Here is a 288,358-nt window from a genome sequence, read left to right as displayed (position 1 = left end):
GGTCCAGAGTTTGTTCTGATCCAGTTGACCTATCAGGAAAACCTTACAGACGATAACTAGGGTGCAGAGTTTGTCCTGATCCAGTTGACCTACCAGGAAAACCTTACAGACGATAACTAGGGTGCAGAGTTTGTCCTGATCCAGTTGACCTACCAGGAAAACCTTACAGACGATAACTAGGGTCCAGAGCTTGTTCTGATCCAGTTGACCTACCAGGAAAACCTTACAGACGATAACTAGGGTCCAGAGCTTGTCCTGATCCAGTTGACTTATCAGGAAAACCTTACTACCGATAACTAGGGTGCAGAGTTTGTCCTGATCCAGTTGACTTATCAGGAAAACCTTACAGACAATAACTAGGGTCCAGTTTTCCTGGACACGTTATATAATCAGGTGGGTGTTAGATACCGATACAAAACACTAATAAACACAAGAGAGATAACAGTTGGCTAGATGTTCAGTTGAGTCCATAAGGACCACCTGTAGCTGTTGGCTGGAGTCTGGGCCCTCTGGCTTCTTTGGTGATCAGGTGTTGTGGCCTGGTGTAGTACTGAGCTGCTGATGGAGGCAGGAGAATGTAACCTTGACTGTTATCATGTTCCCTTATCACCAACCATAAATATTTCATAACTCCCAGCTCCACAGCCCTGACCCTTACACAGGAGGCTGATATCCCTTCAGAGACAGCCCTGACCCCTACACAGAAGGCTGATATCCCTTCAGAGAGAGCCCTGGCCCCTACACAGAAGGCTGATATCCCTTCAGAGACAGTCCTGACCCTTACACAGGAGGATGATATCCCTTCAGAGACAGCCCTGACCCTTACACAGGAGGCTGATATCCCTTCAGAGACAGCCCTGACCCCTACACAGAAGGCTGATATCCCTTCAGAAAGAGCCCTGGCCCCTACACAGAAGGCTGATATCCCTTCAGAGACAGTCCTGACCCTTACACAGGAGGCTGATATCCCTTCAGAGACAGCCCTGACCCCTACACAGAAGGCTGATATCCATTCAGAGACAGCCCTGACTCCTACACAGAAGGCTGATATCCCTTCAGAGACAGCCCTGACCCCTACACAGGAGGCTGATATCCCTTCAGAGACAGCCCTGACCCCTACACAGGAGGCTGATATCCCTTCAGAGACAGCCCTGACCCCTACACAGGAGGCTGATATCCCTTCAGAGACAGCCCTGACCCCTACACAGAAGGCTGATATCCATTCAGAGACAGCCCTGACCCCTACACAGAAGGCTGATATCCCTTCAGAGACAGCCCTGACCCCTACACAGGAGGCTGATATCCCTTCAGAGACAGCCCTGACCCCTACACAGAAGGCTGATATCCCTTCAGAGACAGCCCTGACCCCTACACAGGAGGCTGATATCCCTTCAGAGACAGCCCTGACCCCTACACAGAAGGCTGATATCCCTTCAGAGACAGCCCTGACCCCTACACAGAAGGCTGATATCCCTTCAGAGACAGCCCTGACCCCTACACAGGAGGCTGATATCCCTTCAGAGACAGCCTTGACCCCTACACAGAAGGCTGATATCCCTTCAGAGACAGCCCTGACCCCTACACAGAAGGCTGATATCCCTTCAGAGACAGCCCTGACCCCTACACAGAAGGCTGATATCTCTACAGAGACAGCCCTGACCCCTACACAGAAGGCTAATATCCCTGCAGAGACAGCCCTGACCCCTACACAGAAGGCTGATATCCCTTCAGAGACAGCCCTGACCCCTACACAGGAGGCTGATATCCCTTCAGAGACAGCCCTGACCCCTACACAGAAGGCTGATATCCCTTCAGAGACAGCCCTGAACCCTACACAGGAGGCTGATATCCCTTCAGAGAGAGCCCTGACCCCTACACAGAAGGCTGATATCCCTTCAGAGACAGCCCTGACCCCTACACAGAAGGCTGATATCCCTTCAGAGACAGCCCTGACCCCTACACAGAAGGCTGATATCCCTTCAGAGAGAGAGATTAAAAGCAACCATGTGTTTGACAGAGAACAACATAGAAAGCGCTTCCAGCAGCAGCAAAACTGATAAATTACTTGCTATGAGCATAATAACTGTAAATTTTCTAATTTCAATGCTGTATAATGTGATATCTGACACAAAAACACAGCCACATTGCTATATCACACATTAAATATACAGTAAGTATTCAAACCAAGGGTGATTATTTTGATAGTGGACAAGGTTTGATGGAAAACTTTCCCCTGACCCTCTCCCTCCCTCCTTCCTTTCTGACTTCCTCCTCTCCCACCCTCCTTCTTTCCTCACCTCTCACTCTTCCTCACCTCTCACTCTTCCTCCTTCCCTCCCTCATTCCCTCCTAGGTAAATCCGTTGGCATCGTCACAACAACGCGGGTCCAGCATGCAACTCCTGCCACAACATATGCCCACAGTGCCAGCAGGAAGTGGTACAGCGATGCAGACATGCCCGCCTCTGCTAAGAAAGAAGGATGCACAGACATTGCCTCTCAGCTCCTAAACAACACTGACATTGATGTGAGCAGCCAAAACCCCTCTGTTGACCCAGAGAGTTATTGTTATTCATGACCTCTCAACTCCTCTATTGACCCAGAGAGTTATTGTTATGCATGACCTCTCAGCTCCTGACCCAGAGAGTTATTGTTATTCATGACCTCTCAGCTCCTCTATTGACCCAGAGAGTTATTGTTATTCATGACCTCTCAGCTCCTCTATTGACCCAGAGAGTTATTGTTATTCATGACCTCTCAGCTCCTCTATTGACCCAGAGAGGTAATGTTATTCATGACCTCTCAACTCCTCTATTGACCCAGAGAGTTATTGTTATTAATGACCTCTCAGCTCCTCTATTGACCCAGAGAGTTATTGTTATTCATGACCTCTCAACTCCTCTATTGACCCAGAGAGTTAGTGTTATTCATGACCTCTCAGCTCCTCTATTGACCCAGAGAGTTAGTGTTATTCATGACCTCTCAGCTCCTCTATTGACCCAGAGAGTTATTGTTATTCATGACCTCTCAGCTCCTCTATTTACCCAGAGAGTTATTGTTATTCATGACCTCTCAGCTCCTCTATTGACCCAGAGATGTATTGTTATTCAGTAGTCATTGATGAAGGTGAGCTTGAGACTATGACTAAAGATAATGTCATTAGGTCTGAAATCTGAAGGTCAAGTCTGAAGGTCAAATCTGTGGTGAATCTGGTTGTGGGCAAGCTGATTGCCTCAGTTGTTATTGTTATTCAATACCAACCATGAACATGAATGATGTGTCCGTCTCCAGGTGATCATCGGCGGGGGGAGGAAGTACATGACCCCTAAGGGCACCTGGGACCCAGAGTACCCTCGAGACCTGGCCTCCAGTGGCAAGAGACAGGACGGACGCCACCTCATCTCTGACTGGCAGAAGATGAAAGTCGGAAAGGTAGAGAGAGAAAAAAAACTATGGAACAACAAATTGACACACAACATTGGTTGCATTCAGCCACAAAATTGCCCAAAGATGTGTATTCAGACTGCCCCTCTCTCTCTCTCTCTCTCTCTCTCTCTCTCTCTCTCTGTCTGTCTGTCTGTCTGTCTGTCTGTCTGTCTGGTCTGGTCTGGTCTGGTCTGGTCTGGTCTGTCTGGTCTGTCTGTCTGTCTGTCTGTCTGTCTGTCTGTCTGTCTGTCTGTCTCTGTCTGTCTGTCTGTCTGTCTGTCTGTCTGTCTGTCTGTCTGTCTGTCTGTCTGTCTGTCTGTCTGTCTGTCTGTCTGTCTGTCTGTCTGTCTGTCTGTCTGTCTGTCTGTCTGTCTGTCTGTCTGTCTGTCTGTCTGTCTGATTGATAGGTGGCTCGTTATGTGTGGAACAGGACTGACTTTGACGCTGTGGACCCTGACACCACTGACTACCTTATGGGTAAAGGATTGTAGTATTCTGTCAATTCTTCTGTGTATTCTGGAAAGCTGAGTATTTGAAGGTCACAGCAAACATTACTGCTGATTCTTACTGTATATCAATAGACACTGGGGTGTCCTTGGTTTTTTCACTTTCTTACACTTTGGAATAGAGTTCCTCATCCTGCCTTCACTTAGCCTACATACAGTATATGTATTGTGAATATTGACTAAGCTGATACTGACTCATTTTATCACACATTTACACGGGCTGAAGCGCATTGCGTACACTCTACCTGTTCTACAACGGTCTTTTCTTACCTGATCAACCCTGTTCCCTGCAGCCCTGTTTGAGCCTGGAGACCTGCGCTTCGACGTGGAGAGAGACCCCACCATGGACCCTTCCATCGCTGAGACCACAGAAAAGGCCATCCGCATCCTCAGCAAAAACCCCAAGGGATTCTTCCTCCTGGTAGAAGGTGAGCAAAGGGTTAACCAAGCTGTCAGTCAATGAATCCATCCATCAACCCAATCCCAACAAGTTCCTCCTTAACATAGGTGCACGGTTGTTTGTTAAAATACAATCAATCTATTGATTGAATAATCACACCACTTGTTTATATAACTCAACACCAACATGCATTGGTTTCAAAGTGTGTGTGCCCGTATTTCTGGATCTTGAGTCAATACAGAGGTTAGTTAGTTGCTGTTCTGATGCTGTGTGCCTCTCAGCAAGACAGTTAGGGACTGCAGTGCACTACATGTATCTGCAGACTGTAGTAGGATCTGCATGTAGTACCTGCATGTGTTTGCCGCAGTGTGAGGGGGAACATTATGTTGGAAAGGGGGATACCTAGTCAGTTGTACAAGTGAATGCCTTCAACTGAAATGTGTCTTTCACATTTAACCCAACCCCTCAGAGAGGTGCGGGGCCTAATACAACACATTACTGTTCCACAGTGGTGGCTCTTGGGTACAGGCCCTCATCCATCCTACCTTCAATCTGAGGCACCACCCTGGGACCTGATTGTGCTGTTGAGCGTCTTGCATCTTCAACAATGGGTTTTAAATAACACATCGCAGCAGGCTTTAAATAGAGCTGGGCATATGGTGCGCCGTACCCTCTCCTCCTGCTCCCTGGGGACCCAACATATTAGCCCAACTCCTCTCCACTTCCTGACTGCACTGATAAGAGAACAGCAGCTAGGTTCGTTTTACTTGGCTAAGTAACACTTGTAGTAGTGTCATTTCAACTTTATTTCAACATTACTCCAATGTTATTAGTGTTCTTTTTATTTGAATACCAGGAGCCAGTGGTTCCTTGTCCCTTACACACAGACCTAGGGTCAGCTTACCTTCCCCCAATCTTAACCTTCAATCTTAGAGATGACACCAACATACTGAGCTTAGATCAGTGTTTATGGGTAACTTCATCCTTCTCTTTCTCTCTGTGTGTGTCAGGTGGACGTATCGACCAGGGCCACCATGCCAGCAGAGCCTCCATGGCGTTGCACGAGACGGTTGCCTTTGACAATGCTGTCGCCAAGGGCCTGGAGCTGACCAATGAGGAGGAGACTCTCACCCTGGTGACAGCTGACCACTCCCACGCCTTCACCTTCAATGGATACCCCTTTAGAGGGCAAAGCATTCTGGGTAAGCAACGACCTCACAGAAACAACTTTCTACATGGATTATGGTTTATGTTTTCCCCATACAGTTAGAGTTGGTTATTTTAGTCATCATTCTGATTATAGGGCTTTTTCGCTACAGTGTTTTTATAGTTAAAGGAATGTTTGGTCAACTTTTTTTGGTGGTTCCATGATTAGAAGTTTGGGTCAGGTCATGCTAAATTGATGAAACTACCAATAGTCATGTTGCATTGGTTTAGTAATGTTATTATGTAGTGAAGCAGTAAGAATCTCTCCCCCCTTTACACACACACCCCTCCTCTGTGGACAGGACGTCCTCATTCTGACCCCCCCCCCCCCCCCCCCCACCTTCCTGCTCTGCACCCCCCTTCCCCAAGGTGTCACTCCTCACAGCTGTGATGACATCAGAGGTGGTGGTGTGCTCCACTAGACGGCTTCAGCCTCCATCTGGGAGACGCCACTGGCACTTTGACATTTTCTCTCCCCTGCAATTACAGAGGAAAACAAACAGCTTAGATCACTCCCTAACCTCCCCTCTCTGCCTCTCCCTCCCTCCCCTCTCTGCCTCTCTCTCCCTCCCCTCTCTGCCTCTCTCTCCCTCCCCTCTCTGCCTCTCTCTCCCCCCCTCTCTGCCTCTCTTTCCCTCCCCTCTCTGCCTCTCTTTCCCTCCCCTCTCTGCCTCTCTCTGCCTCTCTCTCCCTCCCCTCTCTGCCCCTCTCTCCCTCCCCTCTCTGCCTCTCTCTCCCTCCCCTCTCTCCCCCCCTCTGCCTCTCTTTCCCTCCCCTCTCTGCCTCTCTCTGCCTCTCTCTACCTCCCCTCTCTGCCTCTCTCTCCCTCCCCCCCCCCCCCCTCTGCCTCTCTTTCCCTCCCCTCTCTGCCTCTCTCTCCCTCCCCTCGCTGCCTCTCTCTCCCTCCCCTCTCTGCCTCTCTCTCCCTCCCCTCTCTCCCCCCCTCTGCCTCTCTTTCCCTCCCCTCTCTGCCTCTCTCTGCCTCTCTCTACCTCCCCTCTCTGCCTCTCTCTCCCTCCCCTCTCCCCCCCCCTCTGCCTCTCTTTCCCTCCCCTCTCTGCCTCTCTCTGCCTCTCTCTCCCTCCCCTCTCTGCCTCTCTTCCCCTCCCCTCTCTGCCTCTCTCTCCCTCCCCTCTCTACCTCCCCTCTCTGCCTCTCTCTCCCTCCCGTCTCTGCCTCCCACCCCTTTCTGCCTCTCTCTCCCTCTATCGCTCCTTCTATGAGGCTCTCCAGCGTTCAGGCCTCCCTCCCTCTCCACTCCTCTCCTCCCTCCCTCTGCCTCTCCCTCTCTCTCTGTGGCTCCCCATTGTTCAGCCCTCTCTCCCTCCCTCCATCCGTCCATCTCTCTCTCCCTATCTCTCTCTCTCTGTGGCCCCCCACTGGTCCAGCCTCCCAGGTCTTGGTGATTAATGCAGTAGTGAAACACTGAGCAGTTCATCAGTAGGGTCTGGAAAGTCTAATATCTCATCTGTCTGGAGACAACCTGCTCGACCCCTAGCTCCCTTGGGACACACTCCTCCTCTCTTACTGTGTGTGTGTGTGTGTGTGTGTGTGTGTGTGTGTAAGACCTTTACATTGTGATTCATCCCACTGTGTGTCTCTCTCACAGGGAAATCTCCTCTGTATGGGAAGGATATGCTACCTTACACAACCCTGATGTACGGAAACGGCCCTGGATACAAAGTCGTAGACAACAAGCGCCCTGACATCGGTAAAGTGGATACACGTAAGAAACCAAAACTATGTTCTGTTCTTGTATAGCTTTCCTCTCTGTACTCTCCTCCCTTCACCTGTAGCTTTCCTCTCTGTACTCTCCTCCCTTCACCTGTAGCTTTCCTCTCTGTACTCTCCTCCCTTCACCTGTAGCTTTCCTCTCTGTACTCTCCTCCCTTCACCTGTAGCCTTCCTCTCTGTACTCTCCTCCCTTCACCTGTAGCTTTCCTCTCTGTACTCTCCTCCCTTCACCTGTAGCTTTCCTCTCTATACTCTCCTCCCTTCACCTGTAGCTTTCCTCTCTGTACTCCCCTCCCTTCACCTGTAGCTTTCCTCTCTGTACTCTCCTCCCTTCACCTGTAGCTTTCCTCTCTGTACTCTCCTCCCTTCACCTGTAGCTTTCCTCTCTGTACTCTCCTCCCTTCACCTGTAGCTTTCCTCTCTATACTCTCCTCCCTTCACCTTTAGCTTTCCTCTCTGTACTCCTCTCCCTTCACCTGTAGCTTTCCTCTCTGTACTCCCCTCCCTTCACCTGTAGCTTTCCTCTCTGTACTCTCCTCCCTTCACCTGTAGCTTTCCTCTCTATACTCTCCTCCCTTCACCTGTAGCTTTCCTCTCTGTACTCCTCTCCCTTCTCCTGTAGCTTTCCTCTCTGTACTCCTCTCCCTTCACCTGTAGCTTTCCTCTCTGTACTCCCCTCCCTTCACCTGTAGCTTTCCTCTCTGTACTCCTCTCCCTTCACCTGTAGCTTTCCTCTCTGTACTCCCCTCCCTTCTCCTGTAGCTTTCCTCTCTGTACTCTCCTCCCTTCACCTGTAGCTTTCCTCTCTGTACTCTCCTCCCTTCACCTGTAGCTTTCCTCTCTGTACTCCTCTCCCTTCACCTGTAGCTTTCCTCTCTGTACTCCCCTCCCTTCTCCTGTAGCTTTCCTCTCTGTACTCTCCTCCCTTCACCTGTAGCTTTCCTCTCTGTACTCTCCTCCCTTCACCTGTAGCTTTCCTCTCTGTACTCCTCTCCCTTCACCTGTAGCTTTCCTCTCTGTACTCTCCTCCCTTCACCTGTAGCTTTCCTCTCTGTACTCTCCTCCCTTCACCTGTAGCTTTCCTCTCTGTACTCCTCTCCCTTCACCTGTAGCTTTCCTCTCTGTACTCTCCTCCCTTCACCTGTAGCTTTCCTCTCTGTACTTCCCCTCCCTTCACCTGTAGCTTTCCTCTCTGTACTCCTCTCCCTTCACCTGTAGCTTTCCTCTCTGTACTGCTCTCCCTTCACCTGTAGTTTTCCTCTCTGTACTCTCCTCCCTTCACCTGTAGCTTTCCTCTCTATACTCTCCTCCCTTCACCTGTAGCTTTCCTCTCTGTACTCCCCTCCCTTCACCTTTAGCTTTCCTCTCTGCACTCCCCTCCCTTCTCCTGTAGCTTTCCTCTCTGTACTCTCCTCCCTTCACCTGTAGCTTTCCTCTCTGTACTCCCCTCCCTTCACCTGTAGCTTTCCTCTCTGTACTCCCCTCCCTTCTCCTGTAGCTTTCCTCTCTGTACTCCTCTCCCTTCACCTGTAGCTTTCCTCTCTGTACTCCTCTCCCTTCACCTGTAGCTTTCCTCTCTGTACTCCTCTCCCTTCACCTGTAGCTTTCCTCTCTGTACTCTCCTCCCTTCACCTGTAGCTTTCCTCTCTGTACTCTCCTCCCTTCATCTGTAGCTTTCCTCTCTGTACTCTCCTCCCTTCACCTGTAGCTTTCCTCTCTGTACTCTCCTCCCTTCACCTGTGGCTTTCCTCTCTGTACTCTCCTCCCTTCACCTGTAGCTTTCCTCTCTATACTCTCCTCCCTTCACCTGTAGCTTTCCTCTCTGTACTCTCCTCCCTTCACCTGTAGCTTTCCTCTCTGTACTCTCCTCCCTTCACCTGTAGCTTTCCTCTCTGTACTCTCCTCCCTTCACCTGTAGCTTTCCTCTCTGTACTCTCCTCCCTTCACCTGTGGCTTTCCTCTCTGTACTCTCCTCCCTTCACCTGTGGCATTCTTGATAAATATCACTCCTGCAGAATGTCTATCTCTCCAGTCCATATTCACATATTTATTCACCTTGGTCAGAGTCGAAGGACTACGTGCAGCTGTCTGCGGTGCCCCTGGACACTGAGACCCATGGTGGGGAAGATGTGGCAGTGCTAGCCCGCGGCCCCATGGCACACCTCTTCCACGGGGTCCAGGAGCAGAGTTACCTGGCCCACGCCATGGCCTACGCTGGCTGTGTGGGACGGGACCTCAGGCACTGTGAAAGTAGACCTCAACACACCAATACCAAGAGGATCCTCGTCACTACTACTGATGATGATAGGAACAGTGCACCATCCCAGGTATCCTCCATCTTTCTGGTTACTGCCCTACTGGCTGCAGTGCTGCACTGAGAGACTGGTGGAGGTGGAGAAGAGGGAGGGACAGAAAGAGAGAATGAAAGAGGTCCATTTGTTTTGCTACTCCTCTTCAACAAAAAAGTGCTCTGTACCAAAATGATTTTGTCAAATTATGTAAATTATGACAATACTCCTAATTTGTATATGTTTATATTTAAATAAATAATATATTTGTTGCTAATAAAAAGTATATGGACTAGAAGATGTTGCCTTCATTTTAGCTCTGAGTCAATAATAACACATTGGTTAGTCAGAGAAAAATGCTATAGGCCTACTAAGTTGTTTGAGGAAACCATAGAAGGATTAGGATTGGGGAATGACTAGTTCCCTCCTGGCGACCAAAGCCGTTTGATCTCCTATTCTAATATCTGCGTCGCTAATTGAGGATCGAGGCCTGCAAGTGTTTGATGACATTACTACAGCAGCCCATTAATAATGCACAATATTTAAAGATCACATATTTCCGTCCCATAATGACAGATTATTGTAATTATTGTGTACAGCTGTTGCAGAGTTTGGCTATTACGAGTGACCGGACCCTCCTTGCACCCAATTGTTTCTTTTTTTAAAGTATCAGGTCATTTCCTTGTAGTTGTAGACACCCTTCAAACTATTGCCATTGTATTTATGTGTAATTGTTTAATCCACCATTCGCGTAGGCTACTTGTGGAGCAAATAAGAGGACCACAATGGAAATAATCTGTAGACTACTTGTGTGTTTTGTGAAGTCTATACGCCATCCTTCCCTATTGTAATGATCCAACTGCTATCTCAGCCAAGCCTTGCCAATTCGTTGAGCTTATTACATTAGTCAATTGGATCCTTGAGCTATTAATTGATTTGCAATATAGCCTAAGCAAATATATATTGTGCGTCTGGCTTCAAGCCGCATCATTCCGCTGCACCGCGCAACATGCCTTCTCTCGACTCGGGTGTTGTTACACAATACCGCCTTTTGGTGCCGCTAGAACACAAAGAAAACAGCTCTGCGGCATGTTGTGTGTTATATTCAAGTTGCTGCAAATTTGAAATGTTGCGAAATCGAGACAGATTGCGCAACAGTGGGTGTATGGTATTGGACAGGTAGGACAATAGGTATCAAAGGACGGTGAAAGGGGTAAAGAGGAAAAAAACACAATGAGTTTCTACATTCCAAAAATTAGGGGTTCAACAAGGGTCCTTCTAACGTCCTCAAAGTTCCCTGAAGAACCTCAGGGTTCTTGGCACTGAAATATTGCCACAAAAGGTTATTCCAAGAACCCCATAGGAGGTGTGGTTAGTCGAGGAGCCTCTTTAGTTATTCGGGGTTCTTGCAGGAACCTTACTGACCAGCTTAAACAGTTTGATTTAAATTTGATAAGACAGCAGGTTTCTTCTTTTATGATGATACCATCGATCTTTTCATATTTATGCAAATGGATGTGTTATTTCACACTTTCTCCCTTTTTAGAAATTCTGAAAATGGCCAATTCAATTGATAGGAATCAACAAAGAGGTAAGAATATGTAAAAGCTGCGTTGGGTGCAGATTACTGAATGGCTGGCTCACTTACTTGCATGTGTCTGCAGGTATACTGACCAGGAGGCACACAAAGGTATATATCATTGGTATTGGTTTGTCTCATAATGTTATGCAGATCACATGTACAGTGGGGCAAAAAAGTATTTAGTCAGCCACCAATTGTGCAAGTTCTCCCACTTAAAAAGATGAGAGAGGCCTGTAATTTTCATCATAGGTACACTTCAACTATGACAGACAAAATGTGAAAAGAAAATCCAGAAAATCACATTGTAGGATTTTTTATGAATTTATTTGCAAATTATGGTGGAAAATAAGTATTTCTTATTCCACAAATGTTCTTTGTGGAACCATTAATGGGGGTTTTAAAGGGTTCTTGAAGAACTTATAGGGGTTCCCACAGTTTCAAAAACTCCTAAAGGCTCCTCCAGCAACCTTTTCTTTTTAGTGTGTGTCTGTCTATCGTGCTGCGTAGGTCTGAACAGCCGTGATCTCATCATATGAATAGGCCTACTTTGGCATATTTTATTACATTAAAGCCTTATTCTAAAATTGATCAATCTACACACAATACTCCATAATGACAAGGCAAAAAAAGGTTTTTAGAAATGTTTGCAAACTGAAATATCACATTTACATAAGTATTCAGACCCTTTACTAAGTACTTTGTTGAAGCACCTTTGGCAGCAATTAATGCCTCAAGTCTTCTTGGGTATGACGCTACAAGCCTGGCACACCTGTATTTGGGGAGTTCTGTAATGCTTGTCGTCTGTAGGAGAAGAAGAGGACCAAGGTGCAGCGTGGTAAGTGTTCATATCATTTAATAAAATATACAACACTAAACAAAACAACAAACACGACAAACGGACAGTCCTGAAAGGTGACACAAACACTAAACCGGAAACAACCACCCACAAACACAGGTGGGAACAGGCTACCTAAATATGATTCTCAATCAGAAACAATGATAGTCAGCTGCCTCTGATTGAGAACCATATCAGGCCAAACACACAGAAATACAACACAAGGACAACATAGAACACCAGACATAGAATGCCCACCCAAACTCACGCCCTGACCAACCAAAACAGAGACATAAAAAGGATCTCTAAGGTCAGGACGTGACAAGTTCCTCGCATTCTTCTATGCAGATCCTCTCAAGTTCTGTCAGGTTGGATGGGGTGCGTCACTGCACAGCTATTTTCAGGTCTCTCCAGAGATGTTCGATTGGCACAAGTCCAGGCTCTGGCTGGGCCACTCAAGGACATTCAGAGACTTGTCCCGAAGCCACTCCTGCATTGTCTTGGCTGTGTGCTTAGGGTCGTTGTCCTGTTGGAAGGTGAACCTTAGTCCCAGTCTGAGGTCCTGAGCGCTCTGGAGCAGGTTATCATCAAGGATCTCTCTGTACTTTGCTCCGTTCCATCTTTGCCTCAATCCTGACTAGTCTCCCAGTGCCTGCCGCTGAAAAACATCCCCACAGCATGACGCTGCCACCACCATGCTTCACCGTAGGGATAGTGCCAGGTTTCCTCCAGACGTGACACCTGGCATTCAGGCCAAAGAGTTCAATCCTGGTTTCACCAGACCAGATAGTTTTGTTTCTCATGGTCTGAGAGTCTTTAGGTGCCTTTTGGCAAACTCCAAGCAGGCTGTCATGTGCCTTTTACTGAGGAGTGGCTTCCATCTGGCCACTACCATAAAGGTCTGATTGGTGGAGTGCTGAAGAGATGGTTGTCTTTCTGGAAGGTTCTCCCCTCTCAACAGAGGAACTCTGGAGTTCTGTCAGAGTGACCATCGGGTTCTTGGTCACCTCCCTGACCAAGGCCCTTCTCCCCTGATTGCTCACTTTGGCCGGGCGGCCAGCTCTAGGAAGAGTCTTGGTGGTTCCAAATTTCTTCCATTTAAGAATGATGGAGGCTACTGTGTTCTTGGGGACCTTCAATGCTGCAGAAATGTTTTGGTACCCTTCCTCAGATCTGTGCCTCAACACAATCCTGTCTCGGTGCTCTACGGACAATTCCTTTGACCTCATGGTTTGAATTAACCACAGGTGGACTCCAATCAAGTTGTAGAAACATCTCAAGGATGGTCAATGGAAACAGGATGCACCTGAGCTCAATTTCAAGTCTCAGAGCAAAAGGTCTGAATACTTATGTAAATAAGGTATTTCTGTTTTTTAATTTTTAATAGATTTGCAAACATTTCCAATAACCTGTTTTCGCTTTGTCATAATGGGGTGTTTTGTGTAGATTGATGAGGATTTTTCAATTTTCAGAATAATGCTATCACGTAACAAAATGTGGAAAAAGTCAAGGGGTCTGAATACTTCCCGAATGCACTTTAGCTAGCCACAGATGGAATCTGAGTATGTAGACCTATTTTGGCGGCTCTTAGCTCAATCCCACCGGTCCACATTTGAACTACAGCAGCATCGCATTGGCCGCCCATAGTGACTCTGAGACACGTTTCCCTTGGCTAGAGTTAGTGATTTTTATAAATGACCCCAAATGTTTCCTCGCTCGCAGGGCGAGAAAGGCAGAGGTACACCACCACAGCGTAATGCCTAATTAGGCCAGCCATGCACCTGCTGCTGTTATTTTAGCCATCCTGATTCGTCTATTAGACCCCCTCCAGCAAAGCTTTCCAAATGCCCCTGCAAATGGTGTGTGTGTGTGTGTGTGTGTGTGCGTGAGAGAGGAAGAAGATAAAATGAGTAGGCCCTGTATTAGAGAGACAGAGCGAAAGACCATTACTGTGTCCTCCCTTCCTGCCATGCATGACGGCTCACATCAATACTTCTGTCCAATAGAATATAGTACCACATATGGAGTTTCCTCATTACTCAGGCCAGGCCTGATTAAATCACCAGCCTTACAAATGGCGTGGGCCTGTTACTTCACACTAACCGCTGTCCATGGTCCTGAAATAGTCCCGATTCGAAGGTTATGGAGCCTCACTGCGTTATTTTCTCATTTCCATTGAAACTCCACGCATTTAGGTTACTTTTACTTGGTATTTTCCACCCCATTAGATCCCTGGTAGGAGCTGCACGTTACAGCCGTATTCTAGTATGTATTAAATAATTTGTCCCTCTCATCAATATACACACAGTACTCCATAATGACAAAGCAAAAACTGTTTTTTGAAATGGTTGCAAATGTATATATATATATATATATATATATATATAAAAACTGACCCTTCAGACCCTTTACTAAGTACTTTGTTGAAGCACCTTTGGCAGCGATTAGAGCCTTTAGTCTTCTTGTGTATGACGCTACAAGCTTCTTTGACCAAGGCCCTTCTCCCCTGATTGCTCAGTTTGGCCGGGCGGCCCAGCTCTAGGAAGAGTCTTGGTTTTAAAAATGATGGAGGCCACTGTGTTCTTGGGGGGCCTTTAATACTGCAGAAATGTTTTGGTACCCTTCCCCAGATCTGTGCCTCGACACAATCCTGTCTCGGTGCTCTACGGACAATTCCTTTGACCTCATGGCTTAGTTTTTGCTTTGACAGGCACTGTCAACTGTGGGACCTTATATAGACAGGTGTGTGCCTTTCCAAATAATGTCCAATCAATTGAATTTACCACAGGTGGACTCCAATCAAGTTGTAGAAACATCTTAAGGATCAATGGAAACAGGATGCACCTGAGCTCAATTTCAAGTCTCATAGCAAAAGGTCTGAATACAAACAGTACCAGTCAAAAGTTTAGACACACCTACTCATTCAAGGGTTTTCTTTATTTTTACTATTTTCTACATTGTAGAATAATAGTGAAGACATAAAAAGTATGAAATAACACATATGGAATTATGTAGTAACCAAAAAAGTGTCCAGATTTTAGATTCTTCAAAGTAGCCACCCTTTGCCTTGATGACAACTTTGCACACTCCGAACCTTTGACTGATACTGTATATAAATAAGGTATTTATGTTTTTTAATTTTTTTAATACATTTGCAACAAAAACCCTTTGCTTTGTCATTATGGCGTTTTGTGTGTAGATTGACCACATGCCGGCTGGCCGTAGACCTAGGTCTTTTCACACATTGAATAACGCAGGAAGGGGTAGAGGGGTTCTTGTCCGTAAAATGTCGGCACAAATAGGATAATCACCTAAATGTACTCCTGATTCCGGATTCTTTCATGAAAAGACTGCGTTTTGGGGAAAATGCCTAAGTGTTGCATTTTGAAGGAAGGCAATTTTAAGCTTTCATCTTTAAAAGCTATGCTTGTAACATTTTAATCACGCCTTGCATCTTTAACTAGACCCTACCCACGGGAGTTGAGTTAGATCAATGCGTTCAGTTAAATAAGTTGCAATAAGTTATCTTAGTGGGCTATCAGAGGCCCTCACTGAAATCGCATCTGCTGAGAAATGCAATTTTTAATTGAGAACATCAATCCCGAGGTAATTCTCTCTCCACTTCTAGCCCCTCACCCTTTATGAAATAGGCTGGTCCTTACACCGTGACATCCTCCAATCAGATCTCTTTCCACTTTAAGTAGAGCGAAAAGGGAGGTGGAAGCTCTGCCTGGTGTATAAAACAGTTTTCGCGTGGGATTTTTGTACCAATCCAACCTGCAACTTCTCTGCTAGCCAAGGCCGAATGACGCTACTAGGCTAGAGCTACACGAAGAACGCGGGACGACCCCGTGCTGGTGTGTGGATTTCACTAGAGTGTGACAACGAGGGGGAACCCCCAGCAGCGGAGCGTGAAGCCAATGCTGCTGCCGCGGCCTCAGAGCCCAAGTAGACGTGCGCTGTCCAGCCGCGGTGTTGCTGAAACGCCAGCATCGATCCTTCCCTCAGTGACGTAGGGAGAGAGGGGCACGGTTTGGCTACAGGCAGATAGAATACACTGGATATGAATATTGTAATGATAAAACCGCGCAAAGACTACACAGAAGCCATATAGAAAATACAGAACTCACAAGCAACCAAGCATTAACAAAAAGCAAGTGAAAACTTGGAAGAACGGGTTGGACTTTCCCCCGCCCTCGGTGTCACTCGAGGGTTGTGAGCAGCACGTCGTATCCTTGCGGAACCCAGAGAAGACTTCGGGGAGAGACAGGAGAGACTTCAGATCTATAAGGTACACTCGGGTCTTTTGTTGCAGAATGAAAACAGGTGTAGGTTAGGCTACTCGTGTGAGAAGCGAAAATCGGCCCTATTGGTTCCAAAACGTCAGTTGGTACGAGTTCTTTAATTTTGTTTTGATCATAAAAGCACGTCCCAGACCGCCTGATTTTTGCATACAACGAATGGTGTGAGTTGTGTGCACGGGACATTTAAGCGGTGCAATAGGTCGTTTGTTTATTGAACTGGACTGTAAACTTTGTTTTCATCTTTGAGTTTAGATATTTCTAGATAGACCATAAATCTGTTTATAATAGTCAATCAGTTGAGAATAGGGAAGCACTGGGGCTTTCTTCTGGAGGAGCTGCAGGAGATGAGGAGGGAGTGAGTGTTGGCATCGAGATGCCGCGAGAGCTGATCTCGTATAGCCTTTTGGTGAGCGCGCTAGGCAGGAGAGTGAAGTGATTTTTCTGCTGTTGAAGGATGCGGGGCTAAAGGTTTTATGTTTGAATGACCAGACTCTCCCGGTCGGCACAATGGTTTTGACTGCATTGACCCAGTTTAGCTGCAAGGTAAGACAGCATATTGATTTTATCTACGTGTTCTGTCTTCATGTTATCCGGGCGATTCGAAGAGCTATTCCCACAGACATGGCTTTATAGCCGTCATACATCATAAGATCGTTGAATTGACTAAGCTGTAATTAGTCCTTTTTAACAAATAGGGGGCTACCCTCGTCCGGAAATGCATAATTGAAATATATCACTGTGTTGGGGCATGAGCTACATAGCCCACAGACTGATTTGCTGTTCCCGAGAGACAAGATAGAAAAAGAAAAGGAGAGTCGCACACTCTAGGAGCTCAGATGCAATAATTGAATAACCTAATAATCAACGTTTCGACAGACAAGCTGTCTTCATCAGGGTATAATGAGAGACAAGCTTCCTTGGTTGACACCGCAGTTGTCTTGTTCTCCCGCTGGTTGTTTACAAGATCCCCCTGTCTTGTCTCAGTGTCTGTCCGCCTAGTTCTTTCCCATCTCCTCTTCATTGGTGTTTCCCACCGATATCTCCCTCGCTCGGTCCTGGAAACGTGATTCATTTGATGGGGCCTTGCACTAGCGATAAATCACACGCACCCCACATCCATCCATCAGTGCAAGCATCTATGTAATGCGCGCGCGCGCGTGCACACACACACACACACACACACACACACACACACAGTCGCTTATCACCCACAGCAAGCGAAATACAATATTGTTAGCAATATAAACAAGCCAGGGATGATTTATTTGATATGCCTATAAATCTGGAAGCCAGGCCCTCTAATTGCCTATCAAGTCATCGCCCCTTCAGACACTTGATGATGCTTTTGGCTTGTAGGGTACTGTGCTATCATCGTCAGACCGGCTATCAGCACTTGTCAGGACTGTAACATGTCAATGTAATCATATTGTAATCATATTGCTGTCCATAATACTGAATTAGATGGGCTGCTTCAAACTTTCTGTCTTTGTTCTGTGACGTGTTCTGTGTTCTGTGTTCTGTGACGTGCATGCTATCAGTGTCACCCCATTAATAGTCTACACAGACCTGTCGTTGCTGTAGGCTACACGACAAGACCCACCTGTTTGCCCATTATAACTATATCACAATGCAGCTAGCCTTGACATAATTATGTTGATTTCCTCTTAAGTCTTTCAGTGAGCATGGAAGACAGGAGTCGCACCGCCATGGTCTAGCTCTTGTTTCCACGACAACGACAGAGAGCGAGGCACCTTGGTGCCCAGCGAGAATACACTGATATCTACGCCTAGATGGCGAAAAAAAGCATACATTAAATATAAAAGATATAGCCTAGAGCAAATCAAAAATGTATGCACAGATAACGGATGTCAGCGAGCCTTTAATTTCCTGGTGATCCGCTCGCTCTCGATACGCGTGGCCGCAGAGAAACTGTTGCACAATCTGACATCATAAACCATTCAATTTGCCGAAGACAATCGACAAAAATCCTAGGCTAGGTCTATAAGATTGCAACGCTCCAAATCATACCCCCCCCCCCCCATTCGTAATTTGTTTTCTCTAGGCTGAATAGGCTTTTGAATCTGTTTGTATTTTATTTTGTCCTAGCTATATATATATATATATATATATATATATATATATATATATATTTTTTTTTTACAGATTGGTCTTCATTGCACTGCTCTGTGGACCAGGGATTTAAGCCTTTATAGAATCCTCGAGATTGCTATGAGACATGATCGCATAGGGATGCGGTTTTGCCTTTGACTGATTGATTCATCTGTTGTTTTATGTCTTATATAATCAGGCTACATTAGAGCCTACATGTTGTTTGTGTTGTGGGGAGACTACTGTGATTTTTTTTTAAAAGGTCATAACCTGATCCATTTGTCAATCCAAAGGCAAGTGAAAATCCTTGTTTACTTGGCAGGTATTAGACATGTAAATATTGGCATTTAGATCGACAGTGGTGCCGGTCGGTAGGTTATTTGTGTTTATTGGTTTGCTAATTCTCACCAACACGACCTCAGCATCAAGTCATTCCGTCGTCATAGAAACAGGAAGTGAGGTGTGTGGGTCTCTCTGTGTGATCCAAGGGGGTAACAGAGGGCGCAGTGCATGGCTCGTCTACCCCACAGCAATCTGTGTGTGTGAGGGTAGGAAATCAACACACATCAAAAGGGAGCCAGCGGCCACCGGCTCAAATGACAAACCAACGCCTTCCAAGCCCCTTCCATGAATCTAATTTACAAAACAGCGCGTGCATCCATAACCCCCTCTGAACAATACATTAATTAGCGAGCGAGCCATGGATTCCAAGATACAAAACACCCCGAGGCATTTGATCTCAATACATCCAATTAAATGGCAGATATTGAATCCTACTGGCGCGAGCAACTTGAGCTCGTGAGTGATGAGGTCAGTTATACTGGCCTCAATAGCACAGATGGGTGCCGGCGACTAATCGAGCAGAGTTGTTATTTTCACATGCTGTAACTAGACACGGTTTTCTTGAGAGGAGAGCAAAATAGAACTTATGTTTTGACAATATAGACCCACTCTGATTACTGAAAGGACACATCCAGCAGAGACAGGTTTTTGTAATATACTACTAAATGGCACTTGCATAGTTGATTATCTAGTCATGTTGCACTCAGCTTCACAAGCTATCAATTGAAAACAGCGATCACACAGTGCACTGTAGAGTAGAAGCTGTCCAAGTGCTGAAACACCTGTAGGGCATTTCCGTGCTTCTGCTTTGCAACCTTGGTCCCTCCTTCAGAGATAAGTTTGACAAATAGAATGAACTACAATATTTATCGTTTTTGTATTGGAACAACTGATGGAAACTATTACCTAAGAGGGACCACCACTGTGCCAAATAATGACGCAAGCGTTTATGAACAACACAATCTCACACTCAATTCGTGCAAATATGTACAAAAAGTATTTAATCAGATTTCGTGAATTTTTGCGGTTTTTGTGTGGCTTAATTTGTGTGAATAGACACATTTTTGTGCGACTTCATTCATAGGAAAATACATTTTTTAGTGGAGCCTACATTACACATTTTCTTTCATAATGCATTGTATACAAGGCTATGTCAAATTTGTTGAGGGTTGCCAAATTGGAGAACATTTTTTATTTCTTAAATTTTTTTTGTGTGGTATCGATTAAGTTATTTGATTGGGGAATGGGGATACATTTTTACGATGGGAAATTATAATACACACACACACAAACACTTACAGACATATACACACACTCACTTTGTTTGTACTCATGTTATAGCCAACTTTTGTATGAATTACTTTTAATAAAACATTTGTTTCTAGTTGTCATGAATTTATTATCTTTTACTGGTTAAATGTTTGTAGTTTGCATGTTTCAGTAATGATTAACATGGTTAAATAGTTGTAAATCTCTGCTTGATTTAGCTTTTGGTATATTTGGTATTTTTATACATATTCTGTATTTCCACTGAAAAAAGCAATAATTAATCAACACACTACTGTAAATAAATGGACACTACCTGTTATAAAAATTGTAAATTGCTATCCGTAAATGAATGGTGAGAAATGCTCGGTCTAAAGCCATTAGACTATGGGTTTCACAGCCCTATAGTAATGATGCAAGTTATATCACTTTAATAGCGTTTACTTACAACCTATGGGGTATAACATGTTGGGCAACGTGGTATAGGAGAGTCTGACATATAACCCCTAACTTGAGTTCAGTCTTCGCCAATGAGAATCAAGAGGGTCCTAGCTTCGTCCTTCATGACTGGGAAAGGCCTGTATTCTAGGCCGTAGTAAATCCCACATCCATCTCATTAGATCAGAACAGGATGGATCAACAGTGATTCATATAACTGGTTTGCATCCTAAAAAAGGATAGTTGTGTTTGCTGCATAACACACTTACATTATTTGTCTACCCATATGATGTGGATCATTGTCAGGTTATTTGACATATAAGCTTCAGTAACAAAAGAACACTATGGTTGTAATAAGACTTTAAACAGGTAGTTTGTAAATGTGTAGAATGTGTTTGTTTTGTGTCCACACTGGTAAGTTAACTTATGTAAAGTAGACAGTCACAGAGGATGTTCTTCTGAATAACTGATCAGGGCATAACACTTTCCATTCAGCTTCAGGCAACTTTAATGTAAGGCTTGATCACACCTGTAGTGACTACTTCTATCTGTCATGCCCATTGTTGCTTATCCATTGTTCACTAGATATATCAATGTAATTACACCCAACACAATGTTGAAAAACCGAATGCTTCCCACCATTAGATCACATAACTAGACGTGAGCTGGACGTGATCCCAACGCTGCCACCAATGTGGCGTAAGAAAGTGAAAGCTGCAACAGGGACTCTAACCAGGGCTCATATGTGGCAAAGTGAGCTCTAACGGCTGTTGACATGAAAGCCTAGTAGGCCTCTGGGCAGAGGCAGTAGTCCTACAATGCTGGCATATGCTTTGTTTCAATTGCCTCAGTATATAACATGATTGACACAACCGTAATAATCATCATGAAATGGCCTTGGAAGTGCAATAAGTGTAAGCCAACATAAGTCATTATTTTACATGAACCTGTTTAACTGCATTGATATGGATTAATTGATCATAGTCCAGGCTTGTTGTAGGTGCAAATACCATGCAGCTTTAAACCAAACAGATTTTTTTTGCAGGTCTTCTGTTTCCCCATATTTATTATTAATACATTTTCCATAATGAAAATGTATCACTATTCCCAAATCAAATACCTTCATCGATACCACAAAAAAATAAATACTGATTTTTTTGGTCCAATCTGGTAACCCTCATAAAATCCGACATAGCATCAGTAACCCAAAGTATTAAGCGGAAACAGGCAAAGAAAACAAAAATGGTGGCATAAATAAAAATAAGTATTTTGGTGTATTTTGACAACCTGGGTTGATTAACAATATTGGGCAGTTAACACGTTAGTTTTTTATATAAATAAATGTGGGACACAAAAAAGGGAGTGTAGAACACCATTGCCCAAAATGCATTGCTCCAATAACTTTAAAAAGATTGTTCCCAAGGTTTGCCCTCCCACAAATGTTTTTTTCCTATGAATGAAATCGCACAAAAAATGTGTCTTATCCTACGAATTATGTCGCCCAAAAATGTGTGTATTTTCACACGAATTAAGCCACACAAAAACGCACGAAATCTGCTGAAATACTTTTTGTACATATTTGCATGAATTGAGTGTGAGATTGTGTACTAAACAACAAGGCCAATTCGGTCTATTTCTCTGGAGTGTTGTTCAATTAGGTTTTGTTCAGTGCCAATTCCAGTCTGAGGAAGATGGCTGAAGTGATGGTGCCATATGAGCTCGCTCGAGCACGACGTGCCCATAGTCTTTTTCCATTTGTGCCTGTTGGTTAGTGCCTTGGCACTCATAATGGAGGGCGGTTGAAGTGCATGCAGCCAGGTGGAGGGGTGTTTGGGTGGAAAATAAAATGTGTATTTTCATAAAGAGATGGCATATTATATTCTCTGCTTTATTTGATTAGCAGGGAAGATAACTGGCCCCCTCTACTCTGACCTCCTTATAGCTTAGTCTGTGTTGAAAAAAATACAAACGACATAAGAGCCTTGCCTGCATGACGTAGGATGACTGCAAAGTTGATGTGCACGAGCACAGCCCTCCTCGGATAGCCCCCCGTGGTATCTCAATTCAAGTGCACCCTGTTTGCGTTGCTATTCTAAATAGGTATTAACTGGGGTTAATAGTCGGCCTTATCTAAGGGACACTACATTGAAATACCACGTATGGCCCGCTTAGCATTCTAAACGCTCCCTCTGGGTTAGCCCCTGCAGTGGCTCCTGGGTCCCTCTCGTGGCATGCTTGGCATGTTGATTTGCAGTTCACCTATAAGTTCTCTCCCTTTGACAGTGGCAGTCGACGGTCCTACTTTGCGCGTGGACTGGAGCGAAGCAAACTCAGTGACTGCCGCTCTTCGGAAACACCCGGATCTGCTTGGCTCACAGACTCATTCGCCACGCGCCTCTAGGGACACTGGACCACTGGCAGGTGCTGATTGTCACAGTTTGACACTTTTTTTGGCTCGGTCCACACATAGTGACGTGACACCTCCGAGTCCCCTGGACCTGCCGCCCAGCTACAGCTATCATACACTGTGCATTCAAGCGCGACCCTCTGTCACAGGAGATGTTTTCACTGGATGAATGCTTATTGATTAGGCCTATACTTTTTACTCAATAATGCGCTACATGAGGTGGAACATCATTGTTCATCGCTATTATACCGGGTTCGTTTACATCAGGGGCGCAACTTTCACTCGAGATGGGGACATGTCCCCCACATTCTGAAATTGCATTTCTGTCCACCCCAGTTTTATCATTGGAATGTGATACAAAATGAGACGACGGTGTGCTTTAGGACCACGTGGACGCCTCCGAGCGGTCTGGTAGGCTGGTTGGAGTGTTTATCTGACTGGATAATAAAATAAAATACAAATAAATAAATGAGGTCCCCCCCCCACTTCTAAAACCAAAGTTGCGACCCTGGTTTACATCATATTCCATCAGCCTAAAGCAGCAGTTCTGCACTGAGCATTTGTATCACCAACATGTTTATATGTTTTAACAGCAGTAGCCTATCTGTAATAGGTCTATTACATAAACCCCCGTGTTACTCGTTTATGTGTAGCTTATATTTTGTCTAATGCAATGGGATCGCCCATAATAGACCGCAGGGGCACCCAGATAATCACAACGGACAGTAGCCTAGCTCTGAATTGAGTTCTCTTCGAAGTCAATAGAAATTCGCGATGTGAAGCAGAACATTATTTTCTCAACCTTTTCTGGTTTAATAATTACCTAATTAACTAAGCCGTTCAAGTCGTTAACGAGTGATTCCGCTTTGGGTTCCTCCATTTTGGTTTTCAGTAAATGTTCACCAGTTAGTTTTCTAATTATTATATGAAGTCATTCAAAGTAATTAGCAATTCATTTCTAATGCAGCTTTCAAATGAGAATCTCAATGGCACTGAGTGTAATGCCTTTTTGCCTTGGCCTAAATGCAATTAAACAGATCTACTAAGGAGAGTTGGACGGTAGGGTCGGCAGCGGCTCGGCCGCCAATGCTGCAGTCTCAATTACTGTGTAGGCTTCAGCACTTCTGACTGACTGGCTTTGTACCCGGTGGTTGGCCACGTTGACATTGGGTTGGTTTGATTCAGCCTGAGCAGGTGCTGCCCTCCATCCATTTGGTCTTTTCGGAGTAGCTCTCTGTAACGATTTATTTGTATTTGTATTTATTAAGGATCCCCATTAGCAGCTACTGTTCCTGGGGTCCAGCAACATTAAGGCAAGTATATACAATTTAAAATATTATCACAATACTTTTAACAGCACATTACGTGTGTTCCCTCAGGCCACTACTCTACTATCACATATCTACAATATAAAATCCATTTATTAATATTATATTATTTACTGACCGCCACAATTGATTAGGCAATACCTAAACAATTTCAGGTATAGGCCTATCTAGAGGTGGAAACAATTATGCAATGAACCTGCTCACAGATCCTATATGCCTATCTCATTTAGTCCATGCTATCTCTCTCTACTGACAGTCTTATGCAGGCTATAGAGAAGTAAATAGAAGTTAGCATGTTGCTGGAATAATTCAGTCAAAGCTAATGATGAATCCGTCTCATCTCATTGTATCGATCAGCGCGCACCATCTGGATTTTGCAATGAGCCAGCCCGTGGCTGCAGTGACGAGGAGATTATTAGCACCGCCAAAATATTCCTCTCTCTTCTCTCTTTTCTCTTCTCTCTCCTCTCGTCTCTCTCCTCTCGTCTCTCTCTCCTCTCGTCTCTCTCTCTTCTCTTCTCTCTCCTCTCGTCTCTCTCCTCTCTTCTCTCTCCTCTCGTCTCTCTCCTCTCGTCTCTCTCCTCTCTCCTCTCGTCTCTCTCCTCTCTTCTCTCTCCTCTCGTCTCTCTCCTCTCTTCTCTCTCCTCTTGTCTTTCTCTCCTCTCTTCTCTCTCCTCTCGTCTCTCTCCTCTCTTCTCTCTCCTTTCTTCTCTCTCCTCTCGTCTCTCTCATCTCGTCTCTCTCCTCTGTCCTCTCTCCTCTCTCTTCTCTCCTCTCTCCTCTCTTCTCTCTTCTCTCTCCTCTCGCCTCTCTCCTCTCTTCTCTCTACACGGCTCTATTGAATATCTCGGCGCTGGAATAGAACGGTCAGGGCCATTATGATTGTTTGCCGCTTGGTGACCCTTCAGGCACTGTCGCAGAGCCGTGCCAGCGTGCCCATTGCCATACAGAAGCTCCGCTGGTGCACGCGTGTCGGCTCGTCCTCTCTCCACGTCCATCAAGCAATATAGATGTCGAATCTGTTTGTAGAAGGTGTCGCCTCTGAAACCTATAGAACGCATTTGAGGCATTAGTCTTCCAGAGGAACATATGAATGTATAGCTAAATTGAGACTAGGAGTAAAAACCATCTGTGGCCATCCGTGTGCATGTGACGTCATCTACGAATCACAGATCCACGTGTCCTGAGAGAAATTGCTCCTTGGTGATCGGTTGCTATAGCAATGCTCCTTTAGTGGAAAGTTCAGCAACCGTTTTCGAAGCACAGGCACAGGCATAGGGTCGCGAGGAGGCGAGCTCAGCACATACACGCAGCACACACACGCAGCGTAGTATGTTAGAGAAGAGGGACTTGATTTGCATCCTATTTTCTATGGAAAAGCTGCTCATCTGCGAGAAAACAAGGGGCGTTGTCACAGATGAAGGAACACTGGTATTATTAGACTACATGTCACTGATGCCAATAGCTTTGTAGCTATGGAAGCCTATTCTTGCGTGTATGTGTGCGTGTAGCCAGTGTGCGCGCGTACGTTTGTTTTTGTGATATCAGCGTATTCAGTTCAAAGAAACTGGAATAGAGCTGTCCAGTGTTAAAGCCTGTAGTAGGGAATTGCTGTGTCTCCCTGTCGCTATATGCACGTCATTCTGGCACCTGTTTGGCAACCCATTGGGCCATCCTAGTTTATTTGGGCAGATTGAACTTGAATATAATATTTTCTCTATTTAATTATTCGTAAAATAAGGGCAGTAGTTGTAAATAAACTCCAGTTCGACAGCGACATCTCGTATGAAACACTTGGCATTGCGTCTGCAGTTTTGGAGAAGATCGGGAGTTCAATACACCGAGCAGATACGCGGAATGCCAATTACTCAATTAATAAATAGCCTACTGCCGGTGCTGCTGATGTTTTCGTTTCATTTTCTGAGTTGAGAATGCTTCATAGGCCTGTCGTCACTATAGAGAGTTTATGGTAAAGGAATGGTTGAACAGAAACGACAGGCGAGTCTCGGATTTTAAACGGGGTAATGGCAACCTCGGCACCTTGCTTTCTGTTCACTAGACTGTGCCAGATTAGCCCATGGCTTGTCAGTAAAACGCCGGGCATGTCCTCGTTATTGAAGCACAAGAGTACCATCATCTTCACCCGTCTGTGTGGGGATGAATGCGGCCGATGCCTTCGCCATTCCGAGCTCTTAGCTCGCGTTCAGTAGGGGAGAGTGGGTGAAGAGGTAGAAGGGGTGACGGTGGTGTAAAGTGCAGTGGCGCCTGGGGTCATGTGAAACTCGAAGGCATGACATATCTCCCAGATTTTCTTCAGTGATGTGGGAGCTCGAGTCTCTCTGCGGCGCTAGAGGATTATCACGCGTCTAGTGCCGTAGTGGTTGACATAATCGCCAGCGCGGGAACATCTGAGCTCGCAGAGCCCCTGTCTCAGGGCTGTTTGAAAACGTTTCAGTATTTAGAGCGCCCGAAAAAATGTCATTACGTTCTGCTTCTGCTGCTAATGATTCTACCTTCATGAATTAACTATGCGCAAACGTAGATTGACGTGGGATCAGCTAACTGTCTACATTATAGACACGTGGACCAAACTAGGCTATAAAAAGCAACGGTGAACAAAAGCGCGTGTCAACACCAGATACAATGTTTGCGGTGTGACTTTACAGGATAGGCAGACCATACTAAGGGAGTAGAGTGGAGAGGATGGACATACCAGACCAATGGAGGAGAGTAGAGAGGATTAAGAGACCAGACCAATGGAGGAAAGTAGAGGATGGATAGACCAGACCAAGGGAGGAGAGTAGAGAGGATTAACAGACCAGATCAATGGAGGAGAGTAGAGAGGATTAACAGACCATATCAATGGAGGAGAGTAGAGGATGGATAGACCAGACCAATGGAGGAGAGTAGAGGATGGATAGACCAGACCAAGGGAGGAGAGTAGAGAGGATTAACAGACCAGACCAATGGAGGAGAGTAGATGATGGATAGACCAGACCAATGGAGGAGAGTAGATGATGGACATAACAGACCAAGGGAGGAGAGTAGAGAGGATTAACAGACCAGACCAATGGAGGAGAGTAGATGATGGATAGACCAGACCAATGGAGGAGAGTAGATGATGGACATAACAGACCAAGGGAGGAGAGTAGAGAGGATTAACAGACCAGACCAATGGAGGAGAGTAGAGGATGGACATAACAGACCAATGGAGGAGAGTAGAGAGGATTAACAGACCAGACCAATGGAGGAGAGTAGATGATGGATAGACCAGACCAATGGAGGAGAGTAGATGATGGATAGACCAGACCAAGGGAGGAGAGTAGAGAGGATTAACAGACCAGACCTATGGAGTAGAGTAGAGAGGATGGACATACTAGACCAATGGAGAAGAGTAGAGAGGATTAACAGACCAGACCAATGGAGGAGAGTAGAGAGGATTAACAGACCAGACCAATGGAGGAGAGTAGAGGATGGATAGACCAGACCAAGGGAGGAGGGTAGAGAGGATTAACAGACCAGACCAAGGGAGGAGAGTAGAGGATGGATAGACCAGACCAATGGAGGAGAGTAGAGAGGATTAACAGACTAGGCCAATGGAGGAGAGTAGATGATGGATAGACCAGACCAAGGGAGGAGAGTAGAGAGGATTAACAGACCAGACCAATGGAGGAGAGTAGAGGATGGATAGACCAGACCAATGGAGGAGAGTAGAGAGGATTAACAGACCAGACCAATGGAGGAGAGTAGAGGATGGATAGACCAGACCAAGGGAGGAGGGTAGAGAGGATTAACAGACCAGACCAAGGGAGGAGAGTAGAGGATGGATAGACCAGACCAATGGAGGAGAGTAGAGAGGATTAACAGACTAGGCCAATGGAGGAGAGTAGATGATGGATAGACCAGACCAAGGGAGGAGAGTAGAGAGGATTAACAGACCAGACCAATGGAGGAGAGTAGAGGATGGATAGACCAGACCAATGGAGGAGAGTAGAGAGGATTAACAGACCAGACCAATGGAGGAGAGTAGAGAGGATTAACAGACCAGACCAATGGAGGAGAGTAGAGGATGGATAGACCAGACCAAGGGAGGAGAGTAGAGAGGATTAACAGACCAGACCAATGGAGGAGAGTAGAGAGGATTAACAGACCAGACCAATGGAGGAGAGTAGAGAGGATTAACAGACCAGACCAATGGAGGAGAGTGGAGGATGGACATACCAGACCAAGGGAGGAGAGTAGAGAGGATTAACAGACCAGACCAATGGAGGAGAGTGGAGGATGGATAGACCAGACCAAGGGAAGAGAGTAGAGGATGTCTATTGATATACAGTAAGAATCAGCAGTAATGTTTGCTGTGACTTTGAAATACTCAGCTTTCCAGAATACACAGAAGAATTGACAGAATACTACAATCCTTTACCCATAAGGTAGCCAGACCAAGGGAGGAGAGTAGAGGATGGACATAACAGACCAATGGAGGAGAGTAGAGGATGGATAGACCAGACCAATGGAGGAGAGTAGAGGATGGACATAACAGACCAATGGAGGAGAGTAGAGGTTGGACATACCAGACCAAGGGAGGAGAGTAGAGGATGGATAGACCAGACCAAGGGAGGAGAGTAGAGGATGGATAGACCAGACCAATGGAGGAGAGTAGAGGATGGACATAACAGACCAATGGAGGAGAGTAGAGGTTGGACATACCAGACCAAGGGAGGAGAGTAGAGGATGGATAGACCAGACCAATGGAGGAGAGTAGAGGATGGACATACCAGACCAAGGGAGGAGGGTGGAGGATGGACATACCAGACCAATGGAGGAGAGTAGAGGATGGACATACCAGACCAATGGAGGAGAGTAGAGGATGGACATACCAGACCAATGGAGGAGAGTAGAGGATGGACATACCAGACCAAGGGAGGAGGGTGGAGAGGAGGGGGGTTGTTCTGTAGTTTCATCATAATAATCTTGCAATGGCCCTTCATATCATTAATGCAGTGTGTGTCTGTGTGTGTGTGTGTGTGTGTGTGTGTGTGTGTGTGTGTGTGTGTGTGTGTGTGTGTGTGTGTGTGTGTGTGTGTGTGTGTGTGTGTAAAAACAATGAAAACAGGTATTTTCTCTACCTTGAAAACATGAGTGTTCTTTTAGATCAGTTTGAAAGGATTTCTTGGTAGTCATAGCATGTACAGTACATCTGTATAATGGCCTCCACTGCTTGTCATCATTAATGTAGTGTATGAGTCATCCTTTAATAATGGTTGTTTTTTCCTTCACAGGTAAATGTTGAAGACACCGTTGAAATGTTACCAAAATCGAAAAGAGCACTTACCATTCAAGAGATTGCGGCGTTAGCCAGATCTTCATTACATGGTAAATACAAGCATTGCGCACAAACACAGTGTCTATTGTCTATTGATATACAGTAAGAATCAGCAGTAATGTTTGCTGTGACTTTGAAATACTCAGCTTTCCAGAATACACAGAAGAATTGACAGAATACTACAATCCTTTACCCATAAGGTAGTCAGTGGTGTCAGGGTCCACAGCGTCAAAGTCAGTCCTGTTCCACACGTAACGAGCAACCTGTCAAACACACACACACACACACACACACACACACACACACACACACACACACACACACACACACACACACACACACACACACACACACACACACACACACACACACACACACACACACACACACACACACACACACACACACACAACAAAGCCTGCCTGCTATACTCTTTGCATTTTACATGTATGTGACACTTACCCTCTAATCTTTGACCTCTAGGCATCTCCCAGGCGATGAAGGACCATGTGACGAGGCCCACAGGCATGGCCCAGGGCAGGGTGGCCCACCTGATAGAGTGGAAGGGCTGGTGTAAGCCCACTGACACCCCAACAGCTCTGGAGTCTGACTTCAACAACTACTCTGACCTCACTGAGGGAGAACAGGAGGCCCGCTTCGCTGCAGGTCAGTAGCCCTACCCAGTTTATAATTACGATCATTTAGTTTTACTTTAACAGGTAAGTTGACTGAGAATGTTTTTTGCAGCAATGACTTGAGGTATTAAAATGTTGTGCAATGTTCCTCTTTCTCTCAGTTTTTTTTGTCCCCTTCTTTCTATGCCACTATTTTTTCCCCTGTTCCTGTCTGCCTCCCTCCCTGCAGTGCAGCCTCTCAAGGTTAATTTGCACAGTAAGGTTCTGCTCCTGGCTAGTGCCGGCGTGACTGAGCACTTTTCTCTGTGCCCCTCGTCTCCTCACATTTTTTTTTCCTCTCCTCTCCTCTCCTCTCCTCTCCTCTCCTCTCCTCTCCTCTCCTCTCCTCTCCTCTCCTCTCCTCTCCTCTCCTCTCCTCTCCTCATGTCTCGTCTCCTCTTGTCTCCTCTCCTCTCCTCTCGTCTCGTCTCGTCTCCTCTCCTCTCCTCATGTCTCGTCTCCTCTTGTCTCCTCTTGTCTCCTCTCCTCTCCTCTCCTCTCCTCTCCTCTCCTCTCCTCTCCTCTCGTCTCGTCTCGTCTCGTCTCCTCTCCTCTCCTCTCCTCTCGTCTCGTCTCCTCTCCTCATGTCTCGTCTCCTCTTGTCTCCTCTCCTATCCTCTCCTCTCCTCACCTAATATGCCCCTTTACACACATACAGGCATGCAAACACTTCTACCCCCTTCTGATTCCACCATCACGTCCAGCTGACCCCAGGGTTATTTCACTTGTCCTTCACTTCCTCTTACATCATCTTCATGTGCCTGTCCACTCTGTCAGAACCCTGGTCAAAGTGCTGACATCTCTGGCTCCTTTTGAACTTTAGCTGGGCTTGGGTGACTTTACAGTGAATGTAATGTCCTGTATATGGGAGAGTGTAAATGTGTGACTGTTTGGTAGAAGTGATTTGTTTTCAATTATGGGAGAGAGCACAAGGGTAAATGTGTCGGAAGGTTTTTGACTATGTATGCACTGTATATGGTATGTATTTGTGTGTGTGTGTGTTTGCTGGCTCTCATGATAGATTAAGCCAGCTGAATGGGAGTTACAGTGGTGGTCCTGTCCATGTGGGGTTGTCCTATTGATGGACCAGCACGTGCCAACACACACACATCTCTGTCTCGGCCTCTCTCTAACACACACACACACACACACACACACACACACACACACACACACACACACACACACACACACACACACACACACACACACACACACACACACACACACACACACACACACACACACACACACTCTTGGATATTGGTTCTCCCCCTGCAGGAGTCTGGCTGTCTGCCCTGACCGACAGGAGCTTATTTCACCCTTTTGACTGTTTGTGAGTGTGAGAGGGAAAATAGAAGAGTGTACTTTTCAGTGTGTGTTTGTATCTGTGTGAGCGTGTCAAATGTTACTGTGTGTATGCAGCATGGGTGTAAACCTTGTGTGTATAAGATGGAGAAAGACAATGAGAAACGGAAAGAGACTAGCGGTATATGTTGGAGGATGGGCCTCCCTGTGTGTGAAGGCTGAGTTTAGGGCTGAGCCACTGTAGAATATGAATGGGAGAATCGATCTCTGTGTGAACCAACACATGAATACAGAACACATGACAGCAGAGCACAGCGGAGAGGGAAATAGAGAGAATTTAAATTGAAATGAGATGAGAGGGATGGGGAAAGAAAGAGAGAGCGAAAGAGAGAGAGAGAGATGAAATCGAAATGAGGTGAAAAAGAGGGAGATTGAAATGCAAAGGAAAATGAGATGAATGAGGAAAGGAGAGGAACACGTGTGGCTGAGGGAGAGAGAGGAGAAATAAATGAGAAGAGAGGAATGAGAAAAGAGAGGGATTGGATGGAATACAAAAGAGTGGAGAGGAATGAGGAAAGGAAGGCCATTGGAGCAGCGGAGAGAAAGAGGTAATTTGTGATTGGCTAGCTCGTGACAGTGATTGGAGGTGATTGGTCAGTTTGTCTCTCCGGAACACTGGCTCTGTCACATGCCGAGTCACCTCAGCCATAGAGAAACCCACGATCACCGTGTCCCCTGTGTGTGTTTTTATTTGTGCTATTTCATGTACATGTGTGTATTAATACACGTGTGAGTTGGAAATATTTTTGCATATCCCACCTCTCCCTGAGACACCCTCAGAGAGTGGTCATTATTGACAATTAGAGTTAAGTGCCTTGCTCAAGGAAACATCAGCAGATTTTTCACCTTGTCGGCGCGAAGATTCAAACTAGCGACCGTTCAGTTACTGGCCCAATGCTCTAACCACTAGGCTCCCTGCCACCCCTCGCTGGGCTACCTGTCACCCCCCGCTGGGCTACCTGCCACCCCCCGCTGGGCTACCTGCCACCCCCCGCTGGGCTACCTGCCACCCAGCTGGGCTACCTGCCACCCCCCGCTGGGCTACCTGCCACCCAGCTGGGCTACCTGCCACTCTGTTGGGCTACCTGCCACCCCGCTGGGCTACCTGCCACACCCCGCTGGGCTACCTGCCACACCCCGCTGGGCTACCTGTCACCCCCCGCTGGGCTACCTGCCACCCAGCTGGGCTACCTGCCACCCAGCTGGGCTACCTGCCACCCCCCGCTGGGCTACCTGCCACCCCGCTGGGCTACCTGCCACCCCCCGCTGGGCTACCTGATACCCTTTTCTCCCCAATTTTGTGGTATCCAATTGGTATTTACAGTCTTGTCTCATCGCTGCAACTCCCGTACGGAAGCGAAGGTCGAGAGCCATGCGTCCTCCGAAACACAACCCAACCAAGCCACACTGCTTCTTGACACACCAAGCCACTCCAATGTGTCGGAGGAAACACTGTACACCTGGCGATTGTGTCAGCGTGCACTGCGCCCGGCCCACCACAGAAGTCGCTAGTGCGCGATTGGACAAGGACATCCCTGCTGGCCAAACCCACCCAAACCTGGACGACGCTGGGCCAATTGTACGCCGCCCCATGGGTCTCCTGGTTGCGGCCGGCTGCGACAGAGTCTGGACTCGAACCCAGAATCTCTAGTGGCACAGCTAGCACTGTGATGCAGTGCCTTAGACTACTGCACTACTCGGGAGGCCAATCTCACATTTCTGATTGTGTTACAGTGCATTCGGAAAGTATTCAAACCCCTTGACTTTTTCTACATTTTGTTACATTACAGCCTTATTCTAAAATGGATTTAAACAATTTTCACTCATCCATCTACACACAATACCCCATAATGACATAGTTAAAAGAGGTTTTAATTTTTTAGTGCAAATTTATTTAAAATACAAAACTCATATCACATTTACATAACTATTCAGACCCTTTACTCAGTACTTTGTTGAAGCACCTTTGGCAGTAAATACAGCAACAGTCTGTTTAACTATGACACTACAAGCTTGGCACACCTGTATTTGAGGAGTTTCTCACATTCTTCTCTGCAGATCCTCTCAATTTTTGTCAGGTTGGATGGGTAGCATTGCTGCACAGCTATCTTCAGGTCTCTCCAGAGATGTTCGATCGGGTTCAAGTCCGGGCTCTGGCTGGGCCACTCAAGGACAACCAAGGACTTGTCCTGAAGCCACTCCTGCGTTGTTTTGTCTGAGTGCTTAGGGTCGTTGTTCTGTTGGAAGGTGAACCTTCGCTCCAGTCTGAGGTCCTGAGCGCTCTGGAGCAGGTTTTCATCATGATCTCTCTATACTTTGCTCCGTTCATCTTTCCCTCGATCTTGACTTGTCTTCCAGTCCCTGCCACTGAAAAACATCCCCACAGCATGACGCTGCCACCACCATGCTTCACCATAGGGATGGTGCCAGGTTTCCTCCAGATGTGACACTTGGCATTCAGGCCAAAGAGTTCAATCATTGGTTTCATCAGACCAGAGAATCTTGTTTCTCATGGCCAGAGTCCTTTAGGTGCCTTTTGGCAAACTCCAAGTGGGCTGTCATGTGCCTTTTACTGAGGAGTGGCTTCCGTCTGGCCACTCTACCATAAAGGCCTGATTGGTGGAGTGCTGCAGAGGCGGTTGTCTTTCTGGAAGGTTCTCCCATATCCATAGAGGGACTCTGGAGTTCTGTCAGAGTGACCATTGGTTTCTTGGTCACTTCCCTGACCAAGACCTTTCTCCCCCGATTGCTCAGTTCGGCCGGGCGGCCAGCTCTAGGAAGAGTCTTGGTGGTTCCAAACTTCTTCCATTTAAGGATGATGGAGGCCATTGTATTATTGGGGACCTTCAATGCAGAATTGTTTTGGTACCCTTCCCCAGATCTATGCCTCGACACAATCCTGTCTCGGTGCTCTACGGACAATTCCTTTGACCTCATGGCTTAGTTTTTGCTCTGACATACACTGTCAACTGTGGGACCTTATATAGACAGGTGTGTGCCTTTCTAAATAATGTCCAATCAATTGAATTTACCACAGGTGGACTCCAATCAAGTTGTAGAAACATCTCAAGGATGATCAATGGAAACAGGATGCACCTGAGCTCAATTTCGAGGCTCATAGCATAGGGTCTGAATAAGGTATCTGTTTTTATTTTTAATAAATTTGCAAAAATGTCTAAAAGTATTGTGTGTAGATTAATGAGGAAAAAATGTGTTCAAATAAATTTTAGAATAAGGTTGTAACGTAACAAAATGTGGAAAAAGTCAAAGGATCTGAATACTTTCCGAATGCACTGTACCTGTGATTTGTGTGTGTGAATTATTTGCAGTGTTTGCATATATACCCAGGTGACATGTTTATATGTTTGTATGATCTACGACCACTCCGGTTTAGAACCTTGCTGTGATGTCAGTCTATCCCTGTACTCTGTCTTCCACAGAAAAGACCTGTCAATCACAAAGCATATGCCTGCATCATCATGGGCACTCAGTGACAGGGCTCGATGTCTGACCTGTGTGTGAATGTGTGTGTTTGTGTGTGTGTGTGTGTGTATTGAATTTTTGTTAAAATGATGTCTAACCTGTATGTGAGTGTATGTGTGTGTGTATTAAATGTTGTTGAACATGATGTCTAACAAATGTGTGTTTCAGGTGTGGCGGAGCAGTTTGCCATAGCGGAGGCAAAGCTGAGAGCCTGGTCGTCTGTGGATGGAGATGACTCTAATGACGACTCATATGATGAGGACTTCATTCCCGCCAACGAGCCCACAACACAAAGCACGGGTACTGTACACACACACACACACACACACACACACACACACACACACACACACACACACACACACACACACACACACACACACACACACACACACACACACACACACACACACACACACACACACACACACACACACACACACATATTAACTAACTATCATAATCAGACCACCTCCAAAACGATACCAACTTTTTCAACTTCCAAATTTGAGCCAATACTACCCTATTACAACTGGAGTATCACTGAAGAATGCATGGTCCTCCTTTCTCATACCTTCATTTATTCCTACCCCCTACTCCAGGTCTTGCACATCCTTTCTCCCCATCCCCCCACCTCCCTGTCTCCTCTAACTGTGTGGTGATGAAGCTGTCTGAAACTCTGATTGTCCCAGTGCCCTACTTTCATCCTCTCACAAAAAATGTTGTTCCCCGGCGCAATTTGATATCCCACATGCAAGTTTAATTTGATTCCTTTGCTGCAGACAGGGGGGTGGGGGGGTTGCTATATGAGTTTGTTGGTTGTGTGAGTGGACTATACATTTAGTGCGTGTGTGTTTGTGAATGTTTGTGTGTACTATTGTGGGGATGCCAATGCTTTTATGCTGATTGCTTACTCCACTGCACCAAATATGACTGCTTTGTTTTGCTTGATAATGTCATTTATTTTCATTTAGTATGACATATTTTATTCCGTAACACTATATGGGTGAGAAGTTGCCCCAAAGGCAAAGATCTAGGATCAGCTTGCATCCTATAACCTCCACCCTTTCCAGATTTAGCCTGATAAGTCAGTTTGACTATTTAACGTGTCTCCTGTCATTCCCGAACAATACATTGCTCTCTCATCAGTAGGGCTCCTAGTTTTTCCTGACCACGTGACCTGACCTCATCAGGCATGGTAAGACAATAGGCAGGGTCATTCAGTACACTCACTGTCTCTCTTCTCCCCCCTCTCTGGCTCCAGAGGTGCCCCCCTACCTGAGGGACCTTCTTCACAGTCAGGTGTGTCAGCACCTGGGTCTGCGGGGGCCATGCTGCGAGGGAGCAGGTAGAGGAGACAGGCCCTCGCCCACTTCCACAGACACCATCTGCTCCAGCCTCTGCAGCCTGGACGAGCAACACCCCTTACTGCGAGATCTCACCCATCACTGCGGCATCAACTACGGTAACGCCGCCGAGCTGGCTGCCAAGATCCTCTCGGCCCTGCAAGGGGGAGAGGAGCTGCTGTTGGCCCGCCTCCAGAGGGTGGGGCAGGGGGTTAGAGGGGGAGGGGACTTCAACAGCCTGGGGGGTGGGAGGGGCCGGCCGGGGGGGGAGGAGTCGCCCTGCTACTCTGTGACCTACTCCGAGACCTACCTGTCACCCGGGGAGGACGACGATACGCCCTGCAAAGACTACGAGGGCACCGTGTGCCAGGGAGAAGGAGATGGTGAGGTGTACCCACCTGACTATGCCACCCACAGGAAGGTCTCAGACGTAGCCTCCTCTGGGGTGGTGTCTCTGGACGAGGATGAAGAGGAGGAAGAGGAGGAAAAGGAGGAGGAGGAGAGGGAGAGAGAGCAAGGAAACCAATGTCATTGATTTTTGTTTAATCCATTGTTTCTCTGTCCATCTCTTCGTCCCTCCCTTGGCCTCTGATATGTTAAGCCTGTCCATCTCTCCGTCCCTCACATGGCCTCTGACATGTTTAAACCTGTCTGCATGTTTTATTTCATGACTTGAACTCTTACTGCTGTGTAACCCCTTTGTCTTGGCCTTATGGCATCATTTCGATCCCCTACCTGCCTGCCCCCTGACGATTTGATATGTATCAATATATTTTTGTCTTGAGGCGTCCAAACAATCTTTTCTATCAATGTGAAGCAGGAAAGCTGGACTGGCTGTCACAGCCTTCAATAAGAAGCCCAACAATTGGTCTGTGGTTTCAGTAAGAAGCCCATGGATTGGCCAGTGGGGTTCAGTGCTCCACCTACACACAACAAGAAAGCGAGAGACTGCTAAAAACTAAAAAAGACAGAAAAAGACTGAATCTTAAAACTATGAAATATCTTTGCATGTGTTTGCAAGTGCTGAACTGAACTTGTGTGCTGACCTGGTCTTGAGCACGTCGGTTTGCAGTTTGGGCTGTTCTGTATAACCCCACCCTTCCCCCGCCCCCACCCAGATACAATGTATCCCATTGGTGGACAGGTTCCACTGCATCCTGAAACCTGAAACCCCTCCTCTCTTTTGCAAGAGATGTAAGCCGTGTTCCTCTGCCCAGGCGTTGCTGACGCGTGCCAGATCATCCTAAATCTGGATAGTTATTTAAATCTGGTGTCTGACGGCACAGTCGATGATGTGGCACACAACAATTGGATGATGCATGCAACGTCTGAACAGGGGAGCACGACCCCTAGCATCCTTCTGGGCATGGCTTGCTGAGTATGCCAAACTACCAACGTCTGAACAGGGGAGCACGACCCCTAGCATCCTTCTGGGCATGGCTTGCTGAGTATGCCAAACTACCGTATGTAACCTGTCACCAACAGTTATGAGCAAATGCTGGAATGTCTTAAAAGTGACAGGAAATATGTATTTGATATGCTTTTATTGTACTAGTTTTCTATCATTCAACATGTTGTTGTTATTATAAATATTCTGAATATCATGATGACTAACCGTCATAATGACATACTATAGCTACCGGATTTTATTTTTGGTTCTATGGTTTCCTATATCGAAGGCCAATGGTCTTAAAAAACAACGAAGACAAAAACACAAATAGAATGTTCCAGAAGTGACCATTTGGTGAAAGATATGGTGTTTGGTGGATAAATTGTTGTACAAAGACAGAAAGCTAGTTTTCAGTGAGGTGTTGAGTTGCATTGGAGATTTTCTATATTTTTGTATGCATTGTTTTGCTTTAATCTTTGCCTATGCGGCGTGCCAGTGTATGTGTTTTTTGCACGAAGCTAACGTGGCTGTAGATTTCTCCTTTCTTTGTTATCACTGTGTGATATAGTATACCGGGAAAAAAATACAAATGTGAACAAAAAAATGTTTTATTTTATTTGGAATGGGGATACTGTGATACGGTTTGTTATTGACATGATCCTCAATGGAAATATTTTCTTGTCTTTGTAATTATATCGGACTTCTTTCTTTCCTGTCATAGCTGCTCCTAAAGCAAAATTCCACGTTTATTTCCATTCTTTTTCAAACAATGTCAGGAAAAGGGCATTTTTTGTAAATAAATCTAAATCATTCCATTGCCATGGTGATCTGAGGAACCTTAAATTGGTCACTCATACAACTCAGGAAGTCCCATTGGTTCAGAGTGTCAGTATATCCCAGCCCTACACAACAAGCCACTGCTCACTCATCCTCTATCTCAGCGAACTACTGTGTGTGTGTGTGTGTGTGTGTGTGTGTGTGTGTGTGTGTGTGTGTGTGTGTGTGTGTGTGTGTGCGCACGTGTGTAAGGAAATGTATTCCCGATTAAAGCACAGAATTAGTGCTCAGCTCACCTCTTCAGCTCTTCACTGATTGTTCAGGAAAGCCTCTGTGTGTATGTGTGTGTGTGGTAAAATAATACACGGTCATCAAGCTTTCATTTGTGTGTCCGCTCCAAAAACCCCTAATGCAGCGATTCCCTTTAAATGGTGTTTTAGTATAGCAATGTTCTGACTGAAGGTAAAAGGCTTGGCCTACATGGTGCTTTTGGAAAGGACATCAGACCAATTACCGAGCTCGCTTTTTGGAAACAAAAATGTTTTTTGTTGTTGACATTCTGCCATTAGGACAGAGAGATGTTTAAAAGTAGAGGTGGCGTCATACATTTTAGCACCATGATTTGAAACAAAACAACTGAATTATTTGATGATGACACCTCTAACAACTAGTGGACTGAATGAGTCTGAGACACAAATTAAACTCAGGGGGAACCATTACGCCTATGCATTCATTTATAACCTTTGACCTCCTGTGTTCTGATTGGCAATACGGTCAGGTCAGTTCCATTCATTCTGTCCAATGACAAACGTTAACCCACCACTGAGCCAGAGCTATAGATCCACTTGACATCCACAACATGCTGACATTTACATTATGGTTCTACACAGAACAATTCACAGTATGTAGAAAGACACTACAACAGCTAGGTGGTTTTTCTAGAATGCGTCTGGTAATGCTGTCTATTCTAATGCAGTGTTCTGTGCATCCATTTATCATGGTTGACAAGACTGTTTGGGGTACGAGTTTCTCACTTATCAGCAACTCAATTAACTTAATGGAACAGTGAGCAGAGCACTGTTTGTCTACCTGCCTCAATTACAGCTGTACAAAGATGCTCGTATGGTAGTGGACCTCCTCTTTGACAAGGTCAAGGGTTAAAAGTGAAACTAGACTTGTGGAAGGTTAGATCCTGGTGTTTAGAGGATTGGAGGGTTTGAGTATTATTTAGTTGAAGGGACACTGCGTCACTGTCCTTTTACTGACATTACAGAGAGGGGATGTTTGCGGCCCGACAAGGTTGTGATTTTGTCCTGATGCAGTGACGTGTGTTGCATTGTTTTCTGTCCCCCAAGTCTGGCTGCATGGCGCACTCACTGAAAGTGCCTCCCTGGTGGTGTGTGACGGGCACCTTGGTTCCGGGCATCTCGTTTACACACAGCTGTTACACACACTCTCCCTCTCTGTCTCCGTCTGTCTCATTTTCTCTACCCTTTCTCGTCCCATGCTCCTCTCTGTTTCTGTCCCTTTTTCTCCTGCATCTCCTGTCTCCCACTTTCACCCTTTCAGTCTGTTTCCCTCTCCTTCTATCTCTCCTTCCCTTCCTTCATTCCTTCCTTCCTTCCTCCCCTGTCCTTATCCACAGGAGCCCTTTCTTATAGAACTGGGGGACAGCAGAGCTGAATGCTACCTTTGTCGACAGGCAATTAGCCAGCGATGATGAAAAACAACTGATGGACACGTAGAGCAATGGGAGATGTCTCCTTCTTTCTTTTTTCCTCTCCTGCCGTGTGTCTATCTTTCCTGTCTCTCCTTCCCCCTCTGACCTAATATGAGTATTTTGAGGTAAATTGCCCCAAAAAGCTGCTAGTGGTTGCTATAAGAGGAGGGTGATGTAACGGGGTGGCGCCACTGTCCTGTGATTGGATCAATGTTCTATGATTTATACTGCGCCAACCAATGGGAATGAGTGTCTCTATCCTAGTGCGGCACAGATGGATTTGAAATCGAGGCATGTCCTATGTGTGTTTGTAGAGAGAGAGAGAGGCCACATGTTCTGTGTGTGGCCTGTTGCTCCAGGCCAGCACTGACATTGGGCACTTATCACAGCGAGAGGCTCTCACTACTGCTCCAGATTCTCTGTGTGTGGTTGTGTGTGTGTGTGACGTTCTGTGTGTGTGTGTAATAGAAACAGCCGGGAGAGCAGCGTTAGAAAAAAAACACATCAAAACCTCTGACAGACGGTGGCAGTGGAGAGTGGGAGGAGTGGATATGCACTGTAGAATATGGATATTCAACCTGCAGTGGTCCCATCGCCCTAGCCTAGCTTCCTCTTGGACTGAGCTTGGGAGAGTCACTGCCTCAGCACCCCACAACCATAAGGTGAACATCTAGACACTACAGGCTTTCTGTTGAACATCTAGACACTACAGGCTTTCTGTTGAACATCTAGACACTACAGGCTTTCTGTTGAACATCTAGATACTACAGGCTTTCTGTTGAACATCTAGATACTACTGGCTTTCTGTTGAACATCTAGACACTACAGGCTTTCTGTTGAACATCTAGACACTACAGGCTTTCTGTTGAACATCTAGATACTACAGGCTTTCTGTTGAACATCTAGATACTACTGGCTTTCTGTTGAACATCTAGACACTACAGGCCTTCTGTTGAACATCTAGATACTACTGGCTTTCTGTTGAACATCTAGATACTACAGGCTTTCTGTTGAACATCTAGACACTACAGGCCTTCTGTTGAACATCTAGATACTACTGGCTTTCTGTTGAACATCTAGATACTACAGGCTTTCTGTTGAACATCTAGACACTACAGGCTTTCTGTTGAACATCTAGACACTACAGGCTTTCTGTTGAACATCTAGACACTACAGGCTTTCTGTTGAACATCTAGATACTACAGGCTTTCTGTTGAACATCTAGACACTACAGGCTTTCTGTTGAACATCTAGACACTACAGGCTTTCTGTTGAACATCTAGACACTACAGGCTTTCTGTTGAACATCTAGATACTACAGGCTTTCTGTTGAACATCTAGACACTACAGGCTTTCTGTTGAACATCTAGTCACTACAGGCTTTCTGTTGAACATCTAGATACTACAGGCTTTCTGTTGAACATCTAGTCACTACAGGCTTTCTGTTGAACATCTAGATACTACAGGCTTTCTGTTGAACATCTAGATACTACAGGCTTTCTGTTGAACATCTAGACACTACAGGCTTTCTGTTGAACATCTAGATACTACAGGCTTTCTGTTGAACATCTAGACACTACAGGCTTTCTGTTGAACATCTAGACACTACAGGCTTTCTGTTGAACATCTAGATACTACAGGCTTTCTGTTGAACATCTAGATACTACAGGCTTTCTGTTGAACATCTAGTCACTACAGGCTTTCTGTTGAACATCTAGATACTACAGGCTTTCTGTTGAACATCTAGATACTACAGGCTTTCTGTTGAACATCTAGACACTACAGGCTTTCTGTTGAACATCTAGATACTACAGGCTTTCTGTTGAACATCTAGATACTACAGGCTTTCTGTTGAACATCTAGACACTACAGGCTTTCTGTTGAACATCTAGACACTACAGGCTTTCTGTTGAACATCTAGACACTACAGGCTTTCTGTTGAACATCTAGACACTACAGGCTTTCTGTTGAACATCTAGACACTACAGGCTTTCTGTTGAACATCTAGACACTACAGGCTTTCTGTTGAACATCTAGATACTACAGGCTTTCTGTTGAACATCTAGACACTACAGGCTTTCTGTTGAACATCTAGATACTACAGGCTTTCTGTTGAACATCTAGACACTACAGGCTTTCTGTTGAACATCTAGTCACTACAGGCTTTCTGTTGAACATCTAGATACTACAGGCTTTCTGTTGAACATCTAGACACTACAGGCTTTCTGTTGAACATCTAGACACTACAGGCTTTCTGTTGAACATCTAGTCACTACAGGCTTTCTGTTGAACATCTAGATACTACAGGCTTTCTGTTGAACATCTAGATACTACAGGCTTTCTGTTGAACATCTAGACACTACAGGCTTTCTGTTGAACATCTAGACACTACAGGCTTTCTGTTGAACATCTAGTCACTACAGGCTTTCTGTTGAACATCTAGATACTACAGGCTTTCTGTTGAACATCTAGACACTACAGGCTTTCTGTTGAACATCTAGATACTACAGGCTTTCTGTTGAACATCTAGATACTACAGGCTTTCTGTTGAACATCTAGACACTACAGGCTTTCTGTTGAACATCTAGTCACTACAGGCTTTCTGTTGAACATCTAGTCACTACAGGCTTTCTGTTGAACATCTAGTCACTACAGGCTTTCTGTTGAACATCTAGACACTACAGGCTTTCTGTTGAACATCTAGTCACTACAGGCTTTCTGTTGAACATCTAGACACTACAGGCTTTCTGTTGAACATCTAGTCACTACAGGCTTTCTGTTGAACATCTAGACACTACAGGCTTTCTGTTGAACATCTAGACACTACAGGCTTTCTGTTGAACATCTAGACACTACAGGCTTTCTGTTGAACATCTAGACACTACAGGCCCTGCATACAGAACTAGGAGGCAACAGCAGTCTGCTGTAAACGTCTCATTGGAGAGCTATAGTGTAATCTTCACAGATTAGAGAGTAAAGCTGGGAGAGGAGAATTGGGCTGTGTTTAACCCACATTAGCCTCTACCGCCACAGCAGTGCTTAATTAAAACTACCCACAATTCCCTATGTGCTGGGCGGTGAGGTGACACCAAGGTAATGTCGTGGCTCTGGTGCACACACAAACGCACATCTAAACACATACACATGCATCTAAAAACACACACATACACAGACGCACATTAAAACACACTTGTATACACACAGACTCTGCTGTAATTCCCTTGTCTGAATGCAACTGAAATACAGAGCCCATGAAGGAAATGCAACAACTATATATGTGAAAGGATGCAATATACCAAGAGCACTCAGTCTCCTACTATTCGCCAGAAGCAAGATAACCACGAAACAAAACCTACAACTATAAGAACCAGAGTACCATGTCACTTCTTCCTGTTGCCCCTCTTACTGGTAACTGTGAATCTTCATCTCTACCATTACTCTCTCTCTCTCACACACACACACACACACGCACACACACACACACACACACCTCTAATCCCTCAGAGATCTTTTATCACCATTCTCTCATTTCTTTTCCTCTCATTTATTTATTTTCTCTCGTTCTTTTGTCTGAATGTACTACTTTGAATATTGCCACTTGATTTAAAAAATGGACTGGACTGGCTTTTGTTTGCTGCACCTGGCATAATTTGAAGTTCTTAATAAATTATCCTTAATGTTCTTTGCAAAAAAAATGAAATTCTTACTTGGTATAATTGTGTGATTTCCTGACTCGAAGGAGGGAATTATGGGTAAAAAAAGAAGATGAATTATGTCGTAGAGTTTGTGGAAAGGACTTAGCAATCACATAGGATTCCAAGAAGCTGCTGAATGTATCTGGGGTTCCCAGGTGGCGCAGCGGTCTAAGCCACTGCATCTCAATGCTAGAGGTGTCACTACAGACCCTGATTTGATCCCGGGCTGTATCACAACCAGCCATGATCTGGAGTTCCATTTGGCCCAGTGTCATCAAATCAAATTTTATTGGTCACATACACATGGTTAGCAGATGTTAATGCGAGTGTAGCAACTAGTTCCGACAGTGCAGTAATATCTAACAAGTAATCTAACAAATTCACAAACACTACCTTATACACACAAATGTAAAGGGATGAATAAGAATATGTACATATAAATATATGGATGAGTGATGGCCGTGCGGCATAGGCAAGATGCAGTAGATGGTATAGAATACAGTATATACATATGAGATGGGTAATGTAGGATTTGTAGACATTATTAAAGTGCCGTTATTTAAAGTGACTAGCGATACCTTTATTAAATCCATTTATTAAATTTAGTGGCCACAGATTTGAGTCTGTATGTTGGCAGCAGCCTCTCTATGTTAGAGAGAAGCTGTTTTTCAGTCTCTCGGTCCCGGCTTTGATGCACCTGTACTGACCTCGCCTTCTGGATGATAGCGGTGTGAACAGGCAGTGGCTCGGGTGGTTGTTGTCCTTGATGATCTTTTTGGCCTTCCTGTGACATCGGGTGCTGTAGGTGTCCTGGAGGGCACGTAGTTTGATGCGTTGTGCAGACCTCACTACCCTCTGAAGAGCCTTACGGTTGTGGGTGGAGCAGTTGCCGTACCAGGCAATGATACAGCCCGACAGGATGCTCTTGATTGTGCATCTATAAAAGTTTGTGAGGGTTTTAGGTGACAAGCCAAATTTATTCTGCCTCCTGAGGTTGACGAGGCGCTGCTGCGCCTTCTTCACCACGCTGTCTATGTGGGTGGACCATTTCAGTTTGTCCGTGTACGCCGAGGAGCTTAAAACTTTCCACCTTCTCCACTGCTGTCCCGTCTCCCTCTGCTATTTCCTGAAGTCCACGATCATCTCCTTTGTTTTGTTGACGTTGAGTGAGAGGTTATTTTCCTGCCACCACATTTTGAGTGCCCTCACCTCCTCCCTGTAGGCCGTCTCGTCGTTGTTGGTAATCAAGCCTACCACTGTGGTGTCGTCTGCAAACTTAACGATTGAATTGGAGGCGTGCATGGCCATGCAGTCATGGGTAAACAGGGAGTACAGGAGAGGGCTGAGAACGCACCCTTGTGGGGCCCCAGTGTTGAGGATCAGCGGGGTGGAGATATTGTTTCTTACCCTCACTACCTGAGGGCGGCCCGTCAGGAAGTCCAGGACCTAATTGCACAGGGCGGGGTCGAGACCCAGGGTCACAAGCTTATTAATGACAAGTTTGGAGGGTACTGTGGTGTTAAATGCTGAGCTGTAGTCAATGAACAGCATTCTTACATAGGTACTCCTCTTGTCCAGATGGGATAGGGCAGTGTGCAGTGTGATGGTGATTGCATCGTCTGTGGACCTATTGGGGAGGCATGCAAATTGGGTCTAGGGTGACAAGTATGGTGGAGGTGATATGATGCTTGACTAGTCTCTCAAAGCACTTCATGATGACAGAAGTGAGTGCTACGAGGCAATAGTAATTTAGTTCAGTTACCTTAGCTTTCTTGGGAACACGAACAATGGTGGCCATCTTGAAGCATGTGGACACAGCAGACTGGGATAGGGATTGATTAAATATGTCAATAAACACACCAGCCAGGACGCGGCTAGGGATGCCATCTGGGCCGGCAGCCTTGCGAGGGTTAACACGTTTAAATGTTTTACTCACATTGGCCACGGTGAAGGAGAGCCGACAGGCTTTGGTAGCATGCCGTGTCAGTGGCACTGTATTGTCCTCAAAGCGAGCAAAGAAGTTGTTTAATTTGTCTGGGAGCAAGACGTCGATGTCCGGTTTTCTTTTTGTAATCCGTGATTGACTGTAGACCCTGCCACATTTTTCTTGTGTTTGAGCTGTTGAATTGCGACTCTACTTTGTCTCTATACTGACACTTTGCTTGTTTGATTGCCTTGCGGAGGGAATAGCTACACTGTTTGTATTCGGTCATGATTTCAGTTGCCATGATTAAAAGCGGTGGTTCGCGCATTCAGTTTTGCGCGAATGCTGCCATCAATCCATGGTTTCTGTTTAGGGAAGGTTTTAATAGTCACAGTGGGTACAACATCACATCGTGCTTCTACACCTGCATTGCTTGCTGTTTGGGGTTTTAGGCTGGGTTTCTGTACAGCACTTTGAGATATCAGCTAATGTAAGAAGGGCTATATAAATACATTTGATTTGATCACCGATGCACTTGCTAACAAACTTGCTCACCGAGTCAGAGTATACGTCAATGTTGTTGTCTGAGGCTATACGGAACATATCCCAGTCCACGTGATCGAAGCAATCTTGAAGCATGGAATCCGATTGGTCAGACCAGGCTTGGATAGATCTGAGCACAGGCGTTTCCTGTTTTAGTTTCTGTCTATAGGCTGGGAATAACAAAATGGAGTCATGGTCAGATTTGCCGAAGGGAGGGCGGGGAAGGGCTTTGTATGCATCGCGGAAGTTAGAGTAGCAATGGTCCAGAAAGCTACCGGCTCGTGCCGCGCATTCGATATGCTGATAGAATTTAGGAAGCATTGTTCTCAGATTAGCTTTGTTAAAATCCCCAGCTACAATAAATGCAGCCTCAGGATGTATGGTTTCCAGTTTACATAGAGTCCAGTGAAGTTCTTTCAGGGCCGTCGAGGTATCTGCTTGGGGGGATATACACGGCTGTGACTATAATCAAAGATAATTCTCTTGGTAGATAATGCGGTCTGCATTTGATTGTAATGAATTTTAGGTCAGGTGAACAAAATAACTTGAGTTCCTGAATGTTGAGTCGTTAATCATAAGGTCCACCACCTCGCCCTTCTTCTTACCAGAGAGATGTTTGTTTCTGTCGGCGCGATGCGTGAAGGAACCAGGTGGCTGTACCGACTCTGACAACATATCCCAAGTGAGCCATGTTTCCGTGAAACAGAGAATGTTACAATCTCTGATGTCTCTCTGGAAGCCCTAATTTCGTCCACCTTGTTCTCTAGTGATTGGACATTGGCAAGTAATATGCTCGGAAGCGGTGGATGGTGTGCTCGCCTTCTTAGTCTGACCAGTAGGCCGCTCCGTCTGCCTCTCCTGCGGCGACCGCGTTGTTTTGGGTTTGCCTCTGGGATAAGATCCCATGTCCAGGGTGGAGGTTCGAACAAAGGATCTTCTTCGGGAAAGTTGTATTCCTGGTCATAATGTTGGTAAGTTGACATCGCTTTTATATCCAGTAGTTCTTCCCGGCTGTATGTAGTAACACTTGAGATTTTCCTGGCTAACAATGTAAGAAATAATATATAAAAAACTAATTACTGCATAGTTTCCTAAGGACCTGAAGCGTGGTGACCATCTCTGTCGACGGGTTTGGCCGGGGTAGGCCGTCATTGTAAATGTGTTCTTAACTGACTTGCCGAGTTAAATAAAGGTTAAATAATATAAATAAAATGACTACCTCTGAAAAGGACAGAACTCACTTACCTAACCCCTGTAACACACACACACACACACACACACACACACACACACACACACACACACACACACACACACACACACACACACACACACACACACACACACACACACACACACACACACACACACACACACACACACACACACACACACACACACACACACACACACAATGCTATTTTTTATCATAAAGTAACACTGACTGCCATTTTCTTGTGGGGAATGGTGTTAGGAAAGGGTCAGTTCCTATAGGGGGAAAACTGTTTTCATCTGTCAATCAATACAACATACCATATGTGCTAAAGTTTGATACTAACTTGTTTTCATGGACATTTTATAGAATGATTTCAATGACTAATGCATATGATTCACATGAAAACATTTCCCCAAATGTAATCCAAGATGCTAATGTAACAGTTAATAGAGATACATAAACAAGTCAACAGCTTTGTACTGGCATAAAGTACTGGCATAAAGGACTGGCATAAAGTATTGGCATAAAGTGCGTAGAAGCATTTCATACATTAATCTTTCAGCAGGATAGAAGACAGTTACAAAGCAACGTTCGCACAACGTTCCCACAACCTTTTCAAACTGTTGTTCCCATTCTGTTATCTCTGACCGCATACCTAAAACATCTCTGAGTGCACCCCTTGGCTGACTAATCTCTATGTCACTTAGGGTTGTGTGTGAGTTTGGAGGGATTCACTTCTTATTTCTTTTACACTTATTCCTGGCACCATTGCTGGACACTCCACCTTGTAAGGAGAAAAGACGGCTACACGTTGGGGCCACAGCACGCCTCTTTACCAGAATGCTTTGGGCCTTCGTTAAATTACACCCAGATAGACAGCAGAGAGCTCAATGTCAGTGTGTGTGTGCAGTGGGAAAAATAAATGACTGACTTCTGAAGTGTGTCTGGGCTGATTCTAAATGACAACAGTGCCACCAGCTTTGTCAAGAACTTAATAGTAAAAGAACCTCACTAAGTGAGTTGTAGTTTCAGAGTGTGTGTGTGTGTTTTAGACACCACTTCTCACCATGGCTCTGACCACCTTTTCATCCAGCTGTTCCTCCTCTTCCTCGTACCGCTCATCAGCCCGCTACAGCAGTTCCAGCACGTGCTGGTCAGAGGGGTCTGGTGGTGGGGTGGCGGACCCCCTGTTTGAGCCCTTCCTGGAGGCAGCAGTGGTGGGACCCTCAAAGCCTGTTTGGAGAGGAGAGTGATGTATCCCCCCTGTCTGGCACCCTTTCAGCGGACACCACAAGGGTACGGGTACCCAGGTGATTGGGGGGTTTGGGTAGAGTAACAACGGTAAGCGGTGGTTAAATTGAGCGGGAGGTACCCAGGGCCAGGCTCCTACACCTTGGGTGAAAGGTAGTGACAGGTAGCCTAGTGGTTATGAGCGATTAAGAGCACTGGGACAGAAAACGAAAGGTCACTGGTTCGAATCCCGAGCTGACTAGGTAAAAATTGAGTTGCAAGCTTAACCTAAAAAATGTTACTTGTTAAAAAATGTCTAGCCCATCTATCAATGGGTAACTGGTTTGACTAGTTATGTTCAACACGTTCAGTTTTCTACCACAAAAAGAGTAGAACCATCGCTTTTACACTATGATTTGTTTTACCATATTAAAACAAGAGTTGTTGAAGTAGTAGGCTTGACATTTAAAGGTCAAGATCACTTTTTTTAACCAAATCTACATTTTTGAATTAAATGGCATTTTATAGAAGTGTACAGACACTTGTTTTGCAATTTCACTTGGTTTTGAGAAACTTACCCCACCAGCGATACACTTCCCCAGGCTCGTTCTGCAGCATGGGAGCACGGACGAAACAGAAACAAAGACTCCAAAAACACACAGAGCGTATGCTCACACACTGAAATGACATGGGCATGCTCACACTCATCTTACCTCATACTGCAGTCGGAGGAAGTCTATTGCTGGTGGGTTAAGTTTCTCAAACCAAGTGAAATCACAAAAAAACGTGTCTGAAAACAATTATAACATGCCATTACTTAAAAAAAGTGAACTTGTCCTTTAAATGAAGGACAAATGTAAATTAATCACTAATTACACAAAATAAAATAATCATCTTAAGAAATTACTTTGTCAAAGCAACAGAACAACAAGGGCTTTACAAAGATGGGGAAGTGGGTTAAAATCTTCCTAGAAGTCAGAAAAACATGAAGTGGGACATGTCAAAATGCAGATTTTTGGCACTTTAGCAAATCTTTATTTACATAAAATATGTCATTTATTACATTTTCCATGTGATCTATATTATAGGGCACTGATAACAGGCTTTTAAAATTCAATATTGGTGCAAAATTTCTATTTAAAATATCGATAAGTATTTGTGAGACGACTCAGAAGGTGCTAGAGGTGGTGGCAGTTACATGTATGCTGGTACAAAAAGCAATATCTCAAACAAGATAATGAACCATAACAGTGGGAGATGTCTACTGTAAAGTCTCACGGTCAGAGTGTATGAACTGCCATTGTGGCTCCAGCCCATCCCCAGTGTCTTTGCTAAAGTGCTCTAAAAGGCAATAAGAGGGGCCTGTGTGTTGGACAGTGTCGAGACAGTGAAACTCTCATAGGTGCTAAAATGCCAAAGAGGGAATATAAAACTAAAGGAGCTCCCTCAGAGCCATAAACATACAATATGGAGTGTCTATGAGACTCTGTGATTCTCACCACTTCATAAAATTATAACGATCGCTTTAAAGACTGTGTTTATGGACTGTGTGACGCTACTGGATGTCGAATCACCCAAATCAAAATGAATATTAAACAATATTGTGAAATATATCAAGAAATATGAATGTGCTTACTTTCACATTGTTCTCTGTCTTACATAGAAAATACATACAAGTTTTTAAAGAAAAAGTTTCAAGAACAAAAATACTTAACATTTATGAGTAAGTCTTTGGTATCAACATTTATATGACAGGGAGGCTTGGTCCAATCTCTACTGACAAATTCTTCGTAATATTAATCATCTGTAACCATAAGTGAACTGACATTTTAGCCTTGTTTATACCTGGCGCTAAAATGGTTCCTGTCTCCTAATCTGGTCCACATTCTAATTGTGCCCACATTTTTAGATATGCATCTACACATGGTATTCAAATGTGTCTCTTATTCGTCCACTGTGTCCGCATTGTGACCAGATTTCCTGGTCCCTCCCTGTACGAAAATTATTTGACAGATATTCTTTAAAAAAAATATCGATTGATTTATTTTAATACGTGTTGATGTCATAGATCAGTGATTTTAGTGGAATAAGGATGATTTAAACAGTTTCACTGTCCAGATCCATTTACACGTGTGAGGTATCCAGACACAATGTGTGCCTGACTACCTCCTTCAGGTGGGCAGGAAGATCTGATCACAATCAGATCATAATGTGTATTTTGATCATCTACACCTGTCTGCAAATGTGGGCACAATCAGCATGTGGACACAATCGGGACAAAGGTTAGCACCGGCTATAAAAGGGTCTCGAGTTTGTGCTGAGCCGTATACTACGTAGCAGGTTTGAGGAGTTAGCGAGGTTACTTTTGTCAACTCGAGATAACCAGTCATAACAAAAGTGGCTCACCTTTTGGCCTTTTGGCCAAGGGCAAATAAAGTCTGACATTTTTAAGTGGAAATTACAAACTTTAGAAGCCTTTTAAACCTTGAATACACTACAATTTGCATTTCCTGCTACTGTGTGACAACAGAGTGATGGAAGATAGCAGATCTGTATGTACGGACCTCTCTCTACTTCAGTTTCTCACCCTTCTTTCAGCATCCCCTTCATTATATTCCCTCTCCATCTCTCCTTTACTCTTTCTCTGCTTGCTCTCTCCGTCATCTCCATCTTCTATTTCTCCTTCCCTCAACCTGGCCTCCCTCCATCCATCCTTTTTCCTCCCTCATTCCACTCTCTCGCTCTCATCATACTCTCTCTGCCTCAGGTGTTGGAGAATGGGAGTGTCAGTGATACGTTTATACTCACAAGACAATGCTCTTGGAGGACATGGACCCCTGTCGGTCAGTGGCACGCTGACCCCTGAGGGCATGCTGGTGGCCAGAGTCAGGAGGACCTCCACTATGGAGGTGCTGAAGCTCCCAAATGGGATGATTTGATTTCAGTATATGTTTTATTTGTTTGTTTAGGTGTTGATGTTGATTGTTGTTGAATGAATAAATGTATGATCTTTATAAAGATGATAAAAATGTATCATTAACATTGCACCGTATTAAAGTAAGTAACATGGGGTTTGGTTTATTACATACACACACAGTGCACCCTGGTCAAAGGGCACACACGTACATGCACACAGAGTATCAGACCGGTCTGAGTAAGTCAGACTGAGTTTAGTTTGCTCAGGGAAACCTTCTTCATAGAGCCGTCTGCACTTTTTTAGCAGCAATTTCATCTATCTGCCTGTCTGAATATGAGTCACAGTTAAAATATCCCCCCCTTGTTTCCTCCTCACTCTCTGTCGAGCTGGGGAGGAGGACTTTTACTGTGACACCTTAGTGTATTATTAATCAATATGAAGTCCACATTGCCTGGGACAGGAGACGAAACTCAAAGTGATTGTGTTGAGAACGTGTACAGCAGTTCCAGCAAGGAACGGCACCGGCACCACCAACTGCATCAAGGACTAGCACCACCACCTCCATCAAGGACTAGCACCACCACCTCCATCAAGGAGTAGCACCGGCACCTCCATCAAGGAGTAGCACCACCACCTCCATCAAGGACTAGCACCGGCACCACCACCTCCATCAAGGACTACCACCTCCATCGAGGACTAGCACCACCACCTCCATCAAGGAGTAGCACCGGCACCACCACCTCCATCAAGGACTACCACCTCCATCAAGGACTAGCACCGGCACCACCACCTCCATCAAGGACTACCACCTCCATCAAGGACTAGCACCACCACCTCCATCAAGGAGTGGCACCGGCACCACCACCTCCATCAAGGACTAGCACCGGCACCACCACCTCCATCAAGGACTAGCACCACCACCTCCATCAAGGACTAGCACCGGCACCACCACCTCCATCAAGGACTAGCACCACCACCTCCTTCAAGGACTAGCACCACCACCTCCTTCAAGGACTAGCACCACCACCTCCTTCAAGGACTAGCACCACCACCTCCTTCAAGGACTAGCATCGGCACCTCCAAGGACTAGCATCTCCGGCACCACCACCTCCATCAAGGACTAGCACCACCACCTCCATCAAGGACTAACACCACCACCTCCATCAAGGACTAGCACCACCACCTCCATCAAGGACTAACACCACCACCTCCAGCAAGGACTAACACCACCACCTCCAGCAAGGACTAGTAACGGCACCACCACCTCCAGCAAGGACTAGCACCACCACCTCCAGCAAGGACTAGCACCACCACCTCCATCAAGGACTAGCACCACCACCTCCATCAAGGACTAGCACCACCACCTCCTTCAAGGACTAGCACCACCACCTCCATCAAGGACTAGCACCACCACCTCCATCAAGGACTAGCACCACCACCTCCATCAAGGACTAGCATCGGCACCACCACCTCCATCAAGGACCAGTGGTGTAAAGTACTCAAGTAAAAATACTTTAAAGTACTACTTAAGTAGTTTTTGGGGGTATCTGTACTTTACTTTATATATTTTTTTAAACTTTTACTTTACTACATTCCTAAAGAAAATATCGTACTTCTTACTCCATACATTTTCCCTGACAACCAAAAGTTTCAGGACAGGGCAATGATCAAATTCAAGTACTTATCAAGAGAACACGTGGTCATCCCTACTGCCTCTGGCCTGGCGGACTCACTAAACACAAATGCATCTTTTGTAAATAATGTCTGAGTGTGGGAGTGTGCCCCTGGCTGTCCATACATTTTCAAAACAAGAAAATGGTGCCATCTGCTTTGCTTAATATAAGGAATTTCAAATGATTGATACTTTTGATACTTAAATATATTTTAGCATTTACATTTACTTTTGATACTTAAGTATATTTAAAACCAAATACTTTGGGACTTTTACTCAAGTAGTATTTTACTGGCTGATTTATTTACTGGAGTAACTTTCTATTAAGGTATCTATACTTTTACTCAAGTATGAAAATTGAGTACTTTTTCCACCCCTGTCAAGGACTAGCACCAGCTAGCACCGGCACCACCACCTCCATCAAGGACTAGCACCGGCACCTCCATCAAGGACTAGCACCACCACCTCCATCAAGGACTAGCACCGGCACCTCCATCAAGGACTAGCACCGGCACCTCCATCAAGGACTAGCACCGGCACCACCACCTCCATCAAGGAATACAAACTCGTACTCGTATGGCATTAAATTACAGAAAATTGGTAAAAAATACAGATTGGACCATTTTCTCTCCAACATACACTTACTCTCGGTTTCTCTCACACACATACAGACAGACATGAATAATCCAAATCTCTAACAGGATTGGGCAGTGTTGGGTCTCATCTCAGATTGCAGTGTTGACTGTTGGTCAGATTACAGGGATTATAGATTACACTGGGACAAAATCCAGAACAAAGGCGTCAGAGACAGGACTGTAATCTCATCTGGAACAGCAGAGACAGGGCAGTTTAAAACACATCCTACTCTACTGCACAGCTGTCTGGAACACAGACACAGAGGATAGACTCTACAGGGAGAGAGGTATACTTTTCACACCTGAAATCCGCCAAGGGATAGAGAAGCCCACCTAATGAATGAACACATTTAGCTATAATTAAGCATTTATCTGCCCAATTCAGTACAGATGGTATTTCACTCCGAAAAACAGATTTGTTTTTAACAACAAACACACCCGAGGGAAAGAACGAGAGAGCGATAGAAAAAAAAAAACAGTTGCTGTTCTACAGCTTCTTGGGAGGAGAGGAGGATGAGAGAAAAAGAGGGACGAGGGAAAGGAAGATTTTAGGATAATCAAGACTCCAGACTGCCATTTGTTAAAATCTCTTTATTCATCCCTGATATACAAAACATTGTTTTATTTGTTCTTGTGAAAAATAGCACTGGACTTGTTAAGCTCTGTCTGGTTTGACCCCAATGGGTTTCCGTAATGGGCCTATAACACATCATACAGTCCAGAGTCAGACAGCTACAGTACAAGCAGCAGAATCCAGAAATGGCCTGGGACCAAACAGACAGTGTGTGTGTCATCCCACACACACACACACCATCCTTCTTTCCTTAGGTCTACACACGCACACCTGTGCGTTCATTAGTTTCCCTCTTATACATACATAATGTTTTACATTTTTCATTTTCTTTACAAAAATAAGGTTCTCGCATTCATGTCAAGTCATAGATTAAAATCTGGTTAGAAAGTGAGATGAACAATCGTTATTGCACAAGTTGATTACCTAATAATTCAAATAGAAATAATAAAAAACAAATCACAGGTTCTTCTTCTATTTTGATTAAAACCTATTAATAAATATGTACCTGCCCTACTATATCTATCTGGTAGCAAATGAGATGTCATAAAGAAAGGACAGGGAAAATAAGGAGAGTGACTTCAGAGAAACACAAAATAATGAAAACTAAAGCAAATCAAACGTGTGTATTTTCACTGGTCCCTTCAACTAGCTTGGGGAATGACAACGGCGAGTTGCCGTGGTGATTAGGGATAATTGCACACTGCACTGACACATTATCCTCCTTTCTGTGTGTGTGTGTGTGTGTGTGTGTGTGTGTGTGTGTGTGTGTGTGTGTGTGTGTGTGTGTGTGTGTGTGTGTGTGTGTGTGTGTGTGTGTGTGTGTGTGTGTGTGTGTGTGTGTGTGTGTGTGTGAGTGTGTGTGTGTGTGTGTGTGTGTGTGTGTGTGTGTGTGTGTGTGTGTGTGTGTGTGTGTGTGTGTGTGTGTGTGTGTGTGTGTGTGTGAATGACTACTATCAAATGCAGAGACATGGGTAGACATTACTATCCCTTAAACGTATCACATTAATTTACAGAGAGAACCTATCCTACCCCTGTTACCATGCAGAGGCCTGAGATGATGTAGGCACTTGTGAAATGATAATGTCATACGGACCACAGGGCATTAGAACACCCATGGGTCCTTTAAACATTCCTTAAATGTTCCTGCTACTTCAGGGAGTGGGTCTCATTCTGCTAGCGTTATAGTGTTACTTGCATTATACAAATTACATATATAAACAATGTAGAAATGTTGGGGACATGCTGCAACGCTGGAAAAACATTGAGCATTGGACCTTTTTATAACAATCAGACATGGAAGAGCAATATGCAACAAAAACTAAAAGGAGTTGCAGGAAGAGCAACTTGATAGATAGCAATGATCATATATTACAGCCATGATATGTTAAATATATTAAATCTGTAAACCTATAGCAAAGTTTTAAATTCACGCATCCCCAAAAAGCCCTGTCCCCTTTCCCAAAATAAGTCATGAATAACGCTCATTGTATGAATGCATGATACCAATCAAACCTAGATCAAAATTAATTCAATGAGAAAGACTAAATAAAGTAGGATAAAAACAACATATTTAACAAATAGCCATCATCATCATCATGACATTGTCCATTAAAATGATATACACAAGAGCATATTTCTCATCATATTTTCAATCTTTTTCTGGTCATAATTCTAACAATATAAAAACACAGCCTTCAAAGTCACATGCACTCCTTCATGCAAAGCCATGCTGTCACTCAAGGTGTGTGAGTGCCTATCTCTGCATGTGAGGATGGGCATGTCAGTCTGAAGAGGTTAGTGTGTGTCTTTTCTTTTCAGTGGCAGTGAACAAGGCAATAACTCACCACTGAAAATAAAACCTTTTCATGCAATAACACATCCAGGTGGTTGAAATGTCAGTGTGTGTGTGTGTGTGTGTGTGTGTGTGTGTGTGTGTGTGTGTGTGTGTGTGTGTGTGTGTGTGTGTGTGTGTGTGTGTGTGTGTGTGTGTGTGTGTGTGTGTGTGTGTGTGTGTGTGTGTGTGTGTGTGTGTGTGTGTGTGTGTGTGTACTTTGTTCAATGTGGCACTGAATAAGGCACCTGAATGTGTATAACCAGTCAGATGCACTCAGCTTGCATATGTGAGCAGAAATCTTGACGTCGCTGGCAGAAAACAGCAGTAAAATCAAAATAACAACAACTGCAGGTGGAAGAAGTGTTTGACACAGGAAGTGACTCTGCTCAGTCCTTTTCAGAGGCATCGGGCCTTTCAGTGCAAACATTACAAAGTAGAGAGGAAGAAAGACGACACAAAATGAACCCTGCCTGATAATCAATCATAGAGAGAGAGAGAGAAAGAGCGAGAGAGCAAGAAAGACGGAAAGAAAACGACTAGTTGCCAAACTAACAAAATATATATGTATACTGTATATATATATTTTGACCCACAATTCATTGAGGGAGTGTGTGAGATCTGATTGGAAGCTCCACACTGGGCTTGTGCAGTATGGAGCGTCTATCACCAAGCGAAACAGAATTAAAAGTTAAATACATTCAAATGACTAAGGAAACCATGCAGCACATTAAGCCAGAGACTGTCGTGAGGAAAATACATGAATAAGTAAAAAGCACAGAGGTCAGACCTAACCCTCTAACAGACCTAACCCTCTAACTAGACCTAACCCTCTAACTAGACCTAACCCTCTAACTAGACCTAACCCTCTAACAGACCTAACCCTCTAACTAGACCTAACCCTCTAACTAGACCTAACCCTCTAACTAGACCTAACCCTCTAACAGACCTAACCCTCTAACAGACCTAACCCTCTAACTAGACCTAACCCTCTAACAGACCTAACCCTCTAACTAGACCTAACCCTCTAACTAGACCTAACCCTCTAACTAGACCTAACCCTCTAACTAGACCTAACCCTCTAACTAGACCTAACCCTCTAACTAGACCTAACCCTCTAACAGACCTAACCCTCTAACAGACCTAACCCTCTAACTAGACCTAACCCTCTAACAGACCTAACCCTCTAACTAGACCTAACCCTCTAACTAGACCTAACCCTCTAACTAGACCTAACCCTCTAACTAGACCTAACCCTCTAACTAGACCTAACCCTCTAACTAGACCTAACCCTCTAACAGACCTAACCCTCTAACAGACCTAACCCTCTAACTAGACCTAACCCTCTAACAGACCTAACCCTCTAACTAGACCTAACCCTCTAACTAGACCTAACCCTCTAACTAGACCTAACCCTCTAACTAGACCTAACCCTCTAACTAGACCTAACCCTCTAACTAGACCTAACCCTCTAACAGACCTAACCCTCTAACTAGACCTAACCCTCTAACTAGACCTAACCCTCTAACTAGACCTAACCCTCTAACTAGACCTAACCCTCTAACTAGACCTAACCCTCTAACAGACCTAACCCTCTAACAGACCTAACCCTCTAACTAGACCTAACCCTCTAACAGACCTAACCCTCTAACTAGACCTAACCCTCTAACTAGACCTAACCCTCTAACTAGACCTAACCCTCTAACTAGACCTAACCCTCTAACTAGACCTAACCCTCTAACTAGACCTAACCCTCTAACAGACCTAACCCTCTAACAGACCTAACCCTCTAACTAGACCTAACCCTCTAACAGACCTAACCCTCTAACTAGACCTAACCCTCTAACTAGACCTAACCCTCTAACTAGACCTAACCCTCTAACTAGACCTAACCCTCTAACTAGACCTAACCCTCTAACTAGACCTAACCCTCTAACAGACCTAACCCTCTAACAGACCTAACCCTCTAACTAGACCTAACCCTCTAACAGACCTAACCCTCTAACTAGACCTAACCCTCTAACAGACCTAACCCTCTAACAGACCTAACCCTCTAACTAGACCTAACCCTCTAACAGACCTAACCCTCTAACAGACCTAACCCTCTAACTAGACCTAACCCTCTAACTAGACCTAACCCTCTAACAGACCTAACCCTCTAACTAGACCTAACCCTCTAACTAGACCTAACCCTCTAACTAGACCTAACCCTCTAACAGACCTAACCCTCTAACAGACCTAACCCTCTAACTAGACCTAACCCTCTAACAGACCTAACCCTCTAACTAGACCTAACCCTCTAACAGACCTAACCCTCTAACAGACCTAACCCTCTAACTAGACCTAACCCTCTAACTAGACCTAACCCTCTAACAGACCTAACCCTCTAACAGACCTAACCCTCTAACAGACCTAACCCTCTAACAGACCTAACCCTCTAACAGACCTAACCCTCTAACAGACCTAACCCTCTAACAGACCTAACCCTCTAACAGACCTAACCCTCTAACAGACCTAACCCTCTAACAGACCTAACCCTCTAACAGACCTAACCCTCTAACAGACCTAACCCTCTAACTAGACCTAACCCTCTAACAGACCTAACCCTCTAACAGACCTAACCCTCTAACAGACCTAACCCTCTAACAGACCTAACCCTCTAACAGACCTAACCCTCTAACAGACCTAACCCTCTAACAGACCTAACCCTCTAACAGACCTAACCCTCTAACAGACCTAACCCTCTAACAGACCTAACCCTCTAACAGACCTAACCCTCTAACAGACCTAACCCTCTAACAGACCTAACCCTCTAACAGACCTAACCCTCTAACTAGACCTAACCCTCTAACAGACCTAACCCTCTAACAGACCTAACCCTCTAACTAGACCTAACCCTCTAACAGACCTAACCCTCTAACTAGACCTAACCCTCTAACAGACCTAACCCTCTAACTAGACCTAACCCTCTAACAGACCTAACCCTCTAACAGACCTAACCCTCTAACTAGACCTAACCCTCTAACAGACCTAACCCTCTAACAGACCTAACCCTCTAACAGACCTAACCCTCTAACTAGACCTAACCCTCTAACAGACCTAACCCTCTAACTAGACCTAACCCTCTAACTAGACCTAACCCTCTAACTAGACCTAACCCTCTAACTAGACCTAACCCTCTAACTAGACCTAACCCTCTAACTAGACCTAACCCTCTAACTAGACCTAACCCTCTAACTAGACCTAACCCTCTAACAGACCTAACCCTCTAACTAGACCTAACCCTCTAACAGACCTAACCCTCTAACAGACCTAACCCTCTAACAGACCTAACCCTCTAACAGACCTAACCCTCTAACAGACCTAACCCTCTAACAGACCTAACCCTCTAACTAGACCTAACCCTCTAACTAGACCTAACCCTCTAACTAGACCTAACCCTCTAACAGACCTAACCCTCTAACTAGACCTAACCCTCTAACAGACCTAACCCTCTAACTAGACCTAACCCTCTAACTAGACCTAACCCTCTAACTAGACCTAACCCTCTAACAGACCTAACCCTCTAACTAGACCTAACCCTCTAACTAGACCTAACCCTCTAACAGACCTAACCCTCTAACTAGACCTAACCCTCTAACTAGACCTAACCCTCTAACAGACCTAACCCTCTAACTAGACCTAACCCTCTAACTAGACCTAACCCTCTAACTAGACCTAACCCTCTAACTAGACCTAACCCTCTAACTAAACCTAACCCTCTAACAGACCTAACCCTCTAACTAGACCTAACCCTCTAACAGACCTAACCCTCTAACTAGACCTAACCCTCTAACTAGACCTAACCCTCTAACTAGACCTAACCCTCTAACAGACCTAACCCTCTAACTAGACCTAACCCTCTAACTAGACCTAACCCTCTAACTAGACCTAACCCTCTAACTAGACCTAACCCTCTAACTAGACCTAACCCTCTAACAGACCTAACCCTCTAACTAGACCTAACCCTCTAACTAGACCTAACCCTCTAACAGACCTAACCCTCTAACAGACCTAACCCTCTAACTAGACCTAACCCTCTAACTAGACCTAACCCTCTAACTAGACCTAACCCTCTAACTAGACCTAACCCTCTAACAGACCTAACCCTCTAACTAGACCTAACCCTCTAACAGACCTAACCCTCTAACTAGACCTAACCCTCTAACTAGACCTAACCCTCTAACTAGACCTAACCCTCTAACAGACCTAACCCTCTAACTAGACCTAACCCTCTAACTAGACCTAACCCTCTAACAGACCTAACCCTCTAACTAGACCTAACCCTCTAACTAGACCTAACCCTCTAACAGACCTAACCCTCTAACTAGACCTAACCCTCTAACTAGACCTAACCCTCTAACTAGACCTAACCCTCTAACTAGACCTAACCCTCTAACTAGACCTAACCCTCTAACAGACCTAACCCTCTAACTAGACCTAACCCTCTAACAGACCTAACCCTCTAACTAGACCTAACCCTCTAACTAGACCTAACCCTCTAACTAGACCTAACCCTCTAACAGACCTAACCCTCTAACTAGACCTAACCCTCTAACTAGACCTAACCCTCTAACAGACCTAACCCTCTAACTAGACCTAACCCTCTAACTAGACCTAACCCTCTAACAGACCTAACCCTCTAACTAGACCTAACCCTCTAACTAGACCTAACCCTCTAACAGACCTAACCCTCTAACTAGACCTAACCCTCTAACTAGACCTAACCCTCTAACTAGACCTAACCCTCTAACAGACCTAACCCTCTAACTAGACCTAACCCTCTAACAGACCTAACCCTCTAACTAGACCTAACCCTCTAACTAGACCTAACCCTCTAACTAGACCTAACCCTCTAACAGACCTAACCCTCTAACTAGACCTAACCCTCTAACTAGACCTAACCCTCTAACAGACCTAACCCTCTAACTAGACCTAACCCTCTAACTAGACCTAACCCTCTAACAGACCTAACCCTCTAACTAGACCTAACCCTCTAACTAGACCTAACCCTCTAACAGACCTAACCCTCTAACAGACCTAACCCTCTAACAGACCTAACCCTCTAACAGACCTAACCATCTAACAGACCTAACCCTCTAACAGACCTAACCCTCTAACAGACCTAACCCTCTAACAGACCTAACCCTCTAACTAGACCTTCTCTAGGCTGCTCTATACATCAGTAGGCCTATTGATAAGTCATACTGTAGCAGGAATGGAGTGCTTTATCATTGGTTATGTATAGAACACTGATCGGTAATGCTGATGGTTTCTTATTGGTCAGTATGGATGGGCTATAGTGTTTGTCATTGGACAGTTTGTTCAGATATCTAGTTTCAGTCAGTTGGCTACCTTACAGCATTAATCAAACTGGCTATATGTGGTATGGGTCTGACCCTACTCTGATCACCACTGGACAATGGACATATACAGCGGGGATGTGAAGTTGGCCAACCAGAAAGCTACCCTGGGTTTGATTGAAGAAAAACACCCTAATGCAGGAGATTAGATAACTGAAAAGCTTTCATCCTGTCATCTTTCAGCCGTCCATTCACTCTCTCTTCCCCTGTTCCTTTTTCCTCTCTTCCTCTCTTCCTCCCTCCCTCCCTAGCCCAACACACTCAGTCAGGGTTATTAAGAGCTATATTTAGAGAAAACCCTCTTCTCTTGGAGTGTGCAGACTGGCTCTTATTAAAACCTGTGTGTGTGTATGTGTGTGTGCGTGTGTTTGAAGCCGTGTTTTCTTAAAGGAGTTAACAGCACGTATGTTAAAGCATGCTGAAAGGTAATGTGTTTACACATGCTTTCACCATTCTACAGAATTCCTACATACATACTGTACATCTGTTTGCATAGAGTAGACTATTCTCTCACCCAGACTCACTCACAAATGCAACACAGAAAAAAGTAGAGGGATAGAGAGAGAGAGAGACCGAGAGAGAGAGAGAGCGAGAGAGAGAGTGGTGAATATGTCTCCCAATGACCAGAACAGTATGTGGTTCTTTCTATAGAGGCAAGGACAAAAAATAAAACAAAAATAAAGCTGTTGCATCGTCCCATACACTGGATAGGTACAGTGAAATGTGTTGTTTTACTGGGTCAGCCATAGTAGTACAGTACCCCTGGAGAAAAGTAGGGTTAAGTGTCTTGCTCAAGGGCACAGACAGATGTTTCCCCCTGTCGGCTCGGGTATTTGAACCAGCGACGTTTCGGTCACTAGCACAACGCTCTAACCACTAGGCTACCTCCATACTTATTTCCAGTTCCAGGTCACTCAACCAGATGGGAACAAAGTAGAACAGAGCTGGAATGATAAGACTGAAATGTGTCTGATAAGAAGATTCAAATCACAAAGTAATTAAAGCAGGTGGTTGGTTTCGCTACCTTCTTCGTGTAAATACATACAAACCAATACGTCCATGCACTCAATACACACACTCACATCCTTACCGGTACACAAGCCTATCTTCTTATCACCGTAGAACCGTCTGTATGGGGAAGACTGGTCAGAAATAAATGTTTACAGGTCCACAAAATGAAAACAAACTTTGAACATTTCCTCACCAATACCCAAGTCGCTATAAAAAATAATAAAAATGCAATCCCTTTTATAGTCAAACCACATTCTATACATTTTGTTCTGACCACCTTTGTTAAGCAGTGACACTCCTCTCCCCTCCCTAACACCCAGATCTCTTCTGTTCTGGTTGGGGCGGGAGCAGAGTCCATCCCTCAGCATCAAGAGTTGAGTAAGTGCAGGGCCCAAAAGCCCACTGGGAGGAGGGGTAAAGGAGAGAGAGGAAGAGGAAGAGAGGAATGGAGAGGAAGGTTAGGAGAGGAGGAGGAGAGATTTTCCAGAATTTAGTATTGATCCAAGCCCTGAGGTTGCAGCATCGGTTGTGGTTTTGAGGCGGGGCGGGGGATCTACGCTCCTCATACTCCTCTATCCTCCAACACACCCGTCACCATCCCATCCACCTGTCCCCACCCCCCTGTCACCATCCTCATCCCCCTGTCAACATCCCCCTGTCCCCATCCCCCTCACTGGGACTTCTCATCAGAGTCGGAGGCCAGGTGCTCCCGGGGGAGGGACATGGACTTGTGGCGGTCCCACAGCTTGTGGAGCTCTGTGGCTTCGTTCTCACTATTGCTGCTGCTGGTGCCGCTGGTGCCGCTGTCCCGGAAACTGGACAGAGGGGGGCGCACCTTCACCCCCTTCACCGCCACAGAACCCTCGATGGCCTTCCGCAGCTACAGAGATAATATAGGAAGAATCAGTCAACAAAGGCCAAGAGACTTGCCCAATCAGACCCCTTGCCTGTACACTGACACTTAGGGACTAAGGGTCACAGTTATGGAGTACCAGTCAATTTGGGATTGAAAATAAGTAAGGCTTAGTACCAGAGAGTACAGTTCAATCTGTACTCCGACAGTGTTAGGGAAGTGTAGACCAAAGCAGAATGGTGACGTTTAACCATGGCGATATTACAGGGTGGTTGCTATGGTGTTTCTAGGTGATACTATAAGGAGTGTGGCTATGCTACTGTACCATGGTAATAAAGTAGGCTTGGGCCATATACCATATACCATATACCATATACCATATTCCATATTCCATATACCATATTCCATATTCCATATACCATATTCCATATTCCATATACCATATACCATATTCCATATACCATATTCCATATTCCATATACCATATACCGGGGTATTTGGAAATGGCCACGGGATGGTTATTCAATACCGTCAATATCGTTTAAACTATTTCTTTAAATAAATGTGAATATTTGTAGCTACTTTAAGTAAATACCTGCAGTCAACTTGTGCAATCCATTAAGAGATAAAGAAGATTGAGTTCTTCATTTTACCTGTCACATTATTATGAAGCTTACAGTAGTCTCCAGTCACATGTCACGTGGTGTTTGTTTACAAGCACACAGCGACAAGAGACCGGAGCCTTGTGAGTCACTCACTTTTGTGCAGCACGTGCCAGGTAATCAAATCAAATACATTTTTATTTGTCACATGCGCCGAATACAACAGGTGTAGACCTGACAGTGAAATGCTTACAAGCCCTTAAGCAACAATGCAGTTTTAAGAAAAATACCTAAAACAGTAAAGAGCAGCAGTAAAATAACAACAGCGAGGCTATATACAGGGGGTACTGGTACAGAGTCAATGTGCGGGGGCACCGGTTAGTCGAGGTAATTGAGGTAATATGTACATGTAGGTAGAGTTATTAAAGTGACTATGCATAGATAAAAACAGAAAGTAGCAGCAGTGTAAAAGGGGGCAATGCAAATAGTCTGGGTAGCCATTTGATTAGATGTTAAGGAGTCTTATGGCTTGGGGGTAGAAGCTGTTTAGAAGCCTTTGGGACCTAGACTTGGCGCTCCGGTACCACTTGCCGTGTGGTAGCAGAGAGAACAGTCTATGACTAGCGTGGCTGGAGTCTTTGAACATTTTTAGGGCCTTCCTTTGACACCACCTGGTATAGCGGTCCTGGATGGCAGGAAGCTTGGCCCCAGTGATGTATTGGGCCTTACACACTACCCTCTGTAGTGCCTTGCGGTCATACCAGCCAGTGATGCAACCAGTCAGGATGCTCTCGATGGTGCAGCTGTAGGAGCAGGTTGAGGATCATGGTTGAGGACTCATGCCAAATATTTTCAGTCTCCTGAGGGGGAATAGGTTTTGTCATGCCCGCTTCACGACTGTCTTGGTATGCTTGTACCATGTTAGTTTGTTGGTGATGTGGACACCAAGGAACTTGAAGCTCTCAACCTGCTCCACTACAACCTTGTACAGCGACAGTGTTAGGGAAGTGTAGTCCACAATCATCTCCTTTGTCTTGTACAAAGGAGATGTACTGTACAATCTAGTACAGTATGGAATTCACAACTAAATGTTGCCAGCTAGATATCTTAGAACTATTAAGTTAACTGTCTAAAATGTGTTAAATGCTCTGCTTGTGTGCATTTGGTTTGCAAACTAAGTAGCTAGTTAGCTATCTAGCTACGTAGTGAGCTTTTTCCAAAATCAAGCTTCTCTTGGTAACAGCAGAGAATTCCCTCCTGGATCAAGAGCCTTGCTGTTTAATATAGGTTTTGTGCAGCAAAATGTGAATAGCATTGTTTTGTTACTTGTATAACTTTATGAGCTAGGTGGTCTGTCCTGCAAATACTTTAGTTCAGAGACTATAAAATGTTCGCAATGCGCTCATTAGCATTCTCTATTGGATTTGACATGTACTTGTTAGCATTGCTAACCCATCGGATTACAAAGGCTCAGTGGGGTATTACCGAATATCCCGGTATGGCACAAGGTTGGTATGACAATCAGGTTACTGCCCAAGTAAAGGCAGACACATTTTATGGTTCTGAAACTCAACATTTATTTGACTAAACAATAGCCCTGATCAGACATCATGTCATTCACTCCATCCCTCTCCTTCCCCAACAATGACAGATGTCTTGGAAACAGCTGTTTCTAAGCAGAGACACAGGTTGCACACACACCCTCCCTGTGGATCCAGTTATTAGGAGGCACAAGGAGAGCTGAATGCAGTAGTACTGTGTGACAGAGACAAGAGGCGAGGAGAGGAGACGAGGGGAGGAGACGAGGGGAGGCGAGGCTCATCTCACTGCTGTTTTTGTCTGCTTGTCTAATACCAAATAAAAGGCCTAAATGTCAGCCAGTGAACAACACTGTGCTTAGCACCAATCTCCCATTTTACAGCCAATTCACAAAGACAGAGTGCTTCTTTCTGTTTTGTTTGTGAAGAGAGCGAGAGAGTGAGAGAGAGAAAGAACAAGAAGAGAGACTGTAAGGAACATTAACCAGTCATTTGTCTTGCTGTCTGTCACCAATTGAAGGGCCGGAAAGAGCCGAGCTCATTAATGCGGACTGTGTGTGTGATGGTGGTGACAGTTCCCTTTCAGTCAGTCAACTTCGGTACAACATACACTACATGGCCAAAAGTATGTGGACATCCCTTCAAATTAGTGGATTCGCCTATTTCAGCGACATCCGTTGCTGACAGGTATATAAAACCCAGCACACAGCCATGCAATCTCCATTGACTTTCAACGTGGCACCGTCATAGTATGCCACCTTTCAGTTCGTCAAATGTCTGCCCTGCTAGAGCTGCCGCGGTCAACTGTAAGCGCTGTTATTGTGAAGTGGAAACGTCTAGGAGCAACAATGGCTCAGCAGCAAAGTGGTAGGACACACTAACTCACAGAACGTGACCGTTGAAGCGCGTAAAAATCATCTGTCCTCAGTTGCAACACTCACTACTGAGTTCCAAACTTCATCTGGAAGCAATGTCAGCACAAGAACCGTTCGTCAGGGAATTCATGAAATGGGTTTCCATGGCCGAACAGCCGCACACAAGCCTAAGATCACCATGTGCAATGCCAAGCGTCGGCTTGAGTGGTGTAAAGCTTGCCGCCATTGGACTCTGGAGCAGTGGAAACACATTCTCTGGAGTGATAAATCATGCTTCACCACTTGGCAGTCCTGACGGACGAATCTGGGTTTGGCGGATGCCAGTAGAATGCTACCTGCCCAGATGCATAGTGCCTTTCTGTAAAGTTTGGTGGAGGAGGAGTAATGGTCTGGGGCTGTTTTTCATGGTTTGGGCTAGGCCCCTTAGTTCCAGTGAAGGGAAATCTTAACGCTACAGTATACAATGACATTCAAGACAATTCTGTGCTTCCAACTTTGTGGCAACAGTTTGGGGAAGGTCCTTTCCTGTTTCAGCATGACAATGCCCCCCTTGCACAAGGCGAGATCCATACAGAATCGCCCAATATCAGTGCCCAACCTCACTAATGCTCTTGTGGCTGAATGGAAGAAAGTTCCCGCAGCAATGTTCCAACATCTAGTGGAAAGCCTTCCCAGAAGACTGGGGCGGCAGGTAGCCTAGTGGTTAGAGCGTTGGACTGAAAGCATATGTAACTTATGACCAAGGTTCCCTCTAAACTGCGGGCGTGAGCGGCTGCGCACTTCCTCCAAGGGCTGCTGCGTGGCCTAAATCCCATGTCGCGCAGAGACTCAAGAGATTGAACTTCACTGAGTTTGTACTATATAGATCTTTTTTTCTGTGATCAAATCAACATTATATCAGACCCTTTTCAACGCAACAAACCAAAACAAATCTAACTCTGCAAGATTGAGTCTGTGATTTGGTTGTAGGCAGAGACAGACCGCAACGGAGTAGAATTATTTTGGCAGCGGTAGCCCACTAGCAGACTTTCAATACCCCGCGAGTGAATGCGTTTTTCTGTTCATATGAGAGCCGCGCGTGTGCGCATTTGTTGACATTCTTTGCTAGTTAGCGAGTTATTAGACGAGTTTTATAGGTCAGCAATGGGGAATTACTGCATCCCACAAGAGCACATTTCAAGCTGTCTTTAAAAAAACAGTCAGGTAAAAAGCTTACGTCTTAATTAAAGGGGCAGTGTTATATTTAGAGACAGGCTTGAATATGCAAATAAGCCAATAGGCAGAGGGGTTAAAGTAAGGTAATAATAATTATCTGTATGGTAATAATAATTCATTGTTTTTTGTAAAGTGTTTTTTTGCATCATACAACACAATACAATGAAATTTACAGTCACCTATTTGGCCCATGGTGTTACAGGCCAAGTAAAAAATAATGAATTAATGTCAAGCCCTTCATAATGTAAAAACGTTTTTAGAAGTCTCATGCAATGTAGGTCTGCATTGAACACCACATACAGGCTACTGTAGGCTATATCATAGAAAAAAAAGCTATTTCCATGTGATAATGCTATGTGATTTGCTCCATTGGTTTTGTTGGTAGGCCTACACTATGCTCAAATAGCTACAATATCTTATTGGCTACTGTCTAAAACTGTAAGGGTACAGCCTTAGTGTTCACTGTAAATGTGCGCCGGAAGATGCACAAAATTCTCACAATGTTCAAGTTTCCGTTCACAAGACCTAACATTTTCTCAGTGACCCCAAAAATTTGAGGGAACATTGGTTATCACTATAACTACTGTTCCCTGAAGAAGGGAAACAAGGTACAACACCTGTCTGGCCCCACACCACACGTTCCTGGGCTCGGTGAAGAGCGGTATTAAATTGAAGGAATGAATCCGAGCCTCACACTTATCACCAGCGAGGCGCGGATTTCATTGGCCTTGTCAGGCCTGGTTTTAGTTCCTTCAACCGAAGTCTTCAGGGAACAGTAGTTATAGTCATAATGTTACGTTATGCAGATGATTGTGACAGTGAGGAAGATGATGATGATGATGGACATTGTTATGATGATGGTGGCTGTCATGATGCTGTAAGTGATGATGATGATGGGACAGTGTCATGTTGATGTGGTCAACTCCAGGTGATCCGTGTCACTCACCTCTTTGAGGGACACCACTCCAATGAGTCGTCCGATGCTGGTGACATAGGCATGGTCCAACCCAAGCAGAGAGAAGATGGTGTGGGTCTGGGGACAAGAGAACAACACACTTAAAACCAACTGCTAGAACACTTAGAACCAATATTTAGAACACTCAGAACCAACAGCTAAAACTGTTAGAATCAACACTTAGAACCAACATCTAGAACACTTGGAACAAACACCTTAAACTGCTAGAACACAACCAACTATAGATTTCCTTTTGACATTCCTTTAGAGACATAGCCTCCTGTGAAAATCTTTGAGCAGCTATTAAACTACAGCAGTTAGTGCATTAGAACAGTCAGCTCAGTGGTCATTGGAGAGCTGCATGGTGTGCAGATTCCTTCCTCATTCAACTAATGAAGTAATCAGCAAGTCATCAAAAGGAATCACCTTGATTAGTGTAATCAGGTGTTTGAGCACCACTGAGCTAGATTGTTGTGAAAGGTACAACATCCCTACTGATACTATAAACTGCTAGAACGTCAAGTGAACCACACAGACAGCAACTTGAGCCTAAACCCAAATCACAGGGAATAGAACTACCTTATTGTCATTTAAATATTTAATGCAATGGGAGTTTTCCATTACAATGTACCAGGAAACAAACAACACAAACATACAGTAGCATGGAATAAACATCACCCAGACTGACAGACACAAGGGAACAAACACAAGTTTCCATAAGAAACACACACAAACACACACACACACAGGACAAAATCTGAATTGATGCAATAAGCTAAATAGAAAGAAGGGTTAATAAGAACGTGCACCACAGTTGAATGTAGTGGAGTAAAAGTTGTCAAAAATATAAATTAGTCAAGTACAGATACCTCAAAAAACAACTTAAGTACTTTATACCACTGACTAGTTTGATGGTTGTACTACCATTAATTATCCCATTGACAATCACCCATATTAGCAAACTTATTTCATTTCAAACTTCACATTTGTCTAGTATAGGCTACTTATCGTAATGAACGACATCAGTAAAAGGCCTGCGATAAGTGATCGAGATGGTTGGTTTCGGTTTATCGTCCCAGCTCTAGAGCATGCGCACATGCACACACTAATATGTGGAGGGAGACTGTATGTGGTATTGGGTGTTGGCAGTGTGCGGTGAGGAAGGTTGAGAGAGGGGAGAGCTTGATGGATTGGTACAGAATCCCACTCTTCAATGTTTAAACAGCAGGCACACAGAGCAGGGAGGTGAGGATGGGAGAAGAGAGGAAAAGAGGGGGTGGGGCATTATGAATGGAGGACATTATGGAGGACACAGTCAAAAGGGGGTTGTACTGAGCAGCATAATTAACAGACAGACAGACCTTATGTAGTGAGGTGCGCTCCACCAGTTGGAAGGGGGCAGGGTCGATCTTGCAGTTGTCAAAGTTCACCTGCTCGTCAAGCTGGTTCTCCTCCCACTCTGCAATCTGCAAACCCAATGAAGAGGAGAGTGGAGAGAAACATTATGGAAGTACTCAAACCCTCTTAGACACATAGAATACATAAATGGTCTTTACATCCATGGTGATAAAAGAACGGATATGGCTTTTATCTTTAATTCAGTAAGACATTCATTCATATTTCAAAAGATAAAAACATTAATTTTTAATGCCTTAAACTCCAGTGATTGTTAACAATATGGGCTACATCAAATGTAAATGCTAATAGCTTAGCAAATATGAGAGTGATATGCATAATAAGCATGGTATCCGTTGAAAGGGAAGCACGTGAGATTAATACGATTATAGATTATGGAATAATGTTCAGAACAAAGGTGAGTATAAAACTGTTAAAGCGCTTATCAGTGGAAACATTGCAGACTATTTAAATTGACGTACCACCAAGCATTTTAGCTTTAATCTAAAATCCAATTGATCCTAATAGCAACCAAATCACTTTACAAACCCCAACACTAATCTCAATCCCTATCCTACCCCATTCATTAGACGATATATATACAGTATTTAGAGCTTTTATATATATAAATGTTTTTTTTTTTCTTTTGAAATATGAATGAATGTCTTACTGAATTAAAGACAGTGGTGGGCCGTCAGGGCCAGCAAGGCCTTCTCTGCTGGCCTAAACATCATCAGAATATAATTTTGTATTAAATTATTCCCCAGAGTAAGAGTTATACTCTTAATTTCATAGCTTTCCTCTTGGTTGCACTGCTTCCAGCCCCAGGTTGAGATTTGGAGGGCTGGTCTTTATGTTAGATCTTTTATCCAATCATATTCAGCCATCATGTGTTGCCAGGGGTCTAAAATCTGCCCTCAGGCCTTCAGAATCAACAGTGCGGGCGCTTGTAGTTTATAGTGAATGGAAATGAAAATTTAGTGTCAACCAATCAGCTTTAGAGTTGGCTATTGTACGCCTGCTGGCTGGCTCCAGTGTTACACAGGAGCCAGCTAGCAGGCGTAGTGCGTGCACGTCTTTTGATTGGATTACCAATATTGAGAGGCAGGTCCTATGGGCAGGTCTATGCAGATCTAGGAAACTGAATTTGATAAACGAATTAATTTGCGTACTACTAAGCTGTTTTTTCAACCCACAATGGCGGAAGGAGGAGAAGATATCGATTTGGTCGAGGATATAATTATAACGCCATTCTCAAGACGAACTTTTCAAGAAAAGTTAGACATTGTAAGGAGAGGTCGCCCGACGCCGACGCTACAAAGCCTGTCACAGGCGGGAAAGGGGTTCCAACTAAAAAAATAAAAAATGTCCTTGTTTTTGAAAGAAAAGCACATTTTTGTCCATTAAAATAACATCAAATTGATCAGAAATACAGTGTAGACATTGTTAATGTTGTAAATGACTATTGTAGCTGGAAACGGCAATTTTTTTTATGGAATATCTTCTAAATGCCACCCTTTTCCTTGATGACATCTTTGCACACTCTTGGCATTCTCTCAACCAGCTTCATGCGGAATACTTTTCCAACAGTCTTGAAGGAGTTCCCACATATGCTGAGCACTTGTTGGCTGCTTTTCCTTCACTCTGTGGTCTGACTCATCCCAAACCATCTCAATTTGGTTGAGGTCGGGGAATTGTGGAGGCCAGGTCATCTGATGCAGCACTCCATCACTCTTCTTCTTGGTAAAATAGCCCTTACACAGGCTGGAGGTGTGTTGGGTCACTGTCCTGTTAAAAAATAAATGATAGTCCCACTAAGCCCAAACCAGATGGGATGGTGTATCGCTGCAGAATGCTGTGGTAGCCATTCTGGTTAATTGTTCTTTTAATTCTAAACAAATCACAGACAGTGTAACCAGAAAATAACCCCCACACCATAACATCTCCTCCTCCATGGTTTATGGTGGGAAATACACATTTGGAGATCATCCGTTCACCCACACCGCGTCTCACAAAGACACAGCGATTGGAACCAAAAATCTCCAATTTGGACTCTAGACCAAAGGACAAATTTCCACCGGTCTAATGTCCATTGCTCGTATTTCTTGGCCCAAGCAAGTCTCTTCTTCTAATTGGTGTCCTTTAGTAGTGGTTTCTTTGCAGATATTCGACCATGAAGGCCTGATACACACAGTCTCTTGTGAACAGTTGATGTTGAGATGTGTCTGTTACTTGAACTCTGTGAAGCATTTATTTGGGCTGCAATTTCTGAGTCTGGTAACTCTAGGGTTAGGGTATCCTCTGCAGCAGAGGTAACTCTGGATCTTCCATTCCTGTCGCGGTCCTCATGAGAGCCAGTTTCATCATAGCGCTTGATGGTTTTTGCGACTGCACTTGAAGAAACTTTCAAAGTTCTTGAAATTTTCCGTATTGACTGATCTTCATGTCGTAAAGTAATGATGGACTGTCGTTTCTCTTTGCTTATTTAAGCTGTTCTTTCTATAATATGGACTTGGTCTTTACCAAATAGGGCTATCTTCTGTATACCCCCTTACCTTGTCACAACACAACTGATTGGCTGAAATGCATTAAGATGGAAAGAAATTCCACAAATGAATTTAAATGCATTCCATGTGACTACCTCATGAAGCTGGTTGAGAGAATGCCAAGAGTGTGCAAAGCTGTCATCAAGGCAAAGGGTGGCTACTTTGAAGAATCTCAAATATAAAATATATTTTGATTTGTTTAACACTTTTTGGTATATATATATATATATACATATATATATATATGTATATATATACCAAAAAGTGTATATATATATATATATATATATATATATATATATATATATATATATATATATATATATATATATATAGACATATTTGTGTTTTAGACAGAGCTTCGGGGCACCATTTATATTCGCCGTATACACACACAGAGTCCCTCCCCAATACATTGTTCTGAAGTGTACGTCCTATATCTATAGATATAAGAAAGATCAGGAAACAATTTATTATTAATATGTATTTAACCCCTTATTTTTGGCACTAAAGAGTCTCATACAGTGGGGAGAACAAGTATTTGATACACTGACGATTTTGCAGGTTTTCCTACTTACAAAGCATGTAGAGGTCTGTAATTTGTATCATAGGTACACTTCAACTGTGAGAGAAGGAATCTAAAACAAAAATCCAGAAAATCACATTGTATGATTTTTAAGTAATTAATTGGCATTTTATTGCATGACATAAGTATTTGATACATCAGAAAAGCAGAACGTAATATTTGGTACAGAAACCTTAGTTTGCAATTACAGAGATCATACGTTTCCTGTAGTTCTTGACCAGGTTTGCACACACTGCAGCAGGGATTTTGGCCCACTCCTCCATACAGACCTTCTCCAGATCCTTCAGGTTTCGGGGCTGTCGCTGGGCAATACGGACTTTCGGCTCCCTCCAAAGATTTTCTATTGGGTTCAGGTCTGGAGACTGGCTAGGCCACTCCAGGACCTTGAGATGCTTCTTACGGAGCCACTCCTTAGTTGCCCTGGCTGTGTGTTTCGGGTCGTTGTCATGCTGGAAGACCCAGCCACGACCCATCTTCAATGCTCTTACTGAGGGAAGGAGGTTGTTGGTCAAGATCTCGCGATACATGGCCCCATCCATCCTCTCCTCAATACGGTGCAGTCGTCCTGTCCCCTTTGCAGAAAAGCATCCCCAAAGAATGATGTTTCCACCTCCATGCTTCACGGTTGGGATGGTGTTCTTGGGGTTGTACTCATCCTTCTTCTTCCTCCAAACACGGCGAGTGGAGTTTAGACCAAAAAGCTCTATTTTTGTCTCATCAGACCACATGACCTTCTCCCATTCCTCCTCTGGATCATCCAGATGGTCATTGGCAAACTTCAGACGGGCCTGGACATGCGCTGGCTTGAGCAGGGGGACCTTGCGTGCGCTGCAGGATTTTAATCCATGACGGCGTAGTGTGTTACTAATGGTTTTCTTTGAGACTGTGGTCCCAACTCTCTTCAGGTCATTGACCAGGTCCTGCCGTGTAGTTCTGGGCTGATCCCTCACATTCCTCATGATCATTGATGCCCCACGAGGTGAGATCTTGCATGGAGCCCCAGACCGAGGGTGATTGACCGTCATCTTGAACTTCTTCCATTTTCTAATAATTGTGCCAACAGTTGTTGCCTTCTCACCAAGCTGCTTGCCTATTGTCCTGTAGCCCACCCCAGCCTTGTACAGGTCTACAATTTATCCCTGATGTCCTTACACAGCTCTCTGGTCTTGGCCATTGTGGAGAGGTTGGAGTCTGTTTGATTGAGTGTGTGGACAGGTGTCTTTTATACAGGTAACGAGTTCAAACAGGTGCAGTTAATACAGGTAATGAGTGGAGAACAGGAGGGCTTCTTAAAGAAAAACTAACAGGTCTGTGAGAGCCGGAATTCTTACTGGTTGGTAGGTGATCAAATACTTATGTCATGCAATAAAATGCAAATTAATTACTTAAAAATCATACAATGTGATTTTCTGGATTTTTGTTTTAGATTCCGTCTCTCACAGTTGAAGTGTACCTATGATAAAAATGACAGACCTCTACATGCTTTGTAAGTAGGAAAACCTGAAAATCGGCAGTGTATCAAATACTTGTTCTCCCCACTGTATATACTTCCATAAGGTTTTTCAACTGGTACTGGGGACCTTCAGACGAGTCGTGTGAGCCCTGTGGGCGTCCAAGAGCAAAACAACATGTTCATGTTCGTGAAAGTCTCACCTTTCCACAGAGGGGTATTAGAGTGTAGCCCAAACTGTTCGGACACTACAGACAGAAGTTGGCATATCGGCTGTACCGACTTCCGACGAGTCCCAAGACGCTTGTGGGGCTCGTAGAGTCTCCTCTTTCCATAGAGGGGTCATACCGTTCGGACGCTACAGACAATTATGTAAGAAGACCAATTTTCGGGATGTCTCATGGTCTGACAAACACCGCTCTAGCTCTGTCACCTTTCACTGCTGATGCGGAAGTGCGACATAGGCGAATGCAGTGGATTGAGACACATCCAATGCAAAAAAAACGGATCTCTCTAGCTTAAACTGACACTTTTTTAATGGGGATTTTTGTATTATGCTAATTAGATGTCCACTGGGGCGCGGACATTGACCTTAGAGGGTTAAGGCTAGGTTGTTGCCTGTTTTATTTGGCTACACAGTGCCTGGCTGTGGTCTCTGGTGCAGAGATAATAGATGCCCATAGAGTTTCCAGCTTTGATAAAGCTCTTCATACACAGTGACTTATTATTCCCCTGATAACCAATCAATACACCGTAGCATAGACATAGACAGCACTGAAACATCCTGAGAGAAAAGGGAGAAAGAGGGAGAGAAAGTGTTGTAGGGTCTCACCTCTCTGATGGTCATGTCATCATCCACATCGAAGTCATCCTGAGAGGAGAGGGACAGGAAACAGATCAACACACTTACACTGCAAACACACACCAAAAAGACTTGTACGCACGGCTGCACACAAAAACTACAGACAAGTACAACGTCTAAATGACAGTAAATAACTTAAAATACAAACCCAATGACACACAGTACACTCATACCACAAAGAAAACACTTGTCCATGTTGTGGCCACATAGCGGTCAAACTGAACACAGTTACAAAATGAAAAGGTGGATGGAGAGATGTGACAAGGGAGACTAAATGAATAACTACACAGATGACCATGGTGGGGGTTGAAAACGTACTTGAAACAGATGAGGATAATAATGGGTTCCATTCATAAACAGTGCTTTTCACAAGGTCTCAAAGTATAGATCGGATGATTGGCACTACAGGATTTGACCATGGAGTGATGATGGCCACAGTTTGGATATGTGACGGGCGGGCCTGAAAACCTGAGAGAGTTCTACAGTGCTGAGTGGTACTTTAGTGTGTGTGTGTGTGTGTGTGTGTGGGTCAATATCAAACAGTGTGTGTATAGCCCAAATCGGACAGGATACGTTTTCTGGGGGAGCTCAGGTTATATAATTAAGTGCACAAGCACAAATCACCACATCCATAATTTTCGTCCCGTCCGAATCTGCCACGTCAGTAATTTTTGTTTGGCAGGAAGATTATTGGGCTCCCGAGTGGCGCAGTGGTCTAAGCCACTGCATCACCATGCAAGAGGCATCACTGCAATACCTGGTTCAAATCCAGGCTGCATCACATCTAGCTGTGATTGGGAGTCCCATAGGGAGATGTACAATTGGCCCAGTGTCACTGGGGTAGGCTGTCATTGTAAATAAGGATTTGTTCTTAACTGACTTGCCTAGTTAAATAAATAAAAAATATTATCCCAGCCCCAAAAACCTACTGTTTTTTGGGAAACTCCCAGGTCCGGTCCCGTGCGAATCGTCATCCCTGTGTTTTGAGGGATATTACAGCGTTTAACAGGTGCTGCACCCAGTTTGGGTTAGAACATGGGAACAAATTGATCCTTAAAACAAAGTGCTATGCACGTAGTATACAGATGAATGATCCGTTTTGTCACATATCAACTTTCCTAGAGCCATACTTCTCTTTTAAAAGATGGCGTGGACAATAGTGCCGATGAATTGCCAAATATGCCAGTTAATTAAATGTCTGCATAGGTTACGGTTCATGGTTCTTATTGATATGCATTATTATTTTGACTTTCTCCGAACTGAAGGCCATTCGGCCAATATTAGGCTATCCCTGGACATCATAACTGAAGGCCATCAGGCCAATATTAGGCTATCCCTGGACATCATAACTGAAGGCCATCAGGCTAATATTAGGCTATCCCTGGACATCATAACTGAAGGCCACCAGGCCAATATTAGGCTATCCCTGGACATCATAACTGAAGGCCACCAGGCCAATATTAGGCTATCCCTGGACATCATAACTGAAGGCCATCAGGCCAATATTAGGCTATCCCTGGACATCATAACTGAAGGCCATCAGGCCAATATTAGGCTATCCCTGGACATCATAACTGAAGGCCATCAGGCCAATATTAGGCTATCCCTGGACATCATAACTGAAGGCCACCAGGCCAATATTAGGCTATCCCTGGACATCATAACTGAAGGCCATCAGGCCAATATTAGGCTATCCCTGGACATCATAACTGAAGGCCATCAGGCCAATATTAGGCTATCCCTGGACATCATAACTGAAGGCCATCAGGCCAATATTAGGCTATCCCTGGACATTGGAAATATCTTCATGCCTAGAAGAGCCTTCAGGCTACCGTCAAAACGATCAATTTTGAATGAGGAAAAAAATTATTACAGGGGCAGTTTTGCCAAACTTATCCCGTCTGAAAATTTCTAGTGGAAAAATGGACATGCTGGGGTAGTAATTACATAACCGATGTTCTATAGCACGTGTTTCAAACTCATTCCATGGGGGGGCGAGTGTTTGCGGGTTTTTGCTCCACCCTTGTACTTGATTGATGAATTAATCGAAAGGAAAAAACAAAAACCAACAGACACTCTGCCCTCCGTGGAATGAGTTTGACACCCCTGTTCTATAGTAATACTAGTCCCGTGCGAATAGTGCTTATGTGTGACTTTAGTGTAAAAGTGTGTGTGTGTGTTTATTAATTTCTCTCCGTCTACCTCAACACCTGACCCCTCTCCCAGCCTCAGGCCCTAGGGGGTGATGGGAGCCCTGAGCTCATTTATCCACCCGCCTGCAGTGGCTGACCTACCTGTAACCCTGGCAACAGTTGCTGTGGGGCCCGGCTGGTCAAGGTGACCTCCCTACTGTAGAATTATGCAACCAGAAGCTGACAACACCATCACCACTGACACCAACATGGACTGACAGTCCGCTAGCACTGCATTTTACAGTCCTGTTTCCACCAGTTTTTACCTGCTACTTACTCTCATGAGGTCAATGGGTACTTTTCTGGTACACATTTAGCAGAATTCAACACATTGGTTACTACCATTACTTCTAAGTAGATACATATGGTACATTCAAATAAAAGTGCTACTGTCAAACCTGTACACCTCTCCAAAACTAGGACACTGCACAGATGAAAGAGGTGTGTGTATGTGTGTGTGTGTGTGTGTGTGTGTGTGTGTGTGTGTGTGTGTGTGTGTGTGTGTGTGTGTGTGTGTGTGTGTGTGTGTGTGTGTGTGTGTGTGTGTGTGTGTGTGTGTGTGTGTGTGTGTGTGTGTGTGTGTGTGTGTGTGTGTGTGTGTGTGTGTGTGGAAGAATCAGTATAATACAGAGATGTAGTTGTTTGATATAGAACAGCTACCACCTGCATGTGTTGGAAGTGAGTGTTTTTGGGAGAGAGACAGAGCAGGTGATGCTGGCCCATGTTGCTGGTCCATGTGAACTCCAATGCTTCCCACAGTTGTGTCAAGTTCACTGGATGTCCTTTGGATGGTGGACCATTCTTGATACTTGATGCGTGAAAAACCCAGCAGCGTTGCAGTTCTTGACACATTCAAACCGGTGCCTCTGGCACCTACTATCATACCCCGTTCAAAGGCACTTAAATCTTTTGACTTCACTATCTGAATAGCACACATACACAATCTATGTCTCAATTGTCTCAAGACTTAAAAATCTCAATTGTCTCTTCATCTACACTGATTGAAGTGGATTTAACAGGTGACATCTGTCTTCCTTCATCTTGATCTATCTATTGATTTATATTTCTGCATCAGTGTGTGTCTGTCTCTTAATCTAATCGAAGTCCTCTGCTCCTTCTCTTAGTGTCTTGACCCCAGTGTTGGTCCACTGCAATCCACACATCAAACTACTCAACAGGCTTCAATTCAGGGCCAGCCCAGAATATAACAAACACACACACACACTCGCTGACAATGCCATTCCCAGTGTGATTCTAAAGGCAGAGAATAAATCTGGACAAAAAAACGTCCATTAATAAGGCATGAAACCGCTCAGTGACGTGTTGTCTGGTCTACTCCCGTCAAGAGGAAAGAGAGAAAGAATGAGAAAACACTGAGCTCTGAAAGGCCAGGATCATTTCTCTGGGATGGAATACTCAAGTAATTTACCCTGCATCAATATTTCACTGGATACAGAGAGGGAAGGCAGGAAAGAAGGTAGACCGGAGGGGGAAGGAGGAGATGGGAAAAAAGGAGGATCAGGTAGGGAAGGGATGAAAAGGGGAGGATAAGAAAGAGAGAAATAGTGACGCAGAGGGGTAGATAAAAAGAGGGGAAATTAGAGTAATTTGGAGAGAGAAGGGGGCTGTGAACTACAGCTCAGGGGGAGAAAGAGAAGTAATATCTTAATTTCTTTAAGATGCGGGGGTGTACGGTAGTGTAGTCGGAAGTCTTGGGTAAATATTTTAATACATTTGTTTGTTCATATTTATGTTTAGGGCCTCTGTGGCCAAATGGATTCTGAGTAACCACACACTTCCTCTGAATACTAATAACTACAATCAACACTAACAAACACCCTAGCATAAACACACACATAGGCACAACTACCTAGAGGGTAGTTGTGTCTAATTAGCTCATCAAAGCTTTATAATTGCTAATGTCTCTACATCACCAAAATATTCAGGGCATCAATATTGTACCATTAGGTTTAGGCTATCAATGTTTAATGACATTAAAACCTTTCACTATTTCATTTCCAGATTGCTATTCTCTTGACTATTTATGAATAAAACAATAATTAGCATTTTATATTTTGTCAGAGGGGTACATGCAACATTTTATCATGTTTTAAATGTTGCAATCATCATTCTTAATTCAGAATTGGGCAGTTGTTTCATTGATGGACATGCATCACTGTTAAAGCGTAGCAGCGTTGGTAATTGGACAGTGTATTTTGGTTTATGGTTTCCTTGGTGGTTGTTTGTAATTTGTAATTGCTTGGTCATTGAACAGGAGGACTAGAACTGCTCGTGTTACCAACAGGATACATCTCTGATTTCTGTTAATAATATATGTCATTTAGCAGACGCTTTTATCCAAATCGACTTAGTCATGCGTGCATACATTTTACGTATGGGTGTCCCCAGGAATCAAACCCTCAACCCTGGCGGTGGAAGCACCATGTTCTACCAACTAAGCAACACAGGACCACACGCATGTCATGAAATACCACCCCCCCCCACCCCACCCCACCCCGCTCCCATCCCAATCCAAACCTCTCCCCCCTCCCTCTATCCCTAGTATAACTTGTGTCCTCATGACAAATGGTATGAACAACTACAGCAGATGAACAAGTGGGAGGGGTTTGGTTCTGTGGAGGGGTGGACTGTAGCGCTACAGGCCCCACCCACAAACCAGTAGAAGGTCACTGATTGGACGCCTCTAATGACATGGCTGATGATGGACAGCGTAGCAGCATGCTTTGGTTGAACCGCCACATCCCTTAAGTTAACCACAACTTAACCACACCACCCTTACTGAGGAAAGACCACGTTTGGACCACAAACACGGTTTGTAGTCTTTTTGGGTTTAGGGTGTCATAGCTATAGGAGCGGTAAAGTTCATGACCCCTACTGACCTCTTGACCAATCAGTTTGCATTCTGACAATGTTTGCATTCAGTTTGCATTCTAACAGCCAATCAGAAGAAGAGGACTAGGGGTCAGAGGTCAGTAATGGTTCACAGACAGGGAGGAGGACGTTCAACACATTTGGCTCGATGGCACAGATCACAGTCCATCGGCATGGATTAGCCCTGCAGTAGATGGCGATTGGTTGATTGGATGGCTGTCCAGTTGCTGGGCAGTTTCCGCAGGCATTCCCGGCGTTCTTACCACGACGGATATCCTGACACGTTTGGGTGGCCTCCTAAACTCAGGAGTCGCAGTGCCCTCTATGTTGATGTTGACATTCTTGTTCTTCGAGCGGCCAAAGACAAGAACAACATTAACACAACGCCTCCGCAACGCTGGGCAAACGCTCACCCCACCACTCTCAGAAACAGACACTTGAGTCTCCCAACCCAAGTGGCGGTGTGGAGGTGTTACTCAGAGAGAGTGGAGAGTAGGACAGGGCAGGAATGGGTTATGTGTAGGAGAGAGTTGGGAGATTCTGATCTTGGAGGAGAGAATAGGAAGAGTTTGTAGGAGGAGGTAACGGGAGTGTGTGTGTGTGAGTGTTTTAAAACAGGTGTCTCACCTCCAGGCCTTCTGTCTCAGGGTTGACACAGAAGAGATTCTTTAAGGTGCTGCTAGAGTGGTCCTGTGGACCTGAGAGAGAGAGAGAGAGAGAGAGAGAGAGAGAGAGAGAGAGAGAGAGAGAGAGAGAGAGAGAGAGAGAGAGAGAAGAGAGAGACCATTTGAAGCAGCTCAAAGTAAATCAAAAAGTACTTAGTTGTTTAATAATTTTAAAAAATCATTTGGGGGTACGGGGGGACGGAGGGGGTGGGGGTGGTCATACAATGGATCATTCAGCTAGCAATTTGATTTTGAATTTTAGGACCACTTTAGGTATAAAATTTGGCCTTTACTACTATAGCTCAGAGAAACACACAAATGGCTTGCAAAGCTGTCATCCGGGCAAAGGGTGGCAACTTTGAAAAATCTCAACAAGAAAATATATTTTGATTGGTTTAACACTTTTTTGGTCACTACATGATTCCATATGTGTTATTTCATAGTTTTGATGTCTTCACCATTATTCTACAATGTAGAAAATATTCAAAATAAAGAAAAACCCTTGAACGAGTAGGTGTGTCTAAACTTTTGACTGGTACTATATCTTTCCAGAATTTTTTTACAACCGGTTTCGGTTACCTTCAGACGAGTCCCGTGACACTTGTAGGGGTCGTAGAGCTAAACGGAGAACATCATCATGTTCGTGAGAATCTCCCCTCTCCACATTTGTTTGTAGGCCAAACGGTTCGGATGCTACAAACAGAGGCTGGCACATCGACTGTAACGAATTCAGACGAGTCCCCTGACACTTGTGGGGGTCGTAGAGCGGATACCACCCTCGTGTTCGTGAGAGTCTCCCCTTTCCATAGAGTGGTCATAATAGTTTTGTAGGTCAAACAGTTCGGACGCTACAGATGTTTTCATGAGAAGACCGAATTTCACTGCTCTAGCTCTGCCACCTTTCACCGTAGATGCGGAAGTGCGATGTCGGCAGACGAGGTGGATTGAGACTCATCCAATGCAAAAAGATATCTCTAGCTTAAACTGACACATTTTGATGTTACTATGTTACTATGTTACTATGTTCCTATGTTACTTAGATTGACGCACCGATGCATCAATCAACTCTAGGGGGTTAAGGGTTTGTGTGTGTGTGTGTGTGTGTGTGTGTGTGTGTGTGTGTGTGTGTGTGTGTGTGTGTGTGTGTGTGTGTGTGTGTGTGTGTGTGTGTGTGTGTGTGTGTGTGTGTGTGTGTGCTTACTTGTGGGTATGGGTATCCCAGTGGGGCGGTCCACCACAGAGGGTCTCTTCAGGGCCGGCTTCAGTGGCTTCATAGAGGGTGTAGGGGTGGGACTGAAGGTAGACTCCTCTGTCGAGATCTACACACACACACACACACACACACACACACACACACACACACACACACACACACACACACACACACACACACACACACACACACACACACACACACACACACACACACACGTTACTATACACTCTGAATACATTTATTCAATAGTACAGTACATGTTGTACCTACTGTACATCCCCTCTACACATTCCACACACATCACTGTAGTTTAGTTTGGGGGAAATGGTCCCACAGTGCGAGTTTCTTTTCACTCTGTTCTAAGTAAGAATGATCCAATAACAAGGTATACTTATAGGCAAACTCCCTAGCCAACCCTCTCACATGCAGTTCTGGACATCAACACGTGCTTCACCCCCCCCCACCCCCTCTCTTCCTCCTCCTCATCTCTCCACCTATGCCTTTCCCCACCCCTCTTTATATCTAATTTTGTATTTGATTGTCTTTCACTCTCCTCCTGACTCATCAATCCAATGGGTTGCTCTCTATCTTGTCTTACCACCTCTATTACAACCCCCCACACACACAGCCTGATGGAGGGAGGAATAGAAAAAGCAAGAGAGGGAGAGAATGAGATGAGATTGTGAGAATATGGAGAGAGCTAAAGAAGGAGACAGAATGAAAATGTGAGAAGAAAAGTCAATAGACCGGAGGAAACACCAGAGCTGAAAAGATGTAGGAGAAAGTGGAGATGAGGATAGAGATTTATTAGATTATTTTTTATTTTATTACGACCCCCATTAGCCGGCGCCAAAAGCGACAGCTAGTCTTACTGGGGTCTGACACATAACGAAAAATACATTACAGACAAAAGACTTTACAATTGACATACATTTAAAAACATTAACATGTAGTCCAGTACATACACACAACAAGTAGGTCACGTGGGGGAGAGACGTTGTGCCATGAGGTGTGTTGCTTTATTCGTTTTTTGAAACCATGTTTGCTGTTCACTTGCGCTATATGAGATGGAAGAGAGTTCCATGCAATCATGGCTCTGTATAATACTGTACGTTTCCTTGAATTTGTTCTGGACCTGGGGACTGTGAAAAGACCCCTGGTGGCATGCCTGCTGTTGTAAATGTGTATGACAGTTGACTATGCAAACAATTTGGAATTTCCAACACCTTCATCTTTTTCATAAAAATAAGAAGTGATACAGTCAGTCTTTCCTAAACTCTTAGCCAGGAGAGACTGGCATGCATAGTATTAATATTAGCGCTTTGATTACAATAAAGAGCACAACATGCTGCTCTGTTCTGGGCCAGCTGCAGCTTTACTAAGTATTTCTTAGCAGCACTTGACCATGTGATTGGACAATAATCAAGATAAGATCAAACTAGAGCCTGTAGGACTTGCTTTGTGGAGTGTCGTGTCAAAAATGCAGAGCATCTCGTTATCACGGACAGACCTCTCCCCATCTTTACAACCATTGAATCAATGTTTTGACCATGACAGTTTACAATCTAAGGTAACACCAAGTAATTTAGTCTCCTCAACTTGCTCAACAGCCGCACAATTCATTACCAGATTCAGCTAGAACTTAGGAAATGATTTGTACCAAATACATTGCTCTTAATTTTAGAGATGTTCAGGACCAGTTTATTACTGGCCACCCATTCCAAAACTGACTGCAACTCTTTGTGAAGGGTTTCAGTGACTTCATTAGCTGCGGTTGCTGACGCATACAGGGTTGAATCATCAGCATACATGGACACACATGCTTTGTTTAATGCCAGTGGCAGGTTATTGGTAAAATAGAAAAGAGTAGAGGGTCTTGAGCTGCCCTGCGCTACAACACACTTTACATGTTTGACGTTAGAGAAGCTTCCATTAAAGAAAACCCTTTGAGTTCTATTAGATAGATAGCTCTGAATCCACGATATGACAGAGGTTGAAAAGTCATAACACATATGTTTTCTCAACAACAGGTTATGGTCAATAATATCAAAGGCTGCACTGAAATCTAACAGTACAGCTCCCACAATCTTCTTATCACTTTCTTTCAACCAATCATCTGTCATTTGTGTCAGTGCAGTACATGTTGAGTGCCCTTCTCTATAAGCATGCTGAAAGTCTAATGTTAATTTGTTTACAGAAAAATAGCATTGTATTTGGTCAAAAGAAAAATCCAACAGTTTGCCAAGAGCTGGCAGCAAGCTGATAGGTCTACTGTTAGAACCAGCAAAGGCCACTTTACCACTCTTGGGTAGTGGAATGATTTTGGCTTCCCTCCAGGCCTGAGGACAAAGACTTTCCTCTAGGCTCAGATATGACAGATAGGAGTGGCTATAGAGTCAGCTACCATCCTCAGTACCATCCTCAGTAGCTTTCCATCTAAGTTATCATTTGTCACTATTGATCGATAACACCTCCACCTCTCTCACACCAACCTTGGAAAAATAAAACTTACAATGCTTTTATAATTTTCTTTTTGTTTTTAGACAGAGAGAGAGAAACAGAGAGAGAAACAGAGAGAAGCAGAGAGAGAAACAGAGAGAGAAACAGAGAGAGAAACAGAGAGAGAAACAGAGAGAAACAGAGAGAGAAACACAGAGAGAAACAGAGAGAGAAACACAGAGAGAAACAGAGAGAGAAACAGAGAGAAACAGAGAGAGAAACAGAGAGAAACAGAGAGAGAAACAGAGAGAGAAACAGAGAGAAACAGAGAGAGAAACAGAGAGAGAAACAGAGAGAGTGAGAGCTCTGAGAGAGAAACAGAGAGAGAAACAGAGAGAGAAACAGAGAGAGAAACAGAGAGAGAGCGCTGAGAGAGCTAAATGAGTGTGATGAATATCCAAACCCTGGCTGGCTGGAGGGAAGTCCTGGGGGGAAAAGCTGAAATAAACGCTTGTTTCCCCCCCACCCCCTCCCTTCCTCTCCTCCTCTTCCCCCCACCCCCTCCCTTCCTCTCCTCCTCTTCCCCATCCCTCCCTCCCTTCCTCTCCTCCTCTTCCCCCCCACCCCCTCCCTTCCTCTCCTCCTCTTCCCCCCCACCCCCTCCCTTCCTCTCCTCCTCTTCCCCGCCCTTCCTCTCCTCCTCTTCCCCCCCACCGGGCCTGCTGTGAATGGCTGAGTATCACTCCACTAGCCTGGGGCGGGGTTCAGTAGTGGCGCAGGGAGGAGGAACCAGATCAGTATTCTGAATACAGCAGTGCTAGCCCTCAAAATAAAGCTAGACATTGGCAGCCACAAAACCCCAATTTCAGCTGTGTGTGCCAGTGCTCATACACACACACACACACACACACACACACACACACACACACACACACACGCACGCACGCACGCACACACACACACACACAAGCACAACCCCATGCACGCACACACACAAGCACAACTGCACCTCCTAAGACACATCTCCCTCTCTCGCTCTCCTTCTCGGTCTCTCTTTCCGTCGGTCCCTCTCACTCTCCTTTGTCACTGTCTCTCTCTCCGTCGGGCCCTCTCGCTCTGTTCAATTCAATTGAAGGGCTTTATTGGCATGGGAAACATATTTTAACATTGCCAAAGCAAGTTAAGTAGATAATGAATAAAAGTGAAATAAACAATAAAAATGAACAGTAAACATTACACTCACAGAAGTTCCAAAAGAATAAAGACATTTCAAATGTCATAATGTCTACATACAGTCTTGTGGCAATAGGTCACAAATCTTGCTGCTGTGATGGCACACCGTGGTATTTCACCCAGTAAACATGGGAGTTTATCAAAATTGGGTTTGTTCTCAAATTCTTTGTGGATCTGTGTAACCTGAGGGAAATATGGGTCTCTAATATGGTTATACATTTGGCAGGAGGTGCAGCTCAGTTTCCACCTCATTTTGTGGGCAGTGTGCACATAGCCTGTCTTCTCTTGAGAGCCAGGTCTGCCTACGGCTGCCTTTCTCAATAGCAAGGCTATGCTCACTGAGTCTGTACATAGTCAAAGCTTTCCTTACGTTTGTGTCACAGCGGTCAGGTGTTCTGCTACTGGGTACTCTCTATTTAGGGCCAAATAGCATTTGTTTCTCTCTAACTCTCCTTCTCTGTCAGTCCCTCTGTCTGTTTTTCAGTCATTTAAGAACAAATTCTTATTGACAATGACAGCCTACCCCAGCCAAACCTGGATGATGCTGTGCCAATTGTGCACCGCCCTATGAGACTCCCAATCATTGCAGGATGTGATAGAGCCTAGATTCGAACCAGGGACTCTTGCACTAACATGCAGTGCCTTAGACCCCTGAGACACTCGGGAGCCCACTCTTTCTCCTTCTGTTTCTCTCTCTGTCAGTCTCTCTCTCCTTCTTTCACTCCCTCTCGCTCACTCTGTCTATTATTGATGGGACAATAAAGGCTTGTTAAACCTTTTTTCTCACATATCAACCATGGGACTAGAACGATTTTATATCATTTTATTTTTTCTCTCATATTGGTTGTCAAATGGAGCCAGTGAAGCAGATGGAGCCAGCTACCACTGTATTTGCTATAGTTCTGGTTCTCCTGTGTCTCTAAGCTGACCTGGTATCCTGTCCTCCTCCACTGATCCAGTCTTCAAGACGTTTTGGGTAAAAATCCAAACTTATACAGCGTTATGTGTACTGTTAGCTTGGTGTGGTACTGGGGACTCCAGACATGACTGACCTCAAAGAGTGTACTGTTAGCTTGGTGTGGTACTGGGGACTCCAGACATGACTGACCTCATAGTGTGTACTGTTAACTTGGTGTGGTACTGAGGACTCCAGACATGACTGACCTCAAAGAGTGTAACGTTTAGCTCGGTGTGGGTTGTCAAGACTGTACTTACCTGGAACCGGACCTCCTGGTTAACCCTCTGGGAGCCGTCCTCGCTGCCCGGATGGGAGACCATCGACAGGCGCTTCTTCTCAGCAGTAGCTCGGTCTCTCAGGTACTCCAGCCTCCGTGGCCGGCCCAGCTGTAGGGACAGGAGGGCCTGGAGCTGGGCACGCTCAATAGAACCCAGCAGGATCATCGACTCTGAGGGGTGGGGGAGAGAGAGAGAGAGCATGGAAAGCAAGGGAGAGATGGATGGAGAGAAATATGAGATGAGAGTGCCATAAAGAAGGGAATGGGGTGATGAAGAGAGGACAGATATGATGGGATGAAAGGCAGAGGAGAGACAGATGAGGATAAAAAGAAGGGGGATGATGGAAAAGAAGAGAAATGGAGAGAGAGGGGCCAGGAGATTAGAATGAGAGAGGAGGGGGAGGACAAAGTGGGAAGATGTGATGGAGGAGAGGAGAAAGAGAGCTCTTCTAGAACAGTAGTTAATGTGCAGACTGCAGGGGACTCCTAACACATGTTTCTGCATGGTAAGTTATGTAACTAACAACAGCCAGGCGTCTGAGTTTGAGTGTATGTGTGTGTGTGTGTGTGTACACGACGGGGTGTGTATGCGGGGGTGTGTTTGTTTGTTTAAAATAATTGCCCCAGCTAATTTCTTTGGCATCGCTACACAATTACAACAGACTTGGCATACTGTATAAGAATATATAACTTGAAAAGTATGAGTATGTGTCTGCGCCTGTAAAGTATGAGTATGTGTCTGCGCCTGTAAAGTATGAGTATGTGTCTGTGTCTGTAAAGTATGAGTGTGTGTCTGCGTCTGTAAAGTATGAGTATGTGTCTGCGTCTGTAAAGTATCAGTATGTGTTTGTCTCACCACTGGACTCGAGCAGGGCCAGGGTCTTTAGGTGTCCAGCCAGCAGTACATCATGCAGGTCTCTGTAGCAGCAGTTGAGGGTGATGTAGGTCACATCCCTGATCATGATGTCTTCCACACGTATATTATACTTCCTGAAGGACGATAGGAGAGAGGGATGACGAGGGGAGGAGTGGAAGAGAGGGAGTGGTTATTAGCACCACCTATACAGTCAGTGAGTGATAACTATTAGAAAATAGGAGTGAAAAGTTAAGCCCCCAAAAAATGTAATCTGTCAATTCCTCTGTCCTTTCAGAGGTGACTTTGGAACTACATCCTAGTCAGTCCTGAACTTATTGCTACAGAGGTGAGGTTGCATCCGGACGTAATAGTTGTACTGTATAGGAGGTGACTGTGTGAGAGAGCAGGTTCTGCCTCAGAATATTTGTGGTTCTACCCCTCTACCCTGGCCACACAGTACACTAGACAGGTTTCCTTCCTGCCAGACAGGCTGAGGGTGCCAACCTCCGACAGCAACACTAGGTTCCGCTGCCAAGTTCTGTCCGTGCCAACCCCGACGCAGGCCTTCCCTCTGTCCCACTACAAGATCTAAAACCCATATACCTGTACTGCCCGGTTTCTGTACACCAATACAATAACCCCCTCTGTAGCTCTAAACCAGGGAATCATGTGATCGTGTCTCAATGTAAATAAGGTATGAAATTATTGTTATTTTCAAATACAATCCCTTTTTAGACTTAGTTGTGGTCAATTTGCAGTGCACAAATTATTATAATTACGTTCCGGCCCCCCAACCAGCCGCTCCGACAAAAATCGGCCGACGTTTGAATCTAGTTGCCTACCCCTGCTTTAAACCAATACAATAATCCCCTATACAGCAGACCTAATATAATGAGCACTTCAATGGTTCTGAAACCAACAAACAGAAACCTGTCTCTTATTGTATCTGTCTCATAACTTCAGAGTACAGTGGACTGTAGGCACATTGCCACACACACACACACACACACACACACACACACACACACACACACACACACACACACACACACACACACACACACACACACACACACACACACACACACACACACACACACACACACACACTGAGAGAAAAAGTGATGTGCATGTAATTGTTGCCTCACCTCTCTCTCCAATCAGCTAGATGGCGCCGACAGACATGGCAGCTCTAATTCTAGCAACGTTTCAGTATTTAGTTTTTTTGTGTTTTATTTCTCACATTAAAGCCCAGAAAGTTTGTGTTATTACATACAGCCAGAAAAAACTTTTGGATATCAGAGCGTCGGTAACTCACAAGCATTATGACCAGGATTACGACTTTCCCGAATTGGATCCTTTGTTTGTACCACTCAGGGCAATTTAACTTATCCCAGAGGCTGCTCCAAGACGCCTGCCGGCGGAGAAGAGGTATTCGGAGTGGACTTCTAGTCCGACTCAGGAGGCGTATATTACCCGCTAATGTTCAGTCTTTGGACAATAAAGTAAATAAATAAAGTAGACGAGCTCAGGGCGAGGATCTCCTTCCAGAGAGACATCAGAGACTGTAACATACTCCGCATCATGGAATCATGGCTCTCTCCGGATATACTGTCCCCGTCCATACAGCCAGCTGGGTTCTCAGAACATTGCGCAGACAGGAATAAAGAATTCTCAGAGAAGAAGAAAGGCGGTATGTTTCATGATTAACTACTCATGGTGTGATTGTGATAATGTACAGAAACTCAAGTCCTTTGTTCACCCGACCTAGAATACCTCACAATCAAATGCCGACCGTATTACCTCCCAAGAGAATTCTCTTTGGTTACAGTCACAGCCATGTATATTCCCCATCAAGCCAATACCACGATGGCCCACTGGACTTGGTGCAAACTGGAAACCACATATCCTGATGCCGCATATATTGTAGCTGGGGATTTTAACAAAGCAAAGTTGAGGAAAACGCTACCGAAGTTCTATCAACACATTGACTGTACTGTAGTTCTCGCGCTGCTAAAACACTCAGCCACTGCTACTCCAACTTCAGGGATACCTACAAGGAAATTATTGTCCTCTCTTCGGCAAATCAGATCATCACTTTATTTTGCTCATCCCTTCCTATAGGCAGAAATTCAAAAAGGAAGTACCTGGCCTGAGGTCTATTCAACGCTGGTCTGACCAATCAGAATCCATGCTTCAAGATTGTTTTGATCACCCGGACTGGGATATGTTCAGGGTAGCCTCTGAGAATAATATTGACGTATACATTGACATGGTGACTGAGTTCATAAGGAAGTGTAGAGTGGATGTTGTTCCTACTGTGACTATTAAAACCTACTCAAAACAGAAACCGTGGATAGACGGCAGCATTTGCGCAAAACTGAAAGCACGAACCATCGCATTAAACCATGGCAAGGTGACTGGGAATATGGTTGAATTCAAACAGTGTAGTTATTCAGTAAGGCATTCAGTAAGGCAATCAAACAGGAAAAACGTCAGTACAGAGACAAAGTGGAGTCGCAATTCAACGGCTCAGATACGAGACGTATGTGACAGGATCTACAGACAACCACAGATTACAAAGGGAAGACCAGCCACGTCGCTGACAACGATGTCTTGCTTCCAGACAAGCTTAACACATTCTTCGCCCGCTCTCAAGGACTGTGGGCTCTCGTTCTCTGTGGCCGACGTGAGTAAGACATTTAAATGCATTAACCCTCGCAGGGCTGCATCCCTAGTCGCGTCCTCAGAGCATGTGCAGTCCAGCTGGCTGAAGTGTTTACGGACATATTCAATGTCTCCCTAGCCCAGTCTGCTGTCCCCACTTGCTTCAAGGTGTCAACCATTGTTCCTGTACACAAGAAAGCAAAGGTAACTGAACTAAATGACTATCGCCCCATAGCACTCCCTTCTGTCATCATGAAGTGCTTTGAGAGGCTAGTTAACTTCTCTGGGATAGGTGGGACGGTAGCGTCCAAATTCGCCAAATTCAAATATATTACTATAAAAATCAATCTTTCATGAAATCACACATGAAAGACACCAAATTAAAGCTACACATGTTGTGAATCCAGCCAACATGTCTGATTTCAAAAAGGATTTACGGGGAAAGCACACCAAACAATTATGTTAGCTCAGTACATAGCCACAGAAAAACACAGCCATTTTCCCAGCAAAAGATAGTAGTCACAAAAAGCAGAAATAGAGATAAAATTAATCACTAACCTTTGATGATCTTCATCAGATGACGCTCATAGGACATCATGTTACACAATACATTTATGTTTTGTTCGATAATGTGTATATTTATATCCACAAATCTCGGTTTACATTGGCGCCATGTTCAGAAATGCCTCCAAAATATCCAGAGTAATTGCAGAGAGCCACGTCAAATAACAGAAATACTCATCATAAACTTTGATGAAAGATACATGTTTTACACAGAATTAAAGATACACTTGTTCTTAATGCAACCGCTGTGTCAGATTTAAAAAAAACTTTACGTATAAAGCACACCATGCAATAATCTGAGACAGCGCTCAGATTTAACAACATTTCTCCGCCATGTTGCAATCAACAGAAATACGAAATTACATCATAAATATTCCCTTACCTTTGATTATGTTCATCAGAATGCACTGCCAGGAATCCTAGTTCCACAATAAATCGTTGTTTTGTTCGATAATGTCCATTACTTATGTCCAATCAGCTACTTTTGCTAGCATGTGTAGTACACGTGTCCAAACGCTCGCGCAGATGCAGGCAAAAGTCGGACGAAATCTTCAAAACGTTATATTACAAGTCGAATAAACTGGTCAAACTTAGTAGAGAATCAATCTTCAGGATGTTGTTATCATTTATATCCAATAAGGTTCCAACCGGAGAATTCTTTTCAGTCTCTATAAGTAATGGAACGCATGGCGATATCATGAGGAATGCGCATGACCAAGAACTGGCAATCTGCCAGACTACTGACTCAAACACCTCCCATCCGGTCCCACATCACAGTATAGGCTTCATTCAGCGTTCTACAGACTGTTGACATCCAGTGGAAGGCGTAGGAAGTGCAAACAGATCCATATATTACAGGGAATTGAATAGGCGATGAGTTTAACAATGACCAGTCTCAGAATTCTCACTTCCTGTTTGGATTTTTTCTCAGGTTTATGCCTGCCATATGAGTTCTGTTATACTCACAGACATCATTCAAACAGTTTTCGAAACTTCAGAGTGTTTTATATCCAATAGTAATAATAATATGCATATATTAGTATCTGGGAGAGAGTAGGAGGCAGTTCACTATGGGCACGCAATTCATCCAAAAGTGAAAATGCTGCCCCCTATATCAAAGAAGTTAAGGATCATATCACCTCTACCTTACCTGACACCCTAGTCCCACTTCAATTTGCATACCGCCCCAATAGATCCACAGTCGATGCAATTGTCATCGCACTACACACTGCCCTATCCCATCTGGACAAGAGGAATACCTATGTAAGAATGCTGTTTATTGACTATAGCTCAGCCTTCCACACCATAATACCCTCCAAGCTCATCATTGAGCTCGGGGCCCTGGGTCTGAACCCCGCCCCGTGCAACTGGGTCCTGTACTTCCTGACGGGCCGCCCCCAGGTGGTGAAGGTAGGAAACAACACCACTTTGCTGATCCTCAACACAGGGGCCTCATAAGGGTGTGTGCTCAGCCCCCTCCTGTACTCCCTGTTCACCCATGACTGCGTGGCCACTCATGCCTCCAACTCAATCATCAAGTTTGCAGACGACACAACAGTTGTAGGCCTGATTACCAACAATGATGAGACGGCCTACAGGGAGGAGGTGAGGGCCCTGGCGGAGTGGTGCCTCGGGAAAATAACCTCTCCCTCAACGTCAACAAAATTAAGTAGCTGATCGTGGACTTCAGGAAACAGCAGAGAGAGCACACTCCTATCCACATCGACGGGACCGCAGGTGAAAAGCTTCAAGTTCCTCAGCGTACACATCACTGACGATCTGAAATTGTCCACCCACACAGACAGTGTGGAGAAGAAGGCGCAACAGCGTCTTTTCCACCTCAGGAGGCTGAAGAAATTTGGGATGGCCCCTAAAACCCTCAGATTTTTACAGATGCACAGTTGAGAGAATCATGTCGGGCTGTATCACCACCTGATACAGCAACTGCATTGCCCGCAACCGCAGAGGGTGGTGCGGTCTGCCCAACGCATCACCGGGGGCACACTGCCTGCCCTCAAGGACACCTACAGCACCCAATGTCACAGGAAGGCCAAAAATATCATCAAGGACATCAACCACCCGAGCCACAGCCTGTTCACCCCGCTACCATCCAGAAGGCAAGGTCAGTACAGGTGCATCAACGTTGGGACCGAGAGACTGAAAAACAGCTTCCATCTCAAGGCCATCAGACTGTTAAATAGCCATCACTAGCCGGCTACCACACAGTTACGCAACCCTGCTCCTTAGAAGCTGCTTCCCTATATACATAGACATGGAATCACTGGTCACTTTAATAATGGAACACCAGTCACTTTAGTGGTAAGATGACGCGGATGCTACGCTACAGGACTGTTTTGCAATGAATAGACTGGAATAAGTTCCGGGATTCATCCAATGGCATTGAGGTGTTTACCACCTCAGTCATCGGCTTCATCAATAAGTGTATCGACGACGTTGTCCCTACAGTGACCGTACATACTAGAGGTCGACCGATTAATCGGAATGGCCGATTAATCAGGGCCGATTTCAAGTTTTCATAACAATCAGAAATCTGTATTTTTTGACACCTTTATTTATTTAGGCAAGTCAGTTAAGAACACATTCTTATTTTCAATGACGGCCTAGGAATGGTGGGTTAACTGCCTTGTTCAGGGGCAGAACAACAGATTTTTACCTTGTCAGCTCCGCGATTCAATCTTGCAACCTTACAGTTAACTAGTCCAACGCTCTAACCACCTGCCTCTCATTGCACTCCACGAGGAGCCTGCCTGTTACGCGAATGCAGTAAGTAGCCATGGTAAGTTGCTAGCTAGCATTAAACTTATCTTATAAAAAACAATCAATCAATCATAATCACTAGTTAACTACACATGGTTGATTATATTACTAATTTATCTAGCGTGTCCTGCGTTGCATATAATCGATGAAACACAGGGGGATGATTTAACAAAAGCGCATTTGCGAAAAAAGCACAATCGTTGCACGACTGTACCTAACCATAAACAATCATGCCTTTCTTAAAATCAATACACAGAAGTATATATTTTTAAACCTGCATATTTAGCTAAAAGAAATCCAGGTTAGCAGGCAATATTAACCAGATGAAATTGTGTCACTTCTCTTGCGTTCATTCCACGCAGAGTCAGGGTATATATGCAACAGTTTGGGCCGCCTGGCTCATTGCGAACTAATTTGCCCGAATTTTACGTAATTATGACATAACATTGAAGGTTGTACAATGTAACAGGAATATTTAGACTTAGGGATGCCACCGATTAGATAAAATACCGAACGGTTCCGTATTTCACTGAAAGAATAAACGTTTTGTTTTCGAAATTACAGTTTCCAGATTCGACCATATTAATGACCAAAGGCTCGTATTTCTGTGTGTTATAATTAAGTCTATGATTTGATATTTGATAGAGCAGTCTGACTGAGCGATGGTAGGCAGCAGCAGGCTCGTAAGCATTCATTCAAACAGCACTTTCGTGCGTTTTGCCAGCAGCTCTTCCCTGTGCTTCAAGCATTGCACTGTTTATGACTTCAAGCCTATAAACTCCCGAGATTAGGCTGGTGTAACCGATGTGAAATGGCTAGCTAGTTAGCGGGGTGCGCACTAATAGCGTTTCAATCGGTGACGTCACTCGCTCTGAGACTTGGAGTAGTTGTTCCCCTTGCTCTGCAAGGGCCGCGGCTTTTGTGGAGCGATGGGTAACTATGCTTCGAGGGTGGCTGTTGTCGATGTGTTCCTGGTTCGAGCCCAGGTAGGGGCGAGGAGAGGGACGGAAGCTATAGTGTTACACTGGCAATACTAAAGTGCCTATAAGAACATCCAATAGTCAAAGGTATATGAAATACAAATGGTATAGAGAGAAATAGTCCTATAAAAACTATATTAACTACAACCTAAAACCTCTTACCTTGGAATATTGAAGTCTCATGTTAAAAGGAACCACCAACTTTCATATGTTCTCATGTTCTGAGCAAGGAACTTAAACGTTAGCTTTTTTACATGGCACATATTGCACTTTTACTTTCTTCTCCAACACTTTGTTTTTGCATTATTTAAACCAAATGTTTCATTATTTATTTGAGGCTAAATAGATTTTTATTGATGTATTATATTAAGTTAAAATAAGTGTTCATTCAGTATTGTTGTAATTGTCATTATTACAAATACATTTTTTTTTAAATCGGCCGATTAATCAGTATCGTTTTTTTTGGTCCTCCAATAATCGGTATCGGCGTTGAAAAATCATAATCGGTCGACCTCTAGTACATACATATCCCAACCAGAAACCATGGATTACAGGCAACATCTGCGTCGAGCTAAAGGCTAGAGCTGCCGCTTCAAGGAGCGGGACACTAATCCGGATGCTTATAAGAAATCCCGCTATGCCCTCAGACCAACCATCAAACAAGCAAAACGTCAATACAGGATTAAGATTGACTCCTACTACACCGGCTCTGATGCTCATCGGATGTGGCAGGGCTTGAAAACTATTACGGACTACAAAGGGAAACCCAGACGCGAGCTGCCCAGTGGCAAGTGTCTTCACTGACATTTTCAACCTCTCCCTGACCAAGTCTGTAATACCTACATGTTTCAAGCAGACCCCCATAGTCCCTGTGCCCAAGGAAGCGAAGGTAACCTGCCTAAACAATTACCGCCCGGTAGCACTCACGTCGGTAGCCATGAAGTGCTTTGAAAGGCAGGTCATGGCTCACATCAACAGCATCCTCCCGGATACCCTAGACCCACTCCAATTCGCATACCGCCCCAACAGATCCACAGATGACGCAATCTCACTCCACACTGCCCTTTCCCACCTGGACAAAAGCAACACCTATGTGAGAAAGCTGTTCATTGACTACAGCTCAGCATTCAACACCAAAGTACCCACGAAGCTCATCTCTAAGCTAAGGACCCTGGGACTAAACACCTCCCTCTGCAACTAGATCCTGGAATTCCTGACGGGCTGACCCCAGGTGGTAAGGGTAGGCAGCAACACGTCTACCGCGCTGATCCTCAACACTGGGGCCCCTCAGGGGTGAGTACTTAGTCCCCTCCTGTACTCCAAACACAACTCTAACACCATCATTAAGTTTGCTGACGACACAACAGTGGTAGGCCTGATCACCAACAACGATGAGACAGCCTATAGGGAGGAGGTCACAGAACTGGCAGTGTGGTTCCCTGGACAACAACCTCTCCCTCAATGTGAGCAAGACAAAGGAGCTGATCGTGGACTAAAGGAAAAGGCGGGCCGAACAGGCCCCCATTAACATCGACGGGGCTGTAGTGGAGCGGGTCGAGAGTTTCACGTTCCTTGGAGTCCACATCACCAACAAACTATCATGGTCCAAACACACCAAGCCAGTCGTGAAGAGGGCACAACAAAACCTTTTCCCCCTCAAAAGACTGAAAAGACTTGGCATGGGTCCCCAGATACTTCTACAGCTGCACCATCGAGAGCATCCTGACCGGTTGCATCACCGTCTGGTATGGCAACTGCACGGCATCTGACCGTAAGGCACTACAGAGGGTAGTGCATACGGCCCAGTACATCACTGGGGCCAAGCTTCCTGCCATCCAGGACCTATATAATAAGCCCATAAAATTGTCAGAGACTCCAGTCACCCAAGTCATAGACTGTTTTCTCTGCTACCGCACGGCAAGCGTTACCGGAGCGCCAAGTCCAAAAGGCTCCATAACAGCTTCTACCCCCAAGCCAAGACTGCCGAACAATTAATCAAATGGCCACCGGACTATTTACATTGACCCCCCCCCATTTGTTTTGTACACTATTGCTATTCGCTATTTATTATCTATGCATAGTCACTTCACCCCTACCTACATGTACAAATTACCTCAACTAACCTGTACCCCCGCACACTGACTTGGTACAGGTACCCCTGTATATCGCCTTGCTATTGCTATTTTATTGTGTTACTTTTTTTCTTTTTTTTTAACTTTAGTTTATTTGGTAAATATAACTCTTCTTGAACTGCACTGTTGGTTAAGAGCTTGTAAGTAAGCATTTCACAGTAAGGTCTACACTTGTTATATTAGGCGCATGTGACAAATAAAGTTTGATTTGATTTGATAATGTTTACATACTGCCTTACTCATTTCATATGTATATACTGTATTCTATTCTACTACTGTATTGTAATCAATACCACTCTGACATTGCTCGTCCTAATATTTATATATTTCTTAACTCCATTACTTTACTTTAGATTTGTGTGTATTGTTGTGCATTGTTAGATATTACTGCATTGTTGGAGCTAGGAACACAAGCATTTTGCTACGACCGCAATAACATCTGCTAAATATGTGTATGTGTCACGAATACCACCGAAGGTGGCTCCCCTTCCTGTTCGGGTGGCGCTCGGCGGTCGTCATCGCCGGTCTACTAGCTGCCACCGATCCCTTTTTCCTTTTCGTTTGTTTTTGTCTAATTGTTTTCACCTGTTCCTTGTTGGGGTTTTGGGATGGGTGTTATTTAAGTTAGTTTAGCCCGCTGGTGTTTGTGCGGGCTTGTTGTTATTTTGACGTATGTGGTGTTTGTGTTCTTTTGGGTTTTCGCTGTCCGGTATTTTTGTAACTATGGTTTTGGGTTTGTTGCACTTGTGTTTTGGGCTTCACCCATGTTTGTGACTAGTTACTTTACGAAAGGACATTAAAGCGTTTTTCCCGTTCTACCTTCTGCTCTCTGCGTCTGAATCCACACCCATCACTCTCCAGACGTTACAGTATGTGAGACATACAATTTGATTTCATTTGATTTGAAATGAAATACCACTCAAAAGCTGGAGATGGATTTGTCAAAAGGGCAGAGAGAAGAGAGGGAGTGCAAGACTGAGTGAGAGAAGGAGATTCATGCCCCAACATGACACTGCTTTTCTCATAGTGTGTGTTAGTGAATGTGTGTTTCCCAAGTGTTACACAAGCATTCCTATGGTTGAATGTGTGTTTGTGTGGGAAGTGGGATGGGTACCAGAATGAATAGGAACACAAACAGCTTGGGGGCCACACTTCATGCACTCTTTCATTTAATTTCCCCTCTTCATCTTACTCAACTCCCTGCCTCAAATGTAGTTAGTGCTCACACACACACCTGATCCGCAGTGGTGAAATCGAAGCATAGTGGATGATGTGAAGGAGAGAGAGAGCGTGAGAGGAGTAGAGAGAGAGCGGGTCAGAGAGAGCAAGAGGGGTAGAGAGGAAGAGAGAGAGAGAGGTAGAGAGAGGGGTACAGAGAGAGAGAGAGAGAGAGGTAGAGAGAGGGGTAGAGAGAGAGAGAGAGAGGTAGAGAGAGGGGTAGAGAGAGAGAGAGAGAGAGAGGTAGAGAGAGGGGTAGAGAAAAAGAGAAAAAGCAAGACCGAAATTGAAAGAGAGAAAGAGAAAAAGAAAGAGCGAGAGAGAGAGCGAGAGAGCAAGAAAGAGAGAGAGAGAGCGAGATAGAGGGGGAGTGCTCTTCAGCCCTCCACCAGCAACAGGAACAACACAACCACACACATATTTACCATGCTATTATAAAATCCTAGAATGGTTTTATGTTTTGTAAAAAATGACAAGTAACACCTCTCTCTCAGGTAGATGCTTCCAGTGTTCAGACTAAAGCCCCGTTTCCACTGGCACTTAAAATTAGGGCCAAATTAGAGTTGACTCAAATACGAACTAGGTCGGGGGAAACCCGGGCCAGCGCAGCCCATTTTCACAACTGGTACCAGCTCGATTAGAATCCGGGCTGGTGACGCAGTTACTGTGCAACTGCCAGCTAGCTCATCTGGGCTTGTTGCTGTTAGCTAGCATGTCTGACTACTGCAGTAGTCAGACATGACACGAATTACCAACATAGCTGGATCCATAATTCATTAATGCACTACACAAACTTTTATGAGAACAGTCAGCCATCGAATGCTTGCTACCTAACATTAGCTACCAATTCAATCAATCAAATGCATTTATAAAGCTCTTTTTACATCAGATGTCACAAAGTGCTTATACAGAAACCCACGCTAAAACCCTAGAGTTGAAACAAGCTGGCTAGCTAACATTAGCTAGCAGGAATTTTAGCTGGCCAGGTTGTATTGAAGGCTAGCTAGCTAGCTAGCAACATCCTATCAAACCTGTCATCTGTTCGCTTGGTTAGCTAGCTTTTATTTTATTTAACCTTTATTTAACTAGGCAAGTCAATTAAGAACAAATTCTTATTTACAATGATGGCCTACCAAAAGGCAAAAGGCCTCCTGCGGGAACGGGGGTCTTGGATTAAAAATAAAAAAATAAATACAATATAAATATAGGACAAAACACACATCATGTCACGCCCTGGCCTTAGTATTCTTTGTTTTCTTAATTATTTTGGTTAGGTCAGGGTGTGACATGGGGAATGTATGTGGTTTTTGTAGTGTCTAGGGTAGTTGTAAGGTTTAGGGGGTTTATTAGAGTAGTTGGGTTTATGTTTAGTAAAGTAGTCTAGCTGTGTCTATGGTTGAGTGTAGGTATCTAGGAAAGTCTATGGTTGCCTGAATTGGGTCTCAATTAGAGACAGCTGGTTATTGTTGTCTCTGATTGGGAGCCATATTTAAGGCAACCATAGGCTTTAGCTGGTTGTGGGGAATTGTCTATGTTGAACGTTTGTAGCCTGTGTGTGTGTGTGTGTGTGTGTGTGTGTGTGTGTGTGTGTGTGTGTGTGTGTGTGTGTGTGTGTGTGTGTGTGTGTGTGTGTGTGTGTGTGTGTGTGTGTGTGTGTGTGTGTGGGTGTGTGTGTGTGTGTGTGTGTGTGTGTGTGTGTGTGTGTGTGTGTGTGTGTGTGTGTGTGTGTGTGTGTGTGTGTGTGTGTGTGTGTGTGTGTGCGTGCGTGCGTGCGTGCGTGCGTGCACTACGTTTATAGCTTCACGGTCGTTTGTTGTTTTTGTATAGTTTGTAATAGTGTTTCGTTTCATGTTCATCTTCGTAGTAAAAATAAAAGAAGATGGCTTATTTTCCACATGCTGCGTTTTGGTCCGTCTCTCCTCCACACGATCGTGACAGAATTCCCCACCCCCATCGGATCAAGCAGCGTGTGCAACAACAACAGGACCCACCTACACAGGACTATTGGAATTGGGAGGAAATTCTGGACCGCGAAGTACCAGGAGAATATAACCGCCCCAAAGCTGAGCTGGAGGCAGCGAAAGCAGAGAGGCGGAGATATGAGGAGGCAGCAAGGAAACAAGGCTGGAAGCCCGTAAGTCAAACCCAAAAATTTCTTGGGGGGGAGGCTCTCGGGTAGTTTAGTTGGGTCAGTCGGGAGACGTGAGCCAACTCCTCCTGCTTACCGTAAGGAGCCGGTGAGGGCGGATTTGGAGGTGAGTGACGCAGAGACAGTAAAGGAGTTAATGGAGAAATTGGAGGGGAGAGTTATGAGGGATGTACTGGTTTGGTGCATGAGGCACGGCATTCGTCCGAATGAACGTGTTGGTGAGTTAATGTCACCGGGAACAGCTCTCCATACTCGTCCTGAGGAGCGTGCTAGCCGTCTGGTTAAGACAGTGCCTACAGCACGCACAAAGCCTCCTGTGCGTCTCCAGAGTCCTGTGCGTCCTGTTACTGCTCCTCGCACTAGCCCTGTGGTGCGTGTCTCCAGTCCGGTACCACCAGTTCCGGTACCACGCACCAGGCTTCCAGTGCGTCTCCAGAGCCCTGTTCCTCCTCCACGCACTCTCCCTGTGGTGCGTGTCTCCAGCCCAGTGCCTCCAGTCTCGGCACCACGCACCAAGCCTCCTGTGCGTCTCCAGAGCCCTGTACGCACTGATCCTTCTCCCCGCACTCGTCCTGAGGTGCGTGCCCTCAGCCCGGTACCACCAGTTCCGGTACCACGCACCAGTCCTATAGTGCGCCTTGAGAACTCAGTGTGCCCTGTCCCTGCTCCCCGCACTAGCCCTGTGGTGTGTATTCCCAGCCCAGTACCACCAGTGCTGACACCACGCACCAGGCTTCCAGTGCGTCTCCAGAGCCCTGTTCCTCCTCCACGCACTCTCCCTGTGGTGCGTGTCTCCAGTCCGGTACCACCAGTTCCGGTACCACGCACCAAGCCTCCTGTGCGTCTCCAGAGCCCTGTACGCACTGTTCCTTCTCCCCGTACTCGCCCTGTTGTGCGTGCCCTCAGCCCGGTACCACCAGTGCCGGTACCACACATCAGGCCTATAGTACGCCTTGAGAGTCCAGTGTGCCCTGTTGTTGTTCCCCGCACTAGCCTGAAGGTGCGTGTCCCTAGCCCGGTACCTCCAGTTCCGGCACCACGCACCAGGCCTACAGTGCGTCTCAGCCGGCCAGAGTCTGCCGTCTGCCCAACGGCGCCTGAACTGCCCGTCTGCCAAGCGGCGCCTGAACTGCCCGTCTGCCAAGCGGCGCCTGAACTGCCCGTCTGCCAAGCGGCGCCTGAACTGCCCGCCTGCCAAGCGGCGCCTGAACTGCCCGTCTGCCAAGCGGCGCCTGAACTGCCCGTCTGCCAAGCGGCGCCTGAACTGCCCGTCTGCCCAACGGCGCCTGAACTGCCCGTCTGCCCAACGCCGTCTGAACTGTCCGTCTGCCAAGCGCCGCATGAACTGCCCGTCTGTATTGAGCCTGCAAAGCCGCCCGTCTGCCATGAGCCGCTAGAGCCGTCCGCCAGACAGGAGCAGCCAGAGCCGTCCGCCAGACAGGAGCAGCCAGAGCCTTCCGCCAGACCGGATCAGCCAGAGCCTTCCGCCAGACCGGATCAGCCAGAGCCTTCCGCCAGACCGGATCAGCCAGAGCCTTCCGCCAGACCGGATCAGCCAGAGCCTTCCGCCAGACCGGATCAGCCAGAGCCTTCCGCCAGAACGGATCAGCCAGAGCCGTCAGCGAGCCATGAGCAGCCAGAGCCGTCAGCGAGCCATGAGCAGCCAGCTCCGTCAGCCAGCCATGAGCAGCCAGCTCCGTCAGCCAGCCATGAGCAGCCAGATCCGTCAGCCAGCTATGAGCAGCCAGATCCGTCAGCCAGCCATGAGCAGCCAGATCCGTCAGCCAGCCATGAGCAGCCAGATCCGTCAGCCAGCCATGAGCAGCCAGATCCGTCAGCCAGCCATGAGCAGCCAGATCCGTCAGCCAGCCATGAGCCGTCCAGCCAGGATCCGCCAGAGCCGTCCAGCCAGGATCCGCCAGAGCCGTCCAGCCAGGATCCGCCAGAGCCGTCATCCAGCCAGGATCCGTCCCTCAGTCCGGAGCTGCCGTCCCTCAGTCCGGAGCTGCCCCTTATCCTGGTGCTGCCCCTTATCCTGGTGCTGCCCCTTATCCTGGTGCTGCCCCTTATCCTGGTGCTGCCCCTTATCCTGGTGCTGCCCCTTATCCTGGTGCTGCCCCTTAGTCCGGTGCTGCCCCTTAGTCCGGTGCTGCCCCTTAGTCCGGTGCTGCCCCTTAATCCAGTGGGGTTAATGTGGAGGGTGGCCATTTGGAGGAGGCTACGAAAGCGGGTAGTGACTATGGTGGGGTGGGGACCACGACCAGTGCCGGAGCCGCCGCCGTGGACGGACGCCCACCCAGACCCTCCCCTAGACTTTGTGCTGGTGCGCCCGGAGTTCGCACCTTAAGGGGGGGGTTATGTCACGCCCTGGCCTTAGTATTCTTTGTTTTCTTAATTATTTTGGTTAGGTCAGGGTGTGACATGGGGAATGTATGTGGTTTTTGTAGTGTCTAGGGTGGTTGTAAGGTTTAGGGGGTTTATTAGAGTAGTTGGGTTTATGTTTAGTAAAGTAGTCTAGCTGTGTCTATGGTTGAGTGTAGGTATCTAGGAAAGTCTATGGTTGCCTGAATTGGGTCTCAATTAGAGACAGCTGGTTATTGTTGTCTCTGATTGGGAGCCATATTTAAGGCAACCATAGGCTTTAGCTGGTTGTGGGGAATTGTCTATGTTGAACGTTTGTAGCCTGTGTGTGTGCACTACGTTTATAGCTTCACGGTCGTTTGTTGTTTTTGTATAGTTTGTAATAGTGTTTCGTTTCATGTTCATCTTCGTAGTAAAAATAAAAGAAGATGGCTTATTTTCCACATGCTGCGTTTTGGTCCGTCTCTCCTCCACACGATCGTGACACATCACAACAAGAGAGACAACACAACACTACATAAAGAGAGACCTAAAACAACAACATAGCAAGGCAGCAACACACAACAACACAGCATGGTAGCAACACAACATAACAACAACATGGTAGCAACACAACATAGTAGCAGCACAACATGGTACAAACATTATTGGGCACAGACAACAGCACAAAGGGCAAGAAGGTAGAGACAACAATACATCACACAAAGCAGCCACAACTGACAGTTAATAACATATGCCATGACAATCTAGGTAAGAATTAGCTAGCTAGCCTGTTATGCTAGTGATGACGCTAACTGTTTAGCAAGCTAATGTTAGCAAGCTAAAATTATTTGCTAAATACATGGCTCTGGGTCTGGCTGGCAGTGGCAGGAGTATCGAGTAACGTTAGTTAGTTAACATCTTGCTAGCTAGCTAGCAACATTAGCGAAGCCAGCTGCACAGTCACAGCTACCTAGCAACATTACATAATTTCTAATTTCTGGAAGCAGTGGAAACCCAATTCGAGCTAGCCAACCAAGGCCAGCCCATCCTGGGTTGACTTCAGTACAAATGGAAACCGGTCTTAAGAGGTGTGATCATTAGAGTGTGGGTGGTTGATCATTAGAGTGTGGGTGGTTGATCATTAGAGTGTGGGTGGTTGATCATTAGTTAACAGAAACAGAACATATACAATGCTTCAGGTTATATTGAATGTAAGCCATACTCTAACAGGCCTTTAATGATAGATGAACAGGAGAGGTGACAGAGCATCCTGCATAGAAACCTGGTCTACGTTGTCATTTTTGTGCCAACTGCTGTCAGTGTGTTTGTGTGTACACACCTGCACATTGTGTAACTACATGTTGTAACTTTGTATAATCTACATGTAAATGAGAAATTATGTAACAGCACAATGAAAAACAACACGACCTACACTTAGCTCACATAACAATGTCTAATGACGCACAGGCACACACACACACACACACACACACACACACACACACACACACACACACACACACACACACACACACACACACACACACACACACACACACACACACACACACACACACACTCCTGGTCCGCTCTGTCCCCTGTGGTGAAATCAAAGCATAGTGGGTGGTGTGAAGGAGAGCGAGAGAGAAAGAGAGGGAGAGCGAGAGAGAGAGAGAGAGAGAGAGAGAGAGAGAGAGAGAGAGAGAACAACCAACCCAGCAAGAGAAACCACAAGTCCCCTCACTAGTCCCCAACCCAGCAAGATAAACCACTAGTCCCCTCACGAGTCCCTAACATAGCAAGAGGAACCACTAGTCCCCTCACTAGTCCCCAACCTAGCAAGAGGAACCACTAGTCCCCTCACTAGTCCCCAACCCAGCAAGAGGAACCACTAGTCCCCTCACTAGTCCCCAACCCAGCAAGAGGAACCACTAGTCCCCTCACTAGTCCCTAACCTAGCAAGAGGAACCACTAGTCCCCTCACTAGTCCCCAACCTAGCAAGAGGAACCACTAAACCCCTCACTAGCCCCCAACCTAGCAAGAGAAACCACTAGTCCCCTCACTAGTCGCCAACCTAGCAAGAGAAACCACCAGTCCCCTCACTAGTTCCCAACCGAGCAAGAGGAACCACTAGTCCCCTCACTAGTCCCTAACCTAGCAAGAGGTACCACTAGTCCCCTCACTAGTCCCCAACCCAGAAACAGCAACCACTAGTCCCTTCAATCGTCTCCTCACAAGTCCCCAACCCAGCAAGAGGACCCACTAGTCCCCTCACTAGTCCCCAACCCAGCGAGAGGACCCACTAGTCCCCTCACTAGTCCCCAACCTAGCAAGAGTTACCACTAGTCCCCTCACTAGTCCCCAACCCAGCAAGAGGAACCACTTGTCCCCTCAATCGTCTCCTCACAAGTCCCCAACCTAGCAAGAGGCTGCGGCAGGGGGTGGCAGCATAGCCTAGTGGTTAGAGCGTTGGACTAGTTACCGAAAGGTTGCAAGTTCGAATCCCCGAGCTGACAAGGTACAAATATGTCGTTCTGCCCCTGAACAAGGCAGTTAACCCACTGTTCCTAGACCGTCATTGAAAATAAGAATTTGTTCTTAACTGACTTGCCTAGTTAAATAAAGGGAAAGAAAGAGGAACCACTAGTCCCCTCAATAGTCCCCAACCTAGCAAGAGGAACCTCTAGTCCCCTCACTAGTTCCCAAATCAGCAAGAGAAACCAAACCACTAGTCCCCTCACTAGTCCCCAACCCCCAACCTAGCAAGAGGAAACACTAGTCCCCTCACTAGTTCCCAACCTAGCAAGAGGAACCACTAGTCCCCTCTATTATCTCCTCACAAGTCCCCAACCCAGCAAGAGGAACCACTAGTCCCCAACCCAGCAACAGGAACCACTAGTCCCCTCAGTCGTCTCCTCACAAGTCCCCAACCCAGCAAGAGGAACCACTAGTCCCAACCTAGCAAGAGGAACCACTAGTCCCCGCACTAGTCCCCAACCTAGCAAGAGGCACCACTAGTCCCCAACCTAGCAAGAGAAACCACTAGTCCCCTCACTCGTCCCCAACCCAGCAAGAGGCACCAAGAGATTTAAAGAGAATGAGAAAAGGACAGAAGGAAACAAAGGGGATAAATAGAAGTAAAAATAAAGTGGGGAGAAAGAGGGGGATAGATAGATAGTTAACGTAGATAGATAGATAGTTAACGTAGATAGATAGATAGTGGGCTAGGGGGCGGTCTTTGGGCAAGGGGTCTTTGGGCTAGGGGTCTTTGGGCTAGGGGGCGGTAATTTCACGTTCGGATAAAAAGCGTGCCCAAAGTAAACTGCCTGTTTCTCAGGCCCAGAAGCTAGGATATGCATATAATTGGTAGATTCAGATAGAAAACACTCTAAAGTTTCTAAAACTGTTAAAATCATATCTGTGAGTATAACATAACTTATTTGGCAGGCGAAACCCCGAGGACAAACCATCCAGGAATATTTTTTTTTGAGATGACTATGTTTTCAATTGGCTTTCTATGGGATACTAGATTCATGAGGCATCTCGTTGCAGTTCCTATGGCTTCCACTAGATGTCAACAGTCTTTAGAAATTGGTTGATGATTTTCCTTTGAGAAATGAAGAAGTAGCCCTTTCCTTTCTGGGAGTCGAGCCAAGTGGACTGTTTTGTTTGGGGCGCACGACCTGAAGCTCGCTCCACTTTGATTTTATCTGCTATTGAACACAGTTTATCCCGTCTTAAATTGTATTGATTATTTACGTTTTAAATTACCTAAAGTTGGATTAGGAAAGTTGTTTGAAATGTTTGGACCAAGTTTACAGGTAACGTATTAGATAATTTGTAGTCATGTTGGGCAAGTTGGAACCGGTGTTTTTCTGAATCAAACGCGCCAAATAAATGGACATTTTGGGGATATAACGATGGAATTAATTGAACAAAAGGACCATTTGTGATGTTTCTGGGACATATTGGAGTGCCAACAGAAGAAGATCTTCAAAGGTAAGGCATTAATTATTTTGTGTTTTGTGTCACGCCTGGCGGGTTGAAATATGATTGTCATGTGTTTGTATGATGGGGTGCTGTCCTCAGATAATAGCATGGTTTGCTTTCACCGTAAAGCCTTTTTGAAATCTGACATGGTGGCTGGATTAACAAGAAGTTAAACTTAATTTTGGTGTATTGCACTTATGATTTTATGAAAGTTAAATATTTCTAATAATTTAATTTGAATTTGGAGCTCTGCCATTTCACCGGATGTTGTCAAATCGATCGCGCTAACGGGATTTGATCCATAAGAAGTTATTAACGTAGATAGATAGTTAACGTAGATAGTTAACGTAGATAGATTGATAGTTAACAAAAATAGATAGTTAACGTAGATAGATTGATATATAGAAGTGTAGTCCTACGTACTCGTGGTGTCCCCAGCCCAGCTCAGGGAGGTAGGGTAGTTTCTTGATCCTGATGATGGAGTCATATAGCGAGGGCTGGAGGGACTGGGCCACGGCGTTGGCCAGTATTACCGCTATCATCACCGGCAGGATGTGGCTGATCTGACCCGTCAGCTCAAACACAATGACCGCTGTCGACACCGTGTGGGTCACCGCTCCAGACAGGGCTGCCGCACCTGGGAGACGAGGGGAGATGAGTAGAGGAAGGGAGGGGAGAGGAGAGAAGAGAGGGGAGAGGATGAGAGGAAGAGAGTCGGAGAGGAAGGAATGGGTACAGATAAAGGTTACTGTCCATTGACATTAGTAAAGTAATATCAGTGCAATAATACATCTCATGCCCTCAACTCTATACTGAGCCTTCATCAATAATACTGGAACAACAAAGTGAGGAGGGGCGATGGGGGAGGTAGGATGAGAAGGGAGGGAAGGAGGGAGGGAGAAGAGGGGAGGGAGGGAGGAGAGGGGAGCGAAGGAGAGGGGAAGGGAGGGATGGATGGATGGGGGATGGGCGAGATGACTGTACCTCACAAGGTCAAAGATTAAAAAGTTTAAAAAGTACTTAAAAAAAAAAAACATCTTCAATATTTTGTAACCGTTATTGAACAAAGAAAAAGAGGTGAGTGGATATAATGAGAGGAAGAAGGAGGAGTGGAGAGAGTGGGCAGCAGTGATAGAGGAGGGAGAGAAGGTTGATTATTCCTAACTTTATAAGGATGGAGGGAGGAAAGAGAGCGCAATTTCAGTTGATTTGAGAGAGAAAGACAATGAGAGGGTAAATGTAGCCATGCTGAGATTAAAGAGAGGGAACATCAGAGAGACAGAACGCTGAGTTAGAGGTGAGTCAACAACATCAGCACCCATTAGACACAAACACAGTTGACATCAACCCCTACACTGAACAACAGCATAATCAGCACAACCGTCAACAACAACGCTAACAGCAATATCACTCATAGCAACAACATTAAAGGACATCTTGCCAAAGGGGACTTCTAAAGCGCATCATTTAGTTTTTATCTTTGACATAAATGTCTTTATATTACTACTGGGTCTAGCAGTGTCTTATTGGATCTGGCTTTCTACTTCCTAATTGTTACAATAATGGTGTCTAGATGTGTCTAGTCTTGAATAGGTATTGTTAATCTTGTCTAGCTATACCAAACTTTGTCTTTGTGTGCGTGTGCGTGTGTGTGTGTCTACAGTAACTCACCCACAACGGCGTACCCTCCTGGCACTATGGGGTAGATGGTGCCATCAGAGTGGATGCCATCAGGAAACCAGGCGGCCATGCTCTCCCCGACCAGACGGCCAAACGCTGCCCCTAGAACACACACACACACACACACACACACACACACACACACACACACACACACACACACACACACACACACACACACACACACACACACACACACACACACACACACACACACACACACACACACACAAACATTTAATGAGAGCGTAACATACTGGTACACAGACACTCACAAGACTGCATAGCATAGCATGTTCCCAGGGTTAACATTATTGCTGAAACACACACACTTCTCTTACCAATGACGAAGACGGGCATGAAGGCTCCACATGGCACAGGAATGGTGGTGGCCAGAGCAGACATCCAGAACTGAGACAGACACACAGATACAAAGTCACAGAGGGAACAGTGTGGCATTTCAGTCAGCCAACAGGACAATCCTCCATTTAACTCAGCTGCTCTGACTTCTGATCAGTACTGTCTTTTATTCTGCACTATAAAAGAAAATACTCCATTGTGATAGACTCATCTCTTCTCAGGCGCGAACTAGCTAACGTCGGTCTCCATCTGGGTGAGATTGAACTGTCACACACCGCCTTCATTTGATGAAAACCCTGAAATGAACTGAACTCTGGATTATTAGCGAGCTGATTGGAAGATGCGGTCGCCACCGACGGGAGAGGCGGCTAATTAGAGACAAACAAAAGGAAATGTCAGTAGTGATAGGCTTGGGCCATCTTCTTGAACTGCACTGTTGGTTAAGGGCTTGTAAGTAAGCATTTCACAGTATGCTCTACACTTGTTGTATTCGGCACATGTGGCAAATAAAGTTTTATTTTATTTACTGTATACTGGGATATTTGGAAAAATCCACAGGATGCTATTTGAATACTGTCAAAACTATTTATTTGAAGTTTGTTGTGGAAATTCACCACGAAGGACTCAGACTCAATATAATATTTTCCCTCAAGTTTTTAAATAAATGTTTATATTTGTAGCTACTTGTGCAATACGTTAGGAGATAACGCAAATTGCATTCTTCATTTCACCTGTCACATTATTTTACATTATGAAGCTTACCATAGTTCCCTAGAACAGTTGCGCCAGTCACGTTTGTTTGTAAAGAGCGCAACCGGAGAAAGCAGTAGTGTTCAGTGGAGGCTGCTGAGGGGAGGACGGCTCATAATAATGACCGGAACAGAATGAATGCGTTTGATGTATTTGATACCATTCCACTGATTCCGCTTCAGCCATTACAACAAGCCCGTCCTCCCCAATACAGGTGCCACCAACCCTCTGTGGTGTGTTTTATATCTGTCAGCGAGTCTTCGTTGTGCAGCGCACATGAGGTGATGAAGTTACACTTGTATGCAGTTCACTAAATGTTTGCCATCAGAAATCTTACAATGATTTTCTGCCAGAAGTCAAAGAGCTCTGGATGAGTTCTGTACAGCTGGCATTTTTCCCCCGTAATTCCTGCTAGCGTTTGTTATCTTCTCCCCTCTGCTCCATGCACACATGCTGCTCTTCCTTCAGAAAAGCATGCATCACAACTTTGTTCATTCGCACAATTTGTCTAGTTCACTTTCGCTTGTAAATGTCCCCACTCACCGAAAATGACATTTGGTAGCTACTAGCTATGCTTGTATAACTTTATGAGCTGGATTTGTCTGGATTTGCAATTAGTTTGTTGATTTTCGCTCATTAGCCTTTAGCTAACAGTGTCGATGTGATTTTAATATTACTTGTGCTCATTTTGTTAGAATTGAAATGAATGAATAGAATGAAATTCTGGAAACTGACCAAGCCTAGTCACCGGTGACACACACACACACACACACACACACACACACACACACACACACACACACACACACACACACACACACACACACACACACACACACACACACACACACACACACACACACACACACACACACACCTTTCCAATATAGCCACAACCCCACACATACAAACACCCCTACACAACTTTCACACAGGCCAAAGAAAGAGAGCTTCCTCTCCGGAAGCCACAGCTCCCTAGGGATTCAGTTTTTGCAAGGAGAGGATGGAAGTGTGACGTGGCCATTACATAAACCTCTCAACAACTATCTGCCTGGTTTAGAGGTTTAAATAGACCTCTTAATTACACTCATCTCTCTCTCCTTTCCATTTCCCCCATTCACATCTCTTTCTTTCCTAGCTTTCTCCCTCCCTCTCTCTAGTTAGCAGTAATTAAGCCCAGCTGCCAGTGTGATCTAATGGATCTCTGCCAGTAACTCTACACCCTACGCTGCTTTCACACCTATCCAAACACACACACACACTCACAAACACACACACACACAAACACAGAGGATTACTTAAACACAGAGGATTACATACACATATGTGAATGTCATTGGGGATTATTGCGTCATACACACACCTCATACACACACAGCAGGCGTCATTGATGGAAAATGGAGCATGGCAGAGAAGAATGTGTGGCGGGATGCCACTTGACACAACACGTATAACACACACAAGTAATAGTCTAACCTAATAGCTGTTATGCTGTCAATTACCATGCACCATGATGGAAATGGTCAGAAATTTGGCAAAAACAACAATCTAACTTCTCAAAAAGGTAAACACAGTCTGGCCAGGCAAACTTCAATAAGGGAGAGAGGTTTAATGGATCTGGAAACTCATAACATGGGCTTAAGGTTATTACAGAGGTATGAACTAAGATGGGACCTGGAGGAGTGTGAGTGTAGAGAAAAGTAGAGCGAAATAAATAAGTATTTGTCTGTGAGTGTGTATTTGTGTGTAGTGCCTTTCTGTACTTCTTTAAGACACACACAGCATTGCAGAGTGGACACTGCTGTAAGTCAATCCACATATTCAGTTTAACGTTACACGGTTCCCTAGAACTGAATAGTCTTACCAAACAGTAACACAGCTCTCTCTTCCAACACTCTCCTTTTTCATCTGCCTCCACACCACCACTTTCTTTCTTTCTATCCCTCTCTCTCTGGTCTCTAATGAGAAGAGAGGAGACCAGGCTTGGTTTCTGTTGACTGCCTTGTTTGATATAAAATCATTATTACTGCTCTAGTAATTAGTCCCCTCTGTCTTGCACCCACACACACGCACACGCACACACACAGGTGAGAGGCAAATAATTTAGGCAGGGTGCGATGACGTCACTTCCCCTTCATTGGCAGTCGCTAGGACAGCAGGCAGGGCAGCTATTCCCATGGTGACTGGCGGTGGTGACGTTGGCCTCCCTGCCCAGTGACAGTCACCCTGGGTTCTTACCTGCCTGCCACAGGGTTGCCTAGGCGATGCTCTTGCTGACTCACGCAGGTATGAGCAGACAGATATGGCTTCATTATTACTGTATCATCATGGAATATCACCTACAGTACTGTACCTCAGATATGACTTTCAGACCTTGGGATGCTGCAAGAGGGGACTTCAACTACTAAACACATGCACACACACAACGTAATCCCAAATCACAGAATCCCTGATTATTGACCTTCTGTGCCAGAACCAACAACTTTTACAGAATAACAGCGGAAGGTGGTCATAAAATAGCTGATGCAATCACTGAAAAACAACGGGAACATCCACCCCATCAACATCCTACTGTAACATTCTCCTGTAACATCCTACTGTAACTGTACTGTAACAGTCTAATGCATAGCAGCTATAGTCCTATCCTATTTCTCCTTCATACTCATCTTTATAATTCCTTTAAAACTCCCGCCGTTGAATTGCGACTACTTTGTCTCTATACTGACGTTTTGCCTGTTTGATTACCTTATGGAGGGAATAACTAGACTGTTTATATTCGGCCATATTCCCAGTCACCTTACAGTCATTAAATGCTATGGTTCGCACTTTCAGTTTTGCGCGAATGCTGCCATCTAGCCACAGTTTTTGGTTAGGGTAGGTTTTAATAGTCACAGTGTGTACAACATCTCCTATACACTTCCTGATAAACTCAGTCACCATATCAGTGTATTTGTCTATGTTGTTCTCGGAGGCTACCCGGAACATATCTCAGTCCGCGTGATCAAAACAATCGGTTAGACCACCGTTGAATAGTCCTTAGCACGCGTACTTCCTGTTTGAGTTTCTGCCTATAGGAAGGGAGGAGCAAAATGGAGTCGTGATCAGATTTCCCGAAGGGAGTGCGGGGGAGGGCCTTGTAGGCATTCCAGAAGTTGGAGTAGCAGTGGTCGATTGTTTTAGCAGTGCGAGTGCTACAGTCAATGTGTTGATAGAACTTTGGTAAAAAACAATCTAATTTGCTTTATTAAAATCCACAGCTACAATGAATGCGGCCTCAGGATATGTGGTTTCCAGTTTGAATAAAGTCGGGGGAGGTTCTTTGAGGGCCATTGTGGTATCGGCTTGAGGGGGCATATACACGGCTGTGACTATAACCTGAAGAGAACTCTCTTGGGAGGTAATACGGTCAGCATTTTAATTTAGAGGTATTCTAGGTCGGGTGAACAAAAGGACTTGAGTTCCTGTATGTTATAACAATCACACCATGAGCAGTTAATCATGAAACATCTCGGGGAGAGATATTTATTCCTGTCTGCGTGATGAACTGAGAACCCAACTGGCTGTACGGACTCAGACAGTAAATCCCGAGAGAGCCATGCCGTTCCGGAAGGAAATCCTCGCCCTGAGCTCGTCAACTTTATTATCCAGACTGAACATTAGCAAGTAATATACTGGGAAGCGGAGGGTGGTGTGCGCGTCTCCTGAGTCGGACTAAAAGTCCACTCCGAGTACCCCTTTTCCGCCGGCGGTGTCCTGGAACAGCCTCGGAAATGAGTTAAATTGCCCTGGGGGTACGAACAAAGGATCTGATTCGGGAAAGTCGTATTCCTAGTCGCAATGCTGGTGAGTTACCGCCACTCTGATATCCAAAAGTTCTTCCTGGCTGTATGTAATAACACAAAACATTTCCTGGGCTAATAATGTAAGATATAACACATATAACACAAAGCCAATAACACAAAGCCAAAACCCCCTAAAGGTTGAGCATACTACACAAGGAAATTCTCAAAGCTGCTAATGAGAACCTTGACGACCTTGTACCTAGCCGGTGGGGATTCTGGTAGGGTGCCCCCACCCAGGCAGTGGCAGTGCGGGCAACACAAGCTGCAGTAACCCATGGGGAGGGAGTCACACTCAGACATTCAGAGAGGGCGCATATTATTGTGACCCTGGTGGCACAAAATCAAAGTCTGACTGCATGGAGAGGCTTGGGAATATGGTCAATACGGGTGACCGTATTGTGGGTGTTTCAGGAAAAAGGTGTACATTTGACCTCCATCATCTAGGATGTGACAATGGTTAATAAAATCTCTCAATTTCTGCCCATTTTTTGCACGGTCTTGCAAGCCTTCTCATGCAGCTGCAACTGTAAGTGCATTTGTAAATCAAGACCTATCTTGAGTTGGGCTCTGGGATGGTGCAATTGTTGAGCATGTGAGCTTATGGTTACTTTTTAATGGTACGTTTACAAACATATATTTTGATAAAAATAATTGAAAGTTGTGTCTCATTATGGTAAGTGGTGAAATAAGTATAGCCAGTTACAATTGTAATGGCTTAGCAGATAATAAGAAAAGACGATCAGTATTTACCTGGCTAAAAGAGAAGGAATATAATATCTATTGTTTACAGGAAACCCATTCAACAGTTTTAGATGAAGTTTTGTGGGAAAAAACCTGGGGGGGGCGAAATATATTTCTCCAATGGAAAAAGAAATTCAAAAGGGGTGATGGTTTTAATTAACAATAATTTTGATCCAAATGGGCAAATTGTCCAAACAGATCCTCAAGGTAGATGGATTATTTTAAATATGTTATTGGACAATAAACAGATATGGCTTATTAACCTATATGGTCTGAATAATGATGATCCAAGCTTCTTTGAAAAAATATATAAGAATTGATCAACTCTACAAGCAACACTAGACTCTATAATTATGGTGGGAGATTTTAATACGGTCTTAAATACCTCTATGGACCGGAAAGGAAATCACACTACAAACTATCACCCTCAGGAACTTAAGGATGTCACGTTCTGACCTTTATTTCCTTTGTTTTGTCTTTATTTAGTATGGTCATGGCGTGAGTTGGGGTGGGCAGTCTATGTGTGTTTTTCTATGTTGGGGTTTTGAGTTCGGCCTGGTATGGTTCTCAATCAGAGGCAGCTGTCAATCGTTGTCCCTGATTGAGAATCATTCTTAGGTAGCCTGGGTTTCACTTTTGGTTTGTGGGTGTTTGTTTCCGTGTTAGTGTTTGTCGCCACACGGTACTGTTTCGGTTTCGTTCGTTTCACGTTTATTGTTTTGTATTTTGTAGTGTTCAGTTTATGTCTGAAAATAAACATTATGGACACTTACCACGCTGCGCATTGGTCCTCCGATCCTTCTCGTTTCTCCTCATCAGAAGAGGAGGACGACAGCCGTTACAGAAACACCCACCAAAACCGGACCAAGCAGCGTGGTAAAGGACAGCAGCAGCAGAGGCTGAAATCTCAGGACTCCTGGACATGGGAGGAGATTTTAAACGGAGAAGGACCCTGGGCACAGGCTGGGGAATATCGCCGCCCCAAAGCAGAGCTGGAGGCAGCGAAAGCTGAGCGGCGGCGATATGGGGAGGCAGCACGGCAGAGCAACAGATACGAGAGGCAGCCCCCAAATTCTTTGGGGGGGGGGGGTACACGGGGAGTGTGGCTAAGCCAGGTAGCAGACCTGAGCTCACACCTCGTGCTTATTATAAGCAGCGGTTACTGGTCAGGCACCATGTTATGCGGTTAAGCGCAAGGTGTCGCCAGTACGTGCCCATAGCCCGGTGCGCTATAGGGCAGCCCCCCGAAAGTGTCATATGAGTGTGGGCATGCAGCCAGGGCGTATGGTGCCTGCTCAGCGTGTCTGGTCTCCGGTACGCCGTTTCGGTCCAGGGTATCCTGCGCTGGCTCTGCGTGCTGTGTCTCCGGGGCGCTGGGGGGGGGGTGTAGTGTGTCCTATGCCTGCGCTCCGCTCGTACCGGGCAAATGTGGGAGTGGAGCCTAAGGGAGAGGTGCGCATAGTAGGCACTAGATCTCCAGTGCTTACCCACAGCCCGGTTCAACCTGTGCCTGCACTCTGGAGGGTCCGGGCTAGAGTGGTGCCAAGGCTGTGCACCAGAGCTCCAGTGCTCCCCCACAGCCCGGTCCTTCAGGTACCTCCTGCTAACACCAAGCCTCCTGTAGGTCTCCCCAGCCTGGTGGGTCCTGTGGCAGCCCCACGCACCAGGCTGTCTCTCCGTCTCCTCCCTACAGGTGCGCCCGTCTGTCCAGCGCCGCCTGAGCTGCCTGTCTGTCCAGCGCCGCCTGAGCTGCCCGTCTGTCCAGCGCCGCCTGAGCAGCCCGCCTGTCCTGAGCCGCTAGAGCCGTCCATCAGTCAGGAGCCGCTAGAGCCGCCCGCCAGTCAGGAGCCGCCAGAGCCGCCCGCCAGTCAGGAGCTGCCAGAGCCGCCCGCCAGTCAGGAGCTGCCAGAGCCGCCCGCCAGTCAGGAGCTGCCAGAGCCGCCCGTCAGTCAGGAGCTGTCAGAGCCGTCCGCCAGTCAGGAGCTGCCAGAGCCGTCCGCCAGTCAGGAGCTGCCAGAGCCATCCGCCAGTCAGGAGCTGTCAGAGCCGTCCTCAGTCCGGAGCTGCCCCTCAGTCCTGAGCTACCCCTCAGTCCTGAGCTATCCCTCAGTCCTGAGCTATCCCTCAGTCCGGAGCTGCCCTTCAGTCCGGAGCTGCCCTTCAGTCCGGAGCTGCCCTTCAGTCCGGAGCTGCCCTTCAGTCCTGAGCTACCCCTCAGTCCTGAGCTGCCCCTCAGTCCGGAGCTGCCCCTCAGTCCGGAGCTGCCCCTCAGTCCAGAGGCCCCCCTCAGTCCAGTGGGGCCATTTAGTAGGGTTGCCAATCCTAGGTCGGCGGCGAGGGTCGCCGTTCCTAGGAGGCCACGGAAGCGGGTAATGACAATGGTGGAGTGGGGTCCACGTCCAGCACCAGAGCCTCCACCGCGGACAGATGCCCACCCAGACCCTCCCCTATAGGTTCAGGTTTTGCCGCCGGAGTCCGCACCTTGGGGGTGGGGGGGTGGGGGTGGGGGGGGGGGGGTACTGTCACGTTCTGACCATAGTTCTTTTGTATTTTCTTTATTTTAGTGTGGTCAGGGCGTGAGTTGGGTGGGTAATCTATGTTTTCTAATTCTGTGTTGGTTTTCTGTGTTTGGCCTGATATGGTTCTCAATCAGAGGCAGCTGTCAATCGTTGTCCCTGATTGGGAACCATATTTAGGTAGCCTGTTTTCTGTTGGGTTTTGTGGGTGGTTGTTTTCAGTCTTTGTGTGTCTGCACCAGATAGAACTGTTTTGGTTTTCACTTTGTTGTTTTTGTATTTTGAGTTGTTCACTTCTATTAAATAAGATGAACAATTACCACGCTGCGCATTGGTCCTCTGATCCTTCAAACTTCTCCTCCTCAGACGAGGAGGAAGACGACAGCCTTTACAAAGGAAATCATGAATGTCATGGATATATTGGAATTAGTGGATATATGGAGACTTAAATACCCTGACCTAGTGAGATATACATGGCAGAGGCTTAATCAAGCTAGTCGTCTTGACTACTTTCTTATGCCATTCTCTCTGGCACCAAAGTTTAAAAAGTGTTGATAGGGGACAGAATGCGGTCGTATCATCACATAATTGGCATATATATTACTCTTACAGAATTTCCACGTGAACGAGGATATTGGAAATTTAATCAAAGCCTACTAGATGATAAATTGTTTAGAACTAGGACAGAAGAATTTATAACTGACTTTTTCAGACATAACATAGGTACAGCAGATCCCCGTATTGTATGGGACACTTTTAAGTGTGCCTTTAGAGGCCATGCAATTCAGTACTCATCTATAAAACAAAAGCAATTTAGATCAAAAGAGTCCATATTAACAAAGGAAATTGAAGGACTAACAGTACAGTTAGATAGCAATAAAAACGGTACCATAGAGGCACAGAATAAGTTAGAGGAAAAACAAAAAGAAATGGAGGAACATATTCAAGAAAGATCCAGTGTAATATATTATAAAAATAAAGCGAACCTGATAGAATGTGGGGAAAAATGCACCAAATTCTTTTTCAATCTTCAATATAGAAATGCTACCAAAACAAATGTATTAAAACTTGTTACAAATGATGGAGTCACGCATGATTCACCAAATTATATTTTGAAAGAGGAAGTAAAGTACTTTAAGAATATGTTTTCGTTTCAGGCTCCTCCATCTCCACTAACTGAAACTAATTGTATGAATCTTTTCCCTAATAATAATGTAAAATTAACATCTGTACAGAACGACTCATGTGAAGGCCAAATTACAGAGGAGGAACTGCTTGATGCAATTGAGGCCTTTAAGGATGGGAAAACTCCAGGGCTGGATGGCATACCAGTGGAGTATACAAAACTTTTTTTGATATACTCAAAGGACCATTATTAGCATGTTTTAACCACTCCTATATAAATGGTAGATTATCAGACACGCAACAAGAAGGTCTGATATCATTATGGAAACCTCTTACACTTCAGTGTTGTGATGCAAAAATCCTAGCAAAATGCTTGGCGCATAAAATTTAAAAAGTATTGTCAGATATTATTCATCCTAATCAGACAGGTTTTTTACATGGACGATACATTGGAGATAATATAAGACAAGTACTGGAAACAATAGAATACTATGAAATATCGGGGACACCAGGCCTGGTTTTCATAGCTGATATTGAAAAGGCTTTTGATAAAACACGACTGGAGTTTATATATAAATGCCTGGAACATTTCAATTTTGGGGAATCTCTTATAAAATGGACTAAAGTTATGTATAGTAACCCTAGGTGTAAAATAGTAAATAATGGCTACATCTCAGAAAGTTTTAAACTATCTAGAGGAGTAAAACAAGGTTGTCCACTATCGGCATATCTATTTATTATTGCCATCAAAATGTTAGCTGTTAAGATTAGATCAAACAATAATTATTAAGGAATTAGAAATCCGTGGCTTAAAAAACGAAGGTGTCATTGTACACTGATGATTCATGTTTTCTTTTAAAACCACAATTAGAGTCTCTCCACGGCCTCATAGAGGATCTAGATACTTTTGCTATCCTCTCTGGATTAAAACCAAATTATGATAAGTGTAAGTCTATATAATGTATTGGATCACAAAAAAATGCAAATGTTACATTACCATGTAGTTTACTAATTAAATGGTATGACGGAGATGTGGACATACTCGGTATACAAATCCCAAAAGAAAGAAATGATCTCACTCCAATAAATTTTTATAGAAAGTTAGCAAAAATAGATAAGATCTTTCTACCATGGAAAGGAAAATACCTGTCTATTTGTGGAAAAATCACCCTGATTAACTCTTTAGTCATATCACAGTTTACCTATTTGCTTATGGTTTTGCCTACACCTAGTGACCTGCTTTTTAAATGATATGAACAAAAAATATTCAATTTTATTTGGAATGGCAAGCCAGATAAAATTAAAAGGGCCTATTTATATAACGAATATGAATTTGGAGGGCAGAAATGATTAAATATTAAAGCATTAGACCTCTCACTAAAGGCATCAGTCATACAAAAGTTGTACTTAAATCCAAACTAGTTCTCTAGTAAATTGGTACGAATGTCTCATCCTATGTTCAAGAAGGGCCTTTTTCCCTTTATTCAGATTACACCTGCTCACTTTCGGTTGTTTGAAAAAGAAATAATCTCCAAAATATCTTTATTTTTTAAACAAGCCTTAGAAAGTTGGTTGCAATTTCAGTTTAATCCACCTGAAAAGACAGAACAAATAATACAACAAATATTGTGGTTAAATTCAAATATACTAATTGATAAAAAAAACTGTATTTTTCGAAGAAATGTTTAAAAAAGGTATAATTTTAGTGAATGATATCATAAATAGGACTGGTGGAGTTATGTCACACATGCAGCTAACACAGACATATGTAAATGTCTGCTCTACCCAAAATTACAACCAATTAATTGCAGCATTACCACAAAAATGGAAGAGGCAAGTAGAAGGGGAAAAAAGTAAGGAACTTGTATGTTGGCCCTGTATTAAAGAACATAAATGGTTAAAGAAAAGTGTGATAAATAAAAACATATACTAATTTAATTTAAGGACCAAAAAACTGACAGATGTGCCATATAAATTGCAAAATAGTTGGGAAGAGATTTTCGACGTACCCATTCCATGGCACACGGTTTATGAATTGATACGCAAAACAATGCCGGATTCAAAACTTCAAATTTTTCTATTTAAATTACTATACAAAATTCTTGCAACGAATAGAATGTTATATATATGGGGGATACAATCTTCCCAGCTCTGCAGATTCTGCTGTGAGGAGGCAGAGTCATTAGATCATTTATTTTGGTATTGTCCATATGTAGCTCGTTTTTGGTCACAGGTCCAGAAATGGCTGAAGAATTGCAACATTTGCCTAGAACTAATGCTACAGATAGCAATACTGGGTGATTTGAAAAGCCATAGTCAATCAATCAATAATATAATAATTATTTTTGCAAAAAAAATTATTTTTAATTTACAATCTGTAGAAGCTATGAGAATAGAAAGGTTCAATTATTTTGTGAAGCATCACAGCACAGTTGAAAAATATATGGCAAATAGAAATCAGAAATGGATGATGTTGAGAGATAGATGGGAAGGGTTGAATGGAGCTGAAGGGTGGGACAAATAACAAGACAAACAATGTAAAACATACGGGATCTGTAAAATGTATATAGGTTCGGAACTTTTGTGAAATAGCACAGTTACAAATAGAAATCAAACTAGATGGACATCAGAAATAGAGGAAGGACTAAGAACAAACAAGAGAGAACTATTGTAAAGTAGACCGTGTCTGTAAAATGTGTATAAGATGTATAAATTGAAGGTAAAAGCCGAAGTGTTTATTAGTTTACTCCAATTCGGGGATCGGTGGTAGGGTTTGCGGGGAATAATAATAAAGGTATATTCTTTAAAAAAGTATGTATGTCTATATAGGTATGTGTATGTATATATGTGTATATGTATGCATGTGTGTATGGATATATATATTTGCCCCAAAAATATATGGGGGATTGGAAATGATGCAGACAATTACATTGATGGAAGCAACATTCTTTCCGCAATACTAAGCTGATCCACCCCTTAAGAAAAAAATGAAAAAATGAAAAAAAGAAAAGAAATAACACATAAAAAAAACATAATACTGCAAAGTTTCCTAAGAGCTAGAAACACGGCAGCCCTATCCGTTGGCGCCATTTTCTACCATTTGTGTGTGACAGAACCAGAGGACAGTCTATCGCCCGTGCCCCTAGGGGCCTCCAAGGGCCCTACTCTTATTCCCACTCCAATTACTGGGCTGCCACCACCCTCCAACAGAGGACTGGGAAACGACTGCAAAAAAACCTATTGGGGTCAAAAAGTTGTCTCAATGCAGTGTGATAGCTAAAAACGGTCAGTCTGTGATAGAGAAGACAGCCTATGAGTAATATCATAGAGAGAATCAATCCGTAGAAAGTTTGTTCTGTCTGTGTCTGTCTAATAAAAGCTTGGTCCATTTGCATAGTGTGGGAGAAACAAACTACGACTCTGGGCGCTTTCAACTACACCATGTAATTAGACATCATCCCAGAAGACACGCTTTGTGTGCGACTGAGTTAGTGTGTGTGTGTGCGCGTGTGTATGTGAGTGAAGTTGACTACGTATGCATGTACGTGTGTGTGTGTAACTACGTCACAGCAAAGGCCAAAAATACAACCTCAACAGTGGACACACACACAAAGTTAATGACAACGTCCATTACTGCTTCAGAAATACTGCTCCATATATAGTAGCAGGATGGACCCCCCCCCCCCCCAACTTGGTCTGGCCAAGTTGGGAGTGACGTTGGAGGAACAAGGGGGGATGGGATGAAACAGTACCATCAGAGGGGTAATTTAGAGTAGAGTAGATTGGTCTCACTGTGTTCCAAAAAGTATAATATCATTTTCTTTTCAGATTATTTGAGATAAAGTACAGAAGGCAAAAAAAGAAAGTGAGCTAGGATGAGCGAGAGAGCGAAGGAGAGAAAGAGAAAGTGTATAGAGTATTTATCTTCCATTACAGCAGGATCATCACACTCAATATCTAAGGCTTATATAACTTTTATCCACCCACTTTTGTCTCTCTATCCCTCTGTGGTTCCTTGTTTCTCTCTCTATCCAGGGACTTTAACTGCATTACACAGCCTATTGTCTCTTTCACACACACACGACACAGCGAGCGAACAAGATTTACAACAGCAGTTCTGCGGTTCTCTTTTAAAAGGGGACATTTCATTTGAGTTGCTAGAACCTAAACAAAGGTTACATAAAAACCTAATCAAATCCCAACAAGGTAATAACCTGATGCTTCACCTGCCCTCATTTAACACTGGGCTGGGTCTCAATACACCACAAGCCTAACCCTCATATAACACTGGGATGGGTCTCAATACGCCACAAGCCGTACCCTCATATAACACTGAGCTGGGTCTCAATTCTCCACAACGGCCTCCTCTCCTTTCATTTAAATGAATGGACAGGATCCTGCCATATTACCTTCACCTGTCATGTCAATGGGAAGAACGTTACTTCAGACTATTGAGACACGCCACATGTAGTGGGAAGGGAGTAAAGTAACAGGGAATTAAAAAAGAATAGGTGATTATAAAGAAGAGGAGAGATGAGAACAAAGTGGATGATGATGATGATGATGGTGTGCCTACCTTCATTACGATGAAGAGGACGAGGGTGACAAAGACATTGACCTGGGGGTGATTCCAGGCCTGGGAGTTGCCGATGTAGTCAAACCCCTCGGCTATGCCCTGCTTGGCCCATGTCCGGTTGTCTAGCAACGTCACCAGGGACTCCTTCTGGGTCAGCTGCATGGGGGAAACAGGAAGTGACAACATAACAGACAGACAGAGGGCTAAAGTCAACAGGCATTTTATATTTTTATATATCCCATATTATCTTATTATATCCCATATATCCCTAGCTCCTAACCCGAAGCATTTAAGTAGATCTGAAAGGATTGGATAGGTATAAGCAACACATCAAGAATTCATCCTAGCCATTCAGAGGGAAAGGAGAAGCGATGACATTAGTGCTATCCCAATCTACATGAAGTGCCATGGGGTAGGTGCTAGGAGGTGATTTGAAATTGGGTACAACACATCCATTTTATTAGGAAGACCATTATGGAAAGCAGTTTCACTTTAGGCAATGGATGTGATGATTTAATTTGAACTGGTTTGGCTTAAGGCTTGTGAAGCTGAGTGGGGGTCTGGAAGACGGTGTGTAGTTGTGTGTGATGCTGTAGCTAGACTTTAGGGAGCAACAGAATCAACAGCTTATTGTAGCAGAAATACACCAAGAGTCTGACACCCTCTCATTACAGAGACAGAAAGAGGAGAGGGTGGGAGGTAGACTCTGCCTCTATGTAAAGAAATAAAAAACTGAGTGGAACTAACCTTGCCTGCCATGAACTGTCCGAAGCCGGGGGGAAAGGTTAGTGTAGACACCAGCAGAGTGACCAGGGCTGGGTACAGCAGACGCCTGAGAGAAGAGGGGGAGAGGAGGAGAAAGCAAAAGGGTGTTTAGTCATTACTGTTAACTCGTCAAAACCAAACTGTCCTCAAACCCTTTCCACGGCTGCGTGATGTACAGAACATTACATTAATTTAGAAATCTGAGGATAGTTAATTAATCAGTCTGGTAGGGAGATGAGTAAACACCATTCATTAATAAACACTTGTCAAGATGAATGTCTTCATTTTTCTCTGCTGTGGAGAGATCTGCATCAATAGAGCTGATTTCACAGAGTAATCTATCTATGTGTGCGCTAGTGTGTGCGTGCGTGTGTGCGCTAGTGTGTTTGTGGGACACTAGGATACAGGGACTATCTGGGACCCAGTAGGGGCTTATGTCTGACATTGATGACATCATGACTTACTTCTTCATGAGGAACTTGTTGATGGTCTTCTGTTTCCTGATGAACTGGACTATCAGTCTGTTCAGGTAGACAAACAACGCCCCGCCAAAACCACTGGCAATACTGTGGAGAGGAGGAGGGGAGAGGAGGGAGGGTTGAGAGAGGAGAGGGGGGGGGGAAGGGGGGGCAATGGAGAGAAGAGGGACAGGGAGATTAAATTAAGAAAATGTAAAGGTGGAGAAAGAGAGAGGGACAGGTTTACATGTATATATGTTTGTGTTTTAAGAAAGTACCCAGTATGTGTCCACTTTGTGTAACTGTCAGTAGGAGAGAGAGACAGTTTCTCCAGCCACCAGAATCAAGCAAAGCCCTTTGAAAAGTACTTTCCAAAGTTCCCCCTCATCTACAGCCAAGTATATGAATGCTCATAAATTCATGTTCCTGCATAATGAATTCTGTCAAATACTACTGAATAAATGATGAATAGATGAGGGAGAATCATTTCTACATGTTTTAAAGCTATTCTCTGAAATGTGTGTGTGTGTGTGTGTGTGCGTGTGTGTGTGTGTGTATGTATAAGTGTGTGTGTGTGTGTTTGTGTCGCAGGAGCTTGGTGGCACGTTAATTGGGGAGGACGGGCTCGTGGTAAAGGCTGGAGCGGAATCAGTGGAATGGTATCAAATACATCAAACACATGGTTTGATGCCATTCCATTTTATTCTCCGTTCCAGCCTCAGCCATGCTGAGGGGAGCCGTCCTCCCCTCAGCAGCCTCCACTGGTTTGTGTGTATGTGTGTGTGTGCACGTGTGGACGTATGTATATCTCAGAACACCACATCTGAGTACCAGTGAAAGTTTGAAACATAAATCCAGAGGCTAGAAGAAGTTTACTACACAAAGGTTTTCCCCAGCTAGCATGTAGCAAAGACGACAAATTCCCCCCTCTCTCTCTCTCCCTGTCCGAGTTAACTGAAACACTGACCGACTTTCGCCATAAGACATCAAGGCATTGGCGAGGGAGAGGATACTGAAATACACACATAAAGGGTTGTGCGTACAGACACACACACAAACTCTTTCTCTCTCTAAATGTGAAATAAGACGGCTGTTCTCCGGAGGCAGAGTTTTGTTAGATTATGAGTCAAAGCTTCACTGCTCAGATCACGAGAGGGAGGACATCCACCAGACAAAAAGGAGAAAAGAGACGAAAGAAATAGGGATTTTCTTCTCTTTGGGAGCCCACGCAGAGTTAAGTAGTAGATGGCTGTTCTTTCTTCTGAGATGGAGAAAGAGAGAGAGAGACGAGAGAGAGAGAGCCTCTGGTCTAATTCAGTTATGTGGTAAGCCCGGAGGCTACGCTACTACGGTAACAGCAAGCTAAAATAAGATGTCCTAAATGCACCACCTCGCTGGCTGAATAATCAATGTTAGGTGACTAACGTCAGGAGGCTATCCTCCTGAACACTCACACCAGCTTTCACCTGCTAACAGAGGCAACGTAGGGCTCACTGGCTAACAGAGGCAACGTAGGGCTCACTGGCTAACAGAGGCAACATAGGGCTCACTGGCTAACAGAGGCAACATAGGGCTCACTGGCTAACAGAGGCAACGTAGGGCTCACTGGCTAACAGAGGCAACGTAGTGCTCACTGGCTAACAGAGGTAACGTAGGGCTCACTGGCTAACAGAGGCAACGTAGGGCTCACTGGCTAACAGAGGCAACGTAGGGCTCACTGGCTAACAGAGGCAACATAGGGCTCACTGGCTAACAGAGGCAACGTAGGGCTCACTGGCTAACAGAGGCAACGTAAGGGCTCACTGGCAAACAGAGGCAACATAGGGCTCACTGGCTAACAGAGGCAACGTAGGGCTCACTGGCTAACAGAGGCAACGTAGGGCTCACTGGCTAACAGAGGCAACATAGGGCTCACTGGTTAACAGAGGCAACGTAGGGCTCACTGGCTAACAGAGACAACGTAGGGCTCACTGGATAACAGAGGCAACGTAGCGCTCACTGGCTAACAGAGGAACGTAGGGCTCACTGGCTAACAGAGGCAACGTAGGGCTCACTGGCTAACAGAGGCAACGTAGGGCTCACTGGCTAACAGAGGCAACATAGGGCTCACTGGCTAACAGAGGCAACGTAGGGCTCACTGGCTAACAGAGGCAACATAGGGCTCACTGGATAACAGAGGCAACGTAGCGCTCACTGGCTAACAGAGGCAACGTAGGGCTCACTGGATAACAGAGGCAACGTAGCGCTCACTGGCTAACAGAGGCAACAAAAAGCTCACTGGCTAACAGAGGCAACGAAGACCTTACTAGCTAATTGAAGACAACTTAGACTCACCCAATGACAGCGAAGGCTGGGAGCTCCTGGAGGTCAAATGGGAAGTCCAGACGAAAACGGGTTTTAAACAGAGCTGTGATGGTCTCTGTGTAGGACGGAGGGAGGGAGGGAGGGATGGAGAGAGAGTGATTCATCATTATCAAAATGCTTTTAAGGGGCTATATACAGTACAGACCTTACATCAATGATTGCTTGTGCCAATATACAGTATACTGTATGGGTTGTTCCACGAAATGAGTGCCTATTGCATCACTTAGATATATGAAGTAGAAATTGTGCACCAATATTGAATTTATTTATTATTATAATATTTCATGAGGAGCCGTTTAAGTTAGACCACATGGATAGTGGCGCAGTGGTCTAAGACACTACATCTCAGTGCAAGAGGCGTCACTGCAGTACCTGGTTCAAATCCAGGCTGCGTCACATCCGGCTGTGATTGGGAGTTCCATAGGGCGGCACACAATTGGCCCAGCGTTGTCTGGGGTAGGCAGTCATTGTAAATAAGAATTTGTTTTTAACTGACCTGCTTAGTTAAATAAATCAGATTTTTTTATATGAATAAAACTTGCTAAAGTGCTAAAATTCGGCATTTTGACATGTTCCTCCGTGCACCCTCTGACTTCTAGGAAGATTTTAACCCACTTAACCCCTACGTTTTCCCCATTATTGTAAAGCCTTAGTTATGATGTTGCTTTGACAAAGTCATTTCTGAAAGATTATTATTTATTTATTGTGATTAGTGAATCATTTACATCTGTCCCTCATTTTAATGTCAACCCTATTACGTGAACTGAAAAATTCAACATCTAATGATGGTGTAAAATCAGGAGAGCTGGCTGAACTATTTTGTATCATTTTCTGGTGTTTTGGGGTGGAAAACTGAGCGGGTCGAGCATAACACGTCAACCTGTTACCCATTGATAGACAGGGTAGAAATCTTAACAAAACAAATTGTGAAGCTTGCACTCAAGTGCCTCTTGCTGTTACACACAAGTTTCCATTCCCCATTTCACAAGGGAATTTATGGCCAATGTAACATCCCTGTTACTTTATTTGACCCTTGATAGTCATTTTTTTATTTTTTTTATTTAAAATTCTGTGAATTCAAAAGTTATTTTCACACATCTCAAAAGGCACCGAATTGGTGGAATGACCCATATACACTTACCAAAAATAAAACCCAACATGCAACGATTTCAGAGATTTTACTGAGTTACAGTTCATATAAGGAAATCGGTCAATTGAAATGAATTCATTAGGCCCTAATCTATGGATTTCACATGACTGGGAATACAGATATGCATCTGTTGGTCACAGATACCTTAAAAAAAGGTAGGGGCGTGGATCAGAAAATCAGTCAGTATCTGGTGTGACCACCATTCGCCTCATGCTACGCGACACATCTCCTATGCATAGAGTTGATCAGGCTGTTGATTGTTTCCTGTTCTACTCCTCTTCAATGGCTGTGTGAAGTTGCTGGATATTGGTGGGAACTGGAACACGCTGTCGTACACGTCGATCCAGAGTATCCCAAACATACTCTATGGGTGACATGTCTGGTGAGTATGCAGGCTGTGCATTATCATGCTGAAACTTTAGGTGATTGCGGCGGATGAATGGCACGACAATGGGCCTCAGGATCTCGTCACGGTATCGGTGTGCATTCAAATTGCCATCATTTAAATGCAATTGTGTCCGTTGTCAATAGCTTATGCCTGCCCATACCATAACCCCACCTCCAGCATGGGGCACTCTGTTCACAACGTTGACATCAGCAAACCGCTCGCCCACACAACGCCATACACGCTTTCTGCCATCTGCCCAGTACAGTTGAAACCGGGATTCATCAATAAAGAGCACACTTCTGTGAGAGAGAAATTAACATGTTTACCTGTTTTGTTTAATATTAACAATTATACTTAACAAATAGTAAAGGGATGGTTTCCACTCCAGCTCCCTGCAGCTAGTCTGGGTATGGTCAAGGACATGGTGTTTACTCAAGATAGAGATAGTTTGAGCTGACAATTGATTTATGCCATAGAATGAGTTGGTGTTTCTGTACTGTGAGGTACGAGTTAAGAGCCCTCGTCTTAAGGGGCAAACTCTGGTTTCCATACAATGAGAACAGTCTTTACCGCAGATACTGTCTGCTGTGAATTATTCATTTCTTTCATACAAAGTCTAATCTTTTGACCCATTCCACACATCTGTTGTTTGTCATGAACATTCAGGAGGATTTACTTTGCTATAAAATGCTGTGGTTCAAATCTGTTTGTTGGGCTCTCAATGAATCATCTAAGGGTGGTTCGTCGACCAGCTTCATTATTGCAATAATTAATCAATGTTATTAATACATTTTGAATAAAGTAATATCCTGATTGGTGATTGACCTTGTCTCTAATCATTATTAATTTGAATTTTCATGACACTTCTCTAGCGTGCCAATGGCCATCGAAGGTGAGCAGTTTCTACAGTTTGTGAAGAAATTCTTCAGTTGTGCAAACCCAGTTTCATCAGATGTCCGGGTGACTGGTCTTAGACTATGTGGAGGTCCTGGGCTGGCGTAGTTACACGTGGTTTGGAGTTGTGAGGCCGGTTGGCAGTACTACCAAATTCTCTAAAACGACATTGGAGGAGGCTAATGGTAGAGAAATTAACATTCAATTCTCTGGCAACAGCTCTGGTGGACATTCCTGCAGTCAGCACTCCAATTGCACGCTCCCGGAAAAAACTTGAGGCATCTGTGGCAAAACTGTGTTGTGTGACAAAACTGCACATTTTAGAGTGGCCTTTTATTGTCCTCAGCACAAGGTGCACCTGTGTAATAATCATGCTATTTAATCAGCTTCTTGATATGCCACACCTGTCAAGTGGATGGATTATCTTGGCAAAGGAGAAATGCTCACTAACAGGGATGTAAACAAATTTGTGCACGAAATTTGAGAGAAATAAGCTATTTGTGCATATGGAAAATTTCTGGGATATTTTATTTCAGCTCATGAAACAAACACTTTACATGTTGCGTTTATATTTTCATTCAGTATACATGTAGACCGGTCTTACCCTCGTCTTTATTCCACACAGCCAGGACTCTGAAGATGAAGGCACTGAAGGTAGCAGCGAAGAACCCTCTCCAGTAATTCCTCACCGCAAAGAACGTAGATGTTACCTCAATACTGAACAGCACACCTACAAAACACACACATTAATCAATTTCTCAGGAACACACAGGAACATGATCAAAGTAACTATGTGAAGGGGGAAGAGCAAACCTTGCAATCTCTGACCCAGCCAGTGTATCTGTCAGTGAGTGTTATCCCACTGGGCACACCACGTAATTTCAAGGTGAATAATTGCGTAATATTTGGTTGAGACGTTGATCAATGAGATCACAACCTATATATTTACCCACTCAAAAAGACTGCCAAAAGTTGAAATTAAATTGTGTTATCACTAAATCAAATCAAACCAAAATGTAAATGCACTTTAAATTCATGTTTGATTTAGTCCTATTCTTTAACATAGATTTTTGGTTGAGATGGACATATCAATTGTTAATTTGTAGACAAACTGGAATTAAAGCCAGACTAAGTCAATGGCACAGATGGAACTCTCCTTCAACATTTTTATATTTGGGCCTCCCGAGTGGCACAGCGGTCTAAGGCACTGCATCGTAGTGCTAGAGGCGTCACTGCAGACCCGGGTTCGATCCGAGGCTGTGTCGCAGCCGGCCGCGACTGGGAGACCAATGAGGCGGCGCACAATTGGCCCAGCGTCGTCCGGGTTAGGGGAGGGTTTTGCCGGCCGGGATGTCGATGTCCTTGTCCCCCACTCTAGCAACTCCTTGTGATGGGACGGGCGCATGCATGCTGACACGGTCGCCAGTTGAACGGTGTTTCCTCCGACACATTGGTGCGGCTGGCTTCCCGGGTTATGCGAGCAGTGAGTTAAGAAGCAGTGCGGCTCGGCAGGGGCATGTTTTGAAGGACGCATGGCTCTCGACTTTCACCTCTCCCGAGTCGGTACAGGAGTTGCAGCGATGGATATCCCGAAAAAAGGGTAAAAAGTACAATACAAATATAATAATAAAACATTTTTATATTTGGTTGAGTTGACAACCTAACAATTCAATATCACTACATTTCATTACATTTGAAATCAACCAGAGATTGAAATCATAGGCCTATGTAGTCTATTTGTTGTTGAATCCTGGGTTGAATTGAGACAATAGCTGTTGATGACTTTGCAAAATGCTATACGTATATATAGGCCTAAATAGCATCATTGATGATATAAGAGTGATATAGCATGGTCACATTTCATTTGCCCTGTTAAACCCATCCTTTGGAATGACTTCGATAGCAACAGTGAATCTATTTTGTTTTTAAGTGGAGATCTCTCAACACTCATTCTCAGGATAGCACATTGGTAATAGTTTGTGTGTCACGTTCCTGACCTATTTCTGTTAGTTTGTTGTATGTGTTAGTTGGTCAGGACGTGAGTTTGGGTGGGCATTCTATGTTGTCTGTTTCTATGTTGGTTTAAGGGTTGCCTGGTATGGCTCTCAATTAGAGGCAGGTGTTTGGCGTTCCTCTAATTGAGAGTCATATTTAGGTAGGTTGTTTCACAGTGTTCGTTGTGGGTGGTTGTCTCCTGTGTCAGTGTCTGTATGTTACGCCACACGGGACTGTTCCGGTTTTTGTTAGTTCGTTCGTTTTATGTAGTCTGTTTTCCTGGTTCATGCGTTCTTCACGTTGTATGTAAGTTCGTGTCCAGGTCTGTCTACATTCGTTTATTTGTTTTGTAATTATTCAAGTGTTTGTCGTGTTTTTCCGTTTTGTCTATTAAATCAATATGTATTCACAACCCGCTGCACCTTGGTTCAATCCCTGCTCCTCCTCTTCGGATGAAGAGGAGGAGAAGAGCCGTTACAGAACCACCCACCAAATTACCAGAACCAAGCAGCGGGGAAAAGGGAGAGCTCAACAGAGCAACCAGGACTTGTGGACTTGGGAGGACGAGTTGAACGGAGAAGGACCCTGGGCACAGGCTGGGGAGTATCGCCGCCCTAAAGCTGAGCGGCGGCGATATGAGGAGGCAGCACGGCAGCGGGACAGGTACGAGAGGCAACCCCAGAATTTTTTTTGGGGGGGGCTAGAGAGGAGTGTGGCTAAGCCAGGTAGCAGACCTGAGCGCACTCCTCGTGCTTATTATAAGCAACGCGTCACTGGTCAGGCACCGTGTTATGCGGTTAAGCGCACGGTGTCGCCAGTGCGTGCCCATAGCCCGGTGCGCTACAGAGCAGCCCCCCGAAAGTGTCATGTGAGTGTGGGCATCCAGCCGGGGCGTATTGTGCCTGCTCAGCGCGTCTGGTCTCCGGTACGCAGTTTCGGTCCAGGGTATCCTGCGCCGGCTCTGCGTGCTGTGTCTCCTGGGCGCTGGGAGGGTGCAGTGCTTCCTATGCCTACACTCCGCTCGTACCGGGCAAATGTGGGAGTGGAGCCTAAGAGAGAAGTGCGCGTAGTAGGCACTAGATCTCCAGTGCTCATCCACAGCCCGGTTCAACCTGTGCCTGCACTCTGGAGGGTACGGGCTGGTGTAGTATTCCAGCCTGGGGGAGTGGTGCCAAGGCTGCGCACCAGAGCTCCAGTACTCCCCCACAGCCCGGTCCTTCAGGTGCCTCTTAACATCAAGCCTCCTGTAGGTCTCTCCAGCCTGGTGGGTCCTGTGGCAGCCCCACGCACCAGGCTGTCTCTCCGTCTCCTCCCTACAGGTGTGCCCATCTGCCCAGCGGCGCCTGAACTGCCCGTCTGCCCAGCGGCGCCTGAACTGCCCGTCTGCCCAGCGGCGCCTGAACTGCCCGTCTGCCCAGCGGCGCCTGAACTGCCCGTCTGCCCAGCGGCGCCTGAACTGCCCGTCTGCCCAGCGGCGCCTGAACTGCCCGTCTGCCCAGCGGCGCCTGAACTGCCCGTCTGCCCAGCGGCGCCTGAACTGGCCGTCTGCCCAGCGGCGCCTGAACTGGCCGTCTGCCCAGCGGCGCCTGAACTGGCCGTCTGCCCAGCGGCGCCTGAACTGCCCGTCTGCCCAGCGGCGCCTGAACTGCCCGTCTGCCCAGCGGCGCCTGAACTGCCAGTCTGCCCAGCGGCACCTGAACTGCCAGTCTGCCCAATGGCGCCTGAACTGTCCGTCTGCCCAATGGCGCCTGAACTGTCCGTCTGCCCAACGGCGCCTGAACTGCCCGTCTGTCATGAGCCTGCAAAGCTGCCCGTCTGCCATGAGCCTGCAAAGCCGCCCGTCTGCCAAGAGCCTACAGAGCCGTCCGCCAGACAGGAGCCGCTAGAGCCGTCCGCCAGACAGGAGCCGCTAGAGCCTTCCGCCAGACCGGATCAGCCAGAGCCTTCCGCCAGACCGGATCAGCCAGAGCCTTCCGCCAGACCGGATCAGCCAGAGCCTTTCGCCAGACCGGATCAGCCAGAGCCTTCCGCCAGACCGGATCAGCCAGAGCCTTCCGCCAGATCGGATCAGCCAGAGCCTTCCGCCAGACCGGATCAGCCAGAGCCTTCCGCCAGATCGGATCAGCCAGAGCCTTCCGCCAGATCGGATCAGCCAGAGCCTTCCGCCAGATCGGATCAGCCAGAGCCTTCCGCCAGACCGGACCAGCCTTCAGAGCCGTCCAGCCAGGACCAGCCTTCAGAGCCGTCCAGCCAGGACCAGCCTTCAGAGCCGTCCAGCCAGGACCAGCCTTCAGAGCCGTCCAGCCAGGACCAGCCAGAGCCGTCCAGCCAGGACCTGCCAGAGCCGTCCAGCCAGGACCTGCCAGAGTCCCTCAGCCAGGACCTGCCAGAGTCCCTCAGCCAGGACCTGCCAGAGTCCCTCAGCCCGGAGCTGCTGCCCCTTATCCCGGTGCTGCCCCTTATCCCGATGCTGCCCCTTCATTTAGGTGGGTTTAGTTGGAGGGTGGTCATTGGGAGGGGGACACAGAAGCGGGGAGTGACTATGGTGGTGTGGGGACAGCGTCCGGAGCCTGAGCCACCACCGTGGTCAGATGCCCACCCAGACCCTCCCCTAGACTTTGTGCTGGTGCGCCCGGAGTTCGCACCTTAAGGGGGGGGTTATGTCACGTTCCTGACCTATTTCTGTTAGTTTGTTGTATGTGTTAGTTGGTCAGGACGTGAGTTTGGGTGGGCATTCTATGTTGTCTGTTTCTATGTTGGTTTAAGGGTTGCCTGGTATGGCTCTCAATTAGAGGCAGGTGTTTGGCGTTCCTCTAATTGAGAGTCATATTTAGGTAGGTTGTTTCACAGTGTTCGTTGTGGGTGGTTGTCTCCTGTGTCAGTGTCTGTATGTTACGCCACACGGGACTGTTCCGGTTTTTGTTAGTTCGTTCGTTTTATGTAGTCTGTTTTCCTGGTTCATGCGTTCTTCACGTTGTATGTAAGTTCGTGTCCAGGTCTGTCTACATTCGTTTATTTGTTTTGTAATTATTCAAGTGTTTGTCGTGTTTTTCCGTTTTGTCTATTAAATCAATATGTATTCACAACCCGCTGCACCTTGGTTCAATCCCTGCTCCTCCTCTTCGGATGAAGAGGAGGAGAAGAGCCGTTACATTGTGACAATCATCATAGCTAAGGGCTAGGCTACGTTAAAACCCTGGACGGGAGACCAAGGGTAGCTGTAAATAGATCAATTCTACAGTAGGTGCTGCCCAGCCTATTGTTTTTTTCCCTGATAGTGGATATAACGTCGAAGATCTGACATTGTTTTAAAAGGTTTGTCTATGTTGAAATTTGGTTACCATGATGACAATCATGTTGAAATTCCACCCTCAAAACAGTTTATATTGATGACTTTTTTCAAATCCAACATAGATTCCACGTCAGAATACGTTGACAAATTACACTGAAACAACATTGATTCAACGAGATTGTGTCTAGTGGGATGTTGGTGTCACTCACCTCCAATAGGGGCAGCGAAACAGCAGCCGACCCCCACAGCACAAGCAGCTGCCAACATCTCAATGTTCCTCGACTCATTCTGTAAACACATACGGAGAGGCGTATTTACATTTACAGACACACACACCCTATGAGGTAGGCCGTTGTCGGGTGGATGTAGACCTAGCAGTGTGGAAGGAGGCATACAAGGATGTTACGCTTTTCTGTCCAAGGGGAGGTCTTTTATGTGCAAAAATGGTGAATAAATAAGTGCCAAAAGTAAGCTACTACATTATTTACAAAATAATAAACAGGACGAAGAGCAATATAAACTAGATTTAAATCAATAAGTCAGCCCACTGACTTCCCCCAGGGCAGGTCTCACTAATGCCTGTTAGCAATTAGCATGCACAGCAGCAAGTATAGCCCAACCTTCCCTTGTCAGAGCTGTTGTGGATGAAATGCAGAGTTAAAATAATTTTTACCCATAACGCATTTCACCATGAAACAATAACAAAGCCTCCTCCCACCCGTTTCAGTAAAAAGCTGAGGGATAGGGCTGAAGAAATGTATCCACTCTCAAATTCATGGACAGAGCTATGGATACAAGGACTGAACTAAGCTCATGAGGCACTAATAAGTACAATTCTTGAAGATTCAAATGGGCACATTTCATTAATTCAGCGTTTCCCCAAACTCAGTCCTGGGGACCCCAAGGGGTGCATGTTTTGGTTCAGCTGCGTAGTGTTTTGGTTCAGCTGCATAGTGTTTTGGTTCAGCTGCGTAGTGTTTTGGTTCAGCTGCGTAGCGTTTTGGTTCAGCTGCGTAGGGTTTTGGTTCAGCTGCGTAGCGTTTTGGTTCAGCTGCGTAGCGTTTTGGTTCAGCTGCGTAGCGTTTTGGTTCAGCTGCGTAGCGTTTTGGTTCATTTGCGTAGCGTTTTGGTTCAGCTGCGTAGCGTTTTGTTTCAGCTGCGTAGCGTTTTGGTTCAGCTGCGTAGCATTTTGGTTCAGCTGCGTAGCGTTCTGGTTCAGCTGCGTAGTGTTTTGGTTCAGCTGCGTAGTGTTTTGGTTCAGCTACGTAGTGTTTTGGTTCAGCTGCGTAGTGTTTTGGTTCAGCTGCGTAGCGTTTTGGTTCAGCTGCGTAGCGTTCTGGTTCAGCTGCGTAGTGTTTTGGTTCAGCTGCGTAGTGTTTTGGTTCAGCTGCGTAGTGTTTTGGTTCAGCTGCGTAGCGTTTTGGTTCAGCTGCGTAGCGTTCTGGTTCAGCTGCGTAGTGTTTTGGTTCAGCTGCGTAGTGTTTTGGTTCAGCTGCGTAGTGTTTTGGTTCAGCTGCGTAGTGCTAGGGCAAACACCAAAACATGCATCCCTTGGGGTTCCCAGGACCGAGTTTGGGAAATGCTGAGTTAAAACGCTTGCCTCCGTTTGCCTGTCACACTTACTCCGACCAGGAAATATGAAGAACCCTTCTCCACTTTAGCTTGAGTGCTAAAGTGTTTATTCCTAAACATGATCACTTTGTAGATAATATTTTTATGAACAAATGCATGGATGGAAGAGTAATTTGTGTGGAATCACAAAAAAACTAAAGCTTTGGTGCCAAAACCAAGCAGCATGCTCTCATAGTTTCTCAACTCTCATAGTTTCTGTTTCTCAACACTCAAAATAGCGAAGAGCATTCCTGCAAATATAAAACGTCTTTCATAAAACAGTTTTCAAAATATTGAATTGCTTTACTTTGGTAAATGGCACAGAGAGATTGGATCTGTGCCACTGCCCAAACAACCACATGGTACGGTCGAATGTAATAAAACTTCTGCAAACACAGTATGGCATGGGATTATAGATGGATTACAGATATGTAATTTAAATAGGTGGTAGAGAGATGGGATATGGAGTTCTGGAGAGGAGGAAGTTATGGTGGATGTTCTGCCCTTCATCTCCAGCCATGCTTTACCTTGTTTCCTATGAGGCTTGGCTCCTTTAAGCAGCATGTTATAGTGAAACAGAGAGGTGAGTGTGAATGTGTACTAAACACCACCACACACACACACTTGTCATTAGTATGCCATAAAATGCACCATATTCGTATACAGTACAGATACAACACAGAGAGGAGGGAGAAAGAGAGAGAGGATGAGGGAAGGAGAAAGAGGCTAGAGGGAGCCGAGGGAGAGAAGGAGAAGAAGATTAAGGGGAGACAGACAGACAGACACGGGTATGTAGCAAAGGAGTTCTCCATACTTGAGGGGACTTGGGGGTTTGCTTCAAAGATTCTTCATTGCCCCTGCCCCCCCAGCCCCCGTCCCTTCACACACACACACACACACTGACAGAGGGAACAGGGGACTCTCATCTTCAGAGTACAGAGAGATGAATCAAAGATTCCCTCTCTCTCATTCCCTCTGTCCCCTAAGGCCCAAGCGGAACAAACATAGTCTTTCAACTTTCAATCTCTCTACTCCTTTTTGCCTGGTTGTCCGTCTTTACCTCCATCACTCTCTCCCTTGCTTTCAAAACTTTTCTTAATTTATGTATCGCTACATTTATTTATCGCTCCCTGTAGTATAGCTAGGGAGATTACACATGAGATGTATTTAATTATTTAGCAAATAAAATGCTAGTTGAAATATTTATTATGTGTATGTTACTTTTGTAAATATACGTACTGTGTGTGTGTAAGCAAAGAAATACCTACGCATTCTGGACATGTGCTCCTTCGGAACAGTCAAGACAGAAAACATTCTCTAAACTGGCCATGTGTGACATGTTTTTCTCTTCTTTGCCAAGTCAAGTCTTTCCTCTGAGCTAGCCCACTAACATGCCTGGTTTTAAGCCGACGCAGACAGGAGCAATCGATTAGGAAGAGGAACAAACAGATTGGAGAATCAGAAGTGTGTGTTTCTCTCAGCTCCACCTAAGCACTGATAGAGCTATCACAGCTTATTTTACCCCCATCAGAGAGAGTAGAGGGAGAGGGAGGGAAAGATGTCGATCGGACTGATTTAGGAGTTCAGAGAAACAAGGAAACTTTTCAATACATAGCTAAACTACAGTACAGTTCTGTCTAAAGGGAGAGATGAGCCTGTTCAGTGAATTACTATGGCATCTCAACCATAGTGGAGTTGGTTTGTCTGCATGATCAGTGGCTACAGTAGATGATAGATATATTGATAAGATGTACTGTGGTGGTACTATGGTTTAAATGTGATGTGCATAAGGGAGAGTACTGTGAAAAAGTTAGGCTATGGAAGTGAAATATCAGAGGCAAGTATAGTGTTGAAAGAAGAAAGCAAAGGATTAATAAAGTGAAGCCAGTTCAGAAAGGGAACCCAAGTGCCCGCCTCAGTTGACGCAACAGCTGAGATTGCACCAATTAGATGCTAGTAACAATCACGCCTGCCTTATTTGGAGGTCTATTTAGCTGACCGGTTCTGCTCATATATCTTGCTGCTGCTTGCTGCTACTGCTAGTATGCATTTGCTTACAGTGATAAGATGTACTGTGGTGGTACTGTGGTTTAAATGTGATGATAAATATAGCAGATTCGTCTCGTGACTACTATATACTTTGTTTGTTCCTATGCTAGCTTCAGGCAGAGCCCGTGCTCTCGGTTAACACACCCCATCACCACCTTTTATTGTCCCCAGCACAAGGTCCACCTGTGTAATGATTATGGTGTTTAATTAGCATCTGTCAGGTGGATTGATTATCTTGGCAAAGGAGAAATGCTCACTAACACATTTACATTTGAGTCATTTAGCAGAACTCTTATCCAGAGCTGCATACAGTAAGTAGTGAGTGCATACATTTATATTCTTTCTCAATTTTAGACATTTAGCAGAACTCTTTCCTAGAGCAACCTACAGTAGTAAGTGCATATATTTTCATTTATTCGTACTAATAGTGATGCAAACAAATTTGTGCACAAAATTTGACAGAAATACGCTTTTTGTGCGTATGGAACATTTCTGGGATATTTTATTTCAGCTCTTGAAACATGGGACCAACGCTTTACATGTTGCGTTTCTATATTTTTTCAGTGTATATTGACGCTTTGCTTGGGCATTGAGCTACCCTGAAGGAGCAGATTCTACATCGACAAGACTTGCATTATTCATTTCATAATAAATGGTTCAACATATTTCTGCGTGGTGTTTCCTTCTGAAAGATCATATTGATAACAATGTGGTAACTTGTGTGTGTGTGTACTTGTCCAGGTGTGGTTTACCTCGTAGATTCCACCAAACAGAGACATGAACTTGCTGAGGAGTGCAGCACACAGACTGGCAATGTGAACAAACGGACCCTAGAGAGGGAGAGAGAATGTCTTGTGAATGATTTCCTAAAATACTTGGTCCACGTGTAACCACAACCCCACGTCAGCGCCAGTCTCTGTGTTTCACTGTGACAACCCCTTGTCCTATGAATCACAGATATATTGATTGATTTTAGGAGCATTCAAGCCAGATTGCATCTGCTGGATGTCAAATGGAGTGTGTGTCTGCATAGCTAGTGGAACAGACTGTACTGTACTGGCAGCAACATGTGACACACTCATACAAGCCTGACTGTGAGAAAAGCGTATGTGTGTGTACGCGTCAGAGGTGTGTGTGTGGTGAGAATAATTTGTACTGAGTGTGTCTGTTACCTCCTTTCCCAGAGGCATGCCACTGCCCAGGGCACAGGTGAGGCCGATCACTTTGGCCACAAAGGTTTTAAAGGTGAGGTATTCTTTCAGCACTACACCCCTCAGAATGGTCTTCATCTCTGGGATACCTGAACCTAGAGGGGGAGAGGGGGTTATGGTGCTATGGTGCAGTCAGTTTGTGTGTGTGTGTGTGTGTGTGTGTGTCTTACCTACGGCCTGTGGGGCCAGTATCTGTGTGAAGCCAGCTGAGAAGGTGATGAGCACCACAGGGTAGGTGACCCAGGCCAGGTATTGGAGAAACACATTACTCTCCAAGCCTCCGTACATCCACTTCTGTGCTGTGGACACACACACACACACACACACACACACACACACACACACACACACACACACACACACACACACACACACACACACACACACACACACACACACACACACACACACACACACAGACCAATATCAACTTGGTGTCAATCATAAAGTAAAAGTACATCCAATATATAAATCGTGAAAACATATATACATCATGAAAACATATATAAATCATGAGAATCGCAATACCTATCGGCACCTAAGTATCGTGATAATATTGTATCGTGAGGTTCCTGGCAATTCCCATCCCTACTCATGAGTACAGCGACAAAATATCTGACAACAGTAGAACCCGCAGGACTCCTCTCCTAAAAATGACTTCATTACAGGGAGAGATCAAAATGTGTATGTGCCTGTGTGGAGAAAGAGGGGATGAGCTGCTTGCTTCTAGATGACTCACTCTTCTCCCCTCTCTACTTTCTCCACATGCAGTCTACCATCTGACACACACACACACACACACACACACACACACACACACACACACACACACACACACACACACACACACACACACACACACACACACACACACACACACACACACACACACACACACACACACACACACACCACAGCAATGTGTGTAAATGTGTGTTTGACTGAAGATAAAGCACATTGACACCCACACACCTTCTGAACACACAGCATACATGCTACCAGCACACAAACACAGTTTCACGCGGCAAAAATGTAACTAAACCACATTTAAGCTAATCGTACACACACATGCGCACACACAGTTTCATGCCGCAAAGATGACTTTAAACCAGATTTAAGCTAATCATACACACAAACACACACCTGCATGCAACTCAGGGAGACAGTAATCTGCACTGCAGCTCACCATGAACACACCCACCCTGGTTGGAGGGATGTACGTGAGTAAACCACAGTGTCTGAGATTATCTGGTGTGTGGCATAATGTCTTATTTAGCTGCATGCAGGAGAGATGTCAGATGAAAGGATTCAGCCAAAGGAACGGAGTGTACAGCTGACCAGAGTCGTCATTAGACCAAGTTTACCTCACCAACTCCCTCCTCCTTACCTTGTAGACAGATGGCGATTGCGAAGTCGACTACCCAGCTGACCAGAGCCATGAGTAGACCGAGGAGGATGAGGAAGATCCAGTCTTCACCAACACGAGAGATGAGGAACTTCTGACAGCGCAACGTACAGACTGGAGGGAAGAGAGATACAGGTGCACACTGTTAGACAACAACAACACTGTTACTACTAAAGTACTAGTCAGTCAAGTCAGTCAGAACTACAAAACAAACAAACCAACACATCTTACAGACTGAGGAGAGAAGTTTAGCATTGTTAAAACTACATTACCCACCTTGGAGTCAGGACTACACATACAATGTAAACCCCTGCACCCACAACTGCCCATTTGTTGATGTCAACTTTTGCACAGACACCTCTAGTATAATTTAAATGGAGCTGTTTTTTATTCACACAGCTTACTCCAATCCTCTCCTCTTTCTACCCCCCCCCCCCCCACACATACTGTACTGCCTCCTCTACCAGTTCCTTCCCTATTTTCCTCAACTCTCTCCCTCTCTCTTGCCCTCATTTCTTCTCTCAGAGTGAAGAGGTCTAGCAGCAGGGGCACCTCTAGTCCTCAGCTTTAATGACTGTGTCACATCCGACACTCCACACTGTCCTAACACTAGTACAGCTCTGATCCCCTCTCATCTAATTCTGTCTCCTCTCATCTCACCAATGTACTAAACCACACTAATGCTACTTTACCACACTACAAGATTATGTCAGAGGAAAGGGAGAATAAAAAAAGGGTATAACATAAAATCTTCTTTTAGTATCCCCCTCTTCCTCTCTCTTCCTGCCTTTCTTTTCCTTCTCATCTAAAGTATTATTGCTCTCCCCATCTCTGTCTCGCCACTCTCCTCCATTATGTATAGTACAGCCTGTGTGTACTATCATATAGGGGAATAGATTGTCCTGAGGCAGGAATGGCGACAGAGCATTAGTACAGCCTGTGTGTACTATCATATAGGGGAATAGATTGTCCTGAGGCAGGAATGGCGACAGAGCATTAGTACAGCCTGTGTGTACTATCATATAGGGGAATAGATTGTCCTGAGGCAGGAATGGCAACAGAGCATTAGTACAGCCTGTGTGTACTATCATATAGGGGAATAGTTTGTCCTGAGGCAGGAATGGCAACAGAGCATTAGTACAGCCTGTGTGTACTATCATATAGGGGAATAGATTATCCTGAGGCAGGAATGGCGACAGAGCATTAGTACAGCCTGTGTGTACTATCATATAGGGGAATAGTTTGTCCTGAGGCAGGAATGGCAACAGAGCAACATGCATGTTTTTAGTACGCTAGGCTACACACACACTCTCCAATCAACACCTTCACTGTCTGTCTAACACACACACACACACTGCTTATATAAGCAGTGAAAAACACTGTGTGTGTGTGTTGCATCATCTCGCCCACAGCCCAGCTGTGTTCTAAGAGCCCCTTCTGTTCTCTAGTCAGCATCCAGAGCAATTTACAGAAGCAATTAGGGTTAAGTGCCTTGCTCAAGGGAACATCGGCATATGTTTCCTCTAGTCGGCTCGGGATTCGAACCAGCGACCTTTCGGGTTACTGTCCCAACGCTCTTAACCGCTAGGCTACCTGCCTCTGTCTGTGTGTGTGTGTGAGAGCATGTACATGCAAACATATACATGTACATATAAAAGTGTGTGTGTTTCAACCAGCACCAGGTGTAATCTTGTCTGGTTTCTGAGCAGTAATGTGGTTAGCTCCGTCTGTGCTGCTATGGCTCACTGGTTTTCCTTGGGTACACAGTACACACATTAAAAAGTTTACCAGCGTCATTCTTTACGGCAGGCAATAACCTGCATGCCATTCCACTCCATCCCTATCCTCTCTTCTCTTCAATTTTTCATTCACCCCGTCCTGTCTTCCACCCTTCCTTCCTTACCATCTCTCTTTCTCATCACTCTTCAACCCACGGCTTTAACTTCTTTCATTACTCTTATCCTTCTTTTTCCTTTTCTACCTTCTATCTCTTCTCTTTGTATTTGTCTTCCTCTCCTTACTGGAACCTTCTTTGCTTTCTCTCTCTTTCCACTTTTATTTTCCTTTTCTTCCTCTAGTTTCTTTGCTCCTCCATCTCCTTCTCCTCTACTGTCTCTCTTGGACTATCCTTTAGCCTTCTTTTTTTACGCTTTCTCTCTCCCTCTCTCTGCCTCTAGCAATAATACCCACATACCTGCTGAGACTAATTTAGGTTGCCTTGGATACAGAATGCGTCCGCTTCCAGTGCCAAGCTCTAAATGGCTGAGAGAATGAATGAGTGAAGATGAACAAGTGAGAGAAAGGAAATAGTGAACACAGTGAGTAAATGAGTAAGGGCATAAAGGAAAATAAGACACCAATTGTGAATACACCATACCGACAGAATACAGAACATCTTACGTGAAACGTAATTATTCAAATTACCCACCCCATTTGTTATGCAAGGTGACAGTTTACTAAAGCAAAAATAACCTACATCATAAATGTTCCATTCTGCACACTCATGCCAATAAGGCGTATCAGAGGGAGGGTGCATACATTAGATGCTCATACATAAGAAAGAGAGACAATTAGCTAGGCCTGCTTGGCTGTGTGTACGAACACGAGCAAATGGCATTAGGATAGAACGGGACAGGAAACCACACCACTCAGCTCTTTAACTTTTACATATCAACTAGGAGAGAGAGGAAGAGAGGGAGGGAGAAGGAGACAAAAAAAAGTGCATGAGGGAGATGGCGAAGGGGACAGGAGAAGGAAGAAAAAGGGAGAGATTCAGCAGATACGACCCAGCCATGTCCATACTCCTAAACACTGACTCTAGTCTAACCTCTATAAAACACAACCCTTCCCTCCTCGACTCTAGTCTAACCCCTATAAAACACAACCCTTCCCTCCTTGACTGTAGTCTAACCCCTATAAAACACAACCCTTCCCTCCGTGACTGTAGTCTAACCCCTATAAAACACAACCCTTCTCTCCTTGACTGTAGTCTAACCCCTATAAAACACAACCCTTCCCTCCGTGACTGTAGTCTAACCCCTATAAAACACAACCCTTCCCTCCTTGACTGTAGTCTAACCCCTATAAAACACAACCCTTCCCTCCTTGACTGTAGTCTAACCCATATAAAACACAAACCTTCCCTGCTTGACTGTAGTCTAACCCCTATAAAACACAACCCTTCCCTCCTCGACTGTAGTCTAACCCCTATAAAACACAACCCTTCCCTCCTTGACTGTAGTCTAACCCCTATAAAACACAACCCTTCCCTCCTCGACTGTAGTCTAACCCCTATAAAACACAACCCTTCCCTCCTTGACTGTAGTCTAACCCCTATAAAACACAACCCTTCCCTCCTCAACTGTAGTCTAACCCCTATAAAACACAACCCTTCCCTCCTTGACTGTAGTCTAACCCCTATAAAACACAACCCTTCTCTCCTTGACTGTAGTCTAACCCCTATAAAACACAACCCTTCTCTCCTTGACTGTAGTCTAACCCCTATAAAACACAACCCTTCCCTCCTTGACTGTAGTTTAACCCCTATAAAACACAACCCTTCTCTCCTTGACTGTAGTCTAACCCCTATAAAACACAACCCTTCCCTCCTTGACTGTAGTCTAACCCCTATAAAACACAACCCTTCCCTCCTCGACTGTAGTCTAACCCCTATAAAACACAACCCTTCTCTCCTCGACTGTAGTCTAACCCCTATAAAACACAACCCTTCTCTCCTTGACTGTAGTCTAACCCCTATAAAACACAACCCTTCCCTCCTTGACTGTAGTCTAACCCCTATAAAACACAACCCTTCCCTCCTTGACTGTAGTCTAACCCCTATAAAACACAACCCTTCCCTCCTTGACTGTAGTCTAACCCCTATAAAACACAACCCTTCTCTCCTCGACTGTAGTCTAACCCCTATAAAACACAACCCTTCCCTCCTCGACTGTAGTCTAACCCCTATAAAACACGACCCTTCCCTCCTCGACTGTAGTCTAACCCCTATAAAACACAACCCTTCCCTCCTTGACTGTAGTCTAACCCCTATAAAACACAACCCTTCCCTCCTTGACTGTAGTCTAACCCCTATAAAACACAACCCTTCTCTCCTCGACTGTAGTCTAACCCCTATAAAACACAACCCTTCCCTCCTTGACTGTAGTCTAACCCCTATAAAACACAACCCTTCTCTCCTTGACTGTAGTCTAACCCCTATAAAACACAACCCTTCCCTCCTTGACTGTAGTCTAACCCCTATAAAACACAACCCTTCCCTCCTTGACTGTAGTCTAACCCCTATAAAACACAACCCTTCCCTCCTTGACTGTAGTCTAACCCATATAAAACACAAACCTTCCCTCCTTGACTGTAGTCTAACCCCTATAAAACTCAACCCTTCCCTCCTTGACTGTAGTCTAACCCCTATAAAACACAACCCTTCCCTCCTCGACTGTAGTCTAACCCCTATAAAACACAACCCTTCCCTCCTCAACTGTAGTCTAACCCCTATAAAACACAACCCTTCCGTCCTTGACTGTAGTGTAACCCATATAAAACACAACCCTTCCCTCCTTGACTGTAGTCTAACCCCTATAAAACACAACCCTTCCCTCCTCGACTGTAGTCTAACCCATATAAAACACAACCCTTCTCTCCTCGACTGTAGTCTAACCCCTATAAAACACAACCCTTCCCTCCTCGACTGTAGTCTAACCCCTATAAAACACAACCCTTCCCTCCTCGACTGTAGTCTAACCCCTATAAAACACAACCCTTCCCTCCTCGACTGTAGTCTAACTCCTATAAAACACAACCCTTTCCTCCTTGACTGTAGTCTAGCCCCTATAAAACACAACCCTTCCCTCCTTGACTGTAGTCTAACTCCTATAAAACACAACCCTTTCCTCCGTGACTGTAGTCTAACCCCTATAAAACACAACCCTTCCCTCCTCGACTGTAGTCTAACCCCTATAAAACACAACCCTTCCCTCCTCGACTGTAGTCTAACCCCTATAAAACACAACCCTTCCCTCCTCGACTGTAGTCTAACCCCTATAAAACACAACCCGTCCCTCCGTGACTGTAGTCTAACCCCTATAAAACACAACCCTTCTCTCCTCGACTGTAGTCTAACCCCTATAAAACACAACCCTTCTCTCCTCGACTGTAGTCTAACCCCTATAAAACACAACCCTTTTCTCCTCGACTGTAGTCTAACCCCTATAAAACACAACCCTTCTCTCCTCGACTGTAGTCTAACCCCTATAAAACACAACCCTTCCCTCCTTGACTGTAGTCTAACCCCTATAAAACACAACCCTTCTCTCCTCGACTGTAGTCTAACCCCTATAAAACACAACCCTTCCCTCCTCGACTGTAGTCTAACCCCTATAAAACACGACCCTTCCCTCCTCGACTGTAGTCTAACCCCTATAAAACACAACCCTTCCCTCCTTGACTGTAGTCTAACCCCTATAAAACACAACCCTTCCCTCCTTGACTGTAGTCTAACCCATATAAAACACAAACCTTCCCTCCTTGACTGTAGTCTAACCCCTATAAAACTCAACCCTTCCCTCCTTGACTGTAGTCTAACCCCTATAAAACACAACCCTTCCCTCCTCGACTGTAGTCTAACCCCTATAAAACACAAACCTTCTCTCCTCGACTGTAGTCTAACCCCTATAAAACACAACCCTTCCCTCCTTGACTGTAGTCTAACCCCTATAAAACACAACCCTTCCCTCCTTGACTGTAGTCTAACCCCTATAAAACACAACCCTTCCCTCCTTGACTGTAGTCTAACCCCTATAAAACACAACCCTTCCCTCCTCGACTGTAGTCTAACCCCTATAAAACACAACCCTTCCCTCCTCAACTGTAGTCTAACCCCTATAAAACACAAGCCTTCCGTCCTTGACTGTAGTGTAACCCATATAAAACACAACCCTTCCCTCCTTGACTGTAGTCTAACCCCTATAAAACACAACCCTTCCCTCCTCGACTGTAGTCTAACCCATATAAAACACAACCCTTCTCTCCTCGACTGTAGTCTAACCCCTATAAAACACAACCCTTCCCTCCTCGACTGTAGTCTAACCCCTATAAAACACAACCCTTCCCTCCTCGACTGTAGTCTAACCCCTATAAAACACAACCCTTCCCTCCTCGACTGTAGTCTAACTCCTATAAAACACAACCCTTTCCTCCTTGACTGTAGTCTAACCCCTATAAAACACAACCCTTCCCTCCTTGACTGTAGTCTAACTCCTATAAAACACAACCCTTTCCTCCTTGACTGTAGTCTAACCCCTATAAAACACAACCCTTCCCTCCTCGACTGTAGTCTAACCCCTATAAAACACAACCCTTCCCTCCTCGACTGTAGTCTAACCCCTATAAAACACAACCCTTCCCTCCTCGACTGTAGTCTAACCCCTATAAAACACAACCCGTCCCTCCGTGACTGTAGTCTAACCCCTATAAAACACAACCCTTCTCTCCTCGACTGTAGTCTAACCCCTATAAAACACAACCCTTCCCTCCTCGACTGTAGTCTAACCCCTATAAAACACAACCCTTCTCTCCTCGACTGTAGTCTAACCCCTATAAAACACAACCCTTCTCTCCTCGACTGTAGTCTAACCCCTATAAAACACAACCCTTCCCTCCTCGACTGTAGTCTAACCCATATAAAACACAACCCTTCTCTCCTCGACTGTAGTCTAACCCCTATAAAACACAACCCTTCCCTCCTTGACTGTAGTCTAACCCCTATAAAACACAACCCTTCCCTCCTCGACTGTAGTCTAACCCATATAAAACACAACCCTTCTCTCCTCGACTGTAGTCTAACCCCTATAAAACACAACCCTTCCCTCCTTGACTGTAGTCTAACCCCTATAAAACACAACCCTTCTCTCCTCGACTGTAGTCTAACCCCTATAAAACACAACCCTTCTCTCCTCGACTGTAGTCTAACCCCTATAAAACACAACCCTTCCCTCCTCGACTGTAGTCTAACCCATATAAAACACAACCCTTCTCTCCTCGACTGTAGTCTAACCCCTATAAAACACAACCCTTCCCTCCTCGACTGTAGTCTAACCCCTATAAAACACAACCCTTCCCTCCTCGACTGTAGTCTAACCCCTATAAAACACAACCCTTCCCTCCTCGACTGTAGTCTAACCCCTATAAAACACAACCCTTCCCTCCTCGACTGTAGTCTAACCCCTATAAAACACAACCCTTCCCTCCTTGACTGTAGTCTAACCCCTATAAAACACAACCCTTCCCTCCTTGACTGTAGTCTAACCCCTATAAAACACAACCCTTCCCTCCTTGACTGTAGTCTAACCCCTATAAAACACAACCCTTCCCTCCTCGACTGTAGTCTAACTCCTATAAAACACAACCCTTTCCTCCTCGACTGTAGTCTAACCCCTATAAAACACAACCCTTCCCTCCTTGACTGTAGTCTAACCCCTATAAAACACAACCCTTCCCTCCTCGACTGTAGTCTAACCCCTATAAAACACAACCCTTCCCTCCTCGACTGTAGTCTAACCCCTATAAAACACAACCCTTCCCTCCTCGACTGTAGTCTAACCCCTATAAAACACAACCCTTCCCTCCGTGACTGTAGTCTAACCCCTATAAAACACAACCCTTCCCTCCTCGACTGTAGTCTAACCCCTATAAAACACAACCCTTCCCTCCTCGACTGTAGTCTAACCCCTATAAAACACAACCCTTCCCTCCTCGACTGTAGTCTAACCCCTATAAAACACAACCCTTCCCTCCTCGACTGTAGTCTAACCCATATAAAACACAACCCTTCCCTCCTTGACTGTAGTCTAACCCCTATAAAACACAACCCTTCCCTCCGTGACTGTAGTCTAACTCCTATAAAACACAACCCTTCCCTCCTTGACTGTAGTGTAACCCCTATAAAACACAACCCTTCCCTCCGTGACTGTAGTCTAACCCCTATAAAACACAACCCTTCCCTCCTTGACTGTAGTGTAACCCATATAAAACAAAACCTTTCCCTCCCTGCGCCTCACTCTCTCACAGCAACATCTCCCATAGATGGCTTCCTTATGCTATTGAGATGTTTAGGGATGGGAGGATGTTTATGTAAATTAGATGTAAATGCAGTGGTTCAGTCTCGGGTAAACGCCTCGTTGTGTTCCTCCATCACGCCACCACCCATTATATGGGAACAACTTACCAGCTTATGACTTCACATCACACTGAGCATGGTTACATGCACACAATAATACAATTATTGTAGATAGTCAGATTAATATACATTTCCCTAAAAATCCTGTATGTTGTATGCTTACTTCGATTTTGACCTTACACTGATTAAGATAAGCAGAGTAAGGTGTTTACATGACTATTGCCATACTCGGCCTACTGCCATAATCTGTTTAATATTGAATTATTAGAGTGCATGTAAAACGTACTCTATGATACGTCTCATTGCTGGTTAATGGCGTAATGACACAAACTCTCCTTCTCGCTTCGCTGCCTACTTCTATACCCCCTTCTCTAGTGGGGGTTTACGGTTGTAAAGGGAAATGCATTGAAATAAATCCAGCCATGAGGCAGACTGGCATGACAGGATGATAACTGATTAAAACACTAAGGTGAAAACTCCTGTTCTGTTTTAGGGCTCAGTGCAAGACAGGTGGTGATGACATAAGACCTGAAAGCCGGAGCCAACCCCCAGAGCTCTCATTCTGCTCTAAGTGTGTGTGTTTAGGAAAGCGTGTATTAAGAGCAGGTGCAACCAGAGCTTCCCAGGGAGTTCTGAGCTCAGAGTATGTCAGCACCTATAGCCTGAGCCCAGCTATCAGCCAAGCCATTAGTCTGATGGGTGAATGGGTGAGTGAGCCAGGGGAGCTCTGGGGGTTGGAAGAATACCTGAGGGTAAGTCTGTCTGGTCTACTGATGGCTGACACACACATTAAATGACACGGATGGATGGATGGTGAGTAGAGGGAGGACTCTCACCAAGTGCCACTCATCATGACCAACAGATAAATCTCTCAGTCATTCTACCTCTAAACTCTACTCACCAAATCTGCCTCTGTTACATTCCAATTGCCTTCTCTTTCTGAACTCATGTTTTATGTCTTTAAGTTCCTCTCTTGTTCGCTTTCTGTTTTTTACTCCTGTTCTTTCTATCTCAGTGAGAGTCTAAGTGGAGAGCTTTGATCCTAGTCCAAAATGACACAGACACACACACACACACACACACACACACACACACACACACACACACACACACACACACACACACACGCACGCACGCACGCACGCACGCACGCACGCACGCACGCACACACACACGCACACACACACACACACGCACACACAGAGAGAGAGAGAGATAGATACCACCACAACATAATCTTCAATGAAGACATTATGTTGTCATGGCAACAACCCTTCTATCCCCCTTCCTGCTAAGAGGGCAGCTGGGACCTGTTACTCAGATCTAGGGGAGGAGTTTGTCCTGCTCAGATCTAGGGGAGGAGTTTGTCCTGCTCAGATTTAGGGGTGGAGTTTGTCCTGCTCAGATCTAGGGGAGGAGTTTGTCCTGCTCAGATCTAGGGGAGGAGTTTGTCCTGCTCAGATCTAGGGGTGGAGTTTGACCTGCTCAGATCTAGGGGTGGAGTTTGTCCTGCTCAGATCTAAGGGAGGAGTTTGTCCTGCTCAGATCTAGGGGTGGAGTTTGTCCTGCTCAGATCTAGGGATGGAGTTTGTCCTTCTCAGATCTAGGACCAACAGCAACTCCTGACCAGTCTTTGGGATTAGTTACTTGTAAAAACAATATGTTACATATTACTCATTACATTTAACAAAAGTAACACGTTACTTTACAATATTACTTTGTGTGGAAAACATCAAGTTATATTACTAGTTATATTACTTTGCGTTACTTTCATGAAAAAAAACCCTCTAAATCTCAGTTTGTTTGACTGTTGGAGGGAGCAGGGCGAGCCTCGCATGCTATACCAAAGATAGAAAGTAACCTAACTCAGGTTTCATCACTTGTTTCTACTTTCGTCTGTGGCACTGCTTTCCTGTGCTAGTCTACAAGTGCTGCGCTATATATGGGCTGCTTTATTAGCCATATTTGGTATTTATTAGGATCTCCATTAGCCGCTGCAAAAGCATCAGCTACGCTTCCTGGGGTCCACTTGAAACAATACATGACATAATACTGTAAGGTTCTGTATTTATTTTCTTAGTCAACCTTGTGTTCTGTTTCGTTGTTTTCTTGAATGTAGCCCTGTTTCTTTGTATTCTTGAACGTAGCCCTGTCTTTCATTTTTGTCAATTGATTTCACCTGTGTTAGTTACTCACCTGGTCTCATCAACTCCTTATTTAGTTCAGTTCCTTCTGTTTGTGCCTTTGTGAGGTATGGTTCGTATTGGCTCTACTAAGCCTTTTCCTAGCTCGTTTGTGAGAACCAGTTATAGCCTTCAGTCCTAGTTTTGATTCACCTGCCTGTTTGCCTACCTGTGTATGACCATTGCCTGCCTGTGACCACGATTCCTGCCTTCTGTGAAGGCGAAATAAACAACTGCCGCACTCTGCGTGTAAATCTACACCTTTTTCTCCCTGAGTATTCATTACAGAATACCTCACAAAAAATGTAATGGATTCAGCAGAGCTACAGCGGCACCTAACCCAGCAAGAGGAGCATCTGGAGGAAATCTGCCATCTTCTCCGCCAGCCTATCCCTACTCCTCTGATGCCAGGTATCATAACCCATAGCCCTCCTTCATTCATATCCATGCCTGGAAAATATGATGGTTCACCTGGGAAATGTCAGGGATTTCTGATGCAATGAAGCAAATACATTGAGTACAACCCCACTAACTTCGCCACCGACAAGAGCAGGGTGGATTTTGTTGTCTCTACTCACAGGCACAGCCCTGGATTGGGCCACTACCATATGGACTGCCAACAGCACCGAACTCGAATCCGAGACCCATTTCCACACACTCTTCAAAGAGTTTTTGATCACTCTCCTTCCGGTCGTCCTATAGGAGACCTCCTCATAAAACTTCAACAAGGACGCAATTCAGCTGCCGAGTATGCCCTCGAGTTCTGCACCACGGCTGCAGGGAGTGGATGGAGTGAGGCTGCTTTACTTACCGTCTACCGAAAAGGGCTCAACAGGGAACTTCAGGCGGAGCTGGCCTGTAGAGGTGACCTTCAGGATTTAAATCAACACATTCGTATGTCCATCAACCGCCGAAGAACTCTGCCACCCAGGAACCCGAAACCTTCTCTTTCCATGATTCCGTCATCCCGTCTGAGTCTTCCAGAGTCCATGCAGTTGGGCCATGCTCCTCTCCCGTGTATCGAACGTCAAAGGCCAATTCAAGAAAGGCTCTGCCTATACTGTAGAGGGAAAAGATAATCTACTCAGCCATTGCCCTGTTCGCCCCCCACAGAGAGATGAGAAGGGTCCCTCCGCTGACATGCAGGTAGGCGTGTCCTTATTTCTAAATATCTCCCAGAAGCAATTCTCCATCCCAGTATTGATAACCGTGAAGGGGGTTACTAAGTACGTAGAGGGCTTGATAGATTCGGGAGCAGCAGGTAATTTTATCGATCACCAGCTAGTACAAGAGCTTGACATTGATCTAACACCTGTCACCCCTCCCTTAAGGATTAACACCCTGGACGGGCAGCCATTGGGCACGGGCTTCATTACGCACCTGACACAGACCATCACCCTCCAGATTGGTTTTGGTGTGGAAGACTCCATTCAACTTATGGAACTCTTATCCCCAAACAGCCACTCATCCTCGGACACCCATGGCTTTGTAGTCACAACCCTGCCATCTCGTGGTGACAAGGTGAACTACTGTCCTGGTCTTCTACCTGCTTCACCAGTTGTCTCAGCCTACCCTGCAGAGCCACAATCATTGAGGACTCTGCCTCTGCAGTGCCACCCACCATGCCATCTGAATACGCCCAGTACAGCAATGTCTTCAGCAAAATCAAGGCCTCCACTCTGCCACCACATCGCCCAGGGGACTGTGCTATTGACTTACTCCCTGGAGTGTCCCCACCGAAGGGCTGTGTTTACCCCCTATCTATCCCGGAAAATGAGGCAATGGAGAAGTACATTGATGAAACACTCAAATGGTTTCATTCGTCCTTCTTCTTCCCTGGCTGTGTCCAGCTTCTTCATTGGAAAAAAAGGACGGTAGACTCCATCCATGTATTGATTACCGTTCCCTGAATGACGTCATGGCCAAGAACCGTATTCCTCTGATCCCAGCGACCATTGAACAAGTGGGCCGCGCCAACATCTTTTTCAAAATTCGACCTGCGAAGTGCATATAACCTTGTCTGTATACGTGAAGGCGACAAATGGAAGACGGCCTTTATCACCGCATGAGGGCACTACGAATACCTGGTCATGCCCTACGGCCTTAGTAACGCCACCGCCGTCTTCTAATCCTTTATGAACAAGGTTTTCCAGGATATGATCAACTGCTTTCTCTTCGTCTACATTGATGACATCCTGATTTACTCCCACTCCCTGAAGGAACACATACAGCATGTGCAAAAGGTTCTTCAACAACTCCTTGACCATAACCTTTATGTGAAGACTGAAAAGAGCACCTCCATGTAACCTCGCTAAACTTCCTCGGTTTCGTACTGACACCTGGAGGGGTCAGCATGGATGAGAACCAAGTCACCGCCGTCAGTAACTGGCCCAAACCCACCACTGTTAAGGAACTCCGTTTCATTGGGTTCTCCAACTACTATCGCTGGTTCATTCGGAACTTCAGTTCTACTGTTGCTCCCCTCACTGCCATTACCAGCCAAAAGACCCGGACCCTTCAATGGACTGATACCGCCCTGACTGCTTTCAACAACTTGAAATGCCTCTTCACCTCAGCTCCTGTCCTTCGCCAACCTGATCCAAACCTTCCTTTCACCCTGGAGGTGGATGCCTCCGGAGTAGGAGCCATACTCTCTCAGCGGGTGGGAACACCTCCCAAATCACATCCCTGTGCCTTCTTCTCTGGGAAGTTATCCTCCGCTGAGAGGAATTATGATGTGGGGAACAGAAGTCCTTGCCATCAAGCTGGCCCTCGAGGAGTGGCGCCACTGGTTGGAGGGTGCACAACATCCCTTTCTCGTCCTAACAGATCATTGTAATCTGGAATATATCAGAGGGGCAAAGAGGTTAAACTCCAGACAAGCCAGCTGGGCTCTTCACACGCTTCCATTTTCATGTTACTTACATCCCTGGAAAGAAAAACGTAAAATCTGATGCTCTCTCCCGCCAGTTTGACCTTCCGACCAGTAACTCCGACCCTACACCCATTCTTCCTTCCTCTTGCATTATGGGACCGGTACAGTGGGAGGTTCACCCTGCCATACAAGAAGCCCTAGCCATCACAAGGCCCTGACCTCAATCCTATAGAAAATTTGTGGGCAGAACTGAAAAAGTGAGTGGGAGCAAGGAGGCCTACAAACCTGACTCAGTTACACCAGCTCTATCAGAGGGAATGGGCCAACATTCACCCAACTTATTGTGGGAAGCTTGTGGAAGGCTACCTGAAACGTTTGACCCAAGTTAGACAATTTAAAGGCAATGCTACCAAATACTAATTTAGTGTATGTGGGAATGGGAATGTGATGAAAGAAATAAAAGCTGAAATAAATAATTTTCTCTACTATTATTCTGACATTTCAAATTCTTAAAATAATGTGGTGATCCTAACTGACCTAAGACAGGGAATTATTACTCGGATGAAATGTCAGGAATTGTGAAAAACTGAGTTTAAATGTAATTGGCTAAGGTGTATGTAAACTTCAACTGTACCTACTACTGCATCATCAAAGGAATTATCTAAGTGTATTTCAGAGATGGACAGAATATTAATGTTTTCTGATGGCAATAAATTGTCAATTTTATGAACATTGTTTCTCAGGCGACAATATTTTTCATTATTTTCTGGGTTGCTCGTTTGTTTTTAAGTGCTGACCTGAGATTGAATCAAATGGAAATGTCACTGACATGTCTATGGTACTGAGTGGGCTGCCCACAGTGGGCTTCTTCCTAAGGCAGACAGTTTCAGTGCAAAAAGTGGAATTAAATGATATGTGCATATGATTATTGTAGACAACACCCATGGAGATAATAGTTAACCGAACATTGGTTAGGTTACTTACATTTACTGCACTTCTATTTCTCTGGGATATAATACAATTTCCATGTCCTCTGTTGCTTATTATGAAATGGAGGACTGGAGAATGACCAAACCCTGACCGTCAGTCTCTTAAACCTCTACAGGATCGGTGTCCCTAAATCGGGACAGTTGTTGCTCAATATGTGACTAGAATGACGTTGTAAACAGGTCAACTTTCCGGGACATAGACATGTCTTATATGGGCAGAAAGATTAACTTATTGTTAAACTAACTGCAGTGTCTAATTTACAGTAGCTATTACAGTGGAAAAAACAAACATTATATTGTTTGAGGATAGTGCACAACAACAAAACACTTATCACAGCAACTGGTTTGATACGTTCACCTCTGAAGGTAAATAATGTACTTACATTCAGTAATCTTTCTCTGATATGTCATCCTGAGGGTCCCAGAAATAAAATGTAGCGTAGTTTTGTTTGATAAAATCAATTTTTATATTCAAATGTAGGAACTGGGTTCTACAGTTTGACCCCACTGCTGTCTCTGGCTCCACACCCACCCCGCCCGGCCATCTAGATGTGTGAAGGTCAGTGTCTTTTCTGTAAGGAAGCTAATGATCCCTCATGTATGACAATCCTGGGAGTGTGTATTTTCTTATTACCATAGCATTTTTGTATGTTCTCTATAGTTATGTACTTGAAATTGTATCAATTGTCCAATTCGGCACATTTGGGCAAACTCGTGAAGGTCACCTGGCAGACTTGATACAAAATATTGTGTAGTGATGTAATTCTTAAATGGATCAGTCTGAAATTTTGCACACACACTGCTGCCATCTTGTGGACAACATCTAAATTACACCTAGAATCCTACATTACTGCCTCGCCTTTCTCTTGCATTTCAAAAATGATGGAAAGAAAAATAGAAAATGCATGGTTTTTTGTTTGTATTATCTTTTACCAGATCTAATGTGTTATTCCCCTACATTAATTTCACATTTCCACACACTTTAAAGTGTCCTTGCTTTAGGTCCTTAGCTATAGGCAGTTAGATTTGGGTATTTCATTTTAGGTGGAAATTGAAAAAAAGGGTCTATGTTGATGGAGATAATCCTGGAACCCCTGTGGTTAGAGTGAATCAATCTCTTTTAAAGAGTGTCGGTTGCTTCCATAGCAACTCAAAATGAGACATTCCTGTCTTTGCAAAGTTTCTTCAGGAACTCGTTTAGGGCAGCGAGGTGGCTGAAATGTCCCGAATCCCTTCTATCGCCCGGCAGGGCGCCAGAGAGGACTGTTATCTCCCCTGCGCAAACAAGGGTATTCAAGAGAATGGTGTAGTCCGTCCGTTCCTCAGATTGCCGAAAGCGAATGTCGGTAATCCAAAGTGAGTGACAATGGTGCCAAAATTAGAGTAGTTGGCTAGAACTGTGGGCAGGAGGGAGTTGATGTCTTGGACACTGGTGCCTGGGTGACAATGGACCATGGTCGTCCCATAGGCCGCAGGCAGGCCAAAATCTCTCACCATCGAGCTGCTGCCCACGGCGATGCTGGTTGTGTTAGAATCCAATGGGGAAGGAAGAGGGGGAACAGAATGGGCCTGCCTCAGGCAGGGGGGAGGAGGTGTGCTTTGACTCATCGCACATGTAGTAGCGGATGGTGTCGGAATCCTCAGGGAGATGGAGGAGGGCACAAGACCTTGTTTCTTTTGGTTAGCGACTGGCTGAGCTGTGGTGGGTGCCCCTGGACGGCTGCTGGCTGTTGGTGTACTCCCAGGATCAGAGCAGACTCACAGGGCCGGTATGCTCACCTCCAGCGGGGCAAAGCAAAGTAGCTGGATCTGGTCTTCTAGGATATATGGAGGCCGACCAGACTGCCTCCCACCCGACCTCCTTCACCTTGCCAGTGTCCAGTCTCCCACTGGCCACGGAGTTGAGCTTACAGTCTGTCCAGTGGTTTGGAGCAGGTCAGTACCGCCCGACTCATCGACCCCTTGGCTGTAGGAGGCATTCAGAACTGACATTCTGTGTGCCTGGGCTGCATCAAAGTACTTAGAAAGCACATCTTGTTTTTCTCACAGCTGAGCTTGTAGCTGGAGAATCTTTTCCCGAAGCTGCTTGATGATGATACATTTGGAACAGACAAAGAATTTATGTTCATTTATCAGTTCCACCTTACAGTTGAAGTCAGAAGTTTACATACACCTTAGCCAAATACATTTAAACTCAGTTTTTCACAATTCCTGACATTTAATCAGAGTAAAAATTCCCTGTATTAGGTCAGTTAGGATCACCACTTTATTTTAGGAATGTGAAATGTCAGAATAATAGTAGTGATCTATTTCAGCTTTTATTTCTTTCATCACATTCCCAGTGGGTCAGAAGTTTACATACACTCAATTAGTATTTGGTAGCATTTCCTTTCAAGTGTTTAACTTGGGTCAAACGTTTCAGGTAGCCTTCCACAAGCTTCCCACAATAAGTTGGGTGAATTTTGGCCCATTCCTCCTGACAGAGCTGGTGTAACTGAGTCAGGTTTGTAGGCCTCCTTGCTCGCACATGCTTTTGCAGTTCTGCCCACAAATTTTCTATGGGATTGAGGTCAGGGCTTTGTGATGGCCATTACAATACCTTGACCTTGTTGACCTTAAGCCATTTTGCCACAATTTTCGAAGTATGCTTGGTGTCATTGTCCATTTGGAAGTCCCATTTGCGACCAAGCTTTAACATCCTGACTGATGTCTTCAGATGTTGCTTCAATATATATCCACATAATTTTCCTGCCTCATGACGCCATCTATTTTGTGAAGTGCACTAGTCCCTCCTGCAGCAAAGCACCCCCACAACATGATGCTGCCACCCTCGTGCTTCACGGTTGGGATGGTGTTCTTCGGCTTGCAAGCCTCCCCCTTTTTCCTCCAAACATAACAATGGTCATTATGGCCAAACAGTTCTATTTTTGTTTCATCAGACCAGAGGACATTTCTCCAAAAAGTACGATCTTTGTCCCCATGTGCAGTTGCAAACCGTAGTCTGGCTTTTTTATGGGGGTATTGGAGCAGTGGTTATGTTAGGAGTTATGTCGATATAGGACTCGTTTTACTGTGGATATAGATACTTTTGTACCTGTTTCCTCCAGCATCTTCACAAGGTCCTTTGCTGTTGTTCTGGGATTGATTTGCACTTTTCGCACCAAAGTACATTAATCTCTAGGAGACAGAACGCGTCTCCTTCCTGAGTGGTATGACGGCTGCGTGGTGCATGGTGTTTATACTTGCGTACTATTGTTTGTACAGATGAACGTGGTACCTTCAGGCGTTTGGAAATTGCTCCCAAAAATGAACCAGACTTGTGGTCTACAATTTTCTTTCTGAGGTCTTGGCTGATTTCTTTGGATTTTCCCATGATGTCAAGCAAAGAGGCACTGAGTTTAAAGGTAGGCCTTGAAATACATCCACAGCTTCACCTCCAATTGACTCAGGCTAATTGACATCATTTATCAGAAGCTTCTAAAGCCATAACAGCCATAACATCATCTGGAATTTTCCAAGCTGTTTAAAGGCACAGTCAACTTACTGTAATTACTTGTCATGCACAAAGTAGATGTCCTAACCGACTTGCCAAAACTATAGTTTGTTAATAACAAGACATTTGTAGAGTGGTTGAAAAATGAGTTTTAATGACTCCAACCTAAGTGTATGTAAACTTCTGACTTTAACTGTATGTACCTCCTCCTGTGTAGATATCATCTCGCACCTAGCGCATTTGAGCCCAGACGTAGACACAAATACCACTGGTGTTTTGACTCTAGCACTGCTAGCGTTACCTTGATCTGTTAGCATGATAGCTAACCATTAACTGTTTGTTTTTTGTAGGAATCCGGGACACAACTTGTGGTCCCAGCCTAAAAACCTAACCCCGTTGCGGAATCCTTAGCTATCATAACTTTCTTCTTCTTATTTATGTTTTTGTATTTTACAGTTTTTCACCCCAATTTCGATCTTGTCTCATCGCTGCAACTCCCCAACGGGCTCGGGAGGTGAAGGTCGAGTGTCATGCGTCATCTGAAACATGACCTGGCAAACCGCGCTTCTTAACACCCGCCCACTTAACCTGGAAGCCAGCCGCACCAATCGAACTTGGATCTGTAGTGACGCCTTGAGCACTGCTGTGACCGCTGCGCCTAAGACCGCTGCGCCAATCGGGAGGCCCAGCTATCAGAACTTTAAAGATGTTGTTGTTGACATGATTAAAACCTATTTAATGAAAACTATTTCATAAAATGAGTGTAGACAGTACATTGATCTGTTGCGTGATTGTTTTATTCAAAATCTTTTTCTCGAGCCGCCAGTTCTGATTGTAGACCGCATGTACTTACTTACTTACTTTATTGTACCCATGGGGAAATTTTGTTGCAGTGTCATGTACACATTTAAAGTGGCGTTAAATACAAAACAAGATTGACAATACAACTTTCAATAACAGTCACGCACCAATAAATAAAATAAAATTTAACATTTAAAAAAGAAGAAAAGACTAACCTGCTGGCCTTACGGGGTCAATGGGAACATTTGCCCGAGCTATTTAAGAGGGATATCACACCTGGCACAAATGATTGTCTCGTTCTATTTTTCCTGCTGAGGGGTGCCCTATACCTGCGCCCAGAGGGGAGTAATTCAAAGTCCAGATACAGGGGGTGACTTGGGTCTAAAATGATTTTGTGAGCCTTACGGAGGGCCCTGACCTTAAAAATCTCATCCAGGCCTGTCTGTTTGACTCCAAGTACCTTGCTTGCTGTGGTAATAACCCTTCTCAGCATGTTTGTCTGACTGACAGTGGCATTGCCAAACCAACAAACAATACAAAAAGTTAAAATACTCTCAATAAAGGATTTGTAAAACAGAGTCAATATAGTACAGTCTATATTAAAAGAACCCAACTTTTTTAGAAAGTACAGTCTCTGTTGGCTATTTTTGTAGATCTGGTCTGTACATTTACTCCACTGAAGCTTACTGTCCAAAAAGACACCCAGATATTTATATTCCTCTACAATTTCTATATTCTGGCCTCTGATAGATGTTGCAGAGGTAGGTGTTGTACGCTTCCTGAAGTCTATGCACATCTCTTTGGTCTTGTTAGTATTGAGGACCAAGTGTGATTCCTCACACCACTCTACAAAGTCATTTAGGATCGGGCCATGATGTTCCTCGTCATCATGCAACAGGCTGATCATGGCAGTGTCATCAGCGAACTTAACGAGGTGTCTGTCAGTATGGGAACTAGTACAACTATTAGTGTACAAGATGTACAGAAGTGGGGACAAAACACATCCCTGAGGAGAGCCTGTATTGGTATTGCGTATATCCGTATATCCGACACATGGGGACCTATTTTACCCGGACCCATAGGGTACCCGGACCCATAGAGATGTATAGCGGGCACACTTGCCACTATAAGAGAAAGTCCTATATGGGCAGAAGCGATAAATGCAAAGATCAGAGGTGTGCCCTTTATACATTCCTATGGACAGCAGCTGTCATGACATTTTTCCAAACAGCCTTTCTCCGCTTGCTTGAGAACTAAATGAGGAAACAAGTCAAGATTGGCTCGTGGAAACACGCACCCGGTAGAGATATGATTCTGAAACTAATGCACACGTTGTTTGACAAAGTAACTGTAATAATATTTCCCAATTTGAAAAAGTAACGTGTTACGTAATCAGATTAATTTTATGAGTAATGAAATAAAGAAACACGTTACTTTTTTACGTATTAGAACACAGCTTCTGACCCAGTATGCCACTGTTCTGACCCAGTATGCCACTGTTCTGACCAAGTATGCCACTGTTTTAAATCACAAAATTGATTATGATGGCAGTGCAGTGATGATGATGATGGTTAGTGAGGGCCATGATGATGATGGTTAGTGAGGGCAATAATGATGGTTAGTGAGGGCAATGATGATGATGATGGTTAGTGAGGGCAATAATGATGTTTAGTGAGGGCAATGATGATGTTTAGTGAGGGAAATGATGATGTTTAGTGAGGGCAATGATGATGTTTAGTGAGGGCAATGATGATGTTTAGTGAGGGCAATGATGATGTTTAGTGAGGGCAATGATGATGGTTAGTGAGGGCAATAATGATGTTTAGTGAGGGCAATGATGATGATGATGGTTAGTGAGGGCAATGATGATGTTGGAGAGGACGAAATGATGAAGATGATGATAATGAGAACAATGATGATGTTTATCACATGTCCCTTGTCCCTTCCCCTTACAGTAACTAAAACCTCTCACCAGAGGTGACCCATTAAAACAACAGTCAACTCTGACTGTAGAAGGCCAGATGGTGCCATTCATGATCACAATGAGGAAGCATTACCATAAGTGGGAAAGTGTGAATGTGTGTGTAAGAGATGGAAGGTGGAGAGAGAATGTTAGGAGTGAGAGAAAGGAAGAGCGAAAGTTGGAGATGTGATAGAGCGAGTGATGAGAGAGAGGTGGAGTGATGGAGAAAATAATGGAGTGATAGTGGTGAGAAAGAGATTGATGGAGAGACAAAGAGAGAGAGATGATAGAGAGCCAGGGTAATAATCAATGGTGACACACAGGGGAGCAGTAGGCTGTGATTGCTGCTTAATTTCCTGGCTTACCAAAGGGCAGAAAAACCTGCTGCTTTCTTTTACTCCCTCTCTTTCTCTCTCCCTCCCTCCCCTCTTTCTTTCAACCTTTACTGTTCATCTGCCCTTCTCTTTATCATTCTTCCTCTCTCATTCAATTTCTCTCCCTTAGTCCCCTTCTGTGCTCCCCCTCTTTTCGCCCTTTATTTTTCCTCTCCCAAGCCCTCCCTCTCACTTTCCCTCTCCCAGGTCTTTCCGCTCTCTTTCCCTCTCATTCTCAAACTCCCCCTCTCTTCCTGACCCCACTCTCCTTCATTCCACTCCCCCCGTCTAACTCTCAACCTTTACTTTTCCGGTCCCTCTCTATTCATCCCTCTCTCTCATGGTGCAGAGTCAGCTCTTCCACTCTGCAGTTCACTGCAGCTACACAACGCACTTTTCACACTGTTTCAACCATTCTGCTGACACACACCTCATCACATTATATTGTGCATAAATATATACTGTAGGCATTTCACGTTATGTAGACACTCAATTATGCACATACATATTAATGCCAATAGTTGTATAGATACGTGTAATACATATAAAATAGATTATGAGCGCACAGGTTTACACAGAAATAAGAATGAATAGAATGGGCTTGGAAGCTCTAACCCTGGCAATTTGACTGGTAAACTCATAGGTACACTCGCAATGGGTGCCTGGTATCGTGAAGCAATAATTTCCATGGTAGAATGTTTGCTAAAATGATGTTAACTGATGTGGCTCATACAATACTCAGAGTCGATATTCACGTCATAAGAAGGATTTCCCGTCGACCACGCCCACAAATTGGGGAAAACAAACATTCTTTCCCATTGACCCCCATTGTAAAAGAGTCAACTTCGTTGTAGATTGTTTGTTTAAAATAAATAACAAAACATGCCTTAAATTTGCTGTGTTGTACATTTTGTAATGTAATTTGAGTTGATTCAACAAATCACAGCACAGATTGATGGGTACACTTCCTGCTTTTACTTCCTGCTTTGCTCCCATGGGTACACTTGCAATGGCTGCCAATCCACCCATTATGTCATCATTGATTTGAATGTGACACCCAATCTATTCATTCTTATTTCTACGGGCTTACAGTGAATTTGGAACGTATTCAGACCCCTTCCCCTTTTCCACATTTTGTTATGTTACAGCTTTATTCTAAAATTGATTAAATACAAATTGTTCCTCATCAATCTACACACAATAACCAATACTGACAAAGTGAAAACAGGTTTTTAGAAAGTTTGCAAATGTAAAACAGAAATACCTTATTTTATACTGTAAGTACTCAGACATTTTACTATGAGACGTGAAATTAAGCTCAGGTGCATCCTGTTTCCATTGATCATCCTTGAGATGTTTCTACAACTTGGAGTCCACCTGTGGTAAATTCAATTGATTGGACATGATTTGGAAAGGCACACACCTGTCTATATAAGGTCTCACAGTTGACAATGCATGTCAGAGCAAAAACCAAGCCAAGAGGTCGAAGGAATTGTCAGTAGAGCTCCGAGACAGGATTGTGTTGAGGCACAGATCTGGGGAAGGGTACCAAAACATTTCTGCAACATTGAAGGTCCCCAAGAACACAGTGGCCTCCATCAAATCAAAATCATATCAAATGTCTTTATAAAGCCCTTCTTACATCAGCTGAGTGCTGTACAGAAACCCAGGCTAAAACCTCAAACAGCAAGCAATGCAGGTGTAGAAGCACGGTGGCTAGGAAAACCCCCCTAGAAAGGCCGAAACCTAGGAAGAAACCTAGAGAGGAACCAGGCTCTGAGGGGTGGCCAGTCCTCTTCTGGCTGTGCCGGGTGGAGATTATAACAGAACATGGCCAAGATGTTCAAATGTTCATAGATGACCAGCAGGGTCAAATAATAATAATCACAATGGTTGTCGAGGGTGCAACAGGTCAGCACCTCAGGAGTAAATGTCAGTTGGCTTTTCATAACCGATCATTCAGAGTATCTGTACCGCTCCTGCTGTCTCTAGAGAGTTGAAAACAGCAGGTCTGGGATAGCTAGCACGTCCGGTGAACAGGTCAGTGTTCCATAGCCATAGGCAGAACAGTTGAAACTGGATTAGCAGCATGGTCAGGTGGACTGGGGCAGCAAGGAGTCATCAGCAAGGAGCCTTCATTATTAAATGAAAGAAGTTTGGAACCACCAAGACTCTTTCAAGAGCTGGCCGCCCGGCCAAACTGAGCAATCAGGGGAGAAGGGCCTTGGTCAGGGATGTGACCAAGAACCCTGATGGTCATTCTGACAGAGCTCCAGAGTTCCTCTGTGGAGATGGGAGAACCTTCCAGATGGACAACCATCTCTGCAGCACTCCACCAATCAGGCCTTTATGGTAGAGTGGCCAGACGGAAGCCACTCCTCAGTAAAAGGCACATGACAGCCCGCTTGGAGTTGGCCAAAGGCCACCTAAAGACTCTCAGACCATGAGAAACAAGATTGTCTGGTCTCATGAAACCAAGATTGAACTCTTTGGCCTGAATGCCAAGCGTCACGTCTGGAGGAAACCTGGCACCATCCCTACGGTGAAGCATGGTGGTGGCAGCATCATGCTGTGGTGATGTTCTTCAGCGGCAGGGACTGTGAGACAAGTCAGGAGAGGGTAAGATGAACGGAGCAAAGTACAGAGAGATCCTTGATGAAAACCTGCTCCAGAGCGCTCAGGACCTCAGACTCGAGCAAAGGTTCACCTTCCAACAGGACAACGACTCTAAGCACACAGCCAAGATAACGCAGGAGTGGCTTTCGGACAAGTCTCTAAATGTCCTTGAGTGGCCCAGCCAGAGCTCGTACTTGAATCCGATCGAACATCTCTGGAGAGACCTGAAAATGGCTGTGCAGCGATGCTCCCCATCCAACCTGACAGAGCTTGAGAGGATCTGCAGAGAAGAATGTGAGGAACTCCCCAAATACAGGTGTGCCAAGCTTGTGGCGTCATACCCAAGAAGACTTAAGGCTGTAATCGCTGCAAAAGGTGCTTCAACAAAGTACTGAGTGAAGGGTCTGAATACTTATGTAAATGCGATTATTTTATTTTATACATTTGCAAAAATGTATAAACTTGTTTTTGCTTTGGCATTATGGGGTATTGTGTGTAGATTGGCTAACTATTTAATCCATTTTAGAATAAGGCTGTAACATAACAAAATGTGGAAAGTCAAGGGGTCTGAAAACTTTCCGAATGCACTGTACACCCATTAAAACACCCACCTCTGGTCTGTAACAGGAGCAGCACACGCACACGCACCCCCCCCCCCCCCCCCCCCCACACACACACACACACACACAGCAGGCAGACAGGGCCTGTTAATTAAGGCATTAATAAGGGTGTGTGTACGTGTAGTGTGTGATCATGGATCATTCCAGTGTTCTTAAAGCAGGGTGAACTGGCCTGTATATTGATCACTCTGTCACACTGCAGTTCTCACTGCTTAATCAAAGCCATCCGTCTCTCTCCAGACCAGACCCATGCTACATTTATTTATCTTTATTAGTCTACAATAATAACCCTGGGCAGAAAAGAGCTGTAGTTTTCCCCTCACTCAAGTACACACACCATTGATTAATGCATGACTTCAGGCAGCGTAGCTAGTGTGTGTGTGTTTAGAGAGAAAGAAGGATAATAGTAATTTTCCATTTTCACCAGAACAAAGTTACTCCCTCTTGAGAAACCCACTACTCTATAAGCTGTATGTAGCTGGGGCATGATGAGGTGATGGGTTATAGCTAAGGTTGCAAATTTACCAGTCATTTATTTACCAAAGTTATTGGAATCTATGGTAACTTTTGTAATTTATACTTTAATAACTTCATTTTTAGTATACATATTGTATATCTGGGTCCATATTCTCCTTGAGTTTCTAGTGGATAGACCATATGGTTAAAGAAAAAATAGACAAATGAATGAAAAAAAGCATCTATACTGAACAACAATATAAACGTAACATGTAAAGTCTGGTCCCATGTTTCATGAGGTGAAATAAAAGATCCCAGAAATGTTCCATTCGCACAAAAAGCTCCTCTCAAATTTGGGTCACAAATTTGTTTACATCCCTGTTAGTGAGCATTTTTCCTTCGCCAAGATAATCCAACCACCTGGCAGGTGTGGCATACCAAGAAGATGATTAAACAGCATGATCATTACACAGGTGCAACTTGTGTTGGGGACAATAAAAGGCCACTCTAAAATGTGCAGTATTGTCACACAACAAAATGCAACAGATTTCTCAAGTTTTGAGGGAGTGTGCAATTGGCATGCTGACTGCAGGAATGTCCACCAGAGCTGTAGCCAGAGAATTTAATGTCATTGTCTCTACCATAAGCCACCTCCAATGTTGTTTCAGAAAATTTGGCAGAACGTCCAACCAGCCTCACAACCGCAGACCATGTGTAACCATGCCAGCCAAGGACCTCGACATCCAGCTTCTTCACCTGCGGGATCATCTGAGGCCAGTCACCCGGACAGCTGATGAAACTGAGGAGTATTTCTGTCTGTAATAAAGCCCTTTTGTGGGGAAAACAAATTCCGATTGGCCTGGCTCCCCTGCCAGGGTGGGCCTGGGAGGGCTATTGCCCACCCACTCGAGTGCCAGGCCTACCCATGGCTGCGCCCCTGCCCAGTCTTGTGAAATCCATAGATTAGGGCCTAATGAATTTATTTCAATTGACTGATTTCCTTATATGAACTGTAACTCAGTAAAATCATTGAAATTATTGCATGTTGCGTTTATATTTTTGTTCAGTATAATTAACAATGGCATTATTATCAATTAACACTGCAACTCTTCCAACTATTGTCTTTTTCACAACATGTCGTTTGGCCCCAAATTTTTTACAAAAGACAGTAAAATAAATAAAAGTGTTTAAAATGTGTATAAATGCCATTGACATTTCATGCTAAAACCCTCATTAGAACATCAGTTTGCGGGGCTCTGAAAAACACCCAAATACGTCCTTTTAGAAATTATGCAGATCTTTAGATGTTGTACACATGAAATTGTCATTCCGAACTTTATCTGCAACGTTATATTACATTTTGTTGCAACTTGAGCGATACCTCTGTCCATTCCACAGGTAACTGCCAAAATAAAGGAAACTTTTGAGTAAATGAGGGATACAAAGTATATTGAAAGCAGATGGTTCCACACAGGAAGTTCCAGACTCTTGTAGACTATGCCAAGACATGTTCTGGCGACTCGTGTTGGCCCAACACCCTATTAAGACACCAAGTTTTCTTTATTGTGGTAGTTACCTGTAGCAGCAGGTTACACAGAACAGAACAGCTGGATAAAGGAAATGGCTCGAGTCGCACAAAATAGAAAATAACTTTGCAGATCAAATTTCTATTTACAGAAAAATGGTAGATTTAAGGTAAGGGTTAAGCTTAGGGTTAGGTAAGGGTTATGGTTTAGGGCACTGTAGGGACGTCCCAAGAATCCCAGATAGCACTTACCCTTGTTTCAGCAAGAGGCAACAAAGTTCGACAGTTATTTATGACAGTTATTATGACAGTTATTTAATCCTTATGACGGTCTTCATCCATAACCACTGCTTACATGGTTATACAGTAATTGTGCCAGTCCTAGTTCAACCTGTTACTGACACATTGTCCTCACTTATCTAAATTTTAGTTGGTTTGCTATTCTTGTGAGGACTTCTGGTACTCACAAGTATAGTAAAACATGTACACACACACACACACACACACACACACACACACACACACACACACACACACACACACACACACACACACACACACACACACACACACACACACACACACACACACACACACACACACACACACACACACACAATATGAAGCCTTCACACTGAGACAGACAGATGGTGTTGTTGTTTAATTGATGGCGTTATTAATAAGGTGGCTTCAATGCGTTTAATACAGTTCAGTATATCTTATTATTGTTTAATAATGTTTTAATACGTTAGGATGTGATGATAATCATAACGGTTGTTTGGGTTTACCAGACAGAAAGTCCCGGGGTGGAGCCTGAGTGTAGGGATACCCTGACCCTGGGGACAAACCACACAACACAGTTAGGGAACGTATGTGTGTGTGAGAGAGAAAGAGTTTGTGTGTCCATGGGTGTGTGTGTGCGGGAATGACATATATCTCACAGTGCAGTACATACAGTACCAGTCAAAAGTTTGGACACCTACTCATTCAAGGGTTTTTCTTCATTTTTACTATTTACTAATAGTGAAGACATCAAAACTATGATATAACACATATGGAATCATGTAGTAACCAAAAAAGTGTTAAACAAATCAAATTATATTTATATTTGAGATTCTTCAAAGTAGACACCCTTTGCCTTGATGACAGCTTTGCACACTCTTGGCATTCTCTCAACCAGCTTCATGAGGTAGTCAACTGCAATGCATTTCAAACAACAGGTTTGACCTGTTAAAAGTTAATTTGGGAATTTCTTTCCTTCTTAATGCGTTTGAGCCAATCAGTTGTGTTGTGACAAGTTAGGGGTGGTATACAGAATATAGCCCTATTTGGTAAAAGACATAGTCCAAATTATGTCAAGAACAGCTCAAATAAGCAAAGTGAAACGACAGTCCATCATTACTTTAGCTTAGTTGCACAACGCATCACTGGGGGCAAACTACCTGCCCTCCAGGACACCTACACCACCCGATGTCACAGGAAGGCCATAAAGATCATCAAGGACAACAACCACCCGAGCCACTGCCTGTTCACCCCGCTATCATCCAGAAGGCGAGGTCAGTACAGGTGCATCAAAGCAGGGACTGAGAGACTGAAAAACAGCTTCTATCTCAAGGCCATCAGACTGTTAAACAGCCACCACTGACATTGAGCGGCTGCTGCCAACATACTGACTCAACTCCAGCTCACTTTAATAATGGAAATTGATCAAAAATGTATCACTAGCCACTTTAAACAATGCCACTTAATATAATGTATATGTATATACTGTACTCTATATCATCTACTGCATCTTGCCATCTTTATGTAATACATGTATCACTAGCCACTTTAAACTATGCCACTTTGTCACGTTCTGACTATAGTTCTTGTGTGTTTTTCCTTGTTTTGTGTTGGTCAGGACGTGAGCTGGGTGGGCATTCTATGTTTTGTATTTCTATGTGGGGATTGTCAATTGGCCTGATGTGGTTCTCAATCAGAGGCAGGTGTTTGTCATTGTCTCTGATTGGGAACCATATTAAGTTAGCCTGTTTTGTGTTGGGATTTGTGGGTGGTTGTTTCCTGTCTTTGTGTTTCTCTGCACCAGATAGGACTGTATCGGTTTTGCCACGTTTGTTATTTTGTATAGTTTGTAAGTGTTCACGTTATTCTCTTTATTAAACATGTTGAGCACTGGCTACGCTGCGTGTTGGTCCGATCCCTGCTACACCTCCACTTCTCGTGAAGAGGAGGAAGGCTGCCGTTACACACTTTTATGTTTACATACCCTACATTACTCATCTCATATGTATATACTGTACTCGATACCATCTACTCCAGCCACTTTAATAATGGGAATTGATGGAAATTTATGTAAAAATGTATCACTAGCCACTTTAAACAATGCCACTTAATATAATGTTTACATACCCTACATTACTCATCTCATATGTATATGTATATACTGTACTCTATATCTTCTACTGCATCCTAACATCTTTATGTAATACATGTATCACTAGCCACTTTAATCTATGCCACTTTTATGTTTACATACCCTACATTACTCATCTCATATGTATATACTGTACTCTATACCATCTACTGCATCTTGCCTATGCCGTTCTGTACCATCACTCATTCATATATCTTTATGTACATATTCTTTATCCCTTTACACTTGTGTGTGTATAAGGTAGTAGTTGTGGAATTGTTAGGTTAGATTACTCGTTGGTTATTACTGCATTGTCGGAACTAGAAGCACAAGCATTTCGCTACACTCGCATTAACATCTGCTAACCATGTGTATGTGACAAATAACATTTGATTCGATTTGATTTGACTTTGAGACATGAAGGTCAGTCAATCCGGATAATATTGAAAGTTTCTTCAAGTGTAGTCGCAAAAACTATCAAGCGCTATGATGAAATTGGCTCTCATAAGGACCGCCACAGGAAACGAAGACCCAGACTTACCTCTGCTGCAGAGGATACGTTCAGTAGAGTTACCAGCCTCAGAAATTGCAGCACAAACAAATGCTTCACAGAGTTCAAGTAACAGACATCTCAACATCAACATTTCAGAGGAGACTGTGTGAATCAGGTCTTCATGGTTGAATTGCTGCAAAGAAACCATTACTAAAGGACACCAATATGTAGAAAATACTTGCTTGGGCCAAGAAACACGAGCAATGGACATGGAAATCTGTCCTTTAGTCTAATGAGTCCAAATGTAAGATTTTTGGTTCCAACCGCTGTGTGAGACACAGAGTAGGTGAACGGATGATCTCTGCAGGTGTGGTGTGGGGGTGCTTTGCTGGTGACACTGTCAATGATTTATTTAGAATAAATAACTTAACCAGCATGGCTACCACACCATTCTGCAGCGATACGCCATCCCATCTGGTTTGCACTTAGTGGGACGATAATTCGTTTTGCAACAGAACAATGACCCAACACACCTCCAGGCTGTGTAAGGGCTATTTGACCAAGAAGGAGGGTGATGGAGTTCTGCATCAGATGACCTGGCCACAATCACCCGACCTCAACCCAATTGAGATGGTTTGGAATTAGTTGGTAGAGTGAAGTAAAAGCAGCCAAAAGTACTCAGCATATGTGGGAACTCCTTCAAGACTTTTGGAAAAGCATTCCGCATGAAGCTGGTTGAGAGAATGCCAAGAGTGTGCAAAGCTTTCATCAAGGCAAAGGGTGGCTACTTTGAAGAATCTAAAATATATTTTGATTTGCTTAACCCTTTTTTGATTCTATATGTGTTATGATTATAGTTTTGATGTCTTCACTATTATTCTACAATGTAGAAAATAGTAAAAATAAAGAAAAATCATTGAATGAGTAGGTGTGTCCAAACTTCTGACTGGTACTATATGTCAAAACAATGCACAGTTTAAATAACATTCAGCATATTACTAGGTTCTGGAGTGTTTCCATGACGTGAACAGGAAGAACCCCTGGCCCTACATACAGGTAACTTCCAAAATAAAGGAAACACTTGAGTAAATGAGGAATACAAAGTATATTGAAAGCAGGTGCTTCCACACAGGTATGGTTCCTGAGTTAGTTAAGCAATAAACATCCAGGGCACAAGTGGTCACTGAATGGTTAAATGAGCATGATAATTGTGTAAACTATATGCCATGGCCCTCTCAGTCACCAGATCTCAACCCAATTGAACATTTATGGGAGTTTCTGGAGTGGCGCTTGAGACAGCGTTTTCCACCACCAGTAACAAAACACCAAATTATGTAATTTCTCATGGAAGAATGGTGTCTTCATCTCTCCAATAGAATTCCAGACAATTGTAGAATATATGCCGAGGTGCATTGAAGCCGTTCTGGCTCGTGGTGGACCAACGCCCTATTAAGACGCTTATGTCGGTGTTTCCTTTATTTTGGCAGTTACCTGTATCTGTCTTTGTTTAAATCCACCACGGCTATCTCATGATGGCTGGGACCTAAGAGGAGAGTCAGTGGTCAAGGAGAAACAGAGGCAAAGAAATCAAAGACAAGTGACACTGAGTTAACAAAAGAGAGAGGAAGAGTAGAGAGAGGAGGCTAGGAAGCAATACTGTAAGAGAGAGAGAGAGAGAGAGAGAGAGAGAGAGAGAGAGAGAGAGAGCGAGCGAGCGAGCGAGAGAGAGAGAGAGAGAGAGAGAGAGAGAGAGAGAGAGAGAGAGAGAGAGAGAGAGAGAGAGAGAGAGAGAGAGGATAAGCAGAGAGGAGACAAAGGAGCAATACAGCAAGAGAAAAAAGAGTGAGAGAAAGAGGTAGAGAGAAATTGAGGGAGAAACAGCCAGAGAGGAAGAGACAAAGGATGAGAGGGAGAAAAAGAGAGGGAAAGCAAATCAGAGATATTGCAAGAGAGAGGGAGGTAGGTAGTTCAATATCGCGTAATGGCTGACTAGGCAGTGTAGAGCTACACTCTAAGTTAGGAGAAACAGAGGCAAAGAAATCAAATAAACAGAATGCTGCAGCCTGCCTGGTGTTCAACCTTCCCAAATTCTCCCATGTCACCCCGCTCCTCCGCACACTCCACTGGCTTCCAGTCGGAGCGCGCATCCACTACAAGACCATGGAGCAGCAAGCCCCTCTCTACCTTCAGGCTCTGCTCAAACCCTACACCCAATCCGAGTATTCCGTTCTGCCACCTCTGGTCCCCAGAGATTGCCTGCAATGACAACATGCTCAGTCCGATGATGTTGTGACACACCGCCCCAGACCATGACGGACCCTCCACCTCCAAATTGATCCCGCTCCAGAGTACAGGCCTCAGTGTAACGCTCATTCCTTCGATGATAAAGACGAATCTGACCATCACCCCTGGTGAGACAAAACCGAGACTCGTCAGTGAAGAGCACTTTTTGCCAGTCCTGTCTGGTCCAGCGACGGTGGGTTTGTGCCCATAGGCGACATTGTTTCCGGTGATGTCTGGTGAGGACCTGCCTTACAACAGGCATACAAGCCCTCAGTCCAGCCTCTCTCAGCCTATTGCAAATAGTCTGAGCACTGATGGAGGGATTGTGCGTTCCTGGTGTAACTCGGGCAGTTGTTGTTGCCATCCTGTACCTGTCCCGCAGGTGTGATGTTCGGATGTAGCGATCCTGTGCAGGTATTGTTACACGTGGTCTGCCACTGCGAGGATGATCAGCTGTCTGTCCTGTCTCCCTGTAGCGCTGTCTTAGGCGTCTCACAGTACGGACATTGCAATTTATTGCCCTGGCCACATCTGCAGTCCTCATGCTTCCTTGCAGCATGCCTAAGGAGTGTTCACGCAGATGAGCAGGGACACTGGGCATCTTTCTTTTGGTGTTTTTCAGTGTCAGTAGAAAGGCCTCTTTCGTGTCCTAAGTTTTCATAACTGTGACCTTAATTGCCTACCATCTATAAGCTGTTAGTGTCTTAATGACCGTTCCACAGGTGCATGTTCATTAATTGTTTATGGTTCATTGAACAAGCATAGTGTTTAAACCCTTTACAATGAAGATCTGTGAAGTTATTTTGAATTTTACGAATTATCTTTGAAAGACAGTGTCCTGAAAAGGGTTTCTTTTTTTGCTGAGTTTATAAGGAAATCAATCAGTCAATTAAAATGAATTAGGCCACAGGGGTGCAACTTTGGTTTTAGAGCAGTATACCCTCAATCTTGCAATAAATCAAATCTAGTGACACACAACTTAACATTTCTGCCATCCATTGTGACATTGTGGGAGGATAACCAACCTTCCAATTAATGGCAATACATGTCTTAACCACAAAAAATGCTAGAATACACAGTTTCTTCTCTGCTAGAATTCAGCCAGCCTTCTCAAGAACATAACACATTGAAATATGTCCCGATTTGGGTGTTACACCTCCAGCAGAATAATAACATTTATGAGTGAATGATATTCAGTTTCACTGGCATATAGTACGTTCTATGGATGGTCTTAAACTGCAGTCATTTATGTCTGACATTATATGAACATGACATAGCATTCAAACACATCTGTTTCCATTCACCATCATCATCAGTCTCCCAGGACTTCCTCACATTTTTGTTTTACATGTTTTGTGTCATTAGGAAAGGCCTATTAACCCTTTATAAAGTTTGGAAATAAACTTTGGACGGTTGTCAGACTACCTTAAAAAATGTAATTTGAAGCTTCTGGCTTGTCCAGTGTTTGCTGCACAGAAAGAATAAAGTGTTGCATCTGCAAAAAGGTTCACCTCAGTGCAGTCACAGACTGGCCTGGTTGCCTGACACTGATGAGACCTCTGTCATCATCAGATCCTGTTCAGATGAGGCATGAGAAGAATTAGCTTGGTGTACATTTATACATTATATTATCCAAGAATAGAATCTATGGTTCAATAACTGAAGTGACCATTATTCCCAGATCCCAGACTGTAGATATAAGCTGCTGTCCTGTTGCTACTGTAGGTCTACCCATCAACTCAAGATGGAACTATATATCCATTCACTCATTTACCTGAGCTCTGTAGACTGGTCTTCCCTGGTTGTCTGACCCTGCTGGGACACCTGTCAATATCTTATCCTGCTAAGACATGATGAGCATAACGTTGTGTTCTGATTGTGCACCATGGCAGTGAAGCCTGTAGAGCTGTTTATACCGTGTCAGTGTGAAAAGTTGGAAATTAGCTAGGGAAACTAACCGATCAATAACGTTACATTGTTATACTGACTGGGATTGGGACACAAAAATATCTCACGTTAGCCAACTTGAGCTAGTTCTAATGGTACGTCAACTGGTGAAAACGAGCCAAATTAAATTACTTCTATTGAAACGGGACAAAACAAAGACTACAAAATATTTCCATACACACAACAGCTGTTAGACACTGCTACCTGACGGATAGCTAGAGCAACTGGCTGTGGTAGCTACTAGCTAGCTAGTTAATTCATTTCAGACAGAACTTCAGTCGATAGGGGATGAAACACTAGCTAACATTAGATACTTTTTTTCTGTTAAGTCAAACAGAAGTTAATTTGGCTTCCAGGAATTGTGTACAGATCTTTTCGACATGGGGCCGTGAATGATCATGCTGAAACATGAGGTGATGGCGGTGGATGAATGGCACGACAATGGGCCTCAGGATCTCCACACGGTATCTCTGTGCATTCAAATCGATAAAATGCAATTGTGTTCATTGTCCATAGCTTATGCCTGCCCATACCATAACCCCACCGCCACCATGGGGCACTCCGTTCACAACGTTGACATCAGCAAACCGCTCGCCCACACGACACCATACACGCTGTCTGCCATCTGCCCGGTACAGTACAGTTGAAACCGGGATTCATCCATGAAGAGCACACTTCTCCAGCATGCCAGTGGCCATCAAATGTGAGCATTTTCCTACTGAAGTTGGTTACGACGCCAAACTGCGGTCAGGTCAAGACCCTGGTGAGGACGACGAGCATGCAGATGAGCTATCCTGAGACGATTTCTGTGCAGAAATTCTTCGGTTGTGCAAACCCCCAGTCTAATCAGTTGTCAGGGTGGCTGGTCTCAGATGATCCAGCAGGTGAAGAAGCTGGAATTGGAGTTCCTGGGCTCGTGTGGTTTGCGGTTGTGAGGCCGGTTGGACGTACAGCCAAATTCTCTAAAATAAATTAACATTCAATTCAGCTCTGGTGGACATTCCTGCAGTCATCACGCCAATTGCACACTCCCTCAAAACTTGAGACATCTATGGCATTGTGTTGTGTGACAAAACTGCACATTTTAGAGTGGCCTTTTATTGTCCCCAGCACAAGGTGCATCTGTGTAATGACCATGCTGTTTAATCAGCTTCTTGATGTACCAGACCAGTCAGGTGGATGGATTATCTTGGCAATGGAGAAATGCTCACTAACAGTGATAACCAAAACTAATTTGTGCACAAAATATGAGAGAAATAAGCTTTTTGTACGTATGGAACATTTCTGGTGTCTTTTATTTCAGCTCATGAAACATGGGACCACACTTTACATGTTCCGTTTATATTTTTGTTCAGTATTAAAAACAATGAAAATAAAAACCTTTAAATATGTTCACAGTTTCGGCCCCTCTCAGGTTCTCTGGCAGGCTATTCCAGAGGCTGGGGGCATAATAAGGGAGGGAGGGAGGGAGGGAGGGAGGGAGGGAGGGAGGGAGGGAGGGAAAAAATAAAGAAAGGAGGGAGGGAAAGGAAATAGGGAAAAAAGAAGGGAGGGAAAGAAAAGAAAGAAGGGAGGAAAAGAAAGAAAGGAGGGAAAGAAAGAAAGAAGGGAGGGCAAGAAAGGAGGGAGGGAGGGAAAGAAATGAGGGAGGGGAGAAAGAAAGGAGGGAGAGAGGGAAGAAAGGAGGGAGGTAGGGAAAGAAAGCAGGGAGGTAGGGAAAGAAAGGAGAGAGAGAAAGAAAGGAGAAAAGAAAGAAAGGAGGGAGGGAAAGAAAGGAGGGAGGGAAAGAGAAAAAGGAGGGAGGGAGGGAGGGAAAGAAAAAAAGGAGGGAGGGAGGGAAAAAATAAAGGAGGGGGGGAAAGGAAGGAGAGAGGGAAAGAAAGGAGGGAAAGGAATGAGGAAGGGAAAGGTGGGAGGGAAGAGGAAAGGAAGGAGGGAGGGAGGAAGGGAAAGAAAGGAGGGCTGGAAATAAATGAAGGAGGGAAAGAAAGAAAGGAAGGAGGGAAAGAAAGAAAGGAGGGAAGGAGGGAAAGAAAGGAGGGACGGTGCCCCCCCTTGGGTTGTGCCATGGCGGAGATCTTTGTGGGCTATACTCGGCCTTGTCTCAGGATGGTAAGTTGGTCCCTGTAGTGGTGTGGGGGTTGTGCTTTGGCAAAGTGGGTGGGGTTATATCCTTCCTGTTTGGCCCTGTCCGGGGGTATCATCGGATGGGGCCACAGTGTCTCCTGACCCCTCCTGTCTCAGCCTCCAGTATTTATGCTGCAGTAGTTTATGTGTCGGGGGGCAAGGGTCAGTTTGTTATATCTGGAGTACTTCTCCTGTCTTATCCGGTGTCCTGTGTGAATTTAAGTATGCTCTCTCTAATTCTCTCTTTCTCTCTTTCTTTCTCTCTCTCGGAGGACCTGAGCCCTAGAACCATGCCTCAGGACTACCTGGCCTGATGTCTCCTTGCTGTCCCCAGTCCACCTGGCTGTGCTGCTGCTCCAGTTTCAACTGTTCTGCCTGCGGCTATGGAACCCTGACCTGTTCACCGGACATGCTACCTGTCCCAGACCTGCTGTTTTCAACTCTCTAGAGACTGCAGGAGCGGTAGAGATACTCTTAATGATCGGCTATGAAAAGCCAACTGACATTTACTTCAGGTGCTGACTTGCTGCACCCTCGACAACTACTGTGATTATTATTATTTGACCATGCTGGTCATTTATGAACATTTGAACATCTTGGCCATGTTCTGTTATAATCTCCACCCGGCACAGCCAGAAGAGGACTGGCCACCCCTCATAGCCTGGTTCCTCTCTAGGTTTCTTCCTAGGTTTCGGCCTTTCTAGGGAGTTTTTCCTAGCCACCGTGCTTCTACACCTGCATTGCTTGCTGTTTGGGGGTTTAGGCTGGGTTTCTGTACAGCACTTTGAGATATCAGCTGATGTAAGAAGGGCTATATAAATAAATTTGATTTGATTTGAAGGAGACAAAGAAAGAAAGAAAGAAAGGAGGGAAAGGAACAAGGGAAAGAAAGAAAGAAAGGAGGGAAAGGGGAAAGGAAGGGAGGGAAAGAAAATAAATGAGGGAGGGAAAGAAAGGAGGGAGGGAAAGAAATAAAGGAGGGAGGGAAAGAAATTAAGGAGGGAGGGAAAGAAAGAAAGGAGGGAGGGGAAGTAAGGAGGGAGGGATAGAAAGAAAGAAAGGAGGGAAAGAAAGAAAGAAGCGAGGGAAAGAAAGAAAGAAGGGAGGGAAAGAAAGAAAGAAAGAAAGAAGGGAGGGAAAGGAAGGAGGGAAAGAAAGGAAGGAGGGAAAGAAAGGAGGGAGGGAAAGAAAGGAGGGAGGGATGGAAAGAAAGAAGGGAGGGAAAGGAGGGAGGGTGGGAGGGAGAGAAAGAAAGAAAGCGCTCATTTTACAAATATATTTATGTTTTCAATAAAGATTTGAAGAGGAAATATAGTTTACATGTTGTCATCAACCCTTTGATTGTAAAACCAACCCCGCCTGTTTTGCTTCACGGTTGTTGCACACATTGTTTTTGTTGCTAAGCAACCCACCAGTCTATAGCTATAGTGGTGAACATTTTGTCTCAGTTCACTTTTCGAGTGGCTAAGTTGCACAGCCAGTGAGTGTATGGCAATAGGACACTGTGCTACTACAGCAGGTGAATATCACAGCAGACACCTCTGATCCAGTGGCCCTAAATCAAATATTGATCAACTCATTCACAGGCCCAATCCCCTTGGTTACCCCACCTGTGTGTGTGTGTTCCTGACTTGGCCAGCAGGTGAATGTGAATGACGTACACACACCGCCACAGTGCGTCAGCATGGCATCCGACAGACTGACCGGACACACCTTTGTGTTTCACATGAAAGTGTGTTTGTGTGTTTTTGTGTGTATAGTATGAATTTAGTATAGTATGAATTTTAAAAATCGACAAAACACCATGGTGTCTTAAGAGCATGACTAACTAAGTATTGGCATTAACAACTCAAAGTTAAGAGACCCTTTTTAGAGAGCGAAAAACAACAACATGTTGACCTAAAAGAAAGAGAAGCCCTCAAATAAGGATAAAGACAGTTTCATTTGTCAACATTGCTGAGAAATAGCAGGTGGAAACTCTGGAATTCTGGGACTTTATGATGGTTGTCTACAGTACAGCCAGTGGTGTACAGTACTTAAGTAAAAAAATACTAGTCGTTTTTTTGGGTATCTGTATTTTTCTTTACTATTTATATTTGTGACTACTTTTACTTTTACTTCACTACATATTGTACTTTTCACTCCATACATTTTCCTTGACACCCAAAGGTACTTATTACACTTTGAATGCTTACCAGGACAGGAAAACAGTCAAATTCACGCACTTATGAATCGAACATCCCTGGTCATCCCTACTGCCTCTGATCTGGAGGACTCACTAAACACAAATGCTTTGTTTGTAAATTATGTTGGAGTGTTGGAGTGTGCCCCTGGCTTTCCATAAATTTTAAAAACAAGACAATGGTGCCATCTGGTTTGCTTAATATAAGGAATTTGAAATGATTTATACTTTTACTTTTGATACTTAAGTATATTTTAAACCAAATACTTTTAGACTTTTACTCAAGTAGAATTGTACTGGGTGACTTTTACTTTTACTTGAGTCATTTTCTATTAAGGTATCTTTACTTTTACTCAAGTATGACAGTTGGGTACTTTTTCCACCACTGACTACAGCATGTGTTTGTGTGGAGCTATAGTGTTGGTGTTCAAAGGTGTGTGTGTGTGTGTGTTCAACATGAATATTGAAGAGTCCGTGTTACATAAGGCCAGGGTGAATATTTTCCTGTCAGCCTTCAGTAGTCCACACACACACGCACGCACGCACACACACACACACACACACACACACACACACACACACACACACACACACACACACACACACACACACACACACACACACACACACACACACACACACACACACACACACACACACACACACACACACACACACACACACACACTAGAGTTGGGCGATATTATGATAGTATCGTCTATCGTCGTTGGTGATGACATCATGATGGTGAGAGACGATGGTTTAGCAGAGCTGAGAATTCTATCAAAGCAGAGCAAAATATTGGTGCTCTCTCACCACGCACATACAGTCAGGTCCAAAATTATTGGCACCCTTGATAAAGATTAGCAAAAAAATACTGTCTAAAAGAAATAATACAAATGCTGAGCTATATTGTATGCAAAACAAAATTGGGAAATTATATTATTTTATACTAATACAATTGCTAAGAGAAATATTATTGAACAAGTACTCTTTTTATCAGACGCCAAACCCACCACTAGTGTGCACAGCCAAAGAGCTCCATTTTCATCTGACCATAGCACCGGTTCCAATCCAAATGCCTATGGGGAACCCCTAAACGCGCGAACAAAAAGGAGGTATTTGGACATAAATGATGGACGTTTTCGAACAAAACAAACATTTATTGTGGAACTGGGATTCATGGGAGTGCATTCTGATGAAGATCATCACAGGTAAGTGAATATTTATAATACTATTTCTGGCTTCTGTTGACGCCACAACATGGCGGATATCTGTATGGCTTGTTTGGGCTCTGAGCGCTGTACTCAGATTATAGCATGGTGTGCTTTTTCCGTAAAGGGTTTTGGAAATCTGACACAGCGGTTTCATTAAGGAGAAGTTTATCTAAAGTTCCATGTGTAATACTTGTATCTTTTATCAATGTTTATTATGAGTATTTCTGTAAATTGATGTGGCTCTCTGCAAAATCACCGGATGTTTTGGAGGCAAAACATTACTGAACATAACGCGCCAATGTAAACTAAGATTTTTTTATAGAAATATGAACTTTATCGAACAAAACATACATGTATTGTGTAACATGAAGTCCTATGAGTGTCATCTGATGAAGATCATCAAAGGTTAGTGATACATTTTATCTCTATTTCTGCTTTTTGTGACTCCTCTCTTTGGCTGGAAAAAGGGCTGTGTTTTTCTGTGACTAGGTACTGACCTAACATAATCGTTTGGCTTTCGTCGTAAAGCCTTTTTGAAATCTGGATTTACAACAAGTTTATCTTTAAAATGGTGTAAAATACTTGTATGTTTGAGGAATTTTAATTATGAGATTTCTGTTGTTTGAATTTGGCGCCCTGCACTTTCACTGGCTGTTGTCAAGTCGATCCCGTTAACTTCTTGACGCTAGGGGTCAGATTTTTATTATTATTTTTAAATAACGTTCCCAAGGTAAACGGACTATTTCTCAGGTCCAGATCGTAGAATATGCATATAATTTACAGATTAGGATAGAAAACACTCCAAAGTTTCCAAAACTGTCAAAATAGATTCCTTTTCCAATGGCTTCCTCAGGCTGTGACCAGGCTTTAGACATAGTTTCAGGCTTTTATTTTGAAAAATGAACAAGATTTTTCAAAAGTAGTCAGGTGTCCTCTGAATAGTGCCTGCGCGCGAGAGGGGAGCTCTCCATTTTCCTTTTCTCTCTTATTGAATAGGTTACGTTCCGGTTGAAATATTATCAATTATGTTTTTTAAAAACAACCTGAGGATTGATTATAAAAAACATTTGACATGTTTCTACGACCATTACGGATACTTTTTGGAATTTTCGTCGAACAGAACGAGGCTGTAGTTTTCTCAACATAACGCGCAACCCAAATGGCGTTTTTTTGTTATAAAGGTAATATTTATCGAACAAAAAGAACATTTGTTGTGTAACTGGGAGTCTCGTGAATGCAAACATCTGAAGATTATCAAAGGTAAGCGATTAATTTGATTGCTTTTCTGACTTTCGTGACCATGCTAATTTGGGGCTAGCTGTTGTAGCATTGATTGATACACTCACAAAAGCTTGGATTGCTTTCTCTGTAAAGCATATTTTCAAAATCTGACACGATAGGTGGATTAACAATAAGCTAAGCTGTGTTTTGGTATATTTCACTTGTGATTGCATGATTATAAATATTTTTAGTAATATTTTTGAATTTGGCGCCCTGCAATTCAGCGGTTGCAAATGCAAATTAATTACTTAAAAATCATACAATGTGATTTTCTGGATTTTTGTTTTAGATTCCGTCTCTCACAGTTGAAGTGTGCCTATGATAAAAATTACAGACCTCTACATGCTTTGTAAGTAGGAAAACCTGCAAAATCGGCAGTGTATCAAATACTTCTTCTCCCCACTGTATGTTGTTGGACATTGGTCTAGTAACGATACCAGGATCATTTTACATGGTTATGGAAAAGAGAGACAGGTCATATAATATAATATGGGAGTGAATTGTTAGACTCGGTGGAGAGATACATGTTGCAGTGTCTGAGGGTAGTGCATGCTAAATTACGCGCAAATAAACAAAAGTTGGGATACATTAAAACAAACGATTCATGATAAGGGAGTACAGTGGAAGTATCATTATCATAAACCTTTGGGTTGCTGATTATGATATTAGTATAGTGAACGCTAACAAAATGTTTTGTGTTTTTTCACCGGGGGAATGGGGGTTTCATTATCTCTCTTTGGAATGTTTCCCGAGACTATGGTTTTGGGAGGAGCAGTGAATGAGATTGAGACCGTAAACTACCAAATTAAATAAGGCCTGGCCATTTTTGTTTGTTTTTACCTTAAGGTTTGCAAATACCCACACACAACACACTTGTTTTGACTATTTGTTGGTTAAAATACTATGTTTGATTTATTGTGAGTGTTCCATTTCATTTGGGTTTAGTGAGTTTTCCATTTGTCTTCGTGCCAAGGTAACTTAAAGTGTCACACACACACATTTTCTGAAGTTTTTATTTTCTGAGTTTTAATTGAACACATTTGAATACTTTTGATAAGACATGTACTGGAAACTTACTGGAAACCTGAGATACGAAATGTATGAAATGTTTGATTGTTTTTCATTAATTAGTCTAATATAGTAAGAAACACTTCTTTGAAGGGTTTGTATGACCTCTGACCTCTGTCCTGACTTTCCAGTGTGGTTTGATCACCCTCATTGGAAAGCCATTTGGATAATGAATTTAAGGTCATTTGTAATACTGATTTGAAGGTCATTTGTAATATTGATAATTATGATGACGTTTATAGTTCTTAGCCATATTTATGATTTGGACCAATGTGAAGAAGGAGAAGGCGTTGCCTTTGACTAAGGGTAGGCTGTCTTAAGTCTATTTTACTATGACCGTATATGGGTACAATTATTTTTCTTTATGGAGTTATTAAGGGTAGTGATTATAATTCGATTATGTTATTTGAAATTATTTTGTTTTATTTTTAACCAGTAGTAGTGTTTTTTTACACATTACTCACATTGGGAGAAATGTGTCAAAATGGGGGAGGCAATAGTTCTCTGAGGTTTTGGGTTGAAGTTTACACGCCTTGAGTGATATGTGAAGGAGTTTATTGTTGTGTTTTTTGTGTTGTTTGTTCTGTTCTGTTTTGATACAAATCTCACCCGGTTAGGTCTGCTGGATTGTTGGGATTACTGCTGATGGGTTATACGTCCTGATCCTGTGGCTCTGCAATGAAGTTGACAGTGTGATGGGGAGAATATGGTGGAGGATGGCGGCATTCACGCAAAACTGAAAGCGCGATCCACCGCATTTAACCATGGAAAGAGGTCTGGGAATATGTCTGAATATAAACAGTGTGGTTATTCCCTCCGTAAGGCAATCAAACAAGCGAAATGCAAGAATAGAGACAAAGTGGAGACGCAATTCAACGGCTCAGACATGAGATGTATGTGGCAGGGTCTATAGGAAATTACGGACTGCAAAAAGAAATCCAGCCACATCACGGACATCGACGTCACGCTTCCAGACAAACTAAACACCTTCTTTGCCCGCTTTGAGGATAATACAGTGCCACCGCCGCGGCCCGCTAACAAGGACTACAATTAGGTCCTGGACTTTCTGACAGGCCGCTCCAGGTGGTGAAGGTAGGAAACAACATCTCCACTTCGCTGACCCTCAACACTGGGGCTCCACAAGGGTGCGTGCTCAGCCCGCTCCTGTACTCCCTGTTCACCCACGACTGCGTGGCCATGTACGCCTTTCAACTCAATCATCAAGTTTGCAGACGACACAACAGTAGTGGGCTTGATTACCAACAATGCTGAGACAGCCTACAGGGAGGAGGTGAGGGCACTCGGAGTGTGGTGTCAGGAAAACAACCTCTCACTCAATGTCAACAAAACAAAGGAGATGATCGTGGACTTCAGGAATCAGCAGCGGGAGCACCCCCCTATTCACATCGAAGGGACAGCAGTGGAGAAGGTGGAAAGTTAAGTTCCTCGGCTTACAAATCACAGACAAACTGAAATGGTCCACCCACACAGACAGTGTGGTGAAGAAGGCGCAAAAGCGCCTCTTCAACCTCAGGAGGCTGAAGAAATTTGGCTTGTCACCCAAAACCCTGACAAACTTTTACAGATGCACAATCGAGAGCATCCTGTCGGGCTGTATCACAGCCTGGTACGGCAACTGCAACACCCTCAACCACAAGGCTCTCCAGAGGGTGGTGCGGTCTGCACAACGCATCACCGGGGGCAAACTACCTGCTCTCCATGACACCTACAGCACCTGATGTTACAGGAAGGCCATAAAGATCATCAAGTACATCAACCACCCGAGCAACTGCCTATTCACACTGCTACCACCCAGAAGGCGAGGTCAGTACAGGCGCATCAAAGCTGGGACCGAGAGACTGAAAAACAGCTTCCATCTCAAGGCCATCAGACTACTAAACAGCAATCACTAACTCAGAGGGGCTCTGCCTACATTGAGACCCAATCACTGGCCACTTTAATAAATGGATCACTAGTCACTTTATACAATGCCACTCTAAATAATGGCACTTTAATAATGTTTACATATCTTACATTACTCATATCACATGTATATACTGTATTTATACCATCTATTGCACCTTGTCTATGCCGCTCAGCTATCGCTCATCCATATACTTACATGTACATATTCTCATTCACCCCTTTAGATTTGTGTGTATTAGGTAGTTGTTAGGGAATTTCTAGATCACTTGTTAGATATTACTGCACTGTCGGAACTAGAAGCACAAGCATTTCGCTACACTCTCATTAACGTCTGCTAACCATGTGTGCGTAACAAATACAATTTGATTTGATATAAGCCAATTCGATTTTTTTCTCTCAATAGAATGGGTTGTTACTCTCTTTGACATATGTTTAGACATTGGTATTAAGAATAATTGGTAAAAGTAATAATTTATCATATAGTCAATGCTTGTCTGGATTTCCTGAATCAAAAATCAACTGAACTAAACTGTCACGGCCTGATCTGTTTCACCTGTCTTTGTGCTTGTCTCCACCCACCTCCAGGTGTCGCCCATCTTCCCCACTATCCCCTGGGTATTTATACCTGTGTTTTCTGTCTGTCTGTTGCCAGTTCGTCTTGTTTGTTCAAGCCTACCAGTGTTTTGTGCCTCAGGTCCTGCTTTTTCCAGTTTGTCTTTTCTCGTCCTCCTGGTTTTTGACCCTTGCCTGTCCTGACCCTGTACCCGCCTGCCTGACCTCTGCCTGACCTGACCCTGCCTGCCGTCCTGTACCTTGTCCACTACTCTGCAATATCGACCCCTGCCTACCTTGAGCTGTTGTTTTCCTGCCCTTGTTGTTACAATAAACATTGTTACTTCACACAGTCTGCACTCGGGTCTTACCTTGGTACCTGATATAAACTATTGTTCTGATCTGTCCTCTCTTGAGGTTATCATGAAAGGTGAGATCAGTCGGTGTCTTAATGCATGGAAGAGATAATTGGACCGAACAGTGTGTGTACCTCAAAACCCCCTCTATCTGGCTGAAGAAAAGAGGAAAAGGCGTTGAATAAGGCCCTGTCCGCACCACTTCTACCGAGAGATCTGAGTCCGAGCCGGCAACCGGTGTGCAGCATCCAATCTAAGCTTCTTCACTCTCAGGAGTGTGACAGGAGTCCACGTGGAGTGTGCATGGGGAGAGATCTGTTCCAAACTTCTCTTATGTTGCTGGTATACTGGTTGACAAATGGACAAGACATAATGGGTGGTAGAGGTGCCCGAAGGGGGGTTGGTCAACTGTGCCCAAAATTGATTTAGACTTGTCTAAAATGGTTTATTCTGGGGTATCAGGTTGATTATAGAGGTCTACACACTACATAAAATTATTGTAATTTAGATTAAGAATGCATTAGGATAATAATCTGTATTTATAATCATGATAAGAAAGTTAATACTAGAATTATAGGATAATTATACTGTATGTTAATATAAAATGTACATTCTGCCAATGTTGATGTGTGTTAAATTGAGGGTTTTTGACTTTGAGCGATAGGACCAATTTAGATCACTGAGCAAAGCCATTGTAAATGTGGGTTGGATAATTAATTGGGTTTTGATTATGATTTGGAAACGGAATGATTTTTTGAGTTTAGTATGTTAATAACTATACGAGTGAAGCAATTACTGTATTATGGATTGATTGTTTTGATTGTTGTTGTGAACTAAAGATGTTGACACTATTCTCACCATGCCCTGGTGAATGGTGAGGGTGAACTCTGATCTGGAGAGTGAAACTGATCTAATCTATTTGATCTATAGACATTGCCTTATAAATAGTGGAATCATAATGCTTGTCTTGGGTCATGTTCATTAGGCACCAACAGAATACATTTTACTTAAACCAGGAGTCACTACCTGGATTTGTCCATTAATATATGCTAATTTTAGTTTCTGGGATGGAAATAATTATTTCCACCATGCTGATCCATTGGAGTGTGATAGATAAATAAAGCTTATTTTGATCAACTCCATTGTTGCAGGCACTGCATTATGCATTACATATTTGATTTTCACTGTCTATGAAGATATAGCCTTGATGTCACGTTCTGACCTTAGTTCCTTTTTTATGTCTTTATTTTAGTTGGTCAGGGCATGAGTTGGGGTGGGCATTCTATGTTGTTTTTCTATGTTTTCTTCTAGTCGTTATATTTCTATGTGTTTGGCCTAGTATGGTTCTCAATCAGAGGCAGGTGTCAATCGTTGTCTCTGATTGAGAATCATACTTAGGTAGCCTGTTTTCCCACTATGGGTTGTGGGTAGTTATTTTCTGTGTAGTGTTTTTGTTTGCACCTTACAGAACTGTTCGTTTGTCGGTTTGTTGTTTTTGTTTAGTATTCATTCTTTATTAAATGATTATGAATACGTACCACGCTGCACTTTGGTCCTCTTCTCCTTCCACCAACGACAACCGTTACACTTGAATCATATAAACTGTATGCATCTTTTGTTTTTCTTCATGGGTTCGTGCAGGTGACTGTGTATCATGACCTCCCCAGACAAATTGGTAGAATGCTTAGAATAAGTGTTGGAGGATGAAATGGGAGTCAGTGCTAAGTTTCTTGGGAGGCTGAGCCAGTGCTATAGCAGCCGGTCACGTGCAGGAACACATGCAATTAGTTATTGCTTTTATGCTTCTTGATTTATGAAGAATGTATGCATTTTCTACATGTGAATTAAGGTTTTTAAGTTGAGAGGACTCTCAAAAAGGGGGAATATCAGAACAAAAATTACAAGATTATTTTATAATGTTGTTATTGTATCAAATGGTTGTTTTATGCAACAGAATAAAGGGTTCTTATAACTATATTGTGTCTGTGTGAACTGAAAGTGGGCCTCTGGGAGATTTAACACTGACAGAAGATTTATGATGTCTTTGGGTGATACCGCATTCCATAGCATGAGTTAATGTTTCTGTACTGGGGTACCAGGGGGAGATGGCTCCAGTATAGAGTTGGGGGGCCAGACCCTGGTCTCTACACAATGAGGACAGTATTTACAGCAGATACTGTTTGCTGTGAATTATTAGTAACCTTGTGACCCATTTCATACATCTGTTGTTTGTCATGAACATCCAGGAGGATGGACTTTGCTATAAAATGCTGTGGCTCAAATCCGCTCGTTGAGTTCTCAGTGATCACCTCCAGGGGTGATTACGAACCAGCTCCATTAATGCAGCAATTAAATAATAAAGTGTTACAGTTTTCAAGAAATCTAAAAGTCTCTCCTTTTGATTACAATAATTCCATGACAAACCCTATACCTACTGTAAAATATGGTGGTGGATCTTTGATGTTATGGGCCTGTTTTGCTTCCACTGGTCCTGGGGCCCTTGTTAAGGTCAATGGCATCATTAACTTTACCCAGTACCAGGACATTTTAGCCAAAAACCTGGTTGCCTCTGAATTTCTATATCACAGAGGGGACACAAGACTATTATGTTGTCCAAGTGGAAAACAGGAGAGAGTAGATAGAGTGAGAGAATAAAGAGAGAAAGAGTGGAATAAATGCAGGGAAAAGGCAGGGGAAAAGGCAGGTTGTGTTCTGGCTGATGAGATGGGAGAGAAAACATCCGTAGTTCATCTGGGGTTGGCATGGCAATGCTATGTGATGCAGGCGGTGCCACAAGTGACAGCAGCATAGCCATGTCATCTGTTTGTTCCCATGACAACCCATTTGTCCATCTCCTGCCAGGCCCCATCAGCCTCTTCAGTAGCCAGTCTATCCCAGAATGCCTTTCACCACACCACCCAGAGGAGATGGACCAGAGAAGGAGACAAAAAGAGGACAGATAAAGAAATGCAGCAAGGGATGGGAAGAAGAGGGGGGACTGAGGGAGGGATGGATGGATGACCACAGAGAGACGGGGAGATGGAGAGCTGGCGCCAGCTAGTATCCATGGTGACGTGTGGCGCCATGCAACGCTCCTACTGACATCATACCTGTTGCAGGGAAAAATTGTGTGTGCCTGTGTGTGTGTGTTTTTGGAACCAATTAAATAACATACTGACCCCCCTGAGCACTGAGAAGAGGGAGGGCGGGAGAGAAAGAGGGAGTAGGAGGAAAGAAAGAGGGAGTAGGGGGAGAGCGAGAGAGTAGGAGGAGAGTGAGAGAGTAGGAGAGCGAGAGACAAGGGGGGAGAGCGAGAGAGTAGGAGGAGAGTGAGAGAGTAGGGGGAGAGCAAGAGAGTAGGAGGAGAGCGAGAGAGTAGGAGGAGAGTGAGAGAGATAGTAGGGGGAGAGCGAGAGAGTAGGAGGAGAGTGAGATAGTAGGGGGAGAGCGAGAGAGTAGGAGGAGAGTGAGAGAGTAGGGGGAGAGCGAGAGAGTAGGAGGAGAGTGAGAGAGTAGGGGGAGAGCGAGAGAGTAGGAGGAGAGTGAGAGAGTAGGGGGAGAGCGAGAGAGTAGGGGGAGAGCGAGAGAGTAGGGGGAGAGCGAGAGATAAGGGGGGAGAGAGAGAGAGTAGGAGAGTGAGAGAGTAGGGGGAGAGCGAGAGAGAAGGGGGATGGAAGGGGAGGAGAGACAGGGGAGAGAAAGAAGTGAGAGAGAGCGGGAGAGAGAGAAGGGGAGAGAGAGAGAGAGAGAGCGAAAGGGGAGAGAGATCGAGAGCGAAAGTGAGAGCAAAGGGGGGAGAGAGCGCAAGAGCGAAAGTGGGAGAGAGAGAGAGCGAAAGTGAGAGAGAGAGAGCGATAGAGAAAGGGGAGCGAGAGCGAAAGGGGGAGAGAGAGAGAGCGAAAGAGGAAGAGAGAGAGAGAGCGAAATGGGGAGAGAGCGCGAGAGCGAAAGTGGGAGAGAGCGTGAGAGCGAAAGTGGGAGAGAGAGCGAAAGGGGGAGAGAGAGCGAAAGGGGGAAAGAGAGCGAAAGGGGGAGAGAGAGCGAAAGGGGGAGAGAGCGCGAGAGTGAAAGTGGGAGAGAGAGAGAGTGAAAGTGGGAGAGTGCAAGAGCGAAAGGGGGAGAGAGCGCGAGAGCGAAAGGGGGAGAGAGCGAAAGGGGGAGAGATGATTGTGGAGGCCAAGTCATCTCATGCAGCACTCCATCACTCTCCTTCTTGGCCAAATAGCCCTTACACAGCCTGGAGTTGTGTTGGGCCATTGTTCTGTTTGAAAAATGTATGATAGTCCCACTAAGTGCAAACCAGATGGGATGGTATATCACTGCAGAATGGTGTGGTAGCCATGCTGTTTAAGTGTGCCTTGAATTCTAAATAAATCAGTGACAGTGTCACCAGCCCCACACCGTCACACCTCCTCCTCCATGCTTCACGGTGGGAACTACACATGCGGAGATCATCTATTCACCTACTCGGCATCTCACAAAGACACAGCGCTTGGAACCAAAAATCCAAAATCTGGACTAATCTGACCAAAGGACAGATTTCCACCTGTCTGATGTCCATTGCTTGTGTTTCTTGGCCCAAGCAAGTCTCTTCTTATTGGGGACCTTTAGTAGTGGTTTCGTGGCAGCAATTCGACCATGAAGGCCTGATTCACGCAGTCTCCTATGAACAGTTGATGTTGAGATGTGTCTGTTACTAGAACTCTGTGAAGCATTTATTTGGGCTGAAATTTCTGAGTCTGTTAACTCTAATGAACTTATCCTTTGCAGCAGATCTAACTCTGGGTCTTCCTTTCCTGTGGCGGTCCTCATGAGAGCCAGTTTCATCATAGCGCTTGATGGTTTTTGCGACTTCACTTGAAGAAACTTTAAAAGTTCTTGAAATGTTCTGCATTGATTGACCTTCATGTCTTAAAGTAATGATGGACTGTCGTTTCTCTTTGCTTATATGAGCTGTTCTTGCCATAATATGGACTTAAACTTTTACCAAATAGGGGGATCTTCTGTATACCCCCTTACCTTGTCACAACACAACTGTCACAACACAACTGATACAATGTAGAAAATTGTCAAAATAAAGAAAAACCCTGAAATGAGTAGGTGTGTCCAAACTTTTGACTGGTACTGTATGTTTCCCATGCCAATAAAGCCCCTTGAATTTCAATTGAGAGAGAGGTGGGAGAGGAGAGATGGAGATGTGTAGAGAAAGACTGTCACAGTGTCATTCCTCTGAGAAAAACAGCTGCAGATGGTGTGTGAGTGTGTGTGTCGTAGCATGATGTACCCTCTTGGGGACATGTTACATCAATAGCAGCAGGAGTGAGTGACAGCACCCTGAGGCCTGTCATCTGCCCCCCCCCCCCCCCCCCACACACATACACACACCTCCCACACACACACTGGGCTACAGACCCTGTGACCCCCTCCTTCCAAACCCCCCAGCATGGGATCCCGACTGTTCCACCAGGAAAATATCTGCCTGTGTGTGTGTGTGTGTGTGTGTGTGTGTGTGTGTGTGTGTGTGTGTGTGTGTGTGTGTGTGTGTGTGTGTGTGTGTGTGTGTGTGTGTGTGTGTGTGTGTGTGTGTGTGTGAAAGAGAGTGAAAGTTTCTGACTCTCCGTGTGTGTGTGTTGTGAAGGTTAGTCCAGTGGACTCTTCTCTGAATATTTCACACACACACACACACACACAAAGTGTGCACAGAACATACTTGTGTAACCACTATTGAAATATCTCCCTCTCTTAACCTCAGTCTGGAGTGGATGGCCTCAAACTTGTCGCTTTTCATTACATCTCCAAAATGTCCTAAAATAATGAACGTAATTAAATCTGTTGTGAACTTTTTATTAGTAAAACAGTCAAATAAGACAAAATCAAACTATCAAATTATCCTAATAATGTCAAAAGAGAGAAACCCAGAGAATAGCGACCGTAACCAAACCTCTGTGGTTGAGATTTCATCCTGTATCGCTCGTAACGCAACGTAACACAGAACCCGCCTGTATATTTCAGCTTCTCCCTCCGTTTCTCTTTTTCAACCATGAGTGCCTCTCTCCATCCTCCTGCTCTTATTCTCTGGTTCAATAGCTCAACTCTGCCCCCTGCTGGGATATCCATGCAATAGCAACCCTTCCACTACAGTTATCATTTATTATAGCAAGACTCCCTTTGCGATAGAATGTACTTGTAAAATGTGCCATGTAGAAGTAACATCTGATTGACTGGTGTTCAGTGTGCTCTTTAAATAATGCTCATTTGAAGAGATGATCCATGCTGCATTGTTCTGCAAACGTCATTACCAAACGTTCTTCTCTAGATAGCCTAGGTTTGTGTAATTACCTATCTGTAGTATAGAGCTGTCGCATAGACAGAGGCCTATCACTGCAGCTCATCAACACACACACGCCTCCCAGGAGCACTAGGCTGGTGTGATGAGGGGGGAGACACTGCTACAACATTCAGCTTCATTTACCAGGAGGAAATCAATGAGCCACATCTATATCTGTGTGTGTATGTATGTGTGTGTGTGTGTGTGTGTGTGTGTGTGTGTGTGTGTGTGTGTGTGTGTGTGTGTGTGTGTGTGTGTGTGTGTGTGTGTGTGTGTAGAAGAGAGAGTGTGTGTATCCTAGAAAGAAAGTGTATGTGCGTGTATGGGTTCTTGTGAGAACGCGAGTGAAAACAGAGATTCTGCCGAGCTAGGCAGAGGTGTCTTTTGTCGCGCTAGAGTGGAGTGTTTGTGTGACAGGAACACACAATGACAGAACAAACCACCTATCTCCATCACAGAACAGAGCTGTGTGTGTGTGTGTGTGTGTGTGTGTGTGTGTGTGTGTGTGTGTGTGTGTGTGTGTGTGTGTGTGTGTGTGTGTGTGTGTGTTCCGTTATTGTCATTCCAGGAGAAAAGACAGAGTCTACATGGAAGATATCTGGTGTTAACTGGGAATGAAGAATTCATCAGTTGCATCGTGTCCCCGATCAAAACAGAGGGGTGTGAGGTTGAAGGGAGGCTGAGAGATAGCTATGGCTGAGTCAACACTATGCAGCCACAACACCGGGAACTAATCACTGAGATAGGAGCTGAGAAGCACGCACGCAATGCACACATGCACACACACACACCTCCCTCAACTTCTCTTGCAGTATTTCAGATGTTCAGCCTCACACAAGAAGAAAGAGAGATTGTCACAAATAATTACTGTACACACACACACACACACACACACCCACACCCACACCCACACCCACACCCACACACACACACACACACACACACACACACACACACACACACACACACAGCTGCAGAAGTGAGCAGGGAAACAAATTGCAATGAGCAGGTATTAACAGTAGAGGGCCCTCCATTCACATGTAATGAGCTGGGATATGGGACTGAACTCTGACATACACAAATGAGAGTTTTCTGCTGTTTTGGTAATGTGTGTAGTGTAAACAAATGTTCCATGTCAACTGTCCTGCTCTATTAGTCCTGAGCTCATTAACATGCACAAGACACACCTGATTGTCCAAAGACATGTACTGTATTTGAATGTCACAGATGTATCACCTGCAACAAATGTAACATGTGACACCTAATCCCTTGTAGCAGGGGTCTATGGCTGGGCGATATGGCCTAAAAATCAGATCTACATTTTTTCTAACTTATGACTCATTCACAGTATGCACTGCGTGCACAAAACATTAAGAACACCGTCCTAATATTGAGTTGATCCCCCTTTTGCCCTCAGAAAAGCCTCAATTCATTGGGGCATGGACTCTACACGGTGTCGAAAGCATTCCACAGGGATGCTGGCCCATGTTGACTCCAATGCTTCCCACAGTTGTGTCAAGTGGGATGGATGTCCTTTGGGTGATTGACCATTCTTGATACACACGGGAAACTGTAGAGCGTGAAAACCCCAGCAGCGTTGCAGTTCTTGACACAAACTGGTGCGCCTGGCACCTACTACAATACCCTGTTCAAAGGCACTTACATTTTTTGTCTTGCCCATTCACCTTCTAAATGGCACACATCCACAATGTCTCAATTGTCTCAAGGCTTAAAAATCCTTTTTTAATCTCCTCCCCTTCATCTACAGTGATTGAAGTGGATTTAACACGTGACATCAGTAAGGGATCATATCTTTCACCTGGATTCACCTGGTCAGTCTATGTCATGGAAAGATTAGTTCATAATGTTTTGTACACTCAGTGTATATCTCCATTTTTTAAATGTTTTCTCTAAACAAGCTTTGTTGCACAATTAAAGATCAATACACTGCATTTCAAAACAGTCAGCAATAAGCTAATGAATTCAGTGCTTGTGAAATTATACTGTACAAAGGCTAAATATAAGTCTTCCACAACCATAAGACTCACTCACTAATGATGTCATTATCTTTTCAAAATAGTTGAACCTGCTTTTGTTGCAACAATCACTGATCTAGTTTTCATGGCAGTCTATGAAAATTGCCTTTTTGTAAACAAATTTACCAGAACCATTCACAAGGCACATCCCCACTAATAATGACCAACTTCTTGTAGCAGGCATTATAGAAAATTAACACAGGTCTCAAACAATTTCAAGCACAAGCCCACGTGCAAGTGAATACCCAGCTAATCTTTATATTCAAGTCTAGCCAACTTGGATCCATTAGCTAGCTAACAAGGTAGAACTGTTGAACTGTTATGCACACACCCTGTCTGTCTCCAACTGTTTCAACAATATACTAGCCTGTCCACTTTACTTAGATGTTGAAATCAAGTGGCCTACCTGGATAAGAATAAGCTTTTTTCTCAGATTGAGATGCCAATTAATTATATAAATGCATATTTTTATGCTCATTGCACATTTATAAAACACAGACTAGACAGTTGGCACATAAGTCTGTGGCTAAAATGCTGCATCTGACAGAAACTGTCATTGATACTCTCACTGTAGTAGGGTCTGTACATTCTGGGAGTTGATACACAAAAAGGTTATGGTTAGAAAGGTTAAGTCCTCTATTACAGTAAAATAATGTCTCAATGTGTTTCAGTGTTCATATGACCCATTCTGTTGGACCAAACCTCAAATGCAAATAGCAAGTTTAAACTACTTGTCAGAGAGGAAGAAGTGGTCTTTCTTGTTCGTTGTTGTAAATGTCAGCAAGGGGAGGGACTTAGTGTATGAGTGGGAAGGTGCACCCAGCACAGAAGGAGCGAAGGAAACCGACCAAAAAGACAACATGAGAACAAGCAGACAAACTCTCATAAAAACGGAATAAATAAACCTCGATTCTGGCGATACAGGCACTTCGAAATTCGCACTAAAACATACATTCAAATTAATTTGATATATCGCCCAGCCCTACAGGGGTCTTCAACCTTTTCTTGACCAGGGACCCAGGGATGAATATATTTGGTAGATAGTTTTTCATCATTTTGAATTCCCCACATTATAATTGGAAGAGGAAGTGTAAACTCTAACATAGCCTATTAGCTAGAAAGTTAACCAAAACACAGTGTGCAAAGCTGTCATCAAGGCAAAGGGTGGCTACTTTGAAGAATCTCAAAAAATATTTTGATTTGTTGAACACTTTTTTTGGTTACATGATTCCATATGTGTTATTCCATAGTTTTGATGTTTTCACTATTATTCTACAATGTAGAATCGTTTGGAAAAACGTTTGGATAGGTGTGTCCAAACGTTTGGATAGGTGTGTAAAACGTTTGGATAGGTGTGTCCAAACGTTTTACTGGTAGTGTAGTTCCTTTCTAGACCCCCTGCAGTACCTCCGCGGACCCCCGGTTAAACACCCCTGTAGCATTTAGACTGTTGTGGCGTCTTGTTTTGTGTCCCAGTACAAAGAGTGTCCTTGTACACAGTGGAGATGCCCCTTTCAGTCACCCAAACACAAGCATAATCACTATTATCACCATCAACAGTACACGGAATTTGGTGCCTCACACACACACACACACACACACACACACACACACACACACACACACACACACACACACACACACACACACACACACACACACACACACACACACACACACACACACACACACACACACACACACACCCACCCTCAAGTGTACATGCAAACACACATGGACATTCATACACTGACTGCAAAAGCACTCCAAAACTCTTTCCTCAAATCCCTTCTTCCAATAGTCTCCAGTTGTCTTTTGTTGGAAACAATTAGGGTTGCAAACAGTCGGATCTTTCCGGTAAATTCCCAGAAATTTCCCATGGGAAGTTAAGCCTGGGAATTGTAAGAATTTTGCTTAAATTCATCAAAAACGTTAGCTTATAACAGTGAACCTTTTTTTGTGGGAAACACATATGGCAATTATAGGTCTTGTGGCATATTTTGGTTAAACTATCCCCAATCAATTGAATTGCAACCCTCTGCATGGACAGTGCACTCTTCCATCACATGTACAGCTGAATCTCAAGATCTTGCACACTAATGAGATGCTATTGAGCCCACACTACTACACTGTCTAAGCCAAGGACTACATGGTACATTTTGATTACAATACTGGGTGTCTACAGCAAAGTGTGTTTAAATCATTTCTAACTTCTTAACAATTTCTGCTAGTTAGTTTTTGCTACCATGTGGATTTTAGCTTGCTTGAGCCTGCTAACTGAAGAGTGTTAATTCACCTGTTTCCATACATGTTTCATTTTAAAACAGTTATCTTACAAATACGTTTTTTAATCTAACTGCTTAACCATTAATCTGTACATGGAATTATATATATATATATATTTATAATTTTTTAAATAATCTTTCAAGAAAATGCCACGGGCACTGTCTGATGTGTGGAGACATTTCACTGCAGCTAATGTAGAAGGAAAAGCTGTGTACATTTGCAAATACTGTGCCAAATGATATGTGAAGAACACAACAAAGATGCAGAATCATCTGGCCAAGTGCATAAAGTTCGCTCAGCGCTCACAATAAGCAACCTCTACTTCTATTCGAGGTGAAAATTATGAATCAGATACCTTATCGATAGCAACATCTCATTGTCCTCCTGGAATCAGAATTTGTTTTGACTCATTGGAGGAACGTAGTCAGAGAAATGCTGATGAATGTCTTGCTTGAGCTGTGTATGCAACTGGTTCACCTCTGATGCTCACAGGCAATGTGTGTTGAAAGAGATTTCTGAATGTTCTTCGCCCAGCATACACCCCTCCAACCAGACATGATTTATCTACTCATTTGCTGGATGCAGAGGTCAACAGAGTTCAAGTGACGGTCAAGCAAATCATAGAGAAAGCAGACTTCATTGCAATCATCTCTGATGGGTGGTCGAATGTTCGTGGGCAAGGAATAATTAACTACATCACCTCCACCCCTCAACCAGTATTCTACAAGAGCACAGACACAAGGGACAACAGACACATCGTTCTCTACATTGCAGATGAGCTGAAGGCAGTCATCAATGACCTTGGACCACAGAAGGTATTTGCACTTGTGACAGAAAATGCTGCGAGCATGAAGGCTGCTTGGTCTAAAGTGGAGGAGTCCTACCCTCACATCACACCCATTGGCTGTGCTGCTCATGCATTGAATATGCTGCTTAAGGACATCATGACACTGAAAACAATGGATACACTCTACAAGAGAGCCAAGGAAATGGTTAGGTATGTGAAGGGTCAAGTTATAGTAGCAATCTACCTCACCAAGCAAAGTGAGAAGAATAAAAGCACTACATTGAAGCTGCCCAGCAACACCTGTTGGAGTGGTGTTGTCATCATGTTTGACTGTCTCCTGGAGGGGAAGGAGTCTCTCCAAGAAATGGCCATATCACAGTCTGCCGATATGAACAGACCCATCATGAGGATCCTCCTGGATGATGTATTTTGGGAGTGAGTGGTAAGCTGCCTGAAATTCCTGAAACCTATAGCAGTAGCCATTGCACGGATTGAGGGAGACAATGCCACCCTGTCTGATGTTCAGACTCTGCTTGCAGATGTAAGAGAAGAAATCCGTACTGCCCTGCCCACTTCACTGTTGCTCCAAGCAGAGGAAACTGCAGTTCTGAAATACATCAAAAGCATGAAGACTTCTGCCTGAAGCCCATACACACTGCAGCGTACATGTTGGACCCCAAGTATGCTGGCAAGAGCATCCTGCGTGGTGCAGAGATCAACAAGGCCTATGGTGTCATCACTATCGTGTCTCACCACCTTGGCCTGGTTGGCAGTCTGGCGAAGTACACTTCCAAGCAAGGGCTTTGGGATGGAGATGCAATATGGCAGTCGTGCCAACATATCTCATCAGCTACCTTGTGGAAGGGACTTTGTGGATCTGAGGCTCTTTCCCCTGTTGCCTCCATCATCCTCCAAATCCCACCAACATCAGCTGCATCAGAGTGAAACTGGTCCTTGTTTGGGAACACACACACCAAAGCACGCAACAGGCTGACCAATACAAGGGTTGAAAAATTGATGGCCATCCGGGCAAATTAGGCTTTTTGAGCCTGACACCGAACCATCCTCAACAAGGTTGGAAAGTGACAGAGAAGATGAGGCCTCAGAGTGTGATGTTCAAGAGGTGGACATTGAGGAGGTCCAGGGAGAAGACATGGAAGCCTGCATCATCCCAGAAACACTAGACCCACTCCAATTTGCATACCATCCCAACAGATCCACAGATGATGCAGTCTCTATTGCAGTCCACACTGCCCTTTCCCACCTGGACAAAAGGAACACCTATGTGAGAATGCTATTCATTGACGGCCCGTCAGGACTTCCTGATGGGCCGCCCCCAGATGGTAAGGCTAAGTAACAACACATCCGCCACGCTGATCCTCAACACAAGGGCCTCTCAGGGGTGCGTGCTCAGCCCCCTCCTGTACTCCATGTTCACTCATGACTGCTCTGCCAGGCACGACTCCAACACCATCATTAAATTTGACAATGACACAACAGTGGTAGGCCTGATCACAGACAACAACGAGACAGCCTATAGGGAGGAGGTCAGAGACCTGGCCGTGTGGTGCCAGGACAACAACCTTTCCCTCAACGTGATCAAGACAAAGGAGATGATTGTGGACAACAGGAAAAAGAGGACCGAGCATGCCCCCATTCCCATCGACGGGGCTGCAGTGGAGCAGGTTGAGAGCGTCCACATCACCAACAATCTAACATGGTCCAAGCACACCATAACAGTCGTGAAGCGGGCATGACAAAACCTATTCCCCCTCAGGAGACTGAAAAGATTTGGGTCCTCAGATCCTCAAAAGGTTCTACAGCTGCACCTTCGAGAGCACCCTGACTGGTGGCATCACTGCCTGGTATGGCAACTGCTCGGCCTCCAACCGCATGGCACTACAGAGGGTAGTGTGAACGGCCCAGTACATCACTGGGGCCAAGCTTCCTGCAATCCAGGACCTCTATGCCAGGCCTGTCAGAGGAAGGCCCCAAAAATTGTCAAAGACTCCAGCCACCCTAGTCATAGACTGTTCTCTCTGCTACCGCACAGCAAGCGGTAGCGGTGCGTCAAGTCTAGGTCCAAGAGGCTTCTAAACAGCTTCTACCCCCAAGCCATAAGACTCCTGAACATGTATTCAAATGGCTACCCTGATTATTTGCATCCGCCCTTCTCCACACCACTGCCACTCTCTGATGTCATCTATGCATAGTCACTTTAATTAAATCTACCTACATGTACATACTACCTCAACTAACCGGTGCCCCTGCACATTGACTCTACCGGCACCACCCTGTATACAGTTGAAGTCGGAAATGTACATACATTTCACTCCACAAATTTCATGTTAACAAACTATAGTTTTAGCAAGTCGGTTAGGACATCTACTTTGTGCATGACACAAGTAATTTTTACAACAATTGTTTACAGACAGATTATTTCACTTATACTTCACTGTATCACAATTCCAGTGGGTCAGAATTTTACATACACTAAATTGACTGTGCCTTTAAACAGCTTGGAAAATCCCAGAAAATGATGTCATGGCTTTAGAAGCTTCTGATAGGTTAATTGACATCATTTGAGTCAATTGGAGGTGTACCTGTGGATGTATTTCAAGGCCTACCTTCAAACTCAGTGCCTCTTTGCTTGACATCATGGGAAAATCAAAAGAAATCAGCCAAGACCTCAGAAAAAAAGTGTAGACCTCCACAAGTCTGGTTCATCCTTGGGAGCAATTTCCAAACGCCTGAAGGTACCACGATCATCTGTACAAACAATAGTACGCAAGTATAAACCCATGGGACCACGCAGCCGTCATACCGCTCAGGAAGGAGACACGTTCTGTCTCCTAGAGATGAACGTACTTTGGTGCGAAAAGTGCAAATCAATCCCAGAACAACAGCAAAGGACCTTGTGAAGATGCTGGAGGAAACAGTTACAAAAGTATCTATATCCACAGTAAAACAAGTCCTATATCGATATAACCTGAAAGGCCGCTCAGCAAGGAAGAAGCCACTGTTCCAAAACCGCCATAAAAATGCCAGACTACGGTTTGCAACTGCACATGGGGACAAAGATCGTACTTTTTGGAAAAATGTCCTCTGGTAATGAAATAAACATATAACTGTTTGGTCATAGTGACCATCGTTATGTTTGGAGGAAAAAGAGGGAAGCTTGCAAGCCGAAGAACACCATCCCAACCATGAAGCACAGGGGTGGCAGCATCATGTTGTGGGGGTGCTTTGCTGCAGGAGGGACTGGTGCACTTCACAAAATAGATGGCATCATGAGGTAGGAAAATTATGTGGGTATATTGAAGCAACATCTCAAAACATCAGTCAGGAAGTTAAAGCTTGGTCGCAAATGGGTCTTCCAAATAGACATTGACCCCAAGCAAACTTCCAAAGTTGTGGCAAAATGGCTTAAGGACAACAAAGTCAAGGTATTGGAGTGGCCATCACAAAGCCCTGACGTCAATCCTATAGAAAATTTGTGGCCAGAACTGAAAAAGCGTGTGCGAGCAAGGAGGCGTACAAACCTGACTCAGTTACACCAGCTCAGTCAGGAGGAATGGGCCAACATTCACCCAACTTATTGTGGGAAGCTTGTGGAAGGCTACCCGAAACGTTTGACCCAAGTTAAACAATTTAAAGGCAACGCTACCAAATACTAATTGAGTGTATGTAAACTTCTGACCCACTGGGAATGTGATGAAAGAAATAAAAGCTGAAATAAATCATTCTCTCTACTATTATTCTGACATTTCACATTCTTACAATAAAGTGGTGATCCTAACTGACCTAAGACAGGGTATTTTTACTATGATTAAATGTCAGGAATTGTGAAAAACTGAGTTTTTAGCTAAGGTGTATGAAACTTCCGATTTCAACTGTATGTAGGGAAGATAATCAGGGAATTGATGGAGTCCAGGTGAGTCTTACGACACGCAGGTGCGCGTAACGATGGTGACAGGCGTGCGCCGTAATGAGGTGTATGAGGCTAAGGTGTATGTAAACTTCCGACTTCAACTGTATTTTGTTATTTTTTACTGAGGTTCTTTAATTACTTGTTACTTTTATCTCTTATTCTTATCCGTATTTTTTGAAACTGCACTGTTGGTTAGGGGCTCGTAAGTAAGTATTTCACTGTAAGGTCTACATCTGTTGTATTCGGCGCATGTGACTAATAAAATTTGATTTGATTTTGGTTTGATTTGATTTGAGAGGAAGACAACCAAAGCTTTAGTTTCTAGACTATAATTTTACAGATGGATGTTGAAAATGTTTTTTGGAGATGCAATGGATCATTGGGGATCATTCAATATTCCCTTTCTTTTGTTGTTCAGTGAAATCATCCCATTTAATTAGTTCAATTCGTAACAAAAAAACGTTTTTTATTTCTATTGGAAGAATGTTATAATTTGCAATTATGTCTACTTATGATACGGTAAAAGGTTTATGTTTCTGTCTCCATATGATATGGTAAATATAGCCAATGCAAAAAACATCACATTTAAATGGAATTAATATTAATTTGCATATATTTACGCTAATTCCCATATATTCCCGTTAATTCCCATATATTCCCATTAATTCCCACGGAAAGTTTCCACCTCTGAATAGTCCCCAAAATGTGTAACGCTAGTAAAAATGTAACAACATTGTATCTGGGAAAGGTGAGACTTGTTTCACAGTAAAAAACAGAGAGAGACCTGGTCAGAGAATACGGTCTGGTTACAGTACGGTCAGCTTCAGTGGTCAGTATTGGTCGGTACTCACTGCGACACTTGGCGCAGCGGCCCTTGTCGTACTCAAGGAGTTCCAGGGAGCGTGAGCGTTCTGCGACCGAGCGCCTCCGCACCTCCTCCTCCCTCAGGCGAGATGCCTCTTCTTTAGCATACACCCCCAGCTCCTGTGTGTAGCGACCATACATCTGGAAGAACACACAGAAAGGGTTATTAAGGAGTAGGTAACACACACACACACACACACACACACACACACACACACACACACACACACACACACACACACACACACACACACACACACACACACACACACACACACACACACACACACATAAACATATACAAAACATGCCATGTACTTACAACAAGTACTGGGTATCACACTACACTACCCTACTTACTACAACACTAGTTTACTTACACATACTGTAGAGGTTCTAGACTGAATGGGTCACACTGGCACATTGTAATGGCAGTCTAAGGCCTCCATCAGACCGACAACATTATTGCATCAATGCTGCATATTAAATTCTGAAGTCAAACTTTTTTCTTTATGTAATTCAACAATTTTTGTGGATATGTGAGCAACAAAAGTTAAACATTCAGCCAGAACAACTGTCCCTATCTACAGTGTATAGGACTGTATCAGCCAGAACAACTGTCCCTATCTACAGTGTATAGGACTGTATCAGCCAGAACAACAGGCCCTATCTACAGTGTATAGGACTGTATCAGCCAGAACAACTGTCCCTATCTACAGTGTATAGGACTGTATCAGCCAGAACAACTGTCCCTATCTACAGTGTATAGGACTGTATCAGCCAGAACAACTGTCCCTATCTACAGTGTATAGGACTGTATCAGCCAGAACAACTGTCCCTATCTACAGTGTATAGGACTGTATCAGCCAGAACAACAGGCCCTATCTACAGTGTATAGGACTGTATCAGCCAGAACAACTGTCCCTATCTACAGTGTATAGGACTGTATCAGCCAGAACAACTGTCCCTATCTACAGTGTATAGGACTGTATCAGCCAGAACAACAGGCCCTATCTACAGTGTATAGGACTGTATCAGCCAGAACAACTGTCCCTATCTACAGTGTATAGGACTGTATCAGCCAGAACAACAGGCCCTATCTACAGTGTATAGGACTGTATCAGCCAGAACAACTGTCCCTATCTACAGTGTATAGGACTGTATCAGCCAGAACAACAGGCCCTATCTACAGTGTATAGGACTGTATCAGCCAGAACAACTGTCCCTATCTACAGTGTATAGGACTGTATCAGCCAGAACAACAGGCCCTATCTACAGTGTATAGGACTGTATCAGCCAGAACAACTGTCCCTATCTACAGTGTATAGGACTGTATCAGCCAGAACAACAGGCCCTATCTACAGTGTATAGGACTGTATCAGCCAGAACAACAGGCGTAAGGACAGATAGTATATATGAGAGCAGGAGGGAGAGAGCGATACAGGGTTGGGGAGTGTGCAAGCCAAGCTAGTTGTGCTGACTGTGTGTTTGTGTTATTCCCTGACTGACTGGACCTCCTCCCAGGTTAGGGGTAAGAGGTCAGGGGTCATCGGAGTTTGCCGCCATGCTTCTGAAGCCACCGCCCTCACTCCTCACCTTTACACACTCACTCATCCACAACCAGAACACAACACACTTACAGGTCACCAAATCAATCACTTCACACACAAAGACATTATCTCTCACACACACACACACACACACACACACACACACACACACACACACACACACACACACACACACACACACACACACACACACACACACACACACACACACACACACACACACACACACACACACACACAGGTTCCTGTAACAAGAGGCCCTTCACTTTAATCTCATCTTCCATAAAAACATCCCTTATCCCACCCACACACAAACTCATTACACAAAGCAAGGGCATAAGATATCAATCATTGATTTAATTTTCCATTGTCCTGTGGTACACTTTGACCCCCCTTCTTGGCAGTAAGCTGGACGACCATTGGTTTCTATTGGCTTGACCCTCCAGACTGACCACACACACACACACACGGTCAGCAGGAAGTAGTATCTCCTGCAAACAGGAAGCAGCTAGCATCCATACCTCAGTCCTACCCCAATCCCCTGGGTGGTGTGGCGTACAGGAAACACTAAGGACTTCCTCCTGACTGACTGGGAGTAGAGTGAAGTTGCCCCTAGTGGCGGATTTTGGGTCAATTTTGGTAAAGATAAGGATTGGGGAGGGTAAGCTGATCCTAGCTCTGTACCTAGTGGAAACTCCCTCCACCCCAGCCCAGAGAGACTGACTGACCAGTCTGAACAGTCACATCACAGATATCGCAACGCTGGAACCAGCCTTTATCACAGGGCATTTCTGCAGCATATACACATTATTTACACAGGCACTGTGTAACTGGCACAAGTACCAGTTCACCGGTCTAATATGAATACACACGTTCACTGATTTACAGACACTTTATTTTTCACTACCTGTACCCATTCACACACACACACACCATTCTAATATCAGTACCAGTTCACTAGTCTAATATGCATGCATACATACGCAGTAGTCCAAGACACACACACACCGGATCTCACACAGTGTATACAACTGCTTTCCTAGAAGGGTTGGAGAGTTATTTCCTGAACAGGGACGTTCTGAACAGGTAGAACATTCCTAAAAATATCTCCCTTATAGTGTGAGCCCAGTGTTTGTTGGCTAAACACAGATAGCCGGAGATAGCGCTGGGCACTAGCTGATCCGCATCCACCCCTAGATGACACATGGAGGTGGAGATGAGGGGGGTGGAGATGAGGGAGGTGGAGATGAGGGAGGTAGAGATGAGGGAGGTAGAGATGAGGGAGGTGGGGATGAGGGAGGTAGAGATGAGGCAGGTGGAGATGAGGGAGGTAGAGATGAGGGAGGTGGAGATGAGGCAGGTGGAGATGAGGGAGGTAGAGATGAGGGAGGTAGAGATGAGGGAGGTGGAGATGAGGGAGGTGGAGATGAGGGAGATAGAGATGAGGGAGGTATAGATGAGGGAGGTAGAGATGAGGGAGGTGGAGATGAGGCAGGTGGAGATGAGGGAGGTAGAGATGAGGGAGGTAGAGATGAGGGAGGTAGAGATGAGGCAGGTGGAGATGAGGGAGGTAGAGATGAGGGAGGTGGATATGAGGCAGGTGGAGATGAGGGAGGTAGAGATGAGGGAGGTGGAGATGAGGGAGGTAGAGATGAGGGAGGTAGAGATGAGGGAGGTAGAGATGAGGGAGGTGGAGATGAGGCAGGTGGAGATGAGGCAGGTGGAGATGAGGGAGGTGGAGATGAGGGAGGTGGAGATGAGGCAGGTGGAGATGAGGGAGGTAGAGATGAGGCAGGTGGAGATGAGGGAGGTGGAGATGAGGGAGGTGGAGATGAGGCAGGTGGAGATGAGGGAGGTAGAGATGAGGTAGGTGGAGATGAGGGAGGTGGAGATGAGGCAGGTGGAGATGAGGGAGGTGGAGATGATGGAGATAGAGATGATGGAGGTATAGGTGATGGAGGTAGAGGTGATGGAGATAGAGATGATGGAGGTAGAGGTGATGGAGGTAGAGGTGATGGAGATAGAGGTGATGGAGGTAGAGGTGATGGAGGTAGAGGTGATGGAGGTAGAGGTGATGGAGGTGGAGATGGAGCTGGAGGTGATGGAGGTAGAGGTGATGGAGGTAGAGGTGATGGAGATAGAGGTGATGGAGGTAGAGGTGATGGAGATAGAGGTGATGGAGGTAGAGGTGATGGAGGTAGAGGTGATGGAGGTAGAGGTGATGGAGGTGGAGATGGAGCTGGAGGTGATGGAGGTAGAGGTGATGGAGGTGGAGATGGAGCTGGAGGTGATGGAGGTAGAGGTGATGGAGATAGAGGTGATGGAGGTAGAGGTGATGGAGGTAGAGGTGATGGAGGTAGAGGTGATGGAGGTAGAGGTGATGGAGGTGGAGATGGAGCTGGAGGTGAGATGGGGGTGGAGATGGAGATGAGATGGGGGTGGAGATGGAGGTAGAACCCAGCATTGGCCACCTTTAGCCCCATGTAAACACAGCTGGCACGAAGCTACACTCAGCCAAGCTATTTATAGACACTCAGTTTGGGAATGTGACACTGTCTAAGAAACAGTGGGAGGAGGAAAGAAAGAGTGAAATGGGGGGAGAAACTGAGAAAAAGAACAGAGAACTGGAAGACCTGTGACAGATACAGAGGGAAGCAGCTTTTAGCAAGGTCGAGCGATAGCAATCGAAAGTGTGATAGAAAGAGATACATAGTATAGATCGAAAGATAAGATAGACAGCCAGACACAGATATAAAGTTAGATAACCTATGGTGTATTAGGTCCAGTAGCTTGATGTTCAGATTGATAGGCAGCTGAGTACTCTGTCAAAGAAAATATATGTTTGTGTATGTGTATGCCTGAATACTACAGTAGTTCGATGTGTGTAATCTGCGCATGTGTGTGTATACGAGTCTGATGCGTACGCGTGTGTATGTGCAAGAGTGTATATTTGTGTTTGACAGATAAGAGCACGTGCCTCTGCTCAGCGGAGCAGCTGGGACCGTTTGGGACGGTCGGTCCTGTCCCAGGCTTATCAGATCTGCACCGAGACATACAGTAATGGTACAGGGTCAGGAGGTGATGGAGTTTAGAGGGGGTGAAATGGAGGGATAAGAGTTTGAATTGAACAATCTACGTGGGGGAGCAGTGTGTGTGTGTGTGTGTGTGTGTGTGTGTGTGTGTGTGTGTGTGTGTGTGTGTGTGTGTGTGTGTGTGTGTGTGTGTGTGTGTGTGTGTGTGTGTGTGTGTGTGTGTATGTACAGTATGTGCGTCTGTGCTACAGTACAAGTGCACAGCACTACTTGTTAGAAAAATCATTAACTGATTTACAAAGCACCTGATCTATAAGGAGAACATCCAAGGAGAAGGAGTTGTAGCAGGAGAGAAAGAGAAGGATTGGAAAGAATGCAAGAGCAATCAAAGAAAAGAGAACGGAGAGAGGGAAAATGGGTGTGAGGAGCGGAAGAGATTTTGGTTTTTGACTTCAGACACTGGCCGCCATTAAAAGATTCCAAGCTGCGCTCTGCGGCTACATTGACGATCTTCAGCCCAACATTTTATTTAAGCAAAGAAACTTCAAAACGCGGCGGAAAAGCAATAAGAGGCCCGGAAAGAAATATGTCAGAAATAACTTTTCACATATGAGGCTGTGGACGCCCCTCAACAAACTGGAATGTACAAAGAAGACCAAAGAAGAAACAAATACACACTTCCAGAACAAAGGCATGGTGAGTTGAAAACCTATCATTACGGCAAGTATAGGCAGCTCAGAAATAGGCACTCGGCTCTGCGTGCCTGGCTGGTTTAATTGATCCCAGATGAATTGAAGATATGTGCTCGACTCGTCCCCCTGACCAAGGTCTTAGATGGGACAGGAGGCAGGACAAGGCCTGGGTGAGGGTGAGAGTCTGGGCCTGGGTCAAGGGAATTACGCCTAACTGGGTCTAGGCTTGCGCAGTATACTAGGGTATTTGGAAAAAGCCACAGGATGGTTTTTCAATACCGTTGAAACTATTTTATTTATTATAAAATGTGAATGTTTGTAGCTACTTTAAGTAAATACCTGCAGTCAACTTGTGCACTACGTTAGGAGATAAAGAAGATTGAGTTCTTCATTTCACCTGTCACATTATTATGAAGCTTACAGTAGTCTCCAGTCACATGTCACTTGGTGTTTGTTTACAAGCACACAACGACGAGAGATCGGAGCCTTGTTGTTGCTGTTGTGCAGCATGCGCCAGGTAATCTAGTTACAGTATGGAATTCACAACTGTTTGCCAGCTAAATATCTTATAAGTATACTAATTTAGTAGCTAGTTAGCTAATATTTGTTTGTGCGTGCCGCAAAATGTGAGTAGCATTTTTGAGTTACCTGTAAAGTTTAGGTACAGAAACTGTACAAAATGTTCGCAATGCGCTTGTTAGCATTTAGTTAGAATTCTCTAAGGGATTTTACATGTACTCGTAAGCATTGCTAACCTTTGGATAACTTATTTCAGTGGGGTTTGAAAACAGTGCCCCTTGTGATCTGTACCGTATTACTGAATATCCTGGTATGGCACAAGGTCGGTAAGGAGCCAATCTGGATACCACCCAAGCCTCATTGTGTCCAAACAATGGTTGAGACACAGGACAGTGGCAGAGGCAGTAGCAAATGTATATAGATTTGAAGAAGATATAGATATGAATAAGAAAATTATAAGACATGAACACAGGTTGATGGAAGCTTATCTTCACCTGACAAACAAGTGTCTGACAAGGATCAGACGAACACTGGTCCCTGACCAAACACAAACAACCAAATCAAACAGGGTCAATAGGAGTGTGACTTTGCTGCTCTCTGTGACCTCTAACACACTCTGCAGGTCAGGGTCAGAGTTCAGAGTGGACAACTGAGCGGTTGATTCCACCACAGACACTAGCCTTCATCTGTCTGTCATGTCCTGACAGCTCAGAGGCCATTTCAGTCTTTTAAGATGTGGCCAGAGAGACGCTGAGAGTAAAAGACGAGGATAAAATTCTGTTGTCTCAGGCAGCCAATAGAGAGGCCCATTTTTATCCCCACCTCCACCGCTGTAGGGCGCCCCAGCCCCCAACGTGACTCAACTGTATGCAACAGAGTTTATTGTATTCTCAGGAATTCAGCCTTCTCCGTGTTGCTCTCTCCATCCCCCATCCTGTCACACCTCTGGTTAGCAGAGGTTCTGTTGTGATAACATACTGTAGTTCTGACGTCTGATTGGAGGTTAACTCAACAGCAATGCTATTGGTCAACAACTCAAGATTTTGAATCCAAACAACTCAGATGTTATAAAGGGGTCTCAGGTTCAATGTCTCTTTCTCTTTTTTCCTGACCTGCTGAGGTGAGGTACACTCTTTCTCTCTCTCCCCCAAGACCTATGAGCCATGGCACAAGCCATGGATTCCTTGTGTCCCGCCCTGCTCATGTTTAGATACTTAATGTTCCGTTAAAGTCAGTATTACCTTGTTATTTAAGTTTATGCCTTGTATAATGTATTGTTCATTTTACAATGATATTAATTCTATTTGCTTTGACAGACAACTGATTTTTCTTGATGACCAATTCCTGTAACTTAACTATAGTCTCTTGCATATTGGTAAATCATTTTTAACAACTCAGATGTTATAAAGGGGTCTCAGAATCATTGTCTCTTCTCTTTGTTCCTGACCTGCTGCGGTGAGATACAATCTCTTACAATCTCTTTCTCTCTCCACCCAAGAGCTACCAGCCATGTTCTACACAAATCAAATCAAATTTTATTGGTCACATACACATGGTTAGCAGATGTTATTGCGAGTGTAACAAAATGCTTGTGCTTCTAGTTCCGACAGTGCAGTAATATCTAACAAGTAATCTAACAATTCCACAACAACTACCTAATACACACACATCTAAGTAAAGGAATGGAATAAGAATATATACATATAAATAAATGGATGAGCAATGACCGAGCGGCATAGGCAAGATACAATAGATGGTATAACATACATTATAAACATAAGGGATGAGTAATACAAGATATGTAAACATTATTAAAGTGGCCTTATTAAAGTGACTAGTGATCCATTTATTAATGTGGCCAATGATTTCAAGTATGTATGTAGGCAGCAGCCTCTCTGTGTTAGTGATGGCTGTTTAACAGTCTGATGGCCTTGAGATAGAAGCTGTTTTTCAGTTTCTCGGTCCCAGCTTTGATGCACCTGTACTGACCTCGCCTTCTGGATGGTAGCGGGGTGAACAGGCAGTGGCTCGGGTGGTTGTTGTCCTTGAGGCTCTTTTTGGCCTTTCTGTGACATCGGGTACTGTAGGTATCCTGAGGGCAGGTAGTTTGCCCCCGGTGATGCGTTGTGCAGACCGCACCACCCTCTGGAGAGCCTGATTGTGGGCGGTACAGTTGCCGTACCAGGCAGTGATGCAGTTTTGCGTGAATGCTGCCATCTATCCATGGTTTCTGGTTAGGGTCGGTTTTAATAGTCACAGTGGGTACAACATCTCCTATACATTTCCTGATAAACTCACTCACCGAATCAGCATATACGTCGATATTATTCTCTGAGGCTACCCGGAACATGTCACAGTCATGTCCCAGCCCTGCATCCCTATGCAGGGCTGTGTCAAGATATGTCAAGTTACTGACAGAAGTACAGTGAGGCCACTATGGCCTAAGCTAACCCCTTTGGTATATGCGTGTGTGTGTTGCATTGCATCGCATGCAACTCTGTGTGGTACGTGCCAACAGCACAAGGCCGGCAGTGCCAGTGAGGGGTCCCAAATGAAGGGCTTAGGATGCAGGGCCAGCACTGGAGACCTGAACACACACACACAGCGGGCACCTAATGAGCTGGCCACGGTTCAACTGCTCAACCCTAAAAGACCAAGCACAGCACTGACCCAGCACGCTATCGCTTACTGCAGCTAATGAGTGTGAGACTGTGTGAGTGAACGGAAGATTGAAGAGACTACATGAGTGATAAGCGTGTGCTCTCTTTCATCTGGGTGAGAGAGAGTCAAGAAAAATGCAGGATATTGAAAGAGAAAACATAAAGTGAGTCTGAAAGAAAGAGTCTGAGATGTGTGTTTTCCTCTATCAGCGACCTTCCTTAACATAACATACAATTGCACAATAACAGGTAGAGGATTTCCCAGGGAGTAGAACACTTTTTCCTGTTGTTACAGAGTGTGTGTGTGGGGGGGGGGGGGGGGGGGGAGTCTAGGAGAAGGAAAGAAAAAAAAGATGGCGAGCAAGCAAACATAGAATAATAAAATATGAGATTCTGTAGAGCACATGAGGGAAGGAATAACAGAAAGAGTGAGAAAGAGAGGAAAGAGGGAGAGGATGCCCACTCTAGACTGAGTCCGCATGGAACGACCAAGCTCCGAACCCATACAAACAGATCACTATGTTATCATGGGAATGAGGGAGAAAGAGAGAGGGGGGTACATTGAGAGACAGAAAGGGGGTACATTGAGAGAGGGGGGGTACATTGAGAGAGAGAGAGAGATGGGAGTACGTTGAGAGAGGGGGTACATTGAGAGAGGGGGGTACATTGAGAGAGGGGGGTACATTGAGAGAGGGTGGTACATTGAGAGAGGGGGGTACATTGAGAGAGGGTGGTACATTGAGAGAGGGTGGTACATTGAGAGAGGGTGGTACATTGAGAGAGGGGGGTACATTGAGAGAGGGTGGTACATTGAGAGAGGGGGGTACATTGAGAGAGGGTGGTACATTGAGAGAGGGTGGTACATTGAGAGAGCGAGAGGGGGGAACATTGAGAGAGTGAGAGGGGGGTACATTGAGAGAGATAGGGAGTACATTGAGAGAGAGAGAGAGAGAGAGAGAGAGAGGGGGTACATTGAGAGAGGGGGGGGGGGCATTGAGCGAGAGAGAGGGGAGTACATTGAGAGAAAAGGGGGGTACATTGAGAGAGGGGGGGACATTGAGAGAGAGAGGGGGGGGTACATTGAGAGAGAGAGGGAGAGAGTGAGAGAGGGTGGGGGTACATTGAGAGAGAGGGGGGGACATTGAGAGAGAGAGAGGGGGTACATTGAGAGAGAGAGAGAGAGAGAGAGAGAGAGAGGGGGGTACATTGAGAGAGGGGGGGGGGTACATTGAGAGAAAGGGGGGTACATTGAGAGAAAGGGGGGTACATTGAGAGAGGGGGGGGTACATTGAGAGAAAGGGGGGGTACATTGAGAGAGAGGGGGGGACATTGAGAGAGAGAGAGGGGGGTACATTGAGAGAGAGAGGGAGAGAGAGAGAGAGGGTGGGGGTACATTGAGAGAGAGGGGGGGACATTGAGAGAGAGAGAGGGGGTACATTGAGAGAGAGAGAGAGAGAGAGAGAGAGAGAGGGGGGGGTACATTGAGAGAGAGGGGGGTACATTGAGAGAGAGAGAGGGGGTACATAGAGAGAGAGAGAGAGGGGGGGGTACATTGAGAGAGAGGGGGGTACATTGAGAGAGAGAGAGAGGGGGGGTACATTGAGAGAGAGAGAGAGAGAGAGAGAGAGAGAGAGAGAGAGAGAGAGAGAGAGAGAGAGAGAGAGAGAGAGAGAGAGAGAGAGGGGAGTACATTGAGAGAGAGAGAGGGGGTACATTGAGAGAGCGAGAGGGGGGAACATTGAGAGAGCGAGAGGGGGTACATTGAGAGAGAGAGAGAGAGAGAGAGAGAGAGAGAGAGAGAGAGAGAGAGAGAGAGAGAGAGAGGAGTACATTGAGAGAGAGAGAGGGGGTACATTGAGAGAGAGAGAGAGAGAGAGAGAGAGAGAGAGGGGGGGTACATTGAGAGAGAGGGGGGTACATTGAGAAAGAGAGAGGGGGGTACATTGGGAGAGAGAGAGAGAGGGGGGGGTAAAATGAGAGAGAGAGAGGGGGGAACATTGAGAGAGCGAGAGGGGGGTACATTGAGAGAGAGAGAGAGAGAGAGAGGGTGGGGGTACATTGAGAGAGAGGGGGGGACATTGAGAGAGAGAGAGAGAGAGAGAGAGAGAGAGAGAGAGAGGGGGTACATTGAGAGAGAGAGAGAGAGAAAGAGGGGGGGGGGTAAATTGAGAGAGAGAGAGGGGGGGGGTACATTGAGAGAGTGGGGGTACATTGAGAGAGGGGGGTACATTGAGAGAGAGAGGGGTTACATTGAGAGAGCGAAAGGGGGGTACATTGAGAGAGCGAAAGGGGGGTACATTGAGAGAGCGAAAGGGGGGTACATTGAGAGAGGGGGGGTACATTGAGAGAGAGGGGTGGTACATTGAGAGAGGGGGGTTACATTGAGAGAGAGGGGTGGTACATTGAGAGAGGGGGGTTACATTGAGAGAGAGGGGGGTTACATTGAGAGAGGGGGGGTACATTGAGAGAGTGAGGGGGGAACATTGAGAGAGGGGGGGTACATTGAGAGAGAGAGGGGGGTACATTGGGAGAGAGAGAGAGGGGGGGTAAATTGAGAGAGAGAGAGGGGGAACATTGAGAGAGCGAGAGGGGGGTACATTGAGAGAGATAGGGAGTACATTGAGAGAGAGAGAGAGAGAGAGGGTGGGGGTACATTGAGAGAGAGGGGGGGACATTGAGAGAGAGAGAGAGAGAGAGAGAGGGGGTACATTGAGAGAGAGAGAGAGAGAGAGAGAGAGAGAGAGAGAGAGTGAGAGAGAGAGGGGTACATTGAGAGAGAGAGGGAGTACATGAGAGAGAGAGAGAGAGAGAGAGAGAGAGAGGGTGGGGGTACATTGAGAGAGAGGGGGGGACATTGAGAGAGACAGAGGGGGTACATTGAGAGAGAGAGAGAGAGAGAGAGAGAGAGAGAGAGGGGGGGGGTACATTGAGAGAGAGGGGGGTACATTGAGAAAGAGAGAGGGGGGTACATTGGGAGAGAGAGAGGGGGGGGGGGGGTAAAATGAGAGAGAGAGGGGGGAACATTGAGAGAGCGAGAGGGGGGAACATTGAGAGAGCGAGAGGGGGGTACATTGAGAGAGATAGGGAGTACATTGAGAGAGCGAGAGGGGGGTACATTGAGAGAGATAGGGAGTACATTGAGAGAGAGCGAGAGAGAGAGAGGGTGGGGGTACATTGAGAGAGAGGGGGGGACATTGAGAGAGAGAGAGAGAGAGAGAGAGGGGGTACATTGAGAGAGAGAGGGGGGGGTAAATTGAGAGAGAGAGAGAGGGGGGTACATTGAGAGAGATAGGGAGTACATTGAGAGAAAGGGGGGGTACATTGAGAGAGGGGGGTACATTGAGAGAGCGAGAGGTGGGTACATTGAGAGAGGGGGGTACATTGAGAGAGAGAGAGGGAGAGAGAGAGGGGTACATTGAGAGAGGGGGGTATATTGAGAGAGAGGGGGGAACATTGAGAGAGAGAGAGAGAGGGGGGTACATTGAGAGAGAGAGGGGGAACATTGAAAGAGAGAGGGGGGGTACATTGAGAGAGGGGGGGTTACATTGAGAGAGAGGGGGGTTACATTGAGAGAGTGAGGGGGGAACATTGAGAGAGGGGGGGTACATTGAGAGAGAGAGGGGGGTAACATTGAGAGAGAGAGGGGGGTACATTGAGAGAGAGAGGGGGGTAACATTGAGAGAGAGAGGGGGGTAACATTGAGAGAGAGGGGGGGGTAACATTGAGAGAGAGAGAGGGAGAGAGAGGGGGGTACATTGAGAGAGAGGGGGGTACATTGAGAAAGAGAGGGGGGTAACATTGAGAGAGAGAGGGGGGTGCATTGAGAGAGAGGGGGGTTATATTGAGAGAGAGGGGGGTACATTGAGAGAGAGAGAGGGGGGTACATTGAGAGAGAGAGGGGTACATTGAGAGAGCGAGAGGGGGGTACATTGAGAGAGAGAGGGGTACATTGAGAGAGCGAGAGGGGGGTACATTGAGAGAGAGAGGGGTACATTGAGAGAGGGGGGGTATATTGAGAGAGAGGGGGGAACATTGAGAGAGAGAGAGAGAGAGAGAGAGAGAGAGAGAGGGGGGTACATTGAGAGAGAGAGGGGGAACATTGAAAGATAGAGGGGGGGTACATTGAGAAAGAGGGGGGTTACATTGAGAGAGAGAGGGGGGTTACATTGAGAGAGGGGGGGTACATTGAGAGAGTGAGGGGGGAACATTGAGAGAGGGGGGGTACATTGAGAGAGAGATGGGGGTAACATTGAGAGAGAGAGGGGGTACATTGAGAGAGAGAGAGGGAGAGAGAGAGAGGGGGGTACATTGAGAGAGAGGGGGGTTATATTGAGAGAGAGGGGGGGTATATTGAGAGAGAGGGGGGTACATTGAGAGAGAGAGAGGGGTTACATTGAGAGAGAGAGAGAGAGAGAGAGAGGGGTACATTGAGAGAGAGGGGGTTACATGGAGAGAGGGGGGGTATATTGAGAGAGGGGGGTACATTGAGAGAGGGGGGGTACATTGAGAAAGGGGGGTACATTGAGAGAAATAAAATATGGATGATAGGAAGAGGTACTGTAAATTAAGAGGTGTTCATTGGAAGGGGGGAACGCAGGGGGCTGTAATGAAGGTTTGGGAGCTTGTGCCAGGGTACCATGCCAACTCAAGGGCCCCTCTCTGTGTGCCACATCAACATGGGTACAGAGCAGGACAAACAGACAAGAGGGACAACAGAAAAAAAGAGAGGGAGAGAAGGAAGAGAGTGGGAGGAGGGATAGCATGACAGGAGGTTTGTGAGTGAAAACAGTGGTGAGGGAAAGAAGAGAGTGGGAGGAGGGATAGCATGACAGGAGGTTTGTGAGTGAAAACAGTGGTGAGGGAAAGAAGAGAGTGGGAGGAGGGATAGCATGACAGGAGGTTTGTGAGTGAAAACAGTGGTGAGGGAAAGAAGAGAGTGGGAGGAGGGATAGCATGACAGGAGGTTTGTGAGTGAAAACAGTGGTGAGGGAAAGAAGAGAGTGGGAGGAGGGATAGCATGACAGGAGGTTTGTGAGTGAAAACAGTGGTGAGGGAAAGAAGAGAGTGGGAGGAGGGATAGCATGACAGGAGGTTTGTGAGTGAAAACAGTGGTGAGGGAAGGAAGAGAGTGGGAGGAGGGATAGCATGACAGGAGGTTTGTGAGTGAAAACAGTGGTGAGAGAAGGAAGAGAGTGGGAGGAGGGATAGCATGACAGGAGGTTTGTGAGTGAAAACAGTGGTGAGGGAAAGAAGAGAGTGGGAGGAGGGATAGCATGACAGGAGGTTTGTGAGTGAAAACAGTGGTGAGAGAAGGAAGAGAGTGGGAGGAGGGATAGCATGACAGGAGGTTTGTGAGTGAAAACAGTGGTGAGGGAAAGAAGAGAGTGGGAGGAGGGATAGCATGACAGGAGGTTTGTGAGTGAAAACAGTGGTGAGGGAAAGAAGAGAGTGGGAGGAGGGATAGCATGACAGGAGGTTTGTGAGTGAAAACAGTGGTGAGGGAAAGAAGAGAGTGGGAGGAGGGATAGCATGACAGGAGGTTTGTGAGTGAAAACAGTGGTGAGAGAAGGAAGAGAGTGGGAGGAGGGATAGCATGACAGGAGGTTTGTGAGTGAAAACAGTGGTGAGAGAAGGAAGAGAGTGGGAGGAGGGATAGCATGACAGGAGGTTTGTGAGTGAAAACAGTGGTGAGGGAAAGAAGAGAGAGGGAGGAGGGATAGCATGACAGGAGGTTTGTGAGTGAAAACAGTGGTGAGGGAAAGAAGAGAGTGGGAGGAGGGATAGCATGACAGGAGGTTTGTGAGTGAAAACAGTGGTGAGGGAAAGAAGAGAGTGGGAGGAGGGATAGCATGACAGGAGGTTTGTGAGTGAAAACAGTGGTGAGAGAAGGAAGAGAGTGGGAGGAGGGATAGCATGACAGGAGGTTTGTGAGTGAAAACAGTGGTGAGGGAAGGAAGAGAGTGGGAGGAGGGATAGCATGACAGGAGGTTTGTGAGTGAAAACAGTGGTGAGAGAAGGAAGAGAGTGGGAGGAGGGATAGCATGACAGGAGGTTTGTGAGTGAAAACAGTGGTGAGGGAAAGAAGAGAGTGGGAGGAGGGATAGCATGACAGGAGGTTTGTGAGTGAAAACAGTGGTGAGGGAAAGAAGAGAGTGGGAGGAGGGATAGCATGACAGGAGGTTTGTGAGTGAAAACAGTGGTGAGGGAAAGAAGAGAGTGGGAGGAGGGATAGCATGACAGGAGGTTTGTGAGTGAAAACAGTGGTGAGGGAAGGAAGAGAGTGGGAGGAGGGATAGCATGACAGGAGGTTTGTGAGTGAAAACAGTGGTGAGGGAAGGAAGAGAGTGGGAGGAGGGATAGCATGACAGGAGGTTTGTGAGTGAAAACAGTGGTGAGAGAAGGAAGAGAGTGGGAGGAGGGATAGCATGACAGGAGGTTTGTGAGTGAAAACAGTGGTGAGAGAAGGACCAGAGTGGGAGGAGGGATAGCATGACAGGAGGTTTGTGAGTGAAAACAGTGGTGAGGGAAAGAAGAGAGTGGGAGGAGGGATAGCATGACAGGAGGTTTGTGAGTGAAAACAGTGGTGAGGGAAAGAAGAGAGTGGGAGGAGGGATAGCATGACAGGAGGTTTGTGAGTGAAAACAGTGGTGAGGGAAGGAAGAGAGTGGGAGGAGGGATAGCATGACAGGAGGTTTGTGAGTGAAAACAGTGGTGAGAGAAGGAAGAGAGTGGGAGGAGGGATAGCATGACAGGAGGTTTGTGAGTGAAAACAGTGGTGAGAGAAGGAAGAGAGTGGGAGGAGGGATAGCATGACAGGAGGTTTGTGAGTGAAAACAGTGGTGAGGGAAGGAAGAGAGTGGGAGGAGGGATAGCATGACAGGAGGTTTGTGAGTGAAAACAGTGGTGAGGGAAAGAAGAGAGTGGGAGGAGGGATAGCATGACAGGAGGTTTGTGAGTGAAAACAGTGGTGAGGGAAGGAAGAGAGTGGGAGGAGGGATAGCATGACAGGAGGTTTGTGAGTGAAAACAGTGGTGAGGGAAGGAAGAGAGTGGGAGGAGAGATAGCATGACAGGAGGTTTGTGAGTGAAAACAGTGGTGAGGGAAGGAAGAGAGTGGGAGGAGGGATAGCATGACAGGAGGTTTGTGAGTGAAAACAGTGGTGAGAGAAGGAAGAGAGTGGGAGGACGGATAGCATGACAGGAGGTTTGTGAGTGAAAACAGTGGTGAGAGAAGGACCAGAGTGGGAGGAGGGATAGCATGACAGGAGGTTTGTGAGTGAAAACAGTGGTGAGAGAAGGAAGAGAGTGGGAGGAGGGATAGCATGACAGGAGGTTTGTGAGTGAAAACAGTGGTGAGAGAAGGAAGAGAGTGGGAGGAGGGATAGCATGACAGGAGGTTTGTGAGTGAAAACAGTGGTGAGGGAAAGAAGAGAGTGGGAGGAGGGATAGCATGACAGGAGGTTTGTGAGTGAAAACAGTGGTGAGAGAAGGAAGAGAGTGGGAGGAGGGATAGCATGACAGGAGGTTTGTGAGTGAAAACAGTGGTGAGAGAAGGAAGAGAGTGGGAGGAGGGATAGCATGACAGGAGGTTTGTGAGTGAAAACAGTGGTGAGAGAAGGAAGAGCGGTGCGGAGGAAGGGCAGACAGGAGGGAGAGAGAGAGAAAGCTCAACAGGAGGTATGGGTGAAAACAGAGGCGGGTTGATAGATGGATGGGACTAGAAAGGAAGAGGGGAAGACAGAAGGGAGGGAAGAGACGTGTAGAGAGAGAGTTTGGAGCAGTTGGCAGAATGTACAGAACTTCTGCTGTGTGAGCTAAATGTAAATGTGGCAATTAGAAAGGGAAGAGAGGCGAGAGAGAGGGAGGATGGGGAGGGAGGAAGGAGAGAAGACAGAGAGGATAGAGGAGAGAGGGAGGATAGAGCATGGAGGGGGGGGAGAGGATAGGGGAGGGAGGGAGGGAGGAGAGAGGGAGGGGAGGGGAGGGAGGAAGGAGAGAGGAGAGAGGGAGGATAGAGGAGAGAGGGATGAGAGAGGGATGGAGGGAGGAGAGAGGGAGGGAGGGAGTGAAAGAGCGCAGCTGTGTTAACACTGGGCGACATCAGTGATTAATTATGTACGTTTTACATCTGCCCATTGGGCTGCTAGGGGTCTGCTAACTACCAGAGTGCAGCTAACTACTCCATACCGAAACGATACTCAACACCAAAACGATACTCCATACCTTTGTCATTGCCAACAAAGGGTATATAACAAAGTATTGAGATAAACTTTTGTTATTGACCAAATACTTATTTTCCACCATAATTTGCAAATAAATTCATAAAAAATCCTACAATGTGATTTTCTGATTTTTTTTTTCTCATTTTGTCTGTCATAGTTGAAGTGTACCCATGATGAAAATTACAGGCCTCTCTCATCTTTTTAAGTGGGAGAACGTGCACAATTGGTGGCTGACTAAATACTTTTTTGCCCCACTGTACACAATACCACATAATGACAAAGCTAAAACTGGTTTAGACATTTTTGCAAATGTATAAAAAATAAAAACAGAAATACCTTAGTAAAATAAGTATTCAGACCCTTTGCTATGAGACTCAAAATTGACCTCACGTGCATCCTGTTTCCATTGATCATCCTTGAGATGTTTCTACGACTTTATTGGCTTCCACCTGTGGTAAATTCAATTGATTGAACAAGATTTGGAAAGAAACACACTTGTCTATATAAGGTCCCACAGTTGACAGTGCATGTCAGAGCAGAAACTAAGCCATGAGGTCGAAGGAATTGTCCATAGAGCTCCGAGACAGGATTGTGTCGAGGCTCAGATCTGGGGAAGGATACCGTAATAATTATGCAGTATTGAAGGTCCCCGAGAACACAGTGGCCTCTATCATTCTTAAATGGAAGAAATTTGGAACCACCAAGACTCTGAGAACTGGCCGCCCGGCCGAACTGAGCAATCGGGGGAGAGCGGCCTTGGTCAAGGAGGTGACTAAGAACTCGATGGTCACTCTGACAGAGCTCCAGAGTTCCTCTGTAGCACTCCACCAATCAGGCCTTTATGGTAGAGTGGCCAGACAGAAGCCCCTCTTCAGTAAAAAGCACATGACAGCCCGCTTGGAGTTTACCAAAAGGCACCTAAAGACTCTCAGACAATGAGAAACAAGATTCTCTGGTCTGATGAAGCCAAGATTGAACTCTTTGGCCTGAATGCCAAGTGTCACATCTGGAGGAAACCTGGCACCATCCCTACGGTGAAGCATGGTGGTGGCAGCATCACCAGGACCTCAGACTGGGGTGAAGGTTCACCTTCCAACAGGACAACAACTCTAAGCACACAGCCAAGACAGCACTGGAGTGGCTTCGGGACAAGTCTCAATGTTCTTGAGTGGCCCAGCCAGGCTCCGTACTTGAACCCGATCGAACATCTCTGGAGAGACCTGAAAATAGCTGAGCAGCAACGCTCCCCAGCCAACCTGACAGAGCTTGAGAGGATCTGCAGAGAAGAATGGGAGAAACTCCCCAAATACAGGTGTGCCAAGCTTGTAGCGTCATACCCAAGAAGACTTGAGGCTGTAATCGCTGCCAAAGGTGCTTCCACAAAGTACTGAGTAAAGGGTCTGAATACTTCTATAAATGTGATATTTCCGTTTGTTTTCTGTTTTTTAACAACTTGTTTTTGCTTTGTCATTATGGGGTATTGTGTGTAGATTGAGGAGGGGAAAAAACGATTTAATCCATTTTAGAATAAGGCTGTAATGTTACAAAATGTGGAAAAAGTCAAGTGTTCTGAATACTTTCCGAATGAACTGTATGTTCATGTCGGCTAGTAGAATAACATTACAATGCAAATGTCACATGCAAAATAGTTATGCTGTTTTGGAACTAAACCTCCCTTTACTGTACTGCTTGATAACACATTTTCTTAGTTGTTTCGGTAGGCTTGCCCACATCATCTGCTCTGCAAGCTAAGTATTCCCATAGTTCACCCCTACAGCCAGTTTTGTCAACGAGCTGTGGGCGTGGAGGTATGATGTTTTCTTTTGAAGAAGCTATGCTGTCGGAAATTTCTCTCTCCTCTCGCTTGCTTCTTAAATAGTGGCTTGCGCGGAGTTAGCTGGCTAGCCTATTACTGCCCCTTTGAGAAGATTCAAACAAATTACTAGACAGACTCAATCCTCTCAATCCTTAGATGGTGTGAGACACATTTGAAATAAATACCGAAAGTAACAAATTCTAGTACCGAATCGTTTTTCATGTTTTAGTATCGAAAAAGTACCAACGTTTTGGTATACCGTGCAACACTAGTCCCAGACAGAATCGTCATGCCATTCCCTGTCATACCATTCCCCGTCGTACCGTTCCCTCCCTGTACAGCCCTGCTGCCTCACCACTGTCAACCGCACTACAATACATAAAGGAAAATAGTTCCTTCACCTACACTACAAACACACACACACACCAGGTGAGTGTGGTAGCGCTCAGTGGTGCTCTGCCCTGTCATGGCGTCTCCCCCTGGCACTGAAGCCACTGGTTTGAACGTGACACTTGTGCCAATGTGCAGCTGGCAGCTTGGCACTGCCTGATTACTGGAACGAGAGAGCGAGAGATGGAAGGAGAGAAAGAGAAGAGGAGGAACATGCCATGAATGCCTGTCTGTCTGAGAGGAACTGATGCAGGCGAAACTTGTGGAGGTGTGTGTGTGACAGCATTGGAATTAGCAGCAGGTGCCCCCCTCTCTGCCTCATTAGGAAAACCCATATTTGCCTGGGCACGTTCTTCCCTTCTGGCACGCTCTCCCCTCACTCTGTCCACCCCACTGTGCTTTTATCTAACCCAGTCTTCTTTGCTCCCTCTTCACATCTGCACAAAAGGACAGAATATGGGTTCTTTCTAGCCATCAAATCTGACCTGCCAGAAACAATGTCAACCTAATGTTGAACTTAGACAAAGTAGGAATGATATGACAAAGTAAGGGCCTGTCCTTGGAGCTGAGAACTCTGAGAGGGTGTGGGCAGTGGGCACAGAGGACTACACTGTTCCCCTCTAACACACGTGCTCTCTGTAGCAGGGTGGCAAGGCATCAGCACGGCACCACTCCGTACCAGCAGGGAATTACACACACACACACAAAGCTGAGTGTCAGCATTCCAGGGGTTGCAGTGCAGTAGAGAACGGGACAGGACAGTCTGTCCACAGCAGCCTCAACACTGACATCTGTGACTCACTGAGCCTACAGCTGTGACAATACCTACTGAGAGAGGGGGAAGAGGACAGGGGACGAGTAGGGGGGCATGAGAAAGAACAGACACGGGGAGAGAGCGAGAGAGAGCGAGGGAACAGAAGGAGGGATAGAAGAGAGAGAGGAGGAGGAGGAGAAGGAGGTGCCAGAAAGGCCTGTATCAATATCTGTAATGGAATAAAGGCTGGGACAATATCCAATTAACTGTAACAAGTGTGTGTGTGTGTGTGTGTCTAAACTTGCAGCCATCAGCTAGCCCCCCCCCCCGCCCCCGACACCCAATTTGGCAATTATCTTAATAAATGCCCTCTAACCTTACCATAGAGCAGACACAGGGCTGAGGTATGTGGCTAGGGGAGATAAAGCTGTTGGCTAAGATCTGAACTGATGCCTATGAGGAAATGAATGAGGAGTTTTTCTACTGGATTAGAGAGCTGGCTTCGCTCACAATATTGCTGAGTAAGAGATATGTAGCACAGACAAATGTGTGCCTCACTTCCCTGCTATTGACAATATTGTCCTCTGACAAAGACTCAAATAATGTGTGTGTGCAATCTGAAGCCTCTAACACACAGTCACAAGGCCTGCGTTCCCTCTCAAGGCCTGCGGAAACTCAAGCCACACGTCCACACACACTGGGAGTGACTTTTAGGTTGTTTTAGGAGATTAACTTCTCAGCTTTATCACGAGAAATTAGATTAACTCAACCAAGTTTACAACTCAAACACACTGCAGTCTGCAGCCACTGGACATAGATTAGAGGGAAGGGGATAGGGAAAGAGAGAGATGTAAATTGAAGAAGAGTAGTGATAGAGGAAGTCTGAATGATGAAAAGACAATGATGATGGGATGATGGTACAAGGAATGACGAAGATCACATTCATGATGTGGATGAATACTCAAATCTCATCTCTCGTGATAAAGCTGAGGAAGTTCATCTCCTAACAGGCTAAATCACTCAGTGTGTTGGAGTGTGTGACGAGGATGAAAACTTCAGCTCAGAGAAAGCTGTTGTTTATTAGACTGGCACATCGCTGAGATTCACAGAGCCTGGGAAGGGATCTGACGGTTCAACTGTGTGTGTGTGTGTGTGTCCAGTCCACAGGGAAGTGCAGCTGACCAAACCTCTCCCCAGGTGGTCAATAAGATCAGCTCTCGTCTCATATCCTCTCAGGACCGCACACCAAAGCCAGGGGGATCTACACCTGGCGACCCAGACAATCTACACTAACACACCTGGCAACCCAAATCATCTGCAGATCTGGCAACGCTCCTGTGGCTGGGCACTGTTCCGTTCCTATACTGTAAAAATCCCTTCCACCCTCCTCTCTTCCTTGAACCCCTCCCTGATCTAACACAATGGAAAACAGTAGGAGGTAGTAAAGGTTCAACAACACAGGTTTCACATATCCAATCAGATCAGTGATTACTACAGAGACAAGAGGAAGCATTTGAACCATTTTAAAGCAGGGCCCAGACAGGCCTTCAGCTGCAGGCAGTGGGGTCTGGAGAAGGATGAAGTTACCTAGACATTGACCTAGGGCCACTTTAGGGGCTCCACTTATAATGGTGAAGGTTTAGATCAGTGCTAGAGCTGTTCTAAAGGGCAACTGTAGGGGTTGGCCTGGGGGTCAGAGTTCACCAGCTGTGGTCACTCATGCAGCTAATGATACATGACATTTGACTTTAGCAGCATGGTGTCTCTGCACAGTCACACACACACACACACACACACACACACACACACACACACACACACACACACACACACACACACACACACACACACACACACACACACACACACACACACACACACACACACACACGTTACGTAAGAGAGACAACTCACTGCTGGATACTAGACTTTACAAACACTTCCAGAGATTGTCATCAGTTTCAGAGCTTACCGTAATGTCACAGACCTAATCTAGATCTTACCACACAACCTTGACTTCTTTATGATAGGGGGCAGCATTTTCACTTTGATGAATTGCGTGCCCATAGTGAACTGCCTCCTACTCTGTCCCAGATGCTAATATATGCATATTATTATTACTATTGGATATAAAACACTCTGAAGTTTCTAAAAACGGTTTGAATGATGTCTGTGAGTATAACAGAACTCATATGGCAGGCAAAAACCTGAGAAAAAATCCAAACAGGAAGTGAGAATTCTGAGACTGGTCAACGTTCAACTCATCGCCTATTCAATTCCCTGTAAGATATGGATCTGTTTGCACTTCCTACGCCTTCCACTAGATGTCAACAGTCTGTAGAACGTGGAATGAAGCTGATGCTGTGTTGTGGGGCCGGATGAGAGGGGAATGAGTCAGTGGTCTGGCAGATTGCCAGTTCCTGGTCACGCGCTTTCCTCATGATATCGCCTTGCTTTCCATAACTTCTACAGACACAAAGGAATTCTCCGGTTGGAACGTTATTGGATAGTTATGATAACAACATCCTGAAGATTGATTTTCTACTTAGTTTGACCAGTTTATTCGACCTGTTATATAACTTTTTGAAGTTTTCGTCCGAGTTCACCTGCATCTGAGCGAACATTTGGACATGTGCACTAAACATGCTAGCAAAAGTAGCTACTTACTTACTTACTTACTTACATAAGTTATGGACATTATCGAACAAAACAACGATTTATTGTGGAACTAGGATTCCTGGGAGTGCTTTCTGATGAAGATCATAAAAGGTAAGGGAATATTTATGATGTAATTTCGTATTTCTGTTGACTCCAACATGGCGGAGAAATGTTGTTAAATCTGAGCGCCGTCTCAGATTGTTGCATGGTGTGCTTTATACGTAAAGTTTTTTTGAAATCTGACACAGCGGTTGCATTAAGAACGAGTGTATCTTTAATTCTATGTAAAATATGTGTCTTTCATCAAAGTTTATGATGAGTATTTATGTTATTTGACGTGGCTCTCTGCAATTTCTCCGGATATTTTGGAGGCATTTCTGAACATGGCGCCAATGTAAACTGAGATTTGTGGATATAAATATGCACATTACCGAACAAAACATAAATCTATTGTGTAACATGATCTCCTATGAGTGTCATCTGATGAAGATCATCAAAGGTTAGTGATTAATTTTATCTCTATTTCTGCTTTTTGTGACTACTATCTTTTGCTGGTAAAATGGCAGTTTTTTTCTCTGGCTATGTAATGAGCTAACATAATTGTTTGGTGTGCTTTCCCCATAAATCCTTTTTGAAATCAGACATGTTGGCTGGATTCACAACATGTGTCCCGTGTGGCTCAGTTGGTAGAGCATGGCGCTTGCAACGCCAGGGTTGTGGGTTCATTCCCCACGGGGGGACCAGGATGAATATGTATGAACTTTCCAATTTGTAAGTCGCTCTGGATAAGAGCGTCTGCTAAATGACTTAAATGTAAAAATGTAATGTGTAGCTTTAATTTGGTGTCTTTCATGTGTGATTTCATGAACGATAGATTTTTATAGTAATATATTTGAATTTGGCGCGCTACATTTTTTCTGGCTTTTGGCCAAGTGGGACGCTACCGTCCCACATATCCCAGAGAAGTTTTAATGCTGAACACGAGAACACACACCCCAAGACTACCTCATGTTGTCTGCCATACACACAGTCTTCTGACATGCTACACACACACACACACACACACACACACACACACACACACACACACACACACACACACACACACACACACACACACACACACACACACACACACACACACACACACATACACACACACCTGTACCGTTCATAGCTGACTCGATTCGTAAAAAACGTGTTATAATACAGTAGCCTACATGGTTCTGATAACTAATACTGGATGATACTGATCAAAGGGTGTCTGGTCCCAGCAGCCGCTTGATTACTCTCAAATAGAGCACATTATAAGATCCCTCCTGGGTTATGTCACCAAAAAAGTTAACTAACCCAGTGTTTTGTCGGGGCGACAGTTTGATATTTCATATACACAAATTACATAAATTAGACTGGCTTCAAAGAATAGGACTAAAGTCATTTCCAACTCATTTGTCATGCCTATCTGTGGTAATGGAGTTAGTTGTTTTGTGGTCTGCAGAGAATATCTCTACTGGCTCAGAGGATTAATACACTTCTCATGAGGACAGCAGGAGATCAATGGAGCTCACTTAACCTGATGAGGACCAGGGGGTGCTATTTTCACTTTGGGGAAAAATCGTATCCAATTTAAACGGCCTCGTACTCAATTCTTGCTCGTACAATATGCATATTATTATTACTATTGGATAGAAAACACTCTCTAGTTTCTAAAACCGTTTGAATTATTTCTCGTAGTGAAACAGAACTCTTTTTATAGCCCATTTCCTATCCGGAAGTGAGATTTCCAAAAGCGAGGTCTCTCTTCAAGAGCTTGTCTATAAAAGGGCATGTCACTTATGACTGTAGAAACACGTCATACACCTTCCCCTGGGTGTCATGCGGAAGTGAGAGCAGAAATGACTTGATTATCTCGTTCAGAGATTGAATACAACCTCTTGGAGTGAGAGGTCCGCCATTTTTTTTTCTTTCGAGGGCGCGAAGTTGGACCTGGAATCGCCTCCTGGAAAACCGTCGTTATAGGTGAATATGATCTCCAGCTTCGATTTTATTTGATACATGTCACAATATCATCCTAAAGTATGTTTTTTCAATATAGTTTAATTATATTATTGAAATTTATTCGGGACTTTAGACGTGATGCGTTGCAAGAATTTGTTCAAGAAGGAGAGGTTAGCGCCGCACGGCCAGTGTGCTTGCTAATTCAAGAGGGAAATAGTTCGTTCTGGATCCAAACAAAGACGGTTCTGAACAAAGGACCCCTTGGAGAACATTCTGATGGAAGATCAACAAAGATAAGGACCCAATTTGGGATGCTATTTCATATATCTGTCGAACTGTGCTATCGCTACCGATTATATGGAATCAATGCTGTTGTGTGTTAGCTATTGTAGTAAGCTAATATAACGATATATTGTGTTTTCGCTGTAAAACACTTCAAAAATCGGAAATATTGGCTGTATTCACAAGATCTTTGTCTTTGATTTGCTATCCACCATATATTTCTCTGAAATGTTTTATGATGAGTAATTAGGTAGTTGACGTTGGTGTCTGTATTTACTCTGGCTACTCCCGTGCTATTTCTGACTGTAGCTATGATGGTAGCTATGATGGTAGCAGTAATGTAAAACTGATTTATAGCTCAAATATGCACATTTTTCGAACAAAACATAGATTTATTGTGTAACATGTTATAGGACTGTCATCTGAGGGAGTTGTTTCTAGGTTAGTTAGGTTGGTTCTAGGTTAGTTAGGTTGGCTTTGTGCATGCTACCTGCATGCTACCGGTGCTGTGAAAAATGTCTGTCTGTCTTTTGTATTTGGTGGTGAGCTAACATAAATAGGTGGTGTTTTCGCTGTAAAACATTTTAAAAATCGGAAATATTGGCTATATTCACAAGATCTTTGTCTTTAATTTGCTATACACCATGTATTTTTCAGAAATGTTTTATGATGAGTATTTCGGTATGTCACGTTGGTGTCTGTAATTATTCTGGCTGCTTTCGGTGCAATTTCTGATTGTAGCCGCAATGTAAACTATGATTTATACCTGAAATATGCACATTTTTCGAACAAAACATAGATTTATTGTATAACATGTTATAAGACTGTCATCTGATTAAGTTGTTTCTTGGTTTCTTTGGTTTGTTCTAGGTTAGTTTGGTTGATTTTGATTTTGCTACCTGTGCTGTGAAAAATGTCTGTGCTTTTTTCTATTTGTTGGTGAGCTAACATAAATATATATTGTGTTTTCCCTGTAAAACATTTAAAAAATCGGACATGTTGGCTGGATTCACAAGATCTGTATCTTTCATTAGCTGTATTGGACTTGTTAATGTGTGAAAGTTAAATATTTCTAAAAAAATATTTTTTGAATTTCGCGCTCTGCCTTTTCAGTGGAATGTGGGACAGGTTAACCTCAGAGGACTGGAGCAGCACACACACACACACACACACACACACACACACACACACACACACACACACACACACACACACACACACACACACACACACACACACACACACACACACACACACACACACACACACACACACACACACACACACACACACACCTCGACTGGGAGTGAATGTTTCACATATTACGAGGGACAATATTGATTGTGAGGTAATTCTAGACAGGGAGAGATAACATTATATTCTATATGTTTAACAAACAGGACAGCAGTCTTTGAACCCAATAAAACTAACTAGTAACTACTCCTCCACTCTACTAACTCACTCTTCCTTTCTCCCTCTTTTTCTCTACCCCGTTCCCTCCCTACTCCCTCTCTCACTACCCCGTTCCCTCCCTACTCCCTCTCTCACTACCCCATCCCTCCCAAATGATCTATTCCTCCCTTCATCCTTTTTCTCTCCACCCCTGTAGCTTTCCTTCATTAACTCTCCCTCCCCCCATTTGTGTGCGTGTGTCGTAATCTTTTCGTCATGTTAGCCGTGTGGTGACACGGGTAGCAGAGAGACGGTGATCAACAACATCATCAACACCAGGGACTATGCTAATCAATCACCCTACTATCACAATCAGCTATGCTCCCCTCTCTACCTCCATCTCCCCCCTCTCCCTCTACCTTCTCTGGATAGCTTTAAAAATAAAGTAAAACTGTTTGATATCTTCTGTTCCCATATGAATGTCCCCCACGATGTAACTGATGAGATAGATTTTGTTCTTCTGGGTTTTTAGACTTTATGATCTCGCTGCCTTACTGTGTTCAACCGTGTTGGATCTTGCCCATACATCTTGTCTCAAGAGGACCGTAATGGAAATAAGTCCCTGTGTTATGCTCCATGATGTTACTCATGTGCATGTATGGCTTTAAGTTTTCTGTGTGTTATTTTTTCATGATCGAATTAAAAAACAAAACTGCCTCCATTTCTTGCTCTCATCGCACTCTTTCTCCATGAAATCCTCTCTAAAGTGAGTAAGAAGGAAGCAGTAAAGGATTGTGGCTGGATTCAGCAGAGCATAGAGCATGTGTGTTCAGACACCATCTAACCAGCCAATATAGTGATCTCCCAGCGAAAGGAAAACAGCCATTCTAACATCACCTCCACCAGATAAAAGTAACAGAAATTCTCATTGTTTACAACATTCAAAACAACGGATGTTGTTTCTCCTCACCTGAGAGAAAGTGTGCAACCCTGATATTAGTGATGTCTTATCTATATTAGTTGATGCCCTCTACAAGAAGAATGCAATACTGTGACCAATGTCCATATCAGTGTGTGTGTGTGTGTGTGTGTGTGTGTGGCGCAAGTGTGAGTGTGATAGAGAGAGAAACAGAGAGAGAAACAGAGAGAGAGACACAGACACACACACAGACCGACAGAGAGCGAGAGCTGCGTCAAGGTTGATAAGCGTCAACAGCAACCTTGGGAAAATCCTCTGCATTATGATGAACAGTAGACTTGTACATTTGTGAAAACAATGTACTGTGCAAAAGTCAAAATTGGCTTGTTACCAAATTCCTGTACGACAGACCATGTATTCACCCTACATTATCTAATTGACAAACAAACAAACCAAAACGAAGGTAAAGTCTTCTCATGCTTTGTTGATTTCAAAAAAGCTTTTAACTCAATTTGGCATGAGGGTTTGCTATACAAATTGATGGAAAGTGGTGTTGGGGGAAAAATATACATTATAAAATCCATTTACACAAACAAGTGTGTGGTTAAAATAGGCAAAAACACAATTTTTTTCCCAAAGGGACGTGGAGTGAGACGGATGCAGCTTGAGTCCCACCCTCTTCAACATATACAGTGGGGAGAACAAGTATTTGATACACTGCCGATTTTGCAGGTTTTCCTACTTACAAAGCATGTAGAGGTCTGTAATTTTTATCATAGGTACACTTCAACTGTGAGAGACGGAATCTAAAACAAAAATCCTGAAAATCACATTGTATGATTTTTAAGTAATTAATTTGCATTTTATTGCATGACATAAGTATTTGATACATCAGAAAAGCAGAACTTAATATTTGGTACAGAAACCTTTGTTTGCAATTACAGAGATCATACGTTTCCTGTAGTTCTTGACCAGGTTTGCACACACTGCAGCAGGGATTTTGGCCCACTCCTCCATACAGACCTTCTCCAGATCCTTCAGGTTTCGGGGCTGTCGCTGGGCAATACGGACTTTCAGCTCCCTCCAAAGATTTTCTATTGGGTTCAGGTCTGGAGACTGGCTAGGCCACTCCAGGACCTTGAGATGCTTCTTACGGAGCCACTCCTTAGTTGCCCTGGCTGTGTGTTTCGGGTCGTTGTCATGCTGGAAGACCCAGCCACGACCCATCTTCAATGCTCTTACTGAGGGAAGGAGGTTGTTGGCCAAGATCTCGCGATACATTGCCCCATCCATCCTCCCCTCAATACGGTGCAGTCGTCCTGTCCCCTTTGCAGAAAAGTATCCCCAAAGAATGATGTTTCCACCTCCATGCTTCACGGTTGGGATGGTGTTCTTGGGGTTGTACTCATCCTTCTTTTTCCTCCAAACACGGCGAGTGGAGTTTAGACCAAAAAGCTCTATTTTTGTCTCATCAGATCACATGACCTTCTCCCATTCCTCCTCTGGATCATCCAGATGGTCATTGGCAAACTTCAGACGGGCCTGGACATGCGCTGGCTTGAGCAGGGGGACCTTGCGTGCGCTGCAGGATTCTAATCCATGACGGCGTAGTGTGTTACTAATGGTTTTCTTTGAGACTGTGGTCCCAGCTCTCTTCAGGTCATTGACCAGGTCCTGCCGTGTAGTTCTGGGCTGATCCCTCACCTTCCTCATGATCATTGATGCCCCACGAGGTGAGATCTTGCATGGAGCCCCAGACCGAGGGTGATTGACCGTCATCTTGAACTTCTTCCATTTTCTAATAATTGCGCCAACAGTTGTTGCCTTCTCACCAAGCTGCTTGCCTATTGTCCTGTAGCCCATCCCAGCCTTGTGCAGGTCTACAATTGTATCCCTGATGTCCTTACACAGCTCTCTGGTCTTGGCTATTGTGGAGAGGTTGGAGTCTGTTTGATTGAATGTGTGGACAGGTGTCTTTTATACAGGTAACGAGTTCAAACAAGTGCAGTTAATACAGGTAATGAGTGGAGAACAGGAGGGCTTCTTAAAGAAAAACTAACAGGTCTGTGAGAGCCGGAATTCTTACTGGTTGGTAGGTGATCAAATACTTATGTCATGCAATAAAATGCAAATTAATTACTTAAAAATCATACAATGTGATTTTCAGGATTTTTGTTTTAGATTCCGTCTCTCACAGTTGAAGTGTACCTATGATAAAAATTACAGACCTCTACATGCTTTGTAAGTAGGAAAACCTGCAAAATCGTCAGTGTATCAAATACTTGTTCTCCCCACTGTATATCAATGAATTGGCGAGGGCACTAGAACAGTCTGCAGCACCCAGCCTCACCCACTAGAATTTGAAGTCAAATGTCTACTGTTTGCTGATGATCTGGTGCTTCTGTCACCAACCAAGGAGGCCCTACAGTAGCACCTAGATCTTCTGCACAGATTCTGTCAGACCTGGGCCCTGACAGTAAATCTCAGTAAGACAAAAATAACGGTGTTACAAAAAAGGTCCAGTCGCCAGGACCACAAATACAAATTCCATCTAGATACCATTGCCAAAGAGCACACAAAAAACAATACATACCTCGGCCTAAACATCAGCGCCACAGGTAACTTCCACAAAGCTGTGAACGATCTGAGAGACAAGGCAAGAAGGGCCTTCTAGGCCATCAAAAGAAGCATCAAATTTGACATCCCAATTTGGATCTGGCAAAAATACTTGTATCAGTTATAGAACCCGTTGCCCTTTATGGTTGTGAGGTCTGGGGTCTGCTCACCAAACAAGAATTCCCAAAAGGGGACAAACACCAAATTGAGACTCTGCATGCAGAATTCTGTAAAAATATCCTCAGTGTACAACGTAAAAAAACAAATAATGCATGCAGGGCAGAATTAGGCCGATACCCACTAATGATCAAAATCCAGAAAAGAGCCGTTAAATTCTACAACCACCTAAAAGGAAGCGATTCCCAAACCTTCCATAACAAATCCATCACCTACAGAGAGATGAACCTAGAGAAGAGTTCCCTAAGCAAGCTGGTCCTGGGGCTCTGTTCACAAACAGACCCCACACAGCCCCAGGACAGCAACACAATTAGACCCAACCAAATCATGAGAAAACAAAAAGATAATTACTTGACACATCGGAAAGAATTTACCCAAAAAATTAGCAAACTAGAATGCTATTTGTCCCTAAACTGTCACGGCCGTCGTAGGGAGGAGACCAAGGCGCAACGTGGTATGTGTACATTCTCTTTATTTTAAGAATGAACACTGAACAAAACTAACTAAACAACAAACCAAACCGTGAGGCTATACAAAGAGTGCTAACAGGCAACTACACATAGACAAGAACCCACAAAACCAAAAGGGAAAATGGCAACCTAAATATGATCCCCAATCAGAGACAACGATAAACAACTGCCTCTGATTGGGAACCAATTCAGGCCACCATAGACATACATATGCCTAGACTTACAAACACCCCTAGACATACAAAACCCCTAGACAATACAAAACAAGCATACCCACCCTCGTCACACCCTGACCGAACCAAAATAATAAAGAAAACATAGATAACTAAGGTCAGGGCGTGACATAAACAGAGAATACACAGTGGCAGAATACCTGACCACTGTGACTGACCCAAAATTAAGGAAAGCTTTGAATATGTACAGACTCAGTGAGCATGCCCTTGCTATTGAGAGGCCGACCTGGCTCTCAAGAGAAGACAGGCTATGTGCACACTGCCCACACTGCCCAAATGAGGTGGAAACTGAGCTGCACTTCCTAACCTCCTGCCAAATGTATGACCATATTACTAGAGACACATATTTCCCTCAGATTACACAGACTTAAAGAATTAGAAAACAAATATAATTTTGATAAACTCCCATATCTATTGGGTGAAATACCACAGTGTGCATCACAGCAGCAAGATTTGTGACCCGTTGCCACAAGAAAAGGGCAACCAGTGAAGAACAAACACCATTATACATACAACCCATATTTATGTCTATTTATTTTCCCTTTTTATACGTTTTAACTATTTGCACATCATTATAACACTGTATATAGACATAATATGACACCTGAAATGTGTCTACTCCTTTGAAACCTGTGAGTGTAATGTTTACTGTTCATTTTTGATTGATTATTTCACTTTTGTTTATTATTTATTTCACTTGCTTTGGCAATGTAAATATGTTTCCCATGCCAATAAAGCCCTTTGAATTGAAAGAGAGAGAGAGAGAGAGAGAGAGAGAGAGAGAGAGAGAGAGAGAGAGAGAGAGAGAGAGAGAGAGAGAGAGAGAGAGAGAGAGAGAGAGAGAGAGAGAGAGAGCGAGAGAGAGCACTTTGTCGATCCCTCTCCCCAATTAAAACACACATCAGAGGAAAGCCTACACTGAAGAAGCAAGATGGTGGTTTTCAAGGTCAAACATGTGCTCGGTGAAGTGTGTGTATATATCTAATATCAACCATAAGCTCTGTGTTATGCACCAAACAAAGACAAGCAAGCAGCAGCTAACACTAAAATGTGTCTCTCTCCCTCTATCTCTCACCATCATTCTCCCTCCCGCCATCTATCTCTCCCTTGCAGAAGGTGCAGAAGTGCTGAGGCGGTGGAGAACTTATTAGAGAGAGATCGATGTGGGAGGGCTCCATGTGCACAGGGAGTGGGAGGACAGGCAGCCAGAATGTGTTTAGAGAGGGAGGGGGTGAGGGAAGGAAAGATGGAGTGAGGGAGCGAGGGATAGATGGAGAGCAGGAAGGAGCGAGGAAGGGAGAGGGAGCGAGGGAGGGAGGGACAGAGGCCAGTAGGAGGCTTAAAATAGTCCGTATTGATCCGACTTGAACTAGAATAGAGTAAAAAATGCTGCAGCACCATCTGTTTTCAACTCATTCAAACGTGAAATCAGAGATCACACACAGACCAAAACAAAAAACACACGCAAAACTCGTTCAGCAACAACCACATGCACACACACACTGGTCTCTGCCCCCCCTGATGGATAACTGGAGATTGTTTGCAGACAGATTGTTCCGGTTTATTGGGTTGGTCATGTCACCTGGGGAGTCAGTTAGTATTGGCTCACAAACACACTGGCAGAGACAGAGACACACAGAGACAGAAAAAGAAAAAGGTTGGAGAAGAAAGAGGAGAGGGGATTTAGATGCCTCCTACGTGTTCATACTGTATCTAGCCACTGACAGCGCCAGTGCATTTGACAACACACACTAAAGCAAGAGACCAACATACACCCACCTGCTGCTATAAAACCCTGCACAATTTCTGCTGCAAACAGACTGAATATGAGGGAATGAGAACGAAAGAGAGAGAGAACGAGAGGGAGAGAGTGAACTAGAGAGAGAGAGAGAACGAGAGAGAGAGAACAAGAGAGAGAGAGAACGAGAACGAGAAAGAAATAGAGAGAACTTGAGAGAGAGAACTAGAGAGAGAGAACTAGAGAGAGAGAACTAGAGAGAGAGAACTAGTGAGAGAGAGAGAACTAGAGAGCGAGAGAGAGAACTAGAGAGAGAGAGAGAACTAGAGAGAGAGAGAGAACTAGAGAGAGAGAACTAGAGAGAGAGAACTAGAGAGAGAGAGAGAGAACTAGAGAGAGAGAGAACTAGAGAGAGAGAGAGAGAGAGAGAGAGAGAGAACTAGAGAGAGAGAGAACTAGAGAGAGAGAGAACTAGAGAGAGAGAACTAGAGAGAGAGAACTAGAGAGAGAGAACTAGAGAGAGAGAACTAGAGAGAGAGAACTAGAGAGAGAGAGAACTAGAGAGAGAGAGAGAACTAGAGAGAGAGAGAGAGAGAGAGAGAACTAGAGAGAGAGAGAACTAGAGAGAGAGAGAGAACTAGAGAGAGAGAGAGAGAACTAGAGAGGGAGAACTAGAGAGAGAGAACTAGAGAGAGAGAGAGAACTAGAGAGGGAGAACTAGAGAGAGAGAACTGGAGAGAGAGAACTGGAGAGGGAGTAAAAAAGAGAGTGACAGAACAAAGAGGGGCTGCAGTGGCGTGAGTGAGTGTGTATTATCATCCACCTACTAGCCACCCCAGGGGCCACATTATGGGGCCAAAATACGGGGCCAGTACCAGTCCCTAGTATCAGTGTCCCCACTGTCCCCTGTCATTACCCCCTTTGTCAGTGCAGGCAAGAGGGTGGAGTGGCTTCAGGTAGCACCCACTCTCCTGGAACACAATGCCACCGATTCTCCTCAGATACACACTCCTGTGTGAAACACACACACTGAGTTGACGTGCCTGCCAGTCTACAGGTGGCACAGTGACGCCATCAGTGCCCAAGCCTCTACCCTCCTAGACCCTTCACATGCTTTCCCTGGAAAATGAGTGATGAGGGAGAGAAATTAAAGGAAGACTGGATAAATGGATAACCTGTCTGTCCCATTCACACAAACACTTAATTGACAAAAGCCAAGGGTGGCTATTATCAGCAATCTGCTATGAAAGGGACTGGTCAGTGGCTAGACACAAATAAAGAAAGTATTGGATTGGGTGAATGGTGCTCTCAAAGCACTACAAGCAACCAGTGCCAACCCTGCCCCCCACTACCCACCACCCCCTTACCCTCCATGGCAATCGTTACCACAAGGCCCCTCAGTGTCCCCACACATAGGATGATATCACTTTAGCCGTATCATCAGTTAGTGACAGTGAGTCAGGGACAGACAGAACACAGTTAGTGACAGTGAGTCAGGGACAGACAGAACACAGATCTCTACAGGATAACACTGTTAGCATGACAATACCACTGGAAACAGGAGACTGAGGGTTATGCCCACGTCACCCAACCAAACTATTTATGCTCATTCTGTGACCTTATGCCAAAGTGTCTGTCAGGGGGAGGTAGAATGACTGTCAACACAACCATCGTAATCATTGAAATGAGTACCATTAGCCATTAGCCCACTTCTTTCATGGGTCTCTATGGGGCTACGTCATACAAAGACAGGGCCATCTGGAGGGCCAACAAGTGACTCCAACTCCAGGGAGAATGTTTAGCCATTCGGACTGTACTTCCCTATATTTGTGGGAAAGAGTTATGGCGACACACACACACACACACACACACACACACACACACACACACACACACACACACACACACACACACACACACACACACACACACACACACACACACACACACACACACACACACACACACACACACACACACACACATTTACAGTGTCCCCAGTACAGAGCAGTCCTCAGTAGCAGGATCATAGCACAAAGTCCAAAGGCAGTTACCAAGACATCCTACTGGCCAACACATGCCTGGGGTGGGGAGAGAGAGGGGCCAGTTTGTGATTGTTGGGTCAGTACTGGATCAAATCCAGAGTAGACCAGTTAGCACTCCAGTCACACACACACTCCACTGTAACTAGCACTGTGTGGGTAGACCTCGGCTTATGTGTGAGCACGTGAGCAATCCTATGTGTGTGAATGTGTGTTAGCGCATGCGTGTGCGTGCACATGTGTGTGAGCAATTGTGTGTGTGTGAGCATGTGAGCAATCGTGTGTGTGAAAGTGTGTTTGCGTGTGTCTGTGTTTGTGTGAGTGTGTGTGTGTGCGTGCATGTAATCGTATGTTGTGGTCGGAAAGAGAGGGGGCATTCAAAGCCACACAGTCTGTTCTCCAAGGAGTGGAATGTTCAATTTGTTTTCATCCACAGAAAGAAAGAAAAAACTACAGGAGAAAACAAACTCAAATTGGAAAAAAGACGAAGGAAGAGGGAGATGCCTAAATCCAGTACATGAGATTGGAAGTATAAAAACAAAGGCAAAAAGCAACAATGAAAATTGGGGTCACGAGTTTTTCTTGACCACATCCCGACCTGACCAGGACACCTCATCACTCACCAAAATATTTTGCAAACTGACCGGTTACCCCAAAAACACACAGCCACTGTATTGACCGAGTTTAGTGGCAGTCTTCACATCTTGACAACATTTTTGTCCATTAATGTCGATCAACTACACACACACACACACACACACACACACACACACACACACACACACACACACACACACACACACACACACACACACACACACACACACACACACACACACACACACACACACACACACACACACACACACACACACTACTGTGGTTTCAAATAAACACTGTGTTTTATGAAAGAAGAGTGTGCTTGTGTGTGTGCGTGTGCATGTGCGTGAGTGTGTGCGTGTAGCTCTCTGTAGTAGAGCTGCCGGCCCATTTTAACTCATAGCCAAGCGCTCCAACTTAATCTCTTTCCCCCCCAACCACATCCTATTAAACGCTCTCTGTTCTGCCGGCCCTGTACTCACAGCCTATCCATTCTAACACCACACAGCAATCTGTACTCAGATGTCCATTCCAAGGATGTGCAGTTATTCAAATATTAAAATATCCAAACAGACGTTAGTATTCGAATACACGCTGTATCATAGTTTGATTTGATTAGCTTTAACACATGGCTACAATATACCCTATTACAGAATAAAATAAAAGAGAGGTGAACTATCAATTGATTGAATATATTTGCACAGATTAAACATGCTATCATATCAATTGACCAAGTAGTGAACACAAATCATTACCATGTAGAATTTCAGGAAATTCATTTTTAAAACAGCCATAAAATCCAGCTTTTGGTGTGGGCCCTGCGTCTCAACTAATGAAAGTTAAATACCCCAAGCAGAGCTACAGCAACTTTCAGAGAGGATCAGGCTACTTGGGCTTTGCAGTGGCCACTCTAGTTTGAGTGTCCTTGGCAGAGCGGTGTCGCTGTAACCAAATGGTCACATATCGTTCTGGGTTCCACTGCGCAAGAAGGGGTCCATGGGGTTTTATGAACATCAAGGCAGACACACGGTGAATTTGGATTTTTGTTCAACGTTCTTATTGGCCAAAGTGGTCAAGCATCCGACGGGCCTCTGCAGTGCACACACGTAGCCTATAGTTCATCATTCTCGCCACTTCCAGAGCGATGACAGTGAAGAAACCAAAATTTACCTCCCTTTAGTCTACTATACATATTTATTTGGTTTGTCATTCTATAATTTTTCATAGAATTTTTGTGGTAATTAAATATAATGGTTAGAATTTATTAGACTTAAATTGAATTCCAGAAATTCTGTAGCTTTTTTTGAAAAAGTGAGGGAGCACCGCTCCTCCGCACTTCGGTAGCACTACACCCCTGCTCTACTCTACCTGATACCCTGAGCCTGGACTCTAACAGCAGTTAGAATCCTTTCATTACAAATCACTACACCCCTGCTCTACTCTAACTGATACCATGAGCCTGGACTCTAACAGCAGTTAGAATCCTTTCATTACAAATCACTACACCCCTGCTCTACTCTAACTGATACCCTGAGCCTGGACTCTAACAGCAGTTAGAATCCTTTCATTACAAATCCAAGATGAGAGAACATCATTACATTAGAGTTGAGAGTGCGTTCTCTAATGATTCTAATCATTTGTGTTCCCTGTATTAACCTTTCGCTGTGTGGCTCAGTTGGTAGAGCATGGCACCTGCAACGCCAAGGTTGTTGGTTCGACTCCCACGGGCGACCAGTACGAAAACGTATGCATTCGCTACTGTAACTCTGGAGTGTCTGCTAAATTACTAAAATGTAAAAAAATGCATAGAAGGATGCCGGCTTGGCGCACATTCAACCAATCTGATCTAACAAAGTGGAAATACGTCATGATTTATGTATTGTAAACAGGCCCACAATGTGTTAACTGATGTCTGATTTTGATATACAGTGGGGCAAAAAAAGTATTTAGTCAGCCACCAATTGTGCAAGTTCTCCCACTTAAAAAGATGAGAGAGGCCTGTAATTTTCATCATAGGTACACTTCAACTATGACAGACAAAATTAGAAAAAAAATCCAGAAAATCGCATTGTAGGATTTTTTATGAATTTATTTGCAAATTATGGTGGAAAATAAGTATTTGGTCAACTACAAACAAGCAAGAGTTCTGGCTCTCACAGACCTGTAACTTCTTCTTTAAGAGGCTCCTCTGTCCTCCACTCGTTACCTGTATTAATGGCACCTGTTTGAACTTGTTATCAGTATAAAAGTCACCTGTCCACAACCTCAAACAGTCACACTCCAAACTCCACTATGGCCAAGACCAAAGAGCTGTCAAAGGACACCAGAAACAAAATTGTAGACCTGCACCAGGCTGGGAAGACTGAATCTGCAATAGGTAAGCAGCTTGGTTTGAAGAAATCAACTGTGGGAGCAATTATTAGGAAATGGAAGACATACAAGACCACTGATAATCTCCCTCGATCTGGGGCTCCACGCAAGATCTCACCCCGTGGGGTCAAAATGATCACAAGAACGGTGAGCAAAAATCCCAGAACCACACGGGGGGACCTAGTGAATGACCTGCAGAGAGCTGGGACCAAAGTAACAAAGCCTACCATCAGTAACACACTACGCCGCCAGGGACTCAAATCCTGCAGTGCCAGACGTGTCCCCCTGCTTAAGCCAGTACATGTCCAGGCCCGTCTGAAGTTTGCTAGAGAGCATTTGGATGATCCAGAAGAAGATTGGGAGAGTCATATGGTCAGATGAAACCAAAATAGAACTTTTTGGTAAAAACTCAACTCGTCGTGTTTGGAGGACAAAGAATGCTGAGTTGCATCCAAAGAACACCATACCTACTGTGAAGCATGGGGGTGGAAACATCATGCTTTGGGGCTGTTTTTCTGCAAAGGGACCAGGACGACTGATCCGTGTAAAGGACAGAATGAATGGGGCCATGTATCGTGAGATTTTGAGTGAAAACCTCCTTCCATCAGCAAGGGCATTGAAGATGAAACGAGGCTGGGTCTTTCAGCATGACAATGATCCCAAACACACCGCCCGGGCAATGAAGGAGTGGCTTTGTAAGAAGCATTTCAAGGTCCTGGAGTGGCCTAGCCAGTCTCCAGATCTCAACCCCATAGAAAATCTTTGGAGGGAGTTGAAAGTCCGTGTTGCCCAGCAACAGCCCCAAAACATCACTGCTCTAGAGGACATCTGCATGGAGGAATGGGCCAAAATACCAGCAACAGTGTGTGAAAACCTTGTGAAGAGTTACAGAAAACGTTTGACCTCTGTCATTGCCAACAAAGGGTATATAACAAAGTATTGAGATAAACTTTTGTTATTGACCAAATACTTATTTTCCACCATAATTTGCAAATAAATTCATAAAATATCCTACAATGTGATTTTCTGGATTTTTTCCCCCTCATTTTGTCTGTCATAGTTGAAGTGTACCCATGATGAAAATTACAAGCCTCTCTCATCTTTTTAAGTGGGAGAACTTGCACAATTGGTGGCTGACAAAATACTTTTTTGCCCCAGTGTATTTGGCTACATAATATTTAGAAGTTGTCCCTTTTCAGGTTTAGAAGAAGTGACTGCTAAATGCTAACTTCCGCTCATATACAGTAAGCTGGTAGCATAGCTAGCATAGAGAAAGCTGTGGTGGTAGACCAAGTCGTTTTTTAATACAGTATAATGCAGTTGATTGGGGACCATTTTTATTTAACCTTTATTTTATCAGGGAGTCATACTGAGACCAAGGTCTCTTTTACAGATGAGGCTTGAATTACATAAATGACAGAAAATAGACACATCAAAATATAAATACAAAATGCAAGCAGAAAGAAGTTAACTAATAATGACATCAACATGTATTGGGGTAGACACCGATACAAGCATTGTAGTCCGATTTGTACCTCAACATAGTGTGAAATACACATAAACAAAAGTCTAAATGTAGACTAACTTTGCTGGCGGGGCAATGAGGAGATTTGGGATCTTTCCCCCACGACATCTTAACCCCCCACACGTTTCCATGGCATTTCCATTGTTTTGGTCGAGTTCCAATGACCTCTTTATTGCATCTATATGGATTCCATGATGATGTCAAAACAAGAGATATGTGATGTCTTGCATCGATTCCATGAAGATGTCATAACAATAATAATGCATGGATTCCATGATGATGTCATAGTAAGACATCTGTGAGCATGTCACAATTGTTCACTGAAAAGTTTGGTTGCGTTCCCTTTCTCAGACGTTGCATGTATCAACCAATAGTTGTGCCGTCGGGCACTAGATTTCTATAATATGATGTGGTTAGATGATAGGTAAAATACCTATTCAGGCATTGTAAGATCTGGCATGCGTCAGCAACACCCTTTTTCTTGTGATATCAAAATGGCTCCACAATTGATGAAGGCTAGTTCCCCCTGTGTCACAGGATTGGGCTGTGCATGGAAACATTGACTTTTTATTTGTTTGGTCACAGGACTGCTGGGAGATAGAGATGATGGGTCACATCCTCAAAGCTGTGTGTGTATCCAACGCTGTGTGTGTGTGTGTGTGTGTGTGTGTGTGTGTGTGTGTGTGTGTGTGTGTGTGTGTGTGTGTGTGTGTGTGTGTGTGTGTGTGTGTGAGACACACTTGGGTGACACTTGCCCAAAGATAGACAACAGGATAGTTGACACTATTGTGTCACTGGGACAAGAAGAGGAAGGACCAGCCTCACACAATGCCCTCTCCAAGTAACAAACTTCCACGACACACACGTTCTTATCTATTTTGATCTTTGTGCGAGTGTTTTAGAGTGCTCTACTTATTAAACAAATGTGAGGTATATGCACACTGCCTTGTCAACAATTACACTGACCGATAATCGTTTGTGCCGATATATCGGGCCGATACTGGCCTTTTCTAGTCTATCGCCCCTTCTCTATCGGCTTTGACGATAGCAAAGCTGCTGCTATGCCAGCCGCCAATCACCACCTGAGCCACGAGCACTGCACAATGCAGAAGAATGTCAAGCTGGGAAAATCAGCAGCAAGCTAGCTCATTCTCCAACAGAAATGTGCCGTATTGAGAAATGGATTAATTGACAGTGGCCAAAATCAAACTCCTGTTGCAAATATTTGTTTAGTTAATTCATTAATAAGGCATGTGTGGACGTGCCCAGACATGCATGCAATAAGCAAGCTAGCTAAGCAGATGGCTATGTGACCTTTTAGCAAAGATTACGATAACCCTTTCATCTGTGATGTTAGCTAGCTAGCTACTGTATATTAGCTACTATGCTAGCTAGCTGGCTAAATAAACATGGTGCTAAGACATATCAGCTAGGAGCTAATAGCCAATGTAGCTAGCTAACGTTAGCATGTTATCATTGTGAACATGATACATTTTTGGCAACGAGCCATCTGACCTGCGGTGTAACGTTAGTTATTTACTGGTGTGCAGATCTGACCGGCCACAATCGAATCCATAAATTGACAGTTGATAGTCGGATTAGATGATTGTCATAATAGGGAAAGTGTTTTAAAATGCCTAAATAAAGTTTGGCAATAGGTTTAGCTACCTAAGAATCTTCCTGCATGTTTATGGACCAAGAAAGCTGTAGATCAGCGCGTGTGTTCTCACATCTCAAATTATGTGTAGAGTCATTCAGACAGAACCTGCATTGCCGTTTAATTTTTTTCCTACACTCGGTCTCCTCAATAGATATTAAGCACATTTATGGCTTGTTAGCAAATGTCATCGCCATTGAGCCATTTCTCATAGTAGCAGTAAACAGCACCAAGTGATATGAGCGATGGAGAGAGATGTTAGATGTGAAAGGGGCGGAGTTACAGCCTCGCTCTATCCAATCGTAGCAGTAGGATCATGTAAAAACACACCCATTTCTTGACAGATGGCTGAACAAGCCAATTGATATGTTTCGAATTTCATCCTGGCAGCAATATTGTTTAGAGATGCGTCCTGACAGCTGAAAAAATAAAATAATTCCAGATCACAAAAAAGTCCTTAAAATACAAGATTCATAAGCATCCGTGATCACAAATCATGACATTATGTTGGACCTATTCGCATTGAATAGATGTTATTTTATATTCTCAGTCCAACAGTGATGCCTAAATGATATCCTTTCAAAGAGGCATGACATGCTGGAGTGATGCTTCTATGCAAATGTTGTTGATCAGTAAGTCAGCCACTGAACAGCCAAAACAAGCTAAATACCTGAATGCATGCACACTCCTACTGAATATGCATTCACCTGTATTGTGAGTAGGCCTATGCCATCTTCATTTACAGTTGAAGTCGGAAGTTAACATACACCTTAGCCAAATACATTTAAACTCAGTTTTTCACAATTGCTGATATTTAATCCTAGTAAAAATTCCCTGTCTTAGGTCAGTTAGGATCACCACTTTATTTTAAGAATGTGAAATGTCAGAATAATAGTAGAGAGAATGATTTATTTCAGCTTTTATTTCTTTCATCACATTCCCAGTGGGTCAGAAGTTCACATACACTCAAAAAGAATTTGGTCGCATTGCCTTTAAATTGTTTAACTTGAGTCAAACGTTTCGGGTAGCCTTCCACAAGCTTGGGTGAATTTTGGCCCATTCCTCCTGACAGAGCTGGTGTAACTGAGTCAGGTTTGTCGGCCTCCTTGCTCACACACGCTTTTTCAGTTCTGACCACAATTTCTTTATAGGATTGAGGTCAGGGCTTTGTGATGGCCACTCCAATACCTTGACTTTGTTGTCCTTAAGCCATTTTACCACAACTTTGGAAGTATGCTTGGGGTCATTGTCCATTTGGAAGACCCATTTGCGACCAAGCTTTAACTTCCTTACTGATGTCTTGAGATGTTGCCTCAATATATCCACATAATTTTGCATCCTCATGATGCCATCTATTTTGTGAAGTGCACCAGTCTCTCCTACAGCAAAGCACCCCCACAACATGATGCTGCCACCCCCGTGCTTCATGATTGCGATGGTGTTCTTCGTCTTGCAAGCATCCCCCCTTTTTCCTCCAAACATAACGATGATCATTATGGCCAAACAGTTCTATTTTTGTTTCATTAGACCAGAGGACATTTCTCCAAAAAGTACGATCTTTGTCCCCATGTGCAGTTGAAAACCGTAGTCTGGCATTTTTATGGCGGTTTTGTAGCAGTGGCTTCTTCCTTGCTGAGCGGCCTTTCAGGTTATGACAATATAGGACTCATTTTACTGTGGATATAGATACTTTTGTACCTGTTTCCTCCAGCATCTTCACAAGGTCCTTTGCTGTTGTTCTGGGATTGATTTGCACTTTTCGCACCAAAGTACGTTCATCTCTAGGAGACAGAACGCGTCTCCTTCCTGAGCGGTATGACGGCTGCGTGGTCCCATGGTGTTTATACTTGCGTACTATTGTTTGTACAGATGAACGTGGTACCTTCAGGCATTTGGAAATTGCTCCCAAGGATGAACCAGACTTGTGGCGGTCTACACTTTTTTTCTGAGGTCTTGGCTGATTTCTTTTGATTTTCCCATGATGTCAAGCAAAGAGGTACTGAGTTTGAAGGTAGGCCTTGAAATACATCCACAGGTACACCTCCAATTGACTCAAATTATGTCAATTAGCCTATCATTTTCTGGAATTTTCCAAGCTGTTTAAAGGCACAGTCAACTTAGTGTATGTAAACTTCTGACCCACTGGAATTTTGATACAGTGAAGTATAAGTGAAATAATCTGTCTGTAAACAATTGTTGTAAAAATTACGTGTCATGCACAAAGTAGATGTCCTAACAGACTTGCCAAAACTATAGTTTGTCAACAAGAAATTTGTGGAGTGGTTGAAAAACGAGTTTTAATGACTCCAACCTAAGTGTATGTAAACTTCCGACTTCAACTAATAGAATGTTATATATATGGGGGATACAATCTTTCCAGCTCTGCAGATTCTGCTGTGAGGAGGCAGAGTCATTAGATCATTTATTTTGGTATTGTCCATATGTAGCTCGTTTTTGGTCACAGGTTCAGGAATTGCTGAAGAATTGCAACATTTGCCTAGAACTAACGCTACAGATAGCAATACTGGGTGATTTGAAAAGCCATAGTCAATCAATCAATAATATAATAATTATTTTAGCAAAAACGATTATTTTTAATTTACAATCTGTAGAAGCTATGAGAATAGGAAGGTTCAATTATTTTGTGAAGCATCACAGCACAGTTGAAAAATATATGGCAAATAGAAATCCGAAATGGATGATGTTGAGAGATAGATGGGAAGGGTTGAATGGAGCTGAAGGGTGGGACTAATAACAAGATAAACAATGTAAAGCATACGGGATCTGTAAAATGTATATAGGTTCGGAACTTTTGTGAAATAGCACAGTTACAAATAGAAATCAAACTGGATGGACATCAGAAATAGAGGAAGGACTAAGAACAAACAAGAGAGAACTATTGTAAAGTAGATTGTGTCTGTAAAATGTGTATAAGATGTATAAATTGAAGGTAAAAGCAGAAGTGTTTATTAGTTTACTCCAATTGGGGGATTGGTGGTAGGGTTTGCGGGGAATAATAATAAAGGTATATTCTTTAAAAAAGTATGTATGTCTATATAGGTATGTGTATGTATATATGTGTATATGTATGCATGTGTGAATGGATGTATATATTTACCAAAAATATATGGGGGATTGGAAATGATGCAGAAAATTACATTGGAAGCAACATTCTTTCCGCAATATTAAGCTGATCCACCCCTTAAAATTTAAAATAAATAAATAAAACTTCCGACTTCAATTGTACCTAGTTTATCAAGAGATTTACCATTCAAATAACATTATGTTATATAGTTAGATTGGTAAAAAAAAAGTCAAATTTATTATTTGATTTTAAAATTGATGCATAAATGGCTTTCTCTGAGATATTTTATAAAATGTTCAAATTTTATGATATTGAATTTTGGCCTTCGGCCTCCTTGACCCCCCCCAACAAAAAATATATAATCGGTATCTGCCGTAAAATTATCCATATTGGTCATTCTCTAACTTTAAGCACATCTACCACACTAGAAAGAATGATTGCCTTAGCACTCAATGAAACGGTTTCCATTTAGAGCAGGAAGACAGACCAACAGTATTCAAAACATGTTTTGAAATGAGAGAGTCAGCATTGCATCAATCGTCATACAGAAAGAAGTCCATCACAACTTTTTGCCACTGACCTTTGCTCAATAGCGCCTGATAAATTCAGGGCAGCAATTTTATTGAGAGCAGTAGCAGCATATTTGCAGTTCTCCATGGCTAACATAACATATTTTGAAAAAACTGCAGTAGAAAGGATTATTTACGCATAAAGAGCAGCTCATTTTATAGACACAAGATGCAACACCGCAGACCAATCCAAACTCGTCTCTCGGCATGTCCAGCCCACTCATCATCTCAGCCAAGGTTGCTGTCTATTTCTGTAGCTTAACCAACTAGGCTCGTAATTTAACAATTTTATTTGTATTTACAGACGACACACAAGATTGATATTAAGGCACTTGAAAGTTCACAAGTTCGAGAAGGTATTTCTGCCACAAACATTTTTTTGTTTGTTGATAAAATATATTTTTTTACGTTGAAATGGCTCTCCTGTGAAGTCATGACTTGCGACATATGCCTAGTTTCCTGAATCGGGTCACAAATTACCTCTAAGTACCGTAGCACAATCGCTAAACTTTTAGTGGAGCAACCACTGTATGCAACTGGTTCACCTCTGATGCTCACAGGCAATGTGTATTGGAAGAGATTTCTGAATGTTCTTCATCCAGCATACACCCCTCCAACCAGACATGATTTATCTACTCATTTGCTGGATGCAAAGTTCAACAGAGTTCAAGTGAAGGTCAAGCAAATCATAGAGAAAGCAGACTTCATTGCAATCATCTCTGATGGGTGGTCGAATGTTCGTGGGCAAGGAATAATTAACTACATCATCTCCACCCCTCAACCAGTATTCTACAAGAGCACAGACACAAGGGACAACAGACACATCAGTCTCTACATTGCAGATGAGCTGAAGGCAGTCAGCAATGACCTTGGACCACAAAAGGTGTTTGCACTGGTGACAGACAATGCTGCGAACATGAAGGCTGCTTGGTCTAAAGTGGAGTCCTACCCTCACATCACACCCATTGGCTTTGTTGCCCATGCATTGAATCTGCTCCTCAAGGACATCATGACACTGAAAACAATGGATACACTCTACAAGAGAGCCAAGGAAAGGGTTAGGTATGTGAAGGGTCAAGTTATAACAGCACTCTACCTCATCAAGCAAAGTGAGAAGAATAAGAGCACCACATTGAAGCTGCCCAGCAACACCCGTTGGGGTGGTGTTGTCATCATGTTTGACAGTCTCCTGGAGGGGAAGGAGTCTCTCCAAGAAATGGCCATATCACAGTCTGTCGATATGGACAGCCCCATCAAGAGGATCTTCCTGGACGATGTATTTTGGGAGAGTGGTAAGCAGCCTGAAAGTCCTGAAACCTATAGCAGTAGCCATTGCACGGATTGAGGAAGACAATGCCATCCTGTCTGATGTTCAGACTCTGCTTGCAGATGTAAGAGAAGAAATCCGTACTGCCCTGCCCACTTCACTGTTGCTCCAAGCAGAGGAAACTGCAGTTCTGAAATTTGAGGCTTTTTGAGCCTGATAACGAGCCATCCTCAACAAGGTTGTAAAGTGACAGTGAAGATGATGCCTCAGAGTCTGATGTTCAATAGGTGGACATTGAGGAGGTCCAGGGAGAAGATATGGAAGCCTGAGAGGAAGACAACCAAAGCTTTAGTTTCTGGACTAGCATTTTACGTTTGTTGAAAACGTTTTTGGGAGATGCGATGGATCATTGGGGATCATTCAATATTTCCTTTCTTTTGTTGTTCAGTGAAATCATCCCATGTGAAGAGTCAACTCATTTAATTAAAGTTCAATTCGTAACTAAATAGTTATTTTTTCTATTGCAAGGATTTAATCATTTGCAATTATGTCTACTTATGATAAGCTAAAAGGTTTATGTTTCTGTCTCCATATGATATGGTAAATATATCCAATGCAAAAAACATCTACATTTAAATGGTATTAATATTAATTTGCATATATTCCTGGTAATTCCCATATATTCCTGTTAATTCCCATATATTCCCGTTAATTCCCATGGAAAGTTTCCACCTCTGAATATTCCCCAAAATGTGCTACCCTAGAAATGGTTAAAAAAAAGATACATGCGCCTTAATTTCTCAAAAATAGACTTCTTTCATTTGACATGCTCCTATGAACTTCAAGTTGGTGCTCATGGGTCCTTTTACATGGAAATTCCCTGCTCATTTGTAAACAGGGTCACCTTTTGTAAAGCTGGATTGGCTTTTGATCTTATCTGGAAACCCCTATTGCCTTATTAACAAATTTATGCAAGGTTCCCTTTCTCCTGCCAGTAAACACACACGCGTGCGCTGTTGACAACAAGACAAAACAACCATCATTTAATGAGAATGAATGATGTAGTGATAGTTAAAGAGAGGGGAAGAGTGACAAAGAAAAAGGGATGCCGTGTTTGGGACGAACAGAGGTAAAATTCCATTATGGCTATTGGAGCTGACATCAAACGAGCTGGCGGCTACATAAAGCCAGATTACCCCAGAAAGGACCAGCAGGCAAAGAACACTCGGTTACAAATTACCTTGTGCCACAGCCAGACACACACACACACACACACACACACACACACACACACACACACACACACACACACACACACACACACACACACAAACACATTAGATTTCGACACTTCGTTCCGCTCACTTCCTATAAAGCCATGGGTCATCATTATAATATTTACTCAAACATCAACAATCCCTTGATTTATTCTGAATGTACATAGACCTTGGTTGTCACCAGACATAAATCAAATCACATTTTATTTGTCACATGCACTGAATACAACAGGTGTACCTTACAGTAAAATGCTTACTTACGAGCCCTTAACCAACAATGCAGTTAAGAAAAATAAGTGTGAAGTAAAAAATAGATAAGTAAAAAAAATAACAAATAATTAAAGAGCAGTAGTAAAATAACAGGAGCGAGGATATATACAGGGGGTACCGGTACAGAGTCAATGTGTGGGGGCACCGGTTAGTCGAGGTAATTGAGGTAATATGTACATGTAGGTAGAGTTAGTGACTATGTGTAGATAATAAACAGAGTAGCATCAGCGTAAAAGGGGGGGGGGGGGGGGACAATTCAAATTGTGCCCTAGGACCATTTATCAGGACTACCTGGCCTGATGACTCCTTGCTGTCCCCAGTCCACCTGGCCGTGCTGCTGCTCCAGTTTCAACTGTTCTGCCTGCGGCTATGGAACCCTGACCTGTTCACTGGACATGCTACCTGTCCCAGACCTGCTGTTTTCAACTCTCTAGAGACAGCAGGAGCGGTAGAGATACTCTGAATGATCGGCTATGAAAAGCCAACTGACATTTACTCCTGAGGTGCTGACCTGTTGCACCCTCGACAACCACTGTGATTATTATTATTTGATCCTGCTGGTCATCTATGAACATTTGAACATCTTGGCCATGTTCTGTTATAATCTCAACTAGAGGTCGGCCGATTATGATTTTTCAACGCCGATACCGATTATTGAAGGACCAAAAAAAGCCGGTACCGATTAATCGGTCGATTTATATAATTTATTTGTAATAATGACAATTACAACAATACTGAATGAACACTTATTTTAACTTAATATAATACATCAATAAAATAAATTTAGCCTCAAATAAATAATGAAACATGTTCAATTTGGTTTAAATAATGCAAAAACAAAGTGTTGGAGAAGAAAGTAAAAGTGCAATATGTGTCACGCCCTGACATAGTTTGCTTTGTATGTTTCTATGTTTTGTTTGGTCAGGGTGTGATCTGAGTGGGCATTCTATGTTGTATGTCTAGTTTGTCTATTTCTATGTGTTTGGCCTGATATGGTTCTCAATCAGAGGCAGGTGTTAGTCGTTGTCTCTGATTGGGAACCATATTTAGGTAACCTGTTTTGTATTGTGGATTGAGGTGGTTATTTTCCGTGTCAGTCCCACACGGAACTGTTTCGGTGTGTATTTCACGTATCGTTTATTGTTCCTGTTCATGTGTTCCTGTGTTTTAGTGTTCACTATTTCAGGACTGTTGTGTCTTTGCTTATTTTGTCAGTTTATTGTTTTTGTTCTTTATTGAAAGTATTCAAATAAATATGAATACTCACCACGCTGCGTATTGGTCCGACATTTCTTACTCCTCGTCAGAGGAGGACGAAGACTACCGTTACAATATGTGCCATGTAAGAAAGCTAACGTTTAAGTTCCTTGCTCAGAACATGAGAACATATGAAAGCTGGTGGTTCCTTTTAACATGAGTCTTCAATATTCCCAGGTAAGAAGTTTTAGGTTGTAGTTGTAGTTATAGAATTATAGGACTATTTCTCCCTATACGATGTGTATTTCATATACCTTTGACTATTGGATGTTCTTATAGGCACTTTAGTATTGCCAGTGTAACAGTATAGCTTCCGTCCCTCTCCTCGCCCCTACCTGGGCTCGAACCAGGAACACATCAACAACAGCCACCATCGAAGCAGCGTTACCCATGCAAAGCAAGGGGAACAACTACTCCAAGTCTCAGAGCGAGTGACGTTTGAAACGCTATTAGCGCGCACCCCGCTAACTAGCTAGCCATTTCACATCGGTTACACCAGCCTAATCTCGGGAGTTGATAGGCTTGAAGTCATAAACAGCTCAATGCTTGAAGCACAGCGAAGAGCTGCTGGCAAAACGCACAAAAGTGCTGTTTGAATGAATGCTTACGAGCCTGCTGGTGCCTACCATCGCTCAGTCAGACTGCTCTATCAAATCATAGAGTTAATTATAACATAATAACACACAGAAATATGAGCCTTAGGTCATTAATATGGTCGAATCCAGAAACTATCATCTCGAAAACAAAACGTTTATTCTTTCAGTGAAATACGGAACCGTTCCGTATTTTATCTGAAGTGGCATCCATAAGTCTAAATATTCCTGTTACATTGCACAACCTTCAATGTTATGTCATAATTACGTAAAATTCTGGCAAATTAATTCGCAACGAGCCAGGCGGCCTAACTGTTGCATATACACTGACTCTGCGTGCAATGAACGCAAGAGAAGTGACACAATTTCACCTGGTTAATATTGCCTGCTAATCTGGATTTCATTTAGCTAAATATGCAGGTTTAAAAATATATACTTCTGTGTATTGATTTTAAGAAAGGCATTGATGTTTATGGTTAGGTACACGTTGGAGCAACGACAGTCCTTTTTCGCGAATGCGCACCGCATCGATTATATGCAACGCAGGATACGCTAGATAAACTAGTAATATCATCAACCATGTGTAGTTAACTAATGATTATGATTGATTGTTTTTTATAAGATAAGTTTAATGCTAGCTTGCAACTTACCTTGGCTTCTTACTGCATTCGCGTAACAGGCAGGCTCCTCATGGAGTGCAATGTAAAGCAGGTGGTTAGAGCGTTGGACTAGTTAACTGTAAGGTTGCAAGATTGAATCCCCGACCTGACAAGGTAAAAATCTGTCGTTCTGCCCCTGAACAAGGCAGTTAACCCACCGTTCCTAGGCCGTCATTGAAAATAAGAATGTGTTCTTAACTGACTTGCCTAGTTAAATAAAGGTGTAAAAAAAAAATATATAAAAAAAATAAAATAATACAAATCGGCCAAATCAGTGTCCAAAAATACAGATTTCCGATTGTTATGAAAACTTGAAATCGGCCCTAATTAATCGTCCATTCCGATTAATCGGTCGACCTCTAGTCTCCACCCGGCACAGACAGAAGAGGACTGATCACCCCTCATAGACTGGTTCCTCTCTAGGTTTCTTCCTAGGTTCCTGCCTTTCTAGGGAGTTTTTCCTAGCCAATGTGCATCTACACCTGCATTGATTGCTGTTTGGGGCAAGCCAGCATATCACTGCTGGCTTGCTTCTGAAGCTAAGCAGGGTTTGTCCTGGTCAGTCCCTGGATGGGAGACCAGATGCTGCTGGAAGTGGTGTTGGAGGGCCAGTAGGAGGCACTCTTTCCTCTGGTCTAAAAAAAATATCCCAATGCCCCAGGGCAGTGATTGGGGACACTGCCCTGTGTGGGGTGCCGTCTTTCGGATGGGACGTTAAATGGGTGTCCTGACTCTCTGAGGTCATTAAAGATCCCATGGCACTCATCGTAAGAGTAGGGGTGTTAACCCCGGTGTCCTGGCTAAATTCCCAATCAGGCCCTCAAACCATCACGGTCACCTAATAATCACCAGTTTACAATTGGCTCATTCATCCCCCTCCTCTCCCCTGTAACTATTCCCCAGGTCGTTGCTGCAAATGAGAACGTGTTCTCAGTCAACTTACCTGGTAAAATAACGGATAAATAAATACAAAATTAAAAGGTTGGGTTTCTGTACAGCACTTTGTGACATCAACTGATGTAAGAAGGGCTTTATAAATACATTTGATTGAAATAGTCTGGGTAGCCATTTGATTATCTGTTCAGGAGTCTTATGGCTTGGAGGGTAGATGTTAAGAAGCCTTTTGGACCTAGACTTGGTGCTCCGGTACCGCTTGCCGTGCGATAGCAGAGAGAACAGTCTCTGACTAGGGTGGCTGGAGTCTGACAATTTTTAGGGCCTTCCTCTGACACCGCCTGGTATACAGTTGAAGTCGGAAGTTTACATACACTTAGGTTGGAGTCATTAAAACTTGTTTTTCAACCACTCCACAAATTTCTTGTTAACAAACTATAGTTTTGGCAAGTCGGTTAGGACATCTACTTTGTGCATGACACAATTAATTTTTACAACAATTGTTTATACATATTATTTCACTTATACTTCACTGTATCACAATTCCAGTGGGTCAGAAGTTTACATACACTAAATTGACTGTGCCTTTAAACAGCTTGGAAAATCCCAGAAAATGATGTCATGGCTTTAAAAGCTTCTGATAGGCTAATTGATATCATTTGAGTCAATTGGAGGTGTACCTGTGGATGTATTTCAAGGCCTACCTTCAAACTCAGTGCCTCTTTGCTTGACATCATGGGAAAATCTAAATAAATCAGCCAAGACCTCAGAAAAGAAATGTAGACCTCCACAAGTCTGGTTCATCCTTGGGAGCAATTTCCAAACGCCTGAAGGTACCACGTTCATCTGTACAAACAATAGTACGCAAGTATAAACACCATGGGACCACGCAGCCGTCATACCGCTCAGGAAGGAGATGCGTTCTGTCTCCTAGAGATTAACGTACTTTAGTGCGAAAAGTGCAAATCAATCCCAGAACAACAGCAAAGGACCTTGTGAAGATGCTGGAGGAAACAGGTACAAAAGTATCTATATCTACAGTAAAACGAGTCCTATATCGACATAACCTGAAAGGCCGCTCAGCAAGGATGAAGCCACTGCTCCAAAACCGCCATAAAAAAGCCAGACTACAGTTTGCAACTGCACATGGGGACAAAGATCAAACTTTTTGGAGAAATGTCCTCTGGTCTGATGAAACAAAAATAGAACTGTTTGGCCATAATGACCATCGTTTTGTTTGGAGGAAAAAGGGTGAGGATTGCAAGTGGAAGAACACCATCCCAACCGTGAAGCACAAGGGTGAAAGGATCATGTTGTGGGGGTGCATTGCTGCAAGAGGGACTGGTGCACTTCACAAAATAGATGGCATTATGAGGACGCAAAATTATGTGGATATATTGAAGCAATATCTCAAGACATCAGTCAGGAAATTAAAGCTTGGCCGCAAATGGGTCTTCCAAATGGACAATGACCCCAAGCAAATTCCAAAGTTGTGGCAAATGGCTTAAGGACAACAAAGTCAAGGTTTAGGAGTGGCCATTACAAAGCCCTGACCTCAATCCTACAGAAAATTTGTGGGCAGAACTGAAAAAGCGTGTGCGAGCAAGGAGGCCTACAAACCTGACAAGCTCTGTCAGGAGGAATGGGCCAACATTCACCCAACTTATTGTGGGAAGCTTGTGGAAGGCTACCCGAAACGTTTGACCCAAGTTAAACAATGTAAAGGCATTGCTACCAAATACTAATTGAGTGTATGTACACTTCTGACCCATTGGGAATGTGATGAAAGAAATAAAAGATGAACTAAATCATTCTCTCTACTATTATTCTGACATTTCACATTCTTACAATAAAGTGGTGATCCTAATTGACCTAAGACAGGGAATTTTTACTAGGATTAAATGTCAGGAATTGTGAAAAACTGAGTTTAAATGTATTTGGCTAAGGTGTATGTAAACTTCCGACTTCAACTGTAGAGGTCCTGGATGGCAGGAAGCTTGGCCCCAGTGTTGTACTGGGCCGTACGCACTACCCTCTGTAGTGCCTTGCGGTCGTAGGCCGAGCAATTGCCATACCAGGCAGTGATGCAACCAGTCAAGATGCTCTTGATGGTGCAGATGTAGAACTTTTTGAGGATCTGAGGACCCATACCAAATATTTTCAGTCTCCTGAGGGGGAATAGGCTTTGTGGTGCCCTCTTCACGATTGTCTTGGTGTGTTTGGACCATGATAGTTTGTTGGTGATGTGGACACCAAGGAACTTGAAGCTCTCAACCTGCTCCATTACAGCCCCTTCGATGAGAATGGGGCGTGCTCGGTACTCCTTTTCCTGTAGTCCACAATCATCTCTTTTGTCTTGATCACGTTGAGGGAGAGGTTATTATCATGGCACCACACGGACAGGTCTGTTGCCTCCTTCTTATAGGCTGTCTCATAGTTGTCGGTGATTAGGCCTACCACTGTTGTGTCGTCAGAAAACTTAATGATGGTGTTGAGTCGTGCCTGGCCATGCAGTCATGAGTGAACAGGGAGTACAGGAGGGGACTGCACACACACCCCTGAGGGGCCCCAGTTTTGAGGATCAGCGTGGCAGATGTGTTGTTACCTACCCTTACCACCTGGGGGAGGCCCATCAGGAAGTCCAGGATCCAGTTGCAGAGGGAGGGGTTTAGTCCCAGGGTCCTTTGCTTAGTGATGAGCTTTGAGGGCACTATGGTGTTGAGCGCTGAGCTGTAGTCAATAGAATTCTCACATAGGTGTTCCTTTTGTCCAGGTGGGAAAGGGCAGTGTGGAGTGCAATAGAGATTGCATCATCTGTGGATCTGTTGGGGCGGAATGCAAATTGGAGTGGGTCTAGGGTTTCTGGGATAATGGTGTTGATGTGAGCCATGACCAGCCTTTCAAAGCACTTCATGGCTACAGAAGTGAGTGCTACGGGTCGGTAGTGATTTAGGTAGGTTATCTTAGTGTTCCTGGGCACAGGGACAATGGTGGTCTGCTTGAAGCATGTTGGTATTACAGACTCAGTCAGGGAGAGGTTGAAAATGTCAGAGAAGACACTTGCCAGTTGATCAGCGCATGCTCGGGGTACACGTCGTGGTAATGCGTCTGGCCCTGCGGCCTTGTGAATGTTTACCTGTTTAAAGGTCTTACTCACATCAGCTACGGAGAGCGTGATCACACAGTCGTCCAGAACAGCTGATACTCTCATGCATGCTTCAGTGTTGCTTGCCTCGAAGCGAGCATAGAAGTTATTTCATTGAATTAATGGAATTCAAGTCATGTACAAATCACAATGACCTCTCTCCTGCCTCCTCCACATCTGCAGCCATGCAAAGTTCCAAAGTGGCCTGTCAGTTTGTGATAGCTATGACAGTTATATGACAGCTATACGACAGCTCTATTGCTCAGCGCTAAAGATCAAACATCAGTCAGTGTGGCCCAGGGTTGTCCTGTGGCTCAGTCCTGCCTTATCCATCAGCTCTAAGAGCTCTTATCTGACAAACTGAACAATTTCCTCTACACGCACACAACAAAAGACACCTCATCACAAGCTATGAGCCATAAGGCTCTAAGCCTCTATCAGGGTTGTGTGACGATTCATTACCTGAACGAACACACACACACACACACAGGAGTATACTCGCTCACCAACCCACACACACACTCCCAACCATGGCCCATTAGCCAGGTCGAGCCATGAGCCCCACAATAACAACAAGCCATTAAACCCAGCCAGAGAGAACAGGCCCTGACAATCTGCTGTCTGTAAACGAGGGACACAGAGGAAGGGAGCGAGGGAGGAGAGAAATAAAGAACAGGAAAATAAATGAATTAAGACTCCTGGGAACGAGGGGGCGTTGCAGGGGTAATGACACGAGCAGAATGTAACAGCGATCCAAAATAAAAAAAATCACAGGCCTCAGAACACTAGCGCTGTGGCCTACTTCGGAATAGCGAACTTCCGAAGAATACAGTGGGAAAACAGACAGGGGGGGGGGGGGGGGGGGGGGTGGTCGGAGAGGGACAACAGGCGTTTAGGGATGTCCAAGGACATTGCGTCTCCTGCGGGCTAAACCCACTAATGCCCCATTTGTCCTGTTCATCCCGAACACCGGAGCGCTTGGACTTCCACTTATTGTTTATGGATAGGCCCTGAGCTGGAGCTAGCCAATAGTCACATTAAAAGATGCAGGTCAAAGTGGGCCAAAGAATCATAAAAACTGCTGTGAAAGTGACAGTGTGAGAGCAAGACAGAGAGAGAGGAGTGTGTGTGTGTGTGTGTGTGTGTGTGTGTGTGTGTGTGTGTGTGTGTGTGTGTGTGTGTGTGTGTGTGTGTGTGTGTGTGTGTGTGTGTGTGTGTGTGTGTGTGTGTGTGTGTGTGTGTGTGTGTGTGTGTGTGTGTGTGTGTGTGTGTGCGTGTGCATTTGTATGACTGAGAGGAGACAGGAAGATTGAGAGTGGACTGTGTGAGAAGCCACAAGAGGATAGAGAGGGATGGTACCTGGAATTCAAAGAGACAAGGTGATAGGGGGGGGGGGGGTGAGGCAGAAAACAAGTGTGGCAGAATGCCATGCACTAAATGGAGGGGCAGACAGCTGAGGGCCAACCTTTGCTGTTTATCACCATTTTCTTCTGTCGGTGATGGTCCCACTTTAAATGAACCAAAACGTATATAGAACACACATATAGTCTTCATAAGCATTCCTTTATTGAATCTATATCATAGCTGCTTCACAATAATTTATAAGCAAAGTTACTACATAAAGGGTGACATACAAAGCCCAATGTACAGTACCAGTCAAAAGTTGACATACCTACTCATTACAGTATTTTTCTTTATTTGTACTATTTTATACATTGTAGAATAATAGTGAAGACATCAAAACTATGAAATGGAATCATGTCATAACCAAAAAGGTGTTAAACAAATCAAAATATATTTTAGATTTGAGATTCTTCAAAGTAGCCACCCTTTGCCTTGATGACAGCTTTGCACACTCTTGGCATTCCCTCAACCAGCTTCATGAGGTAGTCACCTGGAATGCATTTCAATTAACAAGTGTGCCTTGTTAAAAGTTCATTTGTGGAATTTCTTTCCTTCTTAATGCGTTTGAGCCAATCAGTTGTGTTGTGACAAGGTAGGGCTGGTAAACAGAAGATAGCCCTATTTGGTAAAATTCCAAGTCCATATTATGGCAAGAACAGCCTAAATAAGCAAAGAGAAACGACAGTCCATCATTAAGACAAAGGTCACATCTCAACATCAACTGTTCAGAGGAGACTACGTGAATCAGACCTTCATAGTCGAATTGCTGCAAAGAAACCACTACTAAAGGACACCAATAAGAATAAGAGACTTGCTTGTGCCAAGAAACACAAGCAATGGGCATTTGACTGGTGGAAATCTGTACTTTGGTCTGATGAGACCAAATTTCAGATTTTTTTGTCCCAAACGACATGTCTTTGTGAGACGCAGAGTAGATGAACAGATGATCTCTGCATTTATGGTTCCCACGTGAAGTATGGAGGAGGAGGTGTGATTGTGTGGGGGTGCTTTGCTCGTGACACTGTCAGTGATTTATTTAGAATTCATGGCACACTTAACCAGCATGGCTACCACATTATTCTGCAGGGATACGCCATCCCATCTGGTTTGCCCTTAGTGGGACTATTATTTGTTTTTCAACAGGACAATGACCCAACACACCTCCAGGCTGTGTAAGGGCTATTTGACCAAGAAGAAGAGTGTTGCATCAGATGACCTCCACAATCACCCAACCTCAACCTAATTGAGATGGTTTGGGATGAGTTGGACCGCAGAATGAAAAAAAAGCAGCCAACAAGTGCTCAGCATATGTGGGAACTCCTTCAAAACTGTTGGAAAAGCATTCCTCAAGAAGCTGGTTGAGAGAATGCCAAGAGTGTGCAAAGCTGTTAGCTAGGCGAAGGGTGGCTACTTTGAAGAATAAAAAATATATTTTGATTTGTTTAACACTGTTGGTTACTACATGATTCCATATGTGCTATTTCATACTTCTGATGTCTTCACTATTATTCTACAATGTAGAAAATAGTAAAAATAAAGAAAAACCCTTGAATGAGTAGATGTGTCCAAACTTTTGACTTGTACTGTAAGTGGGACAGCTGGTTTGTTTCTTATAGCTGTTTGTTGTGGTGTGGTGGTGTGGAACTAGTCTTTCTGATATAGCTACAGTAGTCTCTTTCAGTTCTACCCCACATACGATGCCCACACAACCACAGCCGCTGCCAATGTGGCACAAAGGAACAGTGTCACGGTGTAGCTAAAGACCAGGGGAATAGAGAGAGGAAGTCAGTGAGAAAAAAGAGAGAGAGAGACAGAGACAGAGAGACTGGAAAATGAATCGGTTCAGTGACTCCTCAGAGATTGGAGCTCACAGAGAGCCTGTTGGAGACCCCGCACGGGTGACAGAGTGCCCAGCGCTGAATCAGAGGGCAACTCATTGTGTAATCTCCCTCACATTCACACACACACAGCTTAACAGCGAGGTCTCAGTAAAAATGAACTTTAAATAGAAGAAAAACAGGCCCAACTGTTCTTTTCAGAAGTTACAGTTGCACACTTCAATGGGCCTTTACATTTAAAACAGCCTTTCTTAAAGTATGGGTTTGGGTCGCGCACCTGTTAATGGTGTGTCGAGACGTGTCAGAGTAAATGTATAATTATTTAATGAATTGATTTGGCTAAGTGCAACTGCGGTCTCTGTTCAGTGCGCTCTCTGTTCAGTTTGGCAGCTGCGCGAGTGGGAGAGGGAGATGCCCGTGTGCTTCGCGGTTTACCAGATTTTTTTTCTGGAGTTATCTTGAAGATCACTCCGTGACACACGCTGCAGCGCTGTCGTTCAACAGCAGATGATGCGCTGTCAGCCACTGACTTGTCATTCCCACTCGCCAAATGGACTCATGCTAGCAACAAGTCCTGACTGAGCCCAATCGTCATGAAAAGCCAATACACCAATGAGTTTCTCTCTTTCATATAAACTTTGAGAATTAACGAGGAGCTCCCTCAATGTGCTTTGTGCGGGGAAGTGCTTAGTAATGAGTCAATCAAAACAAACAAATTCATATAACGACACGTCCTGACCAAACATCCACAGCATGACGGTATACACAGGGAATTCTTTCAGAACAGGGCAGAATGCTTCAAGAAACAGTGCTTCGACAGTGGAAAAGTTATTCAGCTAGCAAGGCATTGTTGTCATTTTATAACAGGTGATGATAAGCAGAAATAAGGGAGTACTATCTCATAGTGGTAGATGTGAGTTTCTCTTTCAAACAATCCCCTGGCCTTGTACACAGCTAATAGCTAACGTTAGCCAAAGAAAGTTAGCTTGCTACTGTTAGTGCAACCCTAGTAACAGTACAGATGAAGATGAAAAATGATCAGGCCTACTGTACATCTTACTGTAGAAATTATTGTTGAAAACAAGTCTATTTTGGAACCGTTGCTATTAAAATTCAAGTCATCATTTTTATTCTGAACTGGAATAAACTGATTAAAGCAAGATGCTTTTTGAGGCAAAAACACACACAGTTCTGGGTTGCTCATCTACAGCAGGAAGCTGTCTCCTGCCTGACTGAGAAAGCAGTAGATGTTCTGATTCAGTTTGGCACCACATACCTATGTCAGTCAGGGTTCTCAACTCTGGATTACTTAAAAAACAAGTACAGAAACAGTGTCAATGCTGAGCATGACCTTAGTGTTGTACTGTCAAAAACTGAGCCCAGAATAGACCTGCTTGTTGAAAACCTCAACCAGCCACACACCTCTCATTAGGACTCTGTGTGTGTGTGTGTTTTCTGGTCTACATCCGTGTGATTGTTTTTTTAAATATGTTTTTAATTTAAATTGAACCTTTATTTAACTAGGCAAGTCAGTTAAGAACAAATCATTATTTACAATGACGGCCTACCCCGGCCAAACCTGGACAACGCTGGGATAATTGTGCGCCGCCCTATGGGACTCCCAGTCACGGCCAGATGTGATGCAGCCTGGATCAATCAGTTTATTCCAGTTCAGAATAAAAAATTATGACTTGTATTTTAACAGCAACACCTCCAACCTAGACTTTCTTTCAACAATTTCTACAGTGAGATGTACAGTAGGCCTGATCATTTTTCATCTTCATCCATACTGTTACTTAAGGTTGCACTATCAAAAAGCCTGCGTGTCTGTTCTGTTATGCATCTGTGTGATATGATCAATCAGTTTGTTCCAGTTCAGAATGAAAATTATTTCATGTATTTTAACAGCAACAGTTCCAACCTAGACAGATATGTAAGAGTGTTTAATGGGGGGAAATTAACATGAATAGATATTTATATGGCTATTTCATTTCATTGTTATTTGTTTTTGTCGATATTGCATTTGTTTTAGGCATAAGGGCAATGAAATGTACCAATATTTACGTATAGTTGCATATGTTCCTAAGCTTGGGTCCCAGAAAAACACAGAATTTCTCATTTGGGTTCCAGGCTGAAAAAGATGAAGAACCCCTGATTTAAAGTATCTGCGCTAATGTGTAGCCCACTACACATTAGCGAGATACTATAAAGTTAAGCGGAGATACTTTAACCTTAAAAGCGCGGACAGGGGTACATTTTATCCCAAGGGGTCAAAAATGTCAATTTCGAAACCATTTTCATCCTTCTGAAATGTTAGGACTGTCATGCAACTAGTTACAGACAACAACAACAAAAAAACGATTTACCGTGATTTCTGTGTTAATATGGAGGAATAAAAAAAAATATATATTTTGAATACTAGTGGTGCATGGCTAAACTGAAAATCTGGTCTCAATAGTAAACTGTGATAAAAAGCACCACATTTGGCACAGAGGTTGATATGGACCCCAGATGTGGCCCCTGTCGGGCGTGACAGCCACTATACAAATGTAAATTCATATTTGTGACTCGTTTCAGGAAACTGGGCATATGTCACACGTCACTACTTCACAGGAAAGCCATTTGAAAGTAAACATTTTTTTTTGTAAAATGCATTTTTGGGCAGCAATGCCTTCTGGAACATGTGAATTTTAATGTTATTTAATAACAAACTTGTATGCCATCTGTAAATATGAATGAAATTGTTAAATTATGAGCCTAGTTGGTTTAGCTATAGAAAAAGTCAGCAACCTTCCTGCTAGCCATGATTGGCTGAGATAATGAATAGGCTGGACATGCAGAGAGATGAGTTCAGGTTGGTCTGCTATGTAGCACGCTTCTGTCTATTTGAGCTGGTCAGTATGTGTAAGTAATCCTTTCTAACGCTGCTTTTTTTAAAATGATATCACATAGTAGAACTGCATAAATGTTGCTCTCCACTTTCTGGAGGACCAAGTTTTGAAATCCGTGGATTTAGAGTATGATAGCTAAGGGAAGGGAGAAAACACATGTCTCCGGATTACATCTTCAAACTAAGGGAAACCATGGCATCCGTGACAGAGAGGGAGAAGCAGCCATCCATCTATACAGGTAAGATAGTCTAGCTAGCTAAATTTTCAGATATTACACGTTTCTAATTTGGTCAGAAAGTTGTTTTCATTTCAAGTTAAAGTGTACTGTTAGCTAGCTAGCTAACGTTAGCTGGCTGGCTCACTAGCTAACATTACGTGTATGATCTGTGTAGTAAAAATGTTTGTATCTCAGAGCCATTTGCTTTGCTAGTTATAGACTAATGTTAGCTAGCTAATATTGAATCTGGTTGGTTATTCATGCAGGCTAGTAACATCATAACTTGGGATTATGATTTATTGTTTAGCTAGCTAGCTACATGTCTTAACAAAAGACTCCACTATGCAAGTAACCATTTCAATAGAATGTTAATGATGTCACTGCAGCAACTGTTGATAGATGTAGCTGGTAAATTCGCTCTGGCTATCTACTCAGATTTCAGAGCACTCTCGTCTGAGTGTGCCAGAGCGCAGAATAATTAATTTATGAACGCTCAACACCTGTTTAATATGGTCGATGTCAGTAAACGTTGGGAAAAAAGCATAATTAAATTGTTGCCAGCAGCACTGTTGCAGTCACCAACGCTCTGGATAACATAAAAGCAGGCTAACCAGCTCTGCTAGGGCAAGTAAAATGGTCAGAGTGAGCTGTTCTCTCATTTATTTCTGGAAGTAGCTAGCAAGCTAGCCAACGTTAGCTTGGGTGCATGACTGCTGTTAGGACAGATCGCTCGGAACAACCCTTCTCCTCTGCCTCACATACGAATCCTTAAAGAGATGGGTGGGGCTAAAGCTTAAGAGGGTGTGAACGATGCTGAATGGGTGTAGACAAAGAAGAGCTCTCCAGTAGGTGTACCGAAACATTCAAAGGCCATTTTGTCAAAAGTGAGGTTACAAGTTTATCAACTTTCAAAGCAGAATTACTTTCCCATTGTTCCTCAACTGTAGTGTATGATATACCATTTTCTAGCTCTGAGTCTCTACTTTTATCCAATGTAAAAAACACCATTTCACATTTTGCTACAAAAGACCGAATCGAGCCGGTCGGTCACATTTAGCTTCCAGTCGATGTCTTCATACCAAGTCAAGAGTCTCATCTTTCAAATGCAATTGGAACTGAGTTGCAGGTCTTCCGTTAGCCGGTAATAGCCGGCTTTTGACAGATCATTTTCTTTAAGCCGATAAATAAAAATGGCGCCGGCCAATTGTCGAGGAAAATAAAACCCATTGCAAAATAATGCTCTTCAGCCTATTCATTGACGGAAAAACCAGATGATGTAAATATAATTGACCGGTCATGCTTGTTGGTCTATACACTCATTTTCGTAATTACTGGAATTAAATTGGTGCGTGTGTATTTTCGTTAATCGTTATGTTTATCACACGAACACAGCATACAAACACAGAACCTATAAGCCCAAAATTAGCCAGATAGAGCTACAGCTTCTCAAATAGCCCATTGTGAAACGTGCATCTATAAGCCCATAACAATTATAAATGCGATAGGGTGTTAAAAACAGTTTTGATCGCCAGTTGGCCACGATTAAAAATAGCTATTTTTATTTCTCAACTGGTAATTGAAGCACGCTTCCCATTCAACATTCAAGTGCTTATAGGCAATGGTAGTTAGGCTTCAGCACGTCACACCACTTTGTAATGAGCTGGAGGCCGTATGCATTTTGAAAACATCATTATTTTAAACCTGAACATTTCACTTCATATTATGATGCATGTCTTACCAAGTCAAATCCGACCACAGAAACGTGGAGGCAAAGTTCCATATGCCATTGAAACCAGTAGCCTATTTCTCTCATTGGTTTTCAAATCAACTTCGTTTGATTGTCCTGTAGCCAAAGCTACAATCCTAGTCATATTAGCAACCCATGCTAGTTGGTGCATCTTTAGATCTCCTCTATTTCAAAATTTCTAATGGATATTTTCATCTCTATCACATGAAACTGCCAGCATGTGTGCTTTTGACAACAGTGTTTGCCCCCAATTGCATTATGGAACGAAAACATTTGTGCTCAGCCTACTGCCTTGTGCGCATTGCTGCGCTTATAATGTGAATAAATAATAGTTTATCAATATTTTAAGCTAAACGTTCTTATCTGTTTCAGCCTTATTGCTTTTTAAAAAACATTTTTTGATGTAGCCTTGGCCTACTGGTTGTATGACTTTGGGATCTATCATTCCCAGAGTCTGTTTAGAATAGGCTATTTCTTTCTGCACAGAACGACAAGATGATCAATAGAATAGGTCAACTTTACTATGGGGGATATTAGATTGACAGGCTAGTGATTTTGCTGTTCGTTACTGGTCTTGTTGGCTGAGGAAAAGTAAATGGGTCAGTTGTTCTAACTTCTTCAAAGTGCGCATTGGAATTCGGTAAGAAGGACGCATGCGTCGCATCCTCGAGTTGCATGTTAAGATGAATAACCATATATATATATATTTAAATGAATAACCATAATTTAAATGTGATTTATGTCATTCTGAGCACCATGAGTGGACGCCCTAATCAGGTTTCGCACCCACTGCATATGTGTCCCTAACAACTCTCAATTGTCAATTAATTGACGAGTTGATACCCCATTGCATTCCAAAGTTGGAGCTAAAAGTCTGATGGCACCAGCGCCTAAATATCGGTATGTCAGATTAGTTTAATTGACCATTTCTCAGCCTTTGAGTATCACAGAAACACAAAAAGTTGACTATAAAAGTGCGAACATTTTCAAATAAATGCTTATTTTGGGGGAATTTAAACCATTTACCTGTGTTACAAAAGCTTAATAAAACAAAGTGTTACTGCTTGACTGACTGTCTGTTTACAATCATTATCATTTTGGGGTAAAAAAATGACCCGTCAGTGCTTTCATGCTAAATATATGTTAGCGCTGTTATGGTTAAATTTCACGGGAAACATCATCAAGCATGGCTGACAACCACTTGTGCCCTCGATCCACTTCACTCATTCAATCCGGGGGCCATATAATAGGCCTAGGTGGACCACAGTGCGTATGGGGGTTGTTGGTTTCCAGACCAATCAGCAGCAAAGGACGCATTTGATTTCTATTCAAAGCAGTGCACCCAGGCAAAGCACTCCACTGGTTATATTGCTTAAACCAAGTGGGGAAAGGGCTCAGATATGTGCGGCATCCATTAAAAAACATTTCGCCTCAGGTGTGCTGGTGCGGACCACCCGTTGAGCCCCTATCAGAGGAGAACGTGTCAAATAACCTCTTCGAAACTATATCGACACTCACTTCCCTAGAACAGGTCATCATAAATTAATATATTCATATTCCACGTGTTAATCTCCTTGCATTATGCCTCTCCATCCACCACCACCACCACCACGAAACAATAAAGGTACCCATTGTTGGGTCGAACATGTCGATGCAACACGCGCACACAATCGCACTAGGCACATAGCTGCACTGACTACTGTATTGTTTGTTTGAAGATGAGAACAACAGTTACTCGTGCACGGAATAGATCGCTTCTACGTATACTATGTACCTAGTGTAGCCTATGCATTAAGCGTTGGCGATGGAGAGAGAGAGAGAGAATTGTTCTGGCCAAATCCAGATGTGTTTTCAAAATAGCGCCTGACAAGAACGGTCTTTACTGTATGTACATGCAGTTTTTAAATACCCTTTCTTTGACCAACTGTCAGAGTGAAATAATAAACCTGTCATAAGCATGTCGTGACCTCTCATTTTACCAAACTTAGTCTACCCAGGCCAGGCGTTAGGTGAGGAACGCTCAACTCCTTAAAGATAACAGGGTAGAGCGCTTCTCAGCTACCCTATGTGCGAGCCCAAGACTTTGAACCCGTTCTAGACGTTAAAACAGGCAACGACGGACAACACACACCGCTGTCGCTTTGTGACGAAGTGAAGTTGAAGTGGCAACAAGTTAACTTACCAAAGTTTGTTCATACTGTAGCGCCCGCTGATCGTCCCCGGCCATGGCTGCGCTGTGAGGTTCGCGCTACAGGCAGAAGTGCCAAAGAGACCGGGTGAGGAATTATTTTGAGGTTGCAGTGAGACACAAACGCTCTCGCTTGTTTTCGAGTGATTAGAATACACTATGAGTCTAATTAATGTGGCATGAAGCTGATGACGTTCATGATATGAACTCAAAAGTGCTGCATGCCAGAGTTCCTTCATTTTATATCCCCAAATCTCTTCCAGGATCCACACAGAGGCGGGACTTGTGTGGCTTGGAGTTGTACGACACGCCCCTCTAGCGCGTTCAAATGGTACAGTCTGTCCTCTGAAGTTTTATGAACAGCGAAAGTTCAAGGTTCCGCTTAAATTTAGCAAAATCTTGCACCTTGACATTTTATCATTAAAATATAACGTTCGAAGATACGTTGTTGTTCTGTTCTGCAACGCTATTCTGAATTGTTTAGATACTGGTGTGTCTGTTTTGAAAGCTGTTTTATTTTCCAGGTATCGTGAATGTCAATTCAGTGGAGTCATACATGGAGTGTCTGAAAGTAGGCTTGGCAAAAGAAGTGGAAGGATCAACAGAAGTGGATGTATGGAAAGCGAATCAGCTAATTGGGCAGATTACTAGATTCAGTGGGCAGGTAACTTCCGAGTGGAGTGTCTGAAGATACCGTTCTAGGGGTGTCCTAATGTACTATTTCGTTTTATTGCGTCACATTCAAATTAAAAGATAGAAATCAATCTGTTAAAAGCTTATTCGTTTCTTCATTTATAGTTCAATAACCCCACCCCACTATAATTTATTGTTTAGAAAAAACGAATATGTTATGTAAGCATTATTTTTAGCGTTTATAATGTGTCATTGGATTGCATGGCCAGGTGATTCCATTCAAATGCTTATAACATTTAAATTGGGAACACAAACCAGAGGGACAATAATCCATGCCCTGGAATTTGACTCAGTTATTCAGGAATCCAATGTTCTGGTGAGAGCTTCCTCTGAAATGTTACTGTCACCACAATCCTAAATCCTTAATCCATTCATTCATTCATAGCCTCCAGGACGTTTTACCTATAAGGAGACACAAATGTAAATGATAAGATCATAGCAAATATGAGATGGGTATACATAGGCATGGTATCAATTGAAGGAGAAGACTTCGGAGATTATGGAGAAACTCAGAACACATGATAGTTCCAGCATGTACCAGTGCAGCCTGGCCTCAGAACCATACGGAACATACTTTACGTATTTCTGAGCATCTTCAAGACATACAATGCATTTACATTTACATTTAAGTCATTTAGCAGACGCTCTTATCCAGAGCGACTTACAAATTGGTGCATTCACCTTATGACATCCAGTGGTTGAAGTGGCAACAAGTTAACTTACCAAAGTTTGTTCATACTGTAGCGCCCGCTGATCGTCCCCGGCCATGGCTGCGCTGTGAGGTTCGCGCTACAGGCAGAAGTGCCAAAGAGACCGGGTGAGGAATTATTTTGAGGTTGCAGTGAGACACAAACGCTCTCGCTTGTTTTCGAGTGATTAGAATACACTATGAGTCTAATTAATGTCGCATTCAGACCTCTTGACCTTTTCAAAATTGTGTTTAAAATTATTCTAAAATTGATTAAATAGTTTCCCCCCCCTCATCAATCTACACACAATACCCCATAATGACAAAGGAAAAATAGGTTTTTAGACCTTTTGCAAATGTATTCAAAATTAAAAACAGAAAAATCATATTTACATAAGTATTCAGACACTTAAGTCAGTAATTTGTTGAAGCACCTTTGGCAGCGATTACAGCCTGAAGTCTTCTTGGGTATGACGCTACAAGCTTGGCACACCTGTATTTGGGGAGTTTCTGCCATTGCTTTCTGCAGATCCTCCTAAGCTCTGTCAGGTTGGATGGGGAGCGTCGCTGCACAGCTATTTTCAGGTCTCTCCAGAAATGTTTGATCAGGTTCAAGTTCGGGCTCTGACTGGGCCACTCAAAGACATTCAGAGACTTGTCCCAAAGCCACTCCTGCGTTGTCTTGGCTGTGTGCTTAGGGTCGTTGTCCTCTTAGAAAGTGAACCTTTGCCCCAGTCTTAGGTCCTGAGCGCTCTGAAGCAGGTTTTCATCAAGGATCTCTCTCTATTTTGCTCCGTTCATCTTTCCCTCGATCCTGACTAGTCTCCCAGTCCCTGCCACTGAAAAACATCCCCACAGCATGATGCTGCCTCCACCATGCTTCACCGCAGGGATGGTGCCAGGTTTCCTCTAGATGTGACACATGGCATTCAGGCCAAAGAGTTCAATCTTGGTTTAATCAGACCAGATGAAGTGGCACAGTGCTCTAAGGCACTGCATCTCAGTGCTAGGGGCATCACTACAGACCTGGTTAGAGTCCAGGCTGTATCACAACCGGCCGTGATTGGGAGTCCCATAGGGCGGTGCACAATTGGCCCAGCATTGTCCGGGTTAGGGTTTGACCGGGTACGCCGTCATTGTAAATAAGAATTTGTTCTTAACTGACTTGCCTAGTTAAGTAAAGGTTGATTTTTTTTTATTGTTTCTCATGGTCTGAGAGTCCTTTAGGTGCCTTTTGGCAAACTCCAAGTGGGCTGTCATGTGCCTTTTACTGAGGAGTGGCTTCCGTCTGGCCACTCTACCATAAAGGCCTGATTGGTAGAGTGCTGCAGAGATGGTTGACCATCTGGAAGGTTCTCCCATTTCCACAGAGAAACTCTGGAGCTCTGTCAGAGTGACCATCGGGTTCTTGGTCACCCTGACCAAGGCCTTTCTCCCCCGATTGCTCAGTTTGGCCGGGCGGCCAGCTCTTGGAAGAGTCTTGGTGGTTTCAAACTTCTTCCATTTAAGAATGATGGAGGGCACTGTGTTCTTGGGGACCTTCAATGCTGCATAATTTTTTGGTACTCTTCCCCAGATCTGTACCGTGACACAATCCTGTCTCGGAGCTCTATGGACAATTCCTACGACCTCATGGCTTGGTTTTTGCTCTGACATGCACTGTCAACGTGAAACATTATATAGACTTTCCAAATCATGTCCAATCAATTACATTTACCACAGATGGACTCCAATCAAGTTGTAGAAACATATAAATGACGATCAATGGAAACAGGATGCACTGTTTATTTTATTTTTATTTTTAATTTTTTTTCACCCCTTTATTCTCCCCAATTCCGTGGTATCCAATTGGTAGTAGTTACAGTCTTGTCTCGTCGCTGCAACTCCCGTACGGACTCGGGAGAGGCGACGGTCGAGAGCCATGTGTCCTCCGAAACACAACCCAACCAAGCCACACTGCTTCTTGACACAATGCCCATCCAACCCGGAAGCCAGCCGCACCAATGTATCGGAGGAAACACCGTACACCTGGCGACCGTGTCAGCATGCACTGCGCCCGGCGCGCCACAGGAGTCGCTAGTGTGCGATGAGACAAGGATATCCCTGCCGGCCAAACCGTCCCTAACCTGGACGATGCTGGGCCAATGGTGCGACAGAGCCTGGGCTCGAACCCAGAATCTCTAGTGCCTTAGACCACTGCGCCACTCGGGAGGCCCTGTTTTTATTTTCAATAAAATGTGCAAATATTTCTACAAAACTGTTTTTGCTTTGTCATTATGGGGTATTGGGTATGGGGGTTGATGAGGCAAACATTTTATTTAATCAATTTTAGAACAAGGCTGTAATGTAACAAAATGTGGAAAAAGGGAAGGGGTCTGAATACTTTCCCGATGCACTGTATGATACCTACTAATCGTCTAGTTACTCTAGACAGAAAGGAAAGTAGAGGATGGGTGGGCGTAATCGGCAAACATCTAAAAATCCATAGCATTTTAGCTAACCCTTATGTGTAACCTTTATCTAACCAGGCAAGTCAGTTAAGAGCAAATTCTTATTTACAATGACAGCCTTTATTCTAAACTTATCCCAACTAACCTAACCTTCTACGTAAATTCTCCTAACCTTTGTCGCTGGTTCCCCTAACTGCACACTTGAATTCTCCCTGTAATTCTCCTTTGTTGTGGTGGCGCAACATGCAACCTGGTCTGAGAGAAAGACGTATAATACTATACATCCTCCAAGATGTATGGTAAATGATGTCATCCAATTGTATGCTATTCCACAACCGGGTATATATGATACTATACTTCCTGTATGTCCTATAATTCATATGATATTCTATGACCGCTATTCCATTCATAATGTAACACACTAAATGGCATTGTCACAGAATTACTTATACAATAAACCAGTGTAGAAGTACGCCTGTTATTTTCTTAAATGTATTAACCAAGCCTATACGCCACTTACGTCTGTAAAGGAATTTTACTAGCAGAATGTGTGTTTTTCATTGGAGTGTTGTTTGATGTCCTTTTAGCATGACTGATTGGCTGCGATGTTGAACAAACAGGGAAAGCTTTTCATCCACTGAATGTCAGGAGTTTTAGGCAGAGGTGAAAATCCACGCAACACCTTTTCAAGTGACAGTTACACAACAAACTGGGTCCTTCAAACAAAGGCCACAGGTGAAATGACAACAGTGTCTCTGCCAGGCTGGCTTGCCTATGTTTCTCAGAGTCATGGCTGCACGAGGACATAAATATACATCTCACTTGTTATGCTGATGAATGAGGACCCAAAAGCGACGTAATAGTAACAGAGTCTTTATTCCAGTATCAAACAAACAATGATTCTCCTGGATATATCAAAGGTAAATCCAAAACAGGAAACTGAAATCCTCTCGTCAGTAGAGAGGAACGACAGGAGACGCGACCACAGACTGCAGGTCGCTTCAGGAAGGCACAGGCCGTAGCTGACATAGACACCTGCTCACACGCAGCATCTGAAGAAGGCAAAAACACGACAGGGCGGAACAAGGACACAGGAACAGCAAACATCAAACAAGAATCCGACCAGGACAGAAGCGGAAAACAGAGGGAGAAATAGGGACTCTAATCAGAGGGCAAAATAGGGGACAGGTGTGAAAGAGTAAATGAGGTCGTTAGGAGAATGAGAAACAGCTGGGAGCAGGAACGGAACGATAGAGAGAGAGAGCGGGAGAGGGAGAGAGGGAGGAGGAGAGAGAGAGAGAGAAAGAGGGAAAGAACCTAATAAGACCAGCAGAGGGAAGCACAGGGACAAGACATGAAGATCAAAGACAAAACATGACAGTACCCCCCCACTCACCGAGCGCCTCCTGGCGCACTCGAGGAGGAACCCTGGCGGCAACGAAGGAAATCATCAATCAACGAACGGTCCAGCACGTCCCGAGATGGAACCCAACTCCTCTCCTCAGGACCGTAACCCTCCCAATCCACTAAGTACTGGTGACCACGTCCCCGAGAACGCATGTCCATGATCTTTCGTACCTTGTAAATAGGAGCGCCCTCGACAAGGACGGGGGGGGGGGGAGGGAAGACGAACGGGGGCGCGAAGAAAAGGCTTGACACAAGAGACATGGAAGACAGGGTGGACGCGACGAAGATGTCGCGGAAGAAGCAGTCGCACAGCGACAGGATTGACGACCTGAGAGACACGGAACGGACCAATGAACCGCGGAGTCAACTTGCGAGAAGCTGTCGTAAGGGGAAGGTTACGAGTGGAAAGCCACACTCTCTGACCGCGACAATACCTAGGACTCCTAATCCTACGTTTATTGGCGGCTCTCACAGTCTGCGCCCTGTAACGGCAAAGTGCAGACCTGACCCTCCTCCAGGTGCGCTCACAACGTTGGACAAAAGCCTGAGCGGAGGGAACGCTGGACTCGGCGAGCTGGGACGAGAACAGAGGAGGCTGGTACCCAAGACTACTCTGAAACGGAGATAGCCCGGTAGCAGACGAAGGAAGCGAGTTGTGAGCGTACTCAGCCCAGGGGAGCTGTTCTGCCCAAGACGCAGGGTTTCGAAACGAAAGGCTGCGTAATATGCGACCAATCGACTGATTGGCCCTTTCTGCTTGACCGTTAGACTGGGGATGAAACCCGGAAGAGAGACTGACGGAAGCACCAATCAAACGACAGAACTCCCTCCAAAACTGTGACGTGAATTGCGGACCTCTGTCTGAAACGGCGTCTAACGGGAGGCCATGAATTCTGAACACATTCTCAATGATGATTTGTGCCGTCTCCTTAGCGGAAGGAAGCTTAGCGAGGGGAATGAAATGTGCCGCCTTAGAGAACCTATCGATAACCGTAAGAATCACAGTCTTCCCCGCAGACGAAGGCAGACCGGTAATAAAGTCTAAGGCGATGTGAGACCATGGTCGAGAAGGAATGGGAAGCGGTCTGAGACGACCGGCAGGAGGAGAGTTACCTGACTTAGTCTGCGCGCAGTCCGAACAAGCAGCCACGAAACGGCGCGTGTCCCGCTCCTGAGTAGGCCACCAAAACCGCTGGCGAATAGAAGCAAGCGTACCCCGAACGCCGGGATGGCCAGCTAACTTGGCAGAGTGAGCCCACTGAAGAACAGCCAGACGAGTAGAGACAGGAACGAACAGAAGGTTACTAGGACAAGCGCGCGGCGACGCAGTGTGAGTGAGTGCTTGCTTTACCTGTCTCTCAATTCCCCAGACAGTCAACCCGACAACACGCCCTTCAGGGAGAATCCCCTCGGGGTCGGTAGAAGCCACAGAAGAACTAAAGAGACGGGATAAGGCATCAGGCTTGGTGTTCTTATTTCCCGGACGATAGGAAATCACGAACTCGAAACGAGCGAAAAACAACGCCCAACGAGCCTGACGTGCATTAAGTCGTTTGGCAGAACGGATGTACTCAAGGTTCTTATGGTCAGTCCAAACGACAAAAGGAACGGTCGCCCCCTCCAACCACTGTCGCCATTCGCCTATGGCTAAGCGGATGGCGAGCAGTTCGCGGTTACCCACATCATAGTTGCGTTCCGATGGCGACAGGCGATGAGAAAAGTAAGCGCAAGGATGGACCTTATCGTCAGACTGGAAGCGCTGAGACAGAATGGCTCCCACGCCCACCTCTGAAGCGTCAACCTCGACAATGAATTGTTTAGTGACGTCAGGAGTAACAAGGATAGGGGCGGATGTAAAACGCTTCTTGAGGAGATCAAAAGCTCCCTGGGCGGAACCGGACCACTTAAAGCAAGTCTTGACAGAAGTCAGAGCTGTGAGAGGGGCAGCCACTTGACCGAAATTACGAATGAAACGCCGATAGAAATTAGCGAAACCGAGAAAGCGCTGCAACTCGACACGTGACTTAGGAACGGGCCAATCGCTGACAGCCTGGACCTTAGCGGGATCCATCTGAATGCCTTCAGCGGAAATAACAGAACCGAGAAATGTGACAGAGGAGACATGAAAGGCGCACTTCTCAGCCTTCACGTAGAGACAATTCTCTAAAAGGCGCTGGAGTACACGTCGAACGTGCTGAACATGAATCTCGAGTGACGGTGAAAAAATCAGGATATCGTCAAGGTAAACGAAAACAAAAATGTTCAGCATGTCTCTCAGTACATCATTAACTAATGCCTGAAAGACAGCTGGAGCATTAGCGAGACCGAACGGCAGAACCCGGTATTCAAAATGCCCTAACGGAGTGTTAAACGCCGTTTTCCACTCGTCCCCCTCTCTGATGCGTACGAGATGGTAAGCGTTACGAAGGTCCAACTTAGTAAAGAACCTGGCTCCCTGCAAAATCTCGAAGGCTGACGACATAAGGGGAAGCGGATAACGATTCTTAACCGTTATGTCATTCAGCCCTCGATAATCCACGCAGGGGCGCAGAGTACCGTCCTTCTTCTTAACAAAGAAAAATCCCGCTCCGGCGGGAGAGGAAGAAGGCACCACGGTACCGGCGTCGAGAGAAACAGACAGATAATCCTCGAGAGCCTTACGTTCGGGAGCCGACAGAGAGTATAGTCTACCCCGAGGGGGAGTGGTCCCCGGAAGGAGATCAATACAACAATCATACGACCGGTGAGGAGGAAGGGAGCTGGCTCTGGACCGACTGAAGACCGTGCGCAGATCATGATATTCCTCCGGCACTCCTGTCAAATCACCAGGTTCCTCCTGAGTAGAGGGGACAGAAGACACAGGAGGGATAGCAGACATTAAACACTTCACATGACAAGAAACGTTCCAGGATAGGATAGAATTACTAGACCAATTAATAGAAGGATTATGACATACTAGCCAGGGATGACCCAAAACAACAGGTGTAAAAGGTGAACGAAAAATCAAAAAGGAAATGGTCTCACTGTGGTTACCAGATACTGTGAGGGTTAAAGGTAGTGTCTCACATCTGATACTGGGGAGAAGACTACCATCTAAGGCGAACATGGGCGTGGGCTTCCCTAACTGTCTGAGAGGAATGTCATGTTTCCGAGCCCATGCTTCGTCCATAAAACAACCCTCAGCCCCAGAGTCTATCAAGGCACTGCAGGAAGCAGCCGAACCGGTCCAGCGTAGATGGACCGACAAGGTAGTACAGGATCTTGATGGAGAGACCTGAGTAGTAGCGCTCACCAGTAGCCCTCCGCTTACTGATGAGCTCTGGCTTTTACTGGACATGACATGACAAAATGTCCAGCAGAACCGCAATAGAGGCAAAGGCGGTTGGTGATTCTCCGTTCCCTCTCCTTAGTCGAGATGCGAATACCTCCCAGCTGCATGGGCTCAGTCTCTGAGCCGGTGGGAGGAGATGGTTGAGATGCGGAGAGGGGAAACACCGTTAACGCGAGCTCTCTTCCACGAGCTCGGTGACGAAGATCTACCCGTCGTTCTATGCGGATGGCGAGTGCAATCAAAGAGTCCACGCTGGAAGGAACCTCCCGGGAGAGAATCTCATCCTTAACCTCAGCGTGAAGTCCCTCCAGAAAACGAGCGAGCAACGCCGGCTCGTTCCAGTCACTGGAGGCAGCAAGAGTGCGAAACTCTATAGAGTAATCCGTTATGGATCGATCACCTTGACATAGGGAAGCCAGGGCCCTGGAAGCCTCCTTCCCAAAAACTGAACGATCAAAAACCCGTATCATCTCCTCTTTAAAGTTCTGATAATCGTTAGAACACTCAGCCCTTGCCTCCCAGATAGCTGTGCCCCACTCCCGAGCCCGACCAGTAAGGAGTGATATGACGTAAGCGATCCGAGCTCTCTCTCTTGAGTACGTGTTGGGCTGGAGAGAGAACACAATATCACACTGGGTGAGAAAGGAGCGACACTCAGTGGGCTGCCCAGAGTAACATGGTGGGTTATTAACCCTAGGTTCCGGAGACTCGGAAGACCAGGAAGTAGCTGGTGGCACGAGATGAAGACTCTGAAACTGTCCAGAGAGATCGGAGACCTGAGCGGCCAGGGTCTCAACGGCATGACGAGCAGCAAACAATTCCTGCTCGTGTCTGCCGAGCATTGCTCCCTGGAACTCGACGGCAGTGTTGAGAGAATCCATAGTCGCTGGGTCCATCTTGGTCGGATTCTTCTGTTATGCTGATGAATGAGGACCCAAAAGCGACGTAATAGTAACAGAGTCTTTATTCCAGTATCAAACAAACAATGATTCTCCTGGATATATCAAAGGTAAATCCAAAACAGGAAACTGAAATCCTCTCGTCAGTAGAGAGGAACGACAGGAGACGCGACCACAGACTGCAGGTCGCTTCAGGAAGGCACAGGCCGTAGCTGACATAGACACCTGCTCACACGCAGCATCTGAAGAAGGCAAAAACACGACAGGGCGGAACAAGGACACAGGAACAGCAAACATCAAACAAGAATCCGACCAGGACAGAAGCGGAAAACAGAGGGAGAAATAGGGACTCTAATCAGAGGGCAAAATAGGGGACAGGTGTGAAAGAGTAAATGAGGTCGTTAGGAGAATGAGAAACAGCTGGGAGCAGGAACGGAACGATAGAGAGAGAGAGCGGGAGAGGGAGAGAGGGAGGAGGAGAGAGAGAGAGAGAAAGAGGGAAAGAACCTAATAAGACCAGCAGAGGGAAGCACAGGGACAAGACATGAAGATCAAAGACAAAACATGACATCACTGGTTTTTCTATGCATCATCAAGACCGGATGGCAGACTCGGGTAAGACAAAGGGAAGAGGGGTGTGTCAGCTGGTGCACGATCTCTATTGTTAAGGAAGTCTGAAGTTTTTGCTCGCCTGAGTTAGAATACCTTATGATGAGCTGCAGACCATAGTATATATCCAACCTGGTCTCATAGCATTTCCTATTATTTTGTACGTTAATTCGAGACACTCCATTTGGTATTATATGTTATGTTTTGTATGGTATGTATTAATTTGTGGATGTCCATCACCCATTTCATATGATATGTTACAAATTACAATTTGTTTTATACAGTACCAGTCAAATGTTTGAACACACCTACTCATTCCAGGGTTTTTCTTTATTTGTACTATTTTCTACATTGTAAAATAGTAGTGAAGACATCAAAACTATGAAATAACACATATGGAATCATGTAGCAACCAAAAAAGTGTTAAACAAATCAAAATGTATTCTATATTCTTCAAAGTAGCCACCCTTTGACTTGATGACAGCTTTTCACACTCTTGGCATTCTCTCAACCAGCTTCATGAGGTAGTCTCCTAGAATGCATTTCAATTAACGGGTGCCTTGTTAAAAGTTCATTTGTGGAATTTCTTTCCTTCTTAATGCGTTTGAGCCAATCAGTTGTGTTGTGACAAGGTACAGGTGGTATACAGAAGATAGCCCTATTTAATAAAAGACCAATTCCATATTATGGCAAGAACAGCTCAAATAAGCAAAGAGAAAGGACAGTCCATCATTACTTTAAGACATGAAGGTCAGTCAATACGGAGCATTTCAAGAACTTTGAAACTTTCCTCAAGTGCAGTTGGAAAAATAATTAAGTGCTATGATGAAACTGGCTCTCATGAGGACCGCCACAGGAAAGGAAGACCCAGAGTTAGATCTGCTGCCAAGGATAAGTTCATTGGAGTTAACAGACTCAGAAATTGCAGCCCAAATAAATGCTTCACAGAGTTCTAGTAACAGACACATCTCAACATCAACTGTTCATAGGAGACTGCGTGAATTAAGCCTTCATGATCGAATTGCTGCAAAGAAAGCACTACTAAAGGACACCAATAATAAGACAAGACTTGCGGGGCCAAGAAACACTTGCAATGGACATTAGACTGGTGGAAATCTGTCATTTGGTCTGATGAGTCCAAATGTTAGATTTTTGGTTCCAACTGCCGTGTCTTTGTGAGACACAGAGTAGGTGAACGGATGATCTCTGCATGTGTGGTTCCCACCGTGAAGCATGGAGGAGGAGGTGTGGGGGTGCTTTGCTGGTGACACTGTCAGGGATTAATTTAGAATTCAAGGCACACTTAACCAGCATGGCTACCACAGCATTCTGCAGCGATACGCCATCCCATGTGGTTTGCACTTAGTGGGACTATCTGTTTTTCAACAGGACGTTGACCCAACACACCTCCAGGCTGTGTAAGGGCTATTTGAAAAAGGATAGTGCTGCATCAGATGACCTGTTCTCGACAATCACCCGACCTCAATCGAATTCAGATGGTTTGGGATGAGTTGGACAGCAGAGTGAAAGAAAAGCAGCCAACAAGTGCTCAGCATATGTGGGAACTCCTTCAAGACTGTTGGAAAAGCATTCCAGGTGAAGCTGGTTGAGAGAATGCCAAGAGTGTGCAAAGCTTTCATCAAGGCTACTTTGAAGAATCTAAAATCTAAAATATATTTTGATTATTTTTAACTCTTTTTTGGTTACTACATGATTCAATATGTGTTATTTCATAGTTGTGATGTCTTCACTATTATTCTACAATGTATAAAACAGTAAAAATAAAGAAAAAACTATTGAATGAGTTGGTATGTCCAACCTTTTGACTGGTACTGTATGTTATGAATTTGCAAAACGTACGATATTTTACAAATTTGCAAAACATAGTATATGTTACGAATTTGCAAACGTATGATATGTTACGATTTCATTTATAATGTTTTTTGTTGTTGTATTTTACCTCCTTTTTCTCCCCAATTTCGTGATATCCAATTGTGATCCAATTTTGTCTCATCACTGCAACTCCTCAACGGGCTCGGGAGAGGCGAAGGTTGAGTCATGCATCCTCTCAAACATGACCTGCTAAACCGCACTTCTTTATACCCGCCTGCTTAACCCGGCTTCACCAATGTGTCGGAACAAGCACTGCCCGCCACAAGGAGTCGCTAGAGCGCGATGAGCCAAGTAAAGCCCCCCCGGCCAAACCCTCCCCTAACCCGGATGACGCTGTGCCAATTGTGCGCCGCCCCAAGGGACTCCCGGTCACAGCCAGTTGTGACACAGCCTAGGATCTGAAGTGACGCCACAAGTACTGCTGTGTAGTGACTTAGACCGCTGCGCCACTCGGGAGGCCTATGTTACGAATTCTGGCTAGTTGGCTAATGTTAGCTAGGCTAGGGGTTAGGGTTAAGATTAGGGTTAAGTTTAGGAGTTAGGTTAAAGGGTTAGGGTTAGGGGAAGGTTTAGCTAAAAAGGTTAAGGTTAGGGTTAGGAGGAGGGTTATCTGAAAGGGTTAATGTTAGGGTTAGGGGAAGGGTTAGCTAAAATGCTAAGTAGTTGCAAAGTAGCTAAAAAGTAGTTGAAAAGTTGCTAATTAGCTAAAATACTAAAGTTGTCCCTGATGAGATTCAAACTCGCAACCTATGGGTTGCTAGACGTTTGCGTTATACGCCTTAAGTAGCCATCTGTCTTAAGTAACCATACCAAACGTAACATATCATACTAATTTGAGTGTCCCGGATTTACTGTACATTTACCAAGAGAGTTTTCGTCTATATTTTTCATTTCTGTCTATTTACCACAACAAACCAATGCTGTCACTAAGACTGCAGTCAATGACCGCACATTCAGAGGTGACGTTTCTCATGGCCGATGATTTTGATTCAGGGAAACTGAAATCTAATTTACCAAATGTTTACCAGCATGTCACCTGTACAACTAGAGGCGGGAAAACTCTAGATCACCTTTACTCCACACACAGAGACACATACAAAACTCTAGATCACCTTTACTCCACACACAGAGATGTATACAAAACTCTAGATCGCCTTTACTCCACACACAGAGATGTATACAAAACTCTAGATCACCTTTACTCCACACACAGAGACACATACAATACTCTAGATCACCTTTACTCCACACACAGAGATGTATACAAAACTCTAGATCACCTTTACTCCACACACAGAGATGCATACAAAACTCTAGATCACCTTTACTCCCCACACAGAGATGTGTACAAAACTCTAGATCACCTTTACTCCACACACAGAGATGTATACAAAACTCTAGATCACCTTTACTCCACACACAGAGATGTACACAAAACTCTAGATCACCTTTACTCCACACACAGAGATGTATACAAAACTCTAGATCACCTTTACTCCACACACAGAGATGTGTACAAAACTCTAGATCGCCTTTACTCCACACACAGAGATGTGTACAAAACTCTAGATCACCTTTACTCCACACACAGAGATGTATACAAAACTCTAGATCGCCTTTACTCCACACACAGAGATGCATACAAAACTCTAGATCACCTTTACTCCACACACAGAGATGTATACAAAACTCTAGATCACCTTTACTCCACACACAGAGATGTGTACAAAACTCTAGATCACCTTTACTCCACACACAGAGATGTGTACAAAACTCTAGATCACCTTTACTCCACACACAGAGATGCATACAAAACTCTAGATCACCTTTACTCCACACACAGAGATGCATACAAAACTCTAGATCACCTTTACTCCACACACAGAAACGCAGACAATTCCCGCATCGCCCTCCCTTTGGCAAATCAGACCATAACTCTATGCTCTTGGATCCTGCTTACAAGCAAAAACTCAAACAGGAAGTACCAGTGATGAACTCAATATGGAAGTGGTCCGATGAAGCGTATGCTAAGCTACAGGACTGTTTCGCTAGCATAGACTGGATCATCCACCATCATCCCAGACACCCTGAACACACTCCAATTCGCATACTGCCCCAACAGATCAACAAATGACGCAATCTCTTTTGCATTCCACACTACCCTCACCCAGCTGGACAAAAGGAATACATATGAAATAATCCTGTTCATTGACTACAGCTCAGCATTGAACACCATAATCCCCTCCAAATTCATCACCGAGCACAGGACCCTGGAACTGAACACCTCCCTCTGCAACTGGATCCTGGACTTCCTGACAGGCCGCCCCCCAGGTGGTGAGGGTAGGTAACAACACATCCGCCACGCTGATCATCAACACGGGGGCCCCTCAGGGGTGTGTGCTTAGTACCCTCCTGTACTTCCTGTTCTCCCACGACTGGGTGGCCACAGTGAAACGGGTTGAGAGCTTCAAGTTCCTCTGTGTCCACATCACTAAGGAAATAACATGGTCCACACACACCCACAGAGTTGTGAAGAGGGAACAACAGTGCCTCTTCCCCTTCAGGAGCATGAAAAGATTTGGCATGGCCCTCAGATTCTCAAAATGTTCTACAGCTGCACAATTGAGAGCATCTTGACTGGCTGCATCACAGCTTGGTATGACAACTGCAAGACACCCGACCGCAAGGTGCTTCATAGGGTGATGAGTACAACCCAGTACATCACTGGGGCTGAGATCCCTGCCATCCAGGATCTCTATACAAGGCGGTGTCATAGGAAGGCCCAACAAATTGTCAAGGACTCCAGCCACCCAAGCCATAGACTGTTCTCTCTGCTACCACACGGCAAGGAGTATTAGTGCACAATGTCTAGAACCAACAGGACCCTGAACAGCTTCTACCCCCAAGCCATAAGACTGCTAAAGAAGACTACTAAATAGCTACTCAATGGCTACCCACTGCTGCTGCTGTTTATTATCTATCCTGTTGCCTAGTCACTTTAACCCTACTTTTATGTACAGTGCTTTCAGAAAGTATTCACACCCCTTGACTTTTTCCACATTTTGTTGTGTTACAGCCTGAATTTAAAATGGATTAAATTGAGATTTTGTGTCACTGGCCTGTTACACAATATCCCATAATGTCAAAGTGGAATGTTTACAAATTAATTAAAAATGAAAAAATGAAATGTCTTGAGTCAATAAGTATTCAACCCCTTTGTTATGCCAATCCTAAATAGGTTCAGGAGTAAAAATCTGCTTAACAAGTCACATAAATTGCATGGACTCACTCTGTGTGCAATAATAGTGTCTAACATGATTTTTGAATGACTAACTCATCTCTATACCCCACACATACAATTATCTGTTGAGCAGTAAATTTCAAACACAGATTCAACCACAAAGACCAGCAAGGTTTTCCAATGGCTCGCAAAGAAGGGCACCTATTGATAGATGGGGAAAAAGCAGACATTGAATATCACTTTGAGCATGGTGAAGTTATTAATTACACGTTGGATAGTGTATCAATACACCCAGTCACTACAAAGATACAGGCTTCCTTCCTAACTCAGTTGCCGGAGAGGAAGGAAACCGCTCAGGGATTTCACCATGTAGCCAATGGTGACTTTAAAACAGTTAAAGAGTATAATGGCTGTGATAAGAGAAAACTGAGGATGGATCAACAACATTGTAGTTACTCCACAATAATAACCTAAATGACAGAGTGAAAAGAAGGAAGCCTGCACAGAATATAAATATTCCAAAATATGCATCCTGTTTGCAATAAGGCACTAAAGTAAAACTGCAAAGAAACTAAGTTTTCACTGAGTATACCAAACGTTAGGAACACCTTCCTAATATTGAGTTGCACCCCTCTTTGCCCTCAGAACAGCCTCAATTAATCGGCATGGACTTTACAAGGTGTCGAAAGCATTCCACAGGGATGCTGGCCCATGTTGACTCCAATGCTTCGAACAGTTGTGTCAAGTTGGCTGGATGTCCTTTGCGTGGTGGACCTTTCTTGATACACATGGGAAACTGTTGAGCATGAAAAACCCAGCAGCATTGCAGTTCTTGACACAAACCGGTGCGTCTGCCACCTACTACCATACCCTGTTCAAAGGCACTTAAATATTTTGACTTGCCCATTCACCTTCTAAATGGCACACATACACAATCCATGTCTCAATTGTCTCAAGGCTTGAAAATCATTCTTTAACCTGTCTCCTCCCCTTCATCTGCACTGATTTGAAGTGGATTTAACAAGTGATATCAAAAAGGGATTATAGCTTTCACCTGGATTCATCTGGTCAGTCTATGTCATGGAAATGTTTTGTATACTCAGTGTATGTCCTGAATACAAAGCGTTATGTTTGGGGCAAATCCAACACAACACATCACTGAGTACTACTCTGCATATTTTCAAGCATGGTGGTAGCTGCATCATGTTATGGGTATGCTTTTCATCAGCAAGGACTAGGGAGTTTTTTAGGATAAAAAGAAACGCAATAGCGCTAAGCACAGGCAAAATCCTAGAGGAAAACCTGGTTCGGTCTGCTTTCTAACAGACACTGGGAGACAAATTCATCTTTCAGCAGGACAATAACCTAAAACACAAGGCTAATTACACACTGGAGTTGCTGACCAAGACAAGATTGAATGTTCCTGAGTGGCCTAGTTACAGTTTGACTTAAATCGGCTTAAAAACCTATGGCAAGACTTGAAAATGGCTGTCTAGCAATGATCAACAACCAACTTGACAGAGTTTGAAGAATAATGTGACAAGCAATTATCCTTGAAATAAAAGTCACTTGTGTGTGCCTGTAACGGTCATCGTTGCATGAAGAAGTGGACCAAAGCGCAGCGTGGTAAGTGTTCATGATTTATTCTCAAAAAACACTTGTACAAAATAACAAAGAGCAAAACGACAATGAACAGTTCTGTCAGGTGCAGAAACACAAAACAGAAAATAACTACCCACAAAACACAGGTGGGAAAAGGCTACCTAAGTATGGTTCCCAATCAGAGACAACGATAGACAGCTGTCCCTGATTGAGAACCACAATAGAGACATAAAAAGCTCTCTAATGTCAGGGCGTGACAGTGCCGACGATTTACACTGATGATGGCCTGAGGCCGAAACGTTTGTGTTTTGTCTTCACCTTTCATTTATGCACTTTCTTGCATCATGATTTTTTGGGCACCATGCTGTTTTAATAAACATCATTTTTTTTTGCGTTCAAGCCTCAGTTTTGGACATATTACTTTTTTCGCCAGTGTGCGGGTCTCCATCTCTTTCAAAAATGTGCAAATATTGTATAATCCAGTTGTGCAAAGCTCTTAGAGACTTACCCAGAAAGACTTCTGCCAAAGGTGATTCTAACACGTATTGACTCATTGGGTTGAATATTTATGTAATCAAGATATACTGTATTAGTGTTTTAATTTTCATACTTATTTTTTACAAATGTTAGAATTTTTCTTCCATTTTGACATTACAGAGTATTTTCTGTAGATCATTGACAAAATATTACAATTATATCAATTTTAATCCCACAATTAAATCAATTTTAATCCCACATTTAAATCCATTTTAATCCCACTTTATAACACAACAAAATGTGGAAAAAGTAATGTCACTCGTGTCACTATTTCTATTTGTATTTTGTCTTTAACTCTGCATTGTTGAAAATGGACCCTTAAGTAAGCACTTCACTATTAGTCTACACCTGTTGTTAACGAAGCATGTGACAAATAACATTTGATTTGATTCGTTTTCTGTAGCCTTCAGCAGAGAGTGAGTGTTGAGCAGATATGGCTTTAAGCCAGGAGAGGACACACCTGCAGAATGTTACATTAGCAACTAAAGCATTACGCTGCTATTACCTAGAAATGGGTTCTTGTTGATAGTTAATTACTCTTTTCTACTTAGGGTGTGAGGGCGTGTGTATGGGGTGTAAATTGTGTGTGTGTGTGTTTAACTGAATCATTTAATGTTTATTTCCAATGACTCATTCACTCCACTTACAAAGTTAGACTAAATGCTCAAATGAATGGTTCAATACCCTCTGGTCAATATTCTGTATAGGTACAAGCTAAACGAAACACAGAGTGATTCATAATAAATTGCATTTTAAAGACATAAATCACAAAGCTCTTGATGGATCTATGGAGAGAGAATGGGGTTGGCCCATAGACAATGGCGTTCAATGAGGAGAGGGCGGTACAATGACAAACAATCTTTCATTTCAAAAGTATATTGTCACAGAAATCCAAATCACGCATGCTATATTTTATAGTTATATGAGATGGATATTGGAGAGATAAACATGTGTGTTGCTGCTCTATGGCTTAGTCTGCACAAAGGGCATGAGGGAATTTGTCTGTTGTGAGACAGAATGTACCCATCACAGGATACCCAAAGCCGCAAGATAAAGAAAGCAACAGAAAATATATAAAACAAAGCTTTGTCTTAAGTCTGAGACAGAATTAACAGTATTCTCTACAGTGTGTTATAAAAATAAATTCAAGAATGATCCAGTTGAGTACACAGTGGGACTTTGTTGAATGTTTTTGTAACTTTGACATGTAAGATCCTTTATGTCCCCAAACTAATGTGTCTGTCTGCCTCTCTCCTTTTAATCTAAACTCACTGAACTTCCTCTTCTTCAAAGGATAACAAACTTGTGTCAAAAATTTAAACTTCTCTCAATTTTCTCTGTCTGAATCAGATGGAGATGCCCTTGGACACCAGGGTTGGGGTCAATTCCATTTCAATTCCAGTCAATTCAGGAAGTACACTGAAATTCCAATTCTCTTCAATATAGAAAATTAGTAATTGTAATTGTAATTTGGTTTTCTTTGCAAATGGACTAGAATTTAAATGGAATTGACACTGTCCCCAACCCTGTGGGATATTGATCAAATGTTGTCTTTCTGATTTCCTCCTTATTAGTTAAGGGTCTGATTTGGGGATGGTAAACTGATTCTAGATCTGCAAATGAGGGCAACACACACTCTGTCACCATGATTTCTGGGAAACGTTTGCCAATTAGAGAACTCTATAGAAACAGTGGTTTTGAGCACGCTCGGTTGTGACGGTGCCTGTGTTGGCCTTGTCCCCCCTGGTTCATTCCTTTTCCTCTAAAGAGTGCCAGACAGGTGGCAGACTAATTTCACGTTGTGGCTCCAACAATAACCACGCAACCACCAGCACTAAACACTGCTCATGGCAACATTTACTCAATCTCTCCATCCCTCGTTTATCCATTAGGCCAACTTCCTCCCCTCCCTGACCCATTCCCTCCATCTCTTTGCTTTTGTGTGTCCTATCTCTGCTATCCAGTCTGATCTCTTCTGGCATTCTCTCTCTCTTCCCTCCTTCTCCTCAGCTCTCTGTTTCTCTCTTTTCTCCTTCTCTTCAGCTCTCTGTCTTTCTTCTCTCCTTCTCCTCAGCTCTCTGTCTATCTCTTTTGGTATTCTCTCTCTCTTCTCTCCTCCTCAGCTCTCTGTCTCTCTCTTTTCTCCTTCTCCTCAGCTCTCTGTCTTTCTTCTCTCCTTCTCCTCAGCTCTCTGTCTCTTTCTTCTCTCCTTCTCCTCAGCTCTCTGTCTCTTTCTTCTCTCCTTCTCCTCAGCGCTCTGTCTCTCTCTTTCGGCCTCTTGTGAGTCAGCCTAATTTATTTGTTGTTCTTCACTACCCTGCTCCTCCTCTGACTCCTCTGTCATATCTGTGTGTGTGTGTGTGTGTGTGTGTGTGCGTGTGTGTGTGTGTGTGTGTGGTATGCTGGGATGGAGAATAATGTGGACTCTATTTAATTGAGAATCAAAGCTTAATTCACACATATATTCACTAGCAAAAAGTGGTATTCATTCACATATAATCTACCAGCTCTCACAGTCTCACGTCAAAATGAGACGTTCATCCGTGTTTCTCGAAATTGTTCCAAATGTCACATTTTGAAGTGTTGAAGGTGAAGTGTAGGCATTAACTTCAAATTCGTACAGTTAGGCATTAACTCCAAAATCTCAAAAGCAACTTTCTATCTCTGGATTCAAACATGCCGTTGGAACCAGAGGCAGATGCTTATGCCTATCCGCCATCCCCGTCCACAACACCCTAGCAAAACCGAAACCTACTTGAAGGTAACTGTTGCCCCTAGTGGCTGGTTTCCACGTCATCTCCCGATGTGCTCAGACATGGATGGGTGTTTAATACTGACTTGTATCACGGGTGACTGGCTGCATATAATACCACATACCACTTAGGTTATAATTCCATGCCACTTACGCATACTGTACACAGTGCTTATGCACACACATACAGTAAAACAGACACATGCAGATAGACACAGCACCACTTGAGTGAATGTAACACTGCCCCCTGTTGTTTATTTTATGCAGATGCCCTGGCACACACGCACATGCCTACCTGCCTCCAGAAATATCAATGAGCTTCCTGTAAAGTATGCAGGAGTTTGTGGTAAATAATACTAGAGTTTACAAGTTTGGACACCAAGACTCACTCTCTCTCTCTCTCTCTCCCTCTCTCTCTCTCTCACACACACACACACCTCCACTTAACAAAATATTTCTCTCTTCTGGCAAATCGTTCAATCAGCAACTGAAGTCGTTATTGTTGAGCTCACTCATTATCCTACAAGCAGCTCATTAATCAATGACAGTCAGTCCTGATCTAACAGACACATGCTAATACATGGTAGAATGGTTAATCAAACAGCCTTTTTCTTCTATCAATAATAAAGGAAAGCATGATAGAGAGAGAAAGAGAGAGAAAAAGAGAGAGCATGTGTGTTTATGCATGTGTGAGTGCTACTCCATCCTCCAGGGTACTGCAGCCTGAAGACTGACATTGGAACGCTGGAAACTCTCAGGCGGACGAAGACGAAGGTGCTGGTTGGCCAAAAGCATGACTGGGGGCTTTGAGGGGTTGGCCATTGGAATGTGTGTATGGGGAAATGAGATGAAAGAGACTGTGAATTCTGACCAGCACACACACACACCCTCTCTCTCTCTCTCTCTCTCTCTCTCTCTCTCTCCCCCCTCTCTTTCACACACACACTGACTCTCTCTCTCTCTCTCTCTCTCTCCCCGCCTCTCTTTCACACACACTGACTCTCTCTCTCGTTCTCTCTCACACACACCCATACATACACATCACAGGTTGTTCCCTCCTATTGTCAGGTGTTGTTGCCAACGGCCTCTGTATTATTCTGCCAGGCACACACTATGATCAGAGGCCATGGTTTCACATACACACACACACACACACACACACACACACATACAAACACACACACACACACACACAGTAACAGCTTGAGACTGTTATTTAGCATTTAAAAAAATAAATATGTGAGCAAGGTCAGATATCTTTAGACCTCAAGCTGTAACAATAAAATAGTCTCCACTTCCAACCAGTCCTTTTGGAGGCTCCAGGGTAGCCCAGACACAGCATGGTCTTAACCCACACCTCTGGACCATCCACCAGTCTAGCAACAGAACAATACAAGGATTTTACTCTATGCATTTTACTGTTCTTCACTTTTGATCCTCCTGGAGTCATATGTTTGCAGGCATTTGTTTCAGCCCAGCACTAACACAACACATTTGTTGAATTCCTGATTGAATAGCTGATCCAACGGTTAGTGTTGGGCTGGAACAACTGTCTGCGCACCTGCGGCTCGGTGTGTGTGTGTCTGAGTGTGCGTGCACGTGCATAGTGTATACTCTGCCTGTTTCCAGTGTGTGTGTGTCGGAGTGACCTTAGCTAGGGGTATGTGCTGCCTGCTCTCTCTGCTAGGATTAAAAGCCTGCGTTGATTTCATTACAAACAATGAGCACGCTTCTCTGGTATATAAGGTGTGTGTGGTGTGTGTGTGTGTGTGTGTGTGTATGTGTGTGTGTGTGTATGTGTGTGTGTGTGTGTGTGCGCGTGTGTGCGCGCGTGCGCGTGCACGTGCACGTGTGCAAGGGAGGGAGAGAGAGAGAGAGAGTCGTGGTGTCCAAACTTGTAAACTCCAGTATTATTTACAGTATTATTTACCACAAACTCCTGCATACTTCACAGGAAGCTCATTCATATTCCTGTAGGCAGGTAGGCATCCTTTTTACTCATAAATCCTTCTGAGTAATGACTGTGGCTACTGAGGGTCTCCAACATACCTCTGCAGAAACAAACCAACATGATGGAGCATATTGGAAACTAAACCAAACAGAACATAAAGTTTTAGGCCTTAAACAAACTGATCTATAATGACAATCGCTTCCCAAACATACTTAACCCTCATATTATCAACATATTTTACATACATGGATTACCAACTGGGGTCATCTATTAGAAAAACCAATAATCATAGCAAAATATCAACTTAATTGTTTTCAAAACATCATTAGACATGTAAATAATGTTATCTGAAATAAAAAATAACCAAAAAATACTGTTATTTTAGCACAATTACTGTTATTTTGCATATTCTGTCAAACGAAAATATTTTTTTATACCTTAAATAATGTGCAGCGTTTTCCCAAAGTACAATCCACATTAGTAGTAAAAAACTGATTTACAATCATTTGATTTTAGTATCATTTACACTACTGTTCAAAAGTTTGGGGTCACTTAGAAATGTCAATTTTTTTGAAAGAAAAGCACATTTTTTGTTCATTAAAATAACATCAAATTGATCAGAAATACAGTGTAGACATTGTTAATGTTGTAAATGACTATTGTTGCTGGAAACGGCAGATTTTTTTATGGAATATCTACGTAGGCGTACAGAGGCCCATTATCAGCAACCATCACTCCTGTGTTCCAATGGTACGTTGTGTTAGCTAATCCAAGTTTATCACTTTAACCTTTACTTAACACCCATCCCGGATCCGGGAGCATCCTCATCAGTAAAAGCTGACTAGCATAGCCTAGCATAGCGCCACAAGTAAATAATAGCATATAAATATCATGAAATCACAAGTCCAATACAGCAAATGAAAGATAAACATCTTGTGAATCCAGCCATCATTTCCGATTTTTTAAATGTTTTACAGAGAAAACACAATATGTATTTCTATTAGCTAACCACAATAGCCAAAGACTCAACCGCATATTTTCACCATGTTTCTACCGCATAGGTAGCTATCACAAAACCGACCAAATAGAGATATAATTAGTCACTAACCAAGAAACAACTTCATCAGATGACAGTCTTATAACATGTTATACAATACATTTATGTTTTGTTTGAACATTTGCATATTTGAGGTATAAATCATAGTTTTACATTGCAGCTACCATCAAAAATATCACCAAAGCAGCCAGAATAATTACAGAGAGCAACGTGAAATACCTAAATACTCATCATAAAACATTTATGAAAAATACATGGTGTACAGCAAATTAAAGATAAACATCTTGTGAATCCAGCCAATATTTCCGATTTTTTAAGTGTTTTACAGCGAAAACACAATATAGCATTATATTAGCTTACCACAATAGCCAAACACACAACCGCATTTATTCACGCATAGATAGCATTCGCAAAAACCAGCAAAATATATAAAATGAATCACTAACCTTGACCAACTTCATCAGATGACAGTCTTATAACATCAGGTTATACAATACACTTATGTTTTGTTCGAAAATGTGCATATTTAGAGCTGCAAACCGTGGTTATACATTGTGAATATGTAGCATCGATTCACCAGAATGTCCGGAGCTATTTTGGACACTCACCTAATCTGACCAAAGAACTCATCATAAACTTTACTAAAAAATACTTGTTGTATGGCAAATGAAAGATACACTGGTTCTTAATGCAACCGCCGTGTTAGATTTTTTAAAATAGCTTTACCATAACAAACAGCTTGCGTTATTGCGAGACAGCGCCCGCCAAAACGGCGGAGAATAGAAATAACATTTTCCACAGAAATACGAAATAACATCATAAATTGTTCTTACTTTTGCTGAGCTTCCATCAGAATCTTGTACAAGGAGTCCTATTTCCAGAATAAATTGTTGTTTGGTTTTAGAATGTCCTTTTCTCCTGTCGAATTCGTGCCACAATGCTAGCCAATGTT

At 44.4% G+C, this 288,358-nt stretch overlaps 3 protein-coding genes across 8 annotated transcripts in view; 2 read left to right on the top strand and 1 right to left on the bottom strand.

The window, feature by feature from the left end:
* alp3 (alkaline phosphatase 3) overlaps window positions 1–9,667 on the top strand; it is a 10,844-nt gene extending 1,177 nt beyond the window's left edge. Inside the window, exons 4-10 of the mRNA XM_071358180.1 lie at window positions 2,354–2,526; window positions 3,291–3,431; window positions 3,833–3,902; window positions 4,225–4,359; window positions 5,342–5,533; window positions 7,147–7,263; window positions 9,336–9,667. Of these exons, the coding sequence (XP_071214281.1) occupies window positions 2,354–2,526; window positions 3,291–3,431; window positions 3,833–3,902; window positions 4,225–4,359; window positions 5,342–5,533; window positions 7,147–7,263; window positions 9,336–9,649 (1,142 nt within the window). The 3' untranslated portion in view covers window positions 9,650–9,667. The remainder of the gene's footprint in view (window positions 1–2,353; window positions 2,527–3,290; window positions 3,432–3,832; window positions 3,903–4,224; window positions 4,360–5,341; window positions 5,534–7,146; window positions 7,264–9,335) is intronic.
* Window positions 9,668–16,438: 6,771 nt separating this feature from the next.
* On the top strand, window positions 16,439–37,764 carry LOC139548232 (protein FAM131A-like). Its single transcript, XM_071357771.1, has 5 exons — window positions 16,439–16,823; window positions 29,450–29,543; window positions 29,977–30,159; window positions 35,187–35,318; window positions 36,283–37,764. Exons 1-5 carry the CDS (start codon window positions 16,788–16,790, stop codon window positions 36,897–36,899), a joined length of 1,062 nt encoding a protein of 353 aa, XP_071213872.1. The 5' UTR covers window positions 16,439–16,787; the 3' UTR covers window positions 36,900–37,764.
* Window positions 37,765–61,633: 23,869 nt separating this feature from the next.
* LOC139548212 (chloride channel protein 2-like) lies at window positions 61,634–264,621 on the bottom strand. Of its 6 annotated transcripts, XM_071357722.1 has the most exons (26): window positions 264,291–264,621; window positions 200,651–200,804; window positions 167,375–167,422; window positions 140,483–140,614; window positions 139,266–139,394; window positions 139,057–139,190; window positions 138,637–138,714; window positions 136,363–136,386; window positions 134,434–134,512; window positions 129,542–129,667; window positions 126,476–126,560; window positions 124,148–124,249; window positions 123,666–123,750; window positions 122,919–123,074; window positions 109,350–109,419; window positions 109,000–109,110; window positions 107,752–107,965; window positions 88,507–88,640; window positions 87,631–87,821; window positions 82,729–82,846; window positions 81,490–81,560; window positions 81,126–81,209; window positions 75,749–75,787; window positions 70,301–70,405; window positions 68,931–69,017; window positions 61,634–63,781 (listed from the first exon to the last, which is right to left on the bottom strand). In XM_071357722.1, the coding sequence occupies exons 1-26, from the start codon at window positions 264,333–264,335 to the stop codon at window positions 63,572–63,574; spliced, it is 2,811 nt and encodes a 936-aa protein (XP_071213823.1). In that variant the 5' UTR covers window positions 264,336–264,621; the 3' UTR covers window positions 61,634–63,571. The 6 variants fall into 6 exon arrangements, with proteins under 6 accessions (XP_071213823.1, XP_071213824.1, XP_071213825.1 ...); XM_071357723.1 differs by lacking the exon at window positions 136,363–136,386 and having other exon boundaries at window positions 264,291–264,619; XM_071357724.1 differs by lacking the exon at window positions 167,375–167,422 and having other exon boundaries at window positions 264,291–264,619.
* Window positions 264,622–288,358: the final 23,737 nt, after the last annotated feature.

Source organism: Salvelinus alpinus, chromosome 21, assembly GCF_045679555.1.
Source record: "Salvelinus alpinus chromosome 21, SLU_Salpinus.1, whole genome shotgun sequence".
NCBI lineage: Eukaryota > Metazoa > Chordata > Actinopteri > Salmoniformes > Salmonidae > Salvelinus > Salvelinus alpinus.
The sequence above is the reverse complement of the archived record's forward strand: the minus strand, read 5'-3'. Positions and strand labels throughout refer to the sequence as shown.

Coding starts and splice junctions, on each gene's coding strand:
- LOC139548232 (XM_071357771.1), top strand. CDS start 16,788: ATGGTTTTGACTGCATTGACCCAGTTTAGCTGCAAG. Junction 16,824..29,449: donor TGACCCAGTTTAGCTGCAAG/GTAAGACAGCAT, acceptor TTTCCTTCACAG/GTAAATGTTGAAGACACCGT. Junction 35,319..36,282: donor GCCCACAACACAAAGCACGG/GTACTGTACACA, acceptor CTCTGGCTCCAG/AGGTGCCCCCCTACCTGAGG.
- LOC139548212 (XM_071357722.1), bottom strand. CDS start 264,335: ATGGCCGGGGACGATCAGCGGGCGCTACAGTATGAACAAACTTTG. Junction 138,715..139,056: donor GCATGCCTCTGGGAAAGGAG/GTAACAGACACA, acceptor CTCCCTCTCTAG/GGTCCGTTTGTTCACATTGC. Junction 109,420..122,918: donor TCCTCTTCATCGTAATGAAG/GTAGGCACACCA, acceptor TGTCTGTCTCAG/TTCTGGATGTCTGCTCTGGC.